The 251,439-nt window shown below is 45.3% G+C and overlaps 2 protein-coding genes across 3 annotated transcripts; one reads left to right on the top strand and one right to left on the bottom strand.

The window, feature by feature from the left end:
- Positions 1 to 93,909: 93,909 nt before the first annotated feature.
- On the bottom strand, positions 93,910 to 192,228 carry LOC142295551 (uncharacterized). 2 transcript variants are annotated; one of them, XM_075338665.1, is made up of 6 exons: positions 192,146 to 192,228; positions 181,655 to 182,783; positions 143,968 to 144,137; positions 102,879 to 103,005; positions 101,660 to 101,768; positions 93,910 to 94,934 (listed from the first exon to the last, which is right to left on the bottom strand). In XM_075338665.1, the coding sequence occupies exons 2-6, from the start codon at positions 182,719 to 182,721 to the stop codon at positions 94,590 to 94,592; spliced, it is 1,818 nt and encodes a 605-aa protein (XP_075194780.1). In that variant the 5' UTR covers positions 182,722 to 182,783; positions 192,146 to 192,228; the 3' UTR covers positions 93,910 to 94,589. The 2 variants fall into 2 exon arrangements, with proteins under 2 accessions (XP_075194780.1, XP_075194775.1); XM_075338660.1 differs by lacking the exons at positions 93,910 to 94,934; positions 101,660 to 101,768; positions 102,879 to 103,005; positions 143,968 to 144,137 and adding an exon at positions 154,720 to 156,656.
- Positions 192,229 to 192,380: 152 nt separating this feature from the next.
- Positions 192,381 to 231,738, top strand: LOC142243656 (THAP domain-containing protein 2-like). The gene is made up of 4 exons (XM_075315784.1): positions 192,381 to 192,502; positions 197,527 to 197,617; positions 218,092 to 218,287; positions 225,380 to 231,738. Exons 2-4 carry the CDS (start codon positions 197,550 to 197,552, stop codon positions 225,668 to 225,670), a joined length of 555 nt encoding a protein of 184 aa, XP_075171899.1. The 5' UTR covers positions 192,381 to 192,502; positions 197,527 to 197,549; the 3' UTR covers positions 225,671 to 231,738.
- Positions 231,739 to 251,439: the final 19,701 nt, after the last annotated feature.

Raw genomic sequence — 251,439 nt, forward strand, 5'->3', positions numbered from 1 at the left:
TAATTTTATATGAATACAGTACATTATTTTGTATTACTGTAATGAGTTTGTATAAATACAGTAAATATTTTCGGCTTATGGAACAAATTGTCTGCATTTTAATTATTTCCTGTGGGAAAACTCGCTTTGATACAAGAGTAACTTGGTTTAAGAGCACACTCCCGAAACGAATTATGCTTGTAATCCTAGGTTCCACTGTACTTTGTTTATTTTTTAAATAAAGGAATTTAGCTATCCCCCTTATTGCAAAACAATGTGACCTCTACCGAATGTTGCACTATAGGCCAGACTCAGCAAGAAGATCAAAGAAAAGCTGGTTGTGATCAAAACATTTTTTAAGTTATGGTAGCTATTTTTGTATAATTGTTAGGTGGTTTCCCCCCTCTCTACAACAAACTTTTAAATCATGTAAGTGGGTCAATTCTGGTAACTTGAATTTCTTCACAGTGGTATTTAAGGGGACTGGCAGTCCCTACTTTAAGGCCCTCTGCCTACGGGAGAAAATACCTGTGGATTTTGCCGCGGAAATCTGCAGATTTTTGTAATTTTCCAGACAAATCCGCAGGTTTACGCAAGTAGAGACACTCCCCATATTATCCTATGGGATTTGTGGAGTGCTGTATCAATGCTGCAGATTTCCCGCAGCCGCACGTAACTGCATGTCAATTATTCCTGCGTATTCTTCCGCGCGGATCTCTGTACTTACCTGCCTTGATTGAAGACACCGGAGAGTCTTCTTTTGGTGTAGAAGAGCAAGACGGAGCCAGGAGCGGGCTGCAAGAGATGGGCGGGGCCTGCACGAGCTGCGGTCATGTGACCGCTCGAGCTCCGGTCATCTGACAGACGGAATTCGTCCAGGAGCCGGCCGGAAACCAAGTTGCTGTGCGATACAGGTAAGTATGAACTCACCGATCACTCCAGCACTTGTTCTGCATTGAGGATGCAGTGCCCAAACCATGGTACTGTATCCTCAATGCAGAATGCCCGCAGCATATCCGCAGGACCTCTGCACAAAAAATGCAGCACAACTCAGACAAAGTTGTGCTGCAGATTTCTGGGAGCTCTGTCCTGTGGATATATCCGCAGGACACTTTCCCTGTGGGCACATGGCCTAAGTCAGAAATAATGATCTCTTCCGTCACCTATTGGATGTAGTAATTTTGAAAGTCAATATTGATCCGTTTCAGGATGTTGCCACTCCTAAGTGCAAAGTAGAAGATCTGGTTTGGCTAAATGAGACTGGGGTTAAAAGGGGGGGGGGATGTTTTTCCTTGTGAAGAGTGCCAAACTGGTGTACAGAGACTTATAAACCATGCAATACTCCTCTGGAACTTTAAATATGCACATACCCTCTTCAGAAGGCAGAAGGCTTGATCTCTGGCACCAACTGTTTTATAGATAAAACATTTCCCCCCCATAAACCAAAGTGGCAACAGCTACATAAGGGCCAGGTAGAGCTTACAGCACCACTACCTTATTGTTACAGTCAGCTATAATCCATTAGACAACACATAACAGTTGAGTTGGTGCATAAAACTTTGGCAGAGCCGGACCACTCTCATGGGAAGAAGCCTGGTTTCTCAAGAAAATGGGAGTTTAAAACTTGTCTATGGCAGAAAAGGGGAAGATGCTGCTTGTAGACAAACAGTACAGACCAAAAGTTTGGACACACCTTCTCTAGAACAGCTATTAAGAGGAGACTTTGTGCAGCAGGCCTTCATAGTAAAATAGCTGCTAGGAAACTGCTGCTAAGGACAGGCAGCAAGCAGAAGAGACTTGTTTGGGCTAAAGAACACAAGGAATGGACATTAGACCAGTGGAAATCTGTGCTTTGGTCTAATGAGTCCAAATTTGAGATCTTTGGATCCAACCACCGTGTCTTTGTAGAAAAGGTGAACGGATGAACTCTACATGGCTGGTTCCCACCGTGAAGCATGGAGGAGGAGGAGGTGTGATGGGGTGGTGGTGCTTTGCTGGTGACACTGTTGGGGATTTATTCAAAATTGAAGGCATACAGAACCAGCATGCTTACCACAGCATCTTGTAGCGGCGTGCTATTCCATCCGTTTTGCGTTTAGTTGGACCATCATTTATTTTTCAACAGAACAATGACCCCAAACACACCTCTAGGCTGTGTAAGGGCTATTTGACTAAGAAGGAGAGTGATGGAGTGCTACGCCAGATGACCTGGCCTCCACAGTCACCAGACTTGAACCCAATCGAGATGGTTTGGGGGTGAGCTTGACCGCAGAGTGAAGGCAAAAGGGCCAACAAGTGCTAAGCATCTCTGGGAACTCCTTCAAGACTGTTGGAATACCATTTCCAGTGACTACCTCTTGAAGCTCATCAAGAGAATGCCAAGAGTGTGCAAAGTCGTAATGAAAGCAAAAGGTGGTCACTTTGAAGAACCTAGAATATAAGACATATTTTCAGTTGTTTCACACTTTTCTGTTAAGTATTTCATTCCACATGTGTTAATTCATAGTTTTGATGCCTTCAATGTGAATCTACAATTTTGAGAGTCCTGAAAATAAAGAAAACTCTTTGAATGAGGTGTGTCTAAACGTTTGGTCTGTACTGTAAATGTATACACAAATTTGTTTTAACCAAAGGTCATACAGCTTTACACTCTCCTAGGGTGCTGTGCTATTTAGACATACCATTATTTTTGTTTGATCTAATTCTTGACTATTGGTGAAGAAGCAAAATTGAAATTGGAAATAGGAGGATCTTCTACTGGCACTATCACCAATAAAAGGCTCTAACTTATAATACACTGTTTCTATTGCCTTTTGTTGATGATCACACCAATAGTGATGGGCAGACCCTGACTGGAACAGTCTGGATCCTTGCAGGTTCAAAATAACTCAAGCATTGACCACAGTCCAAAAGTTCTTGTGGAACTCTGGGTAATGATCCAAGTCCGGCCAGATGATAAAAAAAAAAATCAAATAAAGAAAATAAGAATAAAGCGAGCGCTTTACACTTACCAGTCGCCGTGCAACTGTAACTCTACATCCAGGCCACTCATTCTACTTCTAGGGCCGCTCATTATCTTCATACATATGCACTGTTTCCCTCATCCACTGGCAGTCTTGCAGCCTCTGGTTGCAGTCAGACAGTGGTATAAAATTAAATAAATCAATTGGTGTAGGGTACCCCATATTATGATACCCTGCATAGATAACGCATACGGCTACAGGCTGCAGCCCCCAGCTGTGCGCTTATCTTGGCTGTGTATCAAAATAGGAGCCGCATGCAGCTTTTTTTATTTTTAATTAAATATATAATGGCTAGGAGCTGGTGTCCTCAGGGTGGGGAGGCCCATGGTTATTGGGGCCCCCTCAGACTAAAAATAGCAGCCTACAGCCGTCCTTAATGTAATTACTAATCTGTAAGTGAAAAGAAATAAACACAAATGTCGAAAAAATCCTTTGTTTTAATTAAAATACAAAAAACCCTCTTTCATCCCTTTATTAGCCCCAAAATAGAAGAATTACCGACACTTCCTAAACTGAAGATCTGAATTGGTGCAAACTGAACATTTCATACATTACACTGGGGAACAATTTGAAAAAAAATTTCTGTTGAGTTAGGTTTTTGAGCTGATTTATACTAAAATTGGCATGCTGATTCCAAAAATGTAGTCAGTTTTTTTCTATCACGTCAAGTTTTTCCTCCTCAACTTACCTGCCATAGAAGCACATAGACGCACAATTGCACTGATTTCTGTAATAAGACTTGTTATCTGAGTACAATTCGAGCTACATGGCAACTTGTAAGAGTAGTCACAACTAAAAAACATATTTGTCATGCCTATTTCTTATATATTTCATTTTTTGTTCATATTTGTACTATTTAAAAAAAAAAATACTTTTTAGGTACAGTAGTTTACATATTTTTGAGAAGACAAAAATCCTATAGTTCAAAAACTTGACGTGATAGAGAAAAACAGATCATTTCTGGATTCAGCATCCAAAAATTAATTAAGAACAGTTGTCTGACCTAACTCCTAAAAAATTGCGTTCCCCAATTATCCATAATAACAGTTGCACTCAAGTAAAGGGGAGGGAAAAATAACTGAAGGATGTAAATAGTGAATATTGAAATGAGAATATGCATTGATGCCCAGAAAACAGGAAAACATTTTTTGAGAAAAAATGAGTTATTTTGCAAATAAAATTGACCAAATTTACTTAAGCTCAGTTACCACGCCAAGGTATAACTCTCAACTGGCTCCTAATCTAAATTTAGCAATGCATATTCTCATTTCAATATTCACTATTTACATCCTTCAGTTATTTTTCCCTCCCCTTTACTTGAGTGCAACTGTTATTTTGGATAATTTATTAGCCCCAAAAACACCCAGGTCCGATATCATCCACACGAGGAGAACATGACCGACTGATGTAAGCTTTAGGCTGGAAACAGATCTATGTGAGTAAAATCGGTCCGAGTTGGCTGAAAAAAACTCGCTGATTTTAGTTCACGTTAGGTCAGAGTGCAATGCAACTGCACTGCGATCCTGAGATTTTTCTCATGATTGCATTGCGTGTGCAATGCGTGTGTGATCCTTGTTTTTCTCAGCAGCTGTCATCTGGCATTCAGCTCTGCTACATGGCCGCTGACAGCAGCCACAGACAGCCATGTAGCAGAGCTGAATGGCAGATGACAGCAGACACAGACAGAGCCGCACGATCAGAATGAACTCGGGTGAACTTCACCCGACTTCATTGTCATGCCGCGGCTCTGTCTGTGTCGCATCCTGATTAGCGGTCACCCGTGAAGGACTCACTGGTGACCGCTAATCCCCTGAGTGACTGAATTGAGCAGCGCGATTAGCGCTGTTGTCATTCAGGTTACCCGCGGCCAGCTGGATCCTCCCACCGTGACCGCAACTCACCTGTGAATTCATCGCTCTCACTCGGGTGACTTGCTGTCACTGTTGGAGGATCCAGCGGTGGCCACGAGTTACCTGACCGACATCAGCTGATCGCGCTTCTCACCTCAGTTGCTGCGTGGAGGTGACAGGAGCGGTGATGTTCTTCTGCAGCTCCTGTCACCTTCATGTAGCAGAGCTGGAAGCGACGCGGGACCTCCGTGGATTACGTCGGACAAGGATGGGTTTTTTGCGTACTTAATAAAGTGGTGAACGAGGGTCTTTGTTATTATTATTTCAAATAAAGGATTTTTTCACTGTGTGTGTTTATTAACGTTAATTTACAGTTTAATCATTGGGGGTGTCTCATAGACGCCTGCAATGATTACTCTAGGATTTAGTGGCAGCTATTGGCTGCCATTAACTCCTTATTACCCCGATTGCCAACGCACCAGGGCAAATCGGGATGAGCCGGGTACTGTCCCAGAACTGTCGCATATAATGTATGCGGCAATTCTGGGCGGCTGCTGGCTGATATTGTTAGGCTGTGGGGCTCCCCATAATGTGGAGCTCCCCATCCTGAGAATACCAGCCTTCAGCCGTATGGCTTTATCTGGCTGGTATTAAAATTGGGGGAGACCGCACGCCGGTTTTTTTAATTATTTATTTATTTTAATGCACAGCATAGACACGCCCACTGGCTGATGTGATTGGTTGCAGTGAGACAGCTGTCACTCAGCGTGGGGGCGTGTCTGACTGGAACCAATCATAGGTGCCGGTGGGCGGGTAAAGCAGGGAATGTGAGATTGTTTAATGAGCGGCCGGCTTTTTCAAAAGAGGAGACGTCGCCGGAGCAATGTGAACGCCATGCAGCGCCGCGCTGGTGATCAGGGATCGGTGAGTATGAGAGAGGGGGGGAGAGGGATAGATCGACATGGACAGAGAGTGAGGGACAGAGTTAGTGACCGACCGACAGACCGATTGACAGAGAATAGAGACCGAGAGGGAGAGACCGATTGACAGACATTGTGAGACATCACTCATTTCCAGTGTTTTAGGAAACATGCGAGAAATATATTTAGAAAATCGGATGTCACTAGGATGGTGTGAGTGCCGTCCCGTGACATCCGATTTTTTTTACACGCTCCCGTAGACTTGCATTGGAGAGACTCGCAGTAGAAACTCGCAAAAAAGCAGCATGCTGCGATTTTTTTCTCAGTCCGATTTGGACTGAGAAAAAAAATCGCAAATGCGAGCTGAATCATTCACTAACGTGTCCGATTCCAATGCGAGATTTTCTCGCATTGCTCTACTGCGAGAAACTCGCAAGTGAGAAGCAGCCCTTAGGCAGAGAATATTCCGCACCAATGAGCAGTGACATCACTCAGGTTAATTTCTTTCACAGCTGGAGGTTTCCAAAGTCCTCTACCTGTGATCGCAGGTAACCTGACCTCATTGAATTGAGTGACCTCACCTGAGGTTAGGTTACTTGCGATCACAGATGGAGGACCATGGGAACCTCAAGCTCTGACCACAAATAGCCTGAGCTGTTTATTGCTGTGCATCATTCTTTCCCTGAAGCTCACAGTGGGTGGTCATGTTCTATGCCCTCGCGCTGTCACTTCAGATGTAGCTGAGCTGGAATCGTCATTAATAAAAAGGTGAAAGAGGGTGGGCTTTTTGTATTTTATTTCAAATAAAGGATTTTTTCAGTGTTTGTTTATTTCTTTTCACTTCCAGATTAGTAAAGGGGGGTCTCATAGATGCCTCATATTACTCATCTAGGGCTTAATGGCAGCTGTGAGCTGTTACTAATCCCTTATTACCCCGATTGCCACTGCACCAGGGCAATCGAGATGAGCTGGGTAAAGTTTCGGGATTGTCACATCTAATGGATGCAACAATCATGAGTGGTTGCAGGTTGCTATTGTAGGCTGGGAGGGCGCAATAACCATGTCGGCTTTATCATGGCTGTGTGGGACTGCACACTGTTTTGTTATTTAAAAAATTATTTAAAGAAAAAAAACAAAACTTTGTGTCATTCTTTTATTTTGAAACAAAGCCAAGATAAGCGCATGGCTGGGGGATGCAGCCTGTAGCTGTATGCTATATTTGTAGTGGGTATCATAATTTGGGGGGGACCCTACGCCAATTTTTTTCTTTATTTATTTATTCTTACATCAACCTAAACACACACACACAGTGCTTCTGATTGGTTGTAGTCACAAAAGCTGTCACACAGGGTGAGGGGCGCTGTCTGACTGCAACCAATCAGACGTGGGGACTGCTGGTGGGTGGGGGAAGTAGTGTATATGAGCAGCCTGGAAACAGGGGCGCTGTCTGACTGCAACCAGAGATGCGGAGATTGCTGGTGGGTGGGGGAAGCAGTGTATATGAGCATCCTGGAAGCAGATTTACATCCAGAGACTGGTAAGTTTAAAGCACTTGCTCTAATCCCCCTATCGCTTCTACCACCATTTTTAAGCGCCTCATTCGGGTCCCCATAGACTTACATGGGGACCAGCGTCTGACCAGACATCAGGGATCAATTTTGTTTTTAACCAGGATAGACGAGCTAATCTTGGGTGTCGGCAATTTTGCCCATCACCACCCATCCAATATTGTTTGGTGCAGAAATCTGGTCTAGACATTTCTGTACCAAATTTGCATCTCATGGCAGAAAACCACAACTAAACTGCTTCAAAACCATTTTTGTGTGTTTTTTTTGCCAAGAGATGCAGATTTAGTGCTGAAATTTATTTACCATATTCCTGCACCAAATCTGCATCTCCTGGCAAAAAAATCGCATCACTACCACATCAAAACCACATCATGTTTTGATGCGGGTTTTCTGCCAGAAGATGCAGATTTGGTGCAAGAATATGGTGTATAAATTTCAGCACCAAATCTGCATTTCTTGGCAAAAAAATATGGTTTTCTGCCACAAGATGCAGGTCTGGAAACTCAGTTCACCTGAGGTCACTGAGTTTAATGAGGTTACCTGAGGTCAGTTTACCTGCGGTCACAGGTCGGGTACCGTGGGAAACTCCCGCTATGACCACAGATAAACTGAGTGACATCAGTACTCACAGCTGTGGCTAAGTCATTCTCTGCCAACATGCGGACTTGATAATAATACCAAATACAGTGCCTACAAGTAGTATTCAACCCCCTGCAGATTTAGCAGGTTTGATAAGATGCACATAAGTTAGAGCCTGCAAACTTCAAACAAGAGCAGGATTTATTAACAGATGCATAAATCTTACAAACCAACAAGTTATGTTGCTCAGTTAAATTTTAATAAATTTTCAACATAAAAGTGTGGGTCAATTATTATTCAACCCCTAGGTTTAATATTTTGTAGAATAACCCTTGTTTGCAATTACAGCTAATAATCGTCTTTTATAAGACCTGATCAGGCCGGCACAGGTCTCTGGAATTATCTTGGCCCACTCCTCCATGCAGATCTTCTCCAAGTTATCTAGGTTCTTTGGGTGTCTCATGTGGATTTTATTCTTGAGCTCCTTCCACAAGTTTTCAATTGGGTTAAGGTCCGGAGACTGACTAGGCCACTGCAACACCTTGATTTTTTCCCTCTTGAACCATGCCTTGGTTTTCTTGGCTGTGTGCTTTGGGTCGTTGTCTTGTTGGAAGATGAAATGACGACCCATCTTAAGATCCTTGATGGAGGAGCGGAGGTTCTTGGCCAAAATCTCCAGGTAGGCCGTGCTATCCATCTTCCCATGGATGCGGACCAGATGGCCAGGCCCCTTGGCTGAGAAACAGCCCCACAGCATGATGCTGCCACCACCATGCTTGACTGTAGGGATGGTATTCTTGGGGTCGTGTGCAGTGCCATCCAATCTCCAAACGTCACGTGTGTGGTTGGCACCAAAGATCTCGATCTTGGTCTCGTCAGACCAGAGAACCTTGAACCAGTCTGTCTCAGAGTCCTCCAAGTGATCATGAGCAAACTGTAGACGAGCCTTGACATGACGCTTTGAAAGTAAAGGTACCTTACGGGCTCGTCTGGAACGGAGACCATTGTGGTGGAGTACGTTACTTATGGTATTGACTGAAACCAATGTCCCCACTGCCATGAGATCTTCCCGGAGCTCCTTCCTTGTTGTCCTTGGGTTAGCCTTGACTCTTCGGACAAGCCTGGCCTCGGCACGGGTGGAAACTTTCAAAGGCTGTCCAGGCCGTGGAAGGCTAACAGTAGTTCCATAAGCCTTCCACTTCCGGATGATGCTCCCAACAGTGGAGACTGGTAGGCCCAACTCCTTGGAAAGGGTTTTGTACCCCTTGCCAGCCTTGTGACCCTCCACGATCTCTAAGGGCTGCAATTAACTCTGAAGGCGTCTCCCTCGTTAACCTGTAATCAATGAAGTAGTTAAAAGGTCTGGGGTTGATTACAGGTGTGTGGTTTTGCATTTGGAAGCTGTTGCTGTGACCAGACAACATGCGGTCTAAGGAACTCTCAATTGAGGTGAAACAGAACATCCTGAGGCTGAAAAAAAAGAAAAAATCCATCAGAGAGATAGCAGACATGCTTGGAGTAGCAACATCAACAGTCGGGTACATTCTGAGAAAAAAGGAATTGACTGGTGAGCTTGGGAACTCAAAAAGGCCTGGGCGTCCACGGATGACAACAGTGGTGGATGATCGCCGCATACTTTCTTTGGTGAAGAAGAACCCGTTCACAACATCAACTGAAGTCCAGAACACTCTCAGTGAAGTACGTGTATCTGTCTCTAAGTCAACAGTAAAGAGAAGACTCCATGAAAGTAAATACAAAGGGTTCACATCTAGATGCAAACCATTCATCAATTCCAAAAATAGACAGGCCAGAGTTAAATTTGCTGAAAAACACCTCATGAAGCCAGCTCAGTTCTATGGACAGATGAGACAAAGATCAACCTGTACCAGAATGATGGGAAGAAAAAAGTTTGGAGAAGAAAGGGAACGGCACATGATCCAAGGCACACCACATCCTCTGTAAAACATGGTGGAGGCAACGTGATGGCATGGGCATGCATGGCTTTCAATGGCACTGGGTCACTTGTGTTTATTGATGACATAACAGCAGACAAGAGTAGCCGGATGAATTCTGAAGTGTACCGGGATATACTTTCAGCCCAGATTCAGCCAAATGCCGCAAAGTTGATCGGACGGCGCTTCATAGTACAGATGGACAATGACCCCAAGCATACAGCCAAAGCTACCCAGGAGTTCATGAGTGCAAAAAAGTGGAACATTCTGCAATGGCCAAGTCAATCACCAGATCTTAACCCAATTGAGCATGCATTTCACTTGCTCAAATCCAGACTTAAGACGGAAAGACCCACAAACAAGCAAGACCTGAAGGCTGCGGCTGTAAAGGCCTGGCAAAGCATTAAGAAGGAGGAAACCCAGCGTTTGGTGATGTCCATGGGTTCCAGACTTAAGGCAGTGATTGCCTCCAAAGGATTCGCAACAAAATATTGAAAATAAAAATATTTTGTTTGGGTTTGGTTTATTTGTCCAATTACTTTTGACCTCCTAAAATGTGGAGTGTTTGTAAAGAAATGTGTACAATTCCTACAATTTCTATCAGATATTTTTGTTCAAACCTTCAAATTAAACGTTACAATCTGCACTTGAATTCTGTTGTAGAGGTTTCATTTCAAATCCAATGTGGTGGCATGCAGAGCCCAACTCGCGAAAATTGGGTCACTGTCCAAATATTTCTGGACCTAACTGTATGAGTGCTGTTCACAAGTTTGGGGAGGGTCTTAATTAGTCAGAAAAGGCTGGAAAAAGAGATAGTTAATCCAAACATGTGAAGCTCATTGTTCTTTGTGCCTGAAATACTTCTTAATACTTTAGGGGAACCAAACAGAATTCTTGTGGTTTGAGGGGTTGAATAATAAATGACCCTCTGAATAAACTTTTCACAATTTAAAAAAAAAAATAAAATAAGAAATAACATTCTTTTTTGCTGCAGTGCATTTCACACTTCCAGGCTGATCTACAGTCCAAATGTCACAATGCCAAGTTAATTCCGAATGTGTAAACCTGCTAAATCTGCAGGGGGTTGAATACTACTTGTAGGCACTGTAAGTATGGTTTATTTGGAAGAGTTTCCATGACAAAGCATCTTATTTCTTTTTTTTTTATATATAATTCTTTATGTAACTTGACATCAATAAACAAAGTGTAAACCATAGAGATGCATTGCACATAGGAGAATGCAAACCATTTTAGGTAAAACAAGATATAAACTGGACTGTCAAAAGTTTTTACAGAGCTACAACAGCCTCCAGTTCCTCAGGGGTTGGAAGACGAAACAGCCCAACCGAAGAGGAGAGAATAAGAAAGCATCTACTTTCTAAAAAGAATATAGCAACATAGCTAAAGTTTGGAAATGTGGATTTAAACAAACCACAAGACGTGTGAAATATTCTCCTTTGAAAAACTGTTATTTCTTGCAGATCTAGTAGTTCTCTAAATACTGTTCTGTATAACCCTGCCTTCACCATTGATTGGCAGGTCAGTGCTTAAGCACAGTGTACCGAGAGAGTTGCCAATCAGTAGCAGGGGTGTGGTTGAACGACGCAGCAGGTCAGGTAATACTCTGCTTAAAATCTCTTGCTTTTAAAATAATCACACCAACCCACTAAGAGAGTCAGTGGAATCAGAATCTCTGCCTTTTACTGCTCTGAGATTAGGTAGCAAAAACCTGGTGACAGATTCTCTTTATGTAAAATTGTAAACAAGAGTGGGCCAAAATGTTTCCAGTACAATATGAAAGACTGTTAAGGCCCCGTCACACACAGAGATAAATCTTTGGTAGATCTGTGGTTGCAGTGAAATCATGGACATATTGTTCCATTTGTACACAGCCACAAACCTGGCACCGATTGTCCACAATTTCACTGCAACCACAGATCTGCTACAGATTTATCTATGTGTGTGACAGGGCCTTTAGGCTTACAGAAAACAATTACTTCAAGCTATTACTTGATGGGGTAGACGGTTCATCATTGCTTTCTACCATGTGTTCATTTTTTGTTTTCTTTTTGTTTTGTTGGCAGAGTTTACCAATTCCAGATGTTTTAGCCTGATTCATCAATTGTGACTTTAAAAAGTTGCACAATTTGATGCAACTCCACTTTAGTCCAACCTGCCACCCATTTAATTTTTTTTTTTTTAACATGTCAACTTTTGGCACATTTTTGACAACTTTTGGCTCCGAAAGTCACAAAACCCTTTCAAAATAGGGAGAAAGACCTTTTGTACTTTCTGTCAAATTCATGAAGAGAGTGTTGCATTTTGATGAGTTTGGTTTCAAAAATGGTAACGAATACCACAAGGCAAAAAAGGAAAGTGGCTTAGAAAAACCACAAATAGTGAATATTTTCAAACAACAAGTCCTAATGTTTTTTTTTTTATGTTGAGATACGTAAAACCATAAAATTTGTGGGATGTACTTAATTTTTCTAATCACTGTAGCTTGTTACAGCAAGAACATTTGTGAAGCCCCTGGACTATCAGGTCGTCACAGGGCATTGTGCAATCTGCCCTTCTGTGCAATATCCACCTCCTCCTTGGTTATGGGTCTCCAACTACATAGTGTTGCCTACAACAGCTGATTGAAATCCTAGGTACATTCTGCACCACACCCACCAGACACACCAGTGGACGGCCTGAGTGGAATAGGGGCGCCCACTTGGGGGGGTTGGTTAAGTGGAGGTCAGAAGTGTCAGCAGTTGGAGAGAAGAGTGTGGGAAATGAAAGAGGAGGTCAGGTCGGAGTTTCCGTCTGCAACCTAGGAAACACCTAGGTAGCAGATGGTGGTCTGGACCTAGTAGGAGCTGGACTCCCGATCGCAGGGGATCGTAACAGTGGGCACGGTACTGTTGAGGAGGACAGCCGGTGGCCTTGTACCATCACCGGGCTGGGACCAGGGCACGACGGGATACGTGGACCCTAGGTCAGGGAGTAGCTTCAGGCAACTTGACAATTTACACAACGAGAACGAAGCCTTCAAGATCCGCTTTCCACCCGCTCCAAAATCGGGGTACTAGCACAACGAGGAGGATAGAACTTTCCACAAAAACGGTCCAGAAAATCCCAAGTGTGAACCCTGAGAGCAAGCTCCCACAGTTAGCTTTACTGGGGAGCGGGACCTGACTAGTTCTATACTACCGGGACCAACAAAGAAGTGAACTTAGTGCCAGGAGGCAGGTCACAAATCACCAGGCAGCACCATTGGGGACGGGACCAAAACTAGCTTCCCTCAGAGGCAGCGGTATCCTGAACTTTGGTTTATCCAGTTGTCGGTGTCAGTTACTGGACTGATTGAGTACGAAAGTAACGCCCTTCACGCCCAACGGCACCCCAAACACCATCTCCGAGTCCCGAGGCATTCCCCATACCCGTGGAGTGTTCTAACACCTGGCTGCCCCGCTCCATCGCCCCCGGGTACTCCCAATTGCAGCGGTGGTACTCCACATTATCACATACCATGGGTGGCGTCACAAGCTCTAAACACAATCCCTTGTAAATAACCCCTTCATTTGAGTGGCCGCACGAACCCCGCGTCCGGACACCTCTCGAGCCACCGCGGATCCGGATCCGAGCAGCCCGGCTGCTGGCACGGGGGAGGCACACATTTAAGCAATGAACCTTTGACATTAAAGGGGCCATACAGGCTAGATCTAAGTCACCTTCCTAATCTCAAGTTTTCCAACTGAAGCTTGACTGTATAGGACAGCCAACTGTGTGAAGCCAGCAGAGCTTCTAAGGCTGCTTAATACTATCACTATACGTCTAAAGTGGAGATTGGGAAGTTCATGTTTCCACAATAATTTCAAGAAGTAGGTGAAGACCACACAGGTGTAATTTAGACCCCCATAAATAAAAAAATAAAGACAGACTCCACTTTCTTATTCCCATGAGTGTTTGTTTTCTAAATAGCTATGAATGACCTATAAAATGCTCAGGTGCTTGGTACTCAAATCAAGCAAATCGGACTGCTCAAGTGCCTATCTTGAGTAACGAGTAGTGATGGGCGGACTTGCACTGTAGAAGTTCAGGTTCATATGGTTTCAAATGTACTTGAGCGCTGGGCTTAGAATTCTCAGGAAACGCCGGGTAATGATCCAGATTCTGCAACTTGGGAAATAAAAAAAAAATAAAGGAAAAATAATGAAAATAAGAATAAAGCAAGCGCTTTATACTTACCGGTCTCCACGAGGCTGTAACTGCTTCCTGACCGCTCATTATCACACTTCCATATCACTGCTTCCCCTGCCCACCGGCAGACATAGCGTCTGTGATTGGTTGCAGTCAGACGCACCCTCAGGCTGTGTGACAGCAAGCCTGACTCCTTGTAACCTTGTCTGTGGCTCTATTGTGGTATAAAATTAAATAAGTAAATTGGCATAGAGTCACCCCATATTATGATACACAGCACAGATAAAGCATACGGCTACAAGCTGCAGCCCCAGCCGTGTGCTTATCTTGGTTATGTATAAAAATGAGAAGAACCGCATGCGGCTTTTTAAAAACTATTTAAACTTGCATGCTGTTCCCCCCAATTTTGATACCCAGCCATGATAAAGCCCGACAGCTGGGAGCTGATATTCTCAGGCTGGGGAGACCCATGTGTTGTGAATTTTAGTTATGTCTTGGCTGCTGGGAGACTCCCTCTGGTGGCCAGGAAAGGTTTGGACAGAGATCAGGTGTATTATGCAGTGGGTGTTTCCTTTGCTAACTCTCTGCTTATTTAAGTCCTGGTCTGATTGCAGGCTGTTGCCGGATGTCAGTGTTCTTTGTATCTCTAGCCTGCTTAATCCTGCTCTACATCACATCCACTCCAGATAAGTTCTTGCTCTTTATTTATTGCCTAGTTCTTTTGCTTATCTGGGTTTGTCATTTGTTGTGGTTGGTTTCAGTTTATTTCCTTCCAGGGATTTTCCCCCTCAGTGGATTGTTGAGGAACTCCCTGCAGTTCTGTGTGGAGTATTGCTCCCTTGGGTCCATGTGTTTATGGCTTGTTGAATTTGTTATAATTCTTGTTTTCTGTTCATTGGTATGACAAGAGCACCTGGTATAGGACGGAGTTCAGATCGAGCGATCTGAGGGCCTTTTTGTACTATCAGGAAGTTGGTATTTTGCAGGGTTTTTCTCTGGCTACCATCAGTCACTTTCCTGTCCTTTCCTATTTTAGTCAGCGGGGGCCTCACCTTTTGCTAATCCTGTCATCTACCTGTGTATTGTGTTTTTCCTATATCACCGCAGTCTTTGAATGTGGGGGGCTTGCTATTCTTGTCTATTTTCTGAGGCAGAGAGTTATTCATCTTTCCTACCTTTAGGATAGTTAGTTCTCCGGCTGGGTTCGCGGTGCACAGGATGTTAGTTCACCCCTCGGCTACTTCTAGTTGTGTTGGTTAGTAAGGGGATGGTGGCCAGATTAGTTGCCAATGCTCTTGTCACCTTTTTGCCAATGATTTGTGGTGATCTTCCATGGTTCCGGATCATAACAGTACATCCGGCCAAACAAATTTAAAGGGTACTCTTAAGAGGAAAGGAAAAAAAAAAAAGCTGCTGAGAAAATTCTTTTTTTTTTTTTTGGTGTTTTTCCTCTTCTTCTTTGGGTTCTGTGGAAGATTTCTTTTGTCTAGCATGGATGAATTGGGTGTGCGTGTTGCTCATCTTGATGCTAAGGTTCGTCGTATAGAGTCTTATCTTGCACAGACTCCCCTTGCAGAGCCTAAAATTCCCGTTCCTGAATTTTTTTCGGGAGATAGGTTGAGATTTTTGAGCTTCAAAAATAATTGTAAATTATTTTTTGACCTGCGCCCTAAGTCCTCAGGGAATCCCGTACAGCAGGTTAAGATGGTCATCTCCTTGCTGCGTGGTGACCCTCAGGACTGGGCCTTCTCTTTAGCGTCTGATGATCCGATTCTCAATGATGTGGACTCCTTTTTTCAGGCCTTGGGATTATTATATGACGAACCCAATTTTGTGGACCAAGCAGAAAAGGTCTTGTTGTCCTTAACTCAGGATTTGGATTCTGCAGAAACGTTTTGTCAGAAATTTCGTAAGTGGGCAGTCCTTACCAAATGGAATGATCATGCGCTTGCGGCTCTTTTTCGCAAGGGTATTGCGGATGCTGTGAAGGATGTAATGGTAGGATTTCCCGTCCCTTCTGGTCTTGATGCCTTTGTGACCTTGGCCATTCAGATTGATAGGCGTTTACGTGAGCGCAGGAAGATACCTGCTGGTTTTGTGCCTGTGGAACAGCCTTTGGAGCCTGTGGAGTGTGATAGGGTCCTTTCTAATGCTAGTCGGCAGGGGTTCAGACGGAAGAATAGACTGTGCTTCTATTGTGGAGACGCTTCTCATAACATCTCTGTCTGCCCTAAACGTGAAAGGAGATTGGCTACTTCTGTTATTGTGGGTTCTTTGCAACCAAAGTTTCTTTTGTCTGTCACATTGATTTGCTCATTGTCTTCCTTTTCTGCATTTGCCTTTGTGGACTCAGAGGCAGCGCTCAATTTGATGGATTTTGGGTTTGCTAGGGATTGTGGTTTTCCCATGGTTCCTTTGCAAACTCCTATTCCTTTAAGGGGCATTGATGCTACCCCTTTGGCAGAACATAAACCCCAATTTTGGACCCAGGTGCCTATGAGAGTTGCACCAGCGCATCAGGAAACTTGTACATTTTTAGTATTGCATAATCTACAGGATACCTTGGTACTGGGATTTCCGTGGTTGCAGACCCATAGTCCGGTTCTTGACTGGAGATCCTTGTCGGTAGTTAGTTGGGGTTGTCAAGGTTTGCATCAGGACCTTTCCGTGTCGTTCACGTCTGCTCAGGCAGTTGATGTTCCGGCTTTCTTGTCTGATTTCCGTGATGTATTTAATGACCAGGAATCTGATTCTCTGCCCCCACACCGGGACTGTGACTGTGCCATTGAGTTGGTGCCCGGTTGTAAATTTCCCAAGGGGCGGATTTTCAACTTGTCTGTGCCCGAACATGATGCCATGCGGTCATACATCAGAGAATCATTGGAGAAGGGGCACATTCGGTCCTCATCTTCTCCTTTGGGTGCTGGCTTCTTCTTTGTTGCTAAGAAAGATGGTTCGTTGAGGCCTTGTATTGATTACCGTCTTCTTAATAAAATTACAGTCAAATATCAGTACCCTTTGCCTCTGATGTCTGATCTGTTCTCTAGAGTGCAGAGTGCCAAATGGTTTACGAAACTGGATCTCAAGGGTGCGTATAATCTCATCCGTATTAAGGAGGGTGATGAATGGAAGACGGCTTTTAATACTCCTGAGGGGCATTTTGAGTACCTAGTGATGCCTTTTGGGCTCACTAATGCACCCTCCATCTTCCAGGCCTTCATGAATGATATTTTTCGGGACCTTATTGGTAAATTTTTGATTGTGTATTTGGATGACATCTTGATTTTTTTCTGATGATTGGGACTCTCATGTGGGGCAAGTACGGGATGTTTTTCAGATACTTAAGGATAATGCACTGTACGTTAAGGGGTCAAAGTGCCTCTTTGGGGTGCAAAGGATTTCCTTTTTGGGCTTCATCCTGTCTCCCTCCGCTATTGAAATGGACCCGGTTAAGGTTCAGGCTATTTACGACTGGGTGCAACCGACTTCTCTAAAATCCCTGCAGCGGTTTTTGGGGTTTGCTAATTTTTACCGTAAATTTAAAGCCAATTTTTCTGCCATTGTCAAACCTCTGACAGATTTGACAAGGGAGCTGATGCTGAGCATTGGACCCCTGAGGCTATTGTGACCTTCCAGGAGCTTAAAATGCGATTCACTTCTGCCCCAGTTCTGCAGCAACCTGATGTGTCTCGCCCATTTCAAGTTGAGATCGATGCCTCAGAGATCGGAGCAGGTGCTGTTCTGTCTCAACGAGACGCTACTTCGGGTAAACTTAAGCCCTGTGCCTTTTTCTCTCGGAAGTTTGCTCCTTCTGAACGGAATTATGATGTGGGGAACCGGGAATTATTGGCTATGAAGTGGGCATTTGAAGAGTGGAGGCATTGGTTGGAGGGGGCTAGGCATCAAGTTGTGGTGCTTACGGACCACAAGAATCTCATCTACCTGGAATCGGCCAAGAGGTTGAATCCTCGGCAGGCCAGGTGGGCTTTGTTTTTTACCCGGTTTAATTTTGTGGTCTCTTTTTTTCCGGGCACCAAGAATGTTAAGGCCGATGCCCTTTCCAGGAGTTTCTGCGCTGACTCTTTGGAGGTTGTCGAACCGTCTACTATCCTGAATGATGGTGTGGTTTTCTCGGCTATTTCGCCTGATCTGCGGTTGGCACTGGCGGAATTTCAGGGGGATAAACCTGAGAGATGTCCTACAGGGAAACTGTTTGTCCCAGACCAATGGAGAGACCGAGTTGTCTCTGAGGTTCATTGCTCTGTTTTGGCGGGTCATCCTGGCATTTTTGGTACTCGGGATTTTGTGAGACGCTCTTTTTGGTGGCCTTCCCTGTCCCGAGATGTCCGTCGTTTTGTGCAGTCGTGTGGAGTTTGTTCTAGGTCCAAGCCCTGTTGTTCACGTTCTAGTGGTCTATTATTGCCTTTGCCTGTACCTAAGAAACCTTGGACGCACATCTCTATGGATTTTATTTCAGAGCCTCCCGTCTCTCAGAAAATGACTGTGATTTGGGTGATCTGTGACAGATTCTCCAAGATGGTCCACTTGGTTCCCCTATCTAAGTTGCCGTCTTCATTAGAGTTGATGCCTTTGTTTTTGCAACATGTTGTCCGTTTGCATGGTATTCCCGAAAACATTATTTCTGACAGAGGGGTGCAGTTTGTATCCAGGTTTTGGAGGATTTTTTGCTCCAAATTGGGTGTTCAGCTGTCTTTCTCCTCGGCGTTTCATCCTCAGACCAACGGTCAGACTGAAAGGGCTAACCAGACCCTGGAGACCTATTTACGGTGTTTTGTTTCTGTGGATCAGGATGACTGGGTTTTGTTTTTGCCTTTGGCTGAATTTGCCCTTAACAATAGAGCTAGCTCTACCACGTTGGTGTCCCCCTTTTTCTGCAATTTTGGGTATCACCCTAGGTTCCTCTCAGGGCAGCTTGAGGCGTCTGACTGTCCGGGGGTGGATTCGGTGGTCAACAGAATGCAGCAGATCTGGGGGCAGGTAGTGGATAAATTGTTTCAGTCCCAAGAAACTGCCCAAAAGTTTGCCAACCGGCGTCGGACTGTTGGTCCTCGGTTTAAAGTAGGGGACATGGTGTGGTTGTCCTCTAAAAATATTCCTATGAGAGTTCCGTCTCCTAAATTTAAGCCCAGATTTATTGGACCTTATAAGATTTCGGAGATTATTAATCCTGTATCTTTCCGTTGGACTCTGCCTGCGTCATTTAAGATTCACAATGTCTTCCATAAGTCCTTGTTGAAGAAACATGTGGAGCCGGCAGTTCCTGCAGCAGCGCCTCCTGACCCTGTTTTGGTACAAGGGGATCTGGAGTATGAGGTTGAAAAAATTCTGGATTCCCGTCGCAGTAGGCGTCAGCTTCAGTACCTTGTGAAATGGAAGGGTTATGGGCAGGAGGATAACTCTTGGGTTGTGGCTTCTGACATTCATGCGGACAGGTTGGTTCGCGCCTTCCATCATGCTCATCCCGAGCGACCCGGTGGCGTGGGTGAGGGTTCGGTGACCCCTCCTCAAGGGGGGGGTACTGTTGTGAATGTTAGTTATGTCTTGGCTGCTGGGAGACTCCCTCTGGTGGCCAGGAAAGGTTTGGACAGAGATCAGGTGTGTTGTGCAGTGGGTGTTTCCTTTGCTAACTCTCTGCTTATTTAAGTCCTGGTCTGATTGCAGGCTGTTGCCGGATGTCAGTGTTCTTTGTATCTCTAGCCTGCTTAATCCTGCTCTACATCACATCCACTCCAGATAAGTTCTTGCTCTTTATTTATTGCCTGGTTCTTTTGCTTATCTGGGTTTGTCATTTGTTGTGGTTGGTTTCAGTTTATTTCCTTCCAGGGATTTTCCCCCTCAGTGGATTGTTGAGGAACGCCCTGCAGTTCTGTGTGGAGTATTGCTCCCTTGGGTCCATGTGTTTATGGCTTGTTGAATTTGTTATAATTCTTGTTTTCTGTTCATTGGTATGACAAGGGCACCTGGTATAGGACGGAGTTCAGATCGAGCGATCTGAGGCCCTTTTTGTACTATCAGGAAGTTGGTATTTTGCAGGGTTTTTCTCTGGCTACCATCAGTCCCTTTCCTGTCCTTTCCTATTTTAGTCAGCGGGGGCCTCACCTTTTGCTAATCCTGTCATCTACCTGTGTATTGTGTTTTTCCTATATCACCGCAGTCTTTGAATGTGGGGGGCTTGCTATTCTTGTCTATTTTCTGAGGCAGAGAGTTATTCATCTTTCCTACCTTTAGGATAGTTAGTTCTCCGGCTGGGTTCGCGGTGCACAGGATGTTAGTTCACCCCTCGGCTACTTCTAGTTGTGTTGGTTAGTAAGGGGATGGCGGCCAAATTAGTTGCCAATGCTCTTGTCACCTTTTTGCCAATGATTTGTGGTGATCTTCCATGGTTCCGGATCATAACACCCATGCTTATTGCCCCCCCCAGCCTAAAAATAGCAGCCTGCAGCTGCCCAGGATTATTGTCGCATTCATTAGATGTGAAAATCTTGGCACTTTACCCGGCTCTTCCCGATTGCCCTGGTGTTGTGGAAATCATGGTAATAAGGAGTTAATAACAGCTCATAGCTGCCACTAAGCTCTAGACTAGTAATGGGAGGCATGTATGAGTCCCACCCCATTACTAATCTGTAAGTGAAAAGAAATAAACACAAACACACAAAAAATCCTTTATTTGAAATAAAATACAAAAACCCCTACCCTCTTTCACACCTTTATTAAACCCCAAAATACCCAGGTTCAACGTAATCAACACAAGGTCCCACAACGATTACAGCCCTGCTACATCTGAAGTGACAGCAAGCGGGCACAGTACATGACCACCCACTGTGAGTTTCAGGCAGAGTCTGAGCTGAGACGACGTCACTCAGGTTCTTTACGGTCACAGCTAGAGGTTCCCATGGTCTTCCACCTGTGATGACAGGCACCTTGACCTCAGGTGATCTCAGTAGACTCGGTGACCTCACAGACTTGCATCTCTTGACAGAAAACCATGTTTTTTTGGCAAGAGATGCAGATTTGGTGTTGAACTTTTTACAGCATATTCCTGCACCCAGCAATGATAGAGCCGACAGCTGGTATTCTCACTATTGCTGCAAGTTCTTCACTAAGATGGCATTGCACTAGGTGCCTTCGCATAGTGCTATCTCTAGCACCATCTTTGTGAAAACTCTTTCTTCCTTCATTGGATTGATGGATGCGCGATGCAAAGGTGGTGCATGCGTTCTCGCATCCTCAGCTCTTGTTGTGACCGCGGGAGTACACACAGTCACAACAAAAGTGAAAACCGCCTCCAAAATTAGATCCAGGCAAATGACCACAGACTGCACCCAGAAAACTAGCTGAATGCTTCAGAGGAGCCCGGTGAGTTGATTTAGGGGGCGATCTCCACTTCTGTTGTGACCGCGCTCGCTCCCGCAGTCACAATGAGAGCTGAGGATGTGAGAGCATATGCGCTGCTCTCGTATCGCCCATCTATCAGTCCAATGAAGAAAGAGAGAATCATCATAAAGAAGGCGCTAGAGAGCGCTATGCGCAGGCATTGACTCCGACACCATCTTAGGGAAGAGTTTGCGGCAATAGTGATAAATGCTAATGAGCAGGTGCCGGAAATAAAGTCTATGACGTCGACAGGGGAAGGAAGGTCAGGCAGACAGACGGGGCGGGTAATAGATAGCAAGACCCGACCCCCGTATTCCCACCTCTGAGCACCTGTCAAATAACAATGCATTTCTGTAATTTTACTTGCAAATATTACTGTAATAATATATCCAATCTGGGGAACTGAATGTTCCGCAAAATGGTATCAGTAAAAAAAAAATCAGCTCAGGGCGCAAAAATTAAGCCCTCAAACAGTCCCAGATCCCAAAAAATAACAATACAGGTCTTGGAAAATGGCAACAAAAATGTAAATTCTTTTTTTGACAAATTTTAGAATTTTTTTTTAACCAATAAAATAAAAAAACTATACATTTTTTTTGTATCCACACACTTGTACTGAGCTGGCAAAACATATTGCCTGGTCAGTTTTACCATGTAGTGAATATGGTGAATATAAAACCCAAAAAACATTTCTGGAATTGCACTTTTTTTTTTGTAATTTCACCGCACTCAAATTTTTTTCCTGTTTTCCAGTACACTAAATGGAGGAGTGAATGGTGTTCAAAAGTACAACTCATCTTTCAAAAAAACAAGCCATCATATGGCCATATTGATGGAAAATTAATAAAGTTATGGCTCTAGGAAAAAAAAAAAGGAAAATGGCCCGGGGGTGAAGGAGATAAGGTTGCTCTGGGGGTATAAGTGTGTATCATAGCCATTAAAAAATGTAAAGATATGCTAAAACCCATTTAAAATATCAAATGTAATTTCTTCTCATAAAATCTTGAGATAATGATCTGCTTTACCTAATATTTGTGACAAAGCCGTAAATACAGCACATTTCAAGATGCAACTTCTACAGCATAGTATTCTAGAGTCTAAGTACTCTGTTTTTTTACAGGTACTGTTACTATTTCTTTTTTATATATTTCACTTTATAAGACGCACCTGATTATAAGACGCACCTAGGTTTTAGAGGAGGAAAATTAAAAAAATATATATTTTGAGTCAAATAGTGAACTAAAACATTTTAATAAAATTATAAAAACATTATTTTAACAATATAGACTCAACAGCAACATTGAAAGTAACATTAACCATGTTTGTGAATAACATGAGGGGAAGCTTGTGGGATGATGGGGGATCTGTGGATGACGCTCCGTTATGGAGGTTCTGTGGATGATGCTCTATTATAGGGGATTTGTGCACAATGCTCGGTTATGGGGGAATCTGTGGATCATGCTCTGTTATGGGAGAATCTATGGATGACGTTGTGTTGTAGGGGAGTCTGGATGACGCTCTGTTATGGTAGATTTGTGGATGACCCACTGATACAGGGATCTGTGGATAATGCTCTGTTACGGGGAATCTGTGGATGGCGCCCTGCTGTGGGGGATCTATGGATGACACACTCTTATGAGGATCTGGGACTACCAGCCCCCTCATCCTTAGGAATACACCCATTTACTGAATATCATACATGACTGTATTCCAAAAGATGAAGGGGGTTGTAGTCACATTTACAACACTTTGGCCACTACATTAGTCCCTCCATGGAGTGTTTATACTAAAAATGACTACAACCAACACCATCCTTCAGAATACACCCACTGACAGTATATTCTGAAGGCTGATGATGGGGGTTGTGTTCCCCTTCCATGTATTTGCTCACCTATCAGGGTCAGATCACTGATTGGTGGAGGCAGCTCTGCAGCAGTTGCCTACACCAATTAGTATCCAGTCCTGCAGAGGAGGCGGAGAATCGCTCTTCTCTCTCCTCTTAACATAGTCTCCATCAGGAGAACTAAAACCAAGCCCGCCGCGATCTCTATCTGCACCTACGCTGCATGCAACGCGATGGACTATAGGAAATTGGCTGCGGAGGCAACGCATGTGCAGATAGAGATCTCTACTCTGAAATCTCAATCTGCGCCTGCGTCGCTTCCGCAGTCATTTTCCTGAAGTCCATTGTGTCAGAGGCAGTGCAGGTGCAGATAGTGGCGCCCGCCTCCACAGCCATTTGCAGGCAGAAACATGGTGCCCTCCTTGCGCCACCGTGACACCCAAGCTACGGGCCCATGTCACGGGCAGGGGGTGACTGACCATGTCAGGGTAGGCTACCCGAGTCACTAGGATTTGGGATCGTGGCTGAGGCTCGAGTGGCAGCCGGATCCGGGGCTCGTGCAGCGGCCCGTCGCCCACAACAATAAAAAAGGGGGTATTTATAGGGGAAGAGTTTGTCAGTGACACCACCCATGGGTTGCGGTGATGATTGGTGACACCGCTGCTGCCTTGGTATGGGGGTGCCCGGGGCAGATGGAGCGGGACAGCAAGGTGGAATCCCCTCCACGGGTAGGGGAGGTGTAGCCCCGGGGCCCTGAGGATAGTGAGGGAGCAGGGGCCAGTCTTTAGGAAGGAACCGGATGGTACCGCTGTACTCACTGTGGTAATAAAACACACAAAGTCCGTATTGTAAACCAAGGCCGGATGCCGGGAGCCTCTGGAGGGGTGTGCTTGGTCCCGCACATGGGCTGACAGGGCAGAGACCCTTCCTCCTGCACTTGTAGTTTCTTGTGTGGTGACTTAATCCGCATAAAATGGGAGCAGTCCGCTCCCTGTGTTTCTGTGTGTTGGGAGCACTTGCCCGTGAAAACTGACCCGTGGGATCTCTGTGGGCTCTGGCGGACGCCCTACCCCCACGTTGGGCTTCCATTTCGCTCTCTGGGCTACTCGTGGCACAAGATCTGGAACCTTGTCCCATGCCGGCTAATCAGAAAGGTGCTTGAAGCGGTACCCCGATTGTGCATGGCCTCCGGACTGGATCCCTGCTGTCGGCACCGGCTGGTCCACTTAAGGTCTCCCGCGACCGGTTGTCCGTTACCTGTGGCTCTGCTCTTCCGTCTGCCACCTAGTCAGGTCAGGTAGTCCGGTAGTCCAGGGGCTCCAACCCCTGACTACCCTGTCACTTTTCACTCCTCTCACTTCCACTGTCTAGACTAGACTCTCACTGATGTGTTCCCTCCCCTGACACCTCAGGACCCCTAGGTGAGCGTCTCCATCCACCTGGCCCCACCCACTGGTGTGTCCCTATTGTCCCGGGGGGGGTGACTAGGCTTTTGTAGCTGGTGTTACCTGTGTGTGGTGTTATGTTGGTATGCCAAGGAGGATGGAGGCCTGCACCTGGAAGATTTGTGCAGTCTCTGTGACAACCTGGTTTTTGCCAGGGGGTCACACTCCCCCTTGGTAAAACACAGCCCGTCCTCGGGCTGTCCGGCATCGGTATTTATTTTAACTGCATCTAAAGGAAGGTAAAAAACAGTAAAATACATAACATAATATAACATGAACTTTTCTTTCCTAATAGGGAGGCACTTTTTCTTAAATGTTGCAAAAATGACATCTCCTTCTCCCTTCAACCCGCCACTCAAAACACCTGAACTCCCGGTGCCACCGCTAACTCTAGTGTCACACCGCCCCGAGTTCCTGTTGGTGTCCTTGGTGACCGGCAGAAGTTCCTTACCCACCAGTCCACCCCAAAGGATCCCAAAGTTCCGGAACCCTCTGGCCTGGAGTTTAGCGACCGGTTTTGCTGGTGACTGGGCCTCGGCCAACTGTATTGCAGGCCCTTCCTCCAACCAGTCCTCTTCAGCGGGTGTTGCAGTTCTGGTGGTGGGATAACAAGAAGATAGATGGGGGTATGTACAGAGACCCAAGAGAGTTTTTGGGTGGCCTCTACCAGTCCAGAGGCCTTAGTCCATCAAAAACATAAACAGGGAAAAGCTGGGTTTAAATTGGGAACGGGGGTAGCTGGTATCCGCTACCTTTCACTCTTTCTTGTCATGCAGGTGACGGTGAGAGGCGAGGCATGGCTGCTCGTTGACCACGATCCACTTCTTGATGTCAAGAGCAAACCACCTGCGCTCTCCTTGCCTAGCCCATACATAAACACCCCCCCTTTTTATTTGGCGTGTCCGCGTGACCCCCGGGTCAGGAGGATCCCTCGAGCCACAGACACACACAGCGGGTGCGGACCCGAGCAGCAGCGACTGCTGGCACGGGGGCGGCACAATAGCTTACCACATGCAGGTGTTTAACCCCTTCACCACCTGGCAATTTTCTACTTTTTGTTTTAGTTTTTTTTCCTCCCCTCCTTTCAAGAATCATAACTTTTTATTTTTCCTTCAATATAGCCATTTGAGGACTTGTTATTTTGCGGGACTAGTGTTACTTTTGAATTACACCATTCATTCTGCTCCATATTGTACTGGAAAACAGGGAAAAAATTCCAAGTGCGGTGAAATTGCAAAAAGGGGAAATTTCACATTTGTGTTTTGGATTTAGGGCTCCTGCGCACATTGCATACTCGCATGCATTTACGCTGCGTATAGCACTACAGCGTAAATGCATGTGTCCTGCGTCCCCTGCACAATCTGTGAAGATTGTGCATGAGATGTGTGCACAATGCTTTTATGGACGCAGCGATTTGGGTGCTACAATTTTGACCCAAATCTGTTTTAACAAAATAACTGCATTCATTATGCAGTCTTTCTGCAGCGATTTGACGTGCACATGTGCTGTCAAATCGCTGCAGAATATTCAGCAGTTACATGTGCGTGAGCCCTTATTTTTTTATTTTATCATGGTCACTATATGGTAAAACTGACCTGGCATACTGATTCCTCTGGTCATTACGAGTTCATAGAAAAAACATGTATAATTTTACTTTTATGTACGTGGTTAAATAAAAAAAAAAAAAGAATTGCGCTTTTGTCGCCATTTTCCGAGACCCGTAGCTTTCTCATTTTCCACGATCTGAGGCTCAGTGATGGCTTATTTTTCACATCTCGAGTTGACGTTTTTAATCATACCATTTTGGGGGCAGATTTGATGTTTTCTAATGCAATGTTGCGGCAACCCAAAAACATAATTCTGGAGTTTTGATTTTGTTTTTCTCGCTACACCCTTTCCCGATTAGATTAATTGATTTTATATTTTGATCAGGCATTTCTGAACTCGGTGATACCAAATATATATTTTTGGGTTTTTTATTGTTTTATTTTGCAAAGGGGGGGATTTGACCTTTTCATTTTTTCATATTTTTAACAACTTATATTCTTTTTTTTTTAATTGATTTTATCAGTCCCCCTAGCAGACTTAATCTCCTGATCAGAGCGATGCTTCAGCATAACAGTGTGAATGTGCACCTATATTGAACTTATATCAACAAGTGTTCCAGCCCATATTTTCGGTTTAGCATAACATTCTAGGCAACAGATAAAATAGCTTTTTGGATTTTCAAGTTTTGTACATTTATTAAAAGCTAGTGTACATTTACATTTTCATCTGTGCACAGTGATGAGTAAAGTCCAATTAATTTCAATGAACAGATGCGAAGATTTAAGAATACCAGCTGGTATCCTCATGTGGGCCTAATTGAAATGCATATTGACTTTAATGTACTTTTACTTCATAATTTGACTTTATCGTATAATAATTGGTCAAATCATTTGTATATTTCTAAACATCTGATGTGTGTGTAGTATCAATGTATCCATCTTTCATATGCAATTATAGAAAATAATTGTAAAGGGTGCTTTACACGAGACGATCTATCGTGCGACAGATCATCGGAGTCACGGTTTTTGTGACGCACATCCGGCATCGCTTGCGCATCCGCAGTATCGCTCATAAATCGTGAGTCGTGTACTCGTCGCTCGGTTTCATAACCTCGTTTAATTAAAATGGCGCCGGTTGCTCATCGTTCCCGGAGTAGCACACGCCGCTCCGTGTGACACCCCAGGAACGATGAACAGCAGCTTACCTCCGTCCCGCGGCACCCGCCGGCTATGCGGAAGGAAGGAGGTGGGCGGGATGTTTACGTCCCACTCATCTCCGCCCCTCCGCTTCTATTGACCGGCGGCTGTGTGACGTCGCTGTGACACCGAACGTCCCTCCCCCTTCAGGAAGAGGATGTTCGCCGTCCACAGCGACGTCGCACAGCAGGTAAGTGCGTGTGACGGGGGTTAACGACTTTGTGCGCCCTGGGCAACTAATTTCCCTTGACGCACAAACGATGGGGGCGGGTACGATCGATCGTGAAATTGCACGATAGATCGTACCGTGTAAAGCAGGCTTAAGGCTTGGTTAACATTTAGCTGAATATTGCATTGGGGTTTCTGTCTAAATCTCTGAAAACGGGAATGGTCAGAACCCCGACACAAGCACTTATTATATTACGATAGGTTGAGCCACTTTCACACAAATATGTCTTTATGAGATTTAGAGCACTACAGGGGCTTATGCATCTAACCAACATGCTATTGGGGAAGCAGGAGAAATTGTGGGAAAAGGTCCAAGATTTGTCCCGAGACCAATAGGACTCTAGTTATGCTTCTGGTTTGCAGTTAAAGTGATTCACCCATATTCATTATTGGCCACATCGATGATATGATGAGAAACAAGGTTTCTCTCAAATACCTTGTGTTGCCAATAGTTCCTGTGAGCGACACTATTGCAGTCCGCTCTTCCCCATAACCTGACCCCCGGGCTCCTTGACCTCTGGGATCGAGTGATAGAAAAACACAGGGGAAATTTTGTGTATAAACGGGCACTGGAACCACTTAAATACTCAATATATCAGAAACATGTCTGCATATATTAAAAAAACTATTTTTATTAAGTGAAAAAGTTTAATAATCTTTAAAAACATCACACACACAAAAAGGCAGTTCAGACATCCCAAAGGTTACCCTAATATAAAGCATAATATGCACACAGGGAACAATCTGTCAAGAATAGCAGGGTACAAGGGGAATACCCAGAGTGGCACAGATCTTATACTGTAACTGAATCAGCATAAATTATCACAGATAACATATGTACAAGACACCTAGAGCATGCTCAAATAATGTTCATTTTTATCAATATACGGTAATACCTGTACAAGGAAATATAAAGAGAGGAGAATAATAATAATAATGAATAACCCTAGCTCCCTGTAACAGAGGGGAGCGATTGGGAGCTGGCTGCTGGCCCCACGCGTTACACCAACTAAATGCTAGGCTTCCTCAGAGGTAGAACTTAGATGGAATCACAAAATCAGTGGGAGCCAGGGCCAGTACTAGCTTTCTGGTGCCTGAAGTGAAAATTAAAATGTCAGTCATCCCACAGTATAATATAAACCTTCAGTAAATAATCACAACTCTATCATTTTTTGGGGGGGATTTTGCTTATAAGATATTCATTCTAAGGGTAAAGTGACCTGTGAACATGATTTTCTAAGTCAGTGCCATTATAGTGATAGCAAGCTTTCATAAATACTTTTCCTTCTTTCTTTTTTTATTTTTATTTTAGAGGAACATTTTTTTTCCGAGTACAGTTTGTTATAAAAAAAAAACAACAAAGAAATAAACACGCAAACTGATCTTACTCATTGTCTCCACCTCCATTGGTGAGTTTCCGCCAATGCTCCATTGTCTGGAATTAGCTGCAGCACTGACGTAACGATGACAGTGTGACAGCCAATCGGTGACCTCTGTGAGTGTAGATAGAATGCAGAGCCACTTAGCTCACTTATTGGCCGCCGAGCTGACAACATGACTTCTGCGATTTAGCCAATAATGGACACCATGAGCGACATCAAGAACGCAGTGGCGAACCCCAGGGACGGTAAGTTAAGTGCAGGTTGTTTATTTTTTTTATATAAAATTGGACTTGGGGACAAGAATTTTCTGAAATGGGAAAACCCCCTTAATACAATAATTTGTTGTAATGTTAGGTTAGTTTCCACCATATACAGTATATTTGTATTTCGTGTGCCTACAACTCCCAGTATTTCCTTAGTAATGGTAAGGAGATACTCAGAGTTGTTGCTATCAGTCGTCATTAGACTATGGACCATACAGGAACCACAGTACTGCTTACACACAAGCAGTAGCACAAATATATATTTACATTCAGGTATCTTATATGTGACTATTTTTCTGTACTGGAGTCCTTCATCTTCCTTTCTTTTTCATTTGGTACTAATGCCTTGATGACTTTTCATGTAGCCTTCTGCAGCACATTGCACCATGGTGCCCTTAAAATAATTGTCATTATAGTGTCCAGAATAAAAATATCTGCCTTACACTGTGCCTCTGAAGAAATAATTGCCCCTCACTGTGATTCCTAAACAAAATATGACTGTCCCTCTTAAAGTACTAGGACTCCACACTGTCCTCTACTATAAACTATTGCATCCACAGCATCCCGTCTTATGAACTTTAACCACCATACAGTCCATCCTTATGAACTGTAACAAACATACTTTCTCCTCTTATGAACTAAATATCCACACCATCCTACCTTTAGAGCTATGACCCATTGTCCCCCTTATGAACTGTAACAGCCACACTGTAGCCCTTATTGGCTATAACAATCCTCCTATGTGAACTACTAGAAATAGGCTCAATGCTATTGCATCGGGAGTGTGGTAAAATGAACATCTGTCTATGCTTAGTGGTGCTGACAGCGGCAATGGACATGTGTCACTGTTTGCGCTTTCCAATATATCTGTTGTATGTTATCCCTCTGCATTTGTGTATTGTATGTGTTGCGTCATTTGACCTCTTTCACCCCTGTGCACTGTCTCTTCATTGTTGTGTGCTGTATATTGGTATCTGGTGTTGTATTTCTTGAGCTGTGTTCACTATGTGGTGTCTCCCCTGTGTGCTGTGTGTGTGTTTATGGTCTTTTGTAAGCTGTCGTGACTATAATTGGAGTCTCTCTCTCAGTACCGCCCGCCATGTCTCTCTCTGTGCTGCCTGTCCTGTCTCTCTGTGCTGCCCACTCTGTCTCTCTCAGTGCCGCCCGCCATGTTTCTGTCAGTGTCGCCCGCCATGTCTCTCTCAGTGCCGCCCGCCATATCACTCTGTGCCCACCATGTCTCGTCGCTTACTGCAATTTGGGTTCCGCCTGCACTGTTGTCCCTGGTTACCATGGCTATGATGTGGGTGCGAACTGCGGCTGTGCAACTGACAGTGCCGCAGTGCATTATGGGATACGGTTACATCCGCAACTGGCAATTATGTATATAGATAACTACCACACTGTGATCTTATGAATTATAGCCTTTACCTGACCCTCCTTCATTTTGTTTCCTCTCTACTATGTAACCTCCACATTGTCCCATCTTCAGTATCCTCTCATAATGTCCCCTACAAGTTGTCCTATCTTCATACTGTCCAACACACACTGCACCCTCTCCATACTATCCACCCACATTGTCACTCCCCCACTATGCTGTCTTATATTTCTATCACAACTTGCACCCTGTTCCCCAAATTGTCCCAAACATGCTGTCCCCCACACAATGCTCCTTTTCCATTCTGTACCCCACACACTGCCACATCTCCATACTGTTCCATGCAAGCATCCACAAACTTCCCCATCTTCATTATGGCCCCCACAAGCTGCCCTATTTAGATATAATCCACCACATGCTGCTCCCTCTCCATACTATCCATATACATTGTCCTCCCCACTATGTTTTCTCTCATATTTTTCCCGTTTCCTCTTTCACCCTATTCTGCCCCTCACAACAACACCACCTATAATCACATTGTTCTGTCTTTGGTTCCCATTGAGTGATTACATGTCGCTGTCTTTGACCTTTTTGCAATAAAGCTGTGAAGTCAGCAGCATCATGAGGTCACCTCATCACACCGCTGCATGCCAACATGAGTGGGGCTGATATGCACTCCTCCTCTTCCATGCTGGTGTCGCTCATGCTTTTCTTGTTCACCAAGTCAGCTATCAGTATAACACCTGGCTGAGAGAACTAGGTGATTTCCACTCCTGGGGGAGGAAACAGTTCAGTCCACCCTGCTTAAGATGAGATGCACATCTTGCCTCATGGCAGAAGTGTGTCTTGTGGTGGCTATGATCATGTCACATGTTAAAAAACCAGCAGGCCTAGATACTGCAAATTCACCGCCACTTGCCATCACCTACACATTTAAAGAAAATCTGTCAGCAGGTTGTTGCTACCTCATCTGAGAGCAGCATGATGTAGGCAAAGAGAATCTAAATCTACTGATGTATCACTTAGATTACTAAGGGCTGCCATTCTGACACAATCTGAATGTTTAGGTTTAGTCATGTAGTGGAGCCTAGGGAACTGTCCCACCCACAAAAGGCTGTCTATAGGGATTGCACATTGACAGTGAGGTGTCAATCAAAACATGTCAGACTTCTCTGTTTCTAGTCATGTAATGTTAAGTGTCTGCTGCTTAAACAAACATAGCAAAAGATTGGACTGTGACAAAACAGGAATGCCTGAACTCTGTGTTAACTCTTGCAGCATGCTGGCTTCAGCCTACATAGCAAAAACCTGTTGACAGTTTCCCTTTAAAATACAACCCAGACTCATTGGCCATCCTTTCTAGTGAATGGCTCTTCTTAGCATAACTTTTAAATATAATAAAGCTAAACCACTGAACCATGTAACACATTCTGAATCTCTGCTCAACATTTGTTTCACAATTTAAGATAACATAGAAAATGTATCGCCATGAGCTTAACTGAAATTACAGCTCAAGTACAGTATCTCACCCTGTAAAATACTTACAAATTGATTGAATACAGCAGCTTCTTTGTAAAGTTCAGAGACAGTCATTCTGAAGTAGTTAGGACTGCCAAAATACAATTTCTATGTAAATACATGTGTATATATTACTGTGGAAAAGTTTAGGCAAGTGCAGAAAAATAAAGCAAAGTAAGAATATTTAAATAAAATAAAAGTGTTAATAGTTTATTTTTATCAATTAGTAATGTGAATGGACAAAAGAGAAATCTAAATCAAATCAATATTTTGTGTGACCACCTTTCTACTTCAAATAAGCACCATATTAATACTTCTAGGCACACTAACACTCAGTTTTGGAAGAAACTTAGTAGGTAGGTTGACAATTATCCTGGCTATCCCATACACAAATTTGACTGGCAGCTGTTTAGCATATGATTAGTTATGTAGATTCTTGTCATGTCACTGCACTGTTACCCTTTTGCTCTTGGTGTTTGATAATCGTGAAAAATCACTGATTCAAATTGAGAAGGTGCCATGAAGAAGATTTCCCAAGAAAAGAGAAACAGCATCATCTAACTCATCTATAGCGGTCTCTCGGCCAAGAAAATTGCCAAACTGCATCTTGAGTGCTGAGACAGTTGTAAGAATATAAAATTAAATTCATCCATCCATTCAAAAGCCAAGATGTGGACGTCCAGGCAAAATATTGGTGTCAACAAGTTGGCTCATCACAAGGTCTATCACTTCTGGCACGGCAATTGTAGCACCCCTGAGACCATCAGAGTGCTACAAGGTTCTGTATCCCCACAAGGATGCAAGGCCTACCCCTTAGGGACCCAGAACCCAAGTGCCGGTACCAACAAAAACCCAGGTAATCCCAGTTTTCCCCAACAAGCCCCCATACAATGGTACCCACCTAGGGTGGAACCAATGGATGGCCGCATAGAGGTGGAGCCATTCCAGTCCACTAGTTAACCAGATGGGAGGGGCAGACTGCGGAGAGTAGTCGGGAAGACAGGAGACAGAACGGGTGTGACTGTTGAAAGTGTCAGAATGCAGAAGTGTGAAGGTGGAAGTGAAATGACGTCCTGGCTCGGGTTGACGGTGACCTGGTACCCAGGAGAAGTAGTTGCGTATGGAGTACTCCCGGAACTATGCACAGACGGGGTACAGGGCCCTAGGACAGGAAAGAGCTTCAAGCCGACCTGTTAACACCTGCACAGCAAGAGGACCATCAAGGACCTTGCTGACCCTAAAGAATCCGAAGACTCAGTAGCAAAGGGAGAACCGGGGCCAGGACCAGAGACTCCAACCCCACAGGGTTCACGCTACCGTCAGGCGGACAGAAGTGGACAAACAACAGAACGGCGACCGCCAGTTGTTCTATACCACGGGGACCCACTTACCAGAGACAGATGCAGGGGAAGAAGGTACCAGAGAACTAGACTGGCACTGGGACGAAGGGGACCTGGAGGCAAAACCAGCCAGCCTCTGGCAACTAGTTAACATCTGCAGAAAGTGAGTAAACCAGTTGCACTGAACATCTGTGTGGACTACCTTCTTCCGACGCCCACTGCACCATACACCCTCTGAGACCAAACCCTACTTGAGGAGGGACTACCATACTAGCTGCCAATACCATCAGCCCCAGTAGAGACATTCTGCAGTGGCAGCTCCCTACACTTATCCGCAACACCGCAAGTGCTTCACAAGTGAACATTATCATATTCTCCCCTGTAAATATCCCCATTACAAAAAGGGCCCAGGGCACGGAACCAGGTAACGGCCATCACCGTGACATTCCCAATAGAGATTCTGCCCGACACCGAGTACCCCATATCCCTGGGTGCTACACAAACATGGCATTGGAGGTGGCTTGAATGCTTCATAATAGTAAGATCACAGACGTCCATGTAAGCACCATGCAACGCACATTATACAAGTCTGGTATGCTGGCCTGAAGAAAGGTGAGGAAGTTTACACTTCAATATCGTTATAAGAAGTATCGGCTCAAGTTTGCAAAGAAGTACGAAAAGTGAACAGTAGAAGAGTGGAAATGGGGGATTTTAAACGATGAAACTAAAATCAATAGATTAGGCCCTGATAGGTGCAAATGGGTCTGGAACAAACAAGGGAAAAAGGGGCTAATAGATAGAAAAAATGAAAGAACTGTCAAGTTTGGTGGAGGAAGCCTGATGATATGGGGTTGTTTCACTGCCAAAGGCATTGGATACTTGACCAGGATTGATGGTGTTCTGAGCTATATGTGAGTATCCTACTAGAGGAGTTACTTTGTACACTCGATTATTGTGTGTATGAGAACAACAAGAAGCATAGGTCACGATTGCTAAAGAAATGGTTCAATAATATTGAAGCAGATGTGCTAGAAATCTTTTTTTATAATAAAAGTAGAAATACAAAACCATATACAATCACAAAAAAACTAAAACAGAAATCCAGCCAAATAAACCATAACTACAACAAAAACATGGCCCTACCTGCCTAGCATTAAAAACAGTACATTAAAACCATAACACTAGCAACCATAGTTCCACTACCATGCATCCATTCTGAACCCTATGTACAATATATACAATTTTTTTTTCCCCTCTCCTTCTTCCCCCTTTAAACAAAACAAATAAACAAGCACAACTGGCATAAAGAAAACAATACATAACATTATACACACTAGTGTATGCAATAATAAACACAAATATGTAACCAAATCACACAAATGTATTTATTTTTTTTAATAATTATACACTGCAACCTACTTAACAAATCTAACCCTCCACGCCCAACCTGCCCAGCCACCAAGTTCAATGGAAAGTCCTCCCAAGCTTGGGACATGCCCCCCAAAGTTTTTTCCCAGATGAGGTGCCCAGGCCAGAACAAGCCAGTCCTTAAAAATAACAAGAAAACCCCTCCATCCCCTAGTCCCCACCCAACCTAACTACCACTACTGCACTACACCCACCATCATAACAGAAACATATAACAAAAACACCAAACCTTACATCACAGCAATGTCATTTCAAAACAAAAATGCTAAGGTGATAGAAATATGAGTCCTCCTCCAGGAAACCTCAGAGCACAATCAGCTAGTGCACCATAAAAAAGAAGCCCCTCCAGAGGCGAGAGGCCCTCAATGCAGCCAACCGCTCACACTCTAAGGAGCATACCTTTGTCAGGTCACTAAGGATGTTATTACATACTTCTTCTACTGGGAGGGTTTTGCTTCCCATCGAGCCTATACATCGTGCATTCCACGTGAAGTACCTCACCACTACGCTGATTATGAATAAAGTGGTAGGTCCCGTCCACACAGATCTCCGAATGCCCCATAAGCCCACCTGGCATGGAAGAGACTGGCCAGCCGAGGCCAACCTGTGGAAGCACCCACCCGTTTGTAAACAACGATATTGAAGGGAAAAAGAAGGAGGAAATGGTCCGTATTTTCCAGCATGTCCTCACAACTCTCACGAGGACAATTCCTATCTTCAGACTTCCTGTACTTCAAATTGTCCCTCACATACAGCTTACCCTGGAAGCAGGACCAAACCAAGTACTAAAACATCTCGGGGATCCGTTTAGAATTTAATACTTGCAACCCCACCTCCAGATCCTGAGCAGATGGCTTCCTCCTTCAAATAAAACCTGTCTATTCTACTCCTAATCTGACTACCTCAAAAATAGGTGAACCCTACATGGCCTGGGTTATTCCTGATGTGGACATCCACCAGGCGAGCCTCACTGACTATACTATGCAGAGCGAAGCTGTTGTATGCCAGACGGTGTTTTGAACATCCTCTATTTTGGAGCCTTGTGATAGTCCCCTTCAAAGACCAGTAGCTGGCTACAAAACAGGAAAGGTTTGATCCTCATAAAGAGTCCCCCACTTGGTTTGGGGACCGTAGACGATTATAAGCCGGATCTTTTAACCCTTCATGGGCACATCTAAAATCAAGCACCTCCCCATTTCCAATTCAATAACCTGTCGGCATGTGACATCTGCGGTTTTAAAAAGAGTCACCACCTCGCTGTACGACTCGGCTGCAAGAATCCAGTAGAAGGGACCATGGGTCCACTCCTGCCTTGCTTTGCGCAAAAATGCTTGTCAACCTGGTCTCCTGCAAAAATAAAACATCAGCATCAAACTGGCTAAAAAAAAATCAAAGGCCGTAAATCTAGCCGTATCTGACTTAATGCTGGCGACATTAATGGTCGCCAACGTCAACGGAATGAGTGCCGCCATCATGGGTGATCAAGTTCGGCAACCAGCTTATTCCAACCCCCAAGTGGAGATCCCCAGCGGAGGAAATCCAGCGTCTCTAGAGGCCCCTACATCCTTGTCCACAACTACCGCCACTTCACCTTCCTCCTCCCCACCGGGGCGGGGAGAAGAGACGTCATCCAGGGTTTGGCACTCGTTGGAAAGCGCAACCAGAGGCGCGAGGATAGAACCTTCCCATGGCTTGCTGGACCGGTCAGCTGATGCTTTACCAGGATGGACCGCTAAGATAGATGTTCCCGAGGGGTCCCACTCCAGGGAAGGAGTTCCGGACCCTCTTCTCTTGGCCCTCCTCCTGCCTTTCTTTGCCTTGTTACCCTTCTTTTTTTTGTTGTTTTTGTTGCCACACCTGCACCTGATCTTCACTGGATGAGGAGTATGAGGCATTGGTCTCGTCCTCCCTATGCAATCTCCTCACCTCCTCGTTTAGTTCGCTGCCCGGGACCTCAGCTGCAAGTGCCCCAGGGGCAGAGACATAACTCCCCGTTCCTTTTCCCTCTGGCATCCTTCAAGCCTCCTCACATGTGAGAGGGAGAATTGTCTTGCTCTTTATTGGATCCTTGTCCCCCTTACGCCTGCTGGTACCCTCCCCAGCCGAGTCCATATCCTGAGGAGCCGAACCCGGGCAAAGGACCACATTGCCAAAGGAAAGCAGACAACGGCTAAATGGGTGACCCAGATCCCCAGTGAATGGTTTTACCAGATGTGGCAAGGTGGTCAAATGCCTTACATAAAGCACACTTTTGCATCTTGCACCCGAAGCTGAAGTGGCTGGGGCTACCGCACTTGTGACAGACTTTCGGCTGCCCCCGGTAGGGGATCAGGATCCTATCCCTCCCCAGGAATGTCGAAGGAGGGATGTGTGCAACAGTATTACCTGCAACCATTAAGGTCCAGGACCCTGTCCAGACGCCAAATCTATCACGTATTTTCTCAGAAACCTGGACCACCTCTCCATAGAGGCTGATCCAGGTCATGATATTGTTATGGTTAATATTTTATATTAAGTTTTGATTATCATTTAAGCAATTTATATATGTTTAATAATTTTGTATTTTTGTATTAGCTTTATAAGTGTTATTCATAAAAGCAATAGAACTGAGCGTAGTCGTTTTAAAGAGGCCTTTGTCTAAAGTTTCTTTGTTACTGAAGGTCCAGAAAACTGGACAGATCTGGTTTTAAGGAATTCAGCAGGATCCATAATTTACGATTTTGTTATTTCCAACTTTCATTCCATTTTTGGTCATGTACTAAGCCGTCCCCTTTTCTTTTGTGGTTGTAATAAACTACTGTTTGGGCATCTGAGTTTCAGACAAAGCCTGGTACACGGACATTGACTGTGTTCTTGTGTTTGTCTCCGATGCATCGCTATTAATTGGACCAACATTGGCAGATCTGGAGATCCCTTGCATCTCACCCTAAATTAGCTCTCCCAAGAAAGGGGTTTCCACGACAGTACATGGTGCAGAAACCCGGGATGGTTAACTGGACCTCTCTGTGACCCGACTACAAAGACCTTCCCAGGAACCACTGAACAAAATCCGCGGTGAGTAACCCATTGTGTTACAAATGTTTCAGTGCTTTCTGGAGGTCCGAGACGGGTACGTAGTGGTCCAACAAGACCATTCTTATCAAACCTCTGCCAGTGTTTGGATTTTGTGTGTGTGATTGAAATAATAGAGATATGCCATCTGTGATCTGTTATATGTATCAATGTGTTTTTAAATGTGCGAATGATTGTTGAAGGAAATTGAATGAAGAGTATATCATCTCAGCAGTTGAAAGATTATATGTTGTCCTGTGTTTTCTATATGACTGTTATGTCTGGAATTATATTTTAAGCTATGAGGATCCTTTAATGTGGGACTGATTGATCTTTGAGTGACGGATGTATTGTAAAAATCTGATAAACCATTGTGCTGGTGTTTATGTTCTCTTCAATTTGCATTTAAGATGGGAATTGGCTTAATAGGAGGTGTAGTTTGTAATCATCCAGTTTATCCAGACAAAGAAACATATAGCCGTAGTGGGAAAACTTATTGTAGATTTTATTTTTGGAGCTGCGCCCTCTACAGGACAAGAAAGGGAACTTGTTTGAGTAGTTGAAATCTGATATGCTCTGGTCTGGATACACTGTCTCTTTTGTGTTTGATGTAATCTGTTTGAGTCAGAGGTAGATGGAGATTTTGTAGGAAATTAGCTTATTCTCCCATGATATATGTCACGCTCCCCGGGTCCTCACCCCCGTTCCCCGGCTCACCTGCCACGCTCTCCGCTCCCCAGTCACCGGATTCCGTCCGTCCCAGGGCTCCGGGCCCCCGATCCCGGCGCCCGACAGCTTCCCTGGACCTGGCCGGCTCCCCTGCGTCCTCCTCGCAGCCTCCTTCCCTGGCTTCTGGCACCCGGGCGGCGCGCATGCGCATTAGGGCGCGCGCGCGGTCACTGACCCTTTCTTAAAGGGCCAGCGTCCATTAACAGGAAATGAGGTTGCACAGGTACAGGGTATATAAGGGGTCATTGTCCAAGGGGGCGGGGCCTGATCTTCGTGTTCCCTGAGCTAGGAGTCAGGTCTCCTGGTGTTACTGTGCTCGTACTCACCTATCTCTCTTTGTAGAGCCGTGCCTGCTTCGCCATCCAGTCTGCCGTATCCTGAAACCCGAACGCTGTCCATCTGCCATCCTGACAGTCCGCACCACCTCGGATCCCTGCGGTGACCCGTCTTCTTGCTCCCAAGGTTCCGGACCCCGCCTGACATCATCTCGGCTTCCGAACCTGAGCTGCGTCACCCGGACTACCACCCGTAACTCCGTAGTCCCAGGGACTTCTCCGCTATACCTGTGTGCAAGGACTGCTCTGCTGTTTCTAGTGCTCCAGCTGCCGGACTCTTTGCTACCATCTAGGAGTTCGGTCCAGTGGATCCACCTTCTGGGCCTGCCCGTACACCTGGCCGTGACAGTAAGATCAGGCCATGGATCCCGCTGCAGCACTATTGGCCCTGCAAGAGGAACTCCAACGCCAGCGTGAAGTCCAGACCCGCATGCTGCAATTTATGACCTCCGTGGACACCCGCCTGTACACGTTACAAGCATCCATGACGCCTGCGGCACCCAGGTCCTCCAATGGACAATCCACGGCTCCCGCACCAGTGGCAGCCTCGTCGGGTGCTTCCCAACTCCGGTTGGCTTCACCACCTCGTTATTCTGGAGATCCCAAGACCTGCAGGGGCTTCATCAACCAATGTTCCCTTCATTTCACGCAGCTGCCACATCTATTCGCCTCCGACCAAGCCAAGGTCGCCTTTATAATGTCCCACCTAGAGGGCGAGGCACTGGCGTGGATGAACCCCTTGTGGGAGAAGGAGGACCCCGTGACCAAGAACCTTCGAGAGTTCCTGCAGGCCTTTCGCAGTACCTTTGACGAGCCGGGACGCGCCTCTGCGTCTGCCTCATCACTTCTCCGCCTACGTCAAGGAACACTGACGGTGGGCCAATACGCCATCCGTTTCCGCACTTTGGCTTCTGAACTCGGGTGGAATAATGAGGCCCTGACAGCCGCCTTCTGGGAGGGACTCTCGAGTCGCATCAAAGATGAGTTGGCGGGTCGTGACTTGCCCTCCACCCTAGATGCCCTGATTGCCCTGGCTACTCGAGTGGACATTCGTTTTCAGGAGCGCTCTAAAGAGCTGTCTCGTGAGAGACGACCGGTACGGCATTCCTCACCTCCCCAGAAGCCCTCCGCACCTCAGTCATCAACAGCTGGGATTCCCGTCCACGAGCCCATGCAGATTGACCGAGTACGACAGTCTGAACAGCGTCGAGCAGAGCGGCTCGCCAAGGGCCTCTGCTTTTACTGCGGAGAGGGCACACACCTGCTACGCGCCTGTCCAGAGAGGCCGGGAAACTCCAAAGCCTAGGGTTGGTAGGAGAGGCCACCCTAGGTGCTGGGACTCTCTCAGACCCGGTTATGTGGACTGTGCAAGTGTCAACGGGAGAGACACGGTTCACGGCTGAGGCATACCTCGATTCCGGGGCAGCAGGCAATTTCATTCAGCAGGCCACGGTGGACAAGTACCAGCTGCCTGTTACTCCACTTGACAAACCCCTCGTGATAGCCTCTGTGGATGGGAGACCCCTCTCTGATACCATCTCCTGGGTCACCAGACCGGTCGAACTACGTATCGGTGCCCTGCACACCGAGAACATCTCTCTCTACGTCCTTCCACACATGTCCCATCAAATCCTGCTGGGACTTCCCTGGTTGCGGACACACGAACCCTCAGTCAGCTGGGGTACTGGCGACATCACCCGATGGGGTCCTTCTTGTCATGAGAAGTGTCTGAAGTCCATACCACACATCCGACGACCTCCGGTTCCAGAGAACCTACCGGAACTGCCCTCGGCCTATTGGTCCTTCGCAGACGTTTTCGACAAGAAGGAGTCTGAGGTACTTCCGCCACACCGTCCCTACGATTGTGCCATCGACCTGCTCCCAGGAACAACACCACCTCGAGGACGGATATATCCGTTGTCCCCAGCCGAAACCAGGGCCATGTCTACCTACATCACAGAGAGCCTGGCTAAGGGATTCATCCGGAGATCCTCCTCTCCTGCGGGAGCGGGCTTCTTCTTCGTTAAGAAGAAAGAGGGTGACCTACGCCCCTGCATCGACTACCGGGGTCTGAATCAGATCACCGTAAAGAACAAGTACCCTCTGCCGCTCATCCCCGAATTGTTCGACCGGCTCAGAGGAGCCCGTGTGTTCACCAAACTGGATCTTCGGGGTGCTTACAACCTAGTTCGTATCCGCTCTGGGGACGAATGGAAGACCGCGTTTAATACTCGCGATGGGCACTATGAATACTGCGTGATGCCCTTCGGCCTATGTAATGCACCAGCAGTCTTCCAAGAATTGGTGAACGACATCTTCCGGGACCTCCTCTACGTCTGTGTAGTAGTGTATCTGGATGACATCCTTATCTACTCTCCGGACCTCCAGACCCACAGAGAGAACGTCCAGCTGGTCCTACAACGACTGAGAGAGAATCGTCTATACGCCAAATATGAGAAGTGTGTCTTTGAGCAGTCTTCTCTCCCTTTCCTGGGATACATCATCTCGGGTACTGGACTGCAAATGGATCCTAAGAAGGTGTCCTCCATACTCAACTGGCCTCCCCCTTCTGGACTAAAGGCAATCCAACGGTTCCTGGGATTTGCCAACTACTACCGCCAGTTCATCCCTCACTTCTCTGCCCTGACTGCTCCTCTCTCCGCTTTGACCAAAAAGGAGGCTAATCCAAAGGACTGGTCACCTGCGGCCGACGCCGCGTTTTGCTCACTGAAGCGAGCATTTGCCTCCGCTCCTGTACTCCACCGTCCGGAGTTAAACCGCCAGTTCACCTTGGAGGTGGATGCCTCCTCCTCGGGAGCCGGAGCAGTGCTCATGCAAAAGTCCTCCTCCGGGAAGATGGTTACATGCGGTTTCTTCTCCAAGAGCTTCTCTGCACCTGAACGTAATTACACCATCGGTGACCGAGAACTATTGGCGGTCAAACTGGCTCTGGAGGAATGGCGCTACCTCCTGGAAGGAGCAGTGTACCCCGTGATTATCTACACGGACCACAAGAACCTGGAATACCTACGGTCCGCTCAGCGACTGAACCCACGGCAAGCCAGGTGGTCCTTATTCTTTGCCAGGTTCGACTTCCAGCTCCATTTCCGACCCGCAGACAAGAATGTACGTGCGGATGCCTTGTCTAGGTCTTTCATGCCCATGGAGCAGGAGGAAGAGACTACCCAGCCTATCATCCCTCCTAGCAAGATTATTCCGGTGGCCCCTGTCACCCTGGCCCAGATACCGCCCGGAAAGACCTATGTCTCTGAGACTGACAGGCAAAAGGTGTTACACTGGGGTCATGCCTCGAAAACAGCCGGTCATGCAGGCCAGAAGAGAACATGGGGTACGATTGTACGCCATTATTGGTGGCCATCCCTTCGCACGGACGTCGCTGCTTTTGTCTCTGCCTGCTCCTCTTGTGCCAGGAACAAGACGCCCAAACACCTGCCCTATGGCCGTCTTCTGCCTCTGCCGATACCCACAATTCCGTGGCAACACATAGCGATGGATTTTATTACGGACTTGCCATTATCCTCTGGACACACAGTCATATGGGTCGTGGTGGACCGGTTCTCCAAAATGGCTCACTTCGTCCCTATGGCTGGACTGCCCTCTGCTCAGGAACTCGCGGAAGCCTATATACATCACATCTTCCGCTTGCATGGTTTCCCATCCCACATCGTGTCCGACCGAGGAACTCAGTTTACCTCCCGCTTCTGGAGGGCGCTCTGCAAACATCTGGGTGTGACTCTGGACTTTTCTTCTGCTTACCATCCTCAGTCTAATGGCCAAGTGGAGAGGGTCAATCAAATCTTGACCTCCTTCTTACGTCACTACGTCAACGCCCATCACGACGACTGGTCCACGCTTCTACCTTGGGCTGAATTCTCACATAACCACCACATCAGTGAGTCGTCCTCCAAATCTCCCTTCCATGTAGTTTACGGACTTCAACCCTCCGTCCCGTTGCCTATATCCCCTTCATCGGATGTTCCGGCTGCTGATACTGCAGTTCGTGACTTTGCTACCATTTGGGACTCTGTCAAAGCGTCCCTTGGGCGCGCTTCCCAGCGGATGAAGAAACACGCTGACAAGAGACGTCTGGATCCTCCGTGTTTCTCTCCTGGTGACCTGGTCTGGCTTGCTTCCCAGTACATCCGATTGAAGATACCTTCCTACAAGCTGGGTCCTCGCTACATCGGGCCGTTTAAGGTCCTCAGCAAGATCAATGAGGTATCCTACAAGCTACAGCTCCCGGCCACGATGAGGATACCCAACTCCTTCCACGTCTCTCTGCTCAAGCCGGTTGTCCTTGGTCCCTTCTCCGCTGCTGCCAGTCCGGCCCCTCCTCCTATTGCCGATGATGACATCTATGCGGTAAGGGATATCGTGGCCATGAAGACCGTACGAGGTCGGCAGTTCTTCCTGGTGGACTGGGAAGGGTATGGTCCTGAGGATAGGTCTTGGGAGCCCAGGGAGAACGTGGGCACTCCTCTTATCCGTGCCTTCATGTCCCGGTTGCGGGGAGGGGGGCGTGGGGGGGGGGGGGGTACTGTCACGCTCCCCGGGTCCTCACCCCCGTTCCCCGGCTCACCTGCCACGCTCTCCGCTCCCCAGTCACCGGATTCCGTCCGTCCCAGGGCTCCGGGCCCCCGATCCCGGCGCCCGACAGCTTCCCTGGACCTGGCCGGCTCCCCTGCGTCCTCCTCGCAGCCTCCTTCCCTGGCTTCTGGCACCCGGGCGGCGCGCATGCGCATTAGGGCGCGCGCGCGGTCACTGACCCTTTCTTAAAGGGCCAGCGTCCATTAACAGGAAATGAGGTTGCACAGGTACAGGGTATATAAGGGGTCATTGTCCAAGGGGGCGGGGCCTGATCTTCGTGTTCCCTGAGCTAGGAGTCAGGTCTCCTGGTGTTACTGTGCTCGTACTCACCTATCTCTCTTTGTAGAGCCGTGCCTGCTTCGCCATCCAGTCTGCCGTATCCTGAAACCCGAACGCTGTCCATCTGCCATCCTGACAGTCCGCACCACCTCGGATCCCTGCGGTGACCCGTCTTCTTGCTCCCAAGGTTCCGGACCCCGCCTGACATCATCTCGGCTTCCGAACCTGAGCTGCGTCACCCGGACTACCACCCGTAACTCCGTAGTCCCAGGGACTTCTCCGCTATACCTGTGTGCAAGGACTGCTCTGCTGTTTCTAGTGCTCCAGCTGCCGGACTCTTTGCTACCATCTAGGAGTTCGGTCCAGTGGATCCACCTTCTGGGCCTGCCCGTACACCTGGCCGTGACAATATATTATATTGAGAAGTAGAAGTAATCCCAATAACTGTTGGTAGTAGAGTTTATGAATTGTTATTTGTTTGGTTCTGTCTCAGAATTGTACGGGTACAAAGGGCTGGTAACCTGATGCTTCCTAGAAATTCTTCTCTTGCGAGAACAGTGGTTCTGGGAGTAGAAATCCTTCTCTTGCGAGCAAATTGGTGCTGGGAGAAGAGTAGAGTCTTCTGCGGTTAAGACTCTATGGCCCATTTCAGTTCTACGGTTAACTGCGGGCATTGAAGTTGCAGTCAGAGGACTGGCAGCTATAGGACGTAATCAGCCTCAGAGGTACCACCCATGTCCCTACAAAGGATATAGAAGAAAGACGAAAAGGGAATGAAGCAATGGATTGATGCAACATGTTATTGGAATTTTTTTTGTTTTGGGAGACGTTTTTCTGCAAATGTGAAGACTGTTTGAAAGATAAAAACAAACAGGTTAGAATGTGGTAAAGTATCCAAGCGTCTCTCACTGAGTGACCATAAATCAGATTAAACCATTCATGGTGGTGTATATGTAATCTGTGATAGTATAAAGGCCCAGGGAACGCTGCAGTCTCTATAACTGATGTAAAACCTGCGCTGCCTCCCCCCTTCAGCACCCCTGCCATATGCAGGATCATTGGGATAGACCTGCAGACATTGTGGCCAACACAGTCCCTCTGGAGCTAATATTGCGTGTCCTGTGTTTCCCTATGCCCAGGCATATTGTCCTTGCTACCTAGATCCTGAATCTCCTGTAAAAGTACCCTTACATTTAGAACATATCTCCAGGGTATTCAGAAGGTATATCTGGCCACAGGAAAACCTAATCTTGGTAACTTTCCAGAGAATGGAGTTTAACAGAGGATTAGACACTGGTTTTAGGCAGAATAAGCGACAAGATCTGTTGCAGATTGTAGCATAGGACCATACTCAGTTTTGGGTATGAACATAATGATAAGATTCATGGACTATTGCTGCGGTGTGTTATAAATGCCCATAGACCTATAGTCCAGGGCGCTGTACCAGTCTCCCAAAGTGGAGCAATATGAAATGGATGTATTTGAGGGAAATATCCCCTGGGAAGCTGAACTAGAAAGGAAAGCGTTAATTTGGCCCCCCTGCAGCCAAGTAGAAGAAAAGGGAGGGGTAGAGGGGGAATCCACCACAAGAAGGAGATAAGAGACTAAACTACAGGAATACACAAAAGAGTGAGGAGAAAAAAAATAGCCTATATGTAACCATTATAGAGGAGAAATAACACAATAATGTTTATTGATAACAAGTAAAATGGTGCAGTGGGTACAACCGAGAAAGGGCAGCATCACAACAATCAAAATATGTAAAAGGAATATTTATAATGTTGGATTATAAAGGAATGTTTATAATGATGACCACAAGCAGCAATGTGAATAGACCCGTATTGACCTATAATGATACAAAAAACCAGTATGCGTTATAAAAAGTAACATGCTGCGTGTGTATGTAAGGCAATGAGTTTATAGAACAGAATGGAATGATGGTGAAGTATATTACAGCAGCAATGTATGAAGAACCATACAAAAGTGAATGGTGTAAATGTAAGGTGCTTAAAAAAAAAAAACCCACCAAAATATAATGAGAAAATGTGCAAGCAGTAGCAATGGTAAATGTGTCAGCTAAAAAGACTGAAGGTATGTCAGCCATGCTGCATAGGAAGATAGCACAATGTGTGAGAGGATGGTACCTCGCTACGGACATCTTGTTGGTGTGTGATGTCCAGAACCAATGTGTGGTTTTGTGATTAGTGTCACCTTCATCAGGGTGTGGGGTTGTCGCAGCCCTAGAGGCTTTAAAGGCTTAGACTACAGCAATGTAAAAGGTTGGGCTTGTGGGCAAAAAGGTTTTTTGTTTTTTTGAGGGGACAAATGTCCCAAAAAGGCAACAACTACTATCGTGACCCCCACCACCATAGGAAACTGACAATTCAGATGTCTCCCACAACCCCATTGTCATCCCCCGGGGACTACATTCACTGTTCCTATTTTGTGATCCAGGTTTTAGTTTTCTCATATTCACTTATTAATTTAAGGACAGACGTGTTGCAGAAAATTGGGACCTGCATAGAATTTACCCTAATTGGGCCCAAGGTGACCACCCCCCTTAAAAGAAGGCGCCCTGTGTAGTCTCCGAATCCTGACTCACAATTCCCAAAGCTAGTTGTTTGACTCGAGAATAAACCCAGACAGTTGTGGTCACATAAGCAAAATAGACGTGGGAAAAACCTTTAACCCTTTACCGCCACAAGCAGGTTGGACATATAGCCGGCGTCCTCACCCAAGAACACGGTGGCAGACAGCACCCTCCAGAGTATTACTCTGGGATACTACATTCAGTTATTACAGTGACCCCTGCTTGTGTAAGAGCTGGGCAGCTGTTTCAGGACTCTATTAGACAGACAGAGGACATAGTGTTAAGCTGCCCCCTCACTCCAAGCTCCTCATGCTGTATCTGAAAGACTCCAACAGGCTCAGACCCACCATCTTTCAGTATAAAGGCCGAGCAAATATTAAGTTTTTCCTTCTTTACATTCCCCCATAATGCTCTCAAACTGTAATGGTCTAAATCCAGCTGCATGATTAACAGTGGATTGTAGAAAAGGGAGGAGAATATTTGGATGGGGAAGTGGGAGGGACCATGAGCCAAGACCTGCCCCTGAGGGAGGGACCGTGAGACAAGACCTGTCCCTGTGGGAGGGACCGTGAGACAAGACCGGCCCCTGTGGGAGGGACAATGAGACAAGACTTGCCCCTGTTTTTCAAACTAGCAGATGAAGAAGTTCAGTTTGATATGACACATGACTGTCAGGCATTGGTGGAGGCAGAAACAGAGGACTTGACAAATATCACTGATGTACCACTCACTAACCCCTCTGCTGAGTATTTTATAGATGGTTCCATAGCTTTGGACAATGATCAAGGACTGTTCATAACCGGGTATGCAGTAGTCCACAATGGTAAGGCAGTAAGAACCATTCCCTTCGAGCTACTCTGCGCAAGAGGTTGAGCTGAAGGCATTCGCTGTAATGTGCAGTCTGGGAAACGGTAAGTAGAGTAATGTATTTTCTGACTCACAATACGCTTTTGGGGTAGCACACGACTTTGGCGTCATTTGGCGGAGCCGTAATTTCCTGAAGTATGCGCAGGCGGTAGAGCAGTTACTCGCAGCACTCACCATTCCCCAAAGGGCAGCCATAGTCAAAGTATCGGCACACGCACGGGAACAAACTCCCCTTGCAGTAGGGAATGCACTGACCGATAAGCCGGCTAAAGAAGCAGCAAGACTACCTCTGACAGGAATACTGGCCATAACAGACATAGCCCTCTAAGGGAGCTTAGTGACCGAGAGTGCGGGGCGCCACCTTTCAGCAAAGGAGGCTGGCACCGTACCGGCCCCAGTGGCCGTTGATCGTGAACTGTTTCAGGTCTTCCAGACCCAGGCCCCCTCAAACGAACAGAATGCAATGCGCTGTACGGTCAGAGTCAGTGGTATGGCAGGTAAACACCCGGATTTGCCTCCCTCGCTGCCTGTTCCCCATGATGGCTGCCCTGGCACATTCCCCGGTGCAAAGGTGTGACGTGTGCGGTAGTGCTGCAAAACTGATGTGCCCCAGGGTTCCCGAATATGGCTGCAAAGTATGTCTTGTTTGTGCAAAACACAGCCCCGGTAGGCCTATTTGAGTTCCGCAGAAATTCAGCACCAAAACCAGATTACTCATTTCAGAGACTGCAGGTGGACTACATACTGCTACCTAAGGTGGGTACTTATGAATATGTCCTGGTATGTCTGAAGCTTAGACCGTGATGAAAGATAATACAAAGACCACAATTACCATCAAGAAAGTAATAAGTAAGGTGGTTTGCAGATATGGGTTTCCCAAAACTATAGAAAGTAACAGAGGTGCTTACTTAATGGAGAATTAAATGAAACAGATCATGGCTACTTTGGGATTAGAACATGCTTTCCACGTTCCCTATGACCCACAAAGTAGTGGGAAGGTGGAACGCTTTAACGGTACTCTTAAATTAAAGTGCATGGAGGAAACACACTTGTCCTGGGTAGATTGCTTGCCCATCACATTGCTTTCAGTGAGAACTGCCCGAGGAGGTATAAAGAAGCTGTCCCCATATGAATTAATGTTTGGTAGTATTCCTGAGACAGAATTATATTTCCCACAGCAATTGCAGGCCTCGTATGCTTTTCTCACTGAATATGTCGCTGAGTTGCACAAACATCTGACTGTTACTCATAACTGTGTTCTTTCCTCCATCCCAGACCCCATGTTTATAAGCGGCACACACACACCGGCACCAGGCGACTGGGTCGTGGTCAAGAGACACATAAGGAGACCATTGGAGCCTAGATCCAGGGAGCCATTCTAAGTGATGCTAACCACTGCCACTTCTGTCAAGATCCAAGGCAAAGATACAAAGATAACCACTCTGCCTTTTGGATTATGTTGATGGCAACTGTACCTCTTGTCCTATCAATGAGGCACTAAAAGAGGACTGTGATAACAAACTGATAAAGCATCACCAAGTTCTGTTGCAAGATATGGACTCTAAAGCACTAAGAACTGTTGGATATGCACTCCGAGCCCAATATATTCTAATTCTATGCCATATCTTGCAGATCCCCTGACCCTATATGAGGACTATAAGTTAAGCCTGTGATGCTCACACTCTTAGGACTGGAAAAACTGTGAGAGTACTTCAATTACTCGTGATTATTTGTAATGATAGTTGTTTCCAGAAAAGTGACCATGGATGTTTGGAGCAATAGTGAACTGTGGTTTACACATTCTGTGTAGACTTGTGAACAACTTTACCAATTTAACTAACATTTTGAGTCTAAGACATTCTGAAGGAATGAGGTCTGTCTCAAAAACTGCTGAAATTTGTGTGCCAAACCTTCGAGGCAAAGGACGTTTGACTGATATGTGTTGTGTTGGGAGAACCACTGACATAATACACTGCATAATTTCTAAGGATTTATATCTAGTATGTGGTCACCAGGCCTATAAATGACTTCCCCGGGGCGCAGAGGGGATCGACACCTCTGCACGCCTTATGCCGCTACCTTCATATTTCCTCATGGTGTTCTAGATATAAGTGCTTTACCCAAACATTCCCTATATAACCGAGCTGCAGACAAATGTATCCGACAATTTGGTTCTCAGGTATCACTGGGTGGCTGATGGGCATTCTACAGATGGGAATGTTGGTACTATTAGTGTATGTAGCTGCTAAAATTGGTATATTTGTAATGACAACACTATGAAAAGAGACATGTAAGATCAAGTATCACAGGCCGTCAGTTACCACATGTGAAAAATACCTCAGTGCTCCCTTAGTAAATATATATGATGAAATTTACAAACAAGATATCTATCGGTTAACGGGGTTGGCCCCTCCATGCTGTCATAGCATGGGGATATAGCTGATGGATAAATTGTCTGTAAATAATAAAAAGGGAGGAATTGTTATGGTTAATATTTTATATTAAGTTTTGATTATCATTTAAGCAATTTATATATGTTTAATAATTTTGTATTTTTGTATTAGCTTTATAAGTGTTATTCCTAAAAGCAATAGCACTGAGCGTAGTCGTTTTAAAGAGGCCTTTGTCTAAAGTTTCTTTGTTACTGAAGGTCCAGAAAACTGGACAGATCTGGTTTTAAGGAATTCAGCAGGATCCATAATTTACGATTTTGTTATTTCCAACTTTCATTCCATTTTTGGTCATGTACTAAGCCGTCCCCTTTTCTTTTGTGGTTGTAATAAACTACTGTTTGGGCATCTGAGTTTCAGACAAAGCCTGGTACACGAACATTGACTGTGTTCTTGTGTTTGTCTCCGATGCATCGCTATTAATTGGACCAACATTGGCAGATCTGGAGATCCCTTGCATCTCACCCTAAATTAGCTCTCCCAAGAAAGGGGTTTCCACGACAATATCAACGCACGAAACAGTCTCGTTTGTTGTAATCACAGTCACTTTCTTAACCGCATTCTGCCAAGAAACCGCTTCCACCACGATGTTCTTCCATGCAGGGCTATAGTTAGTCAGCTCATATTGGAACCAGAACAATTCCATTCCCTCTAGTCTCATGAAACTGGCCTCGAAATAGGTGGTGTCAAACGGCTATATGAAAGCCGTAAAATCATGACCCTTAAAGCTCATTCCCGACAGGAGCTCCTCCACTTTGTCCCTGCAATTCCAGGGACATGCTTCACCGTTCAAAGTTGACCATTGGAATCGGACTATGTTCTTCCTGACACCACCTTGCCCTGCTGTTGGCATGTACCACACTGGGGGCCCTTCCCTTTATTTTCCTTGGGAGGCGGCCAGTCCATGTCTCCTTATTCAGAAAGACAGGTCCACCACAACATCACCTACTGTCATGGTTTCCTGTCCCCACTTCAGGGTGCTCAGGAGATGCTGTTGCAAGTCACCTGCCCCGAAATCGTTGTACAAAACTTCAACCACCCTCCTTGCACCCTCCCCGGCAGCAGCCATCTTAGCATAGGTACCAGCCCATGAGGGGCCGGGGGCTGCCACTGGGGGGGTAGTGGAACTCGCAACAGGCACTACCCCCCCCTACAGCCATACCAGTCACCCCCACAGCCTCTCCACCAGGAGCCACACCATGCAAACCATTTGTAACCTCAGCCGAACCCAATTCCATACGTTCCTCACCCATACTTGCTGGGCCAGGCACAGGCAAGGCATTTGCCTCAGCAATCTCGATTGGCCCCAGGCCTCTAACATTTATCGCAGGGGGCCTCTCCTGCCCCTTACTTTCACCACATGTCCTTATGCTTCCTGTAGACTCCATGGTACCAACAGCAGAGGTACATGACCCCCCTACTGCAACCCCCCCCCATTTTTTCTCCCCCAGCACCAGTGACGGCTGTTTAGCTGGGGGAGGGAGAGATGGGAACTCCCTCACGTTCTCAATGTTTGGTGTCGATGCCGGGACCACCGCCTCATCAAACCTGCCACTTTTTATTGCAGGTGTGGTTGCAACACTGCAGTTACCCTTCTTCTCTCTCTCCCCATCAGACAAGTGCCCCCTTCCCGCCAAAAGGCCACAGTGCACCTGCCCTTTGGGGTTCTCACGGGAGGTGGTGGCCTCAGTGTCATATGTAGCCATAGACACATATTTGTAGCTTACCACCTCCCATACCACAGGTTTCTTTTTCTTTTTCCTCCTTCTTTCTCCACCAGCCGTCACTTCTTCATCTCCAAAACTGAAATGACTCAGGTCAACTTGGTACTCCAAACGGTAGATTTCCATCAGAAGTCCTCCATCTTCTGAACTCTGCATATCTGAAGTGTCATCTGAACTGGTAGTGTCCTCTTCACCCCCCTGCATCACTACAGGAGCAGTCCGAGAGCCAGATATTAACTCCTGCTCTGGGCGCAGAGGGGCACTACTGTACCCAGCATAGCTTCCACTATCAGCAATGTCCATTTTTTCCTCTACTTCCACTATCAGCAGTGTCCATTATTTTTCCTCTAGTTCCATTGTCAGCAATGACCATTTTTTTTTTCTCTACTTCCATTCATTCCCAGATTTCCACACGAGTCACGCCCCCTCTGCGCATCACTGCTGACACCCGGGGGCATGCCCACAACACACTGAGCTGCCTGTGTTCTGCCTTCCTGGGTGTTACTGGCCATCCCACTGCACCCATGGGGAGAAACACCCATTTTCTTCATCTGCTGCCTTTTTCCATCAGACACCACAACCTCACTGCCAGGGAGACTCTGCCCACACACAGCAACACTGTCACTTACAGCACTACTGGGCTGAGTCCCCCTTTCCTGGCAGCTACTGAGCAAGCTGGCATCAGAAGAGGGGGCGGTGCCTCGCTGCACTGTGACACACCTTCTGACATGGCTTCACACGAAGCCCCCTGCTTCTGGGGACCCTGTGCCCAGGTTTCCTGGAGTGACACCACTTGGCACAGCGTCATCCCACCTGCACACCTCTTAATTGCAAACCCCCTGATTGTGGGACACTCACAGGGGCCAAACCCTTAATGGCTTCCAGAGCAGTTCCCAGGAGCTGAGCCACACCCGTGGGCCCCAACACCGCACTCCTGGCCCCTTGCTTCATGGCCTCAAAGCAGCCATCATTTTGCAGCTACTCCATGAAGGGACCGACTGTTCTTAAGATCCCCTTATGGAGAGCGACGGTTGCCTCCAGCTCAGCCTTAAGGGCCCTCACCTTTGCACTATGCTCGTCCTTGTTTCTTCAAGCCCCGTGGTCCCTTGCAAAATGGGCATCCTTAAGCTGTTCCTTTAGGGTGCAGATACGCCTCCTTGTCTCCTCATATTCACGAAACATGTGGGTGATTCTAGCTTAAAATGCTCCAACATCCTCCCTGGGGTCTATAACCCCCCCAACATTTTTCCAATGCCACATAGGTTCTCTCGGGGGTGGGCACGGCCCCCTTACCTTTGCCACTGCCGATGCCGGAGCTGGTGCTGGGCTCCGCCAGAAAAGCATCCTGGGCTACAAGCTTCTTCCTTCGGGTCAACCACCTCGGTGTCTCTTCTGACTAGGGAATCTCCACTCCAACCCCCGTATATGGGAATCGGAAGGTGATGGCCTGGGGCTTCATGGTGTCTCCCTGGCAGACTGGCTGTCCCCTGGGGAAAGGAGAGGCAGCTGGACATGTGTGGTCCTGTGTGGTCCTGGAACACTAGGATCTCCTCCAAGACAACCTTCCTCTTGGCTGACCAGCAACACACTGCCAAACTCCTACCACCGTGGTTGGCAGAGGTGCTGGATTAGCCCCCATAGTCCACAGACCTCAACTCAATTGAGCACATGCGGGTAGAGTAGAAGAAAACGCCGTGTATATACTCAAGTGAGTCAACCAGCATGCACCAACATTGGGAACTTGTAGAAGAGACTTGGGATCAGATTTTGACCATGACATGCTTGAATCTGATCGAGAGCATGCCCAGAAGGATTCAGGCAGTGTTGAAGCCAAAGTCGGATTTACAAAATATTAACAAAATGCTAGAAATTTTAATTTAGATTTTTAGGAACCAAAGAGTATTAATGCAGTGACATAACAAGAATTTGCATAACTAATCCTATGTTAAATAGTTGTAAGTCAAATTTGTGTATGAGATGGCCAAGATAATTGTCTATGAAATGAAGGTAGTCTCATGTTCAATACTGTAGTGTATGGTGAGATAAGGAGCCTGAAAGTCAAAAGTTGAAAACATTGTTACCCCTTTCCTCGTTAGTGTAAGTGTTGAACACGGCACCAATTTTCTAAGTAAATATATTTCTAAAGATGCTATTGAAAGGAATTTCTCCAGTGATGTTGGCAACAACCCATCCTTTTGTATGGAGAAAGTAGTAACATGCGTTGCTCATTCCACACTAAGGCTATGTGTCCACGTTGCTTTTTACCTGCTTTTTACCTGCTTTTTTGCTGCTTTTTCAACTGCAGCGTTTAATGCCAAAATGGATGTGTTCTGCTTTTCAAGCAAAGTCTATGGGAATTTGGGTTTCTTGTGCCCACTATGCAGTTCAAACTGCAGCCTTTTTCTGGCAGAAATTTGGGTAAAAACTCTGCTTTGCAGTTCAAAACGCAAATGGCAAAAACAATTGATTTTGCCATTTGGGTTTTGCACTGCAAAGCTGAGTTTTTGTCCAAAGTTCTGCAACAAAAAGGCTGCAGTTTGAACTGCATAGTGGGCACAAGAAACCCAAATTCCCATAGACTTTGCTTGAAAAGCACAACACATCCATTTCGGCATTAAACACTGCAGTTGAAAAAGCAGCAAAAAAGCAGGTAAAAAGCAAGTAAAAAGCAACGTGGACACATAGCCTAACACCCTTCAAATTCTGAGGGTTCTGTGGGCTCCATCTGTGAACTCTGAGCTTTAGCTCCTTCTATAAATTTTCCATTTTATTCAGGTCAGGGGATTGGCTGGGCCATCCTATCAGCTTTATTTTCTTTCTCTGAAACCAATATTCTTGGCTGTGCACTTAGGATCATTGTCTTGCTGAAATGTCCACCCTCATTTCATCTTCATCATCCTGGTAAATGGCAGCAGCCTTTCACCCTTCCTTCAATCATATGAAGCTTGCCAGTGCCATATGCTAAAAAACAGCACCACACTCTGATGTTCCCACCTCCAAACTTCCATGGTATGGTGTTTTTGGATGATATACAGTGCCTTTTGACCTCCAAACATGTTGTGAATTATGGCATCCAAAGAGTTCAATTTTGGTCTCATCTGACCAGATTATATTCTCCTAGTATTTCACAGACCTGTCTAAATGTTCTTGAGCAAACTTTAAATGTGCTTGAACATGTTTTTTTGTTCCGCACTGGAGTCTTACATGGTGAGCTTGCACACATGTCATGCATTAATTGTTTTCTTTGAAATAATTGTACCAGCTAATTCCAAGTCTTTCTGTACCTCTCCATAGGTGGTTCTTGGCTCTTGGACAACTCTTCTGATAATTATTTTCACTTCTCTGAAATCTTGTGGGAACACCTGAGTGTCGGCCGGTTTATGGTGAAAAACAGTGCTCACTGGAACCTTCATTATTTTCTAAGTTCTTCTGTAACCAATGCCATTATTATGTTTTGCAAACAGAAGGTTGCGAAGATTTTGAGAAAGCTCACTGGTTTTATGCCTCATTAAATATTTCTTGTGTGGTAATCAGACACCTTTTTATAGGCATTTGGTTGTACCAGCTGACTGTCACATGGAGTTTTGCACAAATTATGCCGACTGTCATGGTAGCGTCAGGAACTATTCACAATGCAGATTCTGACACTCCGTTCAATGCTTTCTTTGGTGTCTGGTATCAACATAGGCAGACACCAGCATTGACCTGTTGTGAGCTGATTCATAGGCAGGCTAGCATGACTTAATCTCTGCTAGTCTGCTTGTTAGGTGCCTGTGATCACTTTTGGTGGGAAGCCAATCACATCTGCTCCCCTCCTATTTTTGTTGAATGAAATCTTCTATGCATGCCAGCTATAGGTTATCCTGTGTTTGCTTTGGTATCCCAGACTTTCTGGTGAGTATTGCTTTTACTTGATGTGTTTGTACCCATGTTGTTTTGTACTTCTTTCCTGCTCTTTTTTTCCTCCTAATCTTGCATTGCCTTATACCTCTGTGTGTGCGTATTGAGTGTGAGTGCGTAAGATTTCTCCCGTGCTTGCCCCATACTCTGGAATGCTCAGCCTCAACACATCAGACTCTCGCCTACCTTGACAAGCTTCAAAAGGAACCTGAAGACCCACCTCTTCCGACAAGCCTACAACCTGCCATAACCCTCAGTCTGATATAGCGCCACACAATCAGCTCTACCATATACCTACTGTATCCTCACCCATCCCTTGTAGACTGTGAGCCCTCGCGGGCAGGGACCTCTATCCTCCTGTACCTGTCTGTGTCTTGTATTGTTTATGATTATTGTACTTGTCCCTATTATGTACACCCCTTTCACATGTAAAGCGCCATGGAATTGATGGTGCTATAATAATAAATAATAATAATAATAATAATAATTGAGTAACAGAGTTTTGGTCTCCCCTGTCTGTATGTTTCTGTGGATATCAACACACTTCTGTCCGATCCCTCCCTGAGAGGAGAGGGAGAGGGAATAAAATCAGGACTGGTCAGGAGCAGGGCCAGAAAGGAGACTGAGGCCTCTCCACCATTAGGAGTATCCCTGAGGTTAGAGAGAGCGTACGGTCCCCTAGGTTGAGGGTCAGCTTAGGAGCCCCAGTTCCCCGTTATCCCGTAGTCATCATGACAGAACCTATAGTTTTTGGGAATAAATACATTTAAACGTGTTATCCAGTCTATTGAGAAATGTCTACAGTCACTATGTGGAATCATGATTTTGAGTGTATAATCCATTTACATTCCAATTGGGTAAACTTTTTCCTCATCAGAGAAACTTCACCTTGCCGTGGCTAATGAGCCCATATAGAATGGCCTATTTGTACACTAAATGCCTTAATTTCGTTAGTATATTCAATGTTATTTAAGTGTTAATGTTTGTATATATGTCAGGGTATGCAAAGTGCTGCTGCACTTTGTTTTCTATATTATGCAGTCATAGCAGCTTGCATTGGTTTACACATCAATCTACTAGGATGTGCTGATCCAATTTTGTTTCTCTGTAGGATATATTTGAAACTGGCGACAGCTGAGCAATCCTTCCATCAGTTAAAAGCTTAATTAGTGCTGGATCCTATCTTCCATTAAATTTGTAGGCTTTTTAACCAGGAGAGGTGTGTTTGATAAATATATAATCGGGGTCCCATCAGAGAAATGTTGCCGTGCTGTTGTTGATGGGCACACATGAATAGTCCAATATGTAGGTACCTTAATTTTCTAAGTATATTTTATACAGCAGTTATCAGTTTGGATTTCACATATTCAATATTTACATACATCTTGGTATCGTGCGCTGCTGCACTCCTATGTGTGTGTATACATTTACACATACAAACCAATCTTGTTGCTTTGTGAGCAGTACAGTCATGGCCAAAAGTTTTGAGAATGCTACAAATATTAATTTTTACAAAGTCGACTGCTTAAGTTTTTCTAATGGCAATTTGCATATACTCCAGAATGTCATAAAGAGTGATCAGCTTAACAGCAATTACTTGCAAAGTCAATATTGGCTAAGAAAATGAACTTTAACCCCCAAAACACATTTCAACAGCATTGCATGCCTGCCTTAAAAGGAGCAGATAACATTGTTTTAGTGATTGTTCCATTAACACAGGTGTGGGTGTTGATGAGGACAGGGCTGGCAATCAATCAGTCATGATTAAGTAAAAATGACACCACTGGACACTTTAAAAGGAGGCTGGTGCTTGGTATCATTGTTTCTCTTCAGTTAACCATGGTTATCTCTAAAGAAACAAGTGCAGCCATCATTGCTCTGCACAAAAATGGCCTAACAGGGAAGAGTATCGCAGCTACAAAGATTGCACCTCAGTCAACAATCTATCGCATCATCAAGAACTTCAAGGAGAGAGCTTCCATTGTTGCCAAAAAGGCTCCAGGGCGCCCAAGAAGGACCAGCAAACGCCAGGACCGTATCTTAAAACTGTTTCAGCTGCGGGATCGGACTACCAGCAGTGCCGAGCTAGCTCAGCAATGGCAGCAGGCTGGTGTGAGTGCTGTTGCACGCACTGTGAGGCGGAGACTCTTTGAGCAAGGCCTGGTTTCAAGGAGGGAAGCAAAGAAGCCACTTCTCTCCAGAAAAAACATCAGGGACCGACTGATATTCTGCAAAAGGTACAGGGAGTGGACTGCTGAGGACTGGGGTAAAGTCATTTTCTCAGATGAATCCCCTTTTCGATTGTTTGGGACATCTGGAAAACAGCTTATTAGGAGAAGAAGAGGTGAGCGCTACCACCAGTCTTGTCTCATGCCAACTGTTAAGCATCCTGAAATGATTCATGTGTGGGGTTGCTTCTCAGCCAAGGGAATCGGCTCACTCACAGTCTTGCCTGAAAACACAGCCATGAATAAAGAATGGTACCAGAAAGTCCTCCAAGAGCAACTTCTCCCAACTGTCCAAGAGCAGTTTGGCGCCCAACAATGCCTTTTCCAGCATAATGGAGCACCTTGCCATAAAGCAAAGGTGATCACTAAATGGCTCATGGAACAAAACATAGAGATTTTGGGTCCATGGCCTGGAAACTCCCCAGATCTTAATCCCATTGAGAACTTGTGGGCAATCATGAAGAGATGGGTGGATAAACAAAAATCAACAAATTCTGGCAAAATGCAAGTATTGCTTATGCAAGAATGGACAGCTATCAGTCAGGATTTGGTCCAGAAGTTGATTGAGAGTATGCCAGGGAGAATTGCAGAGGTCCTGAAGAAGAAGGGTCAACACTGCAAATATTGACTTGCTGCATTAACTCATTCTGTCAATATAACCTTTTGGTACTCATAATATGATTGCAATTATATTTCTGTATGTGATGTAAACATCAGACAAACACAATTAAAAACCAGAGGGCAACAGATCATGTGAAAAAATAATTTTGGTGTCATTCTCAAAACTTTATGGCCATGACTGTGTACAGGGGACTTTCAGTTCATCAAGGCAGATGACCTTGTATCTTGATAGAGTGCGGAGGCTATCACAAAAACTTCCTGGTTCAGGAGCTTACATCTGTCCAAATATCTGTGAAGGTGCTGAGTCACTCATTATTGCTCCCACAAATTATTTAATATTTTGGCACCAAGCTTGGAGGTGGAACATCAATATCATTAGGCTTCCCAAATATCTGCTTGGCTAGTCCCTAAATGAAACTGTTGAAGTTCTCTTCATGCAGGAACTATACTCACCTGGTTCTTCTCTACTAGCCATTGAATCCCCCTTCATGTGAATAATTTAATTCCCAAAATATTAACTATTTCATGACTACTTGATATTTCAGAAAGGTGACGCCGAAACGTGCGCGTCGGGGCTGGTGTCACATGTGCACACAGGTCCTCTTCTGCATAGGTAATTACAACTCTTATTAATCATGTTTATGTCTGGGAGGTTTCCCCTTATACTTGTTTCTTGATATTAGTGACTAACACGCTGTATTTGAGATACCTCATGCTGTAATTGCACCATATCTTTTCTGCATAGCTACATTCATTATAACAATAATATCATGTACTAAAGCTACAGCTGTTATATATATTAATACAAATATTATTGGCAATATACTTAGTTCTGGCCCCCAATAACATTAATTGTCAGCTTTATATCACTACAATAATGATATGTACTATGGCTATAGCTGTTACATGACTGCTATACATACCATTGGTTGTATTTTACTTTATTTATTCTTGGGTCCTACCTTATCCCCCTTTTTTTCCTCCATTGGGGAAAACATTTAACAATACCTTCCTATAGTTCTTTTGATTATTATTACTCATCACAAGAGATTACCTTCTTTAGGATATTTTTGATTTTTTCATTATCTATGCCTTTTTCATGTGCCTGTTGTATATTACACCATACTACACCAGATTAACATAATATATGCTTTTATTTCCCCGTTTTCCTCAACAACTTTTTCTGTCCGAGGTGTCACACGTAACTGTCGCGGGCGGGGAGGAGGGTGTCAGCACACCGCGCTCACCCCCTTCTGCTCGGGTCCGGCGGCCGCTGCTCAGTGGTGGCTCGAGCTGTAGGCCGGATCCCGGGGGTTTCTCGAGCGGCACTCCTCGCCCGTGAGTGAAAGGGGGGTTGTTGGGTGTGGGGATGATTATTGTCCGTGACGCCACCCACGGTTGTGGTGATTTCACCACCGCTGCTCTATACGGGGCTCCCGGGGATGGTGATGCGGAGCAGCCAGGTGTTGTGTTGCCCCTCCGTGGGTAGGGGTTGGTGATCCCGGGGCCCGGTGGAGGTTTGTGAGGTGCGGGACCTGGTGGGCGCAGGGACGCGGGGGCAGCGCTGTGCCTTGCGGCACTGTGGTACTCACTCAGCCTGAGACGTGACACAGTTTGTACGGTAAACCAAACGGCTGGTAGGACGGTCCCACAGACGGCTGCACCTGCACTCCCGGTAGGTGACGGTGATGTCCCTCTTCCTTGCACCTATGGTTGACTTGTGGTAGCGGTGGATTCCCTCCGGTTACCCGCTCCCCGACTACAATCTGGGCCGGAGGAGCTCTACACTTTGCCCGCAGGTGCTGGCCCTGAGAAACTGGTGCCGTGGCGGTGGCGATGTCTCTCTGCTTCAGATTGGGCTGTTGCCTTCAGTCGGGACTTGGTTGTTGGGGGATCTGCGTCCCCGTCACTGACGGATTCGGCAAATTTGGCGACTCCTAGCCTTGCCGGGGTCCGAGAGGCCCCTGCCCTGGTGCTGACTGTCCTTCGGAACACTGCTCCAGACCACCGGGCACACAGCCAACGGGGTCCTTCCAGGAACTTCCAAACGGTCCCCCTCCAGACAGTCACCGCCGTTGCTGACCTTGCTGATCTGGCCCTACACAAAGCTGGACCCTTCAGGCGTTCCTTCCTTCTTGTCACCTCCCTTGCTTTCCTCCTTTTTTCACTTTCCTTCCTTCACTTTCACTTAGTTGTTTACTTTAGCCCTGTCTAGACTACTCCTCCACTCCTTCCACTTCCTCCTTCTGGACTCAACTTCACTCTTGCCCTGCCTGGGCTAATCTGCCTGGTTTCTCCCGCCTCCAGAGCTGTGACCTCCTCGATGGGTGGAGCCAACCGCCTGGCCCACCCCCTGGTGTGAATCATCAGCCTCTGGAGGAAGGCAACAAGGATTTGTAGTTTAGCTGTGATGTGCCTACCTGGAGTGTGGGGTGTGGTGGTGTTGTGACCTGTGACCCCTGGCTTGCCCAGGGCGTCACATTCCCCCTTAGCAAAATGCAGACCGTCCGCGGGCTGCCGTCCTACACCGGTTTTATTTTTCTGAAAAAGATAACATTTGGAATTAACATATTTACATTTTTAATCAAAACTCTTCCCAAGACGGGAGGCACATTTCTTTTAACGTTACAAATGGTTTACGGTTACGGTTTCCGCTCTCTCCCACCCAAGCAACCTGGCCCTGATGCTGCCCCTAAAACCCAGGCAGCACCCCTTGACCCACAGTCCAGCACACGGTACCCGAGCGGGATCTGTCCTTCCCTCCAGAGGGTAGCCACCGGTTCCTTTGGTGGCTGGGCCCTAGCCTGCTCTGCTGAGGGCCCTCCCTCCAACCTGCCTCTCCGGAGGCGGCATGCAGAAACGGTAACGGTAAACAACATATTTACAAGCCACTTAACGTTTGTGGTGCCCTACAAGTTCACGGGCTTGTCCATGGATAGTTCCCATGCAAATAAACTTTAAACGGTCCCCACGGGGACAACGGTGCCGGCTCCAGCCGGTTCAATCACTACAGACAATCAGGTAACTTCTTCTTGGATCAATCATTTTTCATTTTCAACTTTTAAACAAACAAAAGAATGGTGGTCCCAACGGGGACTGCTGCAGCGGGCATCCGCTGCCCTACTCCGGTCCTTCTGCTGCTTCATCCGAGGGAGGGGGTGCAGAGCTCACCCTGCTCTCATTGCTGCCCCTGAGCTTCACATCCAGGGCAAACCACCCCCTCTCTCCGCAGTGTCGGGTATACCGCACCATGTCTCCCGGCATGAGGTTACGGCCAGGATGCTCCTCGGGCAGGTGGGCATTCACATCCCGCCAGGCTACAAACACTTCGGCCTCCAGGCCCGGTTCATATATAAACCCGTAGCCCCGGCGGACATCAAACCGCCTCACCTGCCCTTCATACAACGGGCCCCGGACACGGAAGGTCGCTTGCCGCAGATTTTCCTTCTCCCGAATGGCTCGGGCCACCAGCTCGGCTTTCCTTCTCTCCCTCTCCGCGATCTCCAGGCCCAGCTTTGTCGGCTCCCTATCCCAATATGGCGCTGCTGCCAGCGCCGGCGCACGGGTCGGGCCCCGCGGGACATCCAGAACGTTACCCACTGTCAGTAAAGTGGGCGGCATATCCCGCGGTGTCGTGGCCTTGGACGCTGCCTTGCAGCAACAACCCGGCGCCACCTCAGCCGAGGTGTGGGGGATGGGCATAGGGGCTTTCCGCTGCTGGGCCTTCGGCTCGGAGCGGGCCATCAGCTCCGGCTCGGGAAACTGCTCGGGGACTGTCTCTGGCACAATCTTCGGGGCCTTCCATGGCAACACCTCCGGTTTGCTACGGGCTCCGGCTACAGGTCGGTCCGCTGGGGCGGACGGGCTGGGTATCGCTACCGGTTGCGGTGGTAGCGGGCCTAATGGCGGGGTCACAGCCCCCGAGACGGGTGGCGAGGGAGGCAACGGGGGGAGAGGGCTTGGACCGGGTCCCTCAGCCGCAGCGACCGGTCCCTCCGGGACATAGGGGCGTGGGTCACTCACCCTCCCTTCCTCCGCTTCCTCCTCACGTCTCCGCACGGTGGCTATAACGTCCGCCATGTCGGTCTCCCACTCCTCCAAGAGGAGCTGCATTTTGACCTGCAGCCTTAGATGGAGCTGCGCGGTCCGGATTTCCACCCACGCTGCGGTTCCCGGTACGGGGGCCACGGTGTTTCGGGACGGCATCCACATGGTGTCTTTCTCTCTTTTTTCCAGGAACGGTATATCCGCAGGGTCCTGGCGTCCCTGCTTTTATAGCCGCAGCTACATGCGTCCAGCCGCCATCGAGTCCCCCTTAGCTCTTTCCGGCCCCTCCTCTCTCGGGGCGGGGTTTTGGCCTTCGCGCCTCTACTGCTCGAGAAGACGCTCGAGCGGGAACTTTTCGCGCCAAAGATGGCGGCTTCTGAAATTTTCCTGCCGGACACCTCCGGCGGTAACAAGGCGCACCTCTACCAGACGGCAGAGCGGTAAGATCCTGTTCGTGACGCCAAGTTGTCGCGGGCGGGGAGGAGGGTGTCAGCACACCGCGCTCACCCCCTTCTGCTCGGGTCCGGCGGCCGCTGCTCAGTGGTGGCTCGAGCTGTAGGCCGGATCCCGGGGGTTTCTCGAGCGGCACTCCTCGCACGTGAGTGAAAGGGGGGTTGTTGGGTGTGGGGATGATTATTGTCCGTGACGCCACCCACGGTTGTGGTGATTTCACCACCGCTGCTCTATACGGGGCTCCCGGGGATGGTGATGCGGAGCAGCCAGGTGTTGTGTTGCCCCTCCGTGGGTAGGGGTTGGTGATCCTGGGGCCCAGTGGAGGTTTGTGAGGTGCGGGACCTGGTGGGCGCAAGGACGCGGGGGCAGCGCTGTGCCTTGCGGCACTGTGGTACTCATTCAGCCTGAGACGTGACACAGTTTGTACGGTAAACCAAGCGGCTGGTAGGACGGTCCCACAGACGGCTGCACCTGCACTCCCGGTAGGTGACGGTGATGTCCCTCTTCCTTGCACCTATGGTTGACTTGTGGTAGCGGTGGATTCCCTCCGGTTACCCGCTCCCCGACTACAATCTGGGCCGGAGGAGCTCTACACTTTGCCCGCAGGTGCTGGCCCTGAGAAACTGGTGCCGTGGCGGTGGCGGTGTCTCTCTGCTTCAGATTGGGCTGTTGCCTTCAGTCGGGACTTGGTTGTTGGGGGATCTGCGTCCCCATCACTGATGGATTCGGCAAATTTGGCGACTCCTAGCCTTGCCGGGGTCCGAAAGGCCCCTGCCCTGGTGCTGACTGTCCTTCGGAACACTGCTCCAGACCACCGGGCACACAGCCAACGGGGTCCTTCCAGGAACTTCCAAACGGTCCCCCTCCAGACAGTCACCGCCGTTGCTGACCTTGCTGATCTGGCCCTACACAAAGCTGGACCCTTCAGGCGTTCCTTCCTTCTTGTCACCTCCCTTGCTTTCCTCCTTTTTCCACTTTCCTTCCTTCACTTTCACTTAGTTGTTTACTTTAGCCCTGTCTAGACTACTCCTCCACTCCTTCCACTTCCTCCTTCTGGACTCAACTTCACTCTTGCCCTGCCTGGGCTAATCTGCCTGGTTTCTCCCGCCTCCAGAGCTGTGACCTCCTCGATGGGCGGAGCCAACCGCCTGGCCCACCCCCTGGTGTGAATCATCAGCCTCTGGAGGAAGGCAACAAGGATTTGTAGTTTAGCTGTGATGTGCCTACCTGGAGTGTGGGGTGTGGTGGTGTTGTGACCTGTGACCCCTGGCTTGCCCAGGGCGTCACATAACGATGTGTGCTGCCTGAGGAACGACTAACAACCTGCGTCCAGAACGAGCAACGATATTTGGAAAATGAACGACGTGTCAACAATCAACGATTTTGTGAGTATTTGGGATCGTTAGCGGTCGCTCGTACGTGTCACACGCAACGACATCGCTAACAAGGCCGGATATGCGTCACGAATTCCGTGACCCCAGCGATATCTCGTTAGTGATGTCGTTGTGTGTAAAGCGGCTTTAACTCCTATAAGGCCAAAGTCTGTTGGTTCATGTTCTAATAAATGGGTAAAAAAAAAAAAGAGTAAACGCTTTTTTTTTCTTATTAATATATAGTGATACACAATTAGTTCACACCATATTTCTTCTCTGAGTAACTCCTCTTCTCATACAGTTTGTACACCTACTGGATAGTATTCAACGGAGTACACTCATACCATATTTATAACTTACTTGGTTTTCAATTTGTGAACTCTGTGTGTTTCAATCCTTTTTTCTGTGTTGTACTCTTATTAAAGTTGTGGCAGAAAAAAACCTAATTTATATAATTTATACCACATTGATCCTTGAAGGTGACACATCTAAGGAGGCTATTATGCCTTTTGTCTAAATCTCCTGATGAATTCCATCCACAATCAGGGCGGAGAGAAAGGCGTCAGATAAGATCTTTGCTGATATGAAAAATGATTTTTTTTCCAGAGCACCCCTTAAAATGACAGATAAGTGAACTATAATCAATTTTTCCATATCTTAAAACCCAAATCCCAATAAATTGATAGGGAGCTGAGGGCCTACAAGGGCAAGCCGCTGAGAAATGGGGGCACCAGGAAATTAAGGGTGTACTCCATTGCCAGGTAGGGGCAAATCGATTTAGGGATATTTATTATCAAAAATCCCCTTTATATGAGATATGAATTAATGTCATTTTTTACTTGTCTGTTTATAGGCTAAGATATTAATGTGCACTGAGTCTATGAGTGGTAGGTTGTTATATGTTTTTCCTGTGAGACCCTAGTGGTAAGCTATATATATATATATATATATATTTATTTTTTATTTTTTTTTTTTGTGAGACCCTAGTGACCTGACACTAAAAAGGGTGAAGGCCAGAAAAGGGAGAGCCGCCGAGGAATGACGGCATCGTTTAAATTAGGATGCGCTCCATTGGCAGGCAGTAATATACTTAATTAGGGTGAGAGGGAAGGAAACCCCCCCTTTTTTTGACTATATATCTGTGTATCGTGTATAGTGGTCTTCTGATTGGGTTCACAGCAACCTGCACGGTATTCAAGAAATTTTAGTCCACTTATGTTTTTGTTTGGTTTTTAATGCATATTAATAAAGTATAATATTTTAAAAAAAATTAGGTATTTTCTGCCACAACTTCTGTAATCAACTACTTATAATATATAAAATTCTTTTTCTCAAAAATTTGTACTCTTATTAACCCTGATTTTTCCAGCCAATTGTTTTTTCTCCTGTATATTGGAATTATGTTATCTAACGTTATACTTCTGCAGAAATACCTGTACTTAATTTTTATATATTTATTCATGTGACGTCCCTGTTCTAGTCATACTGTCAGTTGGCGTTCATTAATTTTTAACTACTAATAAAATTTGCTATTTTTGACCCAATCGGTTTTTCTTAGAATTTTTTAGTTCTAAAAAATTGGTGCCTTCTATCATTCCCGTAGGTCTATTACATCCATATGACCAACACACTACTTCGATATATGCACTCGTCATTTAATGCTGTCATTCTTATTGTGTTGTGTACGGTCGTGTTTCTATGATCAATTTCTGTATATTTCAGAAAGGAAGTCTATGCAGAACCCAGAGTCTCTTGCACTTTCAGTTTTGTATGCTATCTTATCCTTGCACCCTGAATTACTTGGGCTCATTTTTCTGCACCAGTCTGTTTCCTCCATATGGACCTTAAGATTTTGTTCTCTTAGCTAGTGCATATTTACATGAATACTATAGATTTTTCACTTCTATTGTTTATTTGTCCATTGTCTCAATTTATTTATGATGCTTTTCTTGTCAATTTACCATATGTTTTTGGTCCTTCATCAGATTTCATGCTACGTGCCGGTTTTTGCCAGTTGGGTCAGTGGTATGCACAGCAGTAAGCCAATGGTGGTCAATGTGTAGGGCTTTAGCAGTGCTCCTTCTGTTCTTCCTCATAAAGGAGCTGATTAATAAAATAGTACAGGGATTTTGCTTTATATCAGAAATCTTGGTCACTAAAAAAAAAATTCTAAAAAAATTTCAACCTTCTTATGAACTTATATGCACTGCTAAAATTTAGGAACACATAGATTACACATTAGTTCTCAAAGAACAAAAGATTCCAGTTGGAAATCTGTACTAATATAAACTGAAAACAGTATCACATATTAAATGACAATGGAAACCAAAATTATCATCCAAAGAAAGAGCTGTATTCAAAATCACTTTGAAAATCAAGGTAGAGATTGAAATCAGATGCAAACCACATTTGTATGAATTTTACCACAGCAACTCATATGGTGCCTTAGTATTGTGTATTATCTCCATGTGCCTGTATGCATTTATTACAACTTTTTTTAGGCTTCTGATGAAATCAAGGATGAGGTCCTGGGTGGTCTCAACACAGACCTTGATCAGGGCATTAGTAAGCGCCAGCCCAAGCAATGGCATTATTTGGTAGCGTTGGATATACTGGCACATAATGTTCCGTAGGTTCTCCATAGGATTCAGGTCTGGGGAACATGAGGGCTAGTCAATGATATTGACTTCATGATCCAGGAACTGCCCACACATTCTGGCCATCTGATGTTGAGCATTGTCCATCGCTAGGAGGAACTCAGGGCTCAGTTCACCACCAGTATAAGATGTGATAATGTGTCTGTGGTTTTCATCCTGGAAGCTAAAAGCAGCTACGATACTACTGACAAACATGGAGGTTTGTGCAACCCTCTAAAGATATAGCTCCCAGATCATCACTGACCTATCACCAAACTGGTGTTGGATGATGTTGCAAGCAGCCTAATGTTCACCACAATTCAGTGCTATTCTGCTCTCATATGTGAAGATAGAAGGGTACCAACGGTGAACCTGCTAATTGTAGACCTCATGAAATTTTATGGAATCTGTGTCTGACAATTTGGTCAAAAATACACAAACTAGAAGCTTGTTGGAAGTCATTTTGTAAGGCTTAATTTCATCTTTGCACAAAGGAGAAGACACCAATCCTGCTACTGGGCTGATGCCCTTCTTCGACCTTACCTGGCTCTCCTTGTGTAATAGCCAATGTCTAGAGGTGTTGTAAATTTATTTTCATGTTCCATTCCATTGGCCACGTCAGGTCGTGGGTGCTGTGGTTGTTGGATGGACAAGGAAGTACCTGCCGGCATTCAACCTTCTTTCTTTGATTTGCTGGTCTGGCATGATGATGACATTGTGCCAGTCCAGCTAATCAAAAGAAGAGCTGCAGACACTAGCAGGTAAAAGGCGGTACTCCCTCTCCCAGCCAACCACCACCAGCCAATCATTATTGTGGCCTATGGAATGGAATGTGTAGATTGTTTTGCACCAACTCTTCCAGTGTACTAATATCTGTTTCAAGTTCTTCAGACTGTGCTTTGAGATATCTGGATACTACATCAGGGCATATTAATTGTTTGTTGCAACCACTTAGAAAACTATTCCCTTTTTGAGGGTGGTCTTGCTAATGACTCTCCAGTGCACCTTTTGCTACATTCATTTTAGCAAAGCAGGTGAAATTGATTCCAAATCATTTATGCTTTTTAACTGGACACATTGATTCCCTAGAAGTATATATTACTTGGGAGTTATACTATGTGTAAGTGTTCTGTTAAAGGGAACCAATCACCAGGATTTTCCTATATAACCTAAAGCCAGTGCTATACTGGCACTATCAGGCTGATTCTGTACATACCTTTAGTGGTCAGTTTGGATGTTTAGGTTTTGAAATCCAAGACAGTAAAGTTTATAAAATCAGCAGCTTCTTGAGTGACAGCAGCTGAGGATCAGGTAATAGTGTGGGGGCTATTTATAGTTATCCCCTCCCCTTGTTAGAATTAGCATAAGTATTATACAATCGATTTAATTTTTGACTTGCAGGACCTGTGTGAGGTCATACCCATGTGACCAGAAGGGGCAGTGCCTCATCCAACAAAGCTGTTACCAGGAAGCAATATTTTTCTATTGGCTGAGGCCCCGCCCCTTGTGGTCACATGGGTATGACCTCACACAGGTCCTGGTAGTGAAAAAGTAAATTGATTGTATAATACTTAGAATTAGCATAACTTTTATACAATCAATTTAGTTTTTCACTAGCAGGACCTGTGTGAGGTCATACCCATGTGACCAAAAGGGGCAGGGCCTCAGCCAACAGAAAAATGTTGCTTTGTATCAGCTTTGTTGGATGAGGCCCCGCCTCTTCTGATCACATGCGTATGACCTTACACAGGTCCTGCTAGTGAAAAAGTAAATTGATTGTATAATACTTATGCTAATTCTAACAGGGGGAGGCGAAAACTATGAATACTCCCCCCCCCCGGTATTATCGGATCCTCAGCTGCTGTTACTCAAGAAGCTGGTGATTTTATAAACTTTACTTTCTTAGCTTTCAAAACCTAAACATCCGAACTGACAACTAAAAGTATGTATAGAATCAGCCTGATAGTGCCAGTATAGTACTGGCTTTAGGTTATATAGGAAAATCCTGGTGATTGGTTCCCTTTAATTTCTTTTCGCTTTGTAATAAATCTTTTGTTGGAAAAGTCTAAAATTACAAATTCTTACTATTTTTGGACGTAAACACTAGACGAAAATTGTTTTCTTTTACCTTTCAATCTGAAATCAAACATGAAATGTGACAGCTTCAATCTAACCTTATTAAAAAATTCAAGAAATATTATTCCACCGTGTTTTGTATATATTTCTTTTCATCTTTAAAAACCTGTCAGTCTTCACTCCAGAGATGCCTGGGACTGAGAAGCACTCTGGTCTCCAGAGAGGAGCAATGTCTCAGGGTCACAGTTGATGTGCGCTGTTGGAGGAATCGTAGGATGCATACATAGTATGAATAAATAAAGGGCTACTCTTCAGTCCTGGGGTCATGGTCATGCCTGATAATAGTAGCTCCCATGGGTGCTTGGTTATATAAGTAAGAAAAGGATTTTTTTTACTGTACATTACCGTAGATAATGTACCCTGTACAGACCTACATGGCTTCCGCTTCACCTGAGTATTGGATTTTGCTTTCAGATTCCAATAGGAATTATTAATTTAATATGACAATATGAGCAATATTAAAATAGATAATATTGTAATTGGATGTCACTGTCTTGTCAGGTGCTTTAGGAGAACCAAACTAATTACATGGATAAATAAGCTTGTGAAACACAACTTCTAACATATCTTGGATACAAATAAGTATTTCATCAATGAACATAATCAAATCTACATCTTTATGAGAACGAAAAATGCAGCGAGGGCAAGACAGATTGGGGTTAGTGCATTTTACCTCCAGATTGCTCCCCGTCAGCACCAACCATATGGGCTTGTTTTCTGTTCAGCTCTGCTAACTGATCTAGCAGCGCTAAAGAATAGTCAATCAAGTAATATAATAGATTAATGCAGTATTCTAGAACTGATCAGGCCTCTGTATATTTCCATACTAACTTGTATAAAGATTTCAAGTTTATTTTCCCTGGTCAACCACTGAGGAGGACCACCACTGGCAGCCAGAAAACTAGCTATCCTAAAGGAAGGAAGGATGAATAACTCTCTGCCTCAGAAATAGACCACAAAAGGTAAAGCAAGCCCCCCACATTCAAAGACTACAGTGATATAGGAAAATACAATACACACATGGATGATAGGATTAGCAAAGGTGAGGACCCACTGACTAAATAGGAAAGGATAGGAAAGGGGCTGGTGGTGGCCAGAGAAAAACCCTACAAAAACCCAAATACCTAATAGTACAAAAAAGTCCTCAGATCGCACGATCTGCACTCCGTCCTATATCAGGAGCTCTTGTCAAAAACAGAAAACAAGAACATTACAAATTCAAGAAGCAACAAACACATGGACTTATAGGAGCAAAACTCCAAACACAGCTGCAGGGAGCTTCCCAGGTAAGCAATAGAGAGGGAAGATTCCTGCATGCAAGTAAACTGACAATAACCATAATAATTGACAACCCAGATAAGAACAAAAGAACAAAAACAACATAAGAAAGAAACAAGCACTTATCTGGGGTAGATGTGGTCAGAAGCAAGATGAAAAGGCTGGTAAGCTACAGGACAATGATAACCGGCTCAGACTGCCAGCAGACCAAGGTTTAAATAGGCAGAGAGTTAGCAATGGAAACGCCCATTGCTCCAGCACACCTGGTCTCTGTCCAAACCATTCCTGGCCACAAGATGGAGCCTCACAGCAGCAAAAGCATAATTGAAATTCACAACACTCAACTGTATTGACCCACACCAGTCAGCTGCTGCCAAGAAAAATTAAATCAGTTCAAAATGGCTATAGATGCTCAGAAAAAAGAACATTTTGCCTGTATAGAAACCACTAGCACACACTTGGAATACTGTGTAGAATTTGGGGCACCAGTGTATAAGGACGACATAAAAGAACTAGAACGGGAGCAGAGTGTCATCAAACTTGAGGTTATTTAGTTTTGAAAAAAAAAAAGCGTCAATCTAATCATGTGGAAATAAGGTGATTAGATTGGGCATGTATTTCTGATGATCTCTTTACAGTTGGACACATTCTTCTAAGTTGAGGAAAATAGGTTTTTCCATTACCATAGATGGAGATTCTTTAATGTAAAGCCGTATTCCCAAATAGCATAAACGCTTTGGGTTTTTTTTCAGCTTTTTTGTGCAGAAAGTCTGCTGCCTTTAACAGTTCAACTACACTGGATGTGATTTCATTAAAACTCATGCCAACTGTGACAAGAAAAAAATACATGTAAAAAAACTACAATTGCATTTTTTAAGTGCAACGTTCCAGCATTTCTGCACCTAAAACACATTAAAAAAAGACTTTCATCAGTTTTTATCCCGTTAGTATATTGCATTCATCATATGATATAGCACTGTGCACAATTGCTCATTTTGTTTTTCTACCCAATTAATTCTTCTCTTTTCTATTAGGTCTATGACATCACATGATTAAAAACAGACTGAATCCTTCTAAGCAAAAGTCTCTTTTCCCTACATGAATACAAATCTACATTACTTTGTAGCTCTGTAGTTATTTCTGTCCTGTTTCCACATAGCACATAGAAGTTTTCAACTAGTCTGTTTTAATTCCATCATGTCATCGATCTAATGAAAAAGAGAAGAATTAACTTGGTAGAAGGGCAAATGAGTAATTTTAAGTACACAGTACTATATGATAGGATTGTGATGTATTAAGAGTATAAAAACTTTCATGGGAGTGCTTCTTTAAATAAAAATGGTGCTTCAAAGCTACCCAAAAACACATAAAAAGGAAAACATAGCAAAAATGCAATAATCAGAGCAGATAGTGATTGCATATTCTGGTACAGACACTTGCAGGAAAAGTGTCACGATTCCTCCTCTCAGTGCATTTAGGACACAATGAGTGACTGTTTGTAGTAGCTATGTAATCAGGTAATGCTGAGCTGTCAGTTTCGTGAGTGACAGCTCAATCATCCAATTGGATACTGGAGCAAGCTGAGTTTTCGGTGAGTTGAATGAAAGCTCAGTCGTCCAATCTGATTCTGGGTGGTGCTGGGTTATTCAGGTATTACCTGTTTCCAGTGATTGCCCAGCTATGTAGCTCAGCAGTTTATCCAAGAACTTTGCCAGTCGTAGCGTTCAGTTTATGTGGTGCTGTTGACCTGCATTCCTGTGCTCTGTTTGTTCTGATTATTGCTGCCTAACCTTAGACCTCCTCTGACCAGCTGTTTGTCTTGACCCTGTGCTTTGTTCTGCTATACTCTTGGTATTTTGAAGCCAGACCGTGACTTGAATATGCCTCCATTTATACCCTATATCCGCTACATGTTCTCCTGATATTCTGACCCCGAACCATGGCCTCACTATGTCTCTGTTTACTCCCTATATCCATGACATGTCACCCTGGTATTCTGACCCTTTACCATGACCTAACTACTCCTTGGTTTACTCCTTGTATCTAGGACAAGCTGTCCTGGTGTCTGACCACAGAACATTCGACTACTTTGCCTCTCAGCTTACCTACAGTATTAGTAAGTGACTAGCGTCACATTACAAATCACAATATACTTTTTTTTCCTTACTTATGGATCCAGTGGGTACACTCTGTAATCAAATGGGGAGTCTGATCTAGATGGTTCAGGATCTGGCCATGGAACAACAGAAGCTAGAATCCTTACAGTCCCATTTACAGGGTCTGTTTTCTAGTGCTTTGGGTGCTTCCCAATATCCTCCATTACCGACAGTAGTCATGACTTCTAAACCTTCTGATGCGCAATTGGTTTCTCCCAAACTTGCATTAGCACTTCTTGGCATTTTCTTGGGACAAAGACCAGTTTACAGTTTTTAGGGAGAGCCGTAAACTATTTTTTACCTTCTGATCCCGATCATCAATGAATGTGTCCCATGGGGTGGGATTAATCATGTCTATCTTTCAAAGGGGTCCTTACACTTGAGCATTTGTATTCTCTCCACTAGCCTCAGACCGGTGTTCTGTTGACGCTTGTTTTGTCGCATTAGGGATGATCTACCTGACAGGGTCCAGGTGGCAGAGGCAAAGATCATGAGCCTGATGCAAGGGGACCAAAGCTTTAAGGACTAGAGTTCCAAGTTCCAACAATAGTCAGCTGGAGTTCTGTTGAATGACGCAGCTCTCATATGCCAGTTCCACAGAGGGCTTTCGGATGCTCTGGCTCTGCATATTACACTTTGTTCCTTGGGAAGGACATGACTCAGGCTATCGGTATGAATCAAAAAATTTGTTGAGGATGAGACTACAGTGTGTCTCTTAAGGTCTGACTGCCGTGTTCAGATTATAATGTCATGTGTGCACTTCGAGAATTAAATAACGGACTACGAGTCAGTTATGAACCTTCTCCATGACAGACGACAGAGAATTCCATCTCAGTTTATTGTTCAGAAAACTTTATAGTTCTAGATAAGAAAAGGGTGTAGACAAAATATACAGTCCAATTAAATATCACAGGTCGGGCTCAGGGTGTGTAGCAACTTGCATCGTCTGTACTGGATTGGTTGTTCCAAACTTTGGGTGTTTTCAATCTCCTTATCACCTTAGGCGTTGTCCACGATGCAGGAGCCATCTTTGAATTACATATGCTAGCATTTTGTATTAAGGAAAATCACTGAAATATATATATATGTGTGTGTTAGTAAGAAACAAAAGCATTCATAAATATGTGTTAGGCTACATCAATTAAACTATATATTTGAGTCTATGAAATGGCTGAATTAAGTATTTCAGTTTACTCAATTCTTACCCTCAACAAATTCAGGAGAGATGTGATGTAAAACAGGAGGTTTGGTCATTCTTCCCGGGTCACTCCACTTACCCGAGGCACAAACTATGAAGGTTGGAGCCGCTTGCTCAAGGGCCATTGAAAAGAGTTGACATTGCGATCTCAGACTTTGCCTCTATCGTGATCATGTTGGACATATCCTTAAGGATTGCTTAGCACGCCCTCAAGCATAGAAGCCATCAGGAAACGCCTAAGTCTGAGTGATGATCGATGAAGTCACCCAGACTTTCCTGAGGGTCTGAAGCTAATTTAATTGATTCAGAACTGGTTCTGAAACTAGGATTAGGGACAGTTAGATTGGAAGGACCCATTGAAATTGTTACCATTGACAGGAAGCCGTTACACCAGAACCTTGTCCAACTAGTAACAGTGGCATTCAAACTCACAATGGAAACTTTTCATGCTGAGTCAATCTTCTGTCATGTATTGAATAACTTACATGTGGGGTTTGTGCTGGGAATTCCCTGGCAGTGTATTCATAATCCTGTCATTGAATGATGTCAAAGGGACATTGTCAAGTGGAGTCATTATTGTCAAAAGAAATGTCTTAATTCTGTACAGGTTTTCTCTGCTAGTCTGTAGGGTCTGCCAGGGTACTTGAAGGACTTTAGACATGTGTTCTTGGAAAATGTGGGGGAGATATCACCTCCCCATCATCCTAATATCTGTGATATCAATCTTATCCCTAATGCCAAATAACTGAAAGCTCACCAATAGAATTTGTCAGGTACTGAACGGACCGCCTGAACGGACCGCCATGAAAGACCGTGTAAACGAAAGTTTACAGAATGGTCATATTTCTCTTTCCTCTTCGCCTGCAGATGCTGGATTCTTCTTTGTTAAAAAGAAAGATGGGGTCTCTATCCTTGCCTCGATTTCCATGAATTAAACAAAATTACTGTTAAGAATACCTACCCACTTCTCCCCAATTATATAATCAGCATAAATGGTTTAGCAAACTTGATCTTAGAGGGGCTTTTAATGTGATACATATTCGGGAGGATAATGAATGGAAGTTTGCATTTTTAATGTCTGAATGTGTGACGCCCTGGAAAAACCAGGTAGTCACACAGTTTTAGGCCCCCGCACAACACCGCTCTCACACAGGGTTAAAGCAGCCGACAAAACCCAGTCACCCCCTCAGGGAAGAACAGACCCACCAGTGGGCGGGACCAGGTGGAAAGGAAACGCCCACCTGGGGGTCTGGAGAGCCCGGGGCGGGAAAAGCAGGAGTTCAAGTCTAGAGCTCGAGTTGAGAGGAGGAGTAGCTGACAGGTGTCAGGGTCGGAGCCCTGACACATTGGCTAGGTGGCAGACGGTGTTCACCGCCAGTAGGAAACAGGAAGACGGCTCGGCAGATTCGAGGTGGACCGGGGCAGGGTTGTAGCCCACCGGTACCGACACCGGAGAACCATCCTGGAAACCGTGCACAAAGGGGGTACTTGGACCCTGAAGCCAGGACGGACACCGACGGCCTAGCTAATTAACCGATTGAGGGCAGGATTCCAGGTCCTGTCCCCAATTATATAATCAGCATAAATGGTTTAGCAAACTTGATCTTAGAGGGGCTTTTAATGTGATACATATTCGGGAGGATAATGAATGGAAGTTTGCATTTTTAATGTCTGAATGTGTGACGCCCTGGAAAAACCAGGTAGTCACACAGTTTTAGGCCCCCGCACAACACCGCTCTCACACAGGGTTAAAGCAGCCGACAAAACCCAGTCACCCCCTCAGGGAAGAACAGACCCACCAGTGGGCGGGACCAGGCGGAAAGGAAACGCCCACCTGGGGGTCTGGAGAGCCCGGGGCGGGAAAAGCAGGAGTTCAAGTCTAGAGCTCGAGTTGAGAGGAGGAGTAGCTGACAGGTGTCAGGGTCGGAGCCCTGACACATTGGCTAGGTGGCAGATGGTGGTCACCGCCAGTAGGAAACGGGAAGACGGCTCGGCAGATTCGAGGTGGACCGGGGCAGGGTTGTAGCCCGCCGGTACCGACACCGGAGAACCATCCTGGAAACCGTGCACAAAGGGGGTACTTGGACCCTGAAGCCAGGACGGACACCGACGGCCTAGCTAATTAACCGATTGAGGGCAGGATTCCAGGTCCTGTCCCAACCTAAGTCCCAAAAAGTAGACATCCACCCACAGAGAGGGATAGAGCATCCGCCAGGGCCCGGTAGATCCCATGGGTCAGCGTCTGACGGGCACGGCTCCTAACCAGAGGCCCGGGAGCGGACTCCTGCGTTACACACTGGGAAGTCTAAATAAGAAAACACAAAGTGCAGAGGAAAGGGGTAGTGACTATCAGCCCGGGTGTGGGACCAGATACACCCGTCTGCGGTAGCCGGCCACCACCACCTTGGTTTACCAAAAGACTTGTGTGATTGATTCAACAGTAACTTTCCCGGCCTGACCGGGTGCGCCGGCCCCTGCAGTTATCATCCTCTGCAGAGACACTGTGCCCCGGGGCATCCATCCCTGCCCACAGAGGGGTTAACATCCAGCTGCCAGCCGATCGCCCCAGGGAGCCCCACAACAGCAGCGATGGTGCTACATCTCTCCACAGACAGTTTTCAACAACCCCCGTACAAATACGTCCCCCTTTTATTCGGAGTATCCGCGCGACTCCCGGGTCCGGAGAACCCCTCGAGCCGCACCGTAGATCGGGATCCGAGCAGCACCAGCTGCTGGCACGGGGGCGGCACACCCCAAAACTTGGCATCACGAACAGGAATCTTACCCATTCACCTATTTGGTGAAAGTGTGCCTTGTTTCGACAGTCAGCGGTGCTCCGCTGGAAAGTTTTTGAAAATCGCCATTTTAGCCGCCATTTTTAGGCGTGAAAAAGGACAACTCAGCGTCTTCTTCCCCGAAAAGGGCACGAAGTTGAAGTGTAAAGGTAAACCCCGAGGCCGAAAATGAAACTAACAAGCCATGTTTAGGGACTGCTCCGAAAAACCAGGAAGGAGAAGCGGGAAGATATCCGCGCCCAATAATGATGGTGGGGCAGCGCCCGCCGCTGGAGTGGCGATGCTGAGAAGTGGCAGAGGCGGAGTGGCGTTCTATGGCAAGGAGCAAGAATCAGACCGCTTACCACAGGAGACTGCTGCAAGGCTGGAGTGAGAACTAGCGCGGTTCTGTGTCCAAGTGCGAGCCCAGTCGCTGGAACAAGTGCTGGATTGTAAAGCGGAGGTCCGGAGGATGGTGGCCGTGGTGTGGGCCCGTGAAAGTCGAGCCGCCCAGAGAGCGCCGCGTCAGGAGAGAGGAACGCAGACCCTCCCGGCCTCGCTGACCTGCCTGGAGCCAGAGCCCGTTCCCACTGGGATCGGAGAGCACCGTTCGGCACAGCTCCTGGAGGAGACGGTATCACCTGAAGGACCACCTCCGTTCCCGATGGAAGTCCACAGTCCTGGGATGTATTGCAACTGGTCCAGGGATGCTGTTTCCAGGCCGCTGAGTGAGCCGTACGGCCCTACGCAGCAGTGGTAGTGGAGCCCGTAAGTCTACCCACAAAAGTTACAAGTTAAAAGTTAAAGTTTGACTGTTTAAATACCGGTCACCCCTGTTGAATGTCCTCATGTTCCCCGGAGGAGGGCATCTGCACAGAAGGTGGAGGGTGGCAGGGCAGTTGAGAAGTTAAATGATGCAGCGCTCCGTTCTTGTTGAACGTCTTCACCCCTGCAAGTTAAAAGTGAAGAGGCCATCGGGGGTTGGAGCCCCAGGTGGAGGACAGAGCCCGTTCCGGAGGAGCAGAGCAGTCATACCTGCACCGTTGGCAGCTGAAGACAGTCTTTTGGACAGTACCGCCCGTGAGCGAAGGTGGCATTGGGGACTCGTGCTGACCGACGGTGGACCGTGGGAAGGCTACAGAAGGAGGCTGTCCCGGCAGCAGCGTTTTAATGTTAAATACATCCCGACCACCCTTTTGTCCTGCAGCAGTCTCTGGAGAGGCTGGTTGGAGGAAGGGCCTGCAGTAGAGTCGACCGAGGCCCAGTTACCACCAAAACCGGTGACTACCCTCCAGGCCAGGGGTCCCCTGGACGTGGGGCCCTTGAGATAGACTGCCGGGTAAGGAACTTTTTACCGTGTAGGCGTCACCTGGACCCGTTCCTGGACTTGGGAAAAGGGGTGCCAACCAGTTCTTAGAGGTGGCACCAGGGTCAGGTTTGTTTGGGTGGGCACAGCAAGAAGGTGGTCCGGTCCATCCCATTATGTTTGAATGTTCAACGTTTAAGACATGTGCCTCCCGTAAGGGAAGAAAGTTACTTCGATGTAAATATGTTATTATAATTGTAACCTGTTTTTTACCTTTTTCACAGTTTCGATTAAAATAAAAGGTGGTGGTCGGACAGCCCGCGGACGGTCTGTATTAAACCAAGGGGTAATGTGATGCCCTGGAAAAACCAGGTAGTCACACAGTTTAGGCCCCCGCACAACACTGCTCCCACACAGGGTTAAAGCAGCCGACAAAACCCTAGTTACCCCCTCAGGGAAGGACAGACACACCAGTTGGCGGGACCAGGCAGAAAGGAAACGCCCAACTGGGGGTCTGGAGAGCCCGGAGCAGGAAAAGCAGGAGTTCAAGTCTAGAGCTCGAGTTGAGAGGAGGAGTAGCTGACAGGTGTCAGGGTCGGAGCCCTGACACATTGGCTAAGTGGCAGACGGTGTTCACCTCCAGTAAGAGACAGGAAGACGGCTCGGCAGATTCGAGGTGGACCGGGGCAGGGTTGTAGCCCGCCGATACCGACACCGGAGAACCGTCCCGGAAACTGTGCACAGAGGGGGTACTCAGACCCTGAAGCCAGGACAGACACCGATGGCCTAACAAATTAAATGATTGAGGGCAGGATTCCAGGTCCTGTCCCAACCTAAGTCCCGAAAAGTAGACAACCACCCACAGAGAGGGATAGGGCATCCGCCAGGGCCCGGTAGATCCCATGGGTCAGCGTCTGATGGGCACGGCTCCTAACCAGAGGACCGGGAGCGGACTCCTGCGTTACACACTGGGAAGTCTAAATAAGAAAACACAAAGTGCAGAGGAAAGGGGTAGTGACCATCAGCCCGGGTGTGGGACCAGATACACCCGTCTGCGGCAGCCGGCCACCACCACCTTGGTTTACCAAAAGACTTGTGTGATTGATTCAACAGTGAGTAACTTTCCCGGCTTGACCGGGTGCGCCGGCCCCTGCCGTTATCATCCCCTGCACAGAGACACTGTGACCCGGGGCATCCATCCCTGCCCACGGAGGGGTTAACATCCAACTGCCAGCCCATCGCCCCTGTGAGCCTCACAAAAGCAGTGGTGTGGGTGGCGTCACAGACAGTTTTCAACAACCCCCGTACAAATATACGTCCCTCTTTTATGCGGAGTGTCCGCGCGACCCTCGGGTCTGGAGAACCCGTCGAGCCGCACCGTAGATCCGGATCCGAGCAGCACCAGCTGCTGGCATGGGGGCGACACAAGTGCCGACTGGAAAATCTTGACATGCCTTTTAAATTAGACATTGCAACACGCTGTGATCTGAATATGCCTCTGGTTAGTCCCTATAGCCACGACGTGTTCTCCAGGTATTCTGACCCCGGACCATGACCTGACTGTCTCTATTTAGTCCCTGTATCCACAAGGTGTTTCTTTACTCCTTGTATCCACAACAAGTTCTCCTGGTGTCTGACCCCAAAACATCAGACTACCCTGCTGCTCAGCTTGCCCGTGAGTAAGTGACTAACATCACAAATAGCCACAGTAGGAAAAAAAAAAAAAAAAAAAAAAAAGCAATGTTTTTGCACCTCGGAACATAACCTACAAGTGTTAAGACTATGCAACTTTCTGCCGAGTTGTAATGATTGACTTATTGAACTAATTCAAGAAGGAGGGATGATTCTTTTGAAAAGTAGAATATTATAAGTTTGTAGATCGCAAGATAGGACAACATAAACTCAGTGACAGAAAGGAAGAAAAAAAAAGTATCTTGTTGAATAGGGGCCTCTAAAATCCATCTGGGTTTCCCAAGTGATGGTTCCCAATCTGTACCTGGATTTGCTTCAGCAAACCGTCAGAACCCATGCAACTAGTAACTTATCACTGGCAAATATGCATCTCAGTCCTAGTGAAGAAGCATTAAAAATCCCCCTTTATCCCCAGTGGCAGTAACAGGCAGCCCAAATGCATGGGCTTGAGAGGAAAATAGTATGTTTCGGCTTCATTTAAAGGGTGTGAATGTAATTAAGGCTGTATGCGCACACGCGTATTTTGCCGCGTTTTTGTCACATTTTTTGGTGCGGTTTTTTTTTGCCAGCAAGTTCTGACTTTTGACTTCCCAGCAAATTCTGAGAGTTGCAGTTCTTTGTCTGCAGTATATTTGTCAAAACCTTTTGACAAAAAAGAAGCAGCATGTTCATTCTTGCGTTTTTGTCACGTTTTTGTGACCTATTGAAATCAATGAGGGGATGAAAAATGCAAGGAAAAATGCATGCTACCAAATTTGTGTGTTTTGCATGTGGTTTACTTGCGTTTTTGTTACAAAAAACGCAGGTCACCCACATTGTTCCAGGATAAACTCATTCTCTCTCTCTCTCTCTATCCCCAAGCGCGTCATAGTCAAGATCACCGGCGTACCGCGGCTGTCACACTGCTCCTGCTACCTCTCATTCATCTTCTGGAGCCACTCATTAGGCTCATACATATTCACTGCTTCTTCCGACCACCAACGTCTGTGATTGGTTGCAATCAGACCCGCCCCCACACTCAGTGACAGTTGTCTGCCTGCAAGCAATAATAGACGCCGGTGGGTGGATCTATATCGTAAGATATAATAAATAATTAAAAAAACTGCGTGCTGTTCAACCAATTTTGATAACCAGCCAAGATAAAGCCACAAAGCTGGGGGTTGGTATTCTCAGACTGGGGAGGCCTATGGTTATTAGTCTCTCCCTAGTCAAAAAATATCAGCCAACAGTTGCCCAGAATTGTTGCATCCATTAGGCTGGAAACACATTTATGCGTGTAAAATCGGTCCGACTTGCCTGAAAAAAAACTCGGCCGATTTTAGTTCACGTTAGGTCAGTGTGCAATGCAAGTGCGATGCTTTTTTTTTTAATTATTTAATGACTAGCAGAGCGTGTAAAATGCATGTGTGATCCGTGTGTGATATTTTTCTTTCTCAGCCGCTGTCATCTGCCATTCAGCTCTGCTACGTGGCCGCTGACAGCAGCCACAGAAAGAGCCATGTAGCAGAGCTGAATAGCCGCTGACAGCAGACACAGACAGAGCCGTGCGTTCAGAATGAAGTCAGATGAACGTCACCCGACTTCATTGTCATCCCGCGGCTCTGTGTGGCATGGCCTGATTTTCGGTCACCGGCGAAGGTTTCACCGGTGACCGCAAATCCCCTGAGTGACCGCAGTGAGCCGCGCTATCAGCGGTTAACCGCGGCCACAGCTGAAGTCCTCCTGCTGAGATATGTGGCCGCGGGTAACCTGAGTGATGTCATCGTTGATAGCGCGACTCACTTCAGTCGCTGCGGGGAGCTCACAGAGAGCGGTCGTGGTCTGTGACCGCTCTCTGTCAGCTTCCGATGTAGCAGAGCTGACAGCGTCGAGGGACCTCTGTGGATTACGTCGGACATGGAAGGGTATTTGGGGAGGATTCACCTGAGTGATGTCACCACTGATCACGCGGCTCACTTGAGTTGCGGTCTGAACCTCACAGCGTTTGTTAGGCCAACGTCACTGCCGCGACACACACCTTACTGTGGGGCCCGCAGCTGTGACATCAGGGGTTCACCACTGTTCATTCTGATTGCACTGCTCTATCTGCACTCACAGCTGGCAGTCATGCTTTATGATGCTCGCTGTGACAGGAGAGGGATGTAGCAGATCTGAATCACCATGGGACTTCGTGTGGATTATTTAGGACCTGCAGGGGTGTATGGGGGTTAATAAAGTGGTGAAAGGGTGTTTTTTGTATTTTATTCCAAATAAAGGATTTTGGGGGGTTTGTGTTTATTTACTTTCACTTACAGATTAGTGATGGGGGCAGGGTCTTATAAGCGACTACCATCACTAATGTAGGACTTAGTGGTAGCTGTGGGCTGCCATTAACTCTTTATTACTCCGATTGCCACTGCACTGGAACAACGGGAAGAGCTGGGTCCAGCACCAGAATTGGTGCATCTTATGGATGTGCCACTTCTGGGGCAGCTGTGGGCTGCTATTGTTAGGCTGGAAAGGGCCTAGTAAAAAAATGAGAGGGGACCCCACGTCATTTTAAAAAAAAAAACAAAACGTGGGATCCCCTCTATTTTTCATAACCAGCCAAGGTATAGCAGACAGCTGAGGGTTGCAGCCTGCAGCTGTTGCTGTTCCTATGCTGGATATAAAAAATGGGCTGGCCAAGCTAGCTATCCCTCTTTCAAGCCATTTGGTCCTTTCTTTCTATCTTTCCTATCTGTTCTTTCTATCTATTCTATATGTTCTATTTATTCTAGCTATCTATCAATTATCCTATCCTATATTTTGTTTCTCTTTTAAAAAACGCATTAACAAAAACACGGCAAAAACATCATTACAAGCGTTTTTTTGACATTTCCAGACTCTTTGACAAGGTGCAGTTTTGGTTGCAGTTTGCTTTGTGTGCAGAAAAACTGCAGCGTGCGTATATAGCCTAACAGTTCTTTTATAATTAATGATTCTGTTTAAAAGGTTTCACAGACTTTTGTACAGTATTTCATAAGTCCAACATAAAATCATGTATTCTGGTGGTTATTATCTTTGTAAACAATTAGCCTGGTTTTTAACACAGAGCAATGAAATGCCTGGCTATGTTCAATACAAGGTATGTTATACATACACCTCATTACACTTCAAGTCAATTACTGCACTAACATTAATCTGGACACAGTTAAATAACCCATCAAATCCAAGTGACCATGTACAAGTGATACAAGCAGCTCATTAGTGGATTGTCCTGTCAAAACCTTTTCATGGTTGTGCATGAAACAAGACAAGTGATTTAGTACACTTTGGCTGTATGCCACTGATCTACACAAAGCAATAGTCAAGGCATAACAACATAATATGTATTTTTAATTAAGCATAATTGGAAAAGATCAGTTCCACAATACCTAAAAGAACAAGTTTAAAAATTGATTATATTCAAACTTAAGCGGGCTTTACACGCTACGATATATCTAACGAGATGTCGGCGGGGTCACGTCGTAAGTGACGCACATCCGGCATCGTTAGTGATATCGTCACGTGTGACAGCTATGAACGAGCAGAAATACTCACCTTCTCGTTCATCGCTGACACGTCGCTCATTTTCTAAAAATCGCACATCATGTTGTTCATCGTACCCGGGGCAGCACACGTCACTCCGTGTGACAACCCGGGAACGATGAACACAGCTTACCTGCGTCCCGCCGGCAATGCTGAAGCAGTGGGCGGGATGTTTACGTCCCGCTCATCTCCGCCCCTCCGCATCTACTGGCCGGCGGCTGTGTGACGTCGCTGTGACGCCGAACGTCCCTCCCCCTTCAGGAAGTGGATGTTCGCCGCCCACAGCGAGGTAGTTTGGAAGGTAAGTACGTGTGACGGGGGGTTACAGGATTGTGTGACACGGGCAACAAATTGCCCGTGCCGCACAAACGATGGGGGCGGGTGCGATCGCAAATGCGATCGCACAATCAATTGTAACGTGTAAAGCAGCCTTTAGTTGTCCAAAGTAATAAAGATGTCTCCTTGCTTACCTTTCCTACAGGATCTAGATATGCAGAGATGAGTTGCAAAAGATGACAATTTTTAAAAACATTTGGGGTAATACAGCTAGAAAAAAAATGTGTTTTTTAATTATTAAACTTGGTTAGATCTCACAAGGAAGAACACCTTTATTAAACATAATATCGTATCATGGGGAAGACGTTATATATACGCTGAAATGCGTAGTCCAGTGGGACTATTACCCACATGTATACTACTTTTGCCCCTGTCTTGTGGACTTATGAATTTTTAATGGATTACTAAATAAAGAAAAAAAAAATTATGCATAGTGAGAAACTTTTCTCTGATTTTTTTCTGCTGCAGTTTGTATAGCTTTTTATTGGATTCTGTGGTTGGCTCCTGCCCTGTCTCCTTGCAGATTATAACCCTGTATTGAAAAGGACTCCAGAGGCAGCAGAGTACACCAGTAAGCTGGCAAAAAAAAAAAAATACATATTTTTTACATTTATTAAACATGGGTTAAGTTGTATGGTCTACATACATTGTGCATTTGCTGACAGTTAAAAGGAATTTTGTCAGCAAAGAGCAGTATGATGTAGGAAGAGACCCTGAATCCAACAATTTATCACTTAGATTACTGGGTTCAGCCGTTCTGACACAATCGAAATTTTTAGATTTAGATTTGGCCATGCAGCAGAGTTGAGAGAGCTGTCCTGTCCACACCAGGCTCTCAATAGAGATTGTACATTGAAAGTGAGGTGTCAATCGGTGGGTGAAATAAGTATTGAAGAGGTCACTAATTTTCTAAGTACTAATATTTCTAAAGGTGAAATTGACATGAATTTCTCACCAGATGTCAGTAACACCACATCCAATCCACACAGGCAAATCAATCAAACCACAGATGTCCATAAATTAAATGATGTGTAATAACGAGAAATTACACAGGGAAACAGTTTTGAACACATGAATAAAGAGAGGTGCAAAAAGCCATGGAAAGTCATGACTCCCAGTTGAAATCTATCAGTGCTTAGAAAACAATCCTGACACTTAGTAAAAAATATCAGCTGGGTCAACTGATGGCCTGTAAAAAGGTATCTCATTACTAAAGGCTGCTTTACATGTGTCGATTTCTTGTGCGATCGCACCCGCCCCCATCGATTGTGGGGCACGGGCAATTTCTTGCCCGTGTCGCACAATGTTGTAAACCCCCGTCACACATACTTACCTTCCAAACGACCTCGCTGTGGGCGGCAAACATCCACTTCCTGAAGGGGGAGGGACGTTCGGCATCCCAGTGACGTCACACAGCGACTAGCCAATAGAAGCGGAGATTAGTGGGACGTAAACATCCCGCCCACCTCCTTCCTTCAGCATTGCCGGCGGCCGCAGGTCAGCTGCAGTTCATCGTTCCCGGGGTGTCACACGGAGCGATGTGTGCTGCCTCGGGAACAATGAACAACAGGACGTTCAATTTTTTGAAAATGAGCGACGTGTCAACGATGAACGATAAGGTAAGTATTTTTTCTCGTTCACAGTCGCTCGTAGCTGTCACACGCTACAATATCACTAACGATGCCGGATGTGCGTCACTTACGACGTGACCCCGCCGACATCTCGTTAGATATATCGTAGCGTATAAAGCCCGCTTAAGACTTCACACAAAAAAAAAAAAAATCTCATGATGGGTAAAACCAGTAAGTTGTCTCAAAACCATCACAATCGTATTGTTGCAAAGCATACTGATGGCATTAGTTACAGAAGAATTGCTAAACTACCCAAGGTTCCAGTGAGCACTGTTTGGGCTATAATCCAATAGTGGAAATAACAATTTCACCATAAACTGGCCATGATTAGGTGATCCCTGCAAGATTTCAGACAGAAGTTTGAAGGTGGGAACATCATTGTATGTGGGTGTTTTTCTGCATACATACTGTAGGTTGCTGTCATCTACTAGGATGATCACTGTCACTGCATTTTTACTGTTTTATTCCTACAAATCTAAATTTATATTATTTTATAAATCCACATTTGGCTTTCAACACTGTCTGAATCCTTCTGGGCATACTCTCGATCAGCTTCAAGCATGACTCAATCAAAATCTGATCCCAGGTCTCTTCTACATGTTCTCAATATTGGCGCATATTGGTCGACTCACTTTTGTATATATACAGCTTTTCTTCAACTCTACTCCGAAGAGTTCATTTGGATTGATGTCTAGGGACCGTGGGGGCCAATCCAGCACCTCTATTTTATTGTCATTAAACCATTTCTTCACCAATCTTTGTATGCTTTGGGTCATTGTCATGCAGGAACACTATGTCTTCCCTTTCATACATATAGTAATCGAGTGTACAATGTAACTCGTCTTGTAGTACACTCACATAAAACTTAGCATTAAGGCCAAGAGCGATCGTGGTTCAGTATCCAATGCCTTTGGCTGTTAAACAATCCCACTGAGGCTTCCTCCACTGAACTTGACAGTTCCTTCAATTTATCGAACCTTTAGCACCTTTTTCCTTGTTTCTTCCAGAACCATTTTCACCCATCAGAGCCTAGTCTATTGACTTTTCTTTCATCACTACAAATTACCTATTTTCAATCTTCTGTCCACTTTTCGTACTTTTTCTCAAACTCGAGCTGACGCTTCTTAGAATGATATTGAAGTCAATTCTTCTTTACCTTTTTTCTGGCTACCATTCCAGACTTGTGTAACGTGTGTTGCACAGTGCTTTCATGGATGTCTGAGACCTCACTATTAGGAAGCATACAAGCCATTTCCATTACTAGGTTTGTCGTGCCAGAACTGATAGAGCTTCTGATGAGCCAACTTGTTGACTCGAATATTTTGCCTGGACGTCCACCTTTTGGCTTTTGAATGAATGGACAGACTTAATTTCTTATTCTTCCAAATGTCTCGGCATTCACATTATGCAGTTTGGCAATTTTCTTGACCGAGACACAGCTATAAATTAGCTGAATGATACAGTTTCTCTTTTATTGGAAAATAGTCTTCATGACTGCTAATAATTCGAATCCATGACCTTTCACTTGGGAATCAACTTAACAAAACACTAAGTTATTAGGGAATGTGAGAAAAGGTTGAAATTTATAGTATACAGGAAGAAAAAAAAAACTTTTAAACACCAGAAGCAAAACAGTAACAATGCAGTGACATGACAAGAATCTGCATAACTAATCATAAACTAAATAGTTGCTAATCAAATTTATATATGAGATAGCCAAGAGGATTGTCTTTAAAATAAACGTCTCATACTCAAAGATGTAGTGGACGGTGAGAGATGGTCATATGGAAGTCGAAAGTTCAAAATATTGTCACCCTTTTGTTCGTTACTGTACATCTCATAGGACACACTGCGACTACTACATATACCTCCCCTACTGCACAATGCAACTGCTGTATATACATTCCATTGGACACAGATGCTGGCTATCATCACTTATTATGGCTAAGTAGTGAGTAAAGGGAGTCAAGAAGTCAGGGGTCAAATACCAAGAGTGTACATCAAAGGCCTCCTTCACATGTTTGAGTTTGATATGTGTGGTGTCCATTTCCACACGTACTGGAGGCATTTACATACGTAGAACCATTAAAAATTCCACGGGTTTGCGCACATGTCCGCGGTTTCACACTGACCGTGTGTCTGTGTGGAGCACGTGTGTCCTAGTGCTCTACACGGCAACATGTCTGTTTTTTGCCAGCAGCATGGGTGGCACACGGACCACACACTGAAGTGATCCATGTGATAAGGACTGGAGAAAACACGTCACTTAAAAAACATACCTCTCTCCGGCGCTACTGTTGCTTTCAGGTCCCGCTCACGAATATTTATTCATGAATATTCACTGCACTGACTGTGGACCCGGATGCCACAAGAGCGCTAGAGTCCGGTACGTATACATGTTCATGCTGGCTGTGTGCTAGCTGGATGTCACACGGATAGCACACAAACAGCACCAGGAACACACACACATATATACGCATCTACACCACAGACCATGCAAAGAGTTCATTTTTTTCGCATGGATGTGTGAAGGGGGCCAATAGCAGAGGGGCAAGAGAAAAGAGTAAACAAGTCACGGTCTGTGATCAGATCAAAATAGTGTGGATAGAGGCAAGAGGTCAAGACAAGCGAATAGTCAAAGCCAAAGTCTGGCAGCAATAATTCTGAACACTAAAACCGGAGCAAGGTACTCCGCAGAGTAAAGCTATGACTGGCAAGGGTCTGACACTGAAAGGTGACACCTCGAGAAAGCCCACAAGTTCAGCCCATAATCAGGCAGCTGGATAACCCTATTCACAATACTGACAGGTCAGTACGCCCCTGCAATCTATTGGGCAACAGAGCTGTCACTCACTGCATCCCTAGGGCATGGTGAGAAGCGGATTTGTGACAAATACCCGGTGACTGCTTATATACATTTTATAGGAGACTGCGACTGCTGTATGTACATCACATAGTTACACTGTGACTGTGGTACATGCATTCCATAGGAGCCATGGTGAATGCTTTATACATAAAATTTCCATCTTGGAACACACCCAGATCCCTCAGATGGGGGAGGTGAAGAGGAAGGGCTGTGGCATCATGGTCAGGCACTGCAGAGCTGGAACTCAGCCCACAAAGAGATGTTGTTATGCTGGAACTGGCCACAAGACAAAACAATCACTGATCTCAGGAAGACCAGCCAGAGAAAACACTGCGAGCAGCCAACGAGGGCGCTCAACACAGTGAAATCCTAGGTGCATTGCCCCCTGGGAAATATGCAAATCAAAAAAGTCTGTGGAGCCTCTGTTAGAGTCTCGACACGGAAACTAGCCAGATATCCCTCCGGGAACGACCTAGCCAAGGAGTGGCTCTTTTTAGGAGACCACCATAACCACAACAGTAAGTGGCCCTTCTAGACAATATTCAACTCTTTGACAAGTTTAAAGATATGACAAGGGAAATATCAAGGCCAGGTATCCATCCACACACAGCTGTTTCGGCGTATTGCAGTATAGAGTAGGATTCTGGCCAGGTGGGAGCAATACCTAGTAGACCAACAAGACTAAAAAAATGTCTGGCCACAGTCACACATAACAGCGCTGTCCTGCACACATAGTTCAAAGATTTAAAAGGGCCAGGACCAAGTTTGTAGTTTAATGCTACAGCCCACTAGACATTTGCTCAGCCTGGCAGATTGCAAATTCGGGCCGCAACACACTCCAGGTTTATATAGCAGAAAGTATAAAAAAAACATTTTTTTTATAAATTAAAACTAACCTGCTGGTGTAAAGTGGAGAGGTCATTATTATTAATTTTAATGTAATAGGCTAGGCAAGTGATAAATATATAGTTCGGGTTTTTCTGCAGTGTGTTTTATACACACAGCTCTGCTACATATGCATATATAGACACACAGCTCTTCTACTTGCACACTACATGCACACAAACAGCTCTGCTACATGCACATATGAATAGACACAGATCTGCTAGATGCACACTACCTGCACATATAGACACACACAGCTCTGCTATATACACACATATAAAACACACCACACTACTAAATGCAAATTTACACACACATACATGGAAGCATTGTAAATTGCCACATCTTCCAGTTCATTCAAGGCTTGTGACTGATCACAAAATCTGTCTGTGGCTGGAGGAGAGAAGACAGTTGTCTCTGCAATTGGGAAGGATGAGATGTCTGCATTCTTCTCCATCCTAAGAAAGCTGCCTCCAGAAAATAAGACATGCACACTTTTAGCAAGAATTTTTCTTGTTAAAAAGTGCATTTCATAGTTTGAAAAATACAAGTACTCCACATGGTGTGCATGGAGTACAAGATTCTCAGGCTGGGGAGGCCCATGATTATTGGGCAATCCCCAGCCTAAAAATAGCAACCTGCAGCCACCCCAGAATTGGCACATCCATTAGATGCGCCAATACTGGCGCCTTTCCTGGCTCATCCCAGTTGCCCTGCAGCCGTAGCAATAGAGGCAATATAAGGGGTTAATGACAGTTGTGATTTGTCAAAAAACACAGCTGTCATCAAATCCAAGTTTAATAATGGGGAGGAGTATATGAGACAATTACTAACCTCGGATGGTTGATGGCAGCTGTGATTTTTTGACACATCACAGCTGTCATTAACCTCTTATATTACCCCGACTGCTAACGCACCAGGGCCGTCGGGGTGAGCAGAGTAGAGTGCTGGGATTGGCGCATCTAATGAATCCGCCAATTGTAGGGCGGCTGCAGGCTATTTTTAGGCTGAGGAGGGCCCAGTAACCATGCCCCCCCCAGCCTAAGAATACCAGCCCCCAGCTGTCCGCTTTATCTCGGCTTGGTATCAAAATTGTGAGGACAGAATGCCTGTTATTTTTAAATCATTTACATACAGTAATTAAAAAAAAGCTACTCATATTTTAATACACAGTCAAGATAATGCACAATGCTGGGGACTGCAGCCTCAAGCTATTTGAGCTGGGTATCAAAATACAGGGAAACATACGCCATTTTTTCCAATGATTTATTTTTACACTCCATTTTGGGGACCCAGACAGCTAGTATGAGGGCAACAAATAACAGATGCCGGCACGTCAGCAGTCTGCCTGCATTCAATCACTGATGTTGTCTGATAAGGTGGGTGGGGGAAGCAGTGAATATTCATGAGATTTAATGAGCTGACCTGGAAAGAGTGACAGCCGTGTGGAAACTCAGCAAGTACAATTGTCCTGCTTTAATCCACATTTTCCTTCCTTTTTATTTTTATCTGGGTGGCCGAAGCCAAAAAGTAACCTGAACTTCCATGAGAGGTCCGCGTTCGGGGTCTGTGCACAGACACTAGGTGTACGGTATCAACCACGAACTTTACAATTCGGGTTCACCCATCACTAGTCATAAACCTTCCATCCATGGAGTCTGTCAGTTTATTTTCATAGCAGTAATTCATGTCTACATTCCCATATTCATTGTTCCCCATATCTTAGCACTACAGGGTGCAACTGTCTCCTTTTTGTTATGATGTTTCATGTTCAGTTTGCACCTGTTCTCATTAGAAAGGTAGGATATTCCATCAGTCTTTTTCTTAGATTACAGGATCATACCTTCTGATTGAACACTCCTGCTCTTCAGCCTTAGGGAATGTTATTTGCAGGTTCCTGTCTGCCCACAAATTGTAGGCTTTTAACACAATCTGGGCATTAGTTTCATATGAACCCAACAAACAGAAGTCGCCTTGCCTTTGGCTGTTGGGCTCACATAAAACTGGACATTTTTGTGTGGTATGTATCTCAATTTTTACATGTTTTTCATACTAGTAATGCTTGTCTATATTCCCATATTCATTGTTGCACCACATATCTTAGCACTACAGAGTGCAACTGCATCCTTTTTGTTACTATGTTTCATGTTCAGTTTGCACCTGTTCACATTAGAAAGGTAGGATATGCCATCATTCTTTTTCTTTATTAATCTTTTGACAATAAACTTTTTGGGCAGCACAAACCACAGCTTGCCATACACTGTATACACATTATCTCCCACTTAAGACAACGTGTTAGCACAACTTTGTAGTTTAACATAAAGTCATGACTGTATTGGCGCTGTAATTCTGATTGAATTGAAAACTTTGGTAAAAAAAAACAACAAATCAACTTTGTTGTTGTTCTATAAGCAACCATTTACAATTTTCTGCTAATACAAATATACATCACCTGATCGGCTACATGCAATAAGCATTCAAGTTCAGCTTGGATTTGTAAAATCTGTATGTCACGAACCAGCCGGGGGACAGGAGTAACGCAGATGTCCCCCTGCTCGTTCGTCAACCTGTCAATCTGTGACAAAACTGCACCTCGTAGCCCCGCCCTGAAGTCTCTAATACATCAGAGCCATGTGATAAGACCTTGTCATGTATTGCACAGTTTGTGACTTAAGACTGGCCTGGACATGGGCTGTGTCTTCAGTTCCCAGAAAGTTACGACTTACCTCAGTGTCCCACGTGGACGATATGACCATCATAGTTCTAGATATGATTTGATCTATCCATAGCTATGAAACATGATGGGTTTGTTGGCTTTCTTCGGGGAGTAATTAATTTTAGGCTGATACGCAGGTCCCAGTATTATTAAAACATATGTGCGACGTGTGTCTTGCCGTCATGAAACTGGAATGTGTCTGCCCTATCTGTGGGAGCCACGCAGGCCCCAATATTTTACCTTTTTCCCCGGAACCAGACTAACTGCAAAATGCCTTTCAAACTGTCCTTCATCTTGCAGTTGCTGGCACACTTCCCTTTATTATTACGTTGTCAGCAGGGGGCTTGACCTGGTTAGAGCTTCTCCCTTTGTTTTAATTGGCTTTTGTCACCTGCATTTGGTCCCCAGATCTTGGTAACTTCCTCATGACGCAGGGCAGGATGTGTGCAAATATGGAAATTGGCAGTTGACTGGCATGTACGAATGTAATATATTCCTCACAATATTTCTCACACTGCATAAAAATGATATGGTCAAAATACTCACTTGCCTAATAAATCTGCAAACAGACTACACATTTAGTTCAGCCATTTGGTTGTAGTATTAATACCAATCATGGTATTGTTTTCACCAAAAAATGAAGTTAACTGAACACAAGTCTTTGATTTGGTAGATATCCCTATTCATAGCTCAAGGCTTCCATGGTAGTTGGCTATAAGTGGCAAAAATAAAAAAAAAAAAAAAAAAAGACAGTTTTCACCCCTCAGTGGTCAGGGGCAGTGTTAGAAGGGCATGGGTGGCAAATTGGGTAATTGCCCACACCACCTTATGAGTCCCCAATGTTAGTAGCAGAAACGTCTTTAATAAAAGCAGTTCTACATTATTAGTAGTTTCCGATGTTAAAGAGTAAAGCAGGATCTTTGGTGACATTACGGTCATGTAACCATAATGTCACCAAATGTCTTCTACCCTGCGTGAGTCCCGAAGTAGGAGGAAACAGACTGGTAAGTCCTCTATATAGTGTGTATGTATGTGCTCTTTGTATACATGTATATTTGTGTATGTGCTGTGTATACTTGTGTTTTTGTATGTGCATTATGTATACATATATATGTGTCTGTATGTATGTCTTCTGTGTTTATACTTGTGTGTGTATTAGAGATGGGTGGATAAGGCAAAGTTTGTATTTGCCTTTTCTCAGAGAATCAAATTTCCTGGGAAAATCTTTGTGAAGTTATTGTACATGAATTGATGATCCTTTATTATGGTCTAGGTTCTGTACAGACGCCAGAATATAATAAACATTATATGAAAAAAATGTGCTCATACTCATCGCTGACTTTTCTGTCTCTTCACAGTCACCTTTCCGGTCCTTGTCACATCTTCAGATCTCCGCCATCAGTGATAGGCCAGGACTTCTGCCTTTGACTAGGCTGGGGGTTGTGCGCATGCAAAAGTCATGGCATCATCAGTTTTGCAAGAGCATACGCAGAGCCATCACTGATATGATCAAGCCTGGAATTCTGGTCCGTACTGGGGATTTCAGCGCAAGCACCAATAATCTGAAAATGCAGCAAGCACTGGAGACCTGACATGAGGATTTGATGGGCCAAACAGGTAAGCAGTGAAGTATAAGGAGTTGTTTTTTTTTTTTTTGTTTTTTTCTTTTAACTTTTTTATGGCCTTTTACGGTTGTGATCATAGATATTGCCAAATCTGTTTGGTGAATCCATGCAAAAGCGAATTACAGAAAATCTGCATTTTGGTAAATGCAGACCTTTGAAAAATTAAAGTAGCATTCAACCCCTTTCTAATTTATTTGCTCAACTCAAGTGTGTATGTATGTACAGTATGTGGTCTGTGCATAAGTGTGTGTGTATATATTATATATATATGTGCGTTACATGCATGTGTGTGTGGTGTATACATGTGTTTTGTGTATGTGTGTAAGTACATGCAGTGTGTATGTCACAGAGTGTGTGGGTGTTTCTTTGTGTCACAAAGTGAATATCAGAGTGCAGTGTGTGTGTGTGTGTGTGTGTGTGTGTGTGTGTGCGCTCATTCATGGGGTGAATTGTTTATGCTAGATCAAAAATTATTTTTTTCAGTACCATATCACGCTGTGTAAACAGCAGACATGCTGTTTATAACATGATACTATATAGGGCCAGATTTATTAATCACTCTGTGCCCATCATTCTTCGCCAATCTGTGTAAAAATGCCGTAAATTAGCACTGGTTTCACGTCTTGAACTCAGTCCATGTAAATGCAACATAAAAGGTTTCTGTGTAATGATGCAATGTTAACATTTGGGGCGCCACTTAAATTTCTCAGGTCTAAAACCAGCCCTGTCTCGGGGACAATGCAGATAGAGCATAAAATGAATACTGAGCCTGATGAAGAGACTTGAGTAGTCTCGAAAGCTTGCTATTATTATCAGTTTATTTTCAGTTAGCCATTAAAAGGTATCAACCACTGAGGACTCTCCGTTATTTTACACAATTTTTGTAAAATCCAGGGAAACCTTAAAGCAAAGCGCCCTGCTGTCAAAAAGTAAATAGTGACTTTATGGATTTATTTCCAAACATCCAACAAACCCCAATACTAAATACTACTAAAGTCCTGGAATAGCCAAAGTTCAGCAGTAAGTGCTTTACTGTAATTCTGTCTTTACAGCATAAAATCTCTGATCATTACGATTCTGCACAGAACTTGTTATGGAGACTTGCTTTGTAAGAGGATGTCATCTGTAATTTGATACAGTCGCACCATATTATGGGAACTTCCAATGCTCAGCATCAATGAGTACACCACCTTTGAAAAGTAAGATTTTAATCAATATCTCACTGAGTAAAAGAAAAATTTCCTATATTTTGATAAGAACTTTTTTTTAACCCATAACATGAAAGTAAGGTTAATAATATAACTTCCATTACAAAATTAGTTATTGCAAAAATGCATACATCTCACATCAAAAACTAATACTTCTAGTATTTTGTATAACCTCCGAGATTTTTAAGTACAGCACAGAGTCTTCTAATCATAGAATGAATAAATTCACAACATAACATCTATCTTTTTCCATTCTTCAAGAACAACCACTTTTAGAGTCTGGATGCTGGATGGAGAGTGATACTCAACTTGGTCGCTGTTACTGACAACCTGCAGTCTTTAAGTCTTGTGGATCACGCAGAGTAAAATTATTGGCTGCAGTTTCGTCACCTGTAAAGATGGAGACATAGGAAAGCGATACAGGAGATACTGAGGAGTCTGTCTGGATGCTGTGATCACCAGCCGATGCTGGAACTGGCAAGGAGTCATTAGAAGGCAGGCCCTTTGGTAGAGTATGTTCTGAAAATAAAGCTGCTGGCCTCCTATTTTTGAAGAACCGTGGAGATGCATGTTCTCTGTTGATTTGCACCCGCATATCTGCTTTGTGCACAGTACGGATGTGCTTCTTCATGTTACTTGGATGTCTGCAACCCTTCCCGCAGATCTGCAACAACAAAAGTTATAAGACAAATTATAAAAATCATTTCTGACAGGGTCATACAATTTTATATACATACATATTATATACACATATGCACACACAAACAGTATATCACAAAAGTGAGTAAATCCCTCACAATCTCATTATTGGAACTTTTATTATATATCTTTTCATGCGACAACACTGAAGATATGTCACTTTGATGCAATGCAAAGTAGTCAGTGTACAACTTTTGTAACAATGCAAATTTGGTGTGCCCTTAAAATAACACATAGTGAACAGAATTCTCAGAAGAGTTGTCCTAGAACCAATGACCTCTTGTAGAGAGCTAAAGATACACCAGGAATCAGCAGGTACAATTGTTTCAAAGAAAACAATAAGTAATGCACTTAATATCCATGGCCTGTATGCATGGTCGCCATGCAAGACTCCATTGCTGAACAAAAAGCATGTTCAAGCATCGGTAAAGTTTGCTTAACCACATTTACACAAGAAGATGAAATACTAGGAGAATATTGCCTGGTCAGATGAGACCAAAATTGAACTCTTTGGATGCTATAATACACACCATGTTTGGAGGCCTTTAACACCATACAAACAGTGAAGTTTGGAGGTGGGAACATCATGATGTGGGGCTGTTTTTCAGCATATGGCACTGGCAAACTTGTTATCATGGAAAGAAAGATGAATAGACAAATGTAGCGAATAGTGATGGGCGGATCCAGACTGTAAAAGTCCAGAATCATGTGAGTTAAAAAGAACCGGAACACCAACCCCGGAGTTCTCAGGGAACTCTGGGTAACAATCCGGGTCCAGCCACCAGGGCAATAAAAAATAAATTAAAAAAATAAGAAAACAGAAAGAAAATAAAAATAAAAGCAAGTGCTTAAAGTTTATACTTACCGAGTCTCCAAGCAGCTGTATCTCTGCTTCCAGGCTGCTCACTCTACTTCCGGGGCTGCTCATTATCTTCTTGCATATGCACTGCTTCATCCGCCTACTGGCAGTCCCGGCGTCTCTGATTGATTGCAGTCAGACAGCGCCCAAAGCCTTTGTGACAGCGTGTCTGACTGCGACCAATCAGATGCGCAGTGCGCCTGTATTGCTGTAAAAATAAATAAAATAAATAAATTGGCACAGGGTCCCTGAATATTACGATACCCAGCACAGATAAAGCATAGAGCTACAGGCTGCAGCCCCCAGCTGTGTGTTTATCTTGGCTGTGCATCAAAATAAAAGGAACCGCATGTGGCCATTTCAAGTTGCATCATGCCTGCGATCTAAGATCGCTCAAGGTGAGAGGCATAGATGTAACACATGGTGGTAACAGAGGTGGTAACCTAAAGAGATTACTTGCTCAGTGTGAAACCAAGTGGATAGCGGTCCATGGGACAATTGTACCTGGTGGTCTTAACGAAAATATTTTTTTCATTTTTTTTTTATAGCGTGCCCTTAGTGACCTGCCTTTTGCCCCCACTTTTTCAACCTCGGCTTGTTTTCCAATGGCATTTTTTGCTTTTTCTTTTTCTTCCGGTTTCAGGTTTTAATATACATTTGTTTTAAGCACCTATTTTATATTACCACTGGTATACGTTTCTTATTTTATTGCTGTATCTCAGATTCACCCCTGTACTTAACGAATATACAGCTGTGGAGCCAATGTGAATCAACACTGCGCTGCCCATATAAGATTTCCTGGACAAGAAATTTTTCTGAATTCTTCTTTAAGGATAATCAAGTCTTCTGGCACTATGCACTTATTATTTCCATCATTAAAATTGGTCTGATATTTGCACATTGTACTTGTATTGTGATCTGTCATATATTCTCTTGATGTGCGCAGTGTTACATGGCTCTCGTCTTCTCTCCCTGCGCTGTGCGCTGACATGTTTCTGTGCATGCCCGGACTTCATGTTTACATCTTGTGGCCCACACATGCGCCATTTACAGATCTCTACTACACTGTTACCTTGCCGTCTGTGCGCGTGCGCTTGCGTGTGCCCCGGCCGTCCCTCCTGGCGTCCACGGGATTGCTGCGCGTGCGCCATCGATACTCCGTGCCGCCCGCGCATGTGCGGTTGACCCGGCTAGCCGGGTGGATGGTGCGGGGACGCTATGACCGCGCGCGCATTCGCCGCTTCTACGGAACTCAGGTGCTCTGCATGATGTGTTCAGCATCAGATTTTGAAGCTGCCCACAGCAGTTCCTGGCCCCTCAGTCTCGCTCTTCCCTCTGATGAAGCGGTCAAGTTTACAAACAATGTGAAACCTACGTAGGGGAGCCTGGCTGCGAGACTGCTGTGACACCAACTGGCTGGTTACCGATTAACCCTTGCACCACATATATACTGGCAGGTAATATGGCATTCTAAAAATATTTTTTCCTTATTGTGGGTCAAACTTGTAACCTATTCTGGTAACCACCATCTAGATCTTTACCACTGTTGCACTCACTATTTAATGGGTATCTTTTTTGTGCATGCCTTTAATTTGTCTACATTATGCTGTGAACTGGCAAAGGTGCAATATCCCAATAATGTGAACGTGTGCAAAGATGCTTTTTACTTTTGGTGTCATTAGCCTTCCCCAATTCTTTCTTGCTTGTTCTGTACCATTGGTATTTTATTGTCTCCATTGTTAATTAATAAAATTATGTTTTGCACTTTACACTCGGTTTCTCCGCTTTTTGTGCATGTTATTGGAGCATGTGCTCTCCCTCCTTTCTACACAATCGTGTATGGTGGGGTTGCATGTTTAAATCCTGATGGATATGATTATTAATATTTTACACACACACACACACTATATGTGAGAAATGTTTCAAATTTTGGTCTTTAACTTCATGAAGGCGTTCAGGACGAAATAAATCCTTATTAAGAAACCATACACATTACAATATGGATGGCTGAACTAATCTCTATAAAGGGAACATATGAATTTTTGGCCAAGCACAGCATTCATGAACAGTGAATCTCAAAAATCTACATACCTCTGTTAAATTGCAAAGCTTTTGGATATATATATATTATATATCTATAAAAAACAACCCAGTATATATCTAATATATAAAGCTGAGTGTGTGTGTGTGTGTGTGTGTGTATATATGTCCGTGTGTGTATGTGTGTCCGCTAAAGGAATTTGCACCGTCGCATTTCCAATCACGAAATTTTGCACAGACACCCATTGTGACTCAGGGAACGTCGTGGACTATGTTGTGACAGGAAAATTTAACCTCGCCGGTTACAGTTACTCTCCAAAACACCTGTCTCCATTAAAGTCAATGGAGATAGGAGCTACAGCTTATTAATAGGAGCTGTGTTTTGTTGCTATAAGAAAAAAATAAATTGTTAGTATAAGAAGCTTATGTGTGAGGTAATAACATGTCGGTGGGGAGACGGATAGAGAGACAGAAAGAGACAGACAGACATAAGCACAGACAGAAACTGACAGACCGGGAAAGAGACAGAGAAAGTAAAAAGTCAAAGAGACAGACAGAGGCAGGCATATAGGGAAAGAGAGAGACAGAGGGGGTAAAAGACAGAGGGGGTAAAAGAGACAGAGGGGGGTAAAGAGACAGAGGGGGGTAAAAGAGACAGAGGGGGGTAAAAGAGACAGAGGGGGTAAAAGAGACAGAGGGGGTAAAAGAGACAGAGGGGGTAAAAGAGACAGAGGGGGTAAAAGAGACAGAGGGGGTAAAAGAGACAGAGGGGGTAAAAGAGACAGAGGGGGTAAAAGAGACAGAGGGGGTAAAAGACAGAGGGGGTAAAAGAGACAGAGGGGGTAAAAGAGACAGAGGGGGTAAAAGAGACAGAGGGGGTAAAAGACAGAGGGGGTAAAAGAGACAGAGGGGGTAAAAGAGACAGAGGGGGTAAAAGAGACAGAGGGGGTAAAAGACAGAGGGGGTAAAAGACAGAGGGGGTAAAAGAGACAGAGGGGTAAAAGAGACAGAGGGGGAAAAGAGACAGAGGGGGAAAAGAGACAGAGGGGGAAAAGAGACAGAGGGGGAAAAGAGACAGAGGGGGTAAAAGAGACAGAGGGGGTAAAAGACAGAGGGGGAAAAGAGACAGAGGGGGAAAGAGACAGAGGGGGAAAAGAGACAGAGGGGGAAAAGAGACAGAGGGGGAAAAGAGACAGAGGGGGAAAAGAGACAGAGGGGGAAAAGAGACAGAGGGGGAAAAGAGACAGAGGGGGAAAAGAGACAGAGGAGGAAAAGAGACAGAGGGGGGGAAAAGAGACAGAGGGGGGGAAAAGAGACAGAGGGGGGGGAAAAGAGACAGAGGGGGGGTAAAAGAGACAGAGGGGGGGTAAAAGAGACAGAGGGGGAAAAGAGACAGAGGGGGTAAAAGAGACAGAGGGGGAAAAGAGACAGAGGGGGAAAAGAGACAGAGGGGGAAAGAGACAGAGGGGGAAAAGAGACAGAGGGGGAAAAGAGACAGAGGGGGAAAAGAGACAGAGGGGGAAAAGAGACAGAGGAGGAAAAGAGACAGAGGAGGAAAAGAGACAGAGGGGGTAAAAGAGACAGAGGGGGGGAAAAGAGACAGAGGGGGGGAAAAGAGACAGAGGGGGGGAAAAGAGACAGAGGGGGGGGAAAAGAGACAGAGGGGGGGGAAAAGAGACAGAGGGGGGGGAAAGAGACAGAGGGGGGGGAAAGAGACAGAGGGGGGGGAAAGAGACAGAGGGGGAAAAGAGACAGAGGGGAAAAGAGACAGAGGGGGAAAAGAGACAGAGGGGGAAAAGAGACAGAGGGGGAAAAGAGACAGAGGGGGAAAAGAGACAGAGGGGGAAAAGAGACAGAGGGGGAAAAGAGACAGAGGGGGAAAAGAGACAGAGGGGGTAAAAGAGACAGAGGGGGTAAAAGAGACAGAGGGGGTAAAAGAGACAGAGGGGGTAAAAGAGACAGAGGGGGTAAAAGAGACAGAGGGGGTAAAAGAGACAGAGGGGGTAAAAGAGACAGAGGGGGTAAAAGAGACAGAGGGGGTAAAAGAGACAGAGGGGGTAAAAGAGACAGAGGGGGTAAAAGAGACAGAGGGGGTAAAAGACAGAGGGGGAAAAGAGACAGAGGGGTAAAAGAGACAGAGGGGTAAAAGAGACAGAGGGGGTAAAAGAGACAGAGGGGGAAAAGAGACAGAGGGGGAAAAGAGACAGAGGGGGAAAAGAGACAGAGGGGGAAAAGAGACAGAGGGGGAAAAGAGACAGAGGGGGAAAAGAGACAGAGGGGGAAAGAGACAGAGGGGGGAAAGAGACAGAGGGGGAAAAGAGACAGAGGGGTAAAAGAGAGAGGGGGTAAAAGAGACAGAGGGGGGGGAAAGAGACAGAGGGGGGGAAAAGAGACAGAGGGGGGGAAAAGAGACAGAGGGGGGGAAAAGAGACAGAGGGGGGGGAAAGAGACAGAGGGGGGGGGAAAGAGACAGAGGGGGGGGGAAAGAGACAGAGGGGGGAAAAGAGACAGAGGGGAAAAGAGACAGAGGGGGAAAAGAGACAGAGGGGGAAAAGAGACAGAGGGGGAAAAGAGACAGAGGGGGAAAAGAGACAGAGGGGGAAAAGAGACAGAGGGGGAAAAGAGACAGAGGGGGAAAAGAGACAGAGGGGGAAAAGAGACAGAGGGGGAAAAGAGACAGAGGGGGAAAAGAGACAGAGGGGGAAAAGAGACAGAGGGGGAAAAGAGATAGAGAGACAGACACACACAGAGACACAAACAGACAGACATGGATAGACACTGACACGCATATAGACACACACAGAGACAGACAAACAGACCAAAAGAAATAGACAGACAGACAGACTGTGAGGGACAAAGAGACAGTTACTATCCCGGGCAATGCCGGGTACTACAGCTAGTATATACAGTATATAAAGCTGAGTGTGCATGTGTATAAGTGTGTGTGTGTGTGTGTGTGTGTGTGTGTGTGTGTGTGTCCGCTAAAGGAATCTGCTCCGTCGCATTATTTACAATCACGAAATGTTGCACAGACACCTCATGTGACTCAGGAAACTGTTTTATAGGAAAATTTAACCCCGCGCTGTTACTCTCCAAAAAACCTGCCTCCATTAAAAAGTCAACGGAGCTGCAAGCTATAGGTTATTAATAGCAGCTGTGATTGGTTGCTATAGGAACGATAGACATTCATAGTATAAGAAGCTTATGTGTGAGGTAATGTGATGTCGGTGGAGAGACGGATAGAGATAGAGAGAGACAGACATGGAAAGAGACAGACAGAGACTGTGAGAGAGCCAGAGAGCCAGTTACTATCCCGGGCAACGCCTGGGTACTACAGCTAATATTATAGCGCTGGGGTCCTGGGTTCAATTCCCACCAAGGACACCATCTGCAAGGAGTTTGTATGTTCTCCCCGTGTTTGCGTGGGTTTCCTCCGGGTACTCCGGTTTCCTCCCACACTCCAAAAACATACAGTTAGGGACCTTAGATTGTGAGCCCCAGTGGGGACAGTGTTGCCAATGTATCTAAAGTGCTATGGAATTAATAGCGCTATATAAATGAATAAATTATTATTATTATATATATATAAAAATCACACTGGTGTGTCTCCCCCTGCATTTCCTTATATGTAAAAATTCTTGGTGACCTTTGTATTTACATTGCATTAATCTTTTTGTTGTCAAAAGATAAAAACCTTGTTATAAATAGTAAACAGTTTGATTTTTTTTTTTACATGAAAAAAAAACTCGAATCGAGAACGATATCTGTTGGCCAACACTAAGCCCACTTACTTTACAGCGATACGGAAGTTCTCCAGTATGTGTCCAAGTGTGCCGCTTTAACTCTGATATCCGATGGAATGACTGCACACAAAACTCACATTTAAATTTCTTCACTCCACTGTAAAGCACAACAACAAAGAAAAAGCTAAGTACTACAGCAATTCACTTAAACTATACAGTAGTATACAGTGGAGGAAAATTATTTGATCCCTTGCTGATTTTGTAAGCTTGCCCAGTGACAAAGACATGAACAGTCTATAATTTTAATGGTAGGTTAATTTTAACAGTGAGAGATAGAATATCCAATATAAAATCCAGAAAATCACCTTTTATACATTTTCTATACATTTGCATGTTGCAGAGAGAAATAAGTATTTGATCTCTCTGGCAAACAAGACTTAATACTTGGTGGCAAAACCCTTGCTGTCAAGCACAGCAGTCAGGCGTTTTTTGTTGTTGATGATGAGGTTTGCACACATGTCAGGAGGCATTTTGGTCAACTCCTCTTTGCAGATCATCTCTAAATCATTAAGATGTTGAGGCTGTCACTTGGTAACTCGGAGCCTCAGCTCCCTCCAAAACTTTTCTATGGGATTAAGGTCTGGAGACTGGTTAGACCACTCCATGACCTTAACGTGCTTCTTTTTGAGCCACTTCTTTGTTGCATTGGCTGTATGTTTTGGGTCATAGTCGTGCTGGGATACCTTACAAAATCAGCAAGTGATCAAATACTTATTTCCTTCACTATAATGTAAACATTACACACACAAAAAAAATGTAAATGCATTTTGGCAAATTGGCATTTATAGCGGAACAAATCTGAAATACTAACCACAAGTGCTACTAAAAGGTATGGCGTGTGCAGTGCTCGTCAAAGAACTGCAGCTCCTTCAAACAAATGTTTGATGGGGGTGCCAAGTCATACCACCACTGCTGCTTATAAGAAACAGGTATGTACTTTAAACAAGCAATAACTCTTAAGCCAAAATCTAATGAACACTGGCGTACACATGTTGTCAGATGATCAATAATGACATATGTTTGTAGATCAATATAATATGAAATACGTTATTGACTTCTCACTCTTTTCAGTCACCAAGATTTACAAAGAACTGGAGGTAGACTATTAAAAGATCCCTGGCTACCACTACTGAAAAATGAAGACCTGTTCAGCATTTTCAGAACTTTGGTATATCATTTTACACATGTTCCACTTAATAATCAGTACCTGCAAAAGATTTTGTGGCTTTTGTAATGCTTCACAGCTTGGCCACAAAATTCACAAAGTTGGAGCAGTGGTGGTTTTCCTGTTGAGGCTTCTATGTGCTTTGTTCGAACATGCTGTGTGAGATCATCTGGAGGGAAAAAAGAAAAAACATTTTATAGTGATTACAGGTTTAATCCCAAAATAAAAAGTCTAATCTTGGAAAGTTAGATCTGTAAATGCGATATAGTGAATGCAACATACATAAGCTGTTTACAAATGCCATCGCATGTGTCACTCAGTACAAAAAGGGGTTTCAGCTGTCTGAGCATAGTCTATTACCAGGTACTGTATATGCCACCATACTGGTACTTGGTATAACCAAGAGCATCTCTTTATATAATCAGTATTTGCCTCTGCCCTATTAGGAAATAAAACACAGAACAAGAATAAAAGATGCAAAATTTTTAAAGGAAATCTGTGGTATTTATGGTGTTTTAACTACTACAAGATGTACTGGACCATAGGTTGTAGAGGTGACTATATATATTATATATATATATATATATATATATTATATTATATATATACATACATATATAGAAATATATATATATATATATATATATATATATATATATATATATATATATATATATATATATATATATATATATGTGTATGTATGTATGTATGTATATATACATATATACATACACATACATATACATATATATATATATATATATATATATATATATATATATATATATATATATATATATATATACATACATATACACACACATATTATATATTATATATATATAAATAAAAAAAAGAAGCAAAAAGTGTGGACATGACGCACTGTTATGAGGGGGGAAGGAACCTGCTGTTGACACTGTTATGGGGGTAATATCCTCCAATTCTGTACTAAGGTACCCCACGCTATGCCCCTTCCAGGTATACATGTCCCCCATCCTTATATACATTATATTATATATATGTGTATTATCTACATCCTTGGTACATCCTAGTACATTTGTCCCCTAACTTGCTATACATAATCATCATACTGATCCTGGTATATATGCCACTCATCTCCTCACCATGGGCCCATTCTGGTATGTATGCCTCTAGCTAGGCAACATACATAAAAAATAAATGGTTCTACTCACCTTCCCGCTGCTACCCCAATGAGCGGCATCCTCTTCTGATGTCAGCAACTGACTTTGGCATGTGAGCGACGGGCAGCACATAACATCACCGCCACGCCAATGTCAGCTGCCAGTTATTCACAAATAGATATTCATTATGGGCATTTTTTTTTTCTTTAAAAGTCAACTGACGTGATCGCCCCAGCTGCCGACTTCCTGCAGCGGCTGGGGTGATCAGGTCTGTTGGCTTTAAATAAAAGAAAAAAAAAAAAGAATATTCACTGCTCCCCATGCTCATAGTCCCGCCCACCACTCGGCAGCGGCTTCAGTGTCAACAAGTGGGCAGGATCATGGGCGTGTGGAGGAGTGAATATTCATTTTCTTTAACAGCGGAAACGTGTGTTTGCCCCAGTTGCTGGCATTTTGCATTCTGCTCCTGTCTCCTGTGGTCCGCTCCATCGTCACCCTACCACAGCGAACCAGGTGCATCTGGATTATAAAGGTGCACCACCCACTTTCTTCCCAAATTTAAGGGGGAAAAAAGTGCATCTTCTACTCTGAAAAAAGTGTAATGTAGAGATAGAAACCCTGGTTTATGAGGCTATCACGTACTTGGCTGCTTGCTGTAGTTTTGCATAAAAATGCAGTAAACAACTGTTTTGTGCACCTTTGAAAAGAAGGACATCGTTGAACAGAGGCTAAATGGAGTCTGGAGTAACTCTGCTGCCTCATTAGTGAATGGATCAGTTGGGGGTTTTGGTGATGTAGATGTAAATCCTAATGTAAGTGATCAGCATACAGCACAGGAAAAATAAAAACTTATCAAAACTGTTCTGTATCACAAGTCGCTGCCCATAACATTCAACTCAACCAACAAAAAAAAAACAAAGTCCCCACTCAGGTCCGTCATCTGTTAACAGAAATATAGGGGGCTTCCATGTTACTGGTAGCACAAAGGCTCTGGCAAAGAGCTATGGCTCCCACCAAAAAGAAATCTAGCAAAATCTGAGCTTCCAAATTCAAATGCCCCCTCCTTTCTCAACCCGACATGTTTAGCAGTAAGGAAAGCCAGGGTGGGTGTCTCCAGAAGCACGAGCTGAGTATAATGTATAGGCAATACAATGTACTGGGCACTACAAAGGCTTATTTGCAATTTTTCATTCTGAAACATTTATTGCATTTGGAAAACACACATGGAGTCAGACAAAATCGTCGTTACACCCGTAGAGGAATAGACAGAGGGGTGCATTTTCAAAAATGTGGTCACTTGAGTCTGGTTTCTGCTTTCCTGCATTTAGGAGCTCTGCAAATGGACTCCGCAAACTATTCGAGAAAAATCTGTCCTCCAAAAATCAAATGGCAATCCTTCCCACCCACCGGATACCTGCCATGTGGTGAAACAGTACTGTGCAGTCACATGTGGGGTATTCCCACGTTCAAGAGAAATTATGCAATGCATTATGGGATCTGTATATCTATTTTGCTTCTGAAAATTGAAAATCTGCTGCTAAAACATTTAAGTGGTAAAAATATTTTTTTCCTCATCGCCCACTAGTATAACATTTTATGACATGACTGTAGTGTCAATATGCTCACTGCACCCCTAGATGAATTCATTGAAGGGCGACGTTTGTAAAATGGGGTCTTATGGGGGATTTCTGGCACCTCAGGAGCTCTGTCAAAGTGACAAGAATCTCAAACCATTCCAACTAGATCTGAACTCCGATATGGCACTCCTTCCCATCTGAGCTTGATAATGTATTTCAAAAGATGATTTCAACCACAAATGGGGTATTGGCGAACACAGGAGAAATTGTATAAAATTGTACGGTCCGTTTTCTCATATTACCTTTTTAAAAATTAAAACAAATTTATTTTCACAGCCCAAGATTATATACAGTAATTCTGTGAATCATCTGAGGGTTAATATTGCTCACTATAGCCCTTGATAGATTCCTTGAGAGGAGTAGTTTCCAGAATGGGTTCACTTGTATGGGGTTTCTGCTGTTTTGGCATCTCAGAGAATCATCAAATGTGACATGGCGTCTGCAATCTATTCCAGCCAAACTGGCGCTTCAAAATTCAAATAGCACTTTTTCCTTTCCGAGCCCTGCCATGTGCCCAAACAGTAGTTTTCCACCCCATAGGAAGCGTCCCTGTACACAGGAAAAATTCCACAACAAATTGTATAGTTCATTTTCTAATGTTACCCTTGTAAAAATGAAAAAAATTGGGCCTAAAGCAATACTTGTGTGTGAAAAAGTAAAATCCAAATTTTTATCATCCACATTGCTTTAGTTCCTGTGAAGCACATAAAGCAGGGGATGTGCAATTAATTTTGCTGAAAAGTTACATGAGAGATCATGACTGGTGTGGAGGGCCGAACCAATAGGCCGAAATTATTTTAGCTCAATATTATAATTATTATTTTATTAGTCTTAAAAATTGAGCAGAATTAAGAAAGCAGACATCTCCTATATACAGTAATAGAACAAACACAGCCCCCCTACATACCATATGAGCCCACACATAGTTCCGTACATACATGATGAACCCCTGCATAGCCCTCCTATATACAATGTGAGCTGCTACTAGCCCCTTCACATACAATGTGAGCCCCCACAGCCTATTATATACAGTTAGGTCCAGAAATATTTGGACAGTGACACAATTTTCGCGAGTTGGGCTCTGCATGCCACCACATTGGATTTGAAATGAAACCTCTACAACAGAATTCAAGTGCAGATTGTAACGTTTAATTTGAAGGTTTGAACAAAAATATGTGATAGAAATTGTAGGAATTGTACACATTTCTTTCCAAACACTCCACATTTTAGGAGGTCAAAAGTAATTGGACAAATAAACCAAACCCAAACAAAATATTTTTATTTTCAATATTTTGTTGCGAATCCTTTGGAGGCAATCACTGCCTTAAGTCTGGAACCCATGGACATCACCAAACGCTGGGTTTCCTCCTTCTTAATGCTTTGCCAGGCCTTTACAGCCGCAGCCTTCAGGTCTTGCTTGTTTGTGGGTCTTTCCGTCTTAAGTCTGGATTTGAGCAAGTGAAATGCATGCTCAATTGGGTTAAGATCTGGTGATTGACTTGGCCATTTCAGAATGTTCCACTTTTTTGCACTCATGAACTCCTGGGTAGCTTTGGCTGTGTGCTTGGGGTCATTGTCCATCTGTACTATGAAGCGCCGTCCGATCAACTTTGCGGCATTTGGCTGAATCTGGGCTGAAAGTATATCCCGGTACACTTCAGAATTCATCCGGCTACTCTTGTCTGCTGTTATGTCATCAATAAACACAAGTGACCCAGTGCCATTGAAAGCCATGCATGCCCATGCCATCACGTTGCCTCCACCATGTTTTACAGAGGATGTGGTGTGCCTTGGATCATGTGCCGTTCCCTTTCTTCTCCAAACTTTTTTCTTCCCATCATTCTGGTACAGGTTGATCTTGGTCTCATCTGTCCATAGAATACTTTTCCAGAACTGAGCTGGCTTCATGAGGTGTTTTTCAGCAAATTTAACTCTGGCCTGTCTATTTTTGGAATTGATGAATGGTTTGCATCTAGATGTGAACCCTTTGTATTTACTTTCATGGAGTCTTCTCTTTACTGTTGACTTAGAGACAGATACACCTACTTCACTGAGAGTGTTCTGGACTTCAGTTGATGTTGTGAATGGGTTCTTCTTCACCAAAGAAAGTATGCGGCGATCATCCACCACTGTTGTCATCCGTGGACGCCCAGGCCTTTTTGAGTTCCCAAGCTCACCAGTCAATTCCTTTTTTCTCAGAATGTACCCGACTGTTGATTTTGCTACTCCAAGCATGTCTGCTATCTCTCTGATGGATTTTTTCTTTTTTTTCAGCCTCAGGATGTTCTGCTTCACCTCAATTGAGAGTTCCTTAGACCGCATGTTGTCTGGTCACAGCAACAGCTTCCAAATGCAAAACCACACACCTGTAATCAACCCCAGACCTTTTAACTACTTCATTGATTACAGGTTAACGAGGGAGACGCCTTCAGAGTTAATTGCAGCCCTTAGAGTCCCTTGTCCAATTACTTTTGGTCCCTTGAAAAAGAGGAGGCTATGCATTACAGAGCTATGATTCCTAAACCCTTTCTCCGATTTGGATGTGAAAACTCTCATATTGCAGCTGGGAGTGTGCACTTTCAGCCCATATTATATATATAATTGTATTTCTGAACATGTTTTTGTAAACAGCTAAAATAACAAAACTTGTGTAACTGTCCAAATATTTCTGGACCTAACTGTACAGTATGAGCCCCCTACATAGCCCCTATATACAGTATGAGTCCCCAGATAAACCCTCTATATACAATGTGAACCCCCTCATAACCCCTTTATATACAATGTGAGCCCCCATATAGCCCCTATGTATTCACTGTGAGCCTCACATAGCTGTGTCATATACAATGAGTCCTCACATAGCTGTGTCATATACAATGTGAGTCCTCACATAGCTGTGTCATATACAATGCGAGTCCTTACATAGCTGTGTCATATACAATGCGAGTCCTCACATAGCTGTGTCATATACAATGCGAGTCCTCACATAGCTGTGTCATATACAATGCGAGTCCTCACATAGCTGTGTCATATACAATGCGAGTCCTCACATAGCTGTGTCATATACAATGCGAGTCCTCACATAGCTGTGTCATATACAATGTGAGTCCTCACATAGCTGTGTCATATACAATGTGAGTCGTCACATAGCTGTGTCATATACAATGTGAGTCGTCACATAGCTGTGTCATATACAATGTGAGTCGTCACATAGCTGTGTCATATACAATGTGAGTCCTCACATAGCTGTGTCATATACAATGTGAGTCCTCACATAGCTGTGTCATATACAATGTGAGTCCTCACATAGCTGTGTCATATACAATGTGAGTCCTCACATAGCTGTGTCATATACAATGCGAGTCCTCACATAGCTGTGTCATATACAATGAGTCCTCAAATAGCTATGTCATATACAATGTGAGTCCTCACATAGCTGTGTCATATACAATGTGAGTCCTCACATAGCTGTGTCATATACAATGTGAGTCCTCACATAGCTGTGTCATATACAGTATGAACCCCACACTGTCTCTTAAATACAGTATGAGCCCCACATAGCCTCCTATATACATTATGAACCCCGCATAGCCTCCTAAATACAGCATGAGCCTCCACATAGCCTCCTATATACTTTATGAGCCCCCACACAGCCTCCTACATACGTGCAAACATCCCATACATATAAACATAAAAAAACACCCACACATACTCACATCACTCCCGTTTCTCAGCTGCTCTGCTCAGGTGCCCAGTGCACTGACGCTCCAAACAGCACATGCAATGATGTTATGTCATCCCATCTGCTGTGCCTCAAGCAGATTGGTGGAAGACAGAGCCAGTGGCCCCTACTGCACCAATGTACCCAGGATACAGATAGTGGTGACATTATAAAGCGAGTGGCGGCAGGGGAAAGTATGGTGCAGCCTGCAGGCCACTCGTTTCAGTCTTTAGGCTATCTTGGTCAGCAGCTCTGACCTAAAAGGTAAATTAACTTCTTGAATGAGGTTTTGAGCACTTTGCAGTATTTAAAATGGTGTCACTTTTGTGTATTATCTGTCAAATAGAACCCTCAAAATCACTTTACATGTCATGTGGTGCCTAAAAAAATAAAATAAAAACTAGCTGTAAATTTTGTTGGAAAAATTAGAAATTGACGATAATTTTTTTTAAAAAAAAAATGGAGGGGTTGAAAATTATGTTTAAAAAATGGTGCTATGGAAAGTAGACAACGTTACAATTGTTACTTCTCAATAATTTTGTGTGATTTAAGTATCTAGTTTAAGAGCATTAAAAAAAAGTTTGAAAATTGCAAAATTATCAAATTTTTTGTAACATTTTCATTATTTGCATAAACGCAAATCATATAGACCAAAATTTACCATTAACATGGAGTACAATGTGTAACAAAAAAACAATCTCAGAATCACTGGGAATTGTTGTGACATCCTCAATGTGACGTGAGCACCAATGTAAAATTTGGTCTGGTCAGGAATCTGAAAGATTCTTTCAGCTGGTTTTTGCTACCTCATATGAGAGCAGCATGATGTAGGCAAAGAGACCATGATCCAATGATGTATCACTTAGTTTACTGGGTGCAGTGGTAATGACTCACAGTTTTTAGATTTAGCAATGGAGCAGAGACGAGAAAGCTGCCCTGCCCACACCAGGCTCTCTATGTACAATGTCCATATGCCATGAGCTGCTAATCCCAACAAGGGGTGTGCCCAACTAGCTGACTTCTAGCTGACCTAGTCCGGGAATGCTATTCTCCTGAATCAAAAATAAACATTGTAGGTAAACAGCACAGATATTAATAAAAGAGGCAATGCTTAAAATCTGTGTGTTACCTCCTACAGTAGGCTAGGTTCAGATTGCTTAGCAAAAATGAAGATGCCAACAATTTTATCCGTCCCAGTTTTAGTTTTTTTTGTGAAATTATGTCCAATTTGACTTTTTTTCCCCCTCTAATTTTTGGGGATGTTCTAACATCCCCACCATCATTATGGGTGATTTCAATATCCCCATTGATACGTCCCACCCATCTGTCTCCAAACTTCTAACACTCGCTGCCTCCTTCAGCCTCACCCAATGGTCTCCTGCAGCCACTCACAAAGATGGCCACACGCTGGACCTCATCTTCACTCGCCTCTGTTCCCTATCTAACCTCTCTAACTCACCTCTCCCCCTGTCTGACCACAACCTACTCACATTCTCTTCCCTCTCTTCTCCAACTACGCAACCCCCCCTCCACAAACTTTCACACCCTCGCAGAAATATAAAACACATTGATTTACAAGCCCTTTCTCAGTCCCTTCTCCCTCTCACAGACATTGCATTTCTACACGATGCAGATGCTGCTGCAACTTTATACAACACTACAGTCTCTGCAGCTCTCGAATCAGCCGCCCCCCTCACACACACCAAAACTCGCACAATCAACAGGCAACCCTGGCACACCAGTCAGACTAAAGAACTGAGACGGGCTTCCAGAATTGCTGAGCGCAGATGGAAGAGGTCTCATTCCACTGAGCACTTCATTGCATATAAAGAGTCCCTCACCACTTTCAAGTCCACACTCACTGCTGCAAAACAAACCTACTTCTCATCCCTCATATCCTCTCTCTCTCACAACCCTAAACAGCTATTCAACAGTTTTAATTCTCTCCTCCGTCCTCCAGCACCACCTCCCTCTCCTCTCCTCTCAGCTGAAGACTTTGCCTCTTTCTTCAAGCAGAAGGTTGACAACATCAGAGCAAGCTTTGGCCCACAATCACCACAGCCCCTCATCATAGCTACTCAGCCTTCTTCCTCCAAATCCAGCTTCTCCACCATGACAGAAAACAATCTCTCCACTCTACTCTCAAGATCACATCTAACCACCTGTGCACTGGACCCGCTCCCATCACATCTCATCCCCAACATCACCGCAGTCCTCACCCCAGCCCTAACCCATCTCTTCAACCTATCACTAACAAGTGGTGTATTCCCTTCATGCTTTAAACATGCCTCTATTACACCCATCCTCAAAAAGCCCTCCCTTGACCCATCCTCTGTGTCAAACTATCGCCCCATATCCCTTCTCCCCTATGCCTCAAAACTACTGGAACAGCATGTCCATCTTGAACTGTCCTCATATCTCTCCTCCTGCTCCCTCTTTGACCAGCTACAATCTGGCTTCCGACCGCATCATTCCACTGAAACTGCCCTAACTAAAGTCACTAACGACCTACTAACCGCCAAAGCCAAGCAACACTACTCTGTCCTCCTCCTCCTGGACCTGTCCTCTGCATTCGACACAGTAGACCATTCCCTCCTACTACAGATTCTCTCATCTCTGGGCATCACAGACTTGGCCGTATCTTGGATATCCTCATACCTAACCGACCGAACTTTCAGCGTCTCCCATTCTCACACAACTTCCTCATCTCGCCCCCTATCTGTCGGTGTTCCCCAAGGCTCAGTTCTTAGACCCCTGCTGTTCTCCATCTACACCTTTGGCCTGGGACAGCTCATCGAGTCCTACGGCTTCCAGTATCATCTCTATGCCGATGACACACAGATCTACCTCTCTGGACCTGACATTACCTCTCTACTAACCAGAATCCCACAATGTCTGTCTGCTATTTCATCCTTCTTCTCTGTGCGATTCCTAAAACTTAACATGGACAAAACAGAATTCATTGTCTTTCCTCCTCCTCACTCATCTCCTCCAACAAGCCTTTCCATCAAACTCGATGGTTGCTTACTCTCCCCAGTCTCACAAGCTCGTTGCCTTGGAGTGACCCTCGACTCTGCTCTATCCTTCAAGCCACACATCCAAGCCCTCTTCACCTCATGCCGATTACAACTCAAAAACATCTCCCGGATCCGTGCTTTCCTTAACCAAGAATCAGCAAAAACATTAGTGCATGCCCTCATCATCTCCCGCCTCGACTACTGCAACCTCCTGCTCTCTGGCCTCCCTTCCAACACTCTTGCACCCCTCCAATCTATCCTAAACTCTGCGGCCCGCTTAATCCACCTCTCCCCTCGCTACTCCCCAGCCTCGCCACTCTGCCAATCCCTTCACTGGCTTCCCATCACCCAACGACTCCAGTTCAAAACACTAACCATGACATACAAAGCCATGCACAACCTGTCTCCTCCCTACATCTGTGACCTAGTCTCCCGGTACCTACCTGCACGCAACCTCAGATCCTCACAAGATCTCCTTCTCTGCTCCTCCCTTATCTCCTCTTCCCACAATCGCGTACAAGATTTCTCCCGTGCATCCCCCATACTCTGGAACGCTCTACCTCAGCACATCAGACTCTCCCCTACCGTGGAAAGCTTCAAGAGGAACCTCAAGACCCACCTCTTCCAACAAGCCTACAACCTACAACAGCCCTCAGTCCAGTAGACCACTGCGCAACCAGCTCTGTCCTCACCTATTGTACCATCACCCATTCCCTGTAGACTGTAAGCCCTCGCGGGCAGGGTCCTCTCTCCTCCTGTACCAGTCTGTTATGTACTGTTAATGATTGTTGTACGTATACCCTTTCACTTGTAAAGCGCCATGGAATAAATGGCGCTATAATAATAAATAATAATAATAAATAATAATAATACACACAAAGGAAATAAACGTGTATACCAAAACATGTGTTAATTGCAATAATAACATTTTCTGGAACAATTTCAAGGGTGGCAACACTTTTGACTATGACTGTATGTTAAGGCTGCTTTCACACCTCTGGTTTTAGCAGAGCTGGCCAATCCGGCTCTAAAACCTATGCAACGGATGCGGCGACAAACCGCATCCTTTGCATCAGTTTTTTACATGTGGCCCGTCCGGTTTTTGCCGCTTGCGGCAGGCTACTGACTATGCACAGTGGCAAAAACCGCATGCGGCGGCCAGATGTGGTTTTTGCCACAGGACGCTCCATGCAGCGTCCATAGGCATGCATTGCAAATCGCGCCGCATCGGCTGGATGTGGTGCGATGCGTTTTTTTTTTGCCGGACAAAAAAACGTGCAAGGCAACGTTCCATCCGGCTGCAGCATCGGCTAAATCTGCCGCATGCGGTAAAAAACGGACGGAACGCAAGCCCATGCAGCACAATACGACACTAATGTAAGTTTATGCAAAAAAAATGCAACCGGCTGCGTTTTTTCTACAAAGCGCCGGATTGTGCCGCACAGGAAAAACTGGATGTATGAAAGCAGCCTAAGTGTCACATACATATGTTAAGTTTATTCATCTGTGTTGATCACATCCATAGGATTGAACCTTACCCCCTGCCCCCATTTCCTTCCATACAAGATCAGCATATAAAGGCTGAAATTATGAGACACGTGCTCTATCCTTTTACCATTATTTATTAAAACAATCCCCTTAAAACATTTGATGCCACAATTCTATTTATGAAGGACTTCGGTTTGATGGCAGCTGCCCAGTTTTAATGGGTCAGCTGGCAGCTTTTCCAGTCTTGTAGTGGAATTTTTAGGAGTATGCTAGTTTAAAAAACAAAAACACACTTTCCATTTAATTTGGCTGTAGGTTTGGATATTGTATCCTCAAGAATGTAGACAATAAGAAGCTGTCACACAATGTCCAAAGAGAAGGCCATATAAGAAACCAAAGAGGGGAATTCATGTGAATTTTATCCCCTTTGACAATTTACACATAATTTCACAGAGGAAGCAGATTCTTTCCTGTGCCAAAACGGCAGGTTTAAAGAAACTGCATTCATGACAAGTGAATATACCATGCAATTGACAAATGGACAGGGGAGGGGTAGGTGCCTTCTTTGTCTTCATGACTCTATAATGTCTGTTGCAAACCCCCTTTTTTATTTCTAATTAGAATTCACCCTTTCACCTACCAAATGTTCTTCCAAGACATCTGCAGTACTCAGATGAACTCCGACACTAAACATCTTGACAGCCTGTAATTGCCTTTTTTTGCAATGCAAAATGATTATTAACTTCTCAGTTCATTACCAAAGCAAATTTAATTCTTAAATATCAAAAAGCAGTCGAAGTATAACAATGAATTATTGTTTAAATAGGCAAGGAAAAAATAGATTACACTGTGACAGATGTGGGAAAATAAATAGTCTTTAACCTGGACAATATTTGACTGTGTCTAATTGCCCTTTGCCATGTAAAGCTGCACCGCTTTTCCAAAGCAATGTAAAAGAGTTTTTTTTTATGTGTGTGCGTCTGCGAATCTATTACTATTCTGCATCCTGGGAATCCTTGAATGAGAAGAAGTACGGAGACATTAAATCAAGACCACTGTGTGTTTAGAGGAAGTCCTAACACATTACCACCAATGTTTATTCATTTTCTGTCAAGTCATACAAATATTAAAAGGGAACTCAAATGCTTAGTTGACATCTGTCTGAGTTCGATAGACAATGAGACAGATAAAGATGATAAAGCAGCACCAATAAAAAAAACAAAAAAACAGAGACCCCCAGGTCTCTAACCCCCTAAAATATCTAACTATCCATCCACCCTTCCAAGATAAGCAGCACAATAGTTATTTGTGAGGGCGGGGGGGGAGTTTTTTAAAGGCTTTTGCTCAAACCCAAAATGTAAAAAAAAAAAAATATTATTAATAATAATAATAAAAAAATCTTGACTCACATTTTTCACCTTGCCTGTGGTTATGAAGAATGTGCAGCAATTTCTGACGACCACATTATACAGAATTATTTTGCACTTTACCAGGCAGGGAAAGGTAGCTGCTTCCCAAAATTCTTCTACCTCTAGGCCTCTCTCCCTAACTAAACCTGTAAATCCTACTGAAACAAAGGCAGAGCAACTGCAATGATTTATAAAATAAAATAAAATAAATCAAGATATTGGGGGGGGAGGGGGATGAGTTGTGATCCGCATTGGCATCCACCGTAAAACGTCAGCTGAAATAAAGTTTTAATAAAGTCGCTTTGATATAGATCAATAATGCTCTTTGTTCAGTTTGATACAAAGGACAATCAGAATAAGGCTACTTTCACACATCCGTTTTTTTGCATCAATCTCAATCCATTTTGTGACTGATGGGACGGATGTGTCGCACTTTGTTGTAAAACTGATGCAACAGATCGTCGTATGTTTATTTTCTTTTGTACTGTGTGAAAGGTCATTTGGTAGTGAAAACCTGAGAATGAGAGAGTGTGAGAGAGAGAGAGAGTGAGAGTGAGAGTGAGAGAGTGAGTGAGAGAGTGAGAGTGTGAGAGAGAGAGAAATATCCCGATGGATTCCATCATCCATAGCCTTCCATTGTAACACACGACGGACGCCGACCCATCCGTCGCTGTAAGTTTTTTCGAAACACACAGAAAACGTTACATTCTGCATTGCTTCCGCCCAAGGGTCAGTCAATCCACGTATAACCAAACAAAGTTCAGTGATAAGCCCAAGAATAAAAGACTGAGGGGGCACTGAAAAAAGGAAACAAAACAACGATGGTGAAATACAAAATAATTTTATAGGAATTAATAGAAAAAGGTGAACAAAGGACAGATGGTGGAGGCAAAAAGATGGAATTTTGCCAATACAGAAGAGCACACAGACCAACTGAAAAGACTGCTAGTGAAGATACAAGATGTGAAGTATCCAAATGGCCAAGGGAGGGAGACAAGGGGTGTAACACATCAATGATTAAATATCAACCCAAGAAACACTGTTCCCATGGACATCTATGAGGATCAATTAAATAGTCATACCTTGAGACATAATGGAAATAGTACCGCAGCAGCCAGGACAGTGGTGAGGGCGGGGCGCGTTTCACCGAGCGTGGCGGCTTCGTCAGGAGGAGTGGCCAGTGTGCTGAATACAGGGTTTATATACACGTCCGGGGGTCCACAGACAAATTAGCGCACTAAGCGGCATGATGACCCTCCTCCCGCAGCGGCCTACAGACCGCTCCGGATACAAACACGAGGAGGACAAACGTCATCCCAATATTTGCCCCGGAAGCGCTCCCAGGCACCCACCATGGGAGACGCAGGCAGCGCATGCGCGCAGTGCGTCTGTGCTAGGACGACACAATGACGTCCAGAGGAAATGGGAGGGGATTACCATGGTGGCACGGGTAGCGTCATAGCGTAAACCACGCATATGCGGGGTACGTTAGTATCAGGGGCACGGAATAGTATCAGATAGGAGGCGGGGAAGAAGTGTCATAATAACATAGGTGATGTCATGTAACCCCACCCCCTTACCACTGATCCGTCGTATAGTGGATGCAATGCAGTCGCACTCCGTCATTAATACAAGTCTATGGGAAAGGTTTTTTCTCAAAGCGACGGATTGTGACTGAGGGAAAAAGACAGAAGTGTGAAAGTACCTTAAGCGGTGATAAATTACACTCACCTATACCAACCTTATGAGAGCTACCCTTACTTTAGTGAGTCCATGACTGCCTTGATGCTAAAAGACCAGTTTTATTCCTTGTTTCTTGTTCATAAGTGGCAAAAAGAGAGTGGTCTGAGCAGACTAGAAATGCTATCATCACCAAGCACAAGCAGTTTAAAAGATACCAACACTATCTCAAAAGACATTTTCAAGCAGACTTCAACAAATCAAAATGTAAACAAGAAGTTTGCTTCTCATGGATCAGTCAATCCACGACATGGTGGAAAGAAAAAAAAAAAATTAAGAAAGTGAATAACAGAACCCTACTAATTTATGTAAGACATGAAAGTAAATAAAACATTGAATCAACTTCTGGAGATATCTAGGGTTATAGTTTTAACACTAGAAGTCCCAGAAATTTCGAGCTCCCCCTGAAGTCCCGAAAGAGGGTCAAATGACCCTTAGTCCAAACTGAATAGAACTAACTAGAAACTAAATGGCTAAACTCAATGGAAAACAACAACCTCCTGTGGTGCGACAGTAATGGCCTTAATTACAGAACAAAAGACGGTGATTATAGGATGTTAGCTAAAATACTTCAGGTCATTCGACCTGTCTCTGGGTTCCAAAAGGTAGAAATGTTAAATGACCCCTCTCTGGGACTTCTAGTGTTAAAGTGATAACATATGCCACATACTGACCATACCGGAGATCTTTGGAAAAAGGCAAAAGAACAACACAGCTTAACCCTTTAGTGTTTTCCCGCTAAAATATTGTTTGTAGTTATCACAATGGATAAAAGGAGAAAATGGACCCCATAATTTGTTAGGCTATGTGGTCAAAAACTGCTGTTTGGGCACAAGGCAGGGCTCGGCAAGGAAAGAACGCTATTTGATTTATGGAGTGTAAATTTGTCTGGAGTAGATTGCAAAAGCCATGTCACATTAGCGGAATCCAATATGCCAAAACTGCAGAAACCCCCTACAAGTGACCCCATTTTGGAAACTAGACCCGTCAAAGAATTCATCTAGTAGTGTACAGAGAATTGGTAACCTACAGTGGATTCATAAAACTTTATAACATTTAGAGATGAAAAAAAAAACAAACAACATTTTTTCCACTAAAATACTGTTTTAGCACAAAATTTATAATTTACTCGAGGGGTAAATAGGAGAAAATGGACAAGACAACTAGTTATGCAGTTTTTACCGAATGTGGCAGTACCCCATATGTGGTTGTGCACTACGGTTTACCAAAATATATTTGTTTTTGCATCGCCATATCCTGACTGAGAGCTTTTGATACACAGCCTTAATAATGCCGACAGCTGGAAGTTGGTATTCTCAGGCTGGGGTGGTCCATGGTTATTAGGACCCCCCAGCCTAAAAATAATCTACACCTCCTCGCAAAAAAACCACATCAAAACACCATACGGTTTTGATGCAATAGTGATGCGATTTTTTTTTTCCAGGAGGTGTAGATTGGGTGCAGACTATGGTGTAAAAAGAGCTATTTGGCTATTGCAGCACAAATTTTGCAGGAATCCTTTATGGGCGACATTTGTGGAGCACCTAAGAGCAAGAAAAAGAAATCCCACCTAACAAGCTCATCTAAGGCTGACATTAATATTTTGTAACATCCACACCATGATTTTTTTTCCTGGAGCATTGCAAAGATGCTAGCCTAATGCTCATACACTGTGCATAGCTTGTGCTTCTGGCGACATGCCCCCGTAAATTGTTATGTGTGCTCTCCCAACCACAATAATGTCACAAATGTGGCAGCTTACTGCAGTTTAGGCACACGGGAGCTCAGGCCTTTGAATTTGGGAGTGCAGATTTCACTGGATTTTATTTGAGGAGATTGTAGCTGTAGCTTTTCCAAAGTCTTTTTTCTACCAGTAACGTGGGAAAACCAGATATTTCTAATGACAGATTACGTACTTGAGTGGGGGGCCTGGTTTTGTGTGAGAAGTTTTTTTTTTGTGTGTTTTTTTTTTTTTATTTATAATATTTTGGGGCACATAACACTTTTTAACACTTTCAGTATAAGGCTGGGATCAGATTCTTGTGTTCTATGCTGAGCACTTACATCAGGGATTCCAGTTAAACGCAACAAAAATGCGATTCAGACAAAACCCCCTACATCACCACTCACTGTAATAAGTTATAAGAGACACTTTGGGCTCTATTTGCAGTGTGTTCCAGCGGTGTCCATCTTTTTAGGTGTGCACAGAACTGTGATCGACCACATTTATGCACTAAAATGACGAGACAGGGACAGAAGAAACCGGTTGAAGTTGATAGTGACTGCTTCTGCCTCATAGTGAGTGGTTTCGTCGGGGGGTTGTCTTTTTGTCTGAATCGAAGATTTTGGGATTCACATGGAAACTAGAAGTAAGCGATCAGCGGAGAACACAGCTTAAATGTGAATTGAGGCGTTTTCCGAATTTTGGGAGGCAGAATAGACAGCAGCAAAAAAATATGTTATTTTTGTTTGGCTCACCCTGTGATATTAGTGATAAGATAGATTTATTCTTCGGGTCGGTGTAATTACAGCAACACCAGATTTATTTTTTTTATGTTTTGCTATTATCACACACTAAAAATGCATTTTCATAATAAATAGATTTTTCACCATGTTTTGAGAGCTGTAACGTTTTTTGCTAACTAAGCAGTATCAAGTCTTAACTTTTTGCACAATGAGTTGGAGATTATTTGGGTACCATTTTAAGGTATGTATTTTTGATAATTTTTCATTCATATTTTTCAGATGCAGATTGAGCAAAAACCAGCAATTCACCATTTGTATTTATATTTTTTTTGTGTGCAGTTCACTATTCAGTAAAAGTGATCAAACCAATTAATTCCTTTGCTCAGTACAGTTACCGCGATGCAAGATTTATATGGTTTATGTTATGCTTTGCTACTTTTACACACAGAAAACTATTTTACAAAAAATATATTTGTTTTTGCAACACCATATTCTGAGAGCTTTTGATACCCAGCCATGATAAAGCAATCAGGTGGGAACTGGTATTCTCAGGCAGGGGAGGTCCATGGTTATTGGGGCCCCCCAGCCAAATAATAATCTACACCTCCTGGCAAAACCCCCCCACATCAAAACCCCATGTGGTTTTGATGTGATAGTGATGCATTTTTTTTTGCCAGGAGGTGTAGATTGTGTGAAGGAATATGGTGTAAAAATTTCAGCACCAAATTTACATCTCTTTACAAAAAAAAAAAAACAACCCATGGTTGCAATTCTGTGAATTCAGTGATCTCACCTGAGGTCAGGTTACCTGCAATTACAGGTGGAGGATCATGCGAACCACCAACTGTGACCGAAAGTGCCCTGAGTGACGTCACACAGCTCAGTCTCTGCCTGAATCTCACAGCGGGCGGTAAGCTTCAATGACTGTGCGCTGTGCTTTCAGTAATGCAGCAGAGCCGGAGTCATCGTGGGACCACGTGCGTGTGTCCTTGTATGGATTAAGTCAGACCTGGGTGTTCCTATCTAATGGATGTAAAAATCCTGGTCGGCTGCAGGCTGCCATTTTTAGCCTGGGGTTCCCAATATCCATGGGTCTCCCCAGCCTGAGAATACCAGCTCACAGCTTTATTATGGCTGGGTATCAAAATTGAGGGGGGGGGGCTGCATGCCGGGTTTTTCTTTATTTAAATAATTAAATTTTTAAACAGAGCCACATGCGGTTCTTCATTTTCATACACACCAAGATAAGCACACAGTTGGGGGCTGCAGCATGAAGCTGTATGGTTTAACTGTGCTGGTATCAGGATATGGGGGCACCATATGCCAATTTTATTATTTGTCTTTTACAGCAATAGAGATGCACATACAGCTCCTCTGATTGCAGTTAGACAGCACCCCAGCCTGTGTGACAGCGTGTCTGACTGCAACCAGAGATGTCGGGAATGCCAGTGAGCGGGGGAAGCAGTGTATATGCATAAAGATAATGAGCGGCCCCAGAAGTAGAGTGAGCGGCCTGGAAGCAGAGTTAAATATGACCGTGGAGACTGGCAAGTATGAAGCATTTCCTTTATTTTATTCTTTTTTGATTTTAGCGGGATCTGGATCATTACCCTAAGAACTCTGGGCCCGGGGTAGGTGCTCAGGTTGTTTTGAACCCTCACGGATCCGGACTTTTACAGTCTGGGTCTGCCAATCACTATTCAGATCACATTTAAACAAGAAACAAGGTGCAATAGCAGACATAGCCAAACTAGAAAAGTTGCATAGTTTTTAATGTAATAAATAGAGATGAGCGAACTGGCCGTGGTTCGGCTCGAGTTCGGTTGGCCGAACGGAGGTCTCGTTCGACTTCGGTTCGTCGAACCAAACTCGAACCTATAGGATATAATGGGAGGCAATCACAAACACATAAAAATGCATGATAAATGTACACAAACCGTTAATAAACATTGCCATAACACTTACCGGTCCCCACGATCCCTCCTGCACTCTGTCTCCTGCCGCTATTCCATCCGATGATCGCTGAATCCTCCCGGTGACCAGCACTGCCAGCAGTGATGCAGGACCTATCGTGACATCAAAATAGCCATGTGACCAGTCACGTGGCTATTATCTCATTGGCTACAGACTGGTCACTTGACTATGACGCGTCATGTAGGACCTGCGAGTGCATCTCTCCGGTACACTGTGTACATTTGTGTATCGCCGTGTACCGGCGACATGCTCTAGCACACGGTCGACTCCCCGTTCCGTTAGGGACCGGCTGACACAGCCGGTCATTAACGGAGATCATCGTTGCCATAGCAACGCAGTTAGCGGTGATGTCACCGCTAACCGCGGCTCCGGGAGCACCGTTGCTATGGTAACGCGTCTGTCAGCGTTACCGCTAACAGCCACGGAGTGAAGGCTGCACGGGGAGCAGCAGCGTCTTCCCCCATGCAGCAGTGATGTAGCAGAGCTGCATTTGTTGAACGAGAAAGACAGAAGACCATGGATCGTGGAGGGCTGACAGGGGGTAATAAAGATGGAGTCTCTAAAGTGTCTGTGTATTTATTTCTATTAAAGTATTTTTTCTCTGTGTGGTGTCTTTTTTTTTTTAACCCTTTATTGGAGATTCTTAATGGCCGGGTCAAACGTGCCTGACATTAAGAATCTCTGGCTTAATACTAGCTAGTAAAACAAAGCTAGTATTAACTCATTATTACCCAACAAGCCACCCGGCTTCAGGGCTGTTGGAAGAGTTGGATACAGCGCCAGATGATGGCGCTTCTATGAAAGCGCCATTTTCTGAGGCGGCTGCGGACTGCAATTCGCTGCAGAGGCGCCCAGAAACCTCGGGCTAACCTGTGCTGCGGATTCCAATCCCCAGCTGCCTAGTTGTACCCGGCTGGACACAAAAATGGGGCGAAGCCCATGTCATTTGTTTTTTAATTATTTCATGAAATAAGTGAAATAATTAAAAAAAACGGGCTTCCCTATATTTTTGGTTCCCAGCCGGGTACAAATAGGCAACTGGGGGTTGGAGGCAGCCCGTGGCTGCCTGATTTACCTGGGCTAGCATACAAAAATATGGCGAAGCCCAGCTCATTTTTTTGGTGGGCAAAAAACTTCTGCATACAGTCCTGGATGGAGTATGCTTAGCCTTGTAGTTCTGCAGCTGCTGTCTGCTCTTCTCCATACAGACAGACAGCAGCTGCAGAACTACAAGGCTCAGCATACTCCATCCAGGACTGTATGCAGAAGTTTTTTGCCCCCTGAAAAAATTATGTGGGCTTCGCCATATTTTTGTATGCTAGCCAGGTACAGCAGGCAGTTACGGCTGCCCCCAACCCCCAGTTGCCTATGTGTACCTGGCTGGGAACCAAAAATAAAGGGAAGCCCTTTTTTTATTATTTCATGAATTTCATGAAATAGTTAGAAAACAAATGACGTAGGCTTCGCCCCATTTTTGTGTCCAGCCAGGTACAACTAGGCAGCTGGGGATTGGAATCCGCAGCACAGGTTGGCCTGAGCTTTCTGGGCCCCACTGCTGCGAATTGCAGTCTGCAGCCGCCTCAGAAAATGGCACTTTCATAGAAGCGCCATCTTCTGGCGCTGTATCCAACTCTTCCAGCACCTGCCTGCTATACCTGGCTAGCATACAAAAATATGGCGAAGCTCACGTCCTTTTTTTGTAGTTTTTTGGCAAAAAAAAATAAAAAATGCTTCCCTGGATTTTCCATTGCCAGTGAAGGTAACACCAAGCAGTGGGGGTTAGCAGCCAGTAGCTGCTTGGATTACCCTTAGCTAGCAATACAAAAAATGCAGCGGGAGCCCATATATATTTTTTTTAATTATTTAAATAAGCTAAAAACAAAATGGGCTTCCCTGTATTTTGATTGCTGGACATCACAGTGCTGTAAAAATAAATCTTTAAAAAAATGACGTAGCGCTCCGCGGTATTTTTGATTCTCAGCGCAGATAAAGCAGACAGCTATGGGTTGCCACCCCCATCTGCCTGCCGTTACCTTGGTTGGCAATCAAAATACAGGGAAGCCCATTAATTTTTTCTATTTAAAAAAATAGTTAAAAAAAAAAAATGACGTTGGGTCCCCCCATTTTTGATAGCCAGCTAGGGTAAAGCAGACGGTTGTAGCCTGAAAACCACAGCTGGCAGCTTTACCGTGGTTGGGGATCCAATGTGGAGGTCCCCCCAGGCTCTTTTTTTATAATTATTTTATAAATAATAATTACACAATAAAAGTAGGGTCCCCCCCAAAATTGGATCACCAGCCAAGGTAAAGCGGACAGCTGTGGTCTGGTATTCTCAGGGTGGGAAGGTCCATAGTTATTGGGCCTTCACAGCCTAATAATAGCAGGCCGCAGGCACCCCAGACATGGCGCATCCACTAGATGCGCCAATCCTGGCGCTTCACCACAGCTCATCCCGTGCCCTGGTGCAGTGGCAAACGGGGTAATAAATCGGGTTGATACTAGCTGTAAAGTCACCTGAGATCAAGCCCAGCAGTTTGTGATGTCATGGCGTCTATTAGATACCCAACATCATAAACTGTCAGTACTAACAAAAAAAACAAAAAAACAAAAATCGACAAAAGAAATTTGAAAAAACAGTCCTCAAAACATTTCCTCTTTCACCAATTTATTGTAAGAAAAAAAATAAAGGGGTCCCACGAAGACTCTGGACCGTCTAGAATATGGGGGAGAGACACTCAGGGAACGTATCCCCCATTTTCTAGGAGTGCGGACCCTTCATGTGAGGAGTGTGGGTGCAATGAATCTGCACTCACTCTCCCCGGGTCCACAGCAGCAGAGTCCATGTCGTAATGGTTGCTACCAAAGCTGCAATGCCCTGCTCATGAGGTAAGGGCATGCCTAATCAGGAGAACTATTCTACATTTCCAAATATTGGTATTTGCTGATATTATTGCTATTCCACCTACTATATATTGGGGATAGGATCTTGGAGATGGAATACCCCTTTAAGGTCAGTTATCCAGCTGAATGAATACTTAACAACAGAGCTCGCTATTTAGATGTGTTTTCTTGTGGCGTATAACGGACTCATGTTTGGTAGTTGTTCAGCAGGGAAACTATAAAAGCAAATCCCTCCATTTGGAAATGTAGTATATAGCTCTCCTGATCAATTATGTTCCTTACCTCATGAGCAGGGCATTGCAGTAATAATAATAATTTATTGATTTATATAGCGTTATTAATTCCATAGCGCTGTATGTCTTTGGAGTGTGGGAGGAAACCGGAGTACCCGGAGGAAACCCACGCAAACACAGGGAGAACATACAAACTCCTTGCAGATGGTGTCCTTGGTGAGAATTGAACCCAGGACCTCAGCGTTGCAAGACTGCAGTGCTAACCACTTAGCCACCGTGCCGCCCATTTAGCTTACAGATGCATAACCACCACTCACTGTGTCTGAACACAGGAAGCTGAGCTGACAGCCGCTCTGTGCATGCGGCAGCGTCTATTGTGAAGGAGAGGGCCGTGGGGGGGGAATCAACGCTGCACAGGTACCGTGGGACACCGGGGAACACCGGTGGGGTTATAGGGGGTGACCTAGCAGGGCCTGGGGAGGAGTTTTCTGTCGCATGTGTCATGGCACATGTGACAGAAATCAGAAGAGTAGGGTGAATGCGGCCGGCACGCTGCTGTGCGCGCGGCCATCTTGGATTTCTGGGAGGGCATCAGGGGGGGCACTTTGGCGACACCGGGGAGGAGATTTATCATGTTTGTTCATGCCAGATGGGAGATAAATAATTTTTTACCGGCGCTGTCATTTACTGTAACGTGATCATCGGTGTACGGTGTATACCTGTGATCACGTGAGCGGGGACCGGAAAAACCGTCCTGAATCATGATCTCCAGGGTCTCGGCTAGCCCTGAAACCCCGGAGATTTTCTGACGGTGGGGGGCGTTATTCACTTATTTCTGCCTGCTGTTTATAAACGGCAGATCAGAATAAGGCTACATTAACACGACCGATCCATTTTTGCGGTCTGCAAAAAACAGTCCGTTTTTTTTCACGGGTGCATCCGTGTGGCATCCGTTTCCGTTCCGTAGACGGTCCGTATGTCATCTGTTTGTCATCCGTGTGCCTTCCGTTTTTTTTGTGTACTGCAAAAAAACTGAAGGAGGGTAAATGCATACATTTACCCAGGATCCATAGCTTCATCCTACATGAGGCGGTCACATGTTCACTCCAGTGCCATTTTCTACTGCTTTTCACAGTGTAGAGCGCTCTGGCGATTTTCTTGTGCACTTCATATCAGTCTTTTCTGTCATTATAATGGCAGAAAGACACATAATGTCCCACTCTCCTGCATTTTGTAATTTTGCACCCTTTGGTGCCTTTCATGTGGCACTAAGGGGTGCTTAGCTTTGTATTTAGCCAAAAAAATGAAAAAAAAAAAATGACGTAGGGTTCCCCCTATTTTTATAGCCAGCTAGGGTAAAGCAGACGGCTGCAGCCTGCAGACCACAGCTGGCAACCTCACCTTGGCTGGTAATCCAAAACTGAGGGGACCCCACGCTGTTATTTTCAATTAAATAAATAATTTAAAAAAAAAAAACACGTAGGGGTCCCCCCAAAATTGGATCACCAGCCAAGGTAAAGCAGACAGCTGGGGTCTGATTTTCTCAGACTAGGGAGGTCCATGGTTATTGGACTCTCCCCAGCCTAAAAATAGCAGGCCGCAGCCGCCCCAGAAGTGGCGCATCCATTAGATGTGCCAATCCTGGTGCTTCGCCCCAGCTCATCCCGCGCCCTGGTGCGGTGGCAAACGGGGTAATATATGGGGTTAATACCAGATGTGTAATGTCACCTGGCATCAAGCCCTGGGGTTGGTGAGGTCAGGCGTCTATCAGATACCCGACATCACCAACCCAGTCAGTAATAAAAAAAAATAGACGACAAACACATTTTTATTTGAAAAAATACTCCCCAATACATTCCCTCTTTAACCAATTTATTAGAAAGAAAAACAAATCCAGGTCTGGTGTAATCCAAGGGGTTGCTATGACGATCCACACTGTCCCAGTCAATGAAGAGCAGGATGTTCCCCATTGGCTGGGAGAGCAGTGCAGTGACCTGAGCTAACATCAATGGGTCAGCCCAGGTCACTGCAGGGCATGACAAGTGCTGCTGTCAGCGAGGTACATTGCACTGCCGACAGCACCTGTCACTGAGTTCAATGACCGCCGCCTTCACAGCCAAGTATCGCGAGAGGCCCGTGACGTCACCGCTAGTCAGTCTCGGGTCGGAAGCGAGAGAAGGTGATGTGACAAGCGGCGGCCATGGAGGACAGTGACAGCGCTGAGATCGGGACTTCATCACCGCAGGTAAGCCGAGCGGGACCATGTGTGCAGAGTGCCAGGAGGACGTCAGTGTCGTGGACTGCATGGCTGGGGACGTGTGTGTGTGTGTGTGTGTGTGTGTGTGTGTGTGTGTGTGTGTGTGTGTGTGTGTGTGTGTGTGTGTGTGTGTGTATGTATGTATGTATGTATGTATGTATGTATGTATGTATGTATGTGTACATGCCGCGGGCAGGAGGGGGCGGAGTGAGCTGAGCGGGGAAGTGTGGGCTTCCTGCACGTAACTAGGATAAACATCGGGTTACTAACCAAAGTGCTTTGCTTGGATATCCGATGTTTATCTTGGTTACCAGCTTCTGGCAGGCTGCCAGCGATGGCTCCTGCACACTGTAGCTGTAAAAAGCCCTGCTTTTTGCTGCTAGAACCGTTCTCGAACCTATCTAGAACTATCGAGCTTTAGCAAAAAGCTCGAGTTCTAGTTCTATTAGAACAGCCCCCAAAATCACTCGAGCCGCGAACTGGAGAACCTCGAACCGCGCTCAACTCTAGTAATAAATAGATTTCTGTAAGTAGGCTTATTTTTCTCATTTCTGATCTTTTCCTATTCACAGTATGTCAGTATATTGCCTTTCATCATTATATTCCTTTTTTTAATGGAAGATCTGTACTGACTTGAGTTACTCATAAGGTTGCACAGATGTTCTATTGGGATGCAGGAGAACTAAATTAAACTGCAGTCATTAGAGAATGGCAATGTAATTATAAAATCATTTTAACTAATCCTAAAAACTCAGAGACATCTCCCAAGATTCTCAAATCTTTCAGCCTACTATGCCAGCTTCATGCTCCAGGAGGACATAGCAGATTTTATATAGTATGCAATGAATTTAGCATGTTTCTTTAAACTCACTGAAAAAGAAATCCATTATTACCTCTCTCTCTATGAAGTTCCAGTTTCTTATTCATTGAATTATAGAGAGTTTCCTTCTTTAAAATTGCTATTAGCAGGGGAAAGGCACCAAATCTTGTTCATGTAGATACTACTGTATAAATAACTGCATCATGTTGCCACTCCATAAAAACAGAGGTGTCACAAGGCACACAATAGGGTATTGAGAGTTTACGGTCCATTACTGTGGTATACTACCAATGGCAGCAGACCACCTGACCGCTAAGAGGCCAGTTAGTCGGCGGGGGCCCATTGCCAGAATAAACGCTCTGCTGACACTCCCTCTTCCATCATTTTCCCACTGTGTTTGTGCTCTGACATCTCAGGACTATGGGGTGAATTATACTATATGGAGGACCATGTGTGGCCAATTCACTCTACATGGCTAAGCACAAGTAAAATGGAGCGAGTGGAAGGCGATTAAAAAAATAAATAAAAAAAATATCGCATTCCACCAAGACCCATGCTACTCTATGGGGCCTCACCCATGAGCGATTTTCTTTTCAGGCCTAATTAGACCGAGACAACAATCGCAGCATGCTGTAGGTGGAATCCGATTCGTTTTCACTCCCACCCATACAAGCCTATTGGTGCGAGAGAAACATCGCATTGTACTTGCTTTACATCGGTGTAATGCGAGTGCAGTGCGAGATACGCCTCAGCTTATAATGGAGGAGATAGGGAGATTAATCCCTCCTCAGCGCCCCCCCATCCTCCGCGGCTGTGCTGTGATCGCAGGATCGCATCTCAGTGGCTTCACAGTCGCATAACACTTGGCTTACGCTCCAGCAGCCATGTATCATGCGATTCACTTGCATTAATGAATGTGTGGTCCCATGATGCTATAGAATCCGATGCGATATGCTAATGATTCTTGGCTCCCGCTGTGCTGCCAGCGTGAATATGGAGTATGTCTGGCTCACTGGCTATATAAGTATAGGTGCTCGGAGTTAAAAAAAAAAAAAAAAAAAAAAAAAAAAAACACAATTAATAGAGAAACTCCGGCACAAATGAAGAAAAAAGAAAGAAAGCATATTCTTTTCCGTAATGCTTTTTTATTTTGAAAAAAGAAGAAAGTCAATTGAAGGACAAGTGTGTTCCAACGTATCGGGTGATGCAACAGCCTTTCTCAGGGAACATGTCAAGTGACGTATCTATGAGTTTAACAATGAATAATCATGCACAGAAGGTATCAATGTGACTAATGTCTTATCTGTCTAAAGGATCAAAAGGTGCGCTGGAATATATGATCAGTGTTGATATATCACTATCGGATTCAGTGTAACGGTGTTCTAAAGAATTCCACAGACCAAGAGCATCAGTACAAAGTAATAGAATATGCCGGAATCTATTCTATTCACTGTCTTGAAATAGTTTGGGTTATCATAAGGTCTTTGGCTTACTTAAACAAATAAGTAAAGCAATCCAAGAAATTTGTGAAAAAAAAATCCTACAAAATCTTAAAATTTTATCAATATGTGTTAAAAAGGAATTTTTTTACAAAAAACCCCAAAAATGTTCCCTTTAAAAATTGGTATAGATAATGGTAATAAGCGGGGAGTTAAGGAAAAATGGGATAGGTAAGCACACAATGTGATAAACCTATAAAGCAATGAGTGTGCCCCTAGGAAATGTGAAGAAGGCACTGAAACTTAACTTTTACTAGTAGCTAGATAAAATCAATGATAATAATAAAGTGCTTGTGCATAAATTGTGCAAACAACAACAAAATGCCACATGGCAGCGCATAGGCTTGATCTCACCCAAGCTTCATCCATGGGCTGGACTGCACATCGGTCCCAAGGTGAGAGGTCACAGGCCGGAAGGATAAGGTGGACAGGTATACTACAAACCCGGTCGTGCCCAGTTAATGAACTTCCGCCCTGACAAGGGCAGCACCCAAATAAGATGTCTGCCTCGCAACCAAAAAACAAAATAGTTCCTCCCGACGCGTTTCCCTCTCAGTAATGAGAGTTCCTCAGGGGAGACGGAGAGATCGACCTGCAGTGGCAGGGATCAGCACAGGCCAAAAAGGTGATGGACCTATGTGTGCTGGGCAAATGGTGGTGCCACCAATTGGCCAGCACACATAAGTCCTCTCACCTTGGGACCGATGTGCAGTCCAGCCCATGGATGAAGCTTGGGTGAGATCAAGCCTATGCGCTGCCATGTGGCATTTTGTTGTTGTTTGCACAATTTATGCACAAGCACTTTATTATTATTATCATTGATTTTATCTAGCTACTAGTAAAAGTTAAGTTTTAGTCCCTGCTGCATTTCTGTTATTTTCTGGACTATTGGGCATTACATTTTCTGCTTAGCAGACCTGCTATTATACTCCCTAGGAAATGTGCCCTACCTGGCCGCAAAGGTTGGCACCCTTGATAAGCGCAAAATGGCGCCCCCGCGTTGGCTTTCCCTGTTATATCCCTAGGATATCCCTACATCACCATGATAATACAATACCAATAAACAATGGTGTAAAAGATTGGCTACATTCAACTATTTTTCCAATTGGTTTCTGAGGTTTGGCACAATAGTTAGTAACAATAAAGAACTAATCATAACCAAAGTCAAATGAGCCATGTGCAAATCAATATATCCAACAACACTGATCCACAATTGTGATATAACAACCACTGATACTAGACATGGATTCACTCAAAAGTGCCAATGCACACAGACTTCAGAAACTCAAAATGTAAATGGGTACTTCCCTTCAGAAGTTTAATTCCACCATACAACCTCAACGAGTCTCACCTGCTTTCCAGGTTTATCAGGATGCCTGAAAAAAAATCGTGGATGCCCCAAAATCCACTTTATCATGCGGGCCATTGTACTGTAAGTAGACCCATTATAGTGCATGGAGGGTCACAGATGGGGATCATACTGTGTTGGGGGTCATCATAGTTTGCCAGGATAGTTGATTGTGGGTACATAAGGGTCATCATACTGTGCGTGTGAAGGGCACTGTCATACAATATTTATTAGGACACTTTTGTCGGCAGAATTTAGGGGATTCAATAGGAGGAAAATTACTTTGTAAGAGCAGTAAAGTTGTGCGATATGTTCTTATGTGATCCAGACAAATATTTTTGAATTTATTTATCTTTTTTGGGGGAAGGTCCCCAATTAGAACTCTTGCTATGGGGCACCACAATTTCTAGGTATGCCTTGGTCCATAATTCTTACATTAAGGCCGGGGCCACACGGGGACTAATGCAATCCTCGCATGACACTGACGCTGGCAGCACAGCGGGAGCCGAGTGTCATGCGAGTGTCACTGGGACTGAGGTCCGATCATGCGATCGGACCTCACCTGTGGAGGTCGGGCCGGCACTGAGGAGAGGAGAGGGAGGGATTTATCTCCCTCTCTCCCCCGTAGCCGGCTATTGCCATTCTCGCCCTGCACTCGCGGTACACCGGTGTACTGTGAGTGCAGTGTGATTTTTCTCTCGCCCCATAGACTTGAATGGGTGCGAGAGAAAGAGTCTCGCATTACAATCGCAGCATGCTGCGATTGTTTTCTCGGTCCGATGGGGGCCGAGAAAATAATCGCTCAGGTGTGCGGACACACAGGCTAATATTGGTCCAAGTAGAAGGCTAATATTGGTCACTCGCTCCTATTTTCATGCCATGTGTCTTAATCCGGCGTCACACGGTACGATCTATAGTGCGATCGCACGAGCGTTCGTACCTGCACCCATCGTATGTGCGTCACGGGCAATTAGTTGCCCGTGGCGCACAAAGTCGTTAACCCCGTCACACGCACTTACCTCCCTAATGACGTCGCTGTGGACAGCGAACATACTCTTCCTGAAGCGGAAGGGACGTTCGGCGTCACAGCGACGTCACACAGCGGCCAGCCAATAGAAGCAGAGGGGCGGAGATGAGCGGGACGTAACATCCCACCCACCTCCTTCCTTCCGCATTACCGGCGGGACACATGTAAGCTGTGTTCGTCGTTCCCGGGGTGTCACAAGGAGCAATGTGTGCTGCCTTGGGAACGATGAACAAACGGAGCACAGACGGAGGACCGACATTTTGAAAATGAGCGACGTGTCAACGAGCAAGGATAAGGTGAGTATTTTTGCTCGGTCACAGTCGTTCGTAGCTGTCTAACGCTACGATAAGTCTAATGATGCCGGATGTGCGTCACAAACCCCGTGACCCCGACGATATATCGCCCGATATATCATAGCGTGTGACGCTGCCCTTAGGCCTAACAGTTTAACATAACCATAACTGGAACCATTTAGGAGTCCTTATGTGCCCCAACATAATTATTGACAGACAATTATCTTACTGGAAGACCTTGTGCATGCTCAATGTATTAGAAGCCTGCCAGGCAGCATTGTCAGAAAGCAGGGGTGCACAATCTTTCTTAGTCCAATGGCTACACGGTCATATTTGACTACTCCACAGTGCTGCATTAAAGAGGTATTACCTTCTGAGACCTTTATGGCATGTAAAAAGTATAAATTGCATATGTTTTAGGTGCAAGTTCTACTTCCAGGACTCCCACATTTCTTAATCAGTAGTCTAGGGATATATTCAACCATTATTTGAAAATTCTGCAACAAAACAGCTTTTGGCATGAAAGCCGCTTCATAAAAAGCAAACGTTTTTGATGCGTTTTTCCCGTATTAATTTGAATTGGTGAAAAACTGCAAAAACAAACAAAGAAAGAATTGACACTTAGAAATAGACTTAGAATAGAAACTTCTTCAACTTCTTTGTATTCATTAAAAATAAAAGATAATTTAAAAAAAAACACACTAAAATATTCAGTATTGCCTTGTCTATAAAAGACCGATCCCAGAAAATCTGAAATTATTTATCCTCTACGGTAAAATGCTATAAAAGCAAAAACGGCATCAATAATAAAATCGGCTTTCCCAGCAAAAAATAAGCCTTCACTTAACTCAATGAAGAAAAAAAAAATGCAACAGGTGTAATAAAATGTGGACCAATTTTTCTTTCCTTACAAATTTAGGTTTTGCTTTTATCTGCTAAGATAGAAAAAAAATCCTATGCAAGTTTGGTATTGCCAGATCATACGGATCTGAACAATCAAATATCAGGTAATATTTACCAGGCCATGTAATAACAAAAAAAAAAAAAAAAAACAATGGCGGAATTAGTTTTATGCAATTTCATCATATTTGAATTTTTTCTCTGTTTTCCAGTACATTAAATTGTGCCATTCAAAACCAGAGCTCTTCTCATAAAAAATAATAATACATTTATTATTATTAAGCCAGATAAGGTTAGGTCAACATAACATCAAACATTATGGCTGTTGGAAGAAGGTGCAGAAACACACTAAACCCTAAGGCCCTGTGCGCTCTAGAAAATGGAATTTTCTTAAGAAAATTCCGCATCCTCTGAAAGATTACTGCACCTGCGGTAAAAAAACGTGAATTTGCTGGGGATTTGCTGTGGTTTTGCTGCGGTGTGTCCCTGCGTTATTTTGATAGCACAGGGAGATACTCACCTGTCCCCGCTCCTTCTGTCCGTGGTGCTGAAGTCTCCCGCGATGCTGTGTTCCGTGTGGCTGTCTCCAGCGCTCTGCTACTTACGGGTTGGCTGTGCAGTACATAACTGCATATGCATGAGCCGGCCTGGAAGCAGGAGAACAGTGTCCGGAGGCAGCCTCGCTGGAGAAGGGGAGTATAAGATCAGCAGTGACTTCAGTCAGCTGATGTGCAGTGACAGCTGAAGTCCTCCACCTGTCACCGCAAAGTACATGTGTGAAGTCATCGCTGATCTCGCGCGGCTCACTTCCCTTGCGGCCTGACCCTCACAATGAGCAGTCATGGTCTACGACGCTCGCTGTGAGTGTCAGGTGTAGCAGAGCTGGAAGCGTCGTGGGACCTTGTGTGGATTACGTCGGACCTGGAGGGGAGTTATTGGTGGGGTTAATGAAGTGGTGAAAGAGGGGGCTTTTTTGTCTTTTATTTCAAATAAAGGATTTTTGGGGTGTTTGTGTCTATTTACTTTCACTTCCAGTTTAGTGATGAGGGGTTTGTCTCAGACGCCTGCCATCACTAAACTAGGACTTAGTGGCAGCTATGGGCTGCCATTAACTCCTTATTACCCCAAATGCCACCACACCAGGGCAACGGGAAGTCCCGGGACTGTCGCATCTAATGGATGCGGCAATTCCGGAGGGCTGCTGGCTGATATTTTTAGGCTAAAGGGCTTCCCAACCTGAGAATACCAGCCCCCAGCTGTGAGGCTTTATCCTGGCTGGTTATCAAAGTTGGGGGGGCAAACGCAGTGTTTTTTAATTTATTTTACTGTACGCTATAGACCCGCCCACCGGCGTCTGTGATTGGTTGCAGTCAGACAGCTGTCACTCAGCGTGGGGGCGGGTCTGACTGCAACCAATCACAGCCACAGGTGAGCAGGGAAGGCGTGAATATGTTATGAGACTAATGAGCGTCCGTCTCTGGAAGATGAGAGAGCTGCCGCGGAAGCAGTGTGACAGCCGACTGGTGATCGATGAGTATGAAGCGCTTGCTCTTACCCTTTTGCGCCAGATTGTGTTCCCCATAAACTTTATATGAGTAGCACCTGGCCAGATACTGGGGATCAATCCTCCACCAACCCAGAGTCAGCGGGTGATCTGCCAGCCCTCCAAAACGCAGGGACTTGCAGAAAAGAAGTGACATGCACATTACTTCCGCAGCAAAACATGCAGCAAAACAGCGGTAAAAAACGCAGTGTGCGCACAAGCCCTAAAGCACAAAAATGAAAATTAATTGATGAGATATGGGGTTAAGGAGGAAAAGCTCCTATAGTGCAAAGGTTTTTTTTCCAAGTGTTATTTTGACCACTAGCTGGTCTCCCGCAGCTGTATACAGCTTCCGGGGCCGCTCATTAGCTTCATGCATATGCACCGCTTTTCTTGCCCACCAGCAGTCCCGGCGTCTGACTGGTTGAAGTCAGACACGCCCCCAGCCTGTGTGATAGAGTGTCTGACTGCAACCAATCACACACGCTGTGTCTGCATCTAGAGTGATGTAAAAATAAATAAAAAAATTTGGCATAGGGTCCCTCCATATTATGATTCCCAGCATAGATAAAGCATACAGCTACAGGCTGCAGCAGCCCCCAGCTATGCACATTAAAGAGAGACCGCATGTTTTTTTTTTTAAATATTTAGCAGAGCTGGAATCGTCATGGGACCTTGTGTGGATTACGTCGGACCTGGGTGTTAAGGGTTAAAGGGGTGAAAGCAGGTGTTTTTTTTGATTTATTGCAAATAAAGGACTTTTTTGGTGTTTGTTTATTTCTTTTCACTTACAGATTAGTAATGGGGGGTTGTCTCAGACGCTTTCCATTGCTAATCTAGGGCTTAGTGGCAGCTGTGTGCTCTTATTAACCCTTGATTGTCTCCATTGTCACTGCACCAGGGCAATCGGGAGGAGCTGATTAAAGTTCTGAGATTGTCACATCTAATGGATGCGACAATCCTGGGCGGCTGCAGGCTGCTATTTTTAGGCTGGGTCTGCCCAGCCTGAGAATTGAGAATACCGTCTCCCAGCTGTCGACTTTATTATGGCTGTGTATCAAAATTGGGGGGGACCCCACACATTTTTTGTTTATATATATTTCTGCTATCTCTCTGGTAGATTTCTTGCTTTTCAACCCTAAGGCTTGTTAAAAATTATTTAAATCTACCAGAGAGATAGCAGAAATATTAAGAGTGGCCAAATCAACAGCTTGGTACATTCTTCTGCAAAAAAGGGCACACTGGTTTGCTTGGGAACATAAAAAATGCCTGGAAGTCCACAGAAGACAACAGTGGTGGATGAATGCAAAATCCTTTCCATGCTGAAGAAAATCCCCTTTACAACATTCACCCAAGTCTCCAGGAGTTAGGTGTTTTAGCTTGTAAGTCTAAAGAAAACTACATGAGCATTTGCCATAAAGTTCAAACCTTTAATCAGCCTTAAAATTAGAAAGGTAAGATTGGACCAAAAAACATCTGAAGAAGTCAACCAAGTAATAGAAAAGCATTCTTTGGACAGATGAAACAAAGATCAAACTGTACCAGAATGATGAGAAGAAAATATGGAGAAAGCTTTGAACGTCTCATGATCCAAAGGACACTATACCCTCTATAAAAGATGGTGGAGGAAGTGTGATGGCAAGGAGACGCATAGCTTCCAATGGCAATGGATCATTAGTGTTTATTAATGATGTGACTGAAAATCGAAGTAGCCAGTTGAAACCTGAAGTGTATAGGGGAGATACAAGTAAAATATATCTTTGTACCGTGTTAGCCAGTAGAGATAAAAAAAATTGTTTAAAAGAACAGAGAGTCCTCAGTGGTTGATACCTTTTAATGGCTAACTGAAAAGATGGTAATAATTGCAAGCTTTCGAGACTACTCAGGTCTCTTCATCAGGCATGGTATGATGCCTGATGAAGAGACCTGAGTAGTCTCGAAAGCTTGCAATTATTACCATCTTTTCAGTTAGCCATTAAAAGGTATCAACCACTGAGGACTCTCTGTTCTTTTAAACAATTTTTTTTAGGGGAGATACTGCATTTTGTTGAACCTTGGCAGAAAGTAAGGATGATTGGGCAGCAATTCACAGCACTGATGGACAATGACTTACAGCAAAGAAAGGCAGCAGTTGTAAACCGCCCAGGCCAAAAACTAATACTCCAGCAGGATGCAGCTAAACCCCCAATAAGTGGAGGCATCACAGGTGCAGGAGGAGCAAATCACACACACACTTACAAAACATGGAGGGGGCGATTTCTAAATGGTAAAACTGCATACTGATGGCTTGCATAGAGCACTGTTCACACATGCAGATGCACAAACACAAGCCCGCAGCCTATTAGGTGACGCCCATACTATTAGAAAGGGGTCGATAGTACAAGATGTACAGGATGCAGCCAGGCCCCTTTCTGTCAGGCCTTGCATATTAGAGTCCTGTCCCTGTATGGTGCACAGATTGAGTACAATTTAGCAGCCCGCCTGATCTAATAGTATGGACGTCTCCTAATAGGCTGCGGGCTTGTGTTTGTGCATCTTCATGTGTGAACAGTGCTCTATGCAAGCCATCAGTGTGCAGTTTTACCATTTAGCAATCGACTATAGATGTCACGCTGCGATCAAGCTGTGGGGTGGCACAGTATATGGGGGCACAGTAATATGGTGGCACAGTAATATGATGCACAGTATATGGAGGCAAAGTCATATGTTGCACAGTCATATGGGGGCACCGTAATATAGTGGCAGAGTATATGGGGCACAGTATGCAGTGAAGCACTATGCCAGCAGTTCAGGATCACTTTGCAGTCACCAACAAAATGGCTCTGCACTTTGATCCTAAACTTCAACCTCTCCTATCCTTTTGCAAACACCAAGAAGGGGAGGTGTGACATCACACACATGAGAGCAGATTCCGCCCACTTTTACTGCAGTTGTAATGTGAGCTAGTTGCACACTAGGTTTTCAGCAGCTGCTCCCACTAGTGTTTAAGAGTGGAAAATATCAAACTTTTTAAATTATTTTTTATATCTTGCTCAACAAAAAACAAATGATAATATTTAAACAAAACTTTTTTCAGTTATTTTTTTAAAAAATATTATTTTGATGGCACCCTCCCTTTAAGTGGATGGGAAAAAAAACAAAAACCTTATGGCTCTTGGAAGAAGGGGATGAAAAAATGAGAGTGCAAAAAAGAAAAATTACAAGGTGGTGATGGGGTTAAAACAGAACTTAAGGCAGAAAACCTCACAAACAAGTAACAATTGGAGTCAGCTGCAGCAAAGGCCGCCAACACATCACGAAGAAGGAAACCCAACTTTTGGTGACATCCATGGTTTGCAGACTTCAGGCAGTCATTACCTGAAAAGACACTCTACAAAGTATTAAAAAAAGAATATTTAAGGTATGTGCCCACGATCAGAACTTGCTGCGTTCAGAATGAAGTGAGTACTGACCTGCAGGGTCGCATGTCTGCGCCGCAGGAGAACACAGGAGACTGCAGTTGCTTGTACCCACAATCAGGGTTCAGTGCGCTGTGGTCTCTTCCTTGTGTTCTCCCTACAGAGGACGGCAGCAATTCCGCAGCAAACAATTAACCTGCTGCGGTCTGGAAACACGCACCGCAGGTCAGTGTTTGCTGTTGAAAAAACAAGCACAGTGGGCACAGGATTTCTAGAAATCCTGTCGATTATGCTTGTACTGTACACCACAGCATTTTGGACGCAGCTAAAGCATGCTGCGTCCAAAACACTGCAAACCCTGATCGTGGGCATGCACCCTTATGGTAAAGTTACTTTCTCCAATTACTTCTTAGCCCCTGAAAGGAGGAGCTTTCTTTGTTGAAAAATTATTGCAATTCCTAAATGTTTCGCGGGATATTTTTGTACAATGCCCTCACTCTTTCACCTATTTTCACCTTCCTGACCATACCAAATATTACAATTTTGACCAGTGTCACTTTATGTGGTAATAACTCGAACACTTCAATATATTCCAGTGATTCTGAGATTGTCTTTTCGTGACATTGCACTTCATGTTATTGGTAAAGTTTGGTTGATGTGATTTATGTTTATTAAAAAAACCGAAAATTTGACAATTATTTTTTAAATTTTACAATTTTTGAACAGTGAATGTTCATGCCTTTAACCCCTTCACCACTTGGTGATTTTCCATTTTTGTTTTTCCTCTCCCTCTTCCAATAGTCATAACTTTTGTATTTTTCTATCAATCATACGGTAGCCATATGAGGGCTTGTTTTTTTGCAGGATGAGTTGTACTTTTGAACGACACCATTCATTCTGCCACATAGTGTACTGGAAAACAGGGAAAATATTCTAAGTGCGGCGAAATTGCAAAAGATTTGAAATCCCACTATGTTTTTTGTTTTTTTTTCTTTTCTTTATTTACAATGTTCACTATATGGTAAAACTGACATAGCAATATGATTTCCCAGCTCAGTATGAGTTCATAAAAATTTATGGTTTTTTTTCTTTAATCTGAGTAGTGATTTAAAAAAAAATTGGTGCTTTTGTCGCCATTTTCTAAGACCTCTAAAGTTCTCATTTTTCGGGATCTTGGGCTAAGTGATGGCTTATTTTTTGCGTCTTGAGGTGAAGTTATTACAGTAATTATACCATTTTGGTGCAGATGTGATGTCTTGATCGCCTCTTATTTCACCTTATTACAATGTTGTGGCAACAGAAAAACTAACTAGATCCTGACTGTGGCTGGGTCTAAAGCCTGCTTTACACGGTACAATTACGCATACGCTATCGTATGCGATCGTAACCGCCCCCATCGTATGTGCGGCACATTCAATTTGTTGACCGTGTCGCAGAAACGATTATTTCTCGTCACACGTACTTACCTTTCCATACGACCTCGATGTGGGCGGCGAACATCCACTTCCTGGAGTGGGAGGGACGTTCGGCGTCACATCGACTTCACGTGGCAGCCGGCCAATAGAAGCGGAGGGGCGGAGATGAGCGGGACGTAAACATTCCGCCCACCTCCTTCCTTCCGCATAGCCGGCGGGAGCCGTGGGACGCAGGTAAGATCTGTTCATCGTTCCCGGGGTGTCACACAATGCGATGTGTGCTGCCTCGGGAACATTGAACAATCCGACGTACAATTTTTAGCTTTTGAACGACGTACATGCGATGAACGGTTTTTCATTCAATCGCAATCGCACATACCTGTCACACACTACAATATTACTTACAATACCGGATGTGCGTCACTTACGCAGTGACCCCGCCGACACATCGTAAGATTTATTGTAGCGTGTAAAGCCCGCTTTACAGACATTCTGTCAATGAATCTAACAGATCTGATACATTGCAATACATGTCCATTATAATGCATGAGAACAATGATCAAACGAATAAAAGTTAAAGTCCCATAAAAGGACAAAGTTAAAAATAAAATAAATTGCAAACTTTAAAATCCCCCTCACAAAATAAATAAAATAATAATATTATATTATTATTATTATTATTATTATTAATATAAAATGGTCAGGCTATTTAACCCCTGCAGTTAACATGGTAAAAAATAAAAATGTGGCAAAAACTATGCTTTTTCATCATAGCGCCAAAATAAAACAAGATACAAAAAAACCTGAATGTACATAAAAATGGTGTGGCTAAAACTGCCATCTTGTCTCTCTAAAAACAATCTGCCATATAGCTCCATCAAAGGAAAAATAAAAACGCTATAGCTCTCAGAATACAGAAATGCAAAAACAATACTTTTTCTATAAAATTGTTTTTATTCTGTAAAAAGTGGCAAAATATAAAAAAATAAATTATATAGATAAATGTGTTATCACTGTAATCATACCGACCTGAAGAATAAAGCTGTCCTAACACCACAGGGTGAACAGCATAAAAATGCTCCCCCTAAAAACAATTGCTGGTTTTTGTTAATTCTCCATCCCAAATATTTGAATAGAAAATGATCAAAAAATTATATACCCGAAAATGCTACCAATAAAAACATCAACTCATCCAGAAAGAAAACAAGACCCATGGGCCTCCCCACACTGACAATGGCAGCTCCCAGCTCGTGGCTGGGTATCAAAATTGGGAACAACTGCACGCCGGGTTTTTAAATATTTAAAAAAAATAAATAAAAAAGCCGCATGCGGTTCCTCTTATTTTAATACACAGCCAAGTTAAGGACATGGCTGGGTGCCTGTAACCATATGCGTGCTGGATATCATAATATGGGAGGACGCTATGCAAATTTTTTTTATTTACTTATTTTTTCATGACAATAGGGACACACACTTGAGCCTCCCTAAAATTGCTAAAAACAAGGAAAGGACCAATAGGAACTCATTTAGCAAGAAAATCAAACACTGGTAACTTAATTGGACCATGCACAAATAAAAGGTTTAGCACATTTGAACCTCTGGATTAAACTAATTTTATAAAGTTGGAGAATTTAAAGAGAACCATCCAGTAGAATTTTCATATATAAAGTAAAGCCAGTGCTATACTGGCGCTAGGATGCAGAGTCCAGGCAGACCTTCAGTTCTGAGATTGGAGGTTTTATTACTGAATTGAAAAAGTTGCAGCAGTGCTCTGTTATTTGATTGACAGGTGCAACAGGGGCGGAAATATGGGGGTCGGTTTTGCTATCTATTCCCACCCCTATCTGACTGCCTGACCTTCCTCCCCCTGTTGCCGTCATAGACTTTAATTCTGGTGCCTGCTCATTAGCATTTATCAGTATTCCAGCAAACTCTTCACAAGATGGTGTCTGAGTTGGCGCCTGCACATGGCGCCGGAGATAGCGCTATCTTTGTGAAGACTGTCTTCCTTCATTGGACTAATGGATGCGCAATGCGAGGGTGTACATGCAAGCTCACATCCTCAGGTCTTGTTAAGACCACAGGAGCGTGCATGGTCACAACTGAAGTGGAGACCGCCCCCAAAATCAACTCACCGGTCTCCTCTGAAGCATGCAGCTCGTTTTCTGGGTGCGGTAGCCTGCAGGGAGCTAATCTTGGGGGTGGGCAGAAGGTATTCAGCATCCTAGTGCCAGTATAGCGTGGCTTTACTCTACACATGAAAATCCTGCTGGTTGGTTCTCTTTAAATACATGTATGGCTAATATTTATTTTCTAGTCACAAAAACTATAAATGATTTAATCAAAAGCCAATTACCATTCCCGCAAGGCGATGGACGAAAGTCTAACAGTAGAAACTGAGGCATTGCTAACAATACTCAAGAAATTATGCCAACCTCTGAAATGGATCTAACAGAACAATCTTGCTTAAAACATTGGAATTTAGTAAAAGATGAGTACAGTAAAATAATGCAGATTTAAAGGGAGTTTTCTGAGTTTGCGGTAAATTTCTGCAGACACACTGTTAAGGCCCCGTCACACTAAGCAACATCGCTGATAAGGAACAACTTTTGTGATGTTGCTAGCGATGTTGCTGTGTGTGACATCCAGCAACAACCTGGCCCCTGCTGTGAGGTCGTTGGTTGTTGCTGAATGTCCTGGGCCATTTTTTAGTTGTTGCTCTCCCGCTGTGAAGCACAGATCGCTGTGTGTGACAGCGACAGAGCGATAACTAAATGTGCAGGCAGCAGGAGCCGGCTTCTGCAGAGGCTGGTAACCAATGTAAATATCGGGTAACCAAGAAGCCCTGTCCTTGGTTACCCGATATTTACCTTTGTTACCAGCCTCCGCCGCTCTCACTGTCAGTGCCGGCTCCTGCTCTGTGCACATGTAGCTGCAGCACACATCAGTTAATTAACCCGATGTGTGCTGTAGCTAGGAGAGCAGGGAGCCAGCGCTAAGCATTGTGCGCTGCTCCCTGCTCTGTGCACATTTAGCTGCAGCACACATCGGGTAATTAACCCGATGTGTGCTGTAACTAGGAGAGCAGGGAGCCAGCGCTGAGTGTGCGCTGCTCCCTGTTCTCTGCACGTGTAGCTCCGGGCGCTGGTAACCAAGGTAAATATCAGGTTGGTTACCCGATATTTACCTTAGTTACCAAGCACAGTATCTTCCACGCGGCGCTGGGGGCTGGTCACTGGTTACTGGTGAGCTCACCAGCAACTCGTGTAGCCACGCTCCAGCGATCCCTGCCAGGTCAGGTTGCTGGTGGGATCGCTGGAGCGTCACAGTGTGACATCTCACCAGCAACCTCCTAGCAACTTACCAGCGATCCCTATCGTTGTTGGGATCGCTGGTAAGTTGCTTAGTGTGACTGGACCTTTAGGCCGGTGTCACGATGGCGTATGACTCGCACAAGTGCAATGTGAGAAAGTCTCGGCCAAATGTTAATGAATCAGGCAGCTCATAGCTCAGAAGTTTTTCCTCAGCACTAATTGTACGGAGGACAAAAAAAAAAATGAAAAAACATGGCAGCATGCTGCGATTGTTTGAGAGTCTCTGCTCACTCGCACCCATACAAATCTATGGGTGTGTGTGTGAAACATCGGACTGCACTCTGATGTCATCCAAGTGCAGTGTGATATGCGCAGAGAAAGGCAGCAGAGATGAGGCAGAAAATGCTCTGCCCCACTCCTCTGCACCTGTGATCAGATAGCAAGATCGAATCATGGTCTCAGGACACTCTGACCACGCTCACAGCACAGCCTGAGCTGAGGATCATTAGTATATGGCATCCGATACTCTCACATCGTGAAGACTGCCCTACTTCTCTGCTTCGGCCCCAGTATTCGGCCCTACTACCTTTTCCTACGGACAAGTATTTATTTTAGTACACATCAGGTTTTCCAAGTAAGGCTGCTTTCACACCTCCGGTTTTAGCAGAGCCGGCCAATCCGCCTCTAAAACCTATGCAACGGATGCGGTGACAAAACCACATCCTTTGCATAAGTTTTTGACTTGCGACCCATCCGGTTTTTGCCGCTTGCGGCAGGCTACTGAGCATGCGCAGTGGAAAAAACCACATGCGGCGGCCGGATGCGGTGTCTGCCGTAGGACGCCGCATGCGGCGTCCATAGGCATGCATTGCAAATCGCGCCGCATCGGTCGGATGCGGCTCGATGCGGGTTTTTTTGCCGGAGAAAAAAACGTGCCAGGCAATGTTCCATCCGGCCGCCGCATCGCCTAAATCTGCCGCATGCGGTAAAAAACAGACGGAACGCAAGGCCATGTGGCACAATACGGCACTAATGTAAGTCTATGCAAAAAAAACCAACCGGCGGCAAAAAAAAAACGGTTGCGGTTTTTCTGCAAAGTGCCGGATTGTGCCGCACAGGAAAAACTGGATGTGTGAAAGCAGCCTTAACCAACAGATTCCTTTGACACCACCCAAGGCCTTTTAGGGCTGTCTCAGAATTAAGTAAGCTTTGCATTCAGTTGCACATGTAAAGTACCTGGAGGTTTGTTTTTTTTTTTTTAAACCAGCCATTGGTCTCAGCTGGCTAATCCATTCTTTAGCTGTAAGCATAAACGATTCTTTGCTATACTGGAGCTGTTGACAATACAACACCACTGCAATAAAGTGTAATTTATCTGCTAGAAAGTATCGGGTGTGCCTGTTCATCACTTATGACAGTGGTTAACCACTTGTTTTTCAATTGCCTATGTCTGCAGTCATTAGAATAACTTCACAAATCTACCTGAAGTCCGGAAAATCCCAATAAATAGTATAATACATTATGTACATTTTTACTATAGAAAAGATGAACCAAAAGGGACTGAAAGTAAATACGGCTCTTATACATACTTTTCACTTTATATGCCTTGTCACAGAGATGGCATTTGTGTGGCCTGTCATCAGAGTGGTAGGCAATATGGTCATGCAACTTCTTAAGAGTAGTCAGTTCCTTTCCACATTGGTCACACTGGTAAAACTTCTTGTCATGGTGGCTTGACTGGTGCAATGACAGCTGACAACTTAAAAGTGAGCAAGAAAAGAGACACTTTATAAAAATTCACAATGACAAAAATGGTGCCATCTTAAATGCAGAATACTTACTTTATTCTACTATTACCATCCTAATGCTACTCAGCAACCCAAGTTGTGTTTTAAACAATCAAGTTCTGAAAAAAAATAATATCTAAATCTCCAACACAGCATTTCTAAAGGGAACACGTCACCAGATTTGTCCCCTATAAGCTACGGTCACCACCAGTAATTCTAGAACACTGTAGAAAAGTGCCCAGGCTGATCTGTAGAATGTAAAAAAATCTTAATTACTTACCGGTAATGGGATTTTCAGAAGCCCATGACAGCACCACCTGAGAGATAGGTTCCGCCCACATCAGGACAGGAAACCCACTGATAAAAAGGCGGTACCTCTCCTCCACATCAGTAGGTTTACAGAGCCAGAGAGGACCAACAAAACACAAACAAAAATGTTAATCACACCACCACCAAAAGGAATACACCATTAACTCTAACACTCCCCGAAGGGTGCCCATAACCAGTGAATAGGGAGGGGGGAACTAAGGGTGCTGTCATGGGCTTCTGAAAATCCCATTACCGGTAAGTAATTAAGATTTTTCCCTTTCGTCCATGACAGCACCACCTGAGAGATTCTAGAGACCAATCACCTTAGGGAGGGACCACCGCCTGTAATACCCGTCTACCAAGAAGGGTCGGCCGTGGCGGACAAGTCAAGTCTATAGTGACAGAAAAAGGTAGAGGAAGAGGACCAAGTGGCGGCCCTGAATATATGATCAATAGACACCTCTGCCCGCTCAGCCCAAGTAGTAGAAAGTGACTCAGTGGAAAGGCCCTAATTTGCAGGGGAACTGGCACCCCCTTAGCTGAGTAGGTCAGCGACATAGCATCCCGGGCCAACCTAGCCAAGGTGCTTGTAGATACGTTCTAGGGAAAGTCCGGGGGCTGTAAAATAACAAAAACAGAGCCTGAGATTCTCGCAATTCCCTGGTCCTATCCAAGTAGGTTATAAGGGCAAGTCTTACATCCAAGCTATGGAGCCTGTCCACTTTATCATTGGAAGGAGGGTCACAATGGAAGGCAGTATAAATTTCTGGGACCTGTGAAGGGCTTGACCACTTTAGGCTATGAGGGATCTGTACGCAATACCACCTTAAATCGACCAAAATTTGGGTATATGGATGGACAATGGAGAGCGCCTGTACGTCACCTACCCGTCTAGCGGACGTCAAGCAATGAGTAGTACCACCTTCAGGGTCTTGGAGGAACATCTGAAAGGGGCTCAATGGGGTGTCTATAAGGGCATCAAGGACAAGATTTAATCCCAGTTAGGCATGCGAGGAGAAGGGACAGGAGTCGCTCTAGCACAGGATTTAATTAACCTGCTAATCCATCTATTCTCTGAGGTTATGTTTATAGGGGGCTCCTAGGGCCAAAACTTGTACCTTCAAAAAGGTGCTAGTGGATAAGTTCAATCCAACCCTTACTGAAGGATTTCCAGGATGGCCGTGAAGAGAGGGGGATCCCCGATCTGTGCCCAGGAAACTTGCTGGATTTTTCACCAGACCCTTCCCTAAATACCAGTGGCGACCGACTTCCTACTTTTAAGGAGAGTTTTACTAAATTCTCAGGAGAATCCCTGCGCTAGGAGCAGCCGCCTTTCAAATGCCACGCTGTCAAGTGGAGGGTAGGAGCCTTGGGTTGGCACATTGGTCCCTGGACTAGTAGGTCTGTCCTGTCCGGCAGTATCCAAGGGTCTGATATTGCCAGTCTTTGGAGCCAACAGAACCAGGCTCTTTTTGGCCAGAAGTGAGCTATGAGGATAATGAGGGCCTCTTCTTCCCGAACCTTCCTGAGCACCGCCGGAAGAACCAGGGGTGGAAAGGCATATAGAAGACCCTGTGACCAGGGGATCGGCATTGCATCTATTGTCATGGGATGATCCCTGACTGATTTTATTGCAGTTAGTTCACTGAAGTTTGAGGACTGAGTCCTCACATGATCGTCCCATAGTCCTTGTAACAGGTGAGTTCTCAGGTAAGCTCCCCAGTCTAAGTGACCTGCATCTGTTGGGATGATATCCGTGATGTTGGGACACCCGGACACGCCTGCGGACAATAGAGTTAAGTCCTGCCACCAGGACAGAGAAAGCAACACCTTTGGATCCAAGCGGAGTCTCATATCCAAGAAGCCTCCTGACTGTTGCTGTCAGACCAGGACCTCCGTCTGAAGGGATCTCATATCTATGTGAACCCAAGGAACCGTGGGGATGCAGGATGTGAGGGTCCCCACAAGAGACATAGCTTGTCTGAGGGTCATGACTGGTTTTTCAATCGCCAAGGTGACCAGGGATTGTGACTTCAGTATCTGCTCCTCCAGGAGAAAAGACTTCTGAGCGACTGAATCCAGGATCAGCCCCAAGAAAGACCGACACGGTTGAGGCTGGTGTTCTAGATTTTTCCTGATTTATGATCCACCCTAAGTGCTCTAGGATGGAGATCACTATTCTTTTCTCTCCCTGTCATATAGATGTTACAATAAAATACCCCCGAGGGGGCGAGTTCAGTTGAAATGTCAGTCCTTTTGCAACGATCTGTAGAATCCACGAGCTGGAGGAACCAGTCTCAAGGAAGAGGGAGAGCCTCCCCCCACTGGGATGGTGGAGTCATTGAAGGCCTCGTGGCTTGGTAGAGGATGATGGATCAAACATAATCCTGAGGACCTCTTCCGTCTATCCTTCCAGGAGTTCTGGTCTCTGGGAGGCTCTTTATGGAAAATTGCTTCCTCCGAAACGGACGGCTACGAGGGAATGGAGTTCTTACAGCTGGAAATCCTTGTTTATTGTTTGCCACTTTGGACAGAAGGTCATCCAGTTGTGATCCAAACAAAAAGTCTCCTTCACAAGGTATCCTGCATAGTCTGTTCCCTTCCAGCATTTCAACTATAGGGCCCTTGTGGCTGAATTGGAAAGAGCTGCTACCTTTGCAGATAATTTGAGCGAGTCGATGGAAGCATCCACTAGAAGTCCGCCGCCCCCTGTATACGTGGAATTGAGGAAATAATGTCCTTACTAGAAACGGTACCCTTAAGATAGTCTTCTAATTGTTGGACCCAGACCATTATGGACCTTGTTACACATGTACCTGCCACCGCCGGGCAAAGAGCTCCTGCTGCAGCTTTCCAGGTACCACGGACCTGCATTCCAGGCCTCCAACATGAGGTCTTGTGTGGAGTCAGGATCTTTATCATCCACCAGCCCCATAGTGGAGTGGACAGCTTCCACTAGGGGTGTCACCTTAGAGGATGGGAAGCATAGTCTGCCGTCCACGTCTGAGGAAGATGAATCCAAGGCTGAGGAAGAGGCAGGTGAAAATTTTCTGGAACCCTGTTCAGAGCCGCCTGATTTATCTGAAGTTCCCCCATCATTCCTAGTGGATTGTTTATGTGTTTCCCTGACTTCAGCACGGCCAATATCTCTCAACTCAGCCTTGCGGCTTGGTGCTTCCATACATAAGCCAAAATCAAAGAGTAAGAGATGCAGTTTCCTTCTACTAAAATTAACCCCTTTTTTTCCCAGCTTGTATGGCTGAGAACAGAGAACAATAGACATTAGTTTCCATATTACAATAGTTTCCTTACCTAGCCTGTTAAGGTTGACAATAGAGAATAGTGGATGTGGTTCCCCCATATTAAAACAGCCTTTTCTTGGTTAGGCTGCTTTCACACATCCGGTTTGAGCTCTGCGGCTCAATCCGGCTGTGAAGCCTATGCAACGGATGCGGTGAAAACACCGCATCCTTTGCATAAGTTTTTTACATGCGGCCGGTCCGGTTTTTGCCGCATGCGGCATGCTACTGAGCATGCGCAGTGGCAAAAACCGCATGCGGCGGCCGGATGCAGTTTTTGCCGCATCGCGCCGCATCCGGCATCCATAGGGATGCATTGGGAAAAGCGCCGCATCGGCCGGATGCGTCGCGATGCGGTTTTTTTTGCCGGAGCAAAAAACGTGCCAGGGAACGTTCCATCCGGCCGCCGCATCGGCTAAATCTGCCGCATGCGGCAAAAACCGGACCGAACGCAAGCCCATGAGGCACAATGCGGCACTCATTAAAGTCTATGCAGGAAAAACGCAACCGGCAGCAAAAAAAAACGGTTGCGGTTTTCCTGCAAAGTGCCGGATTGTGCCGTATTGCAAAAGCCGGATGTGTGAAAGCAGCCTTAGTAATAGCTGACAACAGAGAATAAAAGCAGTAGTTCTCCCACATTATAACAGTTATTCTATGACTTGTAAGATTGACAACAAGGGATAATAGTTGCAGCCTCTCTATACCAATAACAGTTGTGTATAAAGGTATACAAGGAGGATAGAAGTCTTTCATTTTGCCAAAGTAACCACACACCTCAGTCAGAAACAATAGATAGTCATAGGCACTAGTGTGCAGATAAAAGATATTCTTTATTGAACAGACAATAGTGAAGTACAAGGCATGGATAATATAATAAATATAAGGAGGTTACAAAGACATAGAGGGCGATTGGTTCCCCATATGTGGCTGCAAGCAATATCATACCAAATTAGTGAAATGTAGCTCACTGGTATGGTCAGTGCTGGAAAGGGGTTAATAAAACATCATAGTGCAAACCTGAAAGGGTAACAGCTGAGCAGATCAGCGTACCAGCTAAAAAAGGTACATAATCAACACAGCACAAAACCAGGAACCAGTATAGAGCTTACAAGAGTAGCATGGAGGAGCATGCAGGCACACACGGGGATAGTCCCAACACGTGTTTCGTGTGGTGACTTCTTCAGGGAACTGAAGTCACAGTCCCCTGAAGAAGTCATCACACAAAACACGTGTTGGGACTATCCCCTTGTGTGCCTGCATGCTCCTCCATGCTACTCTTGTAAGCTCTATACTGGTTCCTGGTTTTGTGCTGTGTTGATTATGTACCTTTTTTAGCTGGTACGCTGATCTGCTCAGCTGTTACCCTTTCAGGTTTGCACTATGATGTTTTATTAACCCCTTTCCAGCACTGATCATACCAGTGAGCTACATTTCACTAATTTGGTATGATATTGCTTGCAGCCACATATGGGGAACCAATCACCCTCTATGTCTTTGTAACCTATCCTTATATTTATTATATTATCCATGCCTTGTACTTCACTATTGTCTGTTCAATAAAGAATATCTTTTATCTGCACACTAGTGCCTATGACTATCTATTGTTTCTGACTATGAGGTATGTGGTTACTTTGGCAAAATGAAAGACTTCTATCCTCCTTGTATACATTTATGTCCTCAGAAGTTGTTGCCTTTTACTGCTGCTAAGATCCAGTTGTACTGTTCTACGTTTTTCAGTTGTGTATAAAGGCTGACAACAGAACAATAGCAGCAGTCTTTTCTGGTGCTGAGGGATTCGCTTATTTACACTTTACAACATCTGGAATGATATAATTATAGACTATGTATCTTTGATCACACCTAGAGTGTCAAAATGGTATATTAAGCTTTTTGTGGTAACATTATGTGTTTTTTTGTTTGTTTTTTTTTTAACAGTGCTTTGATTTGTTTTGGGATTTTTTGACCAGGCACAACCCTTCCTCAGTCATCAGAGGACAGTACCCACCTGATCCACATAGCCCAGTCTGGACCAGAACTGAGAATCACAAGTGATACAACAGTCCAAGCCTCCCAATATAGCTAGGGTTACAGGTGTGCACCACAACACTCAGCAGCCTCTTTTTTTTTTTTTTTTCTTTTTTTCATTTAAGGCTGCTTTCACACCTCCGGTTTTTGCTATGCGGCACAATCCGGCACTTTGCAGGAAAAACGCAACGTTTTTTTTGCTGCCGGTCGCGTTTTTCCTGCATAGACTTTAATTAGTGCCGCATTGTGCCGCATGGCCTTGCGTTCCATCCGGTGTTTGCCGCATGCGGCAGATTTAGCCGATGCGGCGGCCGGATGGAAAGTTGCCTGGCACGTTTTTTTGTGCGGCAAAAAAAAAAAAAAAAAAAAACGCATCGCGCCGCATCCGGCCGATGCAGCGCTTTTCCCAATGCATCCCTATGGATGCCGGATGCGGCACAATGCGGCAAAAACCGCATCCGGCCGCCGCATGCGGTTTTTGCCACTGGGCATGCTCAGTAGCATGCCGCAAGCGGCAAAAACCGGACGGGCCGCATGTAAAAAAACTTATGCAAAGGATGCGGTGTTTTCACCGCATCCGTTGCATAGGTTTCACAGCTGGATTGAGCCGCACTGCTCAAACCAGATGTGTGAAAGCAGCTTAAGACAAGACAGGGAGCAATCAGTCTACAACAGATGTTGGACACTGATTCACTAAGCCAAGTCCATGTTTCCTCTTATAAATTCAGGATACATATTTGTCCATGATACCTAAGAATAAGGACCCTGTTCTAGGGTCCGAAACATGTCAGGATTTGGTCATGTTTAATTTTGTATGTAATTTCAACATTATGATCTAAATAAAACAGAAGAAATCTCTGATACAGGTGGGACAAGGCCCCCTTGGTAATCTGAGGATAGACTGTCCTTGTAAACCCCACAATTCCTATGATTCCTCTTAGGAGGTACCTCCTGAAGAAAGAATGGAACATAGGGGGGACTTTTAAACAATGAAATGCTGCAGCAGACACTCACCCCCCAAGATGGCGGATCTGGTACCGGTTTCGGAGGCAGTTTATGACTTCCAGATTTGGATTTCTCAGACTCCCTGGAATGTCGACTTGCCGGACTGGAGGGACTAGCCATGCCGGAGGAGCGCTCCCCTTGCTGCCCTGGGAATCTGTATGCTGTTCCAGCACATCCTGCTCTGGAGGAGAGTTGTCTTCCATCCTGAATAGGGGAGAAGTCATACTCACCAGAATGCAGCGAAGGTGACTCCTCATACCTCCCTTGTTCAAATTTCCCGCCCGAAATCCGTTCACTGGGCACCGCCATCTTGGAACACCTTGCACATGCACAGGTGATGAACTTCCGGGTGCCGCGTCACTTCCTCTTCACCCCGGCGTTCCGTCAGCAGGGCGCCCGTCTCGCGGGCTCCGTGTGAGGATCACATAGCCTGGGGCGACGCAGAGCCGAGCTCCCGCTCCAGGCCCGCGCCCCACCACCGCAGACAGCCGAAGCCCTGGGGAGGTGCATCCAGGCCCGATTGCCGGCTTTTGGTAAGAAACCAAACTTCCACACCGGGTCAGACCTGGGAGAATCCGTGGGTTGTCCCATCAGGACAGGAAACCAAACTGGTGTGGAGGAGAGGTACCGCCTTTTTATCAGTGGGTTTCCTGTCCTGATGTGGGCGGAACATCTCAGGTGGTGCTGTCATGGGCGAAAGGGAAAACATTTTATAATACTCACCTACGGAGCGATCGGGTCAGATGGTGGTCACTGGTCTTGATCCGGAGCCTCATACCTTTTTACGATTGCGGACCTCCTCCTTGCTTCGTGTGGGTGACGTATCCTACATGATCCACACTGTGTCCTCGATTGCACTCCTGAGCTTGCGCACTTCTCTCTGCCCAACTGAGGGCAGAGCAAAGTACTGTAAAGCGCAGGCATAGGGAAAGGTCAAAGAGCACCAGTGCATGCGCGCTACAGTACTTTTATCTGGCCTCAGCAGGGCAGAGTGAAATGCGCGATCGAGGGCAGTGTGGATGATGTAAGACGTGTCATCAACTTGGAGCAGAGAAGGAGGAGCATGGTGATCGCAGAGGAGGAGGCGCTAAACAGTCCAGTGATGCCCATCAGACCAGACTGCCCCGCAGGTGAGCATAAGTGTTTGGTTTTTTTTTTAGATTATACAGATCAGCCTGGGCACCTAAATACAGTATTCTAGAATGCTGGATATAAGAGCTCACTGGTGGTGGCCACAGCTTATAGGGGCAAATATGGTGACACGTTCCCTTTAATAGCTATGATATATTACAGATATATTGTATATAGTACAATTAACTATTCAAAGCCAGATAATGCAACGAAGCCTGGCAGCAAGTAAGTAAACTCATCCTGCTAATTACTTGGGCACCCCTGTGATCGGGCGTTTCTTAACTTCAAATTTCCTAAACTGGCCCAACTTTACTTTGGTATTACCTTTTCTCTCTGAACCATACACCAGTGGCTCTAAACCAGGGGTCTCAAACTCAGCTAGATGTATGGGCCGCATATATAAAAAAAAAAATAAATAAAAAAAAAAATAAAAATTGAGAGGGCCACATTATTTGCAAGACAAAGTGACATTTCACTTTCCATGTTTTTTTTCTATACATCTCTGGTCACTTTTTTTAAACATTTTTTCCTTGTGTATTATAACAAACTTGCACTTTTTTGTTAAGTTTATATATAAAATAATTTTTAATGGTAAAAAAAATAAAAATTCATGCTTTATTTTGAGGTTTTGTTTTTTTTACATTTTATCACCTTCTTGTAATATTGATTTACAATTAGCAGCATCATATAGTAATCTTAGCCAATCTTAGTAATGTCCCCCATGCTGCAGTAACGGGCCACATCCGTGTACCCTGTAGTAAGGTGCTCATCCTTGTGGTATTGTGCCTATCCTTGTGCCCTGTAGTATTGTGCACATTCTTCTGGTATTGTCCCCATCCTGTAGTATTGTGCCTATACTTGTGCCCTGTAGTATTGTGCCCATCCTTGTAGTACTGTGCCCATCCTTGTAGTATTGTGCCCTGTAGTATTGTGCCTTGTAGTATTGTACCCTGTGGTATTGTGCCCATCCTTGTAGTATTGTGCCCTGTAGTATTGTGCCCATCCTTCAGTAATACGCAAAAAAAAATAATTCTTCTGACCTTTCCTCTGTTCCCTCTTATTAGGCTGTGTGCTCACAATCAGTGTTTGCAGAGTTTTGGAAAACACAGCGAGGAGACCGCAGCACCCCAAACCCTGATCACGGGCATGGGCAGCTGCGGTCTGCTACGGAGGAGACTTGTGGCCCCGCAGGTCAGGACGCAACGGGTTCTAATTGTCAGCACGTACCTTACCTGCTTGTTACGGCCTGTGACGATCGCGGCTCTAAGCCAAGAGGCCGGCGCTGGCACGACTTTACGGCAATTGAATCCATTTGCGGTTCCCGCAGAGGAGCTGTCTGCGCTATACCAATGGCTGCTGCCCACCAGTCAGATGCAAGGAAGTGACGTTGCTGTATGACGTCACCTCCTTGCATCTGATTGGTGGGCAGCAGCCATTGGTATAGCACAGACAGCTCCTCTGCGTGGCACAGCAAATTAATTCAATTGCAGTAAAGTCGTGCCGGCTCCGATCCCCGGCATAGAGCCGCGATCGTCACGGGGTCTGCGGGCCGCAACAAGATGCCTCAGGGGCCACATCCGCCCCGCGGGCTGCGTGTTTGAGACCTTTACTCTAAACTCTAGCTCATATAGAAGTGCATCTCAATAAATTAGAATATCAAAAAGTTAATTTCAGTAATTCAATACAAAAAAGGGAAACGCATATATGATATAGTCATTACACATAGTGTGATCTATAGGCTGTCACTAGTCTCAAAACAGCAGGGATCCGACCATGACATGTCCAGAAGGCAGTCACTGACAATACACAAGGAGGGTAAGCCACACAAGGTCATTGCGAAAGAAGCTGACTGTTCACAGAGTGTTGTATCAAAGCATATTAATGGACAGTTGAGTGGAAGAAAAAAAAAGTGTGGTAGAAAAAGGTGCACAAGCAACCGGGATAACCGCTGCATTCATAGGATTGCTAAGAAAAGGCCATTCAAAAATTTGGGGGAGATTCACAAGGAGTGGACTGCTGCTGGAGTTAGAGCTTCAAGAACCACCACACACAGACATATCCAGGACATAGGCTATAACTGTCGCATTCCTTGTGGCAAGCCACTCATGACCAAAAGCATCTTACCTGGGCCAAAAAGAAAAAAAAAAAACAAACAAAAACACAATCCAAGCTGCTTGAGGTCTAGTGTGAAGTTTCTATAATCAGTGATGGTTTGGGGAGCCATGTCATCTGCTGGTGTTGGTCCACTGTGTTTTATCAAGACCAAAGTCAGCGCAGCCGTCTACCAGGAAATGATAGAGCGCTTCATGCTTCCCTCTGCCGACAAGCTTTTTGGAGATGAACATTTCATTTTCCAGCAGGACTTGTCCCCTGTCCACACTGTTAAATGTACCAATACTGGTGTGAGATGGCAACTGGCTAAATTGCTAATGGCCGGTATGTACCACATAAGTAGTGTGAATCTAGAGTTCCATGCTGGTGCTTGTAGTGCCACATGTTTCTGCTAAGGTATTCTTAAGGCAGGTTCACAGGTGGCTAAAGAGATGGGTGGGTCTGGCCACCTACATACACCCATGTGTCTGACAGGCAACATAGTTTTTTTAACCCTCCGTCACATACAGTATCGGTTCTAACGAGTTCACATACAATGTGACTGTCAGGCGCAGGCTAGAAAAATACCTATAATATCTAATGTTTGCAATTTCAGTGCTCTAAAAGTGATCAGTGACCTTCATAAGGATGTAATAAAAGACTACACATAATCAGGTGCAAAAAAACCCATTTACTTAACATAAAACTAATAACTCTGAAATACAAACATTTCAAAACTCCCGCCAAATAGTCCCCAGTTCGACTGTCAAAAAAACTCTACAAAGAAAATTTATAGAAACAAACTTAATTTTAAGGTACCTTAAGTACTATTAAACACATATTCAATCAGAATTAGATCCTGAAGTTTCCCCAGAAAAATTACACTTGCAGAGCAAAGAGCAAGAATTACACATCATTTTTGCATGTGTCAGGCAGATTGCATTATGACATTTGTGACATTCATAATTAGAAAGCCTTCTGATTCCGCTTTCCGTGGTGCAGGTGCTGCATCTCCTTCTTTTGGGAGGTGGTGCAGGTGGTGAATTTTCACTATCATCTTCTGGGCGGAATCTTTTGAGCTGAACTTGAAGGCGAGAGGGGATACCGATTGTTTTCATACTTCTCCTGCGTAGCTCTCCAAGCACTAGTTCATGGGCCAATTTTTTCAGATACAATCGTCTACGGAGTGGTTCAAGCTTGTTTTCAAGGTAAATGACTTGTGAATTTATACCACCCAAATTCAACATAGCAAAAAATATGACCATTGGCCAGCGTTTGGTGTTTCTGCTGACGTTGAAAGTTGAGCACATCTGATTAACTGTATCAACACCCCCTTTGGTTGCATTATAAAATGTAATTATCTCCGGGGTTTTTTGTGCCTCAGTCCCAGGATCGATGGCATCATCATCATGAAGTGTTGATAGAAGAAGTACAATTTTTTTTGCTTGTGGTACATAGGAAACCAAAACCTTTCCATTATGGAATGCAAACATACTGCTGTACTGTTGTCTCCCTTTCACACTTACAAACTGTGTAGGCAATTCTTTTTTATTTTTTCTTACAGTTCCGACATATGAAAGCTTCTGCATTTTCAGATAATCAATCAGATCACAATTTGAAAACCAATTGTCAGCTGTTATATTGCGACCCGATCCAAATAAGGGCTCAGCCAGTCTTTTTACAACATCACTGGGTTTGTTGCTGACACAGTAAGGACCTTCTGGTTGTTTTCCTGCATAAACTTCCAGGTTGTAAGTGTAGGTCTTACTGGCATCAACAAGGGCATACATTTTTATTCCATATTTGTTAGGCTTTGATGGAATATATTGCCGAAAGGCACATCTACCACGAAAACCAGGGAGCATTTCATCAATAGTGAGATTCTCCCCAGGGCAATAGCTTTTTTTACAGTTTTCAACAAATTTTTGGAATATATCACGAATTGGAGCAAGTCGGTCATGTGTTTTACGTTCGGTTCGGGTAGTTCTGTCGTCAAACCGAAGGCAACGAATTAGAAGCTTGAATCTGTTTATGGACATAACAAGGCCAAATTTTTCAACTCCATCCCCATCTTTACTCCAAAGTTCCTCCAAACTTTGTCTATTTGCCCTATAAACTCCTGCAAGGTATAATAATCCAAAAAAAGCACGCAGTTCTATTTCATCTGTGGCCTTGATGGTTCTGTTGCAGATGAACTTGTCCTTTATAATGTCTATATATTGGTTGGTATATGTGACAATAGAGTCCAGAATGTCATCTGTGAATAAACTATTCCAGCATTCAACTGCAGTTTTTGCATTACTTGCAGTTCCTATAACTGCAGGAAGGTGAGTAATAATGTTTTGAGGTTCCCTACGTTTTTTCTGGAGTGGCTTCTTGTTCCATTGGGTTTTTTTATCTTTTCCCATATAATAAGATTCTACATCTTCATCCTCATCACTGTCACCATCTTGCTCTGTTTCAGAATCCACTTCACATACTTCCACCTCATCATGAGAATCAATCTCACTTTCCTCTCCTAAATCCTCATTCAGTGTGGGGTCTGCATCATCTAACAGCATGTTTGTTACTTCCTCAACATCAAGGTTTTTTGATAAATTGTACATTTTCCTCTCCATTTCAGCAGATAATCTGAAGCAAGAGAAGGAATATGTTAGGGAACTACTGTATATGCCTGAGCAGCACACTTTCTTTTTTAATCTGCCTTATTTCTATGAAATATCCTCACACTTTGTGCTATACATTCATAAAACAAGCTAAATAAACAATTGTGATGAATAAAAACTTAAAATACCAACCTAAAGGTGGTGTCACACACAGCGACAACGACGTCGCTGCTACGTCACCATTTTCTGTGACGTAGCAGCAACGTCCCATCGCTGTCGCTGTGTGTGACATCCAGCAACGAGCTGGCCCCTGCTGTGAGGTCGCCGCTCGTTGCTGAATGTCCAGCTTCATTTTTTGGTCGTCGCTCTCCTGCTGTGACGCACACATCGCTGTGTGTGACAGCGAGAGAGCGACGAAATGAAGCGAGCAGGGAGCAGGAGGCGGCGTCTGGCAGCTGCGGTAAGCTGTAACCACGGTAAACATCGGGTAACCAAGGGAAGCCCTTTCCCTGGTTACCCGATATTTACCTTCGTTACTAGCGTCCGCCGCTCTTGCTGCCAGTGCCGGCTCCCTGCTCTCTGCACATGTAGCTGCAGTACGCATCGGGTAATTAACCCGATGTGTACTGTAGCTAGGAGTGCAGGGAGCCAGCGCTAAGCAGTGTGCGCGGCTCCCTGCTCTCTGCACATGTAGCTGCAGTACACATCGAGTAATTAACCCGATGTGTACTGTAGCTAGGAGTGCAGGGAGCCAGCGCTAAGCAGTGTGCGCGGCTCCCTGCTCTCTGCACATGTAGCACAGCGACGCGTGTCGTTATGATGCTGCTGTGTCTGCTGTGTTTGACAGCTAAGCAGCGATCATAACAGTGACTTACAAGGTCGCTGTTGCGTCACAGAAAATGGTGACATAACAGCGAAGTCGTTGTCGCTATGTGTGAACGCAGCTTTACTGAGTGTGACGTGTTCACATACAATGAGCCTGAGAGATTAGCACAGTTATATCTGTCCTCCTGAAGCTCTGCAATCCAACTGTGGTATGAGGTTTCACAGAGCTGCTAGAGACAGGAGACTACCTGGAGGGAGGGGATTTCCTCACAATCTGGTGACGAATGAGAAATGAAAGTAAAAGAGATGTGCCTGTCAGGCCTATTGTATGTGACGGAGGGTTAATAGAGTCTGGTTGGCACATGGCAGACGGTGTGGGGTCTGTGAGCAGTGTGTGGTGCAACACTACAGGAGAAGCAGAGAGGTTGAGTTAGGAGCCTCTGGATGGATCACGGCTGAGGGAAGTCAGACGGAGTCTGTGTGGAGTCTGCAGAAGCTGTGTGTGGGAGGCCTCTGAGAGACTGCAGCCAGCAGGGATAATGCTGGGCTGTTGACGGAGCCCCTGGGAGAGATCTTGTGTGAGGCTATGTGCGCACGTTGCGTTCTATTACGCAGCGTAAAATAGTCACTGCATGTGCGTCTCAGAACGCAGCCGAAAAGCTGCATTCTGAGACGCATTCGGCAGAATGCAACGTGCGCACATTCCTGCAGAATTCACGTGTTCTGGATGCTTGCCCTGCCATAGACAGAGTGGGAAAAGCATCCAGAGCGCAGATTTTTGACAGTGCGGTCCCACTCGGCTCTGCTGCATCCCCATAGACTTGCAGCAGAGCCGACTGGGACCGGAATGTCAAAAAGAGCATATGGCTGGCTGCGGGAGACAGCCGCGCGATCAGAATGAACTCGGGTGAACTTCACCCGACTTCATTGTGATCGCGGCTCTGTCCGTGTGCCACGGCTTGATTTGCGGTCACAGGTGAAGGACTCACCTGTGACCGCAAATCTGAGTGACTGCAGTGAGCCACGCGATCACCGGTGCAGTCACTCAGATTATCCGCGGCCAGCTCGAGTCCTCCACCCGAGACCTGAGGCCGCGGGTAACCTGAGAGACGTCCCTGCACACATCCCGACATTACCTCCGACATCCACGCACACATCCCGACATCCCCGCACACATCCCGACATTACCTCCGACATCCCCGCACACATCCAGACATTACCGCCGACATCCCCGCACACATCCCGACATTACCTCCTACATCCCCGCACACATCCCGACATTACCGCCTACATCCCCGCCGACATTCCCGCACACAACCCGACATTACCGCCTACATCCCCGCACACATCCCGACATTACCGCCTACATCCCCGCACACATCCCGACATTACCGCCGACATCCCCGCACACATCCCGACATTACCGCCGACATGCCCGCACACATCCCGACATTACCGCCGACATGCCCGCACACATCCCGACATTACCGCCGACATGCCCGCACACATCACCGCACACATCACGACACTACCGCCTACATCCCCGCACACATCCCGACATTACCGCCTACATCCCCGCACACATCCTGACATTACCGCTGACATCCCCGCACACATCCCGAGATTACCGCCTACATCCCCGCACACAACCCGACACTACAGCCCTCATCATCACTGCACACACACACCGGCATTACCTCAGTAACGTCCCCGCTGACAGCGCGACTCACTTCAGTTTCTGCATGGAGCGGACAGGAGCGGTGGTGTTGTACTGCGGCTCCGGTCAGCTTCATGTAGCAGAGCTGGATGTGTCGCGGGACCTCGTGGATTACGCTGGACCTGGAGGTATGTTTGGGGATTTTAATAAAGTGGTGAAAGAGGGTGGTTTTTGTCTTTTATTTCAAATAAAGGATTTTTCGGGTGTGTTTATTTACTTTCACCAGGTTAATCATTGGGGGTGTCTCATAGACGCCTGCAACGATTAACTAAAACTTAGTGGCAGCTATGGGCTTCTGCCATTAACTCCTTATTACCCAGATTGCCACCGCACCAGGGCAGTTCTGGATGAGCCGGGTACAGTCCCGGGACTGTCGCATATAATCCATGCGGCAATTCCGGGCGGCTGCTGGCTGATATTTTTAGGCTGGGGGGGGCGCCCCATAACGTGGGGCTCCCCATCCTAAGAATACCAGCCTTCAGCCATGTGGCTTTACCCTGGCTGGTATCAGAATTGGGGGAAGCGCACCGTTTTTTTTAAATTATTTATTTATTTTACTGCACTACATAGACCCGCCCACCGGTGGCTGTGATTGGTTGCAGTGAGACATTTGTCACTCAGCATGGGGGCGTGTCTGACTGCAACCAATCATAGGCGCCGGTGGGCGGGGGAAGCAGGGAATACGAGATGGAATAATGGGCGGCGGCATTTTCAAAAGCAGGAGAAGCCGCTGGAGCAGTGACAGCCGTGCAGTTGATCAGTGAGTATAAGAGAGGGGGGAGAGGGATAGACAGAGACAGAGAGAGAGAGAGAGAGAGAGAGAGAGAGAGACCGACCGGGAGACACAGAGACCGACAGACAGAGAGAGACCGACATTACAACCAATACGCACAAAAGAAGTGACACGTCACTTTTTAGAACGCTCGCTTCGTGCAGCAGCCGAAGCGCCGCGCTCTAATACGCCAAGTACGCACGGCTCCTGCATAATCTTCATAGATTATGCTGGGGACGCAGGACGCATGCAGTTACGCTGCGGTGCAGATCGCAGCATAACTGCATGTAAATACGCAACATGCGCACATAGCCTGAGACTGACAGGAGTCAGTGTGAGGCAGAATCCATGCTTACATGAAGAAATTTCATGGAGAGGTGCGTGGATTCACATTAGTGAATGTGTGGAGAGACTGCTAAATCTTCTGGAGAGGAATGGACTGAGAATCTGTGGATTAACCGCTTCAGTACCGCCGATGGTAGATAAACATCGGATCTGCACAAAGCCCAGCAAATGCGGACGTTTATCAACGGTTTGCATTAAAGAGGGGATTGCGACCCCCTGCATGCTGCCATCACCGGGTTTCCGGCAGAGAACGGTAGTTCTGCCCTGAGACATCACCAGGATCTGATTGGATCAGGTCGTGGTGATGTTAACCCTTTGAGACAGTCTATCTGCTGTGATCAATAGAGATCACGGCACATAGACGTTTCAGAGGTACAGAGAGCTGCTTCTCTTAACCTCTCCCGGGTCTCCTGTGTCACGATCACGGAGGACCTCGAGTTGTCATGGCAACTGGAGGTCACATGACTCCGGGTCTGCCATCTATGGAGGCCTGTGAGATCCAGCCTGCAGCAGGATCTGACAGGCAATCTGCACCCTGACACTGCCAGTATAATGCATTGCTGTGCTGCTGCTGTATGGGAATGCATTATACCAGCGATCAGACTAGGAAAAGTTTAAGTCCCATATAGGGAACAGGTAAAAAAAAAAAAAAAAAAATTGCAAATTTGTAAAAAAAGAAATATAAATATATTATACCCAAAAATTCATTTATAAAAAAAAAAAAAAAAAAAAAAAATAAAATTGAACCTATTTGGCATCAGCACGTCCGGCCGCCCGACCTGATCTATAAAACTGTCACACCATTTAACGCCTTCAGTGAACAGTTTTTTAAAAAAAAAAAAAAGGCATCAAAAAATGATTTTTATCATACTGTAGAAAAAAAAAGGAGTAAAAAGCAATCAAAAAGTTGAACATAAACAAAAATGGCATTACTGAAAACTACATCTTGTACCACAAAAAACAAGCCGTCACACAGCTCCATCAGAGGAAAAATAAAAAAGTTATAGCTCTGAAAATTCAGCAATGCAAAAAAATTCTATTTTCTAAAAAATCTTAATTACTTACCGGTAATGGGATTTTCAGAAGCCCATGACAGCACCACCTGAGAGATAGGTTCCGCCCACATCAGGACAGGAAACCCACTGATAAAAAGGCGGTACCTCTCCTCCCCACCAGTAGGTTTACAGAGCCAGAGAGGACCAACAAAACACAAACAAAAATGTTAATCACACCACCACCAAAAGGAATACACCATTAACTCTAACACTCCCCGAAGGGTGCCCATAACCAGTGAATAGGGGGGGGGGGAACTAAGGGTGCTGTCATGGGCTTCTGAAAATCCCATTACCGGTAAGTAATTAAGATTTTTCCCTTTCGTCCATGACAGCACCACCTGAGAGATTCTAGAGACCAATCACCTTAGGGAGGGACCACCGCCTGTAATACCCATCTACCAACAAGGGTCGGCCGAGGAGGACAAGTCAAGTCTATAGTGACAGAAAAAAGGTAGAGGAAGAGGACCAAGTGGCGGCCCTGCATATATGATCAATAGACACCTCTGCCCGCTCAGCCCAAGTAGTAGAAAGTGACCCAGTGGAAAGGCCCTAATCTGCAGGGGAACTGGCACCCCCTTAGCTAAGTAGGTCAGCGACATAGCATCCCGGGCCCACCTAGCCAAGGTGCTTGTAGATACGTTCTAGGGAAAGTCCGGGGGCTGTAAAATAACAAAAACAGGGCCTGAGATTCTCGCAATTCCCTGGTCCTATCCAAGTAGGTTATAAGGGCAAGTCTTACATCCAAGCTATGGAGCCTGTCTACTTTGTCATTGGAAGGAGGGTCACAATGAAAGGCAGTATAAGTTTCTGGGACCTGTGAAGGGCTTGACCACTTTAGGCTATGAGGGATCTGTACGCAATACCACCTTAAAGCGACCAAAATTTGGGTATATGGATGGACAATGGAGAGCGCCTGTAGGTCACCCACTCATCTAGCGGATGTCAACCATTGAGTAGTACCACCTTCAGGGTCTTGGAGGGAACATCTAAAAGGGGCTCAATGGGGTGTCTATAAGGGCATCAAGGACAAGATTTAATCCCAGTTAGGCATGCGAGGAGAAGGGACAGGAGTCGCTCTAGCACAGGATTTAATTAACCTGCTAATCCATCTATTCTCTGAGGTTATGTTTATAGAGGGCTCCTAGGGCCAAAACTTGTACCTTCAAAAAGGTGCTAGTGGATAAGTTCAATCCAACCCTTACTGAAGGATTTCCAGGATGGCCGGGAAGAGAGGGGGACCCCCGATCTGTGCCCAGGAAACTTGCTGGATTTTTCACCAGACCCTTCCCTAAATACCAGTGGCGACCGGCTTCCTACTTTTGAAGGAGCGTTTTACTAAATTCTCAGGAGAATCCCTGCGCTAGGAGCAGCCGCCTTTCAAATGCCACGCTGTCAAGTGGAGGGTAGGAGCCTTGGGTTGGCACATTGGTCCCTGGACTAGTAGGTCTGTCCTGTCCGGCAGTATCCAAGGGTCTGATATTGCCAGTCTTTGGAGCCAACAGAACCAGGCTCTTTTTGGCCAGAAGTGAACTATGAGGATAATGAGGGCCTCTTCTTCCCGAACCTTCCTGAGCACCGCCGGAAGAAGAACCAGGGGTGGAAAGGCATATAGAAGACCCTGTGACCAGGGGATCGGCATTGCATCTATTGTCATGGGATGATCCCTGGCTGATTTTATTGCAGTTAGTTCACTGAGGTTTGAGGACTGAGTCCTCACATGATCGTCCCATAGTCCTTGTAACAGGTGAGTTCTCAAGTAAGCTCCCCAGTCTAAGTGACCTGCATCTGTTGGGATGATATCCGTGATGTTGAGACACCCGGACACCCCTGCGGACAATAGAGTTAAGTCCTGCCACCAGGACAGAGAAAGCAACACCTTTGAATCCAAGCGGAGTCTCATATCCAAGAAGCCTCCTGACTGTTGCTGTCAGACCAGTACCTCCATCTGAAGGGATCTCATATCTATGTGAACCCAAGGAACCGTGGGGATGCAAGATGTGAGGGTCCCCACAAGAGACATAGCTTGTCTGAGGGTCATGACTGGTTTTTCAATCGTCAAGGTGACCAGGGATTGTGACTTCAGTATCTGCTCCTCCAGGAGAAAAGACTTCTGAGCGACGGAATCCAGGATCAGCCCCAAGAAAAACCGACACTGTTGAGGCTTGTGTTCTAGATTTTTCCTGATTTATGATCCACCCTAAGTGCTCTAGGATGGAGATCACTATTCTTTTCTCTCCCTGTCATATAGATGTTACAATAAAATACCCCCGAGGGGGCGACTGCAGTTGTAATGTCAGCTCTTTTGCAATGATCGGTAGAATCCACAGGCTGGAGGAAACAGTCTCAAGGAAGAGGGAGAGCCTCCCCCCACTGGGAGGGTGGAGTCATTGAAGGCCTCGTGGCTTGGTAGAGGATGATGGATCAAACATAATCCTGAGGACCTCTTCCGTCTATCCTTCCAGGAGTTCTGGTCTCTGGGAAGCTCCTTATGGAAAATTGCTTCCTCCGAAACGGACGGCTACGAGGGAATGGAGTTCTTACAGCTGGACTGCAGCAGACACTCACACCTCAAGATGGCGGATCTGGTACCGGTTTCGGAGGCAGTTTATGACTTCCAGATTTGGATTTCTCAGATCCCCTGGAATGTCGACTTGCCGGACTGGAGGGACTAACCCTGCCGGAGGAGCGCTCCCCTTGCTGCCCTGGGAATCTGTATGCTGTTCCAGCACATCCTGCTCTGGAGGAGAGTTGTCTTCAATCCTGAATAGGGGAGAAGTCATACTCACCTACCTGGTTCAAATTTCCCGCCCGAAATCCGTTCACTGGGCGCCGCCATCTTGGAACACCTTGCACATGCACAGGTGATGAACTTCCGGGTGCCGCGTCACTTCCTCTTCACCCCGGCGTTCCGTCAGCAGGGCGCCCGTCTCGCGGGCTCCGTGTGAGGATCACATAGCCTGGGGCGACGCAGAGCCGAGCTCCCGCTCCAGGCCCGCGCCCCACCACCGCAGACAGCCGAAGCCCTGGGGAGGTGCATCCAGGCCCGAATGCCAGCTTTTGGTAAGAAACCAAACTTCCACACCAGGTCAGACCTGGGAGAATCCGTGGGTTGTCCCATCAGGACAGAAAACCAAACTGGTGTGGAGGAGAGGTACCGCCTTTTTATCAGTGGGTTTCCTGTCCTGATGTGGGCGGAACCTCTCAGGTGGTGCTGTCATAGGCGAAAGGGAAAAAAATATTTTTATTGCGTAAAAGCAGCATATATAAATGTGGTATCCGTGTAACCGTACTGACCCGAAGAATAAGCCCGTGTTGATACTTTTACCAAACACTGAAGGAATAAAAAAAAAACACAACAAAATTTGCAAAAAACAAATTCCTGAATTAATGTTTCATGTTAATTCTACCTACCAAAAATAAAAAAATAAAGATCCAAAAATGTTGTGGTCGAAAATGGTACCAATAAAAAAAGTCAACTCATCCCGCAAAAAAACAAGACCACACATGGATGGCTCTCCAAGCTTAACATTGCGTCCGCTATCTATTCCAGACAATTGTGCGCTCTAAAATTTAAATGGCACTAATCCCCTTTTGAGCCCTGCTGTGCGCCCAAATAATTTATTTCCACCACATACGGGGGTATTAACGTACTCTGGAGAAATTGCACAATACATTTTATGGTGCATTTTTTCCCTGATACTCTTGTGAAAAAGAAAGCTACATGGTTAAAGTAACAATTTTGTGGTAAAAAAATTTTTTTTTTAATTTTCATGGTTCAACTTTCTAAACTTCTGTGAAGCCCCTGTGGGTTCAAGGGACTCTCCAAGCTTCTAGATAAATTCATTGAGGGGTATAGTTTGTAAAATGGGGCCACATGTGGGTGAGCTCCACTGTTTAGGCACATTAGGGGGTCTGCAAACGTGACATGGCATCCGCTAATGATTCCAGCCAATTTAGCTTTCAAAAATTCAAATGGCACTTCTTCCTTTTCGAGCCTTGGTCTGCGCCCAAGCAATTGATTTCCACCACATATGAGGTATCAGCGTGCTCAGGAGAAATTGCACAATACATTTTTTGGGGCATTGTTTTCTGATACCCTTGTGAAAATGCAAAATGTGAGGGTAAATTAGCATTTTTGTGGGAAAAAGTAACATTTTCATTTTTTTTTCCTTCTACATTGCTTTGGTTCCTCTGAAGAACGTAAATGGGTAATACACTTCTTGGATGTGGTTTTGAACAGTTTGAGGGGCGCAGTTTTTAGAATGGTGACACTTTTGGGCATTTTTGTCACATAAGCCTCTAAAAGTCACTTCAAATGTGATGTGGTCCCTAAAAATGGTTTGGTAAATTTTGTTGGAAAAATGAGAAATTGCTGATGACATTTGACCCCTTCTAACTTCCTAACAAAAAAAATTGTTTCAGAAATTGCGCTGATGTAAAGTAAAGTAGACATGTGGGAAATGTTATTTACTAAGTAATTTTTGTAGCATAGCTTTCTGGTTTAATGTCATGAAAATTAAAACTTTCAATATTTTCGCCAAATTTCCGATGTTTTTACAAATAAACGCATAAGATCTTAATTAATCTTAATTTTATGCCAGCCTAAAGTACATGTCACGGAAAAACAATGTCAGAATCACTGGGATCAGTTGAAGCATTCCTGAGTTATAACCTTTCAAAATGACACTGGTCAGAAATCCAAAAATTGGTCCGGTCACGAAGGCAAAAACAGGCGAAAGGGTTAATCCTTACCAGGGTCAGTATGATCACTGTGGGTGAGTCCACAGTAAGGATATGTGTCCACGGTAGAATGTACCTGCGGATTTTTCTGCCTCAAAATCCGCAGCTTTCCCCCAGAATCCGCACCTTAGCATAGCTGCGGATTTGACGCGGATTTGGTTGCGGATTTTGATGCGGATTTTGATGCGGATTTTGTCCAATGTGTTTCTGAATAAAGCTTTGACTGTTTTGAAGGCAAAAAAAAGTCTCTTTGTGTCATTTCCTGTCCCAACCCTCCTTTCTTCTCCATTATCCATTTTGTTAGCAGTCTCACAGTGTGCTTATACAGAAAAGCTGCGGCCAACACCACTGGGCTCTTACATTCTAACAGGCTGTATATAATAACCCAGTGGTGGTGGCCGCAGCTTATAGCCAAAAAATGTGGTCCCATGTTCCCTTTCACTGTTATTTAAAAAAAAAAAAAAAAAAAATGTGCTCCGCTGTATTTTCACTGTCCAGCCCGATGCAAGCGAGCAACTGGGGGCTGTGCTTCTCAGCGGGATAAGGCTGAAGCATTCTCTGCCCCTCCCGCTGAGAAAAACAGTCCTCAGCTGCCCCTGAAAATGGCGGCTCCGTTGTGAAGCGCCATTCTCAGGTGCTGTACCGAGGCTCATCCAGCTGCCCTGATTCATTTGGCTGGCTGGGTAATTACGGGGTTAATGCCAGTTTTCTGCAAACTGGCACTGAGCCCGAGGTTCATAATGTCATGCCTGTGTAGACACGGCCATTATGAACCTCCATTTGGTAATAAAGAAAACACAACACCTTTATTAAAAATTTTAATTGAAAGAAAAACACACACACATCCCTGATTGGCATCTTTATTACTCCCAAGCCTCAGAGGTTAATCTAGGACAATATCACAGGAAAGCTCTCTGCCGGCTGCTGGGAGCGGCAGAACTCACTGGCCGGGTCAGCTCAGTTCATAGCTGAGCTCGGGTCAGCTGACTTCACAGCATCAGCTGACCCGGGCACAGAAGTCAGCCGGTCAGCTGACTTAATTCGCGAGCGCGGGCGGGTCAGCTGAGTGCACACCGACAGCTGAATAGTCGGCCGATGTGCACTCATCTGACCCGGGCACGGACGTCAGCCGGTCCCAGCAGACGGAAGAGAGCTTTGCAGCATCTCGTACACTGACGGCTGCTGTCACTGGCTGACGTCAGTGCCCGGGTCAGCCGGGTGCACATCGGAGCTGTCATGGATTATCGTCGGGGGATTCAGGGAGTAATAAAGATGGGAATCAGGGATGTGTGTGTGTGTTTTTCTTTCAAATAAAATTTTTAAAAAAGTGTTTTCTTTTCTTTATTACCAAACGGAGGTTCATAATGGCCGTGTCTACACAGGCATGACATTATGAACCTCGGGCTTAGTGCCAGTTTGCAGAAAACTGGCAGTAACCCCGTTATATTACCCAGCCAGCCAATGCATCAGGGCAGCTGGATGAGCCTCGGTACAGCACCTGTGAATGGCGCTTCACAACGGAGCCGCCATTTTCAGGGGCAGCTGAGGACTGTTTTTCTCAGCGGGAGGGGCAGAGAATGCTTCAGCCTTATCCCGCTGAGAAGCACAGCCCTCAGTTGCTTGCTTGCTTGCATCGGGCTGGACAGTGAAAATACAGCGGAGCACATTTTTTTTTTTTTTTTTTTAAAAAGAATTGTGAAAAAAGACCTGGGATCCTGTTTTGCCAGCTAAAAGCAAGCAGCCTGTAACTAGCTGCTTTTAGCTGGCAATCCAGAGTCCGGACACAACACGACTACACTGCCACTACTCTACACTACAAAATGGTGAAACTTCCTCTTCATGAACTATCCTACATCACTTCCTGCGGATTTGTTTGCGAGATCCGCACCAAATCCGCAGGAAAAAGAGCCTGTGGGAACAGACCTGCGGATTTCTTGCGGATTTTACACCTTGCATTGACTTGCATGGGAAAAATCCGCAACAAAATCCGCAACAATAATTGACATGCTGCAGATTTTTCCGGATCAAAATCCGCGGCAAATCCGTCGCGGAAAAATCCGCAGCATGGGCACAGCATTTCCAAAATGCCATTGAAATGGCTTGGAAGTGCCGCTGCTGCAGATTTTCGGCAAATCCGCGGTAAATCCGCGGTAAATCCGCAGCGTGGGCACAGCCTTAAAGGGAACCAATCATCAGGATTTTTGTATATAAAAAGGTAAAGCCAGGGCTGTACTGGCACTATCAGGTTGAATATCTACATACCATTAGTGGTCAGCTCGGATGTTTAGGCTTTCAAACCCAAGAAAGTGAAGTTTAAAAATTCGTCAGTTTTTTGAGTGACAGTTGCACCGCAGCAGATAATAGCAGGGTGGGTTATGCACATGCATTCCCGCCCCCCTGCCGCCTGTTCCTTCCTCTCTCTCTGGCTCTATGCTAACTTTTCTATTCAGTAAGATAGCATCGGAGTTGGCGCCTGCGCATAACGCTTATCTCCGGCACCATCTTTCTGAATCCCGCGTTACGCCGTTATTATATTCTTGTGGCTGAGAGGGTGGCGCATGCGCCGTCGCATCTTCTGCTCTCTTGTGACCGTGGGAGCACGCGTGATCACAACAGAAGGGGAGAACAGCTGATCGGAGGACACCGTGCCGCCCTAAGGCACCTACCAGCGCCAGGTTGAAGAAGAAAGAAGACAGAAGACCAGGATCAAGGAGGGGTGAGAGGGTGTAATAAAGAAGAAGGAGTCCCTAAGTGTGTGTGTATTTATTTCTAATATAGTATTTTTTCTCTGGGTGTTGTATTTTTTTTAACCCTTTATTGTAGATTCTTAATGGCCGGGTCAAACTTGGCCTGACATTAAGAATCTCTGGCTTAATTCCAGCTGAGAAAACAAAGCTGGTATTAACCCCTTATTACCCCGCGTGCCACTCAGCACCAGGGCTGCTGGAAGAATTGGATACAGCACCAGAAGGTGGCGCTTCTATGAAAGCACCATTTTCTGGGGTGGCTGTGGACTCCAATTCGCAGCGGGGGGGGGGCCCAGAAAGCTTGGGCCACCCTGCGCTGCGGATTCCAGACCCCAGCTGCCTAGTTGTACCTGGCTGGACACAAAAATTGGGCGAAGCCCACGTCATTTTTTGCTTTTTTTTTTTTAATTAAATAATGAAATTCATGAAATAATTAAAAAAGGGCTTTTCTATATTTTTAATTCCGTGGGCTTTGCCCAATTTTTGTATCCAGCCAGGTACAGCAAGGCAGCTGGGGACTGGAATCCCTGCACTTCAACTACATGATATAAGTAGTGAAGCTCTTCCTCTATAGATAAGGGTAAAAACAAACACACAAAGAATGCCTGCAATCATATCAGAACTGCTAAAGATTCTATAGTCAACAGGAAAGTAGGATTAAGTAAGTAAAAGAAAGTTTAAACTTTCAATAAACAGCAAAATGATCCTTTGGAATTAGATGATCTTGTTGAAGCTGCTTCACATCTCTCTCCTATTTATCACTTGCAGATGGCAATAAGAGATAGTCTGCAAGAGGGACATGCTGGAACTCTGACTGGCAAAGTGAGGAAATTGGTTATTGCTGCCAGAACCCCTAAAATTGATTCCATTTTCTCCTTTTTTATGTCTACTGTATATTATTTGTTTGATATAGCATGAAGTAATGCTATACAGCACTTTCTGTTTTATTGTTTTTGTTAGAACTGTTTTATGTATAAACTTTGAAAACCTAATAAAAAAATATTGAATCATAAAATTGATTCCATCTTGAAGCGGCGTGCTGTAAAAAGGGGCAATTGTAAATCAAGGGGCAGCACTTATTTAACGATTGAGAGATTGCTTGAGATGAAACCCTTTCTTGTAGACACGGCCAAGCCTCAGGCAACACTAAATGAAGGTCAATGGCCATAGGTGGCTGAATTTAAGGAATTGCTTCATCACCCATTTACAGTAACTAAAAAATTACAATGAGGATTTAACTCCAGGCATTTTCATAAAAGGAGTGGAAGAACTTGCTTTTTTGCCTGTCCCAAAGAGGAGGTTTATTTGCAGATGGCATTGCAGCTTCAATGAAAGAGAAAGACACTGGTATTAGAAAATAAAATTCTTCTGCCAGCTGTGTATGTGTACCCAAGTCAATGTATATTGCTGGATGATGAACAGCTTAGTAAAGGAAAAGAAGCTCTAACAGTGGTAGCAGTTAGGAGGAGCAGCTACAGGCCAGCCAAGAGCAAGAGGACTTGGATCCTGCCAGTGCTACTGCTGCCATATCTTCATCCAGATTTGTGGTTATCTATGAAGGAGGATCTGATGAAGGTCATACTATTTCTCACAACAAATTCAGATTGCACAAATGTTATTCCGATTTTTGTTGAAAACTTTCCCTTCTACTACTTACTGCATAGTGTATTGCATATTTACAATGTGTTTTGTGTTCTAAACTTGCATCGCAATAAATATATTTTATTTTCTATCTAAATAGCTTGATTATTGCATCATAATAATGATTAAAAGGCTGATGTTACCATTTTACTACAGTAAATTTATCACAAACATGAGTCATGTATGAGGGAATCTGAGTCGTGGTCAGAAACAGTGAAATTGAGGAGTCGGAGGTTTGGCTTATCGACTCCACAGCCCTGTCTACAAGTTTAATCTTCCTACCAACCCAAAAACCTACAAAATTAACAGTAGGGCAATTTTAAAGTGAACCTGTAAGGTGCAATATGCACCTAGAACCATGAGCAGGTTGATCCCTGCCTAACAGTCTCTGTATCTAGTAGCATACAAAAAGAGACCTTTACAAAACGCATTTCTAAAGTTTCTTTATAGTATGCTAATGAGGTTAGCGACTAGTCGCAAGTGCGTTCCCTTGGCTAGTCGGCCCCCTAGCATGTTAGCACGCCCACAGGGGCTTGCTAAAATGCTACTGAATGCTCAGCATCAGAGGCATGGTCGGTCTCACCTCTGCTGCAATAGCTGGATTTCGACTCCGTGCGCACGATCAGAACATCCCCGGACTTCTGGTCATGCACACTACATCAGTTTGAAGCCTCGACGAGTACACCCAGCTTCATAGTGCGCATGACTGGAAGTCTGGGAATTCTGATCATGTTCACTGAGCCGAAATCCATCATCTGGTGTGGTGGCAGCAAAGAGCGGGGAGATCGACCATACCTCTGACACCACACATTCATTAGCATGTTAGCACAGACACAGGTGCAGGGTGCGGGCCGGTACAGACACAGGTGCAGGGTGCGGGCCGGTACAGACACAGGTGCAGGGTGCAGGCCGGTAACGGACACAGGTGCAGGCCGGTACCATGGAACCGACAAAACAGACGAAGCAGAGCAGAACTGGTTGCATGCAGGACTGGTGGTGAAGGCTAGGAGACCAGAGCAGACAGAGGACCAACAGACAGGTAGGATCTGAATCCTATTGCATTGTTCTGGCCCCCCTCATCAGGAAGTATGCACGCACGCCTCTTAAGCTGGAGGACAGGAAACCCTGTGCAGCATGCCAGGGCCTGGGGCCTAGGAAGGAGTTGAGGACCGATACAATGTGGGCATCCGTGGGGAGTACGAGTTGGGGACCGCACTAGACGTAGTCTGCAATGAAGGGACGCAGAGGACCATGTGACACATGGATGGCCACAGGAGGCCAGAGCCGAGGACCACGCAACACAAGGATGGCCGTGCAGGAGTGCAGAGGACCACACAACACATGGGTGGCCATGCAGGTAAGCAGAGGACCATGCAGCATGAGGATGGCCATGTAGGAAAGAGGAGGGAGCAGGGACATCAGGGACATGGCGCTAGGAAGACATGGAGTGCTGGCGCACTAGGCAAGCCGGTGCTACACTTGATACCTCAATCATGATTCAAAGTGGAATTTTTTTCTAAATTTGCTGCTTACAGATCATGTAATCCAGATCCTTTTTAGGGACATCCATCTTATAAAAACATCAGGCAGAAGTATCTGGATATGTAACATGGTTTTAGTATAAGTTATTGTTCTGTACCTTCCTAAACCAAAATAGAGGGTTTTTTTTCTGCTCGTGTTCTATTTCTAGTCAAAATTGATATAGACCTCTCCTAGAGACTTGTGGAAAACTGAAAATCTCATGAATTAGAACTATAAAGTGCATATCAGATAACTGCTGGGTCAATTGAATTCTGTTGATCACAGTTAGGTCCAGCATTTTAACTATTTACCAAAACATTTTCAAGATACAATATATGGTCTTAAAGTGCAGACTGTCAGCTTTAATTTGAGAGTATTACATTCTAATTGGAGTAAGGATTTACAGCTCCTCAATATGTAGCTTCCTCTTTTTGAAGGGACCAAAAGTAATCAGACAATTACCTCAAAAACTCTTTAATGGGCTATTTAAAAGGTCTGGAGCTGATTGTAGGTGAGGCATTTGCAGTGGCGTACCTAGAGTTTGATGGGTACCGATGCAAAGTTTTGACCTGGGTGCCCCCCCAATCGTACACCGACAATCGGGGTATGGGATAATGATGCTGACACTAGGGGCACGGGATACTGTGGCTGACACTTGGCTCTTTCTCTGAGCACCAAGGTTTCCCATTATCTGAAATCGCTTTATCAGTATCCAGGTTTCCTATGTTCTGATATCCATCTTGTCCTCAGCACCTACCTTCACCATGCTCTGCTATAGCACCCAGCTTTCCCATATCAGAGCTTGGGAAAGCTGGGTGCTTAGGGAAAGATGTATAGCAGAGCATGGGAAAGCTGGGTGCTGAGGGAAAGATCCACTTTCCCTCAGCACAAAACATTCCCATCCCATTCTTGTATTGTTGTCCCTCCCTCATGTATAGCTCTCCAAATACTAAAATGGCCCTCACATAGCATAGCATTCCATATAGTATAATGGGCCCCACATAAGCCTTCATATATTAGAACGCACCCCCATAGTCTTTCATGTATTATAATTCACCCCATAGTCCTCCATATATTATACTGCACCCCACAGTTCTCCATATATTATAATGCAGCCCCTATAGTCCTCCATATATTAAAATGCAGCCCCCATAGTTATCCATATATTATAATACAGCCCGAATAGTCATCCATATATTATACAGACCCTATAGTCCTCCATATATTAAAATACAGCCCCTATAGTCCTCCATATATTATAATGCAGCCCCCCTAGGCCACCATATATTATAACGCAGCCCCCTAGTCCTCTATATATTTATATATTTTAATGCAGCCCCCATAGTCCTCCATATATTTTAATGCAGCCCCCATTTTCTTCCATATATTTGAATGCAGCCTCCATAGTCCTCCATATATTTTAATGCAGCCCCCAAAGTGCTCCATATTTTATAATGCACCCCATAGTCATCCATATTTTATAATGCACCCCATAGTCCTTCATATTGTATTATGCAGCTCACATACCATTTAATGCACTCCATAGGCCTCCAGGTATTATAAAGCAGCCCCATAGTCCTTAATGTATTATAATTCAGCCTCATAGTCCTCCATGTTTTAAAATGCAGCCCCATAGTCCTTCATATTGTAGTATGCAGCCTCCATACCGTGTAATGCACTAAATAGGCCTCCCTGTATTATAATGCACACCCTTAGGCCTCCATATATTATAATGCAACCCCATAGTCCTCCATATTATAGTATGCAGCCTCCATACAATTTACTGCACCCCATAGGCTTCCATGTATGAATGCACCCCCAAAGTATGTATAAGGTGTCTTTCGTATTGTATTATGCAGCCCCCATACCATTTAATGCACCCCCATAGGCCTCTGGCCACCGTGTACTCTCTGATTAAAAAAACAAACAAGTCCTCCAGGGGAAGACACAGAGCAAAGGGCCCCTGTGCAAAAATTGCTTATGTCCCCCTCCCGAACCACTCTTACACCTCCCGCCTGCCTCTTGGGGTCTTCCATTTTAACATTTTAAGTTTTACTGTGCTCATCATCTTGCACTGGGAAAATATAAAATCAGAGTTACTCTTTTTCCCCTGGTCCAGTGATGTCTCTCTGCAGCTCTGTCTATGTTTATAGGCTGCAGTAATAAGGTCACAAGTGACCACTTTAGCTAACCACAGGGCTCCACAATTGACGCCATCTACCTTGGCGTGACGGCAGAGCTCTGTGATTGGCTCCACCAGTCACGTTTTAGTCATTACATCACGGCTGCAAACATAGACAAGAGCAGCAGCAAAGAGTAACTGCTTGTCGTGAGGAGAAGTGACTCTGAATTTATTGTTTTTCCATAGCACAAGACTAAGGGGTACTTTGCACGCTGCGACATCGCTAGCCGATTGTAGCAATGCCGAGCACGATAGTCTCCGCCCCAGTCATACGTGCGACATCTTGTGATAGCTGCCGTAGCGAACATTATCGCTACGGCAGCTTCACACGCACTTACCTGCCCTGCGATGTCGCTCCGGCCGGCAACCCGCCTCCTTCCTAAGGGGGCGGGTCGTGCGGCGTCACTGCGACGTCACACGGCCAACAAAAGCGGAGGGGTGGAGATGAGCGGGACGTAAACATCCCGCCCATCTTCTTCCTTCCTCATTGCAGGCGGGACGCAGGTAAGGAGATGTTCCTCGCTTCCGCGGCTTCATACACAGCGATGTGTGCTGCCGCAGGAACGAGGAACATCATCGTACCTGTCGCTGCAGCGAAATTATGGAAATGACCGACACTACACAGATCACCGATTTTCGACGCTTTTGCGATCGTTTATCGGTGCTTCTAGGCTTTACACGTTGCAACGTCGTTACCAGCGCCGGATGTGCATCACTTTCGATTTGACCCCGACGAGATCGCAGTAGCGATGTCGCAACGTGCAAGGTACCCCTAAGGGCATTAAGAAAAATTACAACAGAAAAAGAAATATAATTATAATATATTATAATTATATATATATATATATATATATATATATATATATATATATATATATATATATATATATATATATATATATATATATATATATATATATATATATTATATATATATATATTATATATATATATATACATATACACACAAACACACACACACACACACACGCACTATTTATGCACAGAGGTACATATAGTACACACATACATACACACACACACACACTATACACAGATATACTGTATGCACACATATACACACACAAGCACATATACATACACTATTGATGCACAGAGATACATATACTGTATGCACGCACACATCATATATACATTCACATATACACACAGACAGACACATGCACAATTATATCCAGTACAAGCAACATAGGTATGTATGTAAAAACAGACAGACAGATCCAATAAGTATATATTCACCTCTCTTTTACTTCATAAGTTGCTGTCCTGCTCTTCCTCTCCTGCTGTGGATGTGGAGCTGTGTGGCCTCCATCTTCCTGCTGCCCTCAGCTCGGTCCTCCTCTCCTGCAGAAATCAGTTCCACACACACAACTTTAGGAATCTGCGCCATCCTCTCTTGAGTAGTGAGTGCTGGTATCTTCTCCCCCATGCTCTTAGCCGGGGGAGGGACAAGGTGTCCTGCAGAGCAATGAGCATAGCTGAAAGCTGCAGGGAAGGATAGCATGGGCCGCTAACTAGTTCCGGGGCCCGTCACCAGAGACGTCGAGCGCAGGCACAGGGGAAGAATGAGGAAGGATGAAGCGAGCGCTCCGATCCATCCTTCATCATTGCTGTGTGACGGGCGAGGGGGGCCTGATGCCACTGATGACAACGGGCCCCCCTGACTCATGGGCCCCATAGCGGTATGCCACTGAACAGCGCAGCTACTCTCTCACGGCTACTTCTCTGCAGGCCGGGCCCAGTTGCAATCTCTGTGACTGAAGTCGTAATGCCCCTGGGCATTTGCATTTGAAAGCTGTTGCTGTGCACCCACAAAATGAGGTCAAGAAAGTTCTCAATGGAAAAGAACAGACTATCATTAGGCTTAAGAAAAGAAGAAATCCATCAAAGATAGCAGAAAGGTTAGGAGTGGCCAAATCAACAGTTTGGTACATTCTGAAAAAGAAGAAGGAAGGGAAAAAAAAAAAAAAAAAAAAAAAAGGTCTAGAAGTCCACAGAATACAACAGTAAAGAAAAACCCCTTGAAGGGAACCTGGAACCTGTCATCAGAAATTTAGCTATAAAGCTAAAAGTTCCCCCCTCTGCAGCTCCTGGGCTGCATTCTAGGAAGCTTCCTATAGTTTTTTGGGCACCTTTTATACCAAAATAAACACTTTGTAAACTGGTACCTTTTCGTATGCAAATTTCTAAAATCGTCCATGGGGGCGGGCTGCCTAGGGTCCGTTGCTGTCCTCCTGCAGATTTACGCCGCCCCCGAACACTGAATTTCAAAAGCTCAGGACGCCGCCCCTGGGTGCCCGTGGTCCCGCGCATGCGCTGTTCCACTGTAGCGGTGCCGTGCACTGCGTGCACGTGTGACCGCTAGTGACGCTTTGCGCGGGCACGAGGTTATGGGCGGCGCTGTGAGTGTCATCAGTAAGTGCCGCCCATAACCTCGTGACCGCACTTTCCCCTATGACTCCAGCGTTATGCGCAAGCGCTCGCTGGCCTGATGCCCGGACGTCCCCTCCTTCCCATCTATTTCCTGCTGCTGAGCAGGATGGGAAGGAGGGGACGTCCGGGCATCAGGCCAGCGAGCGCTTGCGCATAATGCTGGAGTCATAGGGGAAAGTGCGGTCACGAGGTTATGGGCGGCACTTACTGATGACACTCACAGCGCCGCCCATAACCTCGTGCCCGCGCAAAGCGTCACTAGCGGTCACACGTGCACGCAGTGCACGGCACCGCTACAGTGGAACAGCGCATGCGCGGGACCACGGGCACCCAGGGGCGGCGTCCTGAGCTTTTGAAATTCAGCGTTCGGGGGCGGCGTAAATCTGCAGGAGGACAGCAACGGACCCCAGGCAGCCCGCCCCCATGGACGATTTTAGAAATTTGCATACGAAAAGGTACCAGTTTACAAAGTGTTTATTTTGGTATAAAAGGAGCCAAAAAAACTATAGGAAGCTTCCTAGAATGCAGCCCAGGAGCTGCAGAGGGGGGAACTTTTAGCTTTATAGCTAAATTTCTGATGACAGGTTCCCTTTAACAATATCCACGCAAGAGAACAACTGTTCCCAGGACGTAGGTGTTTCATTATCTGTGTACCATCTATAAAGAAAAGACTTCATGAGAGAAAATAGAGTGGATTCACCCCAAGGTGCACCCCTTTATTCAGCCTTAAAGAGAACCAGTCAGGTCCCCGATGCCCTCCAACCCAGCAGCATTCATGGCTGTATGCCCAAATTCCTGCCTAACCAGCCCTGTATAACGCTGTTCACTAATATGAATGTTTAAAAAAAAAAAAAAAAAAAAAAAACACTTACATTTAAAACCTTGTTTTCCTATGCTAATTAGGCCGGTGACTAGTCGGCCCTTTTTCCAGGCTATCACTCCCCTGTGAGTGTGATAACATGATTTCCCCGTGCTGGTGTCACTGCTAGATCCTGGAAATCTTGCGCATGCACCCAAGTCATTTTGGCTGCATCAGTGTGCTTCAGAATCAAGGTGGATGCTTCCTTGTTCCTTTAGGTGCACTGCGCATAACCGGAAGTTCAGAAGACGGCTCATGTACACATCCGGATCCAGAATCATGTGCAGCGATTACAGACACACTCCCCGCAATCACAAAGCTGGGTGAGATCGTTCTGTTTCAAATGCACGCATTGACAGACCTTTCCCGCGATCACACAGGCGTATCTGTGCTCACACAATTCTGACTACTTTTGAGGCACAGTGTAAAGCTCTAAAGAAAAGGAGCGCCATGTTGGAGTGCAGATCTACTTGGAATAGTTGGCAGAGCCCCTGACAAGCCAGGAAAGTAGGCCCCCCACAAGTGACCCCATTTTACAAACTACACCCCTCAACGAATTCATCTAGTGGTGTAATGATTATATTGACACCACGGGTGCCACAGAATTTTATACCATTGGGCAGTGAAGAAAAAGTTATATATTTTTTTTTCCCACAAAAATGTTGTCTTTGCACAAACTTTTTAATTTTTATAAAAGGGCTAATAAGAAAAAAAGAAATGGACCACACAGTTTGTTGTGAAATTTTTCCTGAGTACAACAATATCCTACATGTAATTGGTAATTACTTTTGAGGTACAGTGCAAAGCTGAAAAAGGAAAGGAGCGCCATATTGGACTTCAAAATTTGTTGGAATGGTTTACGGGTGCTATGTCATGTTGTCAAAGGCCCTGAGATGCCATAACAGCAGAAATCCAACACAACAAGTGATCCCATTTTAGAAACTGCACCCTTCAATGAATTCATCCAGGGGTACAGTCAGCATATTGACAGAACAGCCATGTCACAAACATTTATACTATTGGGCAGTGAAGAAAAAAATAATTATATTTTTACCACCAAAATGTTCTTTTAACCCCAGATTTCCAATTTGCACAAGAGGAATAGGTATAAAAAAGGCCTCAATGTGGCAACGTGGCGGTACCCAACATGACTGTATAGTATAGTTTAACCGCAATCCGCAACACAGGCCTCGGGAGGGATGGAGCGCCATTTGACTTTGGAATCACAGATTTTCCTAGAGTAGTGTTCATCACCCATATACGGCATATGACAGAGCCATGTGAGGGCTTGTTTTTCGGATGAGTTGGAGTTTTCATTAGAACCATTTTGGGCCACAATATTTTTGATCACTTTCTATTCCTCTTTTTGTGAGGCAGAATCAAAAAGAAACTGCAATTCAGGAATTTTAATTTTTTTGCCGTTCACCGTGAAAGTGAGAAGACCACTTTATTCTTCAGGTCAGTAAGATTACAGCGATACCATATTTATAGGGTTTTTATTTTATGTTTTGCTGCTTCTACACCACAAAAACAATTTTATAGAAAAATAAATTGTTTTTGCATTGCTGTATTCTGAGAACTATAGCTTTTTTATTTTTTTCACTGATGGACCTGTATGGTAGCTTGTTTATTAAGGGACAAGATGATATTTCCAGCGATAACATTTATATTTATTTGTATTTACATATTACTTCATCGCGTTTTATTCCACTTTTTTATCAACTGTATGGTGAAAAGGTAATGCTTTTGTTTTTTTTTATGGTGTTCACTGAAGGGGTTAATGTCACGGACGTCTTCAAACATTAAGAGAGTTGTGACAGGTTTGGGCACGGATTCTCACTTAGCCTAGTCAGGGTTTGTATATTAAATGTGTTTTTTTCATTTAGTGTAATAAAGGGTTAATGTCAGTTTGTTGCCAGCAGCTGTCCTGCAATCCATGTCAGGTGCAGCCGCTCTGTGACCATGCAAATCACCTTTAAGTAGTCGCAATTCCCAACAAACATTGCTGTTGAGAGAATTCATTCTGTCCTGGCTGCGTAGGTGGAAGGAGCTGTTGGGGTTCTGACATGAGCCCATCCGTCTGCTGCCATGGAGTCTGGCTGCAGCCGTGGAGTTTGAGCTGTATCCTTTTCCCACCTGTGTGTCTATATTTCCCTTGTGTTGTATTAGTGCAGCGGTGGGACTAATGATCCTCACCTGCCAGTTCACTAGCCAGGGTTACTGCAGGGTTTTTCTACGGTTTCAGGTATTCACAGGTGCGGAACCTTTATAGGGTTGGCTAGGAGTACAGGACATAGCTGCAGATGAGTATGACGATTCCCATCTTCCCCCCTCCCTAGCACCAGGGCCCACCATTGTTCAAGTGCCCTTTGTGTTCCCCCTTTGGTTATGATGTCTTTCAATCATAGGTCTGAGCGCAACTGTAACGCCGTGTATTCAGATTTCTCTCACTCAGAGCATGACAGTTAACTAGTGTGATAGTTTCATAGATTGGATAGTGACAGCTGCGGAGATGTGTGTACTTTGTTTGTTTCTACATACATATACGCATTATTGGTATAATTTTCTTTTTGGTTTCATTTTTTGTGTTCTTTATTTTCAGATTTTTTCTTTTTATATTTTTACCTTTTTTGTTCACTTAGTCACTACATGGGACATTAATTTTTATTACTCTGATTGCTGGTATAATATATTGCAATGCAAAACAACTGCAAAACATTAAATCGGTCAATGCTGCATTGACAGACCATGCCAGGAGCAAGGGTTAAGACGCTTCTAACAGGCTTGCTATAGATGATTGACCTGGAGATCATCGTGACAACCTCGAATTACCAAGCCAACCGTCAGGTCTCTGTAAATCACCTCACGGCAGTCCCGATTGGTTGTAAGAGGGAGTGCACTCGCTCTCCCAGCCTCCTAAATGCTGTGATTGCTGTTAATTGCAGTGTTTAGAGGATTAAACAGAAAGAGGCGGTGAGCGGACCGTCCCTGGCTGTGGCAGCTAGAGCTCAGCTATAACTTACGCAGATCTCCGGGCGGCGATCGTGCGGGCACAGCTCCTGTGCCCACATGATCGATATGACGTACATTTACGTCGTTTTGCGGGAAACCTTTCTCGATCATGACGGACGTGTACGTCAAATGTTATGAAGGGGTTGATTAAATATATCTTTTATGATGGGAGTAACCTTTTAAAAAAAATAGAAAGACCCAAAATCAAGCAACAACTTAAGTCAGCTGTAGTGATATCCTGGAAAAGCATCATAAAAAGGAGGAAACCCAGCATTTGGTGATGTCCATAGCTTTCAGACTTCAGGCAGTCATTGCCTGCAAAGGATTCTCTACAATATATTAAAAATGAACATTGTATTTATGGTACAGTTAATTTGTCCAATTACTTTTGAGCCCTTGAGGAGGCTTTGTAAAAAAAACTGGTTGCAATTACTGAACATTTCACAGGAAATATTTGTACAAACCATTTAATTAAACCTAAAAATGTACAATTCAATTGCATCTCATTGTAAATAAAAAAAATAATGGCATGTCGAGCCCAAATCACGAAGATTTGGTCACTGCCGAAATAATCCTGGACCTGACTGTATACTCAGACTATGCCAATGTAGTGTATCAGGCAGTTTTAACTTTGCTATCTGACCACCTGGCATTCTTTACCCACCTTTATGCGATTATTACAGTCTCTTATTATTATTATTACGGTCTCTTATTTTCTTTGAATTTTTTTCCTCACCATTTCTATAGTTTGACGCCACTCCCTATAGACTATGATTCCGCAATTAATAGAGGCATGTAACAAACCTCCTACTAAAGACAATGGAAATGGATGGAAACTACCTAAAATGTATGGAAATATCAGCTTTGTTTGACCTAAGCTATAATTCTTGTAGATTCATACAAGCGCAAAATATGTTTATGCTAAAATTCTACACTGACCGTTCTCAGATGCTCACCCTGCTTGCCACCCCACTTTTCTTTTAGTGCAGAGTTGAAGGGGATAGTGCATACGGCTACTGACTCGACTTACCATACACGTAGAATAGTAATATATTACCTGTGCTGCCTATACTAAAATTACTAAGAATACTAAAATACAAAACACAACATACATAACAGGTCAACAAAATGATCAATGACACATGGCTCTCACCTGTAATTGAACTGTTTTTCGCAGAAGCTGCACTGGAGAATATTCACTCCTGGATCATCCTGGTGATTTAAAAACTCTGTGTATGTCAACAGTAGCTCACATCTGTCACATTTGTGCACCACTCCTGCAAGGTTTTCGCTCCCATCCGCTCTTTCCATTTCAGTAGCATTCTCCAACCCAACTATAGTAGAATAGATCATGGGTTTGATTGTCTCTCCATGTAATCTCAACTCATTCATAGGTTCTGAACTATCAGGAGTATCCGCCTCATCACATAAATTAATGCAAACTTCTGCGGCTTCGTCATCAGCTTCTTCTGAAGATCCATCATTATGAATTGTAATGGGCACCTGTCTGGTATAGCCAGGGCTAATATAGGCGTTATCAGGACAGTCACCCACCGGACTTTCTCTCCCCAACCGTCCACTCTTAGAAAGTTGTGTCCTCATATAGTATCCAGGCTTTCGAACAACGTATGTTTCCTTATAAAATGCTGGCCTCTTTTGGATCTTTGGTTTCTCTTTTATCGGAGTCATGGTTTCCATATGTCTTCTTTCCCCCTTATACTGACTGTTAATCTGTAGGTTTTCCTGTCTGATTCTCTCTCGCCTTGGTTGGCTCTCAATTTCTCTCATCTGCAAGTCCCGATTTGGCACATCGTATTCCTCATCATCTGGGCCGCATATTTCTTCCTTTGGACTACTGTTATGTGGACTGCTGGATACATTGACCACTTGAACGGTTAGCGGGAGACTAACTTGCAATAGCTGGGCAGCCTGCATAAAGTCTTGCACATGACAAGTAGGGATTTTGTACGTGTATATAAAATCTAGAAGGTGACTAAAACCTTCTAAGCTTACATTGTCCAGAACCAAAAACTGCTGCTGCTCATTTCTGCTTAGTGCTGCATAGAAATACTCACTACATGCTGAAAGAACATTTTTATGAGCAAGAAATATTTTACCCTCAACCATCAAGGAAACGTCACAGAAAAGACCCATTGATTTCTGTTCATTCAATTTCTGGAGAATTGACCATCCATGGGCTTCTGGAGACATAGGATCCATGCTGTTTGTGCAATTTCAAGAGCCCAAGTTAAAATACTGTCAAGATGTTAAAACGGAGGTACCTAAACGTACAAAAAAAAAAAATTAAAAACATATTTTTAGCTATTTTTGATACACAAACGCCATTATATATTATACATCTTTATTTTTCTACACATTTATTTGCCATCATAGGAAGCTATGGTAGATAAAGGTCTGCTAAATATTTACCAAGTTTGTGTTGGAATAGTGTAGCGGTTAAAGTTGAGTGAGTACCTAACTATTTGTACTCACTATACTCATAACGAGGACTGTCTAATACTCGCATATTCAGTCCGAATAGCGTGTGCAATGCAAGTCAATGGGGAAAACTCGCAAACTAATGAGTAACCTGAATGCTCCACTATACACTACTCGCACGAATAGTATGGTATTCAGGTTACTCGTTACTTTGCGAGTTTTCCCCATTGACTTGCATTGCACATGCTATTCGGAATGAATACACGAGTATTAGACAATACTCATTATGAGTATAGCGAGTATGAACAGTTAGGTACTCGCTCAACTCTAGTAGTGAGCCATTTTATTGCAGGAATAGAATATATATGTGATCGATCACTTCTCGTGTGTGTATATATACCCTGTTTTTCCAAAAATAAGCCGCCCCTCCAAAAATAAGCCGTATGCTTAACACTAGAAATCCCAGAGAGAGGTCATTTAACATTTCTACCATTGGAATCCTATGGAGCTCGAAATTCCTGGGACGTCTAGTGTTAATCTATGCTGGGTATCATAATATGGGGGACCTTACGACAATTTATTTATATACCACGAAAGTGACACGCAGACAGGGTCTGTGACCCCAAGCAGTCATATGTTCTCAAGCCAATCAAGAAATAACGTCTGGAACACCATTCTGAGTCTGAACTGGGTGCAAAAACCTAAAAAACATCACTATGGGGAGATAAGGTATGCACACCAGTGACTATGGAAGGGGAATACATGTAATAGCAGAAACTGCTGTGTGAATACTGACATGAAAAATCCAATAGCTATATGTAAGAATGAAATGTGAAAAATGGAACCTGCATTACTGCCATGAACATATGAATCAAGAGAAATTTAGCTATTGAATTGATCAATGCAATAGAGCCCCAACACTACGCCAAAGTATTTCTCTACGTTGGGGTCCCTAGCTTGTGTGTGTCCTCTCATGCAGTTAAAAAACTTACCGTGTATGGGAAGCTGAGACCCAGGCTATATATGCGTATAATGTGGACTGGCAATAGGTGTGAGTAGGGAGGGTTCACAAACGCAAGACTACAAATCAATTAAGAAATAACGTCTGAAACACCAATTCTGAGTCTTAACTGGGTGCAAAAACCTAAAAAACTGCATGAGAGGACACACACTAGCTAGGGACCCCAACGTAGAGAAATACTTTGGCGTAGTGTTGGGGCTCTATTGCATTGATCAATTCAGTAGCTAAATTTCTCTTTATTCATATGTTCATGGCAGTAATGCAGATTCCATTTTCATATTTTCCCTCTTACATATAGCTATTGGATTTTTCATGTCAGTATTCACACAGCAGTTTCTGCTTTTCATATATTCCCCTTACACAGTCACTGGTGTGCATACCTTATCTCCATTTATGTTCTCAAGCTTCTGACTGCGACCAATCACAGACACCAGGACTGCCAATGGGCGGGGAAAGCAGTGAATATGTAGGAAGCTAATAAGTGGCCCCGGAAGAGTGAGTGGCCCTGGAAGCAGTTACAGCCGAGCCGGAGACTTGGTAAGTATAGACTCGGTAAGTATAGCGCGCTTGCTTTATTATTATTATTATTATTATTATTATTATTATTTTTTTTCCTGAGTTATTGAATCCAGATCATTAGCTGGAATTCCCTGAGAACTCCAGGCCCGGGTTTGACACCCAGATCATTTTGAAACTGCACGGATCCGGACTTTTACAATCTGGGTCCACCCATCACTATCCAGGATTTTAACCCCTTCACGACCGCGGGCAGTAAAATTACGTCCTATTTTAACGTGACTTAACGACCAGGGACATAATTTTACTGCCTAAACTTCATTTGATTGCCGTGGCCATAGCAACTGCTTTGAAATGATGTTCCCTGCTGTTTCTTACAGCAGGGGACCTTTGCTTGACCCCAGGGGGGGCGGCATCGCCACCCCCTATTGACGATCGATGTGATTGGCTGTTCAAATCTGAACAGCCAACCACATCGTTCGCACTAATTTCGGCAAAAATAATGCCCGAATTAGTGCGATACTGTGAGATCCAGCTATGAGATTCCGCAGCTGCTGCAGCATATCATAGGTGGACCTCAAACATGTCGCCCCCAGCCCCTGCAGCACTGATTGGAGCGATCGTGCTATGACGCGCAATCGCTCCAATCAGTGTGCAGTGGGGCGGTCTGATCTGCCGGTGGCCGCCCTCCCCAGGCCTGTGCTGGTCTGGGGAGCCTGCCCCAACATGTCTGCAGCGTGCAGTGGCTGGTACTTGTGGTACCACGCCACCGCTGCTGCTGCCGCCGTAGCTGAGGTCACCGCTCCTGCTGCACGTGAGTACTGTGCTCACCTTGCAGCCCCTGCGCGCTCCCGTGTTAGCTCCTGCCCGTGCCCCCCTACGATCTGCCCCCCCGACATCCCGATCTGCTCCCCCACCCCCCCCCCCGACATCCCGATCTGCTACCCCCGCGATCTGACTGCCTCCCCCATTATCTCTATTCTGCTTCTGCAGCTCCCTCTCCGGTCTCCCCCTCTGCTCTCCCCCCTCCCCCTCTGCTCTCCCCCGACGTCCTCTTACCTGTCTTCACCGGCCCGATCACATCTGCCTCTATCGCTGGGTCCTTCCTGGGCATTCTGCTGATCTGCCTGCTGCTCCTGTAAAGCTGTCCATCTCTCTGCCATCTGTTCCTCTGCAGCTCTTCTGGTCAGTGATCCTCTGGGTACTGTGAGTATAACTTTTTTTTTTTTTCCCTGTATCCTGTCCATTTTTACACCTCATCCTTCCGTGCGTCCCGCCGAGCGCTGATCAGGGATGCAGATAACGTATCTGCATCCCTGCTCAATTTTTGGCGTGACTTTTTTCCGTATCCGCAACGGTTTTTGTATCCCATCCGTCCGCGCGTCCCGCCGAGCGCTAATCAGGGATGCACATAACGGATCGGCATCCCTGCTCAATTTTTGGCGTGACTTTTTTCCGTATCTGCGACGCTTTTTGTATCGCATCCGTCCGTGCATCCCGCCAAGCGCTGATCAGGGATGCACATAACGTATCTGCATCCATGGTCAATTTTTGGCGTGACTTTTTTTTTTACGTATCCCCGACGCTTTTTGTATCGCGTCCGACCGTGCGTCCTGCAGCGGCCGATCAGTGCACTGCATCTGTGCGTTTGAAAAGTCAAATGGCGTTCCTTCTCTTCTGAGCCCCGCCATTTGCCCAAACAATTACTTTCCACCACATGTGAGGTATCTACGTACTCAGGAAAAATTGCACAATACGTTTTATGGTGCATTTTTCCTGATAGCCTTGTGAAAAAAAAGCTACCTAGTTGAAGCAACCGTTTTGTGGTATAAAAACAATTTTTTCTTTTCACGGCTCAACGCTATAAACTTCTGTGAAGCCCCCAGGTGTTCAAAGTGCTCACCAAACAGCTAGAAAAATTATTTGAGGGCTCTAGTTTCCAAAATGGGGTCACTTGTGGGGGCGCTCCATTGTTTAGGCACCTCAGGGGGTCTTCAAACCCGACATGGCGTCCGCTAACAGGTGCAGCTAATTTTGCACTCAAAAATTCAAATGGTGCTCCTTGCCTTCCGAGCACTGCCGTGTGTCCAAACATTTGATTTCCACCACATATGAGGTATCTGCGTACTCAGGAGAACATGCACAATAAATTGTATTGTGCACTTTCTCTTTTCTCCCTTGTAAAAATGAAAATTTTATGGCTAAATTAACATTTTTGTGTTAAAAAGTAAAATTTTTATTTTTTCCTTCCACATTGCTTTGGTTCCTGTGAAGCACCTAAAGGGTTAATAAACTTATTGGATGTGGTTTTGAGCAGTGTGAGGGGTGCAGTTTTTAGAATGGGGTCACTTTTGGGTATTTTCTGTCACCTAGGTCTCTCAAAGTCACTTCAAATGTGATGTGGTCCCTAAAAAAATTATTTTGTAAATTTTGTTGGAAAAATGAGAAATTGCTGATGACCCCTTGTAACTTCCTAACGAAAAAAAAATTTGTTTCGAAAATTGCGCTGATGTAAAGTAGACAAGTGGGAAATGTTATTTAGTAACTATTTTGTGTGACATATCTCTGATTTCTGGCATACATTTTCAAAGTTTGAAAATTGCGAAATTTTCAAAATTTTCGCAAAATTTCCTAAATTTTCACAAATAAACGCAAAAAATATCGGCCTAAATTTACCACTGACATGAAGTACAATATGTCACGAAAAAAAAATCTCAGAATCGCCAGGATCCGTTAAAGCGTTCCAGAGTTATAACCTGTCAAAGTGACACTGGTCAGAATTGCAAAAAATGGCCCGGTCATTAGGGTGTTTTAGTGGCCGGGGGTGAAGGGGTTAACCTTGATGGCTTAACCATAGGATAGGTCATCAATGTCTGATCGAAAGGGGGTGCGTTATCCGGCAACCATGCTTTTCAGTTGTTCCCAATGCCGCCACCAACCGAAACTACTCGGTTGCAAAGCTGCACAGCTCCAGCAACCGTATAGTGGCCACAGCTGGGTACTGAATAGCCGTCTCTTTTTCAAAATGATTGATCTGATGCAGTATGGGCACGTACAACCCATCCTATTAAAAAGACAGACATATTTACATATACAAAAATTGGAAAGACTTTTTTGCTTACAATTCTTCTCCCATTCTTGCCTTAGCTTACAGTTCCAGATTTATTAAGTATCAGGTGATATTTAATGATGCAGGTAGAAAAGCATCAGTCAAGTCATTGCAAGTGTAACAAAATCTAATAAAGCACAGCAATGCTGCCATTTAGAAGCATGGCGAGAGGTTGAGCTTATATGCATGGCAGGCTTTGTTTTGTGCCTTACTTCCTATCTGGGTCCCCAGGATAAGGGTCATGTACACAGTTTCTGTGGGAAATTTTCTTTTCAGACCACTGATCTAAGAAATCACAAAGCAAGGATGGGGACTACCCATATGGACATACAGTTATTCTGCCCTCTAGTGGCCTCATAAAAAAAAAAAATATAGTTACAGAAAAATGTAACTCAAATTGTCAGGCGTAGTAATTTCTCTACCATGTAACAGTTTATTAATACCAGGAACAAGCATAAAATGCTTAAATAGAAGAAAGTGTTATTTGTGGGATTAGGCTGGGGAATCAGAGGGACACTAAGCCCTAGGATGGCATTTCTGTCCTTTCGCAACACAGAGTGAGCGTGTCACTAAGCTGCATTTTCCAGCACTCCTGGGCTAAAAGAGGGGGAATTTTGTAAACCCCGGGTAGACCAGGAGAATTTATGGAAGTAGGAAGAGGTGCAGTTGGGGGAAGGGACTTAACATCCCTTTAAATTTTGGCAACTATGCTAATCCTTATAGGTAACCTGGTGAAATTCAACAAAACTTTGCTGTAGAAATAACCCTTTAAAAGGGAATGTATCGTCAAAAAAAAAAAAAAAATTCAATAACTGAAAAAATGTACAGTATTAATGTTTTAATGTTTTGTTTAAATATTATTATTTGTTTTTAATTGAGCAAAATATAAAAAAAACAAACTAAAAAGTTTGATATTTTCCACTGTTAAACACTAGGGGGAGCAGCTGCTGAAATCCTTCAGAAATCCCACTGTAGAAATAGCTCACATTACAGCTGCAGTAAAGTGGGCGGAGTCTGCTCTGTGTGTGATGTCACAGCTCCCTCCTCCCAACCTGGGTGTTTGCAAAGGATAGAAAAGAATGACATGTAGGGACACAGTGCGGAGCCATTTTGTTGGTGACCACACATGTCTAAAGTGTAACCAAGGACAGCAGGAGTATCACACAGGACAGGATTAGATACACAGCTCAGCAGACAGTATCACACAGGATAGAATTAGATACACGGCTCAGCAGACAGTATCACACAGCATAGGATTAGATACACGGCTCAGCAGACAGTATCACACAGCATAGGATTAGATACACGGCTCAGCAGACAGTATCACACAGCATAGGATTAGATACACGGCTCAGCAGACAGTATCACACAGCATAGGATTAGATACACGGCTCAGCAGACAGTATCACACAGCATAGGATTAGATACAATGCTCAGCAGACATTATCGCACAGGATAGGATTAAATACAGGGCTCAGCAGACAGTATCACACAGGAGAGGATTAGATACACGGCATACAGTATCACCGGTTCACACACAGGCCGACAGGTGGCAGGAGGAAGTAGGAGGGGGTGAGCGGGGGGTGTTTTTGGAGACGGTAGCAGCGGCGGTACTTACATGAGTCACATCACACATACACGGCGCAGCGGCGGGCAGAGCGGGTGCTGGGTAGAGCGGAGGGAATGTCATTGGAGACGGTAACTCCGGGGGGAGGGGCGGCGGTAGCAGCAGTAGCAGGGGTTGGGTAGAGTGGAGTGAGGGGGTGTCATTGGAGACAGTAATGGCGGGGCGGGGCGGGGAGGGAAGGCTGTCCGTACTCACACATCCCGGCAGTTGGCAGGGGTAAACTGGAGCAAACAGCATAGCTGTGAGCTCCACAATGATGGCGCCGATCTCCTCCCTCTACTGTGATCTGGACAGCCCAGGGGATGCGTCCAGGGCACAGCAGACGCCTGCTGTAACGTTACTGAAGGGGTCGGATCCCGACCACTGTTCTCTATGCACAGGGGCTGCCATAAAGGAGTGAGTTACTGTCGTTATACACACAGCAAATCCAGCATGGCCCCCAGTGCCTCCAGTAAAATAAGAATTAAATAAAAACTAAATAAGCGGTGATTTTAATTTTGTATTAAAAATATTTGATTTCATAATCACTATTTTTAATACAAAAATTAAAAAACGCGACACCTTCCCTTTAAAGAAAATTTGCCACATGTACAGATGCTATTAACCTGCAGATATGGGGTAAATATGCAGGTTAGTAGCGTTCTGAACCTGCCCGGTGCCTGCACATTGAATCCCATTGCCGGGAGAAAATTAACTGTATTCCTCCAGGCAGCTTTCCGGTTTTAGTCAGAGGCGGCACCGATGAGAGTTCAGTCACCACTCTGTGTATGGAGAGCAGCAGCTGTAACTGTGCCCCGCACTGACTGACAGTTGCTCAGCATTAGGTCCCTTTCAGACGTCCGTGTTTGAGGTACGGGTGATATCAGTTTTTAAAAACGGATGCCACACGTACCTATGTTATTCTATGGTGTTACTCACACGGCCCAGTTTTCATACTGACCGTGTGACCCCTCGTAGCCCTGCACACACACACACTGAGACATATCCGTTCTCCTCTGGCAGCACGGGTATCACACACTGATGTGATGCGTGTGACACATACCGGAGAAAATACGGGTCTTTTAAATAAAAAGATTTTCTATAGTCACCTGTATCCAGCGCTGTTTTCTTTGGCTCTGCTGTCTCCTGCTACTGACCCCCACTCATTATATTCATTGATTATTCACTGCACTGAGGAGCTGGAAGCAGGAGAATCGCTGGATACAGCATCGCCAGGGACAGCACCGCTGGTGACAGATGAGTAACCAGCAAGCAGTGTGCGTGCATTGACGTCCAGGAGGTCATTGGAGTTCCCAATGAACTCTGATGGACCCGTGAAGTCACTGTGGATATACCCACTCGCTATAGCATGGGGGTGTCATCAGGTTGTCATCAGAGCTCATTGGGAACTCCAATGAGCTCCTGGATGTCACTGCACACACACTGCTTGCTGGATACTCACCTGTCACCGCTGTCCCCGCAGTGCTCCGGCTTCCAGGTCCCAGTGCAGTGAATAATCAATTATATAATAAGCGGGGATCAGAAACAGGAGGCAGCAGAGCCGAAGAAAACCGCGCTGGATACAGGTGAATATAGAAAATCCTTTTATTTCACAGACCCGTGTTTTCTCCGGTACGTGTCACACTGATGTCACGCGTATGCAAACACAGATGTCACACACGTATGACCATACCGATGTGTGTGGCGTGTGGCTTGTACCTGATTAAACACGGATGTCTGAAACAGCTGTCAGTCAGTGCAGGGGCGTGCTAGCATGCTATGTGGGCGGACTAGCTAAGGGGAGAAACGCCCTTGGGACTAGTCCGTGCGCTCATTAGTATGAGATAAAAGATCTTTAGAAATAATTTTCTATAGATCTCTTTATCTATGCTAGTGTATACAGTGACGGTTAGGCAGGGATTAGCAATATGTACCCAGAACTGCTCGTGGTACTGAGTGTATATTGCACCTGACAGGTTCCCCTGAAGCTGTGAAAGCTTGTTTTGTTACGTACTAAGCTAACAGTTTTATTTATACATTTTGATCACTTTTTAGTATTTTTCAGTAATTAGGCACCTCACCAAATACTCAATGTATGCACATGAACTTACAAATACTGAGGTAAAAACTCACCAAATACTCAATGTGTGCACGTGACCTTACAAATACTGAGGTAAAAAACTCACCAAATACTCAATGTGTGCACGTGACCTTACAAATACTGAGGTAAAAACTCACCAAATACTCAATGTGTGCCCATGGCCTTACAGATACTGAGGTAAAAACTCACCAAATACTCAATGTGTGCCCATGGCCTTACAGATACTGAGGTAAAAACTCACCAAATATTCAATGTGTGCAGGTGGCCTTACAGATACTGAGGTAAAAACTGATCAAATACTCTGTGTGCATTCGGCTATAGGGACTGATGGTGTCAGTGTATTAAACATGAACAGGTCGAGCATGGATTCTAGTACTTCATAGTCTTTGTGATTGGACCCTTAGCATGGACCCCCGTTAACATTTTGTAGGTGGTGTGTTTACGTGTCACATTCATTTTGGATACAGTAGATGACTCCTCAATGACTGACATTAAGTGCCATTTTTATTTTTTATAGAGAACTCCTGAATATGGCATAAGTAACATAATGACTGCACTGAAGGAGAGGCGATGCCTACTACAGCCAATCAGGCTGACGCTTTCACTTTCCAACCTGCCTTCCAAAAATGAAAGCTGGAATTTGATTGGTTGATACGCTATAGAAAACATGTCTGTAATCAGACTATAATTGAGAAGACCGCATGAATAGTAAAACATAGCCATTATTCAGGTCTACAAAAATGTTCACGTGACTGAACCTGCGACACAGGAATAGCTACAGTATCCAGGAAACACGCAGCCTGCCCAGACCCACAGAAGCCCACGACCCTATTTCACATGTTGCAGACTCACCTCTGTTCTCTGCCCATCGCAGCCTCGCTCCCACCCCAGACATACTGACGCAATCAGATGGGAGTATTTTCAATGAACTGTTTGTGAATAAAGTTTGTTGACAAAAAAAAAAGGTCTCTTTTCTTTAGAGACGTCACACGTCGCTTTACTCTAAGCTGATTAGCTGTCCTGCTCAGGTGACGTGATCACGCCGGTGACGTCTCGTTTGGGTCTTTTTTTTTAGTTGATCTCGGGCGCCATTTTGGTACACCCTGACCCTGATCCTGCTCCGAGGCTCCCTAAAATGTAACCCCCTTGTGACACTACAGGAGGAAGGCGACTGCGACAAGAAGAGCATAGGAGGCTACAGTGGAGAAGGTGAGTTACCCGGGGTGCGGACGCCATGGCAGGGAGGTGTGTGGCAGTATGTCATGTGTGGCAGGGTACATGGGCATGTTAGGGGCACTGTGCATGGGTGAAGGTAGCGGCCGTGGGTACAGAGGGCTGGGAAGAGTGATCGTGTGCAATGCACCCTACAGGGTTAATATATTATTCACTGCAGATCACCCCTCAGAGATCAGAAATCCAGATCCCACTATTCCATACCATAACCATAGGTCTTACCATCAGGAAATATCTGTTCCTGAGAAAGCTGGGTGCCCCCAGTACAGTCCAGCCCAGGCACAGTATGTCACCCAGCTCTGTTCCTGAGAAAGCTGGGTGCCCCCCAGTACAGTCCAGCTCTGTCACAGTATGTCACTCAGCTCTGTCCCTGAGAAAGCTGGGTGCCCCCAGTACAGTCCAGCCCAGGCACAGTATGTCACCCATCTCTGTTCCTGAGAAAACTGGGTGCCCCCAGTACAGTCCAGCTCTGTCACAGTATGTCACTCAGCTCTGTTCCTGAGAAAGCTGGGTGCCCCCCAGTACAGTCCAGCTCTGTCACAGTATGTCACTCAGCTCTGTCCCTGAGAAAGCTGGGTGCCCCCAGTACAGTCCAGCCCAGGCACAGTATGTCACCCATCTCTGTTCCTGAGAAAGCTGGGTGCCCCCCAGTACAGTCCAGCCCAGGCACAGTATGTCACCCAGCTCTGTCCCTGAGAAAGCTGGGTGCCCCCCAGTACAGTCCAGCCCAGGCACAGTATGTCACCCATCTCTGTTCCTGAGAAAACTGGGTGCCCCCAGTACAGTCCAGCTCTGTCACAGTATGTCACTCAGCTCTGTTCCTGAGAAAGCTGGGTGCCCCCCAGTACAGTCCAGCTCTGTCACAGTATGTCACCCAGCTCTGTTCCTGAGAAAGCTGGGTGCACCCAGTACAGTTCAGCCCAGGCACAGTATGTCACCCAGCTCTGTTCCTGAGAAAGCTGGGTGCCCCCCAATACAGTCCAGCTCAGGCACAGTATGTCACCCAGCTCTATCCCTGAGAAAGCTGGGTGCCCCCCAGTACAGTCCAGCCCAGGCACAGTATGTCACCCAGCTCTGTCCCTGAGAAAGCTGGGTGCCCCCCAGTACAGTCCAGCCCAGGCACAGTATGTCACCCATCTCTGTTCCTGAGAAAGCTGGGTGCCCCCCAGTACAGTCCAGCTCTGTCACAGTATGTCACTCAGCTCTGTTCCTGAGAAAGCTGGGTGCCCCCCAGTACAGTCCAGCTCTGTCACAGTATGTCACCCAGCTCTGTTCCTGAGAAAGCTGGGTGCCCCCAGTACAGTCCAGCCCAGGCACAGTATGTCACCCAGCTCTGTTCCTGAGAAAGCTGGGTGCCCCCCAATACAGTCCAGCTCAGGCACAGTATGTCACCCAGCTCTATCCCTGAGAAAGCTGGGTGCCCCCCAGTACAGTCCAGCCCAGGCACAGTATGTCACCCAGCTCTGTCCCTGAGAAAGCTGGGTGCCCCCCAGTACAGTCCAGCCCAGGCACAGTATGTCACCCATCTCTGTTCCTGAGAAAGCTGGGTGCCCCCCAGTACAGTCCAGCTCAGGCACAGTATGTCACCCAGCTCTGTTCCTGAGAAAGCTGGGTGCCCCCCAATACAGTCCAGCTCAGGCACAGTATGTCACCCAGCTCTATCCCTGAGAAAGCTGGGTGCCTCCCAGTACAGTCCAGCCTAGGCACAGTATGTCACCCATCTCTGTTCCTGAGAAAGCTGGGTGCCCCCCAGTACAGTCCAGCCCAGGCACATTATGTCACCCAGCTCTGTCCCTGAGAAAGCTGGGTGCCCCCCAGTACAGTCCAGCCTAGGCACAGTATGTCACCCATCTCTGTTCCTGAGAAATCTGGGTGCCTCCCAATACAGTCCAGCCCAGGCACAGTATGTCACTCAGCTCTGTCCCTGAGAAAGCTGGGTGCCCCCCAGTACAGTCCAGCCCAGGCACAGTATGTCACTCAGCTCTGTCCCTGAGAAAGCTGGGTGCCCCCCAGTACAGTCCAGCCCAGGCACAGTATGTCACCCAGCTCTGTTCCTGAGAAAGCTGGGTGCCTCCCAGTACAGTCCAGCCTAGGCACAGTATGTCACCCATCTCTGTTCCTGAGAAAGCTGGGTGCCCCCCAGTACAGTCCAGCCCAGGCACAGTATGTCACCCAGCTCTGTCCCTGAGAAAGCTGGGTGCCCCCCAGTACAGTCCAGCCCAGGCACAGTATGTCACCCAGCTCTGTCCCTGAGAAAGCTGGGTGCCCCCCAGTACAGTCCAGCTCAGGCACAGTATGTCACCCATCTCTGTTCCTGAGAAAGCTGGGTGCCCCCCAGTACAGTCCAGCTCAGGCACAGTATGTCACCCTGCTGTGTTCCTGAGAAAGTTTGGTGCCCCCCAGTACAGTCCAGCCCAGGCACAGTATGTCACCCTGCTGTGTTCCTGAGAAAGCTGGGTGCCCCCCAGTACAGTCCAGCTCAGGCACAGTATGTCACCCATCTCTGTTCCTGAGAAAGCTGGGTGCCCCCCAGTACAGTCCAGCTCAGGCACAGTATGTCACCCTGCTGTGTTCCTGAGAAAGTTTGGTGCCCCCCAGTACAGTCCAGCTCCGTCACAGTATATCACCCAGCTCTTTTCCTGAGAAAGCTGGGTGCCCCCCAGTACAGTCCAGCTCAGGCACAGTATGTCACCCATCTCTGTTCCTGAGAAAGCTGGGTGCCCCCCAGTACAGTCCAGCTCAGGCACAGTATGTCACCCTGCTGTGTTCCTGAGAAAGTTTGGTGCCCCCCAGTACAGTCCAGCCCAGGCACAGTATGTCACCCTGCTGTGTTCCTGAGAAAGTTTGGTGCCCCCCTAGCACAGTCCAGCTCCGTCACAGTATGTCACCCAGCTCTGTTCCTGAGAATGCTGGGTGCCCCCCAGTACAGTCCAGCTCAGGCACAGTATATCACCCAGCTCTGTTCCTGAGAAAGCTGGGTGCCCCCAGTACAGTCCAGCCCAGGCACAGTATGTCACCCAGCTCTGTTCCTGAGAATGCTGGGTGTATTCAACAAAAAAATAAATCTTTAGTGACACTAGGAGGGTGCAACCCAGAATGGTGAGATGGCAAACCCTCCCAGGCCGTGCAATACAAGAGGGTCCATAGATGGTCTCATAAGAAGTCGAGTCTTGTAAGTTGTAGATGGAGGCCCCTGTTAGTTTTTCTGTCCGTGCTCAAGAGCTTCAAGATTTTTGATATTTCTAGTGAGTCTCTTTCTGACTGGGCACTCCGCCCTAAGGCCTGGCTGTGTTCATAACCATTATAGCAGGAGCCTAGCTGCCCACACATGGAGGTTTGTAGTACAAATAGTGGCATTTTTCCCAGCTATGGATGTTTTTAACCTAGATAGTGGCATTTAAGTTAGGTTCCCGGATTACAGAGATATACCTTGCATTGCATTCCGGGCTTACATGCATTGGCCAATACATAAACTAAATATCTCTCTTTTGCAGTAATGCAGTGCCATATTTTCCCTAGTACATTTTTGCCTTTTTCAGTGTGCAACTGTTTGCATTTATAGTTACTATGTTTTTTCAGTTAGCACCTGTTCACATTTGTTGGATGTGCGGGTCAGGTTTTTGATATCTCCAAGAGCTTCAAGTGACGCCTCTGAACAGAGCAGTGTATAATGGTAACCAGTTCTTTAGAAGTAATGTGACTTTTCCTTTCCAGTTTTGCTATATCCAGCCTCGCCCCCTGGCCGCCCCCTGTACACACATTCCCTGTCAGTATTCTGCCCAGCACTGACCTGTTATCACTACAGCATTGCAAATAACAGCCCCACATAGGGCTCTGCACCCCACAGACACATATGGCTCTGTGCCGCGCACAGACGTAGGGCTCTGCGCCACACACACACACACACACACACACACACACACACACACGGCGCTCTGTACCGACCCCCCCCCCCACCCCCATAGGGAACACATGTAGAGAATACATACTCGCCCGTCCTCGGTCCCCGCCGCTCCTGCACATTCGCACGCTGTCTGTGCTCTGGCCATATCAGCACAGTAGTGACGTCGCCTCTGTCCTGAACTGTCAGACATAGACTGCACGGACAGTGATGAGAAGCAGCGCTGCGCTCCTTCTCATCAGTGCTTTCAAATATATCGGCATCTGTGATCTGTAATGCTGGTACATTTGAATGTGCGATCCTGAGCAGGGGCCCAGTGCTGGCGCTGACACCACGGCAGCCGCCGCCAGGCCCCTCCCCCAGGTCTCGGACCCCACAGCAGTTCCGGGGGAGGTTGTGGGCAGAGTACGGGGTGCAGGGAAGGGGAGGCGGGGACTCCACGCACTGTACATCCCAGCAGGGCGGCAACATGCTGTTTCCAGATTTGCATGTCAACATGGTCCTGCCCGTGTTGACATGAAATGACCGGAAGCAGCAAAATCGCAGCAGGAGCGGTCACATGACCACTCTGAGCCGGGGGAGAGGGGCTGAAAGCAGGGCAGGTAAGTGCTCACTATCTATTTACCTGCCCCAATGTAGCCCAATAGGGAAATAATAAAAAAAAAAAAGCAAATTAAGCCGGATAACCCCTTTAAGTTTCCTTAACAGAAAAATCTGCAACTGTAAACTGTAAGTCTGCTCATTTTGGCAGGACCAGCTGACCACCAAATGTGTATGGCGGCCTCCTAACAGCAGATGTAAATGGATGTAAGCTGACATTAGTGGACTCTAAATGCCCGTGTAGGCAAGCGAATGGAGAAACGTGCCTGCAATTGCCCAATGACCGAGCATAATGGGATTAAATGCCAAGTGTCAAAGGCTGGAAAGTCCCTTAAAGATCTTGAGCGTCCTTATGTTTTTCTTTGCTGTTGTGAAGTGCTCTGATCTTTATTGTTTTCTTGCAACACAAATGTGATGCATTTGAATTTTCCCAGTTGTGATAAGAAATATAAATATATTCCTTTAGTGTTCAGTATATTTTTTTTCATTTGCCCTGCAGCTTGCTTTATATGGCCTCTAACAATGCCCGCATGTGCTGCTATCAATTGCACAAGCCGACAGACTCGTGGATGTGGAAAGTCATTTCACCGGTATGTGTAACCATTTGGTAACAATGTTATCTTCTTATATTTTAAATTCTTATCTGTTACAGTATGCATCACTTTAAAGGGCACAAAAGTTTAAAGTCGCTCTAAGTGACTGCAGACTTGTGAATCTTCACAGTTCATGCTGTCGGGATTCTCCTGTGCAAGGAGCAGGTGGTCATGTGACGACAATTATGTGGTACACATACACCCGGTTACCTACCGATTGGACGTACATAGCCTCTCTGTGCCATTGAATTGAGCAAGACCGTGCATGTCTAGTTGGAATGTGGTCGGAAGAATGCATATCATATACTTGCAGTCACATGATCACCTGGTCTCGCTGGTGGCACTGGAGATTCCTGATTAAGCGCATGCTGTGAGGATTCTCAAGTCTGCAGTCACATAAAATAACATTCCACAAGCTCCCACAGAGCTCTTTTACTTCTACCTAAACAGCATCTTAAGGCTATGTCCGCACACTGCATCTTTTACTGCGTTTTTGAGGTCACAAAGATGAACCCAAATGCATGCGTTTCCTTCCCCACAAAGTCTGAAATTTCAGTTTTGCTGTCCGCACAGCACATTATTTATTATTAAAGCGCCATTTATTTCATGGCGCTTTACAAATAAAAAGGGTATACATAAAAACTAGTACAACAATCATTACCAGTACAAAACAGACTGGTACAGGAGGATAGAGGACCCTGCTCGCGAGGGCTCACAGTCTACAGGGAATGGGTGAAGGTACAATAGGTGAGGACAGAGCTGGTTGCGCAGTAATGTACTGGTCTGAGGGTTATTGTAGGTTGTAGGCTTGTTGGAAGAGATGGGGTCTTCTGGTTCCTCTTGAAGTTTTCTACAGTAGGGCCTCTTTCACACGTTCGTGAAAAACCACCCACGTTGTGTGTTTTGCCCCCGTCGAGCCATGATTCTGGCCTACGTGTGTTCTCCGTGTGTTATTCGTGATAACACACGGAGAACGGGAACTTTCTGCTCACCTGTCCCTGGCGTTGCTGTCCGTGGTGCTGACCTTCGGTCTCCGATCCTGCCGACTCACCGCTGCTGCAGCTTCCGGCTGCAGTGAAGTGAATATTCAATGAGCAGCGGTCGGAAGCAAGTGACAGCAGCTGCAGAGACAGGAGGGCTGGAGAAGGGTTTTTTTTTCTCTTTTTCAAACACGTGTGTTTTCTCCGGCGCGTGTCACACGGAACACCTCCGTGTGGTCCGTTTGCGTTCCGTGTGACACCTGTGATGCCGGAGAAAAACGGACATGTTGACGTGTGGAGCACACGGACACACATATGCTTCACACGGTTCATGGCAGAACATTGATTTTAATGGGTCTACGTGTGCCCGTGTCTCCGGTACGTGTGAAGGAGGACCAAACGTACCGGAGACAAGGACGTGTGAAAGAGGCCTAGGAGAGAGCCTGATATGCTGGGTTAGAGCGTTCCAGAGTATGGGGGAGGCACGGGAGAAATCTTGTATGCGATTGTGGGAAGAGAAGATAAGAGAGGAGTAAAGAAGGAGATCTTGTGGGTCTGAGGTTGCATGCAGGTAGGTACCGGGAGACTAAAGGCCCCGTCACACACAGAGATAAATCTTTGGCAGATCTGTGGTTGCAGTGAAATCATGGACATATTGTTCCATTTGTACACAGCCACAAACCTGGCACTGATTGCCCACAATTTGACTGCAACCACAGATCTGCCGCAGATTTATCTTTGTATGTGACAGGGCCTTAAGTCACAGATGTAGGGAGGAGACAGGCTGTGGATGGCTTTGTTAGGTCATGGTTAATGTTTTGAACTGGAGTCATTGGGCGATGGGAAGCCAGTGAAGGGATTGGCAGAGTGGCAAGGCTGGGGAATAGCGAGGGGAGAGGTGTGTTAAGCGGACCGCAGAGGCCAGAGTGCATGAGGTTGCAGTAGTCGAGGCGGGAGATGATGAGGGCATGTACTAATGTTTTTGTTGATTCTTGGTTAAAGAAAGCACGTATCCGGGAGATATTTTTGAGTTGTAGTCAGCATGAGTTGAAGAGGGCTTGGATGTGCGGCTTGAAGGATAGAGCAGAGTCGAGGATTTCTCCAAGGCAACAATCTTGTGAGACTGGGGAGAGTGAGCAGCCATCAACTTTGATGGATAGGCTTGGTGGAGGAGTTGAATGAGGAGGAGGAAAGACAATGAATTCTGTTTTGTCCATGTTTAGCTTTAGGAATCGCGCAGAGAAGGAGCATGAAATATCAGACAGACATTGTGGGATTTTGGTTAGTAAGGAGGTAATGTCAGGTCCAGAGAGGTAGATCTGTGTATTATTAACATAGAGATGATACTGAAAGCCGTAGGACTCTGAGCTGTCCCAGGCTGAAGGTGTAGATGGAGAACAGCAGGGGTCCCAGACCTGACATTTGGGGGACACCAATGGATTGAGGCTGAGATGAGGTGGTGTGAGAATGGGAGACGCTGAAACTTCGGTCAGTTGGGTGTGAATAGATGCATGATAGGGCCAAGTCTGTGATGCCGAGAGATGAGAGAATCTGTAGTAGGAGGGAGTGGTCTACTTTGTCGAAGGCGGAGGACAGGTCCAGGAGGACAGAGCAGTGTCGCTTGGCTTTGGCGGTTAGTAGGTCATTGGTGACTTTAGTAAGGCAGTTTCAGTAGAGTGATGCAGTCAGAAGCCAGATTGTAGCTGGTCAAAGAGGAAGCAGGAGGAGAGGTATGAGGACAGTTCAAGATGGTTATGCTGTTCCAGTAGTTTTGAGGCATAGTTGAGAAGTGATATGGGGCGGTAGCTAGACAAATAGAATGGGGGTCAAGGGAGGGCTTTTTTTTTTAACTTTGTTTTATTAACAATTTCAAAGATGGTACAACTGACATTTTCCATATAAAAATAGCTCAGTATATAGATAGTAATATTTGAATATAACAATGAACAGTCATATAAAGTCCATAATATCTTTAGCACTTAAGATAGAACAATGTTATTATCCATACTTCTTATTTGCATATATATCTAATTTTATATTGAGCATAAGAACAGCTATCGATTAGCATGACCATATTTTGAAAACAAGATAGAAAGAGGAATAGAAAAAGGAAGGAAGAAAGAAAGAACAACAACTGCCACATTGCATTATTATATCTCAATATACCATTGGACAGTGTTTCATATCCCAACATCTAACGGGAACCACCATTATCCGCATAATCTCCCTCAAACCTCCGCAAGTGTGTCTGGAGAAGAATTCCACAAACCCCAGATTTTGTTAAATTTTCCCGGGCACCCCCTATTATAATATACCACCCGCTCATAGACTATGGTTGCATTGACTAGTTTAACCCAGGACCGCACAGTTGGATTCGAATCTCCCATCCACCTCAGAGCTATTAATTTCCTAGCCAGAAACAATGCCTCTCTGAGGAATATTGTCATGTAATGATCCCAGGACTCTTCCTCCACCACCCCAAACAGGCATATCAAAGGGTCACACAAAACAGGAATCGACACAATCGATGTCAGCAGAGATGTCACTCCCCGCCAGTACGAAGATATATTGGGACAGCTCCAAATCATATGATATGTATGAAATTTGCCCCTGAGAGATGACACCTCGGGCACTCCGATGTACGAGAACGGCCCATACTAAATAATCGAGTTGGAGTAAGGTATGCCTGGTGGACAATGTAGCATTGAATCAACTTATTATTAACCGACGGGGATACTGCAGTCGGAGATTCCAATATCTCTTCCCATTCCTCTTCCTGTAGAGAGGGAATTAGAGATTTCCATCTATCCTGGGCTGGCAAGGGGTCCGACTCCACCCCCACCGACAACAGGTAAGTGTATATAGTTGAGATTAGGCCTCGAGGTCCTTGTGATTTTAGAATACCTATCATAGGAAGTGATGATATCAATTTCCTCACTCCAATTTTCTGTATGTGGGATTGAATCGCTGTGCGAATCTGCAGGTATCTAAAAAACTGTGATCTTGGAACATTATATTCAATCTGGACTTGTTCAAAGGACTTGAAGGTTGTATTTTCCGGGACAAAAAGATCACCTAATGCACTGACGCTGTGAGTGGCCCAGAATTGCGCCGAGTATGGAAGTGGCTATTCCCCCATAATGGGAGTTCCGCCACCACCCCTTCGAAGTGTACCACCCTCTTGGCTTGTCGCCAGACTAATCTTGCCAACCTGAGGAGGGGTAATTGCCGTGGTGTTCAGTCCATCTGATTCGAGAAAACCCACTAAACAATCAGTCCCAGCCGCGTGTGCCAAGTGACTCTCAGAGTTTGGCAGCTGACATCCAGGCATCCAAGTCTCTAGTGCCCTAAGCTGTCCCGCGAGGTAGTAGAGGAAGAACTCCGGTAAAGCCATCCCTCACAGTCTTTTGGATCTCTGTAAAATGGATAACCGCGGTTTGGGCCTGGATCTCCCCCATATGAAAGAGGTAGTAAGCGAGTTCAACATTGAGAAGAAGGATTTGGGTACTGATATTGCACTATGTTGTAGTGTATAACTAAGCTATGGAAGTAATATCATTTTGATTAAATTTATTCTGCCAACCACTGACAGGGGTAGCTTGCTCCACAAGTTATATTTAAGTTTAACGTGCTCCAGAAGTGGTGTTATACTCGTCTGCAGGTCTAGTGTATGGTCTTTCTGTATGTGTATTCCCAGGTATTTAAAGCTAGTTACCACTTGCAGAGGTGACCTACCCTCCATTGAAATTCCAGACCCATGCATTAATGGCATCAAAGCCGACTTATCGCAGTTGATGCGTAGTCCCGAAAACTCCCCAAATTTATCTATAGTGTCTCTAACCACCGGTAGGGTCTCTTGCACTCGATCTAAGAAGACAACCATGTCATCTGCATACAATCCTATTTGATCTGTGCTGTCGGCTATAGTGATTCCAGTGATCTGTGGATGAGAGCGGATTCTAATTGCCAAAGCTTCAATAACTAGTGAAAACAATGCTGGAGACAGAGGGCATCCCTGTCTTGTGCCCCGATTCAATGAGAAGGGTGTAGACAGTACCATTGACTAGTATCCTGGCTGTCGGGGAGCTATACAACATATGAATCCAATTACTGAATTTAGGCCCAAAGGCGAATCTCTGGAGGCAGGCAAATAAAAATGGCCATTCTACCGAGTCAAATGCCTTGGCCGCGTCCAGCGAGGCCAAGGCCCACTCGTTCTCCTGGACCAGTGTGCTATATTGCACTATGGACTGGACCCGTCTTATATTTATAGAGGTGTTTTTCCCAGGCATAAATCCGGTTTGATCTGGGTGAACTATACTCAATATGACTGAATTAAGCCTGGACGCCAGTATTTTGGTAAAGATCTTGTAATCCACGTTAACTAGGGATATAGGACGGCTATGAACCGCAGTCTAGTGGGTCTTTACCCTCCTTCCTCAGCACGACTATATGTGCTTCGTACAAGGAGGCAGGTAGAGAGTCGCCTGCTGAAAAATGTGAGAAGACCTCTAAAAGAATCGGGGCCAATACGTCACAATATTTACTATAGAATTCTATGGGAAGGCCATCTGGACCCGGAGATTTCCCCCTAGCCATATCCGAGATGGCAGTAATCACTTCATCCAGTGTGATGTCCGCCTCCAGAGACGCCCGTTGTGATCCACTCAAAATGGGAAACTCCAAATCCAACAATTATGTCACGCAACTTTGAACTCCATGAGGATTTCTAGAAGTGTATAGGATTTATAGTATTCACAAAAGTACTCTAAAATATCTTCAGGGGATGTAGCTATTGAGTCATCCATCCTCCGTATACCCAATATTGTATTTGAAGTGTTGTGTTGCCTAACCATATATGCCAATAATTTACTGGATTGATTTCCAAGCTCAAAATATGATTGTCGGGTAAAGAACAATTTGCGTTTGGACTTGGTCTCAGAGTGCTGCATATATAACCTATATGATTGCATCCAGGCCGCCCTATTTCCATCGGTTGGGGCCGATATATATATTGCATCTGAGTCCCTAAGTCTCCCCTCTACTATATCATCCTCAGTTTTAGTCACTCTTTTAAGATACGTTATGGTTGAAGACAAACACCCACTAAGGTAGGCTTTAAGAGTGTCCCACACCAAGTTAATATTCCAGGCTTCCAGGAAAACCTCTATTTGGGTCAGAGTTCTATCACTTTGATCTATTAGTTTCAAACAAAAGGGGTTTAACCTCCAAAAGGGTTTACCAACACCTTGGTTAGTCATCATACTAAGAATCACTGGGCTGTGATCTGATATGCCCCTGACCCTGTGTAACACGTCATCCACCCTGGTTGCAATATTGCTCGACATGTATATTCTCGGGTATTAGGATGCCGGAGTCGCCAAAGGTCAATCCACCTACCTCCCTCTCTGCATTGCTGCAAATCAGTCAAGTGTGTGGCCGAATGTTGTCCCCCTCCATCCATCCGAAACCTGTCCTGCTTCTCATTCATCACAAGATTTAAAATCCCCCCCCCCCCATACATAACACATACGCATCTGGATAATTGAGGGCAAAGCTCAGTGCTTGTTTAAGAATGGAGGTGCGAGCTGGCGGGGGGTTGTAAATGCATAACAGCACATAATCTCTAGCGTTTATAGACGCATATATAAACACAAATCGCCCCTCCGGGTCACGCCTCACCACCTTCACTTCCCAAAGGATATGTCTATGGACCAATAGAGAGACACCCCTGGAGTAGCTGGTGTGGAACACATGTGCCAACCATTGTACCCACGGTTTGTTTACTAGTCTGGCTGTGTCCCGTGTGAGGTGAGTCTCTACCAGTGCCACCAGTTGGGCCTTGACTTGCTTAATTTGGGAGAATATCTTAATACGTTTTTCTTTGTCGCTCTATTGGGAGACCCAGACAATTGGGTGTATAGGCTATGCCTCCGGAGGCCGCACAAAGTATTACACTCAAAAGTGTTAAGCCCCTCCCCTTCTGCCTATACACCCCCCGTGCTCCCACGGGCTCCTCAGTTTTCTGCTTTGTGCGAAGGAGGTCAGACACGCACAGCACAGCTCCACAGATTAGTCAGCAGCAGCTGCTGACTATGTCGGTTGGAAGAAAAGTGGGCCCATATAGGGCCCCCAGCATGCTCCCTTCTCACCCCACTCTTGTCGGCGGTGTTGTTAAGGTTGAGGTATCCATTGCGGGTACGGAGGCTGGAGCCCACATGCTGTTTTCCTTCCCCATCCCCCTCAGGGCTCTGGGCGAAGTGGGATCCTATCGGTCTCCAGGCACTGAGACCGGGCTTCATCCACAACTCCTGTGGAGCCTGCTGGATAGGAGCCGGGTACCGTTCAGGGACATGGCCCTGCTACGTGAAGGTACTCTGTATCCCTGTGGGGACCGCGCACTGCAACACCTCAGCTTTGCTGGGTGTGCTAGTGCACCGGGCCGCGGCGCTGACCGGGTTAAACTGTGCCATTACACACTCAGCGTCGCTGAGTGTGTTTATATGTAGGGGCTACCGCGCTAACCGCCGCTGCCATGGGAAAGTGCGGCGCGGCTGGGACTTGTAGTTCGCCGGGGACTTCGGCGTGTGCCGCGCTTTTACGACGGCCACGCTTATACTCGAGTCCCCGGCTTGCTTGCGGCCTAGTTTCCCTTTCTCCCGCCCTCAGCCCTGACAGGCAGGGGGAAGGGCGGGACGCTGCAGGGAACGAGCAGCACTGAGGGCTGGAGCATGATTTCCATACTCCACCCCCCTCACTGTGCACAGTGTGAGCACCTCGGCCACGACCACGGCTCCCTCCTCTCGTCAGGACGCCGCAGCCATTCCTGTCAGCTCCTCCGACGCTGCAGAGGGGGACAAAGTCTGTGAGACCCAGACACGGTCTCTGGTGGCCTCATAACCGCTTTTAGGCGGATGGTAAGCAGCACATGTGGTGCTAGCCCCATGGTGCTGTAGTGTATTGATACATTATTTGTTTATAGTATATATTTCACACTGTATGAGCACAGTTCATTCTGGCTATATACCCTATTGTGTTACTCAGGGAAAACAATAGCATGGCGCCCACAAAAGGCAGGGGTGCCAAAACACAGGCTTATTATGCTGCCTGCGCTGCTGTACGACCCAGCTGCCGGCAGGTCCCATTGACCCTCATTGTGTGCAATGTTCGACCCCGGTGACACTTCTTCAGCCAGGGCCTCTGCTAAGAGGGGCCCAGGGGGAGCCACCTGTTGACACTGTCCTAGTGATGGGGACGGAGTTTGCGAAACTCTCTGAGACTATGGCTAAGATACTAGAAGCCTTGCAGTCCAGGCCGGTATCAAAGCAAACGGACTCTGTTGAATCATTGTTCCCTGGCCCCCCTCAGTTGGACCAACAATGTCCTCCCGGGGTATCTCATACATCCCAGGCTGAGGGTTCTGACTTAGACCCCAGCCCCAGACCGACTAAGCGGGCTCGCTTAGAATTTCCCTCAACATCATATTGTTCAGGGTCTCAGCGGGGGGAATCTCTGGTTGATGATGCGGAGACAACTGTTCAGGATTCTGATCCTGAGGGCGCTCTCAATCTTAATACTCCAGACGGGGACGCCATAGTGAACGTTCTTATTGCGTCCATCGATCAAATGCTGGATATTTCTCCCTCAGCTCCTCCGGCGGAGGAGTCAGCTTCTCATACACCGAGTATGTTTCTAGACCACTCTGATTTCAGAGAGGCAGTCCAGAATCATCATGCTTGTCCAGATAAGCGTTTTTTCTAAGCGCCTTAAGGATACACGTTATCTTTTTCCCCCTGACGTGGTTAAAGGTTGGACTCAGTGTCCCAAAGTGGATCCCCCAATCTCCAGACTGGCGGCTAGATCCATAATTGCAGTGGAAGAGAGGGCCTCGCTCAAAGATGCCACTGACAGGCAGATGGAGCTCTGGTTGAAATCCATCTATGAAGCTATCGGAGCTTCTTTTGCCCCAGCATTCGCAGCCGTATGGGCGCTACAAGCTATATCAGCAGGTCAAGCGCAAATTGAAGCAGCCACATGCACGGCCGCACCACAAGTGGCATCCATTACCACCCAGACCTCGGCAATTGCGTCTTACGCTATTATTGCTGTCCTGGACTCTGCGAGCCGTACGGCGGTCGCGGCCGCCAATTCGGTGGTACTCCGCAGGGCCTTGTGGCTACGGGAATGGAAGGCAGATTCTGCTTCTAACAAAGCGCTTAACCAGTTTGCCAATTTCTGGCGACAGGCTGTTTGGCGAGCGTCTGGATGAAATCATCAAACAATCCAAGGGAAAGGATACATCCTTACCCCGGCCCAAACAGAACATACCCCAACAGAGGAGAGGGCAGTCGAGGTTTCGGTCCTTTCAGGGCGCGGGCAGGTCCCAATTCTCCTCGTCCAAAAGGTCTCAGAAAGAACAAAGGAACTCTGATGCATGGCGGTCTAAGTCACGTCCTTAAAAGGCCACCGGAGGCGCCGCTAACAAAGCGGCTTCCTCATGACTTTCGACCTCCTCTAGTAGCATCCTCGGTCGGTGGCAGGCTCTCCCGCTTTTGCGACACCTGGCTGCCACAAATAAAAGACCGCTGGGTGAGAGACATTCTGTCTCACGGTTACAAGATAGAGTTCACCTATCGTCCCCCGACTAGATTCTTCAGGTCATCCCCGCCTCCCTAGCGAGCCGAGGCTCTTCTGCAGGCGCTGCGCACTCTGAAGGCAGAAGGAGTGGTGATCCCGGTTCTTCTTCAGCAAACTGAGCCACGGTTTTTACTCCAACTTGTTTGTGGTCCCAAAGGAGGACGGGTCTTTCTGCCCGGTCCTGGACCTGAAACTGCTCAACAAACATGTAAAAAACCAGACGGTTCAGGATGGAATCCCTCCGCTCCGTCATCGCCTCAATGTCCCAAGGAGATTTCCTTGCATCGATCGATATCAAAGATGCTTATCTCCACGTACCGATAGCTCCAGAGCACCAGCGCTTCTTGCGCTTCGCCATAGGAAACGTACACCTGCAATTCGTGGCACTGCCGTTCGGCCTGGCAACAGCCCCACGGGTTTTTACCAAGGTTATGGCTACTGTAGTAGCGCTCCTACACTCGCAGGGTCACTCGGTGATCCCGTACTTGGATGCTGATCAAGACACCCTCTCAAGAGGCATGCCAACGCAGCCTCGACGCTTCCCTGGAGACTCTCCAGGGTTTCGGGTGGATCATCAATTCTCCAAAGTCAAATCTGACACCAGCCTAATCGCTGACATATCTTGGCATGGAGTTTCATACCCTCTCAGCGATAGTGAAGCTTCCGCTAATCAAGCAGTAGTCACTACAGAAAGGGGTACAATCTCTCCTTCAAGGCCAGTCACACCCCTTGAGGCGCCTCATGCACTTCCTGGGGAAGATGGTGGCAGCAATGGAGGCAGTCCCTTTCGCGCAGTTTCACCTGCGTCCCCTTCAATGGGACATCCTACGTAAATGGGACAGGAAGCCGACGTCCCTCGACAGGACCGTCTCCCTCTCTCAGGCGACCAAAGCTTCCCTTCGGTGGTGGCTTCTTCCCACTTCATTATCGAAGGGGAAATCCTTCCTACCCCCATCCTGGGAAGTAGTCACGACGGACGCGAGTCTGTCAGGGTGGGGAGCGGTTTTTTCTCCACCACAGGGCTCAGGGTACGTGGACCCAGCAAGAGTCCTCGCTTCAGATCAACGTTCTGGAAATACGGGCAGTGTATCTTGCCCAGAAAGCGTTCCAGCAGTGGCTGGAGGGCAAGCAGAACCGAATTCAGTCGGACAATTCCACAGCGGTGGCATACATCAACCACCAAGGCGGCACACGCAGCCGGCAAGCCTTCCAGGAATTCCGGCGGATTTTGATGTGGGTGGAAGCCACGGCATCCACCATATCCGCAGTCCACATCCCAGGCGTGGAAAACTGGGAAGCAGATTATCTCAGATGCCGGGGCATGGACGCAGGGGAATGGTCCCTTCACCCGGACGTGTTTCAGGAGATCTGTTGCTGCTGGGGGGTGCCGGTCGTCGACCTCATGGCGTCCCGGCACAACAACAAGGTACCAATGTTCATGGCACGGTCTCAAGATCCCAGAGCTCTGGCGGCAGACGCCTTAGTTCAGGATTGGTCGCAGTTTCAGCTCCCTTATGTGTTTCCTCCGCTGGCACTGTTGCCCAGAGTGTTACGCAAGATCAGGACCGACTGCCGCCGCGCAATCCTCGTCGCTCCAGACTGGCCAAGGAGGTCGTGGTACCCGGATCTGTGGCATCTCACGGTCGGCCAACCGTGGGCACTACCAGACCGACCAGACTTGCTATCTCAAGGGCCGTTTTTCCATCTGAATTCTGCGGCTCTCAACCTGGCTGTGTGGCCATTGAGTCCTGGATCCTAGCGTCTTCAGGGTTATCTCAAGACGTCATTGCCACTATGAGACAAGCTAAGAAATCGACGTCCGCCAAGAACTACCACAGGACGTGGAAAATTTTCCTGTCGTGGTGCTCTGCTCAGGGTATTTCTCCCTGGCCTTTTGCCTTGCCCACTTTTCTGTCCTTCCTTCAATCTGGACTGGAAAAGGGTTTGTCGCTCGGCTCCCTTAAGGGACAAGTCTCAGCGCCCTCTGTGTTTTTTCCAGAAGCGCCTAGCCAGGCTTCCACAGGTACGCACGTTCCTGCAGGGGGTTTGTCACATCGTCCCTCCTTACGAGCGGCCGTTAGAACCCTGGGATCTGAACAGGGTGCTGATGGTTCTTCAGAAACCACCATTCGAGCCAATGAGGGATATTTCTCTCTCACGCCTTTCGCAGAAAGTGGTTTTTCTAGTAGCAGTCACTTCACTTCGGAGAGTGTCTGAGCTAGCAGCATTGTCGTGCAAAGCCCCTTTCCTGGTGTTTCACCAGGACAAGGTGGTTCTACGTCCGGTTCCGGATTTTCTCCCTAAGGTGGTATCCTCCTTTCATCTCAATCAGGATATTTCCTTACCTTCTTTTTATCCTCATCCAGTTCACCAATGTGAAAAGGATTTACACTTGTTAGATTTGATGAGAGCACTCAGACTCTATATTTCTCGTACGGCGCCCCTGCGCCGCTCGGATGCACTCTTTGTCCTTGTCGCTGGCCAGCGTAAAGGGTCACAGGCTTCCAAATCAACCCTGGCTCGGTGGTTCAAGGAGCCAATTATCGAAGCTTACCGTTCGGCTGGGCTTCCGGTTCTCTCAGGGCTGAAGGCCCATTCTACCAGAGCCGTGGGCGCGTCCTGGGCTTTGAGGCACCAGGCTACGGCTCAGCAGGTGTGTCAGGCGGCTACCGGGTCGAGCCTGCACACTTTCACGAAGCACTATCAGGTGCATACCTATGATTCGGCGGATGCCAGCCTAGGTAGACGAGTACTTCAGGCGGCGGTTGCCCACCTGTAGGAAAGGGCCGTTTTACGGCTCTCTTACGAGGTATTATTTTGCCCACCCAGGGACTGCTTTTGGACGTCCCAATTGTCTGGGTCTCCCAATAGAGCGACAAAGAAGAAGGGAATTTTGTTTACTTACCGTAAATTCCTTTTCTTCTAGCTCTAATTGGGAGACCCAGCACCCGCCCCTGTTTTTTTGTGTACACATGTTGTTCATGTTGAATGGTTTCAGTTCTCCGATATTCCTTCGGATTGAAGTTACTTTAACCAGTTTATAATTCTTTTTCCTCCTTCTTGCTTTTGCACCAAAACTGAGGAGCCCGTGGGAGCACGGGGGGTGTATAGGCAGAAGGGGAGGGGCTTAACACTTTTGAGTGTAATACTTTGTGCGGCCTCCGGAGGCATAGCCTATACACCCAATTGTCTGGGTCTCCCAATTAGAGCTAGAAGAAAAGGAATTTACGGTAAGTAAACAAAATTCCCTTCTTTGGGCGATTTAAGGCCTCTGACATTCCAGGTCATAAATATCAGCTCTGACCCCCATATCACATAGATCTTTTTATAGAACCAGGATCCCAGGTATAAGAAGCTTTCTGCCCTGCAATTAAGTGTGGTTAACCCTCCAACAGTAATAAGCCTGTCCCTGCAAAGAAATAAAGTTTAATGCTATTGCAGCTGTAAACCTAAAGAACCAATATCGAACATCAGGACCTTTCCGATAAGTCCTGTAAAACATTTCAAACATCAATGGGGATACCACCACTGAATACAGTGTCCTGTTATAGGTGGTATAAAGGTGCACAAGATAGGGCTCCCATTTCACAAGAACCAATTCCTCCATCACTCGAGGCACGAGGAAGTCCCATCTGTCTCCAAAGGGGGCTTCAAGGAACCATGGAAGAAGTGGGTCGCCAGGGGGCACAAAAAATGTCACCTAGGAAAGTAATCTCATTGCTTCTGCCCCTTAGGTTTCGGGTGTTCCTGCAGCCAGTCCTCAGCCTCAGCAGGTGTAGTAAAAAACAGAGACGACCCTTCATGCACTATGCGGAGCCGGGCAGGGTACAGCATAGAGTAGCTGATGTTCCGCTCCCTTAATTTCTTCTTCACCTCCATGAAGTGGGCCCTCTGTTTCTGAAGGTCCACCGAAAAATCCGGAAAGATCGAGAGCGCAGCATTATTAAACTTGAGTGGGCTCTTCTGTCGGGCCAGACGGAGTGCTGTCTCTCTATCTCTGTAGTTGAGCATCCTTGCTAAAAAGGGACGTGGTGGCGCGCCTGGAATAAGAGGCCTCGTTGGAACTCTGTGCGCCCTCTCCACCGCAAATATTGAGGAGAACTCATCTCCGAGATTAGATTTCAGTCATTTCTCCAGGAATTGTTCCGGAAGCTGACCTTCCGAGCGCTCTGGCAGTCCTATGATTCGTATATTGTTTCGACGCATGCGGTTCTCCAGATCGTCTGCTTTCTGGCGCCATGCATTTGCCGATCTGGCCATTGTGGTCATTTTTGTTTTGAGTGTTACAGTTTGATCCTCCAGTTCAGACACTCGCGTCTCGACTTCCGCTGCTCGGGCCCTCAGGGATTGCATGTCCTGACGCAGGAGGCCCACCTCTGAATGTACCTCCTTAATCTTCCCTGTGAGGGAGCTGTTGTTTGTAGAAATTGCTTGTAGAAGCTGTTCATACACCTGCCTCAGGGTTAAATCATCTTGATCCTCTGACCCGTCATCCAATAGTGCCTGACCTTTTGGGGTGGCATTTCTCTTGGCTTTAGGGGCATCTGCCTGACCACCCCTTGCGAGCTCCTTAAGTTTGTCAATAGCTCCACTTTGTTTAGGGGGACTCATATTGATACACTGGGGATTTGCTGATTCTGCACCCCTCTCTTATTGTGCCCCCGTGTGTCTGAATCTGTGCCTTTTATAATGTATATTTAGTAATGTCTGTCTCCACTTCCTCACCACGTCCAGAGAGCCAGAAAACAGCCACTTATAGGGTGGATAATAAGAATGAAGGGAGTCCCAGGGCAGCACAGCACTCAGGGTGTATTTATCAGGATGATGCAGGCCTGCGCAGCGTGGGGACTTCAATATGTGCCACTTATTTGTTCTCCTGTGTCAGGGAGAATCTGCAGGGCCTGTGTTTCAAGGCACACACTCCAGACCCTCCAGCACTCTATGGGTTAAAGTCTCCTACACAGCCGCCGGCCCCTTAATGGGCTGCTGCACACTGACTGCCAGTTACACAGCTAAGGGATTAGCTCCCTGTGCTCACCACTCCAGGGTCTTCACCTCTGGCCATAAATCTGTCACTCCTGACTGCTCTCCAGAGTCATGCTCTGCTGGTCACTGTGAATGCAGGTTGTAGGGAAGATGGCTGCTGCTCCACACTCTCCAGCCTCAGGAGATCCAGCAACGCCGTGCAAGAGTCAGGGAATAGCTCCAGTGGGAATCGCCAGCCTCCAGATGGTGTCTCCTGTCACAGCAGCAGGTCAGTGAGTAAATGGGTCAGGTAACTGAGTGTAAATGGCCAGGATAAGATCAGGATTATAGGAGCTCTCTTCCCATGCGTCCTCTCTGGTCAGCTACATCGCCCCGCCCCCCAAGGGAGGACTTTTTGAGGATGGGTGTGATCGAAGCATGTTTAAAGCATGAAGGGAATACACCAGTTGATAGTGATGGGTTGAAGAGATGGGTTAGGGTCGGGATGAGTACTGCGGTGATGTTGGGGATGAGGTGCGACGGTAGCAGGTCAAGTGCACAGGTGGTTACATGTGATCTTGAGAGTGGATTGGAAAGATGATCTTCTGTCATGGTGGAGAAGCTGGAATTGGAGGAAGAGGGCTGAGTAGCTATGAGGAGGAGCTGTGGGGATTGTGGGCCAAGGCTTGCTCTGATGTTATCAATCTGCTTGAACAAAGTTTTCAGCTAAGATAAGAGGAGAGGGAGGTGGTGCTGGGGGATGTTGGAGAGAATTGAAAGTGTTTAATAGCTGTTTAGGGTTGTGAGATAGAGAGGATATGACGGATGAAAAGTAGGTATGTTTTGAAGCAGTGAGTGCAGACTTGATAGTTGTGAGGGACTTTTTTTTTTTTTTTATAAGCAGCGAAGTACTCAGTGGAATGAGACCTCTTCCATCTTCGATCAGCAATTTTGGAAGCCCGTCTCAGTTCTTTAGTTTGTGCGAGTTTTGGTATGTGTGAGGGGGCGGCCGATTCAAGTATATCTTTTTTGCTGCATTTTTTTTGAAGATGCGGCCAAGATGCAGCATATCAATTATTTTTGTGTTTTGTCCCTGTGTTTCGGAGGACTGGCATATCAATCCCCCGCCGACTCTGGGTCGGCAGGGTACTCATCCCTGGTATCTGGCCAGACGCTGATTCCCCCCCCCCCCCCCCATATAAAGTCTATGGAGATCCAGAGTTCAGCACAAAGGGGTAGGAGCAAGCGCTTCATGCTTACCAAATTACCAGCGCATCTGTCGCATTGCTCCCATGGCAGGTCATTCACTTCCTGGGCCGCTCATTACCTTAATTGAATATGCACTGCTTCCCCCACCCACCGGTGTCTGTGATTGGTTGCAGTCAGATGAGCCCCCACCCTGAGTGACAGCGTGTCTGACTGCAAACAATCACAGATGCCGATGGGCGGGTCTATATCTTACAGTAAAATAAATAAATAAAAATGGCGTAGGGTCCCCCATATTATGATGCACAGCTAAAGCCCGACAGCTGTGGGCTGGTATTCTCTGGATGTGGATACCCATGGTTATTGGGCGCCCCCCAGCCTAAAAATATCAGCCTCCAGCCACCCGGAGTTGCCGCATCCATAGGATGTGACAGTCCCGGCACTTTCGTATTCCTAGGACGCGACAGTCCTGGCACTTTACCCGGCTCTTCCCGATTTGCCGTGGTGTGGTGGCAATCTGGGTAATACCGGTAGGAGTTAATTGCAGCCCTCAGCTGCCACTAACTCCTAAATTAGTGATAGGGGGTGTCTCATAGACCCTCCCCATCACTAATCTGTAAGTGAAAAGAAGTAAACACAAACACCGAAATAATGCTTTATTTGGAATAAAACACAACAAAGCCACCCTCTTTCACCACTTTATTAACCTCCAATACACCCCTGCAGGTCTGACGTAATCCACACAAGGTCCCAAGACGCTTCCAACACTGATACATCTGACGCTCACAGCGAGCGCCATAGAACATGACTGCCCTCTATGAGCTCCACGCAGCAACTGAAGTGAGCCGCGCGACCCGTGGGAACTTCAAGCAGGTTAGCCACAGCTGGAGTCCTGCACCTGTGGCCGCAAATCGCCCAAGTGACGTCACCGCTGATCTTTAGTCACTAGGGTGGTTTGCGGTCTCAGGTGGAAGACACCAGCTAACCTGAGTGATGTCACCACTGATCGTGCAACTCACTTCAGTTGCTGCGGGGAGATCCCAGCGGGCAGTCATGTTCTATGGCGCTTGCTGTGAGCTTCAGATGTAGCAGTGCTGGAAGCGTCATGGGACCTCGTGTGGATTACGTCAGACCTGGGGTTAATAAAGTGGTGAAAGAGGGTGTTTGTTTTGCCTTTTTTATTTCAAATAAAGAATTTTTTTGGGTGTTTTTGTTTTTTTATTTACTTTCACTTACAGATTAATGATGGGGGAGTCTCATAGATGCCTGCCATCACTAATCTAGGTCTTAGCAGCAGCTGTGGACTGCCGTTACCTCCTTATTACTCCAATTGCCACTGCACCAGTACAACGTGAAGAGCTGGGTCCTGCGCCAGAATTGGCACATCTTATGGTTGGGCCACTTGTTAGGCTGGAAAGGGCCAAATAACCATGGCCCTTCCCATCCTAATAATATCAGCCTCAGTTGTCTGCTGTACCTTGGCTGGTTTTAGAAAAATGAGGGACCCCATGTCTTTCTTTTTTTTTTTTAAAAAAAAAAAAAAAAAAAAAAAGCATGGGATCCCCTCTGTTTTTCATAATTAGTCAAGGTACAGCAGAAAGCTGAGGGTCGCAGCCTGCAGCTGCTGCTGTTCCTGTGCTGGATATGAAAAACGGGGGCCACCACACGTCACGTTTTAACAGAGAATAATTTAAAAAAAACAGCTCTCAAAGCTAACCATCATTCTATCTATTCTACGTTATTTTTATCTATTCTATCCTAGCTATCAATTAACCTATCTTATCATATTTTGTTTCTCCTTTACAAAACACATTAACAAAAATGCAGCAAAATGTGTTTTTGGGCCACAAGTTACATTTTCTGTGACCACAGGAAAAATATGCACTCAGAAAAAAAGATGCAGTATGCATGCATTTTTGGTGCGTTTTTTGAGGTCACAAAGATGCACCCAAATACTTGAATTTTCTTTCCCCAGCAAAGTCTTACATTTTTATTTTGCTGTCCGCACAGTGCATCTTTTTTTGGCTGCACTTTTAAAGATGCAGCATGTCAATTCCTTTTGCATTTTGTCCCTGCGTTTAGGAGGACTGGCAGATCCATCTCCTGCTGACTCAGGGTCGGCGAGGGATTGATCCATGGTATCTGCCCAGATGCCAGTCCCTATATAAAGTCTATGAGGACTAGAATCTGGCACAGGGGTAGAAGCAAGTACTTCATACTTACCAGTTCCAAGGAACGGCTGTCACACTACTCCCGTGGCCTCTCATTCTTCTTCCTGAGCCACGCATACATTATGCTCATACATATTCACTGCTTCCCCTGCCCACCGGCGTCTGTGATTGGTTGGACACAAACGAGCCCCCACGCTGACTGCGTGGCTGAGGCTTCCAATCACAGATGCCAGTGGGCGGGTCTATATCGTACAGTAAAATAAATAAAAAATTGTCATAGGCTCCCCCCATATTATAACAGCACAGATAAAGCCCTACAGCTGGGGCTGGTATTTTCAGGCTGGGGATACCCATGGTTATTGGGCACCCCCCAGCCTAAAAATATCAGCCTGCAGCCACTCGGAATTGTCGCATCCATTAGATGCGACAGTCCCGGCACTTTACCCGGCTCATCCTGATTGTCCTGATGCAGTGGCAATCGGGGCAATAAGGAGTTAATGGAAGCCCACAGCATCCACTAAGTCTTGGATTAGTAATGGCAGGCATCTGACACACCCATCACTAATCTGTAAGTGGAAAAAAAAACTATCACCGGAAAAAATCCTTTATTTGAAATAAAAACACACAAAAAGCACCCTGTTTCACCCCTTTATTAACACCAAAAACACCCCTGCAGGTCCATCGTAATCTATACAAGGTCCCATGACAATTCCACCACTGCTACATCTGAAGTTTACAGTGAGTGAGCCGCTGCCTGAACCTCATAGTGGACAGCCATGTTCTTTGGCGCTCGCTGTGAGCTGCAGATGTAGCAGTGATGGAAGCGTCATGGGATATCTTGTGGATTACGTCGGACCCGCAGAGGTGTTTTTTGAGTTAATAAAGTGGTGAAAGAAAGTCCTTTTTTTTTGTCTTTTATTTCAAATAACGGATTTTTTGGGTGTTTGTGTTTTATTTACTTTCAGTTACAGAGTAGTAATGGGTTGTCTCATACACTCCTACCATTACTAATCTAGGGCTTAATGGCCACCCACAGCTGCAACTAACTCCTTATTACCCTGATCACCACTGCACCAGGGCAACAGGAATAGCCGGGTTCAGCGTCTGAATTGGCGCATCTAATGGATGAGCCACTTCTGAGGCGGCTGCAGGCTGCTATTGTAAAGGGTGCTTTACACACTGCAACATCGCCAGCGATAGCTAGCGATGTCGTGCGCGATAGCACCCGCCCCAGTCGTTTGTGCGACATTTGGTGACATTTGCAGCCGTAGTGAACATTATCGCTACGGCAGCGTCACACGCACATACCTTTTCAGCGATGTCGCTGTGATCGCCGAACAATCCCTCCTTCAAGGGGGAGGTGCGTTCGACGTCATAGCGACGCCACTGCGGCGTCACTAAGCGGCCGCCCAATAGCAGAGGAAGGGAGGAGATGAGCGGCCGGAACATGCCGCCCACGTCCTTCCTTCCTCATTGCCGGTGGACGGCGGGAAAGGAGATGTTCGTCGTTCCTGCGGTGTCACACGTAGCGATGTGTGATGCCGCAGGAACGACGAACAACTTCGCTACTGACCAAACAACGATTTTTGGTAAATGAACGACGTGTTACAGACCAACGATTTTTTAACTCTTTTGTGATCGTTTAAGGTCGCTCCTAGGTGTCACATGCTGCGATGTCGCTAATGACGCCGGATGTGCGTCACAAACACCATGACCCCGACGATATATATTGTTAGCGATGTCGCAGCGTGTAAATTGCCCTTTAGGCTGGAAAGGGCCAAATAGTCATGGCCCTTCCCACCCTAATAATATCAGCCCCCAGTTGTCTGCTGTACTTTGGCTGGTTTTAGAAAAATGAGGGGGACCCCACTTCTTCTTTTTTTCTTTTTTTTTTTTTTAACCAGAAAATTATTTAAAAAAAAAAAACAACTGGCCAAGCTAACGATCTATCAAGCTATTCTGTTAATTCATTCTATCCGTTCTTTATTATTTATTCTATATGTTCTTCCTTTCTATCTATTCTAGCTATTTTTCAATTATCCTATCATCATATATATTTTTTTTTTCTCCTGCTTAAAAAATGAATTAACAAAAACGCAGCAGAACATCATGCGTTTTTGGGCCACAAACTGCGTTTTCTGTGATCTCAGGAAAAAAGATGCACTCAGAAAAAAATGCAGCATGCGGACATACCCTACGGCGGTTACATAGTTATATTACTGTCACAAAATTTTAACATTGGCAACAAAAAATGATCTTCAAATCCTACCGTAAATTATTACCTTACAATTGTCCATTATTTTAGGTCTCGCGATTTCTACATGGCCTTCACACTGCGTGATACCGACTCCCACAGTTTTCTCCCAGACCTCTTATCATACGCCTTTTTGTGTTAAAGAAATTCTTCAGACACCGCTGCCGATTGTGTAAAACCAGAAACTGACTAAATACTTTTTTTTCCCCACTGTATATGTAATATTTTACTAATAATAATAATAATTATTTTTAAAAGGTTTCCCCATGGACGACCAGAAATTCTGAAAATGTGGGTAACAAACATGCGACGGGACACCTTTAAACCATCTTGTAAAGCAGTGCTGTGCTCTGACCATTTTGAGGAATTCTGCTTTGACCGGACTGGTCAGACCATTCGGCTGAGGGTGGATGCTGTGCCAACGGTGTTTACTTTTCCTTGGAAAATAAGAAAAGTATGTAAATATTTTATTTTTTTGGTTATTGCACCAAACAATGTAAATCCAAGACAGCTGAAATTGAAAAAACAACTGTACAATGAGACTAAAAATGAATGGGGTCCTTGCCGAGTAGCCTACAATGTAAATAAAGTCCAAGGAGTGACACAATAGGTACATGGGTTTGTGTCGGTAACTGTCCCTATGTAGGCAAGGGAATATAAAAAAAAAAGCTACGTGAACTAATCACACAAGCAGTATTTGAGCCAACACTAATACATAGTACAGAGTGATGCAACAAGAGTAGCTTGTCAATGGCAGGATAGAGTGCAGATATTTATAACTAGGTCACATTGTGTACAGGACATTAAATCTGATTATGAAACATGGGTGCTTTTCAAAAAGTGAGTTTTCAAGGTTGCTGGGCATGTTAGGCGAAAGGTTAATAGTTCTGGTGATAGAGTTCTACAACTTGAGTGCAGTACAGAAGTTTTGTAGAGTCGAGCATACAGTCATGGCCCAAAGTGGTGGCACCCTTGTTTTGTTATACACATTTATTTCCTTTTGTGTGTATTGGGACAACACACCAAAAAGGGAAACTAGACATAATTTGACACAACCTCCCAAAAAAGGGGCCTGACAAAATTGTTGACACCTCAACTTATAATATTTGTCTGCACACCCATTTGGAATAAATACCTGCAATCAATCACTTCCTATAACCATCAATAAGTTTCTTACACCTCTCAACTGGAATTTTGGACTACTCTTATTTTGTAAACTGCTCCTGGTCTCTTTTAGTTTAAGGGCGCCTTCTCCCAACAGCAATTTTAAAATATTTGCACAGGTGTTGAATGGGATTTAGGTCTGGATTCATTGCTGCCACTTCAGGATTCTCCAGCGCTTCGTTTCCATCCACTTCTAGGTGCTTCTTGTAGTATGTTTGGAGTCATTGTACTGCAGGAAAACCTGTAACCTAGGACACAAACTCAGTCACTAATCACAGTCAAGGCGCCCAGTACCAAAGGCAGCAGAACAACCCCAAAACATCTTTGAACCTCCACCATATTTGACTGTAGGTACTGTGTTCTTTTCTTTGTAGGCTTAGTCCATTTTCAGTGAACAGTACAATGATATGCTTTACCAAAAAGCTCTATCTTGGTCTCATCTGTTTACCAGACGCTTTCCCAGAAGGATTTTTGCTTACTCACGTACATTTTGGCAAACTGCAGCCTAGTGTTTTGGGGTTTTTTTATACCTGTGTCAGCAGTGGGGTCCTCCTTTTGCCTCCTGCCATAGCGTTTCATTTCATCCAAATGTGTCTGGATAGTTTGCACTGACACTGATACACCCTGAGCCTGCAGGACAGCTTGAATTTCTTTGGAACTTGATTGGGGATGCTTATCCACCAACCGGAGTATCCTGTGTTGCAATCTTTCATCAATTTTTCTCTGCTGTCCACAGAGATTAACTACAGTGCCATAGGTTGTAAATTTCTAGGTTATGTTGCGCACCGTGGGCAAAGGTGTATGTTCCCCATGCTTACTGTGGAACACTCTGACAGACAATGCAAAGATTGTGTCAACATCTCCCCTTTTATCTGGTCTCAGGTGTGATTTTCATATTGCTCACACACCTGTTACTTGCCACAGGTGAGTTAGAACGAACATTACTTGCTTGAAACAATTTTGGAAAGATGCCAACAATTTTGTTAAGACCATTTTTGAGGCTCTGTGAGAAATTATGGCAATTTGCCTTTTTTTCCGTCTAGTGTTTTTTTGTTTGTGTTTTTGTGTTGTGTTTGTTCCAATACACATAACAGGAAATAAACGTGTGTAGCAAAACCATGTGTAATTGCACTAATTTTCTGGGAGAAATACTTAATTTTCTGCAACAATTTTAAGGGGTGCCAACACTTTGGGCCATGATTGTACAGTAATGTTCAAAATAATAGCAGTCCAATATGACCAGAATATTCACTGTTTTTGGTATAAATTATTTCCACATGTCAAACAATTTTACCAGTAGGCGCAGTAGATTCTTAGAAAACCCTCAAACTCAACATTGAAGAGGTCATGTTGCCTTATGCTTAAGAGGAAATGCCCTTGAAAATGGGTGTTTCAACAACACAACAATCCTAAACACACCAAAAAGCAAAAATTCCAGTTCCAGTCCAACAACATTGATGTTATGGATTGACCAGCCCAATCCCTGAACCTTAATCCGATAAAACACTTGTGGGCTGACATCAGCAAAGCCAACAAATGCAAATAAATTGTGGGATCTAGTCACAGCATCCTGGGCTGGAATAAGAGTTGACAGGTGCCAGAAGATGGGCACTCTATGCAACATAGATGTGAAGCAGTTCCAAGAAACTGATTAGGTTAGTGATTCACAGGAATGCTAAATCCCAAAAAAAGGAGTATGTAAAGAGTAATGGGGACACTGCTATTTTTTTGGAAATAGCCAAAATATATATAACATATAATTATAAAATAAATTTGTGTGCGTATATACAGTACAGACCAAAAGTTTGGACACACCTTCTCATCTCTAGAACAACTGTTAGGGCTGCTTCTCACTTGCGAGTTTCTCGCAGTAGAGCAATGCGAGAAAATCTCGCATTGGAATCGGACACAGGTTAGTGAATGATTCAGCTCTCATCTGCGATTTTTTTTTTTTTTTTTTTTTTTTTTTTTTTCTCAGTCCAAATCGGACTGAGAAAAAAAATCGCAGCATGCTGCTTTTTTGCGAGTTTCTCCAATGCAAGTCTATGGGAGCGTGTAAAAAATCGGATGTCACGGGACGGCATTCACACCATCCTAGTGACATCCGATTTTCTAAATACATTTCTCGCATGTTTCCTAAAACACTGGAAACGAGCGATGTCTCCCAATGTCTGTCAATCACTATTCTCTGTCAGTCAGTCTCTCCCTCTCGGTCTCTATTCTCTCTCTGTCGGTCCGTCACTATCTCTGTCCCTCTCTCACAGTCTGTCGGTCAGTTTCCCCCCCTCTCTCATACTCACCGTTCCCTGATCTCCGGCGCGGCGCTGCACGGCTTTCTCACTGCTCCGGCGGCTTTTACTATTTTGAAAAAGCCGGCCGCTCATTAAACAATCTCGTATTCCCCGCTTTCCCCGCCCACAGGCGCCTATGATTGGTTGCAGTGAGACACGCCCCCACGCTGAGTGACAGGTGTCTCACTGCACCCAATCACAGCAGCCAGTGGGCGGGTCTATACTGTGCAGTGAAATAAATAAATAACTAATTAAAAAAAATGGCGTGCGGTCCCCCCCAATTTTAATACCAGCCAGATAAAGCCATACGGAAGAAGGCTGGTATTCTCAGGATGGGGAGCTCCACGTTATGGGGAGCCCGCCAGCCTAACAATATCAGCCAACAGCCGCCCAGAATTGCCGCATACATTATATGCGACAGTTCTGGGACTGTACCCGGCTCTTCCCGATTTGCCCTGGTGCGTTGGCAAATCGGGGTAATAAGGAGTTAATGGCAGCCCATAGCTGCCACTAAATCCTAGATTAATCATGTCAGGCATCTATGAGACACCCTCCATGATTAATCTGTAAGTTACAGTAAATAAACACACACACGAAAAAATCCTTTATTAGAAATAAAAAACACAAACACATTCCCTCATTACCAATTTAATAAGCCCCAAAAAGCCCTCCATGTCCGGCGTCATCCACGGACCTCCAGCGTTGCTTCCAGCATGAAGGTGACAGGAGCTGCAGAAGACACCGCCGCTCCGGTCACCTCCAAGCATCAACTGAGGTGAGTAGCGCGATCTGCTGAGGTGTCACTGAGGTTAATCGCTGTCACCGCTGGATCCAATGACAGCGGGTAACCTCAGTGACAGACGCTCATTTTTTTTTTTTTTTTTTTTTTTTTTTTTTTTTTTTTTTTTTTTTACTGCCGTCCGTATTTTTTATTTGGTCTAGTTTCCAAAATGGGGTCACATGTGGGGGAGCTCCACTGTTTGGGCACATCAGGGGGATCTCCAAACGCAACATGGTGCGGCTAACTATTCGAGCTAATTTTCCATTTAAAAAGTCAAATGATGCTCCTTCTCTTTGGAGCTCTGCCGTGCGCCCAAACAGTGGTTTTCTGCCACATATGAGGTATCGGCGTACTCAGGACAAACTGCCCAACAAATTTGGCTGTCCATTTTATTCTGTTAACCCTGTAAAAATTAAAAAATTGAGCCTAAAATAACAACATTTTTGTGGCAGAAAAAGTACTTTTTTGCTTTTATGGCTCATTGTATGAAGCACGTGAGGATTTAAAGTGCTCATTACCCATCTAGATTTATGCCATGGGGGGTCTAGTTTCCAAAATGAGGTCACTTGTGGGGAGCTCCATTGTTTAGGCACCTCAGGGGGTCTTCAAACGCAACATGGCGTCCGCTAATAATCCCAACCAATTTTGCTGTGAAATGGCGCTCCTTCTCTTCTGAGCCCTGCGCGTGTACCCAAACAATTACTTTCCACCACATATGAGGTATCTGTGTACTCAGGAGAAATTGCACAATACATTTTATGGTGCATTTTGTCCTGATACCCTTGTGGGAAAAAAAAGCTACATGGTTGAAATAACAAATTTGTAATAAAAAATGTTCACGGCTGAACATTCTAAACTTTTGTGAATCCTCCAGGGGTTCAAAGTGTTCACTAAACATCTAGATAAATTCCATGAGGGGTCTAGTTTCCAAAATGGGGTCACTCGTGGGGGAGTGCCATTGTTTAGGCACCTCCGGGGGTCTCCAAACACAACATGACATCTGCTAATGATTCCAGACAATTTTGCGCTTGAAAAGTCAAATGATGCTCCTTGCCTTCCGAGCCCTGCTGTGCGCCCAAACAATTACTTTCCACCACACATGAGGTATCTGTGTACTCAGGAGAAAATGCACAATACATTTTATGTTGCAATTTTTCCTGATACACTTGTGAAAAAAAAACTACCTGGTTGAAGTAACAATTTCGTGGTAAATTTGTTTTTTGTTTTTTTTCTTCACGGCTCAAAGTTATTAACTTTTGTGAAGCCTCCAGGGGTTCAAAGTGTTTACTAAACATCTAGATAAATTCCATGAGGGGTCTAATTTCCAAAATGGGGTCACTTGTGGGGGAGCTTCAATGTTTAGGCACCTCAGGGGGGTCTCCAAATGCAACATCGCATCCGCTAATTATTCCAGACAATTTTGCTTTCAAAAATTCAAATGATGCGCCTTCCCTTCCGAGCTCTGCCGTGCACCCAAACAATTGATTTCCACCACATATGAGATATCGGTGTACTCAGTAGAAATTGCACAATCAATTTTATGGTGCATTTTTTTTCCTGATATCCTTGTGTAAATGCTAAATTTTATGGCTAAAGTAACATTTTTGTGTGTAAAAAAATTTCATTTTTTCCTTCCACATTGCTTTGGTTGCTGTGGAGCTCCTAAAGGGTTAATAAACTTCTTGGATGTAGTTTTGAGCAGTGTGAAGGGTGCAAATTTTAGACTGGGGTCACTTTTGGGTGTTTTTTGTAACCTAGACAAAATTTTGTTGAAAAAATTTTGTAAATTTTGTTGGAAAAATGAAACATTGCTGATGAACCCTTCTAACTTCGTAACGAAAAAAAAATGTGTTTAGAAAATTGCGCTGGTGTAAAGTAGACATGTGGGAAATGTTATTTAGTAACTATTTAGTGTGACATCTCTCTCAGATTTACAGGCATAAAACTTCAAATTTTGAACTTTTTAAAATTTTCGCCAAATTTCCAAAATTTTCACAAACGCAAAACATATCGTCCTAAATTTACTACTGACATGAAGTACAATATGTCACGAAAAAACAATCTCAGAATCACCAGGATCCGTTGAAGCGTTCCAGAGTTATAACCTGTCAAAGTGACACTGGTCAGAATTGCAAAAAATGGCCTGGTCTTTAAGGTGAAAACAGGCTGGGGGCTGAAGGGGTTAATAAATGTGCAGTTGTAAGTTGTAAGAAACCTTTAGGCTATGTTCACACACTGCGTTTTTTACCTGCGTTTTTGGTCCGTTTTTGCTGCAGAAATTTCTTGAGAAATTCTTGTAACCTTTCTGCAGACATTCCCCAGCAAAACCTATGGCAAAAAAAATTAGCTGTGCGCACACTGCGTTTTTTTCTTAAGAAAATTCTTTCAGTAGATTTTCTTAAGAAAAAGAATGAGCATGTCACTTCTTTTCTGCAGCTAACTGCGTTATTTGCCATAGATAATTGGCACAATAATGTAGGGAGCAACCAGCGGTAAAAACGCACCGAAAACGCGGCAAAAACGCAGGTGCGTTTTTGGTGCGTTTTTTAACGCAGGTGCACTAATCCTTCACTCTTAAGAAATTTCTTAAGAAATTTCTTAAGAAAAATCATTTTTCTAGTGTGAACATAGCCTTATTCTTCTGGTAATATCCAAAGAAGTCCAATTCATCAAAATATAACATTTCGATCGTACAGTTAACGCTATATAAGAAAAAAAGGTTGACATTTTTCCTCCCACAAAGAACAAGCCCCCATACTGCTATGTCGATGGTAAAATAAAGCTATGAAAGAAAAAAAAAAATGGCCAGGTCGTTTTTAAAGGATTAGAAAAAAATAAACATTATACCTTGTAAATTTTATATTAATGAAAAAAAAAATCTCATCTTGAATTTCCACATCCTTAATTACATTATGGTGAAAAGACCCTCAAAAAATGATCATAACACATAGCAATGTCAAAACAACATTTCAGACGCACGTTGCGTCTCATCTTACGTCTTTTAAGCTCTTCAGGGCTGGAAAAACCTTGAAGCAATTAGAAGAAGTACCATGTTCATTCTTTGGGCCCTCTATCTACTTGAGAGGATAGAGCAAATCGCCTTAAAAAAAAAAAAACGAATGAAAAGTCACAGGAGATGTAGCTTCAAGATTTCACCTTGGAAAACTCATCTAATAATCTATCAATAACCTTTTGAAGTTTTGTTCATGCCAATATTTTGCCTAATATAAAGCTATCATTCTTTTACTTGCTTTGTAATAAACACGCTAATTTCAGTACTCAGTTTCTGTATCTTGTTTACCACTTATAGGATCGAAAATCGCAAATTCCGGATCCAGTGTTTGAAGATGTTGAGGAAAAGTATTCCATTCCACCTGCTTTACGTCCAGAGAACATCTCAACTGCTGAGCCAGCTGACAAACGTGTTATAGTGGAACATGACTATTGCATTACAGACAGTCCAAAGGCTCTAAAAAAGAGGCTCGACGAAGCTTTAAGCAGCCTTCACAATGTGAAAAGAAGGCTGAAGATCACCCAACAGAAATTCAGGAGGCTGAAATTCAAGGTTCAGTCACTTGACTTACCCGAAGATTCTATGTAAAGACAATCGATCCCCTTTATCTTTCTCCTTACAAAGTGTACAAGTGCTTTGATACGCTGCTTCAACTGTATGTACTGTATACGCATCTGTTGACGAGCTCCACAGTAAGGCTATGTATATACAGAGTTTTATAATGTTTATTAATTTCATTTTTGTCGAAAGTTCTTGAAGAAAAATACGGAAAAATGGTATATAAATTTTAATATAAAGAGCCCTCATTAATAATGAAATCTCTGACGTTGGGTTGCAATTGTCGACCACAATTTTCATCTTTGTAAAGAAAGATAACACCATCATTTCATAGTGGACAAAATGTAGCTCACAAGTAAAGGCTATTTAAACCCCATTATTTAAGACTATTGCAGATTTTTACACAAACTGTCTATATAGTGTTTTCCAATATTGGAACCTGCACCTAATTAAGTCCAAAATGTGAATAGATGGAGAAGAGTGAAATATTTGTGCTTTCATGAGGGTATATGAACGTGTATGAAATCCTCCATGGCGTTTTGAGGACTTGGGGGTACTTTGCACGCTACGACATAGCTAGCCAATGCTAGCGATGCCGAGCGCGATAGTCCCCGCCCCCGTCGCAGATGCGATATCTTGTGATGGCTGCCATAGCGAACATTATCGGTACGGCAGCTTCACACGGACTTGCCTGCCCTGCGACGTCGCTCTGGCCGGCGACCCACCTTCTTCCTAAGGGGGCGGGTCGTGCGGCGTCACAGCGATGTCACACGGTAGGCGGCCAATAGAAGCGGAGGGGCGGAGATGAGCGGGACGTAAACATCCTGCCCACCTCCTTCCTTCCGCATAGCCGGTGGACGCAGGTAGGAGATGTTCCTCGCTCCTGCGGCTTCACACACAGCGATGTGTGCTGCCGCAGGAACAAGGAACAACATCGTACCGATATTATGGAAATAACCGACGCTACACAGATCGCCGATTTACGACGCTTTTGCGATCGTTTATCGGCGCATCTATGCTTTACACGTTGCGACATCGTTACTGGTGCCGCATATATGCGTCACTTTCGATTTGACCCCGACGATATCGCAGTAGCAATGTCGCAGTGTGCAAAGTACCCCTTAGTTTTAGCTGTTGAAAGTTTAGGAAATATCCATTAGGATGTAAAAATTTATGGCAACAAGTGGTTGTGAAAACATTTGGTAACTTGCAGTTTCGCTTCGTTTGCCAAAATGGGTGGAACAGGGCTGTGATGCCACAGATTAACATATTCATAAGCGTTGACCTCACTTAATCCAGACATCTAACTCTAGTCCTCAGTCAGGTGCCTCTGACCCTCATCAACAGTCTTGATGAATCGGGCCCTATTTGTACATTTTTTTTATTTTTTTTTTTATGTAACTGTTCAAAACTTGGCAAATAGCCTTGTTGGCAAAAATGCTCTTTGTGTTTTAGGGTACTTTCACACTTGCGTTCAGCGCAGTCCTTCACTATGGAGAATAGCGCAGTCCGTTAACGCACTGCGCTATTCTCCATAGACTTGTATGGACGACACACTGTAACGCAAGTGTCGGCGTTGCATCCGCTGGACGACACAGCGTCGTAATTTTGACGCTGCGTTGGGCGGAAGGAACGCAGCATGTAACTTTTTTTGAGCGGCGGAAACCTTTTATTTTTTACGGTGCATGCTCCATTATTTTTTTTTTTATTTTTTTTTTAAATCACAGAAACTTTTATTTTGTTTCTCGGTGGCCGAAAGTTTAGCTGAGCGCCCGGCCGCCGGCATGTGAGAGCGATCAGCTGATCGCCCGGCTGCCGGCTATTGAGAGCGCTCAGCTGATCGCCCGGCTGCCGGCTATTGAGAGCGCTCAGCTGATCGCCCGGCTGCCGGCTATTGAGAGCGCTCAGCTGATCGCCCGGCTGCCGGCTATTGAGAGCGCTCAGCTGAGCGCCCGGCTGCCGGCTATTGAGAGCGCTCAGCTGAGCGCCCGGCCGCCGGCTATTGAGAGCGCTCAGCTGAGCGCCCGGCCGCTGGCATGTGAGAGCGCTCAGCTGAGCGTCCGGCTGCCGGCATGTGAGAGCGCTCAGCTGATCGCCCGGCCGCCGGCATGTGAGAGCGCTCAGCTGAGAGCCGGCATGTGAGAGCGATCAGCTGAGCGCCCGGTCGCCTGCATGTGAGAGCGCTTAGCTGATCTCCCGTCCGCCGGCATGTGAGAGCGATCAGCTGAGCGCCCGGCCGCCGGGTGATCAGCTGATCGTTCACAATAGTCTGCTGCTGGTAAAGCTGTAAAGAAGAAAAAAAAATAAAAATAAAAAAAAAAGCTTTCCGTTGTTTTGTATTATCCATTGCATCCGCTGTGCCATTATATGCAACGCATCCGTTGCATCTGTCACACAACGCAATGCAACGGATGCCGTTCAACGCAAGTGTGAAACTAGCCTAATGCAGTAATGTGTCTCCATGGTAAGACTACTTGAAATAAAACAAACAACACAATACAAAAGTATATGGCCTAAAATATCAATATTTATTTAAATAATTTAAAACAGAAAAAATTAATCAAGGTAGTGATAGTACAGGATGAGAGGACTGGACAAAGAAATATGAAATAAACCCTATCTAAGCTGTAGAGGACAAATAGATAGTCATGTGACTGCCAAAGCAGACTACATAGTGTTTGTAGTCTGTTACCATTGATCTTAAAACGAAAAAATATCAACCTTTTTAATTAGGTCCAGTTGTTTCAATTTTCAATTTAACAACCTAACTCCAATGATGGAGCCAGATGCCACCGCCACCAAATATATTTGTTGTTAATAGACATTGCTGTGATGATCTAGTCCCTACGTTGAGCCCACCAGCCTGACTAAAGTAACTGTTGTTCTGTATAATTGTAGGGGTGGCAGTGCTACGGCTTAAGGTGTCCATCAGCGAGACTGCCTTTTACACCACCTATTAACCTACACCATGTCAGTAACACTGTATCCAGGCAATGTTCCATATTATCCACCATACAGACCTGATCAATTGTTTCCTCTAACACATTTCTTCAGCTAAATATCATCGAGACAGAACCCATTAGGAGCCACAGTGCATAATTCGTCCTGCTACTCTTGTCCACCATCGCATTACCAGTGAACACAGTGACCAGTTCCGTTAGAAGTCATAATTTCCGATCTCATAAACTTGCACCCATCATGTTTGATAAATTGTGGTATGAGTCAGACAATGAGCTCTTCATATTGTCAGCCCATATTTCTTTATTTCATCTGTCCATAGCATTCTGGAGAAAAAAATTCTATCTAGCAAGGTGTAATCCAGCCTTTCAATTCTTGAAAGTTGCCCATGGTTTGCATCTTAAACCTATACATTAAAGGGTCTCTAGATTTTGACCACCTTCTTTTAGACTGTTATTAACTAGATGTTTTTCTGAAGCCAGGAAATCCTTCATTATAGTTATGTTCCATAGTCTTCCAGGTGTTTTGGTGTTGCTGAGTTTGCCAATGCATTCCTTCTTTTTAGGAATTGTTTGCATTGACAACCACTCTGGACAGTATATTTAGACTTCCCATGCAAATCTGTCACTTGGAGCCAACTCCAGGCTTTGTATCTCCTTTAAAGGGAATCTGTCAGCAGGTTTTTGCTACCTCATCTGAGAGCAGCATAATGTAGGCAAAGCGATCCCGAATCCAATGATGTATCACTTAGATTACTGGGTGCAGCCATTCTGACACAATCAGAATTTTTAGATTTAGCATGTAGTAGAGCTGAGGGCTGCCCTGCCCACTCCAGGCTCTCTTTAGAGAGTGAACATTGACAGGGAGGTGTCAATCATAGGAGGGGGCGTGCCAGACTGCCGTGCGCGTTACACTGTAGTCCAAGCAATGAAGTGTAACATGCTGCTTAAGCAAACCTGCCAAATTATGATTATTATTTATTATTATAGCGCCATCAATTCCATGGCGCTTTACATGTGAAAGGGGTGTACATAATAGGGACAAGTACAATAATCATAAACAATACAAGACACAGACAGGTACAGGAGGAGAGATGTCCCTGCCCGCGAGGGCTCACAGTCTACAAGAGATAGGTAAGGATTCAGTAAGTGAGGGTAGAGCTGATTGTGCGGCGCTGTATCAGAGTGAGCGTTATGGCAGGTTGTAGGCTTGTCGGAAGAGGTGGGTCTTCAGGTTCCTTTTGAAGTTTGCCAAGGTAGGCGAGAGTCTGATGTGTTGTGGCAGAGCATTCCAGAGTATGGGGGAGGCACGGGAGAAATCTTGGATGCGTTGGTGGGAAGAGGAGATGAGAGGGGAGTAGAGAAGGAAATCTTGTGAGGATCGACGGTTACGTGCAGGTAAGTACCGAAATTAACAGATTGGACCTTGACAAGAGAGGCTTACCTGAATTCCATGTTTTAACCCTTGCAGCATGCATAGCAAAAACCTGCTAACAGATTCCCTTTAATATGTCATAATTAAAATTAGGTAACCTGTTACCGCAAACCATAAAAAGGTTCATCAGTCAAATGTTCAATATACTTTTCAGGCTGAGAATATGGAGGGACTATGTAATTCCTAAATTGTTAATTTAATATTTTTGTAAACTCCCTTGATTTAAATGTGAACGTGTACACTTAAGTCACATCTCAAAGGCTTTTGTTACATATCACTTGTATTGGTGTACATAGGCTGTTATAAAAAAAAAAAAACAAATCTGCCACTGTGCAGATATCCTGCTGGACTGTACTGTATATATTTTTATAGTTCTATTTTATTTATTTTTTTTGTCTTTCCTGCTGCTTCATTAGTGACATTGTAATATTAGATGCAGTGTAGTAATTTAAAGAATCATTGCAAAGGTGGACAAAGCCTTTTAAAGCTGATTTGTTATTAGTGATGGTTTAATCTGATGGCTTTCAGTTTCCTTAATAAGGAATCTGTCAGCGAGATTTCACCCTTCTAATTATTTATTTGCGTTTTCATAGTTTGAATTGATATGTAAATGAGGCTGTAGATCTGAAGCCTCTGTCACTCCAGCTCTATTCCCTGCCTCTTCATCCTGCTTGTCTAACAGGATGTGCTGTGTGACTTCAGGCAAAGGAGTCGCCGGTCAAGTAGGAGGAGGAGGCAGCGCTGGGCGGTGAATAGAGCTGGAGTGACACAAGCTCCAGATCTACAAAGAGTTCTTCACACCCATTTGCATATAAGTTAAAATTCTAATTTCTCAATAATGGAAGAATGGACTGGCCATGTAAAGGTATTGCTGGACTTGCCTTTGAAAGTGCTACATGCACATAGTTTGGTGTGAAATCCTGCCATCAGATTCCCTTTAATTTTCATAGTTACAGTATAGTGCATTTGCTGCTAAATTAATTTGCAGACATCAGAGTTTATAACATCTGTATATGCTTACTGCCAGTGTTTTGAAATAAATATACATTCATAATGCATAACTGTTAATACACCTTTGAACAGTATATATTTTTGTGTGCCATGATTTACTCTTGGGCTCAATTTTTAATAATGTATTACATAATTCCAGGGGGACAACGAGAAGACAATCTCCCACCATATTCCTACATTTGTCTTTAGATTGAGTCTGGTACTGCGCCTCAGCCCAGTTCACTTGCTTAGGGGTAAGCTGCAGTACCGTACACTCTGCTATAAAATTATACACTGGAGATCAAAATTAGAGCACAATGTATGATCACTTGATTTTTTCAGAAATAATGTAATCTACATTAATCAATATATTTAAGGGTTGTTTTTTTTTTTTGTTTTTTTTTAAGGGTTACACCATGCCACTCGAACAGTGTTTTACAAAAGATCTAAAGTTCATCAACATTAAGCCCTTATTTTGCCCAAAACGTGATGATCATAATTGGAGAACAGCAATAACTGTAGCACAGAGAAAGATTGTAACTACTGTAATTTTTCTGAAGGTAACAACAGTCACCAATCAGTAGGAAGTGTACAGGCCTTTGCTTTGAATGATAACACCACATCTGTGACCACAGGACATCACTACTCTTTCACACTGCTCTGGTGTGATTTTGGTGCACTTTTCTTCCAGTCTCTTCCACAGTTCTTTGACTGTTGTGGGTTTCTTGGCCATAATTGTGTCACCAAGGATTTCTTTGTCGCTCCATTGGGAGACCCAGACAATTGGGGTGTATAGCTATGCCTCCGGAGGCCACACAAAGTATTACACTAAAAGTGTAAAGCCCCTCCCCTTCTGCCTATACACCCCCCGTGCTCCCACGGGCTCCTCAGTTTTCATGCTTTGTGCGAAGGAGGCAGACATGCACGCATAGCTCCACAGCTTAGTCAGCAGCAGCTGCTGACTATGTCGGATGGAAGAAAAGAGGGCCCATAACAGGGCCCCCAGCATGCTCCCTTCTCACCCCACTCTTGTCGGCGGTGTTGTTAAGGTTGAGGTATCCATTGCGGGTACGGAGGCTGGAGCCCACATGCTGTTTTCCTTCCCCATCCCCTTTAGGGCTCTGGGTGAAGTGGGATCCTAATCGGTCTCCAGGGACTGAGACCGTGCTCCATCCACAGCTCCTGGGGACTCTGCTGGATAAGGAGCCGAGTATCGTCAGGGACAAGGCCCTGCTACTTTAAGGTACTCTGTGTCCCCGTGGGGACCGCGCACAGAAACACTCCAGCATTGCTGGGTGTGTTAGTGCGCCGGGGACCGCAGCGCTGACCGCGCTTGTGCCATCACACACTGCAGCGTGGCTGGGTGTGTTAGTTTATGGGGACTACCGCGCTGACCGCCGCTGCCATTTTTACACTGCGGCGCGGCTGGGACTGTTAGTGCGCCGGGGACTACCGCGCCGACCGGGCTTATACGCCGGCCGCGCTTATAACTTTAGTCCCCGGCTTTTGCGGCCTAGTCTCACTTTTTTCCCGCCCCCAGGCCTGCCAGTCAGGGGAAGGGCGGGACGCTGTACGAGAGGTCAGCACTGAGGGCTGGAACATGCTTTGCATACTCCACCCCCCTCACTGTGCACAGTGGGGCACCAGATTCCCGCACTTTCTAGGGCACGCCCACGGCCCCCTCCTCTCCTCAGGACGCCGGCAGCCATTCCTGTCAGCTCTTCTGACGCTGGAGAGGGGAGACAAGCTCGGGGAGACCCAGGCAGGGATTCTGGTGACCACACAACCGCTTTGAGCGGGCGGTAAGCAGCACCTGAGGTGCTGGCCCCACTTGTGCAGAAGTGTACTTATAGATTATATGATTATAGGCTATACTTTACACTGTATGGTGCACGGTTGATTTTTGGCTATATACCCTCCTGGATTGCTCAGGGGAGACAACAGCATGGCGTCCACAAGAAGCAAGGGTGCCAAAGCACAGGCTTACTATGCTGCCTGCGCCGCATGTACGGCTATACTACCGGCAGGTTCCACTGACCCTCATTGTGTGCAATGCTCGGCCCCTGTAGCACTTACTCAGCCGGAGCCTCTGCTAAGGGTGGCCCAGGAGGAACCACCTGCTAACACTGTCCAGGTGACAGGGACGGAGTTTGCAGTTTTTACTGAAAGACATTCTGAGACTATGGCTAAGATACTAGAAGCTTTGCAGTCCAGACCGGTATCTCAGACCATGGGCACTGTGGAATCATTGCTCCCTGGTTCCCCTCAGTTGGAACAACAATGTCCTCCCGGGGTGTCTCATAGATCCCAGGGTGAGGTCTCTGACACGGACCGCAGCCCCAGACCGCCTAAGCGAGCTCGCTGGGAAATTCCCTCGACATCATCACATTGTTCAGGGTCTCAGCGGGAGGACTCTCTGTATGATGAAGCGGAGGTAGCTGATCAGGATTCTGATCCTGAGGCCGCTCTCAATCTTGATACTCCTGATGGGGACGCCATAGTGAATGATCTTATCGCGTCCATCAATCAAATGTTGGATATTTCTCCCTCAGCTCCTCCAGTAGAGGAGTCAGCTTCTCAGCAGGAGAAATTCCGTTTCAGGTTTCCCAAGCGTACAACGAGTATGTTTCTGGACCACTCTGACTTCAGAGAGGCAGTCCAGAAACACCGAGCTTGCCCAGATAAGCGTTTTTCCAAGCGCCTTAAGGATACACGTTATCCCTTCCCCCCTGACGTGGTCAAGGGCTGGACTCAGTGTCCCAAGGTGGATCCTCCAATCTCCAGACTGGCGGCTAGATCCATAGTTGCAGTTGAAGATGGGGCTTCACTCAAGGATGCCACTGACAGACAGATGGAGCTCTGGTTGAAATCCATCTATGAAGCTATCGGCGCGTCTTTTGCTCCAGCATTCGCAGCCGTATGGGCACTCCAAGCTATCTCAGCGGGTCAAGCGCAAATTGACGCACTCACACGTACGTCTGCGCCGCAAGTGGCGTCCATAACCTCTCAAACGTCGGCATTTGCGTCCTACGCTATTAATGCTGTCCTGGACTCTGCGAGCCGTACGGCGGTTGCAGCCGACAATTCGGTGGCAATACGCAGGGCCTTGTGGCTACGGGAATGGAAGGCAGATTCGGCTTCCAAAAAGTGCTTAACCGGTTTGCCATTTTCTAGCGACCGTTTGTTTGGTGAGAGATTGGATGAAATCATCAAACAATCCAAGGGAAAGGAAACATCCTTACCCCAGGCCAAACCAAACATACCCCAACAGAGGAGGGGACAGTCGAGGTTTCGGTCCTTTCGGGGTGCGGGCAGGTCCCAATTCTCCTCGTCCAAAAGGCCTCAGAAGGATCAGAGGAACTCCGATTCATGGCGGTCTAAGTCACGCCCTAAAAAGACCGCCGGAGGTGCCGCTACCAAGGCGGCTTCCTCATGACTTACGGCCTCCTCACACCGCATCCTCGGTCGGTGGCAGGCTCTCCCGCTTTTGCGACACCTGGCTGCCACAGGTAAAAGACCGTTGGGTGAGAGACATTCTGTCTCACGGTTACAGGATAGAGTTCAGCTCTCGTCCTCCGACTCGATTCTTCAGAACATCTCCGCCTCCCGAGCGAGCCGATGCTCTTCTGCAGGCGGTGGGCACTCTGAAGGCAGAAGGAGTGGTGGTCCCGGTTCCTCTTCAGCAACAGGGTCACGGTTTTTACTCCAACCTGTTTGTGGTTCCAAAGAAGGACGGGTCTTTCCGTCCTGTCCTGGACCTAAAACTGCTCAACAAACACGTAAAGACCAGGCGGTTCCGGATGGAATCCCTCCGCTCCGTCATCGCCTCAATGTCCCAAGGAGATTTCCTTGCATCGATCGATATCAAAGATGCTTATCTCCACGTACCGATTGCTCCAGAGCATCAGCGCTTCCTGCGCTTCGCCATCGGAGACGAACACCTTCAGTTCGCGGCACTGCCGTTCGGCCTGGCGACAGCCCCACGGGTTTTCACCAAGGTCATGGCTACAGTAGTTGCGGTCCTCCACTCTCAGGGTCACTCGGTGATCCCTTACTTAGACGATCTGCTGGTCAAGGCACCCTCTCAAGAGGCATGCCAACACAGCCTCAACGCTACTCTGGAGACTCTCCAGAGTTTCGGGTGGATCATCAATTTTCCAAAGTCAAATCTGACACCGGTTCAATCGCTGACATATCTTGGCATGGAGTTTCATACCCTCTCAGCGATGGTGATGCTTTCGCTGAACAAACAGCGGTCACTGCAGACAGGGTTGCAATCTCTCCTTCAAGGTCAGTCACACCCCTTGAGGCGCCTCATGCACTTCCTGGGGAAGATGGTGGCAGCAATGGAGGCAGTCCCTTTCGCGCAGTTTCACCTGTGTCCTCTTCAATGGGACATCCTACGCAAATGGGACAGGAAGCCGACGTCTCTCGACAGGAACGTCTCCCTCTCTCAGGCAACCAAAGCTTCCCTTCGGTGGTGGCTTCTTCCCACTTCTTTATCGAAGGGGAAATCCTTCCTACCCCCATCCTGGGCGGTGGTCACGACGGACGCGAGTTTGTCAGGGTGGGGAGCAGTCTTTCTCCACCACAGGGCTCAGGGTACGTGGACTCAGCAAGAGTCCTCACTTCAAATCAATGTTCTGGAGATCAGGGCAGTGTATCTTGCCCTAAAAGCGTTCCAGCAGTGGCTGGAAGGCAAGCAGATCCGAATTCAGTCGGACAACTCCACAGCGGTGGTTTACATCAACCACCAAGGCGGAACACGCAGTCGGCAAGCCTTCCAGGAAGTCCGGCGGATTTTGATGTGGGTGGAAGCCACGGCCTCCACCATCTCCGCAGTTCACATCCCGGGCGTGGAAAACTGGGAAGCAGACTTTCTCAGTCGCCAGGGCATGGACGCAGGGGAATGGTCCCTTCACCCGGACGTGTTTCAGGAGATCTGTTGCCGCTGGGGGATGCCGGACGTCGACCTAATGGCGTCCCGGCACAACAACAAGGTCACGGCATTCATGGCACGATCTCACGATCACAGAGCTCTGGCGGCAGACGCCTTAGTTCAGGATTGGTCGCAGTTTCAACTCCCTTATGTGTTTCCTCCTCTGGCACTGTTGCCCAGAGTGTTACGCAAGATCAGGGCCGACTGCCGCCGCGCCATCCTCTTCGCTCCAGACTGGCCGAGGAGGTCGTGGTACCCGGATCTGTGGCATCTCACGGTCGGCCAACCGTGGGCACTACCAGACCGACCAGACTTGCTGTCTCAAGGGCCGTTTTTCCATCTGAATTCTGCGGCCCTCAACCTGACTGTGTGGCCATTGAGTCCTGGATCTTAGCGTCTTCGGGATTATCTCAAGAGGTCATTGCCACTATGAGACAGGCTAGGAAACCAACGTCCGCCAAGATCTACCACAGGACGTGGAAAATATTCCTGTCGTGGTGCTCTGCTCAGGGTTTTTCTCCCTGGCCATTTGCCTTGCCCACTTTTCTGTCCTTTCTTCAATCCGGATTGGAAAAGGGTTTGTCGCTCGGCTCCCTTAAGGGACAAGTCTCTGCGCTCTCTGTGTTTTTTCAGAAGCGCCTGACCAGACTTCCACAGGTACGCACGTTCCTGCAGGGGGTTTGTCACATCGTCCCTCCTTACAAGCGTCCGTTAGAACCCTGGGATCTGAACAGGGTGCTGATGGTTCTTCAGAAACCACCGTTCGAGCCAATGAGGGATATTTCTCTCGCACGCCTTTCGCAGAAAGTGGTTTTTCCTAGTAGCAGTCACTTCACTTCGGAGAGTGTCTGAGCTAGCAGCGTTGTCATGCAAAGCCCCTTTCCTGGTGTTTCACCAGGACAAGGTGGTTCTGCGTCCGGTTCCGGAATTTCTCCCTAAGGTGGTATCCCCCTTTCATCTCAATCAGGATATCTCCTTACCCTCTTTTTGTCCTCATCCAGTTCACCAATGTGAAAAGGATTTGCACTTGTTAGATCTGGTGAGAGCACTCAGATTCTACATTTCTCGTACGGCGCCCCTGCGCCGCTCGGATGCACTCTTTGTCCTTGTCGCTGGCCAGCGTAAAGGGACACAAGCTTCCAAATCAACCCTGGCTCGGTGGATCAAGGAACCAATTCTCGAAGCTTATCGTTCCTCGGGGCTTCCGGTTCCCTCAGGGCTGAAGGCCCATTCTACCAGGGCCGTGGGAGCGTCCTGGGCCTTGCGGCACCAGGCTACGGCTCAGCAGGTGTGTCAGGCAGCTACCTGGTCGAGCCTGCACACTTTCACGAAACACTATCAGGTGCATACCTATGCTTCGGCAGATGCCAGCCTAGGTAGGCGAGTCCTTCAGGCGGCGGTTGCCCACCTGTAGGACGGAGCCGTTACGGCTCTATTATGAGGTATTATTTACCCACCCAGGGACTGCTTTTGGACGTCCCAATTGTCTGGGTCTCCCAATGGAGCGACAAAGAAGAAGGGAATTTTGTTTACTTACCGTAAATTCCTTTTCTTCTAGCTCCAATTGGGAGACCCAGCACCCGCCCCTGTTTTTTTGTGTACACATGTTGTTCATGTTGAATGGTTTCAGTTCTCCGATATTCCTTCGGATTGAATTTACATTAAACCAGTTTATAATCTTTTCCTCCTTCTTGCTTTTGCACCAAAACTGAGGAGCCCGTGGGAGCACGGGGGGTGTATAGGCAGAAGGGGAGGGGCTTTACACTTTTAGTGTAATACTTTGTGTGGCCTCCGGAGGCATAGCTATACACCCCAATTGTCTGGGTCTCCCAATTGGAGCTAGAAGAAAAGGAATTTACGGTAAGTAAACAAAATTCCCTTCTTTCCTGAGGTTTTCTATTGGGTTTAGATCAGGACTCTGGGCTGGCCATTTCATTGTTTCAATGTTTTCTGTTTCAAGGAACTGCTTTACCAATTTTGCCGTGTGACAGGGGGCATTGTCCTGCATGAAAATTGCTGGCTGAGTGATAAACAGAAGTAAGAAACTACATGTTGTTAAAGAAAGTTCTGAACTAATCGTAGACTACAAGGAGGTATTTTATGTTCCAGATGTCAAAGTATTACTGGGAAGTTCAGCTTAGGAGGATTCCTTCCCGGGCTTCATTGTGGGCATATAATAAATAGACAGAAATTGAAAAGCTTTGGATTGCACCTATCCACCCATACTAACCATTATTGACAAATCGCCAGCCTAAGTTAACTACACCTCTTTTAGGACCTATGCAGTTTACAAGCAAAATATGGAACACATGTATGAAACGTTTTGGATTGGCTTCAGCTAACTCCCCGATGATATCTTTCATTTATCAACCCTTAATCCCAAACAGCATGGAATTAAAGATGCTCTACCTGTGCATCTCAGCGGATCTTTTTAGATTTGCGGATGTAGTGGACAAAGACACATTGAAAATACACTCATTTCATTTTCTTAAATCCAACTTCTCCGTATCCAACCGCAAGTTCTTCCAATATATTCAGATAAAACATTTAGCACTATTTCTTTATGGTTCATCGGGAGTTTCTCAGCCAACTGAATTTGAAAAGCTTTGTAGGAGAGACCCTTTCAACAAAAGGGTTAATATTGGATAACTATTGGTTAATTACCCTCAAACCAATCCTTTAAAAAAAAAAACCTGTATATGTGGTTAGGTGGAAGTCTTTCCTGGGGAGGGAGCTACCACCTCTCCTCCATGCACACAACATGCTTCACGAAAGGTGAGTGTAGCCTTTTGATTCTTTCTGCTAATAAGAGGTTTGGTCACTGCAGAGGGGGTTTTAAGTCCAAATGCTCTTGAACGTAGTGATACTGACAAGACCGATCCTTATCCTGTTCAGTGCTGAACTGGTTAGCAATTCCAGCTGCAGTGTTGAAATGATTACTCATGGAGATTCTCTACATTATCCTATTCCCTCTTGCATTTGTCTTTTGAGGGCAAGCAGCCTTCTTTAGGGACTCAAAATGACAGACTTGGAACAACCAACTTCTCTTGCTATGGCTGATAGTGTCACCCCTTTGGCTTTCATCTGGACAACCTGCTGCTGGAGGGTCTCAGTTACTTTGGAACTGCACACCATTTTTGCAAATTCAGTGGAAACTGGAAAGTTAAGGCCCCGTCACACTAAGCAACATCGCTAGCAACATCGCTGCTAACGAACAACTTTTGTGACGTTGCTAGCGATGTTGCTGTGTGTGACATCCAGCAACAACCTGGCCCCTGCTGTGAGGTCGTTGGTTGTTGCTGAATGTCCTGGGCCATTTTTTAGTTGTTGCTGTCCTGCTGTGAAGCACAGATCGCTGTGTGTTACAGCGAGACAGCAACAACTAAATGTGCAGGCAGCAGGAGCCGGCTTCTGCGGAGGCTGGTAACCGATGTAAACATCGGGTAACCAAGAAGCCCTGTCCTTGGTTACCCGATATTTACCTTCGATACCAGCCTCCGCCGCTCTCACATGTAGCTGCAGCACACATTAGGTAATTAACCCCATGTGTGCTGTAAGTAGGCGAGCAGGGAGCCAGCGCTCAGTGTGCGCTGCTCCCTGCTCTGTGCACATTTAGCTGCAGCATACATCGGGTAATTAACCCGATGTGTGCTGTAGCTAGGAGAGCAAGGAGCCAGCGCTCAGTGTGCGCTGCTCCCTGCTTTCTGCACGTGTAGCTCCGTGCGGTGGTAACCAAGGTAAATATCGGGTTGGTTTCCCGATATTTACCTTAGTTACCAAGCGCAGCATCTTCCACGCGGCGCTAGGGGCTTGTCACTGGTTGCTGGTGAGCTCACCAGCAACTCGTGTAGCCACGCTCCAGCGATCCCTGCCAGGTCAGGTTGCTGGTGGGATCGCTGGAGCGTCGCAGTGTGACATCTCACCAGCAACCTCCTAGCAACTTACCAGCGATCCCTATCGTTGTTGGGATCGCTGGTAAGTTGCTTAGTGTGACGGTACCTTTAGGCTGCTAGTTAAATAGGGGTTTGTCAGATAATCTGGCATCTAGTGCTAATTTCCTTAATTAACACCAATAACTTGCAGGTATCTGAAAGTGTTCTCTAATTTTGATCAGTGTTTTTTCATTTATCTCGTTTACATTTTTATGTGCTTCAGAATAAATTCAGTTTATAGAATATACTTAAAACTACACAATGACACATTAATTAACATTTAGGAAATTGTGTGTTGTTCTCTAATTTTGATCTCCAGTGTCTATAATAAGGTATTATTATCGCCATCTTTGTCGTATTGATTTCTATGTTATATAGATTTAAATCTTTTTTATCATTATTAACCCTTTAGTGACGGAGCTAATTTTCACCTTAATGACCAGACCAAATTTTGCAATTCTGACCAGTGTCACTTCATGAGGTTATAACTCTGGAACGCTTCAACGGATCCCGGTGATTCTGAGATTGTTTTTTCGTCACATATTGGACTTCATGTTAGTACCAAATTTAGGACAATATTTTTTGTGTTTATTTATGAAAAAAATTGAATATTGGCAAAAATTTTGAAAATTTAGCAATTTTCAACTTTTGAATTTTTATACCGTTAAACCAGAGATTTCTGTGACACAAAATAGTTAATAAATAACATTTCCCACATGTCTACTTTACATCAGCACAATTTTGGAAACAAAATTTTTTTTCGTTAGGAAGTTAGAGGGGTTCAAAGTTTATCAGCAATTTCTCATTTTTACATCAAAATTTACAAAACCAGTTTTTTAGGGACCACATCACATTTGAAGTGACTTCAATAGGCCTAGATGACAGAAAATACCCAAAAGTGACACCATTCTAAAAACTGCACCCCCCAAAGTACTCAAAACCACATTCAAGAAGTTTATTAACCCTTCAGGTGCTTCACATGAACAAAAGCAATGTGGAATGAAACAAAGCAAAAATTAAATTTTACCTAAAAATGTTGCTCTAACCCAAATTTATTCACTTTTAGAAGAAATAACACAACAAAATGGACCTCAAAACTTGTTCCCCACTTTCTTATGAGCGCGCCGATACCCCACATGTGGTCAGAAACCTCTGTTTGGACAAATGGGAGGGCTCGGAACAGAAGGAGCAATATTTGAATTTTGGAAAGCAAATTTGGCTGAAATAGATTGCGAGCACCATGTTGCATTTACAGGTCCGCTAAGGTACCTAAACAGAAGAAATCCCTCACAAGTGACACCATTTTGGAAACTAGACCCCTCAAGGCTTCTATCTAGGGGTATAGTGAGCATTTTGGATCCACAGGTACTTCACAGATTTTGTTAACGTTACGTTGTCATATTGAAAATTTTAATAATTTTCTCAAAAATGTTGCTTTAGCATCAATTTTCTCACTTTTTCAAGAGGTAATTCCAAAAATTTGACCTCAAGGTTTGTTAACCACTTTTTTATGAGCGCGGTGATACCTCACATGTGGTCTGAAACCTTTGTTTGGACAAATGGGAGGGCTTGGAACGAAAGGAGCAATATTTGAATTTTAGAAAGGAAATTTGGCTGAAAAAGATTGCGGGCACCATGTCGCATTTGGAGGTCCCCTAAGGTACCTAAACAGCAGAAACCCCGCACAAGTGGCCCCATTTTGGAAACTAGGCCCCTCAAGGAATTTATCTAGATGTTTGGTGAGTACCCTGAACCCCCAGGTGCTTCACAGAATTTTATAACGTTGAGCCATGAAAAAAAAAAAATAAAATTTTACCACAAAATTGTTATTTCAACCAGGTAGCTTTTTTTTTTACAAGAGTAAAAGGAAAAAATTCAGCATAACATTTATTGTGCAATTTCTCCTGAGTTTGGCGATACCTTATATGTGGTGGAAATCAACTGTTTGGGCGCATGGCAGGGCTCGGAAGGGAAGGAGTGCCATTTGACTGCAAAATTGGCTGGAATCAATAGCGGACGCCAGGTTGCATTTGGAGAGCCCCTGAGGTGCCTAAACAGTGGCGGTCCCCCACAAGTGACTTCATTCTGGAAACAAGACACCTCAAGGCTTTTATCAAGGTGTATAGTGAGCAGTTTGAATCCACGAGTACTTCACAGAATTTGATAAGCTTAGGTTGCCATATTGAAAATTTTCATTTTTTTCACAAAACTGTTGCTTTAGCATCAAATTTCTCACTTTTTCAAGAGACAACAACAAACCGTGGACCCCACAGGTTGTTATCCAATGTCTTATGAGCACAGGGATACCCCACATGTGGCCAAAAACCTCTGTTTGGATAAATGAGAGGGCTTGGAATGGAGGGAGCACCATTTGAATTCTGGAAAAGTTGAAATAAATTGCGCGCACCATGTCACATTAGCAGGGCCCCTTGGGTACCTATACATCAGAAAACCCCCACAAGTGACCCCATTTTGGAAACTGGATTTTATTCAGGAGTATAGTAAGCATTTTGAATCCACAGGTACTTCACAAAAATGTTGCTGTAGCAACAAATGTCTCACTGTTAGGCTATGTGGCCATGATCCAGCGACACGGCGTCTAGTACACAGTGTCAGCCTCCTGCAGAGATGTGAGTGTTGTCCACGGGAGAACGCAGCTGCCCAAGCCCACGATTTGGGTTCAGGCCGCTGTGGAGCTCTATGCTACCTGCAGAGAACACTCATCTCCGCAGCATAAATTGACATGCTGAGGCTCGGGAAGCTGCGCCACAGGTCAGTGTTTGCTGCGGAGAAAAGAAGCACATTGGGCACGGGATTTCTAAAAATCCTTCCACTGTGCTTCTACTGCACAACGCAGCGTTATGGACACAGGGAAAACACTCTGCGCCCAAAACGCTGCAAACCCTGATTGTGGGCACACAGCGTAAAATGCTACAATGGATGAATGGATAGATGTCAAACAAATATAACGTCCCATTCCCCTGCATATTCTAAGCTGGCGCCCTTTAGTGCCTTTCATGTGGCACTAAAGGGTGCCTAGCCTTGTATTTAGCCCCCCAAAAAATTAATAATTAAAATAAACGACGTGGGGTCCCCCCTATTTTTGATAGCCAGCTAGGGTAAAGCAGACAGCTGTAGCCTGCAAACCACAGCTGACAGCTTCACCTTGGCTGGTGATCAATTTGGAGGGCTCCCCAGGCGTTTTTTAAAAAAAAAAAAAAACGTGGGGTCCCCCCCAAATTAGATCACCAGCCAAGGTGAAGCGGACAGCTGGGGTCTGGTATTCTCAGGGTGGGAAGAGCCATGGTTATTGGACTCTTCCCAGCCTAAAAATAGCAGGCCGCAGCCGCCCCAGAAGTGGCGCATCCATTAGATGCGCCAATCCTGGCGCTTCGCCCCAGCTCATCCCGCGCCCTGGTGCGGTGGCAGACGGGGTAATATATGGGGTTGATACCAGCTGTAATGTCACCTGGCATCAAGCCCTGGGGTTAGTGATGTCACGGCATCTGAACAGATACCCGACATCACTAACCCAGTCAGTAATAGAAAAAAAAAAGACAAAAAAAAAATTTATTTGAAAAAACACTCCCCGAAACATTCCTCTTTTACCAATTTATTGAAAATAAAGAAATTCCGGTCGCTGTAATCCATTTTGGAGGTCCCACGCCGGCTCTGGATCTTCTAGAATATGGGGGGCACGTTCAGGGAACGTATCCCCCATTTTCTGGAAGAGCAAGCTCTCCATGAGCAGTGTGGGTGCAGTAATCTGAGAATACTGCACTCACACTGCCCCGGTCCAACCTAGGGCAGAGTGACCTGCAGTAACCTCATTCCAGAATATGAGGGGCACGCTCACAGAACGTACCCCCCATTTTCTGGAACAGCAGCCTCTCCATGTGAGGAGTGTGGCTGCAGATCACTGCACTCACCCTCCCCCGGTCCACAGTGGAGCCTGTGCATCAGCGACGTCAGCAGGATTCCTGCTTGCAGGGATCCAGCTGACAGCCGCTGTCTGCGCATGCGCCGCCAGCATTGAAGAAGAAGGAGGCGGCGATCGCGGGCCCGGAGCGGCAGACAGGTAACGTATAACCGGGGGCTTGGGGGGGGGGGGGTGACGGGGGGTGACCTAGTGGGACCTGGGGACACCTTTCTGCCGCATGTGACGTGTCACATGCGGCAGAAAGAGCAGAATGAAGGCGGCCGCGCGCTGTGCGCCGCCATCTTCCACGCTCCGGAGGGGGGAGGGGGGAGGCGGCTCTGGAGACCGGAGGGGGCTCCGGTGACCAGAGGGCTCCGGTGGACCGGAGGAGGGGTCAGGGGGAGGACATTTCCCTCCGATCTGAAATGTTTGATCATTTCAGATCGGAGGGAAATGACTGCAGAGCCGGCGCCGGCGGCAGTTTTCTGTGCGCTTCGGCGCCATTTTGGATGTCCGGTGGGGGTAGGGGTGGGGGTGGGGGGACTCTCCGGTACCGGGGGCTTTGGGGGCACTAGGGGGTTAGATTTCTTTCTCATCTGACATGTTTGATCATGTCAGATGAAAAAGAAATCAGTTTTACCGGCCATTTCTTTTTTTTTCATGTGTTCGTCGGTATACGGTGTATACCGCCGATCACATGATCGGGGTCCAAAAAAAACACCCCGATTCATAATCTGGGGGGTCTCAGCTACCCCCGGTAGCTGAAACCCCCGAGATTTTCGGTCGCTGGGGGGCGCTACAGGGTTTTTTCGGGCCGCCGCTTTAAAGCGGCGGAACAGAATAAGTACCCTGTTTTGCCGCCGCTTTAAGTCGTACGGCCGTCGTTATGAGGTTAACATGTCAAACAATTGCCAATAAATGCAGGTCAATGAATTTATTTTTTTTTATTTATAATACATCTTTATCCATTACTTAGTTCATTTTAATTTTTCAATTTTTTTTTTAACTGTGACAACCAGAAAAACTTGATAGACCTTCCACGGGCTGGGATTATCACTACAGTTGTACATGTGCAACAAGTAGCGATGCGCGCACAAGAACTGTAAGGCTATGTGCGCACTTACCGGATTTTGCCGCGGATTTTCCGCGGATTTGCTGCATGTTTCGCTGCAGAAAATGTTCATAACATCTCTGCAGTGAATCACCAGCAAATCCTATGGAGAAAAAAAATCCTGTGCGCACTGGGCGGAATTTGACAGCTGCATGTTTTGCTGCGGGAATCCCGCAGCAAAAACAATTGCATGTCAATTCTTTTCCGCACGTCGCTGCGGGATTTCACTCCATTGACTCCAATGTTAATCATGAAATCCCGCAGGGAATAATGCAGGCAGCAAATTCTGTGCGGTTCACTGCGTTTTCCTGCGTTATTCCCTGCGGTATTTCGCGGTTTACCTCCGGTAATGTACATCGCTTGTCTGCGGTTTTGCAGGGAAGTGATGTCATTACAGGAAGAGGAAGCAAAGCAGAGAGTAAACACACACAGATCACACTCACACAGACATCACAGACACATAGAACACATAGACACAGACACATAGAACACACATAGAAAACGGAAATATAGAAAAAAAAAGAACGTGGGCTCCGCTGCATATTTACCGTCCAGCCGAGGTAAGCACACAGCGGCGGCCCGGTATTCTCAGGCTGGGGAGGGAGAGGGGCAGGGTTAATGTCCCCCGCCTCACTCCCACCTCCCACAGCCGAGAATATCAGCCGCAGCTGCCCCGGCACTGTCGCATTCATTATGCGGCAGCACCGGCGTGTCCTCGGCTCTTCTTGCCACCGTGTAGCAGTGGCAGCAAGGTAATACAAGGGGTTAATGGTGGTGGGGGATCACCGCCATTAACTCCAGGCTTGATCATGGCAGCGTCTATGTGACAGCTGACATGATCAACCCGTAAGTAAAGTGAAAAAACACACACCAAAAAATCCTTTATTTTAAATAAAACAAACAAGCCTCGTTCACCCTTTTATTAACCCCTCCCGCACCAAAGCTCCGGCGTAATCCACCGCTCCAGCGTAATCCACAGGTCCTGCGCTGCTTCCATCCAGCCGCGACTGTCACAGACACAGCGCTGAATGAAAGCAGCAGACAGCAGAGGTAATTACCGGTCATTTCCCACGGCCGGTAATGTGAACTCACTGCCGACCGTGGGAAATGCAGCGATCTGTCATCTATCTATCTATCTATCTATCTATCCCTCTATCTATTCTTCTGTCTATCTACTATCTCAGAATTAAATGACTTTTTTTTTTCAATGTGCTTTATTGCATTGAATGCAATAAAGCACATCCCAACCCGCACGCGGCAAAACCGCGGCAGTACCGCGAATAATACCGCGGTAAAACCGCAGCAAACCGCATGCGGTTTTCGGGTGCGGTTTCCCGCGTTTTTTACCGCGGGTGCGGTAATCTTTGAGAGCATGCGGAATTTTCTCAAGAAAATTCCATTTCCCAGTGCGCACAAGGCCTAAAGGTCAAGGTTCTTACTTAACACTGGGTGTCCAGAGATCGAACCTCAACATGGTCTTTAGCATAAACATAAGAGTCACTCGGGTGCTGTTTGTATTCTAACCACTCAATCCAGCATCACTGTTCTCGGGTACGCTTGGTGCTCAGCCCAGTGAGAGACGCTTGCAGTCTCTGGTTCTCCCTAGAGGTAAAAACGACGCATTCAGACGCTTTGTCAAAAAAAACAAAAACCAAAAAAAAAACCTTGCCTTCCCTCCGGAAATGCTATGTGTATGGCTGGCTGTATGTGGGTGGAGAGCCGTACTGCCCAATCATTAACTTCCACTACACTTATTAGTCGAGTTAAGCCTGATAGTTTGACTTATATGGGATTTGGGGTCCAGGAACAGTTAAGGTCAAGTCTGAATCTTGAAACGAATTAAAGTCTGTCCAAACACGAACATACACTGGTCCCTCTCATCTGTAGCAACAAGTCAACTAGTTAAAGGGGTTGCTCCATGAACAAAATTTACCACCTAACTACTGTCCAGTTCTCGTGGCTGGTTCATAGAAGTGGCAGTGCACAAGCTTGACCACCGATTTCATAGATGGTGAATGGAGAGGTGGTCATAGTGTGCTCCACCACTCCATTCACATGAAGGCTTTGGGACCTGTCTTCACTGGAAGGGTAGGGCTTCCAGTAGTCAGACCTCAAGCCTTCATATATTTATTACCTATCGTGGTTATTAGTTAGCGCCCATTCGCAAAAATACTTTCCATAAAATAACAAAGTTAAAGTCAGAATATAATTTTTTTACCTGCTTTATTATAATTACATGATCCTCATTTTAAGAACAGAAATATGTTAGTAAATACAATATTTGGATAAAAATGCAAGCAAGTTATGTAATGGATTATGATTTTTAAGAGAATCTGTCACCAGGTTTTTGCTACCTCATCTGACCGCATCATAATATAGAAACAGAAACACTGATTCCAGCAATGTATCATACTTGGCTGCTTGCTGTAGATTTGAAAATGCTGAGCTCTGTATAACCCCGCCCACATCACCGATTGGCAGATTTGTGTACACTGTGTAGGCAAAAAGCTGCCAATCATGCTGGTGGCTTGGCCATACAGAGCTCATAAAAGTACATGATTACACGGCAGCAGGTTTACTAGTCTTCTAGTTGATAAGTGATTTTATCAAAACTACAGCAAGTAGTCCAGTACACGTTTCTGGGAATTGGGGTCTCTATGTTACACTCAACGTAAGAGAAGGTATGCATTTATAGTAAAGCAAGGACTTTCATACAACAGTGTGTGCAACGTTTCTACCTTTTCTTATGTTTGATCTTCACTGGACTGGTTCCTTTTTGGTGAGCACCGCTGCACAGAGCCTTGGTGGATATTGTCGCTCCTCCTGTCCCCCGCAGTATTGAATTAGGTGAACCGGTGGTGCGGTACCACATCTGGTTTTCTTGTTTGACACACCTCTGTTACACTCTTATGAGGTAGCAAAAATCTAATGACAGATTCCCTTTAAAATATCAACTGAACATTGGATACAAGTATTCGCATAGAAAATAAAGTATATATTTTTTATGATAACCCAATGACTGAAGCTTTTCATTCTAGAGTTCATAGAAAACTTTATTGAAAGTACATAAGAATATTTTACTATTCTCTCATCACTGTTTGAGTGGTCATGAGACCAGAAAAGAGGGAGAGTAATTGTCATGTTCGATTTAATTAAGGACATTTTATCGCTTCTATATTTATTTCAAACCCATCTGTCCCCCCCCCCCCCCAGCTTCTGTTATCAATCCCACAATGTATGATTTAAGATTGAAATTACTATTTTATTTATCTTGCTGATATATCGCATTTAATATCACAGTGCTGTACAGACCTCATCATTGTACTCATTTGAGCAGACAATAAAAATTCCCTATGAGTAGGTCTTTTGAGGAAACCGGAATATCCGGAGAAAGAACAGCTATATAGTTGTGCTCAAAATGTTACATACCCCGTGTTTTTTGGCCTTCTTACAGAGAATATGAATGACAACACAAAATCTTTTTTTTCCCACTCATGGTTAGATAAGGTTGGGTAAAGCCATTCTCAAACTACAGTGTGGGCCATTTATATGGATACATCTAAATAAAAGAGGAATGGTTGCTGACATCAACTTCCTGTTTGTGGCTAATTAGTATGTGGGAGGGGGGAAACTTTTCAAGATGCGTGGTGACCATGGCGGCCATTTTGAATTTGGCCATTTTGGATCCAACTTTATTTTTTCCAATGGGAAGAGGGTCATGTAACACATCAAACTTACTGAGAATTTCACAAGAAAAACAATGGTGTGCTTGGTTTTAACATAACTATTCGTTCATTAGTTATTTACAATTTTATGACCACTTATAAAATGTGTTCAAAGTGCTGCCCATTGTGTTGTATTGTCAATGCAACCCTCTCTTCCCACTCTTGACACACTGATAGCAACACTGCAGAAGAAATGCTAGCACAGGCTTCCAGTATCCGTTGTTTCAGATGCTGCACATCTTGTATCTTCACAGCATAGACAATTGCCTTCAGAAGATCCTAAAGATAAAAGTCTAAGGGGGTCAGATTGGGAGACCTTGGTGGCCATTCAACTGGCCCACGATGACCAATCCACTTTCTAGGACACTGTTCATGTAGGTATGCTTGGACCTGACGCCCATAATGTGGTGGTGCACAGGATGAGGCTCTTTATTTTCTCAGATGGTAAAGCTGCCCATTCTTCTTGACAAAAAGCCTCCAGTTCCTGTAAATTCCTTGGCTTTCTTGATTGAACTGCACGCTTGAGTTCTCCCCAGAGTGGCTCAATGATATTGAGGTCAGGAGACTGAGAGAGCCACTCCAGAACCTTCACTTTCTTCCGCTGTAGCCAATGACAGGTTGACTTGGCCTTTTGTTTTGGATCATTGTCATGTTGGAATGTCCAAGTACATGCCACGCACAGCTTCCAGGCTGATGAATTCAAATTTGCCTCCAGTATTTGCTGATTACGTACTTCATTCATCTTTTCTTCAACTTTGACCAAGTTTCCTGTGCCTTTGTAGCTTACACATCCCACATAATCAGCGATCCACCTCCGTGCTTTACAGTAGGAGTAGGAATGGTGTTCCTTTCATCATAGGCCTTGTTGACACCTCTCCAAATGTAACGTTTCTGATCGTGGCCAAAAAATTTGATTTTTGGTCTCCTCACTCCAAATTACCTTGTTCCAGAAGTTTGAAGGCTTGTCTCTGTGCTGTTTGGCGTATTGTAGGCGAGATACTTTGTGGCATTTGAGCAGTAATGTCTTCCTTTTGGAGACTCCACCATATAGCCCACTGTTCTTCAAGTGCCTCCTTATTGTGCATCTTGAAACAGCCACACCACTAGTTTTCAGTGAGTCCTGTAATTCAGCTGATGTTATTTATGGGTTTTTCTTTGCATAACAAACTTATTTCCTGTTACTTGTGGCTGAAATTTTTGTTGGTCTACCTAATCGTGGTTTGGTTTTTACAGTGCCCCTGATTTTCCATTTGTTAATCACAGTTTGAACACTGCTGACTGGCATTTTCAATTCCTTGGATATCTTTTTGTTTTCCTCTCCTGTTTTATACAGTTCAACTATCTTTTCCCATAGATCCATTGACAATTCTTTTGCTTTCCCCATGATTCACAATCCAGAAATGTCAGTGTCTAGATGAAAGATGCAACAGTCTGTCTGGATCCCAGAAACTCACTCAGCTTTTATACACACACTGATTACAAGCAAACAGATCACAGGTGAGGATGTTATCTTTATTAGCCATTCAAACCCATTTGTGTCAACTTCTGTGCATGTTATCGGGCCAAAATCATTGGGGTATGTGAACTTTTGATCAGGGTCATTTGGATGTTTTTGGTTGTCATTATGATTTAAAAAGAGAAAACACTGTGATTTGACAATAAATGGCTTCACCCAACCACTAACAATGAGTGGAAAAATAGATTGTGTTATCATTCATATTCTCTGAAAAAAGGCCAAGAAAGCAAAAAATCTATCAGGGTATGTAAACTTTTGAGCACAATTGTAGCTAGTACCTTGTCTCCACTAACAAATTATAATACAGCTAAACAAATTCTGTAGAAAGTAAAGCCCCGAAAAACGTTTTTACATAGAGAAAGGTGCCAGCTAATTCTGTCTTAGGCCTCATTCAGACTTGGGGGAGGGGGGGTTATTTCCCCACATATTTTCATCCGTATTTGATCAGTGGTTAATTGTAAAGTGTTGCGGAATATGTTGGCACTATAGGAATAAACGTATAATTATTATTAGTGTGTCTGGTTTTACCCATTGATATGTGATGGGTGACGAAAAAAAAAGTTTCTACTAAGCATTGTAATGTTACGATCATGTCTCCTTCTTCGTTTTTTGCGGATACACAGTCCACAAAAAAAATCTCATACGTGAACAGCGCCATAGACTGCAATGGGTATTTGTTGTATCTGTGAAAAAGAAGAATAAGAACAATATTTTTTTTATTTTATCTATTGTCAATTCTAATCTACCAATACATTTTACCTTGTTAATTGATATATTGGGAGTAATTTCTTTATAGGTTAACCTTTGCTAAGCTACTATCTAATATAGTAAGGGCTTGTTGTCGCACGGCTTTTTTTTCCGTTTTCTCTCAGTGCATTTTTCAAGGTTAAAAAAGGCTCAACTTTACAGTACCAACAAAGTGACATTTCTGAAGTCTCCCTGCACATAATTATTTTTTTCATTGCAGATTTGACCCAACAAAGTTTTTTTTTTTTTTTTTTGTTGTTCTTTTTTCCAATCTGCAGAATGTCAATTCTTTCAGCGTTTTTCATCCATTCAAATAAATGGGGGAAATTTCAAGTAAAAATGTGTAAGAAAAAAAAAAAACACATCAAGGATGTTTGTATGTTTATAGGCCCCCTTCACACTCGCGTGTCTCCGGTACGTGCTAGGTCCGTGCCCGCATGTACCAGAGACACGGGCACACGTAAACCCATTAAAATCAATGGGTTTATGTGCACGCACATATGTGGCCTGTGCCTCTGTGTAGAGCAG

Source organism: Anomaloglossus baeobatrachus, chromosome 1, assembly GCF_048569485.1.
Source record: "Anomaloglossus baeobatrachus isolate aAnoBae1 chromosome 1, aAnoBae1.hap1, whole genome shotgun sequence".
Lineage (NCBI taxonomy): Eukaryota > Metazoa > Chordata > Amphibia > Anura > Aromobatidae > Anomaloglossus > Anomaloglossus baeobatrachus.

Excerpts from the sequence above, each read along its gene's own strand:
- LOC142295551 (XM_075338660.1), bottom strand. The coding sequence starts at position 182,721 with ATGGATCCTATGTCTCCAGAAGCCCATGGATGGTCAATTCTCCAGAAA. Across the intron at positions 156,657-181,654 it reads GAAAAACAGTTCAATTACAG|ATTATCTGCTGAAATGGAGA; the intron begins GTGAGAGCCATG and ends CTCTTGCTTCAG.
- LOC142243656 (XM_075315784.1), top strand. The coding sequence starts at position 197,550 with ATGCCCGCATGTGCTGCTATCAATTGCACAAGCCGACAGACTCGTGGA. Across the intron at positions 197,618-218,091 it reads TGTGGAAAGTCATTTCACCG|GTTTCCCCATGGACGACCAG; the intron begins GTATGTGTAACC and ends TATTTTTAAAAG. Across the intron at positions 218,288-225,379 it reads TTCCTTGGAAAATAAGAAAA|GATCGAAAATCGCAAATTCC; the intron begins GTATGTAAATAT and ends TACCACTTATAG.